Below are 243,624 nucleotides of genomic sequence, written 5' to 3'. Positions count from 1 at the left end.
CTCATTTGTGTTGATTTCAATGTTCATCTATTTACATAAATGACCAAATAATGTATGTAGCCTTTCACATTACAGTCACATAATGTATGTGGTGATATATATATATAACAAAATGCCTTATAGACGAGGGACGTTCAACCTGATTAGAAGTACCAGGATAATAAAAGACTAAGTTCAATAGTCGCCTTGTTGTCGTTTGTAATGAGTCTGAATCACTTTGACCTGATTCATGTTTCACCTGCCGGATCTTCTAAGTACATAAAGCATGAACGTGCACGTCCTCTGCATGCGATTGCTGCTCATATCACGTAAGGACCAGTTTCAATAGAAAAAACTCTGAATTTTTCAATTTACCTGAACACTGAACTGACCACACACACATTAGCACAAGGCTCCCCAAAAGGTGAGTGCCACTACTCACATGCACTGGAGATTAAATTACAAACAGGACAAAGCAGGCGACTTCCCTGCAGGCCCAGACCCTCCTAAAGCCCTCAGAGTCACTGACTAGGATTTGGTTTTTGGTAATATGAAGAATTGTTTTGCACCACTGAAGTTCAATAACGTGACCCTGCACTGTAACTTAAACTTGTGGCACTCATAAAGGCTCCCTCTGAGACCTTAATTGTTCATTCTATGCTCACATGCTCTACATTCCTACATGAAGTTCGCTTTAATCAAATTGCCGCTGATGAACTGACACACAGGCCAGGCAGGATTCCTCCACTTTTTTTTTTTTCTCCAAACTGACTACATTCATTTAAAGCTTCTTGTTTTGACACATGCTCCATCCTTTTATCACTGGCAGTGATTTAGTGTGTGATCACTTCAGGCCGCTGAACGGCTTGTTTAATTGTTTTTTGGTGTTATTTTTCATGAAGCACTTTGCTCTGTGAAAAGTGCTACACTAGAGAAACTTTACTTACATAAGCAATGCATGGAAGGTACAACCAGAGCGGAGACAACAAGGTTACGACAATCAGCAAAATTCATTCTGCTTATCAGTTTTCTGTTGTTTAATGGAGCTTTCTGAACCCATTCTGACAGGTGTGAAGGTAAAGAAAGTAACAGTGTAAGTAAACACAGTGCAGACCTGGTGTGTTGGTCCAACTGTAAGAGGACAGAAACTTATTTATAAACAGTCTCAAATGAAAAAACTGAAATGAAATGAAAAGCATTCCAAGTGAAAGGTGATGATTGAGTGACAGCTGACACGATGTCTCCTGCAAGTATCAACCTCAAAGAGCAGATTTCATTTTCAGACTCAAACTTTTCACGTGTTGTCTACAAAGTACTTTCTGCTTGTATCACAGGGTTAACTAATGCACAGAGCCTGTCTCAATATCGTGTCAATTACAAACTCAGATCTTCAAACAGGCTGTGAACTGGACTGACGGAAGAAACCAAACGACCAGAAGTGGAGTCATGATCTGATTGTCAGGTGTACTCAAATTTTCAAAATCATTGAAGTAACAATGAAACATATCAATTATGTGTTATGGTCCTTTCAGCAACCACTGAATGCCCTGCAGAAACTGGACTGGAAAGTCACATTTTATTTCAGAGACACGGGCCTGTCAGTAATTCAACCCAGCCTGTAAGACGTATTTTGCTACAATGCAGGCTAGTTTACAGTTTGAGAACGTTTTTATCAAATCCAACTGATCTTTACAAAACAGGACGTCCACACCAAGAATGACTTTTCAAAATAATCGTCCTATATTGCCTGTTTCTTCACAGAGAAACGTACAAACGAGTGATCGACTCTTGTCACTTTGAGCTCTATAATACACTAAAATAAGACATATTACACGGGAAAACTGAGTGTGATACTAGGCTATTGAAAATGTACATACAACACTCAATTAGGAGAAGTTGGTAACACCACTTGAAAACTTGTTACAAAGACTTAGGGCTGTACATTATCTTCCTAAATATAAGTAAAACATGTGCACAGGGCTGCTTAAAGGTAACAGAAGAACTGTCAGGGAAACCCTACACTGAGGTCAACACTTGTCTATACAAAATAAAATAGTGTTATCAACATTGCAGGTACAAATGTCCCACCTAAAACAGTTGACGTCCTAAAAATAAAGAGTTCAGAAAAGTCTTCAAATTTTGGTTGCAGTTAGAACTGCCGCTGCGTTCCTTTGTAGGGCTTGAACCCACCCACGTTGCCACCACTGGGAATGGAGTTGCTGGTGATCTGTACAATTCGGTTCAGTCCAGACGAAGAGTGACTGCAGAGACACAAACACAGCCCAAGTCTAAGATGGCCGCGAGCAGGGGTACTCAGGTTTGTCATTGTTTGTTTGCAAACTTGGGATACCTGGACGGAGCCATCATGCTGCCGCGGCTGTCTCCCAGCCTGCGATTATCAGGGAAGCCCCTTTCCTGTGAGCCCGATCCACCGTGCCACTCCTTCCTCATTCCCTGCTCCCTGCCGTGACGTTCCACCACCACCTGTCGGCCGGAGCTGAATGGCTGCAGAGACAGAGGACATTTGGAGTCAGAGCCGGTCTTCAATCAACTGTTCATGGATGTGTGAGCAATGGATTGAAACTTTGTTGTTAAGAACTCCAGATATAGTAAATTATGACCAATTTTAAGACAGAAGAAAGAAAATAATGTGAATTTTGAGTACTAAGGACGATTTTCATCACCAGTTATTTGCTAAATGATTTTTTAATTAACTGGGAATAAGTGTCACAAAAAAGTGAACACTGCTTTTTACAAATTCCCAAAGCTCAACATCAACAAAACCTCATTTGAGAGTCTGGAATCACCAAACATTCATCATTTTTGTTGGAGAAATGACAAACAATCAAGTGTCCATTTCCTTTCTGTGGATTGACTGATCATCAGTCATCTTGTTTGGCAGTCGCTGATTTTTAAAAGAATCTTCAGACTTAAGACAAGCTTTACGTTACAATAACCAACGTTTTTGCATGACCTGTCAATGCCCTGAACCATGAGCACAGGGTGACCTAAAGAAGGTAAGCTGACCTGATTGCTCATCACCATGGGCCGTCCGTCTCGACCATTGAAGCTGCTCCTGCCGCGGCTGTTCGAGGAGCCTCCTCTCAGTGAAGGGCCTGGGCCGTCTCTGCCTGATCGCTCTGTGCGCATCCTCATTGGTCCTCTGCTCAACCGAGCATTACAGCAGGCAACAGATTAAAACAAAGAAATTAGCTTTAACACATTTTGGAGCGGGTAACTGATAATGCCTCATGTTCGAAGACTGCATTTTTGTTTTTACCGTATATCGCCCTTGTTGGAGTTGATTCCGCCATCACTCTTCCAGCCATGACCTCCATCCCTGGGTGAGCGGTTGTGCGACATGCTTGGCATTGTACCTCTGGCTCCCATAGGGCGATCATGCAAGGGCACGGGCCGCCTCTCGTCTCTCTCCCTGCGGTCTGTGTCCCGGAGTTCGGTGCGTGGAGGAGGAGGAGGTGGCTCAGCTCTGCGGACTGTTTCAAAGTTTTTGGGGTATCGCTCAAAGCTGGAGCTTTCTCTGTGAGGAGCAGGGCGACTCTTCTTTATGTCTGGCTCACCGTCAAACCGGTTACGTCTGAGCAAAGACCAGAATGGGAAAAACAAAATCACAATTATCCAAAATGAGCAAGACGCAGCACAAAAGGGTTAACCTGTTAGGCCAGAAAGACAGAGATTAACAGAGAGAAGTAGTGTGGAGCAGAGGAGAACACGAGCGACTGTACAGACACCACCCAAATGCTTCTGTCTGTTCTGACATCATCATCAAACTTTCTTTTGCAGTTGATATTTCTCCTCGTCCACACAGGTTACTACCTTTTTACCCAGAAATGCAACAGAGAAAACTCTAGATTGTCTGGAAGTGAACATTACGTGCATAATATTGATAAAATCCTGACTACCTTTGAGTATTTTTAATATGTGTTTCTTTCTAAGCGCATTTTTCACCGCACATATTTTGACGTGGTAATGTTAACAATGGCTCTTTTTTTTCCCCATTAAGTCATGACAGGAGGAATGAACATGACTATGACTCTGCGACTGAAGCAGCCAAAAGGAATTCAGCCAACACGGCTTTTCATTATTTACACATGTGCTACTGTGTCCAAATGCCTTCTGGGTAAAAGGCCTCTTCTGAATGATAGCGTTGAAAAACTTTGATTTGTGTAGTTTAAACTCTTGTACCTGTCATACGTGTTGGGCTGCTCGGCAGCAGTGTCTGGAAAGCGACCCCTCTCTCGGGGACTGAAGTTTGAAAAGCGGTTCTGCTGCCGGTTGTAGTTGGAGCCTTGACTCAAACGGACGTCAGACTCAGACTGCATCTTCTTATTGCCGTTCCAATAGGGATCGTCTCTCCGACTGAAACATTAAATACAGACATACCTCATGAGTCACAAACTTCAACTGCAACACTTTCAGCTATCACTTGTGGGGTATTTTAGAATGTTGAGGATGCAGTGTCGAATCATTTAATTTATTTTCTATTTGAACATAACATTAGGTTTGCTTAAAGAGGCTCATGGTTTGATGTAATTTCCACCAGGTCAAAGACCTCTCGCAGTCACTGAGGAGCAAAACAAACCCTGTGTGACTGCAATGACTGGGAAGAATATCTCAAAAGAGTAGAAGTGCAGAATCAGAATCCATTTGCAGTGTTTGGTGTTGCTGTGGCCAGAAACAGAGTTTCAGTTTATAAATGTAGACTGTGCCATATAGATTTTACTTTGATACCAGGGAAGTCCACTAAACAGTCAACAGTAGTCAGATGGAACAGCTGAGAGGAAGTCAATGTGGAGTCACCAAGTAGTACTAAAATCTACAGTTTGACTTCACTGACAATAATAATTTGGTTCCTCAGTTCCTTGAGAAATCATGGCCAGCACTGCCTGACGATAAATAGTTTTCTATTTAGGCAACATTTCTCAAACAGCTAAAATGCTAAAAATCTCAAAGTCTGTGAACCACTGCTTCACATGGCCCCACAGTAATCCAACAACATACTCATAATCACATCACTACAAAAACTGCTGAGACAAAACATTAAATAGCGTATATACCTGTGATCCACTTCACGGCCTCTTTTGAGGTTGTTTCTTTTCTCTTGCTCATAGCGGAGTTGCTCCTGCTGCCTCCGCAGCTCCTCACGTTCACGTGCCATTCGCTCTGCCTCTTTACGCCGTTCCTGAAAGAAGCAGTCGTGGACATTGTCAGGCAGTTACAAAACGAAATAAAATCACATGGTCTGAATGACTTTACCAACGTTCTCAAAACAATATGGATGGATTTAAAACTAAGTCGTAACTTAAAAGCCAATGAATGATTAACAACCAATTATGGTAACTGACACAGGTGTCTATCCCTTCTTCTGCAGCACACCTGAAAACCTGGACTATGACTGGCATAATAATTAATCCCTGAGATGGACACTGTACCTGCTCAATACGGACTCTCTCTCTCTCAAGCCTCTCTCTTTCCAAGCGCTCCCTTTCCAGTTTTTGTCTCTCCATCTCCAGTCTCTGGCGCTCCCGGAGAAGGTTCTCCCGTTCTTCACGCTCCCGTAACAGACGGACGCGCTCACGCTCCCGCCGTTCTCGTTCTGCAATTTCACGCCGCCTAAAAAAAACAAACAAAAAAAAAACACATCCTTTGTCTTACAACTTTAGGACAATGAATAAAACCTACGTGGACCTCTGAATTTTCTATCTTCTCGATGTGTTTGAACTGTGTTCCAGCTTACCTCCGCAACTCTACGGCTCTACGGACACGCTCCACACGAGCCATCCGTTCACGCATCCTCTGCTCCTTCATCTTCTCAAAGGGCAGTATGTCTTCCCCCTTGTTAGCAAAAGATCGCTGTTTGTCTTTCATCATCTCCAACTGAGGCAGAGGTTTGGGGAACAGAAATAAAAAGTGAGGTGAAGAATGTTTAAAGCAAATATGAAGTTAATGTCCATAGAATCAGGAGCTTCATACCTCTTCAGGAGGAATCAACCATTTAGGCTGCCTTTGAGCGTTCATGTTGATAAATGGCTGAAAAAGGACCAAGCAGAATCTCATTTAACATCCTCTGATGACACATCTGAAAAGTGATTACATTAAATCAAATACAAATAAAAGGCCTTACCTTATCAAAATACCTTCCCCTTCTGAAAGGTCTCATTTTTCCAAAATTCGAATCTCCTTTGGCGTGATGGACCATCACCATCTTGCCTGGGCTCTTTGCACCTAAAAAAAGAAAAAAAGGTAAATGATCAGAGAACTGACATGCTTACTGATTAACTCAAATTCTCTAAATTAGTACTGAGAAGAGCTAAACCTACGTCCGTGCTTTCTGTCGTCTTTCTTCAAAGAATCCTGTCCTGAGTTCGATGAAACAGACTCAGATTTTCCACTTTTAGCCTCTTGTTTCTTGGATAAATCTTTGTCCTTTTCTGAGAGTTTATCCAATTTCTTGTCTTCTTTTTTGTGAGACGGTGGTGTTCTAGATGTAAGGAGAACAAAGGGTTAAAGGGGCTTCAGATCAGCAAAGAATTAAAGACAAAGAATTGTTCTGTCACTCACTTGTTGGTCAACTTTATCCCAGTGGAACCGCGCTTATCATTTGATTTGCTCGAACTTGCTTTGTCCTCCGCTTCCTTCTTTGAGCCCTCCTTCTTGAACGGGTCATTTTTGGCCTGATAAACAGCAGCAGTGAAACATAAATGACACAGGTCCATAATATTCCCATTAATAAAAGTAGGATTAGACCAGTCAAGGTCTCTTTAAAAACAATCTAGACTCATCTGCTTCCAAACTTACCCTTTCAACATATATCTGCTGTCCGTGCAGCTCTGTACAGTCGAGGTGGGAGACGCACCGTGTCACCTCTGTACTAGACGACATCGTCACCAAGCCGTAACACTTTGAACCAGGACTCCGAGCATTTGTAACCACCTTGGCGCTCAAAACCTATCAACAACAACATTCATTTCAACATTTTCTACATGGCAGAGTATAAATGTGATATTTGCAGACATACTGAAAACATTCAACCGCTAATTCCAAAAAAGAAAAATCTGCTTTTTATTTACCTTCCCATATTTGCCAAACAGGTTCTTGAGATCAGCTGCTTTGGTGTTTGAAGACAAGCCGCTCACCCAAATGTTACGAGAAGAGCTGCTGTTGCTGGTGCTGCAAAGAACTGTTTTCCAAAACACATTTGACAGTCATTAGGTGTCAAAGAAAAATATCGCACATCAAGATGAACCAAATGATAAAAGGTTCCCTAAATATTCCGTATTTCCAACAACAAATGAATATAATAGTTCTTACCCTTTTCGTCTTTTGTAGCTTTTCCATCTCTGTCTCTTGAAGAGCTACAAAGCAAATGTTGTAACAACAAACAAAGGAAATGAGTGACGGTACATAATCCCTGGTGCTAAATCACAGACATACATCTAGTGGAACAAAACACCGTATTTTGTACTTTTCGGGAAAAATACAAAAGAAAAAAATTCCTGTAGGCAAGGCGTAGATCTGAACCAATGTCTCAAAGGCTTCATTGCTTTTCCAGTGGTGAGATGGGTCAGGTTGTCAGCCAATTTATTCCCTGGACCAATGAAATCTTCGGAGGTTTGTTCAACTTCACAGCGAATCATTGACCAAAAAGAAAAAAAGCAACCAAAAAATAAAAAATAAAAAAATAACTGCCATCACGGGGACTAATGCTCTTTTACAATGCCTTGTGCAGAAACTGGAAAAGGCTTTAAAACTGGTGGAAAGGTCAAAGTAACAAAATAAGAGGTGTTTTCTCAGCTCCTGGTTAATGTCACAATTTAACCAACTTCAGGGAAATAAATCAAAGTAGTAAATGGCAGGATTAGGTACATCAGTGAACACTCCCCTTATGGCAAAAAACATCTTGAGGCTACCCACAATGTTGCGTTCTTAGTGAGCTGGACTTGGTAGTAGTATCAAAGAACTGACATAGAAAGACAAACCTCTTTGCTTGACCTGATGCCCCAGTAGCGGAGGGGCCTTTCTTCCCAGAATCCTTTTCTTTATCTCCCGTTTCTGCTTTCTTCAAGGTCTCTCTGCTGTCTTTCTTCGTGGGCTCACCCCTGGATCCATCGTCTTTCTTACCATCTTTGTGGCCGTGCGACTCTTCCACGTTCATGTCATCATCTGGGCCCGTCTCGGCAGAGGCCTCTGGCACATCAGTGCCCTTCTCGGCATCTGGATCTGGAAGTTTCACATGTTTACCTGTTTCCAGGAGATCGTCACCATCAACATCTAGGGTGATGGCATCTTCATTTGGGATTGAGACAGATAGGTGATCGTCCTCAGCTTCTTTAGAGGAATTCATGGCTTCAGCATCCATCTCAGCCAGTTCGGTCTCCACCTCTGGCTCGGCCTCCCCATCCATCACGGGGTCTGCGTCTTCATCCACCTCTGGCTCAGCATCTGCATCGACCTCTGGCTCAGCCTCAGCATCCAGCTCTGGCTCTGGCTCTGGCTCAGGCTCTGAATCAGCCTCAGTCGCCACAGCTTCTGACTCTGGTTCAGCCTCAGCCTCAGGCTGAACGAGGCTGTCCTCACAGGGTGCAGGCTTAGAATTTTCGCGAGTACCATCATCTGTATCAGTTACATCTGAGGGATTTAATAAGGATAAACATGGCAAAAACACAACTTTTAACATTGACATGTCGACTGTTAGGTGACCTAAAAAAGTAGAATAGAAAGCACATTTAGTGTTAATGGTCATCGAGGGCGTAGACACCACAGGAAGACACAAAACACACAATCTTCATTGAAAATGGGGGATGGTTCAGCGCTCTTCATTTCTTGACACATGTAAAGAACTTGAGTATAATTCATACTGAACGTGCAAATCCAGATGCTTCCCACAATGGGTGGCAGTTCTCCAGATGGGAATCTTGTGGCAAATCTCAAATGAGGCAGAACAACTCATCAGTTCACCCTTCTGTTTTTTCCATTGAGCAAAATGAATCTCCAGCAGGACAGTCCGTCAAAATTCATCAGAGTTTAGGAAATCTTCAGCATCTTCCAAAATTTCTTCAATAATCAACATCATTAATGTCTCATCGGCAGATTTCAGAACATTCTGGAAAATGCTCTTTCATCATCAATCCAACCTGCTGTAATGTGTCCAGTCAGCTGTACACAACTGTACAAAAATTGTGTCCCTTTGGTCCCAACTGTCTGTCTGTGCCAATCCCAGGACAAGCTTTGTGTCAGATCTCTTCACTACAACATCATGGATGGATGCCTATGGTGAATGGATGACATCTCTTGATCTTTTAGTTGCCTCCTGAAACAAGGTCCATGCAATTTTACCAAGGGTTTCGAGGAGCCTAGCGGTCCTTGATTTACCCAAATTCCGGCCGCACTCACAGGCTGTCTCACTTGGCAAATCCTGTAATACATCGGTGTTGGATTCCTATGGTAAAGGGAGTTAGGTATTCAGACCTATCCAGTGCATTTGTCCCTGGTCTGTCCACCAATGCCGTCAATCAAAATGTCAACAGAAAGTGCAAGGATCCTCATTCATCGGACATAACAAATGGCAGCTTGTTTGTGAATCTTCACTCTTTGTTTCCCTGGGGAATGCAGTTGAATGCCAGAGGCAATAGGAAATCCAGTGAAGCAAACCGAATTTTTCTTTAAAATAAGTTGTTATTGAAGGAAATTGGGTACCTGGGTCAAGGCAACCCACATCCTGTGATGCATGTGTTTACCAATTACAAAAAACTTGAGTCAATCTTCACAAAGATCTTCCTTAAGCATGTCCTTTGTGCTCCCTTTAGCACACTGTGACCTAGAAAGTGCAGTGGCTGGCAGAAATATGAAATACCACTCGATGGAGGCTATGCATTCTACCCGGAGTCTCTCATCATCATATGTGTTGGCTGTAAAAAAAGAAACCACCTCGTGTTAGCACTGGCCATTGTGTACCAGCATACGTACCTTTTTCTGATTCATACTCTTCAGTTTCCTAGAAAAGAAAATACCAAGGTCAGCTGACGGATATTTCAATTCTATAAGCATAGCAGCAAAATGTATTTAGACAATGAATAGAAATATTTCTTCACAGTATTTCACTGATTTTCCTTCTAATAAAGGTTTCAATTTCTATCCGAAAACTACAAGACGTAGCTTAAAAGTAAGTGCTGACAAGGAGAAGTTTCAGCCAGTGTGAATAAAGTTTGTAGCTCTGCATCCAGTTATAGTTGAACTTTCTAAACAATACTTAAAAGCATGGTAGTTCTTACAAGTATCTGAACTGCTTCCTGTCATACAGGTTTTTCACATTTCTCAGACTTTGACTTCCTGGCAGCCACTGGAACGTTTTTTGGAATGGACAGATGTTTGTGTGGCCATGCAAACATCTCTTGGCGATCCAGACTTTTAAATAATTTCAGGTTTGCCTCTACACAAACCCATGAAATGCTCTCATTATGGTGATCAGACTCACACTCAAAATGTTTGTTGTAAACAATTCACTGCTTAGCACGCATTCATAAGACCTCTACAAAATGACATAAGATGTAATTTCAATGATCACTGTGCATTACTCTGATAATGATATATTTTGGCAACACAGGCCAACAAGACAACACAAAATCATTAACAACAGAAATGTATGTCACAGTCACCTTAGAAAGCACATCTTCTTCCCCCGTGGTGTCCGCGTCTGAATCCACTTTCTTCCCTATAAAGTGAATGACATATAAAAATTGAAAAATCAAAATGAAAAAAAAAAAAAAAGACAACATATGGACTTGCTTATAATAAAATGCAAGTTTACCTTTGGCTTTCCCACTTTTCCGAGTTGATGCATCAGTTGAAAGGTGGATTTGAATGTTTTCTGGGTCACCGCCTTCATCCTCAACAGCCTTAAAAAAAGACAAATAATTCAATAAAAAAGTGTTTAAAATTACCACCACATAAACAACACCCTTGCTGTTCCTGGTTGTTTTATTTGCCACCAATCGTCTTGTCAACAACAACACCTGGTAAGGTGTTTTGAGCTAAATATGATCCAAGATTTAAAAATAAATCCAATTAGTTTGACCGCTAACATGACAACTGATTATGTCCGTGCATCACATCACTCTTGGGAAGTGCAACAAGTGAGTTGTTTTGCGCTGTGAATAACTAATGTGCAGGCCCAGAAAATCATGAATTAAAGCCATGTACTGCCGATTCTATTGCAACTGCTGATGGTGCACAAATTGTGGTTGTACAATATGAGGTTCTCTTATGGACGACGAGTATGACATCTGACGACCATAAAATGTGAAATTATAACTCAATTTTGACTCCAAATGTCAAGTTTTAGTCGGTCATATCTGTGACCTAAAATTGTTGAAAGCTAAGTGACAGACTCTATAAGGGATTCAAACGGATTTCAATTCAATGGGGAGATTCGATACTGGCCTCAGATTCAATAAAATCTCATCAACACGCAACACAATTGAGAACTACTTATGAATTTTATAACAAACTCAAGTTTAGAAAACCATTTAGAACTGGTTCACACCAAATATGTTCAGATTATTCAATGTATTTTCAAACTGCTGCTCGAAAAACAAGGAGACATGTCTTCGCAGACTTTACTCATCACAACATTTTTTTTTTTTTTTTTTTTTTTTAAATCAACGTTTAAATCCGTGTAAACCCAGCAAACAGCACTGAATAACCGTGAGTGTTTATATTTTTATCCCCAAATGTATTCGCTTTAAACAGTTAAACCTAGTTCATAAACTGCACACATTTCATGGACAAACTTGGAATAAATAAATTCATAACACGGATGTAAAACATTTCCTCATGTTCAATCTAACACATGAAAGTCCAAACACAGATTTGCTTAACATCTTCGTTACTCCACAGTTAAAGGAGCATGCGAGTGATTCTGCTCGCTTCATTTCGACAGCTGAAGACAATCAATCACACACAATATGTTAGCACAAAGTACGCCGATTTCATAGAGTAAAGCTTTAAAGTGACAGAAAGCCCTCTTCACCTGTTGTTTGGAGTCATATTTAGTCTACACGAACCTTTTGTGTCCTCCTCGTTGACTGAACACTGAAGTTACAGCATGTATAGTGCGTGTAACGTTCACGTTACAGCATCATTTAATCACAGTAACCAATCAAACTCGAATGAATAACATCTCATTTTTTCTGATGGATATGTTTCAAGCTGTTTAGCTAAGGTGTAGTTACACTGCAAAGAGCCAAACTGAGCCAGCGGCCATTTCAATGGTTTAGCTAACTGTTAACCTGACTAGGTAGCCTAGCAGGAAGTCAGTCTCAACATTAGCTAACGTTGGCCTTAGCAACTCCGCATCGTAGTCCCCAGCTCAGTCACCCTTTCCGGCGCAAACTCGCTTCGTTTTTTTGTTACCTGTCTCAGCCTCGAAAGAAGGACGCTCTTTACACCCGATGTGTCCAAATTCCTTCGTTTGAGTTCGGATTTAAGGTCAACAACTCTTAATTCTGATATTTTTTTACACTCCGTGGAAATGGCACCCGTCGCCATTTTACCTCAAGATTACTTCGTCGTGCGCGCGCAGACCGTTTAACCCAGCTTCTTCTTCGTTGTCTTTATTTGTCTTCGATAAAAGCCACAACGCCACTTACTGCGGTGGAGGAGAATGAATGGAGGTCGAAAACAGATCGGTGCCCCAGTGTTTCCAACAAAAGTAGAACATTATCCGACACAAACAACTTATGCCCAACACAGTGAGTGCTTTACATAAGAAGCTGAGAAGCATTCTTTCCAGTCTACAGATACGTTTCCATTACACAAAAGCAGCTTTACATTCCATATGATTGACGAGGCCTGAGGACTTTATTTACTTCAGCCATTTGTTAGTGTTCACATGTACCCAGGTGTTGCTTTTACTCTATATTCTATTGTTTCTCTTGTTGATCTCAAAAGACACAATACTTAAATCTGAAAAAAAAAAAAAAAAACTGAACTGAACATGAATAAGTGCAAAAATAAAGTGGGCACTTCTAAACCCAAACCATTGCTCTTCCCTTTATATGTGAGTCGACTGTCACTATAGGCTGTAACTTCATTTCCACAGTGTGCTTGGCTGATAAGGGGTCACGAGATCATTACTGGGATAGGAAATCTATTTAAATATTAAAAATCAAATCTTAATCTGTATGTATTTATAATGAATGAAACAAACCTCCAGTGGTTGAGACATTTATATGGACTACGATGTTCGGTGTAAATGTACTTACTGCTGCCTTGTGTGGATATTCATGGTAGTGTTAAAAGTCTGTGTATGCGTTTTGTGATCAATTTTCAGCATGCTTCATTTTTAACCATTCAGAGGTCCATTCATCTCAAATAATGATTCCTTGAATTCCTTCCAAAACTGCACACATTTTTTGATGTAAATATCTGTTTATTTTCTGTTATATTGTAGTTTTCCTGTCTATATTTTTTTTACTACTTTTTGTTACTGTTTAAACAATTCTTGTATAGATTTTGTGTTGTCTGTATGTTTGCTACTGCAACAAAACAATTTCCCAAATTGGGATCAGTAAAGAAACAGTCTAAAGTCTTGAAGTCTGAGTGGGTATATGTATGTTATGTACGAATAGTTTACACTTGGGGGATTATGCTTCTCAGTGACACCATTTGTCAAGTTACAGAAAGTGCACATTCTTGAGAATTTTGCATTAGGGGGTTTATCACCTTTCCACACGTCCAACTTACTTCCGCTAGCGGGAGCTCTAGTATTTGGAATCGAGGATTTAGGAAGGCGATGCATGCAAAACAATGGTGCACGATCTCACATTATCATCACTGTTTAAGCGTACTGACCTATAATTGCACTAACTATCTTGTGCGCTCTTGTCGAACCGTAGCAGGGCGATGAAGGACAGAGTATAATTTTTTTTTATCAATGCGTCCTACTTTGAAATGCAAAAGGTGTTAAGTCAAACTGTCGTAAAGTGTCGTAAAGTAGCAGATGGCTGGCGGCGATCTGGCGCCCCCGTGCGGCGGTGAGGGAAACGTCTGTGCTGAAGCCGTAGCCAGCGAACAGGCGACCTGCTGGGTAAACAAGAGTGGATGCCTCGAAAGGCAGGAATGGCAACTTCGTCGAGGGCTAATAGTGAGACATTTCCATCTTGTCAAATAGAAACACTATAGAGAGGTCGCACTGGCTGTTAAGATTCGATAGGACTGCTTTGCCAGTCAAAATGTCAGACTGTAGTCGGGTATTTGATGAGTGAAGTGGGACTAGCCTTTATGTTAGCTTAGCTCGTAGCCATCCAGGGCCCATTGCCTTCGATTTTGCCTCTCGGATCAGCTCGGGACTGTGTTGTCAGTTTCACAATCCCAGCTGCTAACATCGTCGGATCGCGATGTCTGTGTAGGCCTACCGAGTTGTAGTTAGGGTTTACATTAGGATAACTGCCGACTTTCATCGTTGTCATTATTTCCCCACAGGATTTAACCTCATATGCTACAAAAAGGACGGTGACACCATTTGAAAAAAGGACTTAGACCCAGGTACGTGTTGTCTTTGTTGTCTTCTTTCTGGAGTATGTGTCAGGCTAGGTGGCTAGCTGTCCACTGTGGTTTCTCCTGGTTCGTCATCGCTATCCTCTAAACACAAGTTACTAACACTGGATATTCATATTATCGTGCTAATCCCTTTACCCGAGTTAGTCTGGCCTCATCGCTACAGCAGCGTTAGTGGGACACGGACGGACAGCAGCCGAGCTTACTGTAATTGTTAAGCGTAGTAGAAACTGAGCTTAGCTCCAGCACTGTCAGGCTACATGGATCTATGTTACTCTGTTTTTGCTTTGCCCAGTCAGAGTGGGCGATCGTGGTTTCACAGACAGAAAGCCCAGTGTGGGCATCGTTAGCAGCAGCTCAGCAGTCCTGTCTCAGTCGTACATCTTGAATTGGCTTACTGTTGCCATTTCTGTTACACCTTGTATTTTCTGCCATAAGCAGCTGCGGCTGGTTTACTCGATAGCATCCGTATCGTCTCTTGCTCAAGCCTATGTGGCCCTATTTGTTAGATATTTGCAGTATTCAGCCTTGATGCATGGGGATTTTTTTTCCTTGAGGGCTGTCCTCTGAGGCCCCTGAATTCATGCATGTCATTGCGCAGCTTTCTCTGTGGCATCTGAAGGACTCTCACTCACCAGTGAGTTTGTGTATATATATGTGCAAAAGCAGTAAAAGCGCTGTGGCTTGTGTTGTAGATAGTGAGCTCACTAAATTCTGCAGAAAACACTCCCTGGCACGATCAACCTCATCAGCCCTATTTCACAAAAGTTACAACTTCAGGTCAAGTGACAGCCAGCGTGTTGTTATCAAATGAGTAGTGAACAAAGAAATGACATTGTTCAGTGTGTTTTCAGGCTGTTACAGCCGTTCTGACGCTATGCAACGTTCAGGGACACCTGTACAATCTATGCAGTCCAATACAATTACCCTGCTGCAAACACCAGCAGGAATGTTGTTGTGTTACATTTTTACTGAGACGCTGCCGGACAGATGGAGAGTGAACTCTACGGTAGTTTTTGTGGCTGTGCCCTGTATCGTAAAAAGTCTTTGTGGGTCTTGGATTTGCTAACCACAGAGGCCCCACAAAGGAATAAAATGCCTTCAATGCAGTGGTTTGGTGTTTAGATTTGACCATGTTTGTCAGGCTTTGATTATCTGAATTCAGATTTTGATGAAGATAAACTTACGTTGTGTCGCCTCAGCGGACAGTGTGGATGGGAAAAGTTAAGTAATTGTTAGGTTTTTATTTTTTTTAGGTTGTTTGACATCACTTATGCTTCCAGAAGGCCACACAGACCGGGTTGGTACAATGTGTTCCCTAATCACCTGCTGAAATAGTGGCTCCACATTTGTGTCTTCTGATGTGGGCGATATCACCACATGCATAAAGTGCATTCGGCTGCATTTGTGTATTTTTCTTCACACTGTCCCGAATGTTGCATGACGATATCCTGAAAAAGACAATTCGCAGGTGGACATCACTGCAGATATACAGCACCCTGTGTGATTCAGGCCACAGTGGTCTCTGCACTGGAAATATCCACAAAACCTTTGAGCAGCTTTGGATTTTTTTTGGAATCACGCACATGCTTTGCAACTCAGTGAACGCAGAGTGTGCGGTTTTGCTTAAAATACACAAATGGGATCTCCAAACCGATCGGCTGGATCAGAATTGGGGCAGATCAAAGCATCTATTAAAGGATTGCTCTGAGCTTTACAAAGCCTGATATATTACAGATCCTGCTGAATCAGGTTTGTTGCCAAGTAGGTTTTCACATGCAAGGAATTTGCCTTGGCATTTTGGTGCACAGCCGTCACAATAAATACAGCAAGAGAGAATAGAAGTAGACAAGTACAGCAAGTTAAAAATCTTGAATATGAAATAGAAATATACAATGAAGTAAAATGTATCCTTGGAGTATTGTGAACCTTTGCAATCTGGGTACACCACATGTAAAACACCATTCACACAACAACATAACAATGTCTTACCCATAGTAATGATGGTATCACCATACATATTGGATATGTATAGCAAGAAAGAAAACTACTTTATATCAGAGTATTTGTGTAGTTCAGGAGAAGAACACATCCCTGAAATAGGTCAGTTTTCCAAAAAGCACCAATGAGTAATATTTCAGGTTTATTCACTGCATTAAATGGATTTTTCCGTATTTGCTGTCAGCTGAGGGCACAGAGAAACGCTAACACCACCGTTGCTTCACAGAGGGTGTAGTACGCCATGCAGCTTCTGAAAATACACACAGACACTGAACGCAGACTCAAACTATTTGTTGCATTCACGAAGCAGAATTTGGCGTTGTTCTGGGAGACCTTACAGCGCTGTGAAACTTCTCCCTCTGTAACGTGCCTGAAGAGTCTCTTTCTCTCGGGGGGGGGACTTGTTTGTGCACACAAATACAGACAGAACTGTCCCAAAGTCATGCCATAAACATGAGAACGAGTTTCATGGTGGATATCCCATTTTCATTTAGTCTGACCCGGACTAATCAGCATAACGGTAAACACATCCGTATTGATTCAGCCATGACTTTTGACTCGGCCTGTGGAGATTTATTTTCCCTCTTTAATCAGCAGTCTTGGGTCAGTCACACTGTCTTAATTCGTACTAACACACATTTAATACCATGAAATATTGTTATGAGCGTATGAATGTTTGTTTTGAGGCCTGTGTGTTGTTGCTTGATCAGTGAAATGTTGTATTTAATGTAATGTTTTGGGTTTGTGTTGAGACATTCAGTGCGGAAAACATAAAGCAGCTACAATTATCACATCATGAAAATATATAATAATATGGACAAAAAGGTAAAGACAGTGATCGCACTGTGACAGACTTTTGTGTCATCGTCTATGAACTGATTTTTCATCGTCCTTCATTTTCTTGTCATTTGAATATGTTATCATTTTTGTAATCAGTTACTCTAGTTGTTTAAGCTGAAGCCGGTGCCTTGGATTGGCTTTTCTTAAAAACAGGCTTTGTCTCCCATGTCAGAAAGACTCCACCAAACCCATTTTAGCCTTTGATAGATTTCCTCTGTCCCTGCGAAAGGTGAAGACTGACAGTTACATTCAGGGGTCATTTAAGTATTGTTTTCTAATGATCTGATGGATGGAGGGGGGTCATTTTAAGATTTAGTCATTTTTGTAGCATACTGACAATCTGACCAGAGGACGCAGCTGTTGAGCTCTGGTCAGATTGTCCTATTTCTTTTAATTGATGTCAGGGCTGCTTGATTGCGGCAAAAATCATAATCGCTGTACTTTTGGTCAACATTGAGATGACGAAGATTTAACACAATTATTCATTAACTGTGGAAACAACACACTTTTATTGAACTTAAAGTATAATAAAAACATATTTGATATGTGATGTGTTTTATAATCCTAGTCATTTTTATCTGATATATAAAATGTGAGAAAGGAGTGCTGAAATGCGACTTTTTGGCTTTTCCAAGCACCGGTACCATAACAGCACGAATAGATGTGCACCGCAATCCAAGCGGCAGCTCGCTTGAGCGGGTTTCCACATACAATGGCTCACTTGACTGCGGCAGCATACCACAGCTCGGCTGAGGGTGAGTTTGGACTTTTAGGGAGGGAGCGCTTGATTTATACCATAGGACAAAACAAGAGCGTCATCGCTAAGCAAAACGCAGCGCAATAATCGGTTAATCTCTTGTCTTCATAATTGTTGGAAGTTGATAAAAAAAAAAAAAAAAACGTTGATTAAGCCCAACAAGCCGCCTGAATTCATCTCTGATGTCTGAATGGGCCATTGCTGACTTGCTTTTAATTTATTCACCAGTTTAATTAACTGTTCATTTTCAGCTTTGCATTTCATGAATGAATTAAAAGACACAGTGTTTTAGCTCATTGGTCAGACGCATATTTAGATGAGATCACTTTTTTGCCATTTTTTTGTTGTGAAATCAGTCTGATATGAAAGGCCTTAATCCAGTCACTGACGCTGCTCTGTCATGCAGCAGAGTGGCCTGTGCACCTGTAACTCTGTTCATTTCTTCTTTTTCTTCAGGTTTTGTGAGATGCAGCGGACAGACGTCTAGGATCTGATGCGAGTGCTCTTGCTGTTTGGCCTTTGAGGACTGACCTGCCACCATGAAGAGTGAGGTGCCATCTGAGGCCCCCAGCAGACAGGAGCATCTGAAGGAGCCACTGGTGAACCCAGAGCCCATGGAGGCAGCCAAGAACTTCCCCAGCAACATGGAGGTGATTGGAAAGGCAGGCAGCGAATTTGAAACCCTGTGTGAGTCGAGGCATCTGCCCCTGAGGGACACGGGGACACACAGGGACTCGGAGCGGAGCCTCCCTGGGCGCAGAAAAAGAAAAGGCCAACAGGCAGGGCCATCAGACTGTGCGCTGAAGGAGGCCCACATCAGTGAGAGTTCACTGGCCCCTCAGCGCCCCAGGGTAGAACTTTTACAGCACCCCAGTGAGGATGAACATAATCACGAATCCTCTTTTAGTGACTGTGCTTCCTCGCCTTCCTCCAGCCTGCGATTCGGGGACTCGGACACTTTAAGCTCAGAGGACGAGGGGGAATCTGGAGCAAATGGGGGCCAACACAAGGCTCCTGCCCTGACAACAGGAGGAGCCACCGCAGTTGGCCTGCGCCCCATTCTGGGCCGAGCTCGGGGGAATCGCTCTCATAAGTGGGTGCGGTCTGAGGCTGAGCCAGTGCTGCTGAAGCGGCCGTGTCTGAGCAGCCGGCGGCCCTTGCATAGGAAACGCTTTGTGAAAACAGCTCCCGGAGGAGGTCAGCGGACTCAGAAGCAGAAGGAACGACTACTACTGCAGAGGAAGAAACGAGAAGTTATAGCACGTAGGAAGTACGCGCTACTCCATAGCACCAGTAGTTCCAGCGACGAGCTCAGTAGTGACTCTTCCTCCCCCTCTTCTACGGAAGGAGAAGATGAGCTGTACGTGGATGTCAGCAGCACCAGCAGCCAGCCCAACAGCGCTGCTGTTACCACGGGTAATTACAAACCATGACTCGAGTACTGTGGGATCTTTGTGTTGCATTGTAATCTCTGAATTGAATCAAACACATGGCGTTTTACAGCATGAGCTATGCTAATGTCAGGTGTACCATGTGGTTAAAAGAATACAACAGGGAAGGCTTATGTAGCATGATACTGTGTCATCGCAGTGAGGTCACCGTGACGCTGGACTGCGCCGTCAGGGTCAGGCGTTTGTGTTTTTAGAGCGATCGCTGTTTGTGTTGCGGTAGTTAAAACGAATAGATGCTTCTGTTGCATTGATAACCAGTCAGGAGAGAAAGTGTGGATTGTTTACACAGTATTTAAAGCTCCTTTTTAACCGTTCTGAGACAATGTGGCTTTAATAGATTGCTGTTATAGAATAAGCAGAATGCTGCACCACAATGTAGAAAAAAAAAGTGAAACAAATATGCTCACTGATGAAGGAAATGCAATGTCCTGAAGGAATCCTTCACACTTTTGTGAGTGATCACACTGTGGGCCAAAAAATAATAATCAGCACACAACAACGCTTAAAGAAGACTCACAGTGAAGAGATTTGAGCTGCTCATCCTCCCATCCTGCCTCTAGCCAGCTGTAGGGGTGGTATCGTCGATTCTATACCTTAAAGATGAAGGTAATCATCGTTTAGAAATAAATCAATTGAGAACACAAGTAGAATCGCTCTATTTTGTTAAATATAACCAAATGTTGTTCTTTAGCAGCAGTAGTAAAGTTTACAACACAAAGGATAGACAATCAGTAATATCTCAATGGAAGAAGTCAAAAATCAAAAAGGTCACATTTGTAAAAAAATATTCCTGACATCAAAATACTGAGTGAATTTTAGAAAGAAACACAGGCATCAGTCTCTCCTCCTGTCCCCTGTCCCCTGTCCTCCCCCCGTGCTGTTGATGTAATTCACCGCCTGCAGATACCTCTGGCAGAGGGCGGGGGCCCGCTGTCTCAGCAAGAAGCCAAATTTTAAGATTTGTGGCAAACTAAGAAACTGTGCGGCTCCACCTCGACAGCGTTTGCTCGAGTTTGCTGCGAGCCGAACAGTCGCACTGTGTTTGTGTGAAACTGCAGACGAAGATTCATCACATTTCTACTTTTTATTCCAGTCAGCTTGGGTTAAACGTTACCTTCATTTAACCTGATTCACTGCCTCCATCACAGCCTCTCTGCTCCGCTGTCCGCTCTGTGTGTGTGGTTATTTGGAGCTGAGCCTCGGTTAGAAGCTAGCATGACGATAAATGATGGCAGAACGTGGTTGGCTAAGGCAAAAAAAAAAAAAACCGCTCTGCACCTCGGTGTTGTAATGCTAGGGAAAACCCTGGATGTCTCCTAAAGTTCACTTAAGGAGACATCCTTAGGTCCAGCATGAATTAACATATTTTGATTGAAGTACATTGATGCAGTGTGAATTAATATACGCTGAAAAGCAGAACAGAAAAACAGAAATGGCCGTGCCGGAGAAGAGGTCAGCATGTGTTGTGCAACTTGCAGCGAGAGCTCGACTTAGAGTTTAATCACAAGGTGTTGTTAGCATGGTGAATGATCTTTTTTTTAATTTAAATGACCTTCTGAGGCGTGTATTGTCTCAATATATCTAACTTTTAAACCCGTAGACCTCCGGTTCCCTTCGCTGTGAATCAGGAATGAATTGGTTGTAGCAGAAGTGTGATGTTGTTTATTAACGTTCTCACTCACTGTGTGTTTAGCGAAGCAGAATCTAGAGGCCACAGGTTGTCGTTCACATCGGGTGATTTCATTGCGGCTGTCAGCCAGAGGCGGGGAAGTAAACAGGGGACGCACCTTCCATAGTTTTTGGCCGTGGTGAAAACATGCTCTCGCCCTCCATTTCACAAGTCTACGTAAAAAAACAACATGGCGAAAGACAATATAAATGGCATTCTACTGCTTTTGACATCAGTTTTCCGTAAACACGATAAATGTTGTGACACACATAAGAATGTGGTCTGCCTGTTTTTGTAATGGCCTGGGCCCAGCTGATAAAGGAGTAGCTGCTCCTCTCGGCTTTTCTGGGCCCCACACCTGGCAGGCTGCAATGGAAACTGCAGCTCCCTGTACCTGTTGGAAGAACAGGTTTATGCAGCTCCCAGTCTAAACCACAGCTTTTTGCTCTCATTCTCTCATTCTGTGCACACAAAACCTATTTTCTGATATGAAAGGATCCGCTATTTACATTAGGAGTCACTATGTCCCTTAAAAAAAACTCACCCTTGGTTCATTGTTTTCCTCTTGTTGCCGTTCAGCCTCAGCAATATTTCTGCTGCTTTGGTCTTTGGGGAGAATGGAAAGTTTTTGTGCCTCTACGGTGGGAGGCAGGTGGGAGAAAACTCACACACTGTCAAGCGGCAGCCTTTGCATAGAAACAGCAGGTCTCGGAGGGAAAACAAGGCATTTGTTTACAGCAGGGGAAGGCAAGGAGGCAAGCGATGAACGCTGCCTTCTAAATGCCCCCAGTTGGAGCAGGTGTGTGATGTAGCCAGGAAGCCGTTTCGTCCTGCTTCTAACCTGAAGTCCACAGAAGATATTAAATGTGAATAAATGTTCACTTTGAATGCAGGTGACAACTGGTTTGTTGTTTTTAAGATGCTAAACTAATATTCTAGTTGTGCAGTCTCAGGCATGTCCTCACATCATGTGGCTACCTCAGTTGGACCTCATAAAAGTTGCCACATGGCCCTGCTCCAGTGTTTTTTTATACTTTATTATCACCTTTATATTCATGATAGGAATACTAGTTAACCAAACACTGCACACACTGGTTAGAGCAGTCTGCAAGTTATCAGAAGGTGTTGTTGTTTGTGTAACTGCATGAAGGCTTCACCGGAGTGCCTGGCAGCCTGACTTGCAGAGGGTGCTAAGCAGCAGACCTCAGGAGACAGTTGGAATAGAAATCACACTGGGGAGTTATGGACTTCAGTAGCATGGCAAGTTACTTGGTGATGTGCACAGAAACACAGTGTACACTCTTGCAGCACAGCATGTTGTTACTGTTACTCTCAAACCAGCTTTCAGAGCCCCCAGTGCATCATTGAATTTAATAAAAGGTTTTACTTACAACTGCTGTGCTGGTAAATCTGAACAGTTACGTTGAAATGCCCTGTCCATTTGCAATAGCTTCATATACTGTATGTGCATGTAAGTTGAAAGCGGTGTCGATCTACTAGCTGCCATAAAAGGCTGCTTTAAGATTCACATGGAAGGCCAAAGAATGTGGGAGAGAATTTGTAACTTTGACTCTGACACCACATACATGAGTCAGCAGCTCTCACTTCCAGTGAGAAATTGTGACAATAATTAGAAACAGCCATGAGATTGTGAGCACAAATAAACCTATATTGTCTGCAACAGTATGCTGTATATGATCTTCATCGCTGGTTTCATGCCTGGGTTTAAGCCCGAAGAGAAACCTGCAGATTGTGCTGTGTGCTCAGTAGTTAGAAACACAGAGTGCAGAGTCTGTTTGGGGAGGGACTGGCCCTGTCGCCCCCCCGCCATGGTCCTGACAGCGTCTCCACAAAGAATGATGCACTTGTCTCAGATTAGTCTGCCATGACTTTCATGCTCGAGCAGTGCCAGTGATGAACCAGACTACTTGTGTGTGATGTGGGTGCCATTAATACATACACATGCAGGACAGTCCTAGACATGAAGTATCAACAGGGGTCTTCACTGAGAGTTTAATTTTGAAATATGAAGATTGTTTGAAAGAATAGATGGACTTGTAATTATGGCATATTGCTGTGTTAATATATGGGATCAATATTTGTTATAATTCCCATAATGACACAGTCTTCAGTCTCTCATCGTCCACTCTCAGTGAACGCACCTGCAGGGGGCTTTCATGGTATTTCGTCCAAGCACAGATGGAGTGAGATGTGTAACTGTCAAATCACAGAGCAGATTTGGCATCGGTGAAAGGAAAAGAAAAAAAAAAAAAAGCCAATCCCGGTGCAAACAGAGTTGAGCCCTGATGACCTACATTTCTCCTGCTCTCCTGTTAGCCTAATGATACCACTGTTGGCATAATGAAACTGGAGAAATACGATCCGGCCACTTGCAGAACTTGCTCGGTTTTAGGCTAAGCCATTGAAAACGAAGAGGGACACAGTCCTTTTGAAAATAAAAGCAGGAAGTAAATACCTGTTCTGTGGGAGAGGAGATGTGAATGACAGCATGCACAAACCTGCATAGATGTATTTGTTTGTTTGCGTATTGGTTTATTTGTTCTCATTAAACTATTCACCCAACTTTAATGTGAAAAAGTCCTCATTAACGGGGTTAAAATCAAGAGCACAGACTCTGAGTTTTCATTTGAAGTGTTGGATGCCCTCGTTGCCTTTGTCATATTGTGTGGCTGAACCTAAATTCACCTGGTGTGTTCAGGTGCTCTGGATGAGGACGTGGTGGTGATTGAGGCGACGCCAGCTCCGGCTCCTGCTGTCCCTGCCAGCGAGGAGATCAACGTCACCTCGACAGACAGCGAGGTGGAGATCGTCACAGTTGGAGACGGCTTCAGGTGGGCACCTCAGCTTTTTCAGCAAACATTGAAATAAAGTGTTTTATATGAATTTTACATTAGCTGAATATTCTAACATTTCTCCAATTTTTGCATGATGTAAGATCCTGTCGAGTAGTTTTCTTATCATGGGTAGCATCTACGTAGTATAAAGGAAAGGAACCCTGAGGTACACCACAAGTAGATTTTTTTTTCTTTCATTTTTGGTTCTGCTAAGACTGAAATTGAACAGCAGATTGATGGAGGAGTAGAAGATTTGCAGACCTGTAAATCAGTTTCTGGCCCGATCGAGATATGTTATTGTGTGTCCGAATTGTTCAGAACAATTTTCTTTTGTGTGGTGGAGCCTGAGGCTGACGACAGTCTACTTCTCATTGCCTTTTGCTTGGCTGGTCATGTGCTGTTGTTCCCCTTTCTTTCTGTATTCTGTGAGGCCACAGTGCTTATCCTGTTTATGTGTAGTATTTTTTAAAACAGTAAGTTGAAGGCTGTTACTTCGAATCTCTGCTTTTGGTGGGGTACTGTATGTGATCTGGGTTGTTGGTCAGTAGGATGCCTTCTCTCTAGCAGTGACTGTGAGTGTCAGTCATCCTGTAACTGAGCACTAGTGTTTGGCTTCGTGAGCCTGTCACATTTGTGATGGTGCTCATGAGCAAGCAAAAAATGGGAGCAGTGTGTGTAAGAATATTCTTGGTTTGGAACTAACTGCGTTTGGACAGACAGTGGAGACGTGGATGATAAAGAGAGGTTGAAAAGTCTCATTGGGATGTATTTTTACTTAAAGTAATGGCCACATGGACACTTATCTGTACAACCCTGATTCCAGAAGTTTGGACCCTGAGAAAACCTAAATAAAAACAGAATGCAGTCATTTACAAAATAACTGTTTACCAAAAACAAATTTACCAAGTGCTCCTGTGCCCATGCAGTAATGTCCTTTATCCAGTCATGAGTTTTACAAAGTGGTGAACCTTTCAAGGATGCCCCTCTCATACCCAATCACCAATGGTTGGTAGAGAACTGGAAATACGTACACAAGCAAGTACAATTACTCCCATAAGGATGACTCAAGTAAAAGTGCAACTCACCATTTAAGAAACCTGCTCAGACAAACTAAAAATGTGGTTAATAAGTTTATCAAGGTACAAGTTACTTTCCATTTGAATATTTTATAGAGTGTAAGGGGCAGTGCAAAGTAATGGCAATTGTAGTGAAATAAAAAGTAGATTTCTCGGTCAAAAATATGCTTGAGTAAAGAGTAAAGAAAGAGTTTTTTTAAAAAGAACACGAAACTTGTTCCTTGAACAATCAAACTTTTTACTCATCAGTGTTACTTTTTGACCCTGTTTACACTTAGGGAAAACGCGTATGTTTTCATGCGGTTTGGCCTCTCGTTTATAAGGAAACAGAGTTTTTTTTCACGGAAAACAATAATTTTTAAAAACTCCGGCCAAAGTGGAGATTTCTGAAAATGCCGGCTATTTGTCGGCGTGTAAACTGGGTTAAATGGCGTTTTAGGTTCCGAAATGTCACAACATGCGCCTACTTAACGCCATGTGAGCAACCTATGTTTAGACTCGCGCCCATAGGTTTGGCATAGTTATGATGCGCTCAACGGCGTATTTATCCAGGTCCATGTAAACGACAACATTTTTGAAAATGATGTTGTGTGCGCGATGTTATTTTTGAAAATGGAGGTGCCAAAATATCCGTTTTCCAAAATACCCTGCTACGTGTAAGCTTAGGCTCAATGCGTTACACCGCCCTTGCCCATCATGATACACCTGGAACCAATTGATAAGATCACCTGTTGCCATTTCACCTAATTACCTGTGGAGCATTCCTCTGCTTTCCAGGCTTAAGTCGCTCCTGTCCAAACTTGTTTGAAGCTTGTTGCTGGCATCAAATTCAGAATAAGCAGATATTTACAGAAATCAATCAAGTTGATGAGGTGAAACATTAAATATATTGTCTCATATATTGTCTCAGCTGAGGCAAAACAAGGAGCTCATACCTAAAAGAGGGACGACATCTGTTGCATGGATGTGGTTTGGGTATGAAAAGCCTGACACAGACCAGAAAACCATATTTTGTAAATTATGCCAGAGATCGGTCCACAGCAGCTATCATTGAAAAGTGTTTGCTACCTTTCTTTATTCTCTGTGTTCATATTTTAGTTTTGTTACATTCTTAATTGAAGATCAGTCCAAATGTTCTAACTACAAGGAGAGAAAAGTCTTTTATATGTTGATATATAATTCAAAAGGTGATACGAAATAGGCTTTTCCATGTCATCACTTCATTACTGATATCGAAATATGAGATTTTGTCACCACAGTCCTACATATAGTATGTTGCCAATAGCAGTTCATTACTTGGTGATTTAAACTAACAGTGAACACCACAGGAAGTGAAACCTTTTTGAAATTATTTTCAGGTAAAATAACCACAGAAGTGGTTTTTTTTACGTGCTCTGGCCCATTTACAAGAAATCAGGTATGCGTTGAATTCTTGCTAAACATTTTCCAAGACACACCGCAGTGCTTTCACATGTTCTTCTCGCCTTCTGGCCTGGGTTTTAAATGAGTGTACGGAGGCTGGAAACAAGCATGAGTTAGGTCATCGTTTTCAGTGAACGTAACATCTGTTAAAAATTGTGGTCAAGTAGATTTTTTGACAGTGTTTCACCGGAAATGACACTGATGCATGCACAGATAAATCAATCAGAGAGGCTTAAAAGGAAAATCTCTGTCCAAACTACTTGCTCAGTGGGACATCTCTGACCACAAGAGTACAGAGCTGATATTCATGAATGGCCACCTGAGAGTGACTCCTGTCACTTTGTGTGGATGGTTTCAGATTTTGTGACGTGACCGTTAAAAGCCATTCCTTACCAGAACAAACTGTGTAGCCACTTCCATATCATGGCTACCTTATCATCGTATATACTGCCTATCCCTACCCGGTATGGACCTTTTTAAAGGACTTTGTTGAATAGGGAAGTTGATTAGGGCTTTAAGAAATGTGCAGAGGATTAGTGAGCAGACCATCTGAGAGTCTGAATATACGGTTGCGCTGTGGGAGAACTGCTGTATATTTACAGCATGAAAAAAGATAGCTCCCACTGTCATTCTCTGCAGCCCACTCCATTTTCCTCACCCTCTGATAATCGTATTTCCCCGTTCTCATAATATGACTTCCTGTGTCAGTACTCCGCTAATTTCTCATGTAGGCGATTATGCAGCTCAATTCACAAACCTCTGCCTCTGTGTGAGCACACAACACTACTGCTTTATATTGATGGATCAGTGATATCTGAAAATACTTCCCAGAAGTGGTTGCATCGAGCTTGGAATGCCGTGCCTTGTCTAATCTGCCTGTTTTCCCTGACTTGAAAAGATGTCCTGGCTCGCTAGAGAATGTAGGGATGAGCTTCCCTGAAGGGGGGATGGGTAGCAGGGCAGCAGGAGGGCGGGGAACCAGAGACCAACAGAATCAGCAATGAAAGCTTTGTTTAGACCGCCAGCAGTCCAAGTTGTGAATGAATGTTTTTGTGTAACTTATGTCAGTATAGACACAATGCATGCGCTGGACACACGAACACACACACATAATGTATCATGGTCCTGTTTTTTGTTGTTGTTGTTGTTGTGCTGCGTTAACTCAAATATGTAACTCAATTAAGTCACATTTAGTCAAGTCAGGGTTATTTATACAGCACATTTCATATGAGACATACGTGGCAACAACATACAAGAACACACAGTATAAGATTAGAAGATAATATACTACTAGAATTACTGCCTCGTTGTTGTTTGCCTCCACCAACCACTCAAGTTACATCCACGTCTGTCCAGACTCATGTAATATATGTGGTGAAGACCTTCAAGGAATTTAATTATAGGTATTAAGTTAATTGTTTGGTGAAATGGAAGTTATTCCAGTGAATCATGTCCATTAAGAAAGATGCTGTGTTCATGACACGCTGTCATTATGGGCATCTTGGTCTTCTGGCTCTTGTTTGTTTGTGCCACTCCACATGTTCGCTCACTTGCGAAGCGGTGCGTTTGGAGAACATTTCAGTGTTTTAACAGTGCTCTGTGTGTGTTACGTGGATTTATCCAGAGCACAGTGAGCCACAACAAACCAGTGTTATGTATCTGATGTCGACCAATTAAAAAAAAAAGACCTTCATCAGTTTCTGCCCTGATTCTGCATATCAGCTCAGGATGCACATGTTGGTAGGGTCAAAAAACATCCTGAAAGTCACTTGACTGTCTGTGACTGCAGCACATCAGGCTTGCTTTATGGTTATTATTATTAAGAAAGTGTCTTCATCGCATCCTTAATTGTGAAGACAAACTCGATACTTTGGTCAGTGCAAAGCTTTATGCGCCTAATTGTTTACTACTTTGACACAGTGCTATTTCCGCCTTGCATGATGTCATTCCCTTTAACCAGCAGTTTACTCCACAGTATGTTACTGCAGTGCTCAGCCCTCAGTGCTCAGCCCTCCTTTGATCCCCGGGGCATGTGGCTCACATCACGTTGCTTGGCACAACCTCAGCTTTGCCAAGACACCCATTCCCATAGTGTTCATGTTTACAATGTACTGTTTTCCTTTTGGCTACTCCCCCCCCACCACCTCTGGGGGTCATGGTGGTAAACAGATATTTACAAAATAATCCCAGGTCTACTTCATTAGGAACCCCTCCCTTGTGGCAAGTTCTGCTCCCTGGGATCCACCCAGAGCTGAGGAGCCTGGCCAATTAGATCCCAACACAACCTCCATGCCCCCCGTTGTTGTGTGTTTTGTGGTTAGTCACAAGTCTGCGTATGTGTGTGCATGCATATGGGCACAGGTTTGCTTTAGCAATCTGCGAAGTATGAAAGTTAATAAGCTTCCTCTATTATTCCTCTTGTATTGTGCAGCACGTCTCACAGGAAATTGAATTGATGCAGACAGTAGGAGCGAATGGGAATCCCCCTTATCACAAGCAGCAGAGAGGAAGGCATTTCCTGCGTTAAGACACATCTGAGGAATGTGATCAAAGCCAAACCTTTTCTCCATTTAGCCTTCTGCATAATGAGGAATAGATCAATAACTGAAGCAGTCCTTGACGTTACGTGGTCATTTATGCTGTTACACTTTTTTACACAATATAATGTTGGAGTCTTTGATTTTAATGAAATACTTTTGAAATACAGAATCATAAAAAACGCAAGAATTTCTGTGTGTTTTGTGAATAGATGAGTATTATAAGGCAGGACAAAAGTTGAAGTTTTGATCCATTTTTTTCTATTATTTCTTGTACGTTGTTCTTTTTCCTGTTTGTGCCATGTTGACTCTATCCGTTGAGGGAAGGTCGCTTGTCTGTCGCAAAGCTAACACAAGGACAGATTACAATACATATACAATGACACCATGAGCCAGTTTAAAGTTTTCCCTTCATTTGACCTGTCTGTCAGTGGCATGGAGGTAACCCGTGCAGACAGAATAAAAATGTTCCTGTAAGGGTTTATTGAATCACTTGATAATTTCAAGTGATGTTCCATGATCCATGATTTCATCACTGAGCTAGCGTCTAAGAAAAGTTTGATGTACCAAAAAGCTTCATGCACCAACCACAACTCCATTCTTACGATGGAGTTGTGGTTAAAGGGCAGTGTTTTTGGCTCTCAGCACACAGCCTTTTCCCTCTGCTCGTGTGCATTTTGTAAACGCTCTCAGGGAACAGCAGTGAAATCCCCCAGCCACAAAGCTCCATGGTATCCAGCTTTACGGCACTCCCATTCACTCTCCACTCTCTGCTCCCTCGGGCTCATCCCTCCTCCCTGTGATTCCCTGTATTCCCTGGCCTCTCACTCCGGTCTCAGAGAGCAAGGGGTAGAGCGACAGGAGCCTTTGAGAGAGAAAATTAAAAAGAAGAAAAGAAAAAAAAAGAGGATGAAAGAAAAAAGGAGGGCCGAAGGCCGGGAAGGGAGGTGTGGAGCATGTATATAGGAAAAAGGAAGGTGGGTGGAAAGAATGCAGAGATTTCAGTGGAAGTGTTGCGGTGGTTGTGGATGCAGAGCTCCATGATGGCTGTCCTGAGAGGACAAGCTGTCTGTTCTCTCTGACACAGCTTTCACACAGGTGCTCTCATTCCTTTTAAACATATCAAATTATGATACGAAAGAAAGCGAGCCCCTTCATGTACGTGTACATACATAATCCGGACATGTAAGCTGAGCTTGGGTTTTGTGTTGCGTAGCAGTTTTGTGCTACGATAATATGTCCTGTTTCAAAGAGTGTAAATGTCCTGATGGACAATTTCTCAGGTTGAGTGTGGCTATTTAAAAAAAATACTCACAAGGTGGATCTAAAGGCTTTTGTGAGAGCTGTCCGCTGTTGCTTCCTTGCATACCTTTGCACCGACCGCCTGGAAATGGGTTTGAGAGTCTGTGGTGAAGCCAATGCTTCACTGAGCTGTGAGAATACTGCAGCTGGCTGTAACAGGTTTTCATGTCTGTGTGTCTACAGGTCACGTTCAGTGGGGGGTCTTGGCAGGATCTGGGCGAGTAGTTGCTCCCAGAATCGTCTCCAGGAGCCACGTGGACGTCACAGACAGTCCACCGTCATCCAACCACTGCGTCAGAATGCTGGTGAGGTGGTGGACCTCACTGTCGATGAAGATGGTAAGACATGTTGAAGAATCTATGATAACTACACATAAGCTGTGTGGTCATCAACAGATTTTGGTGCACATTTTGGAGAACACATTACAAGAGGTTGATGGAAATAGCTAAGTTTAAAAAAAAAAACCCTCAATTTCACAGAAATTCACAATCACATCACGGTAGTCAAAGGGAACAAGCATTCATTGGCATTTTCTTTTGCCAGTTTTATCAAAATTTTCTCAAAATATGTGACACATTTAGATTGAAACCCAGCCATAGTTTCAAAACTGGTTTCATTTTTCAAGTTATCTGCCACCTTTGAGCTGTGATGCTTTGACGTTGTGATGCTGGTTGTTAACTATTAACTTGAAAGTTTCTGCATTAAAACTGCTTTCAGGACGTGGATAATGTAGGAGCATATATATATATCTAACTAAATGTAACTATATATAGGTACCATTAATTAAAGCATGCAGATTATCTCAGTAGATATGAGGTATAAATAAAGTGATGTACAAAATAGAGAAATCTCATCTCAGAGATGAAATGTCCTAATTTCGAAGGTTAAAAAGGGAAAGCTCATCCTAAAATATCTTGCTCTGGTTTCTGCTGTATATATGTGAATCAGTCATCCTTATTCTCAGATGTTTCATAACTTTCAGTCATGAAGTGGAAACTTTGATATTAGCTTTGAATATTTGCAGTCAAATTCATTCATTAGCATCAAGGTGAGGAAATACATCTGAACGCCAAAAATATGCTTCACATGCCTCGCTAAGTGATGTGGAGCTATCTTTTTGGTCACCTCACCCTGGATTTTGAAGCTACACACTAGAGTTGGGCTGTATCCAAATTTTGATACCGTCAAACTTTCCCCACATTTTCCCGGGGTATACTGTATTACCATGACTAATTAAAAATCACTTTGCAGGGCAGCGTGACATGCGCGCAGTTCAGACAGTCAATGCTCAAGCAAAGAAGCGCCAGTCCTAACTTGTAGCATACCAGAATGAGGGGGAGAAACTCAGCTAAAAGCCTCTACCAAGCATTGTCACCCAAACGAAACATAATTCATATCCCAAGAAAATATATGCGCATTTAACGACAAACACGGAAACAGCGCACGTCAATGGCACTATCTGCTGATTTCACCACTTCACGCAAACCACAAAAGCCCAGTATCATATGAAACCAGAGAGTCTGATGACCACGAAGATGTCTGCCTCCTCACTGTGCGACGAAAACTCGGCGAGCTAGCAGCCAAGGAGTACCAGAAAAAAAAAAAACTTTGCTAAATCATAAAGTATGTCTTACCTTTGCTGTTTTGTGGTCAAAATTTATATTCCAGCCCGAAAAAACACTGCTAAGGTCTCCTCCTATGAGATCAATCACAAAGGTCCTGCTTGTTTACATAAAGAGGAGGGGGTTTCTAGATTGGAGGGAGCGCTCTTCATGCTATAACCTATCTCTGGGGTTACTTCCTTCTGGATCGTCATTGGTGTTTCTATGGTGAATGTGGGCGGGTCGCTTAGCTATTGACCGGCGTAACCACGCAGTTAGTTTCACCGCTCCGTCTCACAGAGGACTCTGCTGAGCAGCCTGAAGTGTTATTTTACTGTTTTATTTGCATTTCGTCCTTTTATGAGAGCTAAGAACAATAGCAAGCAGAAAAAAGGCTGAAGAGGAGTTTCTCCGTGTGCTTGGACGAGATAACGGTACTCTGCCCAGACGCGCCCATATGAGCGCCTGGACATGCCTGTGTTAAAACACCTGTAAAACTGCTCAGGTTCATTTTTTTAGCATGTAATTTTGCCACCTTTTTCTCGAGTAAAAATTCAACCAGATACATTGAACGGAGTGGACTTCATTTTTGTTATGACGATGCTACAATTATGTTAGACCCCTATAGACCTATATGCGCAGCATTTTTTTAATGACGGTAACGAAACTGATACCGTTGCTATTTTTAGATACCAAGGGATACCTTATTACCGGATTACCGCCCAACCCTACTACACACCAAATCTTTTTTGTTTTTTTCTTAATTTAGTTATGAAATAGCAGCTGTGTGAGTTGTGTTCAGTTAGAATATAGCTTTACAAATGTGCTAATGACAGCTGTCTGGAAGTACCAAACAGAATAAATCCAGTGATAAAATAAAAATGGTTGTTACCATGCTTTAAATAGCAGCCTAGTGTGCATCGGTTAACCACTTAGTGACAAGAATGAGTGAGTTTGTGGTTCTTAATATAACCTACATTAACCTCAAACGGTGTCGGATTTATTTGCATTTGTTCTCACAGCACACCAGTGCTTTATTTTCTGTGATGGCGCTGCTTTGTAACCTCAGGCATTTGTGTGACTTAAGTCCAACGTCAGCCTCTTTATCAGCCCACACCCATGACAGATAGTAAAATGGTAGAGGACTGAGTATTAGAGTATTTGCATTTCTTAGGAGAAAGAGGGGAAATTAATTTGTGAATATGAAAAGCAGACGGGGTGCACACACTGGAATACTAATAAGGTCTGCTCGTCTCCTCGGCTGCTGAGCCTCTGCAGACATGTGCTACAGTCCACGCTGGGAAAAAGTGTCATGTCGGATTATAGCTGGTCACATGAATTGTGAAAATCATGCCTTTTTACCTACAAGTGGCAACTAGTACATCTACAGGTTGTCATATTAAATCCACAATGCTTTAGTAGTCATTAGTGTAAACTAGCGTAGAGTAAATAGAATTACATCAAGAGTGTGATATTTGGGAAACCGCACACAGTCAGTCTTCACTGGCAGACGCCTCTCCCATGAAACATTTACACTTTACACTTGTCCAAATCTTATCCTGACTTTTTTTCCTCCCCAGATCTCTCAGTTGTGCCAACAACCTCTGGCAGCATTCACCCTCAAACAGTCAGGTCGTCCTCATCGTCATCTTCCCATCATGCCTCTACCTCAGAGCTCAATGACGCCCCAGGCCCTTCCACTAGCTGCCCAGGCTCAATACCTGAAAGTATGCACACACAGAGGCCAAGTGGCTCTGCTCGCACGGCCACAGAGGGTAAGACAAGACAGGGCACAGCATTTCATTTCATTTCTTCCTGTATGAACATTAAAATGCTAATCCGCAGTCTCAACCTTTATTTTTCCTCATCATATATCTCACTCTCATCAGATGACAGCAGGCCCGGTTTATCAGGTACTGCAGGAGAAAACGCAGGCACGGCCATGCCCAGACTCCCATCCTGCTGTCAGCAGCACTCCCCCTGTGGAGGGCCCTCCCCTGGTCACCTGTCCCTGAGCCACTCCCATTCAAGCTGCCTGCAGGCATCGTCCTCTCAGCAGACCAGTGGCTCTCAGCACGGTCACGGCCACGGCCACAGCCACAACCACCACTTCATCCACCACGTCCATCACCCAGCACCGCAGCCCCCGGGCACCCTGCCCTTTCAAGAGGCGAGCTGCCCCGTGGAGCGACCCAGCGCTCTGCCCGCACCCTGCGCCGGAGTCAGCGGCAGCGGCAACAATAGTGGTAGCAGCAACACATACCATGACCAGGTATGCCTGTGCTGCGTTCAGTATGACTAAATCATCCAGAAGTAGTTCAGGTATTGAAAGCAGAGCAGAGAATTTCTCAGTCTGCAACAAGTAGTCGATGAGAAGATAACTTCAACTGTCTCCCTTCAAGTATGAATACTGTATGAACAGGGTGAGAAGACAGAGCATTAAAGTGCTTTAAATGATCTCGCCATGATTTCGTACTAAGCTGCTTTGTCAAAGCTTCACCGTGCAGCATCGCACCCGCCTCCCCCTCAGTTAGTGAAGGTCATGGTCCAAGACTTGTCACTACTCAAGACAAGCTCTCTATCTTTGCATTTAGCCAGAGACTGAGGGAAGGAAATAGGCAAAGGTTTATCCTCTGTATTTATTTCACTCAGAAAGAAAAATCCGACAGTGAAAAGATGTCATCAGACATGGTACGTGACTGGAATTGTGTATGACTTGTGTGTGACTGTATGAACTCTTGGATAATGATCTCAAAGGAGGACTCATTTAGTATTCTGCATGAGAAGTTTGTCCCTCTTCTTTCCCTCTAACATCTCCGCCTTCCTTCCACAGCAGACTCTGCCAGTGGACCTGAGCAATAGCAGCGTTCGGAGCGGTGGAAACAGCGGGGCTAGTTTCCATGGCAGCACGTCAGCTTTTGACCCGTGTTGCCCGGGCTCCAACTCACGGCCCCCTGCTTACGTTTCCCAGGCCACCCCTGGGCCCAGCCAGCCAGCTGTGGTGGACTCGTTCAGCTCCTCCATGGTGGCTCAGCCCCAGCCACAAACACAACCCCAGCCCTGCAGACATTACATGCACCCCTCCTGTGAGTACACCCACCGCCTTCATGCAATATAGCAGACATTCAGTACTACAGGTTTTTTAAATGTTGTGTAAGGAAGGAAATACATTCAATGTGTTTATTACAACTCAAGGATAAAACGTGTTCCGGTGAGAAACACTGAATGTAAACACATATCAATTTTTTTAGAAGAAATCCACAGGGAACATTTAAAAGGAAGAAACTGGGTCTTTGGGGGAATTATCAGAAATGCTGCTGTTTGTCTCAGCTGTCCTGAGGGGCGTGCCAGCGTTTGATTGACAGCAGCGTGCAGGCTGTCAGAGTGCTATGTTGCACTGTGGGGAACTAGAGACAAAGTGAACAAACGTGCACTACAGCCTACGTACGTGCAAACAGTGTGTTGTTGGTGGTATTGAAGAGAAAGGAGCACACCAGCATCTAACCGGGCTGAAGTGACATTCGCAGGTACATTTTCATGCTGTTTAATGTGCCGCAGCTGAGCAGCTGCTTACTCGACTACCCTGCAAGCTGACGGTAGTCGCACACTTCACCTTGGTGAATGCTTGGTTGATGGCTCAGTCAGCAAGTCAAGCTGCAGGAGAGGACGGGCGTTCATGTTTGTGACGAAGACGGAGACTTTTGCAGGAAAGCTAATGTGGTTGTTGTTCATAGTATGCGGCACTTGTGTAACACGCCGCCGCCTGCCTGTGACAGAACGCCGACGTCACTGCTTGATGGAAGATTTGATTGGCTGTATCAAAGAAAGATCTCCATCTGTACAGATGATAGGAGAATGGTATTCATTTGAATGAATGCAAAGGTGACTTCATGAAACCAAGAAATCTAAATGTCTCCCTTTTGGTGTCTGATTTTGTTTCAGGTTTGTGCTGCAGTAGACAAAACGAAACAAAATGCAACACGATCACAGTTTGACTTCAGGTGTCTGCTGCTGCATCTGGAAAATTCTCTCATTCGCTGTGCCATAATACTTGCGAAAACTGGAAGACAGCTGCACTTACAACCTAATGCTAATAGTAATTAAGCCGAGACCAATGGTTAATGTGCCAAGTGCAGTGGGAACTGTACCAGGCAGAAGTAGTTAATTGCTCATTTTCTTCAGAATAGTTCAGTGTGGAGAGTGAAGCCGTGTGACAAGGCTCCCCTGGTGGGGATGTAGTCGGAGAGTTAGTTGCTGCTGGTTCCTACACTCGCCTCGCTTTCCTGCCACTCCTCCTCATTTTACTGCAGCTCAGATAAGTAGCGAGGAAGTCTGCACCAAGAAGAACAAACCCCCCCAAAAAAGTAATGAATATTTATTAAGTGGATGATTCACAGTAGTGAACTTTGTGTCAGCAACAACAACAAAATGCTACAAAGGCATCATCTGTTACACGACGAGCCAAGATGTTTGTCTGCTGGCACAAAACACAAACCCTTTTGCCCACATTGTGACTGATGCCAAGGTGGAAAATAACTGTTTTTGTCATTTCCTTAAACAACAAGTTGAGGCATTCTGTATTTATGTTAACAAATCCCACAAAATTACCAACATCAAATACTAATTGATCCTGTTAGCAGGTGTTATCTGTGTAGCCAAAGACGGATACAGCATACATTCTGAGCAGTGTGTATGTATATGCACCATATTTTAGGAGAAAAAAATGACAAAAAGATGAAGCTGGGGATCCAAAGGTTATTAAAAACACTGAGCCTCAGTGATGTGCTGGATTGCTGAGCCACAGAACGGCGGGAAAAGTCAAAGCATTGCCAGACAGACTCACATTGTTGCGTTAAAATACTAAAAATGGAGAGTATCTGCAGTATTAGCCCTCAGTGTCTAAGATGTTTTACGTAATTTCTGCCTTTTCTCTTTCTTCAAACCCAGATGGCCCCCTCGCACGCTCGCTGCATCACCAGCCCTCCTCCGCCTGTCCTCATTCCCATGGGAACCCGCAACTTACTCCTCAGCCCCCTCCACAAGGCGATTATGTTATTCCCCACACTGTCACCTTTCATCCGCCGCTGCCATCCCACCCTTCGGGCCACGCTGTTCCCCCCGCCCCTCCCCCTCCTCTGTCTACCCACCACCTTTCTAGTTCAAGTGCCCCACTGGCCCAGCACTTGCCTACGGACCACCAGACCCTGCCACACCATATACCGGCACTCGGGGCCTCGGTGCAGAGGCTCCATCAACACGAGATGCTGCAGAGGATGGAGGTCCAGAGGCGCAGGATGATGCAGCATCCCACGTGAGCACTGCCATCACCCAGCTGCCTTTTTCCTCATTCTGAGTATCTGAGTTAGTATAAAAGATAAAGCTCCAGATGTGAACCTGTTTCCCTTTTCTCTGCAGACGAGCACACGAGCGTCCGCCTCCACACCCACACAGAATGCACCCCAACTATGGCCATGGACACCACATCCATGTGCCACAAACGATGTCTTCCCACCCTCGCCAGCCTGAGCAGAGAACCGCATGGTCAGTAACAGAGGCAGTGAGGCTCGACAGATGGCTGCTTTTTGTCCTAATTTAACCCAACTTTTATGCGACTCAGCGGTTCCTTGGTTAATGTTCAGCTCGACCAGACCAAGTTTTGATGTAAAGATGATTGATCGCTTGCTATGTGTTCGTCGACAGGGAGCTTGGCATCGAGGCTGGAGTGACTATGGCACCATACCCTTCAGGGCACCTGCACTCCCACCTGCCCCACTACCACCCTCCCCCCAGACTGCACCACTTCCCCATCCCCTTCATGGTGAGAGAAACCCTCAGCACACATGCATACATTTGCATAAATGAGAGAAAGAATCACTTTTATACCAAGTCTTGCTTAGATTAATGGTGTTGGCCCCTTATTTAGAACATCAGTTATTTCAAGGATGGTTTGGTGAAGCACATGAATAATGCATTAGCAATTAATAGTAGCTCATCAGGCATTTCAAGTGCACACTCAACAAATCCACAGGCCTTGAGACAGATCCTGAGCTAATATAGTCGACAGTTTCCGGATGTTATTGCTTATTCCTTGGTCACCCTCAAACATCCACACGTTAGTTGTCTTCTATAATCAGCTCTCCGCAGTGGCGAGTGCACATAACGTCGGGCTGTTGTTTTCCCAATTGTGTTGAACATGCCACGTCCACAGCTCGTTCAAAATTTGAGGGTAGAGAAGTAGAACCGAATGATATGCAAGTGAATTTTGTTGGCAGTTATTAGTTTTAATCCTTATCCATCGATGACTTTCTTCTCTACGTATTTGCCATTTTAGTTAACTTTGGATTTTAGAACCAGCCGTTACAGCTTCCACAAAAATGATTACAAGTCAGAATTTGACATAATGGCAGATACATGGGGTACAGTTAAACTTAAAGGCAGATGATCTATATTTTTATTTTAACACCGTATCAAATGACAACGTGAAAATACTGTGATAATGTGAAAGGGGCCATTTGTAAAGATGAATCATCAGCTAAATCTGCAGCTCCTCTCACCTTCATGGAGCTTTACGGCATTTTTTAGCTCATCGTTTAGCTGTCCGGCCCACAACCTTACTGCTATGGCTCACTCTCTAGGCTCTCATATGTCGCTTTCGGCAACCGCAGGCAGCTATTTTCAGAGAAAAAGCTCTTCAACAGCACCAAACGGCAGCTTGTGAACACAGTGGACCCAGATATTTCCATCAGGAGTTGTTTGAGACCAAAAGCAGAACTAAAGTAGAGTGAATATTGGACTTTAATCATCTCTCTACAGGTTCCACTTTCTGCCAGTTACCCAAACGCATGTAAGAATTAAATTATACAGCATTGCTCCAAGTCTAATGACTCAGCCTCTAATAGCATACATTATATTGAACCCTCCCCAGAAGATCAAGACCCTGTCAAATGAACGAAGGTCTCTAAAAAGGGTGAAATTATAAACTGAAAAATGTATAGGAGCCCTTTGATCCACAAAGTATGAAGTGCATTCATTTAGGAGAGAGACATGCAGGGATTATTCTGACTAAACGTTTTTCTAAAGTTGAATAAATTGTGTTGATACATGTTTTCTTTCCGTCCCTCACAGCACACTGGCATATCTGAAGTGACCTACCCGCACATTCGGTACATCTCATCTAGAATGACTGGCTTTGGAAGAACCTATGAGGTGAGGACTGCTGCCTGTTTTCTCTTGTGTGATTTCCCAAGAAAAGTTATTACAGTTTCATTCATCACTGCCATCATCAATATTTGACTCATTGCCACATGACCGATCACTGTTTTCATACTGTAATAACAAGTTAACTGTACCGATACTACAGTGGAAGTGCATACAAACCTGAGGTCCACCTATTGGCTTTTTCCAGAGCGTTCAGCTGCATCTCCTCATCTTTATCAGTGACGGTGTTTGCTCATTTAAAGTCTGTTAAACTCGAGACTGCCGTAACTCAATTGGCAGAGCAGCCAGTAATCATAATGCTGGTGGTGTGATCCCCGAGCTCTGGGGAACATCGACTTCTTCAAAAACAAGTATAACTCACCGAGTCACAGGCTTCAACCACTAAATTGGCAGGGATTTATGAATGAAAAGCACCGACGCAGAAAAGTCTGTTCAGGTGGGCTGGCGTGCCAAAATGTGCAGGAGTGTGTCGTTCGCTCAGTGGTTTGCTTCTGCTTCTCATTCAGGACCTGCTGCATTTAGAGGAAAGATTGGGGACTGTGAACCGAGGAGCCTCTCAGGGAACCATAGAGAGGTGCACTTACCCACACAAGTACAAAAAGGTGAGGTTTTGTGACAGTATTTGTGTGTAGCCGTGTACATATTGTGTATAGGACTGTGTAGACACTGTATGTAGATGTGCATGTCTGTTACAGTTTGCTCTGGGACAGAGTGCGCAGTGGTCTTTTGTGCTCATTTCAAACATCTAATGTTTTAGCAAAATACTGTAGTGTGTGAGATTGCAGTTGTGAAGACATTGTTGGGGAAAAGTTTCCTTAGAGGTTTCCAAATGTATCTAAATAAGCAATCTAACACCCTGCCACCCAATACAGAAGGTGTTGGAGAGAGACATTGACCAACAGTTAACCCCTGAAGCTTGGGCATCTATTGGGAAAAATATGCACGCAACCCCAGAATCGGTGAGAAATAATGAACAAATCAATTTGGAAACATGTCTCTGCTCACATGTACAGTAGATGTTAGTATTAGTCTTGGGGGCCAGGGAATTCGGCTCTAGAATAACTTTGATTTGGATAACTGTGATTTGTTTAGCATAGAGACGAGAGATAGAAAGTTTTTTTCTGTTTTCAGGACAAAATGACCATTCTCTCTGTCCCCAAAAGAAGTTAATGTTTTTTGTGTTTGTTCTTAATGTAGTTTCCTCTTTAAAGGCAGCATTATAATTTCATAGAAAAGCAGTATTTGTAAAGTTACCGCAGTGTTTTAGCCGAACAGTTAAACGTGTTTAACAGGGAGCGGATTAATAGGATTACTGACCATATGTAATGAGCCTGCTGAGGCAGCTTCACCGGTGATGCTGCATATCAAAAGTCACGTTTCTAAATGTTTCCGCGAACAGAGAAAGCTGCATGGTAAGCAAGACGAAGACGAGGGGGCAGACGAAGACACAGAGGAAAAATGCACCATCTGTCTGTCAATACTGGAGGAGGGGGAGGACGTCAGGTAAATGGCTCCCCTCCTGGGTGTTAACTGCTCACAGGTTTGAGTGTGTTCGAATGTGCTTTCAGGGGTGTGAGTGTGTCGACACAGACATGTTGCATGGCAGGTGCGGTGCTTTCATTTTGCCACCGTCTCTTGAGATTTTTTTTTTTTATATTATTATTTATTCACTTGTTTTAGACCCTGAGGTATAGTAATCAACAGAAAACCCCAGAGTGCCTTAAAATTAGCGGCCTCATGGAGCTGCTTTTTGGCACTCGCTCAGGTTTTTTTAAGAGGATTTTCTGCCCTCTGTTGGTATGAAAGGAAGTGATGAACGGCAGCTTTTATTTTTACCTTGTCTTTTTTTAAATTTGTTTTTAAGTAAAAAAATATATATTTTTTGCTAAATTATTTATTCACTTATAAACATGTCAGTGATTTAGGTGAAAGGTACACATTTCCAAACTGTAACGCACCATATGATGAATGTTATCCATAATTAAACACAGACACAAATTTGTACATTTGGTTTTTAGATATGTTGGGAAATCCTTCCTTCAGAAACTGTGAACAAAAAATGCATTTCACACATCTGCGATAGCATCAGATGTTCTTCACACCTCTAGTTCGACATATTTGATGTATGTAAGGTTTGACTTTGCCTGTGTTATCATGTGTACGAATTAAAAGTGCAAAGAATAGCTTTGCCACTGCGAAGTAAAGATCAGAGGGTTGTCCAAGGATATTTTTAAAAGATTAAATTGATGGTATTCTATATTTTTTCGACCACAAATCCCATGAAAAGACTAGATTAGACTTGCTCTCAGTGTTTTCAGTTTACTCTGTCTCATCTGTGGCACATTTGTTCCCTACTAAAGGTACAAATATTTAAAAGTGGGTCCCATATTTAACAGCTGAATGATGTAGTTGGTAACAATAGTTTGTTTGAAGGAGACTGTTTTCAGCTGAGGATTTGGTTTTGGTTTTCAGACTCAAGTGATTTTTTACAGCAGCTTATGTGAGATTGATTGAAATACACCATAATGTCTATCTTTATGTAAATGAAGGAGCATGTCACCCAGTGTAATGATAGAGCTCACAGATGTGTTTCCAGTGGTTCTTGTACAACAGTGGCCATCTATGGCATCAGGCTCTGCCAACACAGACAATACGTGTTAGTAGGATCTATTCATTGTTGGTTTCAGTGTTTTGTTGATGGTAGAAAAAATATAGAATATCACCAAACTGCCTCTAAGCAGTCAGGGATCCTCAGGCAGTACATCTTAACGCCAAATACAACAGGAAGAGAGCAGCAAATAGACCAGAAGAGCCGGACCACAGAGAAGGGAGGCTCACCACGCCTGTAGGGCAACAGAAATTAGTTAATGTGACATCAGATGTGACTTAAAGGCTCTCTGCCGTCTCTTCTGCCTCTGTTTCCCCTCCAGACGCCTGCCATGTATGCACCTCTTCCACCAGCTGTGTGTGGATCAGTGGCTCCTCACCAATAAGAAGTGCCCCATCTGCAGAGTGGACATTGAGGCGCAGTTGTCTGCTGAGAGTTGATGCTGTTTTTCTAACACCCCCCCCTTTTGTTGAAAATTTATTTTGAGATCACATTAATTTTCTCTTCAGTACTGCAGTCAACCAAAGATGGCATGAATTACCTGCGCAGCTCTACCATGAGAAAATACAAAAAAAAAAAAAAAACACCTTACAAAAAAGCATTGAGCCTAGAGTGCCAGCTATCACATATTAGTACAACAGCTAGAATTCTCCATTAAGGGTTTAAGATTTTATTGTATTTATAAAGCTTTTATGTAGCTTTTGATTGTTTCCTCAAGTGTCATTTTTTTTTTTTTTTTTTTTTTTCCGTTTTGTTTTGTTTCTCTGCATGTTTCCTTGCAATGCATTTCTTTGCACATTTAACGTGGGCTTAACACGGCCTAACAACTTGCAGGTGAGGATAGCTGCTCTAGTAAAGATGCATTTCTGTAAACCTAATGCCTTGCTTTACTAGAATAGAATGTCAGCCTCCGGTTTAAAAAAAAAAAAAAAAACATTGCAGGATTCATTTTACCAATCATTGTATTGATTAGTTTATGTTTAGAAGATGTGGATTGTTAGTGAAAGATGTTTTTTAAGTAAACCAAGACATTCCTAATCTAGGGAAGTATGTTAACAGATCAGCTGCTGTATTAGTGCACACCCAGTATTTCTAGAGTGGAAATAAACTCCAATGTTCACCTCACTCCCAGAATATGCACATGCTTTGCTACGATTTACACCTCCCTCCAGCACCTTCATTCGACTGAAACGCCGTCACCGCCATCGTCTGATGTATTTTAAAGAACCAGAAAAAGAATGTCGCATCCCTCTCTTGACTGTTCTTTCTAACCTGGACGATTGTTGGGATCTGCTGTGGAGCTTTTCTTCATTTTGCTGCCGGGGTTCCTCCCTGCAGACGGGCCCCGTGATGGTTAACAAGGTTTCTGTGTGATGATCTCAGGTCGACGTGTGTGTCAGAAACTTCACACGAGCCTGAAACCTGGGATCATTTTGTCAATTTGATACTGGCAGTGGCGTTGAATTTAATTTCCCATGTGTGCGTGCGTGCGTTCAGAGGGAAATACACAGCTCAATTTGGGATAAATATTTACTGTTTGTTCTCACACTTTCAACCATTTTATCCACCCTCCCTTTTGTCTCTCTGTAGTTGAGCAGCAGCAGCGTCCATTTTGGCTGCTGCGGAAAGAAAAACACTAATACTGTTGATTAACTCACTCGCATAGACTTGCACAAGAGAGAAAAAGGTAGGAGAGTAGTAGTGAATATGACAGTGCACTGAGGCCATGTATTTCCACTCTGATGTATATTAAAAAAGGAAGGAAAAAAAAGATATTTTGAATGGAGTGTTGAAATGCAGTACTTAAAGCAGGTATCCATGCATTCATTGACTTAAAGGCACCAGGATCATATTCTGTGGGATTTATATTAGTTTTAAAAAATAATATTAATAAACTTGGATAACTCTTAATCGAGTCTTTTCCGTGGTGTCCTCTGTTAACACTCGCGTGTTTGAGTGAATGGTGTTTTATTCTTTTATGACATCTTGTTATTGAGAGTCTGGATCAGCTGAATACAGATTTAAACAGTGAGTCTAATCTTAAAAACATGTTGAGCTTCAGATCAGTCGTGAACATCGTTTCATCGAAGGCTGCTCATGTTAAATGCGATAAGTTTCCCTGGTTGGGAAATAATTCGTTATTCTGTGGGATATATTCCCTTTAGCTATAATGTCCGTAGATTTCTGTATTATATATTTTTTATTTGACTCAAAGGAGATTTGGCAGCAAGATTTAATGTAGAAATGCAGTTGGTAGAAAAACTATATATACAGATAAAAGAGGTAAATTCTGCTTTTAGAGCAAGTTTTCATCACCAGGGTCAGTTATTTTTTATGAAGTTGCTGCTAAGGATTTAGATTATAGTATATATTATGTATTTTATGACACATCAGCTTCCAGGCCTAAGACGTCTCTTAAAATGACACACCTGCAGTCACAGGATGCCTACGTCTGCAAACTGTGGCCACAAAAAACAGTTTACTTGTGTTATTTGAAACATTTGAGTCGTTCACCAATTGAGCAGAAAAAGGCAAAGATTGGAGAAAAAGATGCACTTCTGTAACAGAAATGTGTTTTTTCTGCTCCCTCGTGTTCCAGCTTCCATTAAAATAGCAGATGTATTACAAAGAAAGTCTGGATCATGAACCAGGAGTGAGAATGATCCTGTATAAATGCTTATTAATAAATCAACTTAATCCTTTATTTTCAAGGTATAAGGAGAACATGCATCACAGACATTTGATTTACTGAAGTGCCACAGATAGACAGGCTCTCCTGTAGCAGATACACTGAGGGGATCGTCAGACAGAGAGAGTGAGTCACCTCCTGTGGCTGATGAAATACAATCTGCAGCTACAACAGAGCTGATTGACTGCCTAATACATAGTTCTGGTGAAAGTAAACTTAAAATCTTCCATTTCATCTGTGGTCATTCTAATCACTGGTCCCTGGAGGATTCAAGGATTGGATCAGAGTTTGGCCAAATGAGGTCAGTTTTCTGATGTGTAATAAAGGTTGATGCAGAAAGATAACACATGAGAGAAGTGTGATAAACTAGAGTCAGTCTGACTGGGGAATCCAATGAAACTGCAAGTTGAAAGGAGCAAGTGCAGCAAGCCGACCTGCTGCAGCCACAAGATGGACATGTGACAAACAAGTGACTCTGTTGATTTGATTAGATCGAGGATCCAAACCACCTGTGATGTGTTGGCCTCAATCTCAAAAGCATAGTGTGTGCTTTATTCTGAAAACATAGCAAACAAAACCAAATGAGAAGTAAACCGTGTTTAGGAGGTAGACACTCGTGTATTGAGTGAAATGGAATCAAAAATCTTCTGTATGTTTAGTTGAAAGCTTGAAAGACCTCAGGTCGGCGTAGAGAGGACTGCTGAAGAACACTGTAGGTCTGCGTTTTTTAATCCGATTATAGACGACGTGCACGGCCTCAGAGCTGACTTCTGCTCTTGTGGTTCACTACACAGCTGCGGGATTCACATGATGCAGCAGTGGCAGCAGTGCACTGCAGCAGGTGAACAGTCGGAGCAAATGAACACTCTGTGCTGATGCTACTGTGTCATGTTTGGGGATCAGTCAGTGCTTTTCAAGGCGGAGGAAGGAAAGGTGCAGGCTTCTCTACAGGTACTCCCCCATGATTAATAATCCAAAAGACTGTTGCTTAAAATAAACCTCTTTAGCAGCAGTTCTGCCTTGTCGTGCTGGGAAGAGCACAGGTGTTACTAATAACATTAATGACGGATTTTCAAGCCTTGATTAAATTATTTAAACCTCTGCTTTTCCTCCTGACCATGAACAAGGTCTGATGTGTTCACTGTAAAAAAATGGCTTCATCAGCTCAGTGGAAGGTGTCACTCAGATAGAAATTTATTATTGTTGGAGCAACAAAGAAAGTTGTGTGAGACAGTGACCACTGAAGATGTCTTGTCCTGTTTCATATCTCACAGTTTGAGGATTTAGTGACCTGACATGCAGTTTAAATTATACAATTTCAATTTCCACATCTTTTTAGTCTGCTTAAATTTGACCTTTTCTGACCAGTGAAGACATACATAGATCATAAAAATCCAATTCAGTGCTGTCAGTGATTTCTAGATTTATTCCCGACAGAGTGGAGAAAGCACATGGAAAATGGTTTTCAGACTGATCATGTCGGGTAATTGTGTGGCGCTGCTTCTAAATTAACAACTGCATTCACCAGAAATGATTAACAGTTCAACTAATTAATTAAATCTGGAAAAAAAATAATCCTCTTATATAAATTAGCAAAGTCTCGGTAAAAAATAATCTGTTGTTTAGTGGAGTTTGGTCAAAATGTGCCTGTTGGAGCAGCCTGCAAAATCCTGCAGTCTTAATGTGAATGTGGTAATAAACATAAACATCAGATTGGTCATTATTTGTTTAATGGGTTCTCTGGCAATAAAAGAAAACAAAGCAGTTAAATGTACAATATTACATGCTTTATTAAAATCTGCTGTTTCGTATTGCACAAGGATAGCGTCAGCCATCCAAGATCAAACTATATTTGATGATGTAGAAGATCCATGACAGAAATCCCACAGTTTCCACTGACTAGAGCATAATGTGGTTATTTGACTTAAAAAAAAAAAAAAAAGGAAACAGATTAGGATTAGGAATGTGTAAGTAATGCAACAGCAGCAGTGCAAAAGATGTGCAGAACAGTCGAGCAGAAGCAAAAGGAAATCTTTGCAGTGACATGGAAAAATGTCAACAAATTTCTTTCACCTAAAAAAAACTTTCGCAAATGACGAGACAAAAAAATCCATTCACCCTCTGTGTCCGTGAGATTATCTATCTGCAGCTGAACGAAGTAAAGCAGCCCTGTGAGAGAAGCAGAAAGAATGATAGAGTCCTTCAGAGAAAGTACAAAACAATTAATTTAAATCCTAACCAACAACAGGCGTACTCCTAAATATGAACACATATACAGAATCAGATCTAAAATGCCTGTTTTTATCATTTCATGTAAACACATTATTCTCAGTAATCCGGCTTATTGCTAGTTTGGCAACCTGTCCTTCAGAGACTTGACTTACTGGCTGTGGCATGAACGAGTGATGATGTCTGTGTCCAAGGTAGTACCTGTACCAATAAAGTGCTAATACATCACAGACAGCATGCTCAGGTTACAGCATACGTGACCTCTACTCTGTGTGGAAAATATACTGGTGTGATAGGAAAACAAAAACGGCAACAACAAAATGAGGATGAAGGTGGTTTTCCAGGTGATTCGCCACTTAACTGAATGTTTTCTGCACGTGTGGAACGTGACCTATCAAAAATCGCTTTGGTATTTTAAAATCATTAAAAATCACAGTGTGATCGTGTACTGAAACTCTGTTCCCTGTAAGTAGCTGCAGTTTTGCACCAAAATAAATATTCCTGGTAAAGCAGCAGTCACTTCAGTTGTGACACTGAGACGACCGCCTCTGATTCGGCAATCAAACCTTCATCTAAAAAAAAAAAAAAACAACGTGTTGAGAATAAAAATCACAGCCTGGTCCCACAGATTAAGCATACTTCATTCCAACGCTTCAAAATGTTTGAGCTCAAATCCTCAGCAAGATATAAATGACAGTAAGGAGAACACAGAAAGCTATAAATACAATAAATAGTTTTGTTCAGTACTCAAAGGGACTGGAGGAAAAACAGACCCCGGGGTCAAACAGTCTTCTCGTCTTCAAAGCAGAGCCTCATTTCAAGCCTGACGGTCGTTTGGTCTGGTGGTGTAACCGAGGGTTACATTCATGTACTGCAAAGGCCGAAGTGGAGGAAGTGTGAGTTTCTCCCCTCAAGGAATCTCTCAGTGTTTCTCTCTCTTGACTGTAAGCTCCATCCCGTCCTCTGAGAGGGTCCGCGGGGACGCAGCAGGCTCTCCTCCTCGCGCTGGAAACCGGCAGCTCTTAGATTTTGGTGACATAATTGTTGGGGAAAAGTCCCTGCTTTCCACGGAGTCGTCCTGTCCACCACCCGGACGCGTCTAATGGACAGACACGAGCAGATTAGTGTTTCAAGACATCTGGCTGAGATCTTCACATAAGGGGGATAAAAGGCAGCCATCTAAAAGACACACTTACCCTCTTTGATGATGTCAATAAGGTCATCAGCGTTGAAGCTGAGCTCGTCCGTGTCCTGAGCGTCGTAGGCGTACAAAGCTTTGCACTGGGGCACCTGGGGTTTGGGTTTGGGTGCAGGTTTGGGTCGTCCGCCACCCGGTGGAGGCCTGCTGGCTGATGGTCTGTGGGCTCTGAAACGTCACAAGGAAAAACAGAAGGAGGCCGCACGGCTGTCAGCATGTGCAGGAAGGCGCTGCAGTGTATGACAAATTCAGTTCACTGTGCTGCAGTGGCTGTGAAGTTAAGTCAGAAAAAGGTGAGGCGCTTCAGTGGGATTTAACACTTTCACATCCCAGAAATATGTGTGCACACAAAATCACCATCTTGTTTGGACTCCAATTTGATGATTTCGATTTTTCCAGGATGAAATATCTGCATCGTGTGGACAAAGCTTCCTGTTTCATTTGAACAAAACGAAGCTGTTCCCCAAACAGCCACAAGATGGTGATTGAGTACACACTTTAAGGTTCACAAATGAACAGAAAAAGTTTTACAAAGCAGAGCGTTGATCCAGAGTTAGTGATAATGAACTGAGATTAAGATCTCAGTTCATTATTCTGTGCACTGTGTTCATTTACTGATCCACTATATGTATATACAGTATATTCTCTTTTCAAGTTATTTTTGAACACAAAATGTCACACTGAAGACTGAGAGAGAACGACTTCACTGCTCAACTAACTGAGGATCAAATAATTCAGAATGCTTGAAGTGGCATCACCCCAGTCAGCAGCAGCAAGCTGACTATGGAGAGGTTTACACATGTGCAATATATGCATTGACTGAGTAAAGATAATTACGCCTTTCAGCGAGATACATGAGAGCAACTCTCATCCTGAATGATCATCTCTTTCATAAAACAGATCCCTGATCTAAATGAGCCGTCAGAAAAGGAGCACAGCAGGGATTCTTTCACTACACAAACTCCTTCAAGGAGATCTTTCATTCTACCAATGAAAGATCTGTCACATTCTCATTTTAACACCAAAGAAACTGAGCAGCAGCAGAACATGTAGTATTAGTCGCAGGCTCCTTTAGCTAGTCTGAACTTTTGCCTTCTTCACAGTTCAAAACCAAAAATGTGCAAGAGAAGAAGCATCAACAAGTCCTGCTGCTGAGAGCTTCTCTAGTCCTGAACCGCCACCCAAAACACTGCAAACGCCCCAACTCACATTCCTCCATTTGAAGTTGGTCCTCTGTGTCCATGACTACAAAAGAATAAATCATCCACATTATGCCACATTACAGAAACACAAGTGTGTGTATATTAGTGTGTGTCTATGGTACCTGTGTGCATATAGAGAAAGGTGTAAATATGCACTGTACTGCCTTAAAAACACATTGAGCAGTTTCACTGTAACTATACAGCTAAATAAAATACAAAGTAAAATAAAAAAAAGTCAAATACAAATAATCTTATGTGTGTTAAGACATTTTTCTACAGAGCAGACACAACAATGTAAGCACCGAATGCGAACCTGATCACACTTAAACACACAGAGCTGAGTCATGTTCAGCTGAATGATAATTAGCAACATACGTCAGCTATAAAAGTGGTCATGTGAGTCATATGCGTCACTGTAATGGAAAGAGAAAAGGTTGTCTGGTCTTTTAGGAAAACAACAATCAACACTTTTCAGGCCTGAACCAACAAAGTCAGAGCTGGAGCTGAAAAAGCTGCTCATCACTGCACACTGCCTGTTTTCTTTGGTAGTGTGACGCTCGCGTTTTCATTTCTCAGCGGTGAGGCGTCAACAGAGACACTAATGTGTTTCTGGTGGGGAAGATATGAAACTTGGCGGATGCAGCTGAGGTTTCAAAGTTGCACAAGAACTCAAAAACTGTTCGAAAGAGGCCAAAAATCCTGCAGAATTTAAAAGACCTGCAAAAATATTCAATGTCGAAGGTCTCCAAAATCATCTCTTTGGAACAAACAGTACGAAGCACTGACAAATACTGATACTGTGTTCAGTTTAATATCATTTAATATGATGCATGTTTGTACGGGAGCAGCCACGTCCTTTTTCCTCACGTTACCCGCAGGTGTGTGTGGGATTCTGTCTACTCTGCGTTCTGTGTGGTTTGTGCGTTTCGCCTCCGCTGTGATCGTGTCAGTGTCTCACCCTGCGGCTCCTTGGTCAGGGACTTTCAGACAGTCCAGGTTGGGCTGCGGTCGGCTGCCGCCTCGCTCCTTCACCTGGTTGATGTTGCTGGGCAGGAGGGGCCGTGATGTGTAGCCAGGTGTGGGATGCCTCTGGCTGTGATGCTGCGAGTTCCTCTGATTGGCTACGTGGTTGGTGTTTTTCAGGCCACCATTCTGGTGAGCAACTGCAAAAAAAATGAAACGGTAAAGACGGGTCTTGTGTTCTTGAGAGTAAGAAGAGCCTTTTCGAATCCTGTGAGATGGCTGATGTACCTGGAGGTCCCGGCGCAGCCCGAGAGGGGATGTGCTGGTGAGTTCTGGACGCACTGGAGCGACTCTGAGTGAAGCTCTTCTTGGTGGGGCCTGAGGATGAGATTTTCAACAAATTAATGGTAAAGCCATTTAGAACAACATGCAGGTTAAAGAAGAAAATACACTTTTGTCTTAAAGACATAAAGAGGGGATGAAGTGATGAAGTAATAAGATCTTTTACTTAAGTTAATGCAGTAATACCACTCTGCAGAGACACTCTGCTACAAGAGCTCAAAATGTTAATACTCACGTGTGTTCTTCGGGAGCCCGGGGCCCACGCTGACCTGCAGAGATTTGCTGGAAGGCTTCAGTACGGGCATTTCTCCCTGACCCTGGACAAACAGGACCTGCCGGGAGCCGCCCCCACTCAAGAAGCCCCAATTCTCCTTCTTCAACTTCATCTCCAGTCTGTCGGACACAAAAAGGAGCGTTTTGTGGGGCTCAAGCCAAAGTTACATTCTCCTTAAAGGGTCCCTTCATCATCACGTGGAGGAGTCAGATCCCGCTTAACGAGTGTCTCTGAGCTGCTGACTTACTAGCAATGAAAGTTTTATTATTCATCTTCAATAACGTTAAATTATTAAGCGTGAAATACATTTTATAGGTGTGAATGAAGACACAAAGAAGAGATGTTAATGACTGTGGCTGGTTTGGGATTTATTGCTCGAACTCTCACTTAGGTTGAGGATTTATTTTGCGCGTTTACTCACGTGTTACTAAACTTGAGTGGTAGCTTCCTCTGGGTTTTCTCCTCAAACCTGCGGGCCAGTAAGCTGATAAACTCCGTCTTGAAGACACACTCCAGCAGGCTGTCGTACTCCTGCTCGTGCAGGATCATGAAATCGTCCTGCATTGTGCTAAAAAAAACACAAGAACGTAACTGTTACTGAGACATCCCCAAATCAGCTGTGACGTGAAACAAACGAGAGAAAAAATACCTTCATGACATCATTTTTTCTCCTTTGTAAAGACACTCCACTGTTCTGCTTTAATGGAACTTAAGATGGAGGGTCAGAATCATCTTTCACATTTGCATAGAAACAGAGAGGGGCCTCACAAAGCAGCTCACATCTGAAGAGGGAAGACAGCTTGTGGCCGTAACCCACACAAGGATACTTTGTTCCTCCCAGTGAAGTGGAGTTTTTCTCTGATGAGCTTTTTACAACTCCTGCTTTCGCTCATTGCGCCACCTGGTCCATATTACCCCAGTGACTCAAAAGCCATATGCTCGCACCAACAGCTCTGTGATTTTTACCTCTAAAACAAGTTAAACAGCGTTCCCATCGACAACAAAGCCCCCAAAATCTTCCAGTTCCCTTTATTTTCTCCCTTTCTTTGCAGTAAACCAGTCCACATTCTTTCACGAGAATGTGTTTGCCCGCGTATCGTTTCAGCAACATTTGTGAGACCTGCACGCACAAAGGGACAGGCATATATACAAGAGGTGGGCTTAATACACTCCACATGTTTTCAACGTCCCTCGTGTGACATTTACAGGAACATGGGAACTTGTGTGATTGCAAAACCAGACTGTGGCTTTGAAGCGGATTTGTGACGTTCTGCAGTGAAATGTCTACAAACTATACGGCGACGGAACAATCTGCTGCAGGCGGAGCAGCCATGGTCGTGTTTTGGAAATGTCTCATTTCCTACTGTTGTCTTCACATACTTGTACAAATAGATGTTTTTCTTAAGTTGCTCACAGCAGCACATGAGCCCTGTGTATGCAGCGAAAACACAACTGTGACCGTGTTGACGTTTCTGTAGGGTCGACAGCACCCACAATGCCTCTGGAGAGCTCTGGGTCCCAGTGAGGACAGTCAGCTGTAAAATAAAGTCATTGGCAAGTTTTACTGTATTCAGCAGAGAGGGATGGAGTTTGGACATTAAGCCAGAGGATACTGTCAGGCATGCAGACACTGTTTCTTACTTACTTTATGTTTCTGGGAAAAGCCCTGAATTAACATACACTGAAAGTTGATCTTGAAATAAACCTAAAAGCAGGAGTTCAATTGGCTGGAAAGCAGGAGGTGGTGTGGCACACGAGGACAGAACGAGCAGCAAACTTGTTTATATGGACTGTTTTTGTTTGGAATATGCTGTGGTCATAAATGCTTGAACAGTATGTGGAACAAAACATGACTTCTGTGGCTGTTTGAACTACTGTGAGCCTCCATTAAAACCACCATAAATGTTCTGGAGCAGAATTCTGCGCAGAGAAAAGCAAATGTGAAAAGCGGTATAGCCTGGGAGCTGATGCTGTTATCTGATACAGATGTTATAACACTTACAATACTACAACCCAGTTTGTTCCAGCTTTGAGGGAACTGCGTGACGAAAGCCAGTGACTACTTTGTACCTGAGAGACACCGCCAAGATCTTCTCCACGTCAATCCTCCTCTTCAGCACCTCCGTCACCTGCCCTTTCTCCGGGCCCTGTTTCACCTTTTCTCTTCCAATCAGGTACACAGACTTCGGGGTCAGGATCAAGTCCCTCTTAATCCCCTAAACACAGCAGAAAAAAACAACAGCAGAACATTAATCATGAATGTTTTGTCAACTGTTTGGCCACAGAAACAGGCTGCAGACTGATGGAGACCAACCTTGAAGCGGCGGTCATATTTTGTGACTTTGTCTGCAAAGTCGATCTTTTCTCTCTTGGCCAGGAACTGCCGCAGCTCGGGCCGGTCATCCATGCCCAGGTAGTCACCTACAAAGTTTCTGTTGAGGCTGTGTCGCCGCCTTTCCTTCCGGTTCAACAGCAGGTCAGAAGCTATAAAAACCCAGAGGAAAAGAGTGAGAGACGGCGACGGAGGCAGACGGACAGATAAATAAAGCTGTAGAGACTCTACTCACCCTCCTCCCTCATCTGGACATACTTCTTGCGGGCTACGTATTTCCTCCAGGCCTTTTGGATGGTCCTGGCGTAGCCGTCAAACTTGCGCTCCCTTGTCTCTTCCAGCAGAAAGAGCTGCAGACAAAGAGACACACAGTAAGAGACTGGCATACCTCAGTGCGCAAACCCAAACACACCTGAGCAGACTGAATGGAAGGAATGAGCGCACATGCATTCTGAACATGCCTGCGTACAGTTGAATACACACGGCCAAATGTCTGCTCCAAATTTCTCTGATAACAGAGTGTGAGAACGGAGGTTTTACTCGTCACTGCTGGACAGGCAGGGCGGCTGTCTAACAGCAGGGACAACAGGTTTATGAATTAACTAACTCAGTTTCATTGCTGATTCAAATTAGTAGAACAGAAGGAATAACAATGAGTACTGCTTTGGACACATTTGAAAAAAAGTGAATCTATCCTTTAAAAGAGGATAGCGTATTGATAACTTATTGATACTTTGTATTAGGTTTACTGAAATACTTTCAAATGTTTGATTTGTACTATTTGACCTACATAATATTTAGCAACACGTTGTTTTGTATAATTAATACAACGCTTATTATTATGAATACAACTCTCTATTCTTTGGCCATTAAGTCATTTCACCACATCCTGCACAAAGAGCTGACTCTGGGCCAAGAGACCACCGGTCCTCTCACCAATCCCTGTCATTTCCTGATGGGCCTCTAGACACGCAATCACACTCTCTGCCCTCCCTGCCAGACTAAACATCCTGCCCACTGCTGTAACATGCCTGGCATTTGCACGGCCGGCCACAGGCCGCAGTGTGACGGTGGGCAGGAACAAACCCCAAACAACACCAACACACAGCAGATCAAACTTCAACCACAAAGGCCGCGAGGAGATGAACGCACTGAGTCACTGATTGAGACACTGACACCAGTTAGTCACTGAGACTTCAGTGTTTTTCACCAGATGCCTGATTGAACTTCCAACGTGACAAATCCAAGAACAAACAGCGGGTGGAGTGTTTGATTAACATGACTTGCTGATGCATTTAGCTGAAACAGGAACCAATTAAAGTCAACAGGATCTCAAAAACAAAAAACTATTCAAACTTTGTAATACCTACAACTAACGATAATTGTCATTAGAAATAAATGAATCCTTTATTTACACAATGAATTGATTAATCAATCATTAAGCAGCACTTCATTTAGCAGCTGTATGCAATACACAAAGATTAATACAAGGTTTAAAACACATTATAATGTAGTTGTAAGCAGATTATTAGCATTTATGAAGGTATACTGTGTCCATAAATGGAGGTTTGTGTTAAAACAAGTGATTACTGAAAATATAGTGAAACAGAAGTGTAATAATATAAAAGATGTCTTTATGGGAGAAGTTATAATTGCTAACAAATACTGTACATTAGTAAACATTCAGAAATGTCCCTATATCTGCATTTAACAACATTATAGTGTCAATAAAATGACTTTTGTCCAAAAGCCCAAAACCTAAAAGGATTTATGACACAAAACAGTAAAAAAACCCCCCATTAAATTCAAACAATCTTTCTTGAAAAATAGCCAAACAATGGATTGATTCTCAGAGTTGATACTGATTATTTTCTTCTAATGTTGGACCAATTGAAAAATCTTTCAGTCCATATCACTACAACAAACGTGAATATTACGAATATATATCACTACAGAAATCAAGGAGTCGTAAATGTCAAAACAGCTTACAATAATTCACTTTCAAACTGAGTCCCACATTCAGGACAAGCCTCTGTGATCTTCACACACAGCTCATGTGAGAGCTTTGACAGACAGTAAGCGACCGCTCATCCATCACCACTCTGAAGGAGAAACTCGTCGTGAACATCTGGCTCAGCGTCAAACTTCGCTTATAACATCCAACAGAAAGAAAAACAAAAAACGCCTCAGTCATTCAACTAATTAGTTGGGGTGAGTGTCTTATCGGACAGAGAGGGTTGTCTGAGAAGCCTGGCAGCTCTTTTCAGCGGCCTGCCCTGTGTGATATTTGCGTTTCATAAGCACACCTCAATGACTTAGACTGTCAGTCCGGCGGCGTGGGGGATGGGGGCTCTTGGCATTCGCGGCTGCAATGAATAAGTAAAGGCATTCAGGATCAGCTGTAAGACCTGAATTAAAACTAAGATGTCTGTGTGTTAGCTTACAAACATACTTCTGTGTGTGTGCACGTGCACGCTCGTTCGTGCGTGATGTGTGCAAATGTTAATAAGCCAGAGGCTTCACACAAGCGCTGCTTTCATAGGAATCATGAAAAAAGTAGTTATGGTGGAAAAAGACAAGCCTTTACGATGTCCCCCCCAAACTCTGCAACCACAGCCCGTACTGGTGTTTTAGTTCCAGAGCGGTGTTGACTCAGTGCTGACGTGGTACAAGGGTCGGGTTCAATCTCCTCCCCTACAACAGGGACTCCAGCACAATTTGGGACACTGGTGCCCTTTTATGGTGTTTAGTTTAAAAATGTTGAGTTCAGGTTTTTCCCCACTAACAAAAAGGCTTCTTGCATGTCAGCATTCTGACATGCGATCTGAGTTCTACATCTGCACAAGGAGAACGCGTGAAAAAGTTTTGCTTTTGCACTATGTTTCATTTTCCTGTATGTCTCATATGAGGTTCTAAAGGGCAAAGTGTGAGAACAGGCTGTGACAGTTTGAAGGCGAGACAAACGTACCGACTCAGGGGCTTTAATGAAGATCTTGGTACGTCCAAGCTGGAACTGATCCTGGTCCATGTTGACAGACCGCAAGAGATGAAGGACGCCTTGTTTCTCGTCTCCTCGCCACGTTGGCCACGACTCTTTGGTCAGGATGGCGTACCTGAGGACCAGAGTGTTCAGCAGAGACAAAGCGTTTTACATAGAGGAGGGGGTGTCCCATGGGCTTGGATGGGAGCTTTATACACTGATTCTGATTCTTTAAAAGTTCAGATGCTGCATAAAATAAATGAAAAAGAATGTGATCATTTGCTCAATTGAAAACAGTACAAAGACAATATGTTCAATGTTTGATCTCAGCTTCACAGAGTTCATGAAACCATTGATAGAGAAGCTGTCTCTGGCTGTTTATATATCTATCAGGTGAGCTCCTTTACTTTGAAACAATATCACAGTCAGTCAGATGTATAAATATGACCTCAGTGTAAGTGTGAGGCGTGTCACCTGTTGAGGAACTTCCTGAAGACTCTGCGGTAGGCGTAGCCAGCACGCCTCACCCTGATGTTTTCCTTCAGACCCAGGTACTCCACTTGGTGCTTCACTCTGAAAATCCAGGATCAACATGAGGATAAACCTTCTTTCTGTTTTGGCCTTTCTGCCTAAAAATGACTCATTTCAGCATTAAAATTGGAGTAAAACAGGATTTATTACTACGTGCTCCCCACAGAATCTCCCCTCTGAATGTAGTGTTGTATTGATGGAAGTTTCCCTCCCCCTCCTTTTATTCACATCCACCTTCATTTTATAAGGTTTTGTTCTGATGAGAATAATGCATGTAATAGTAACAGAGTGTGTGAAGAAACCTGCAAAACGTATGTACATCCAGTAAATACGCATCCGAATATAATTTATGTTGATTTATACCCACAACTAGTTTTATTATTGGTGGTTCGAGTGATTCATCTACTTCAACTCAAAGATCTTTCAGCAGGTATATGGCACATGAAGCTCCCACTCTACTGGCGGAAGGGATAATCACAGGTTATTGTATGCGAAACCGTTACGTTTTGCTGACTTTTACCCCAAACAAAGACCTTAAGCACTACTTAGTACACTCAGACTTCCTGTGAAAACAGCAGTTCCGGTGCTAATTAATGAGCCACCCTGTGTCCTGCTCACAACAGGAAGGTTATAGGCTCTGAACAATACAGCAGCACTGCAGCTGAACATGTAATGCCCAAAGTCTGTGAGCAGGGAGGAACGAGTGGGAAACTGAAACAAAGGGATGAAAAGGGGGGGTTCATCTGTAACATGTCTCACATGACTCGGGTCTTCAAATGGACAGGAAATATCCAAAAAAGGCAGATCAGAGCAGAACAATGATGCAGTGTTTACCTTTGGTGTGAGAGAGGTTAGAGACCCAGGCTGCGTTTATCAAAAGGCCGAAAGTGAAAATTTGGACTTAAATCAAAGAGAGGTCGTGCAAAATATAATTTGCTGTGATGAATGAATTTTTGGGAATCGGCTGGAGGGGCACAGCAAGAATAAAGTGGCACTGATTTTGTTTGCAGCCACTTTGCATGCATGAGTACTGTCCACACTTTTTCTCTGATCAAACTTCTCTCACAGCAGCTGAACTCATTTCCTGCTCAAACTTAATTTTTTTTAGTCAATTTTACATTATCTCACCCATTTTTACATGTTGTAAATATACTAGATTGTTGCTAGTTTCATGTGTTAATGTGGAGATTTTAAGGCTTTTACACAAGTTAACATACTTTTTAAAACATGTTAAAAGCATGTGTATTTTTCTATAATAAGATATTGAGTAAAATATAAGTTTTTTTTAAAAAGAAATAACAATATGGCCGATATAAGAATCTTTGTTTATAATTGGCCTTTCCTGCTCAGAGCTAACATGTGACAAACAACGTGTTCAGCCTCTCGCACTTCGCTATAAGCAGGAGGAAAGCCCTTGATAAATGTGTCTTTTTGCAAGCGTGTAGTGTTTGAGACATATGCACAGGCTCTGGACAGTTGGAGCCATGTGAGACAATGAGAACAATGGGACACAGTCACTCACCGGCTCTCCTCCCAGTCTCTGGGCTTCTTGGTTTCGTTGGGTTTGATGCATCGGATGTAGTGTGGGGTACATTTCATTAGCGTGCTCACCAAATCATTGGCTTGTTTCTGAGGAGTGGAGTAAGAACAAGGATGAAGAAAAGATGATCATGATGATGTCTCATGAAAACACAAAATACTGTGGCTGAATTATCAGTGTTTTACTGACTGACTGCTAAAGGACAGCAAACACACACACGATCCTTTCCAACATCCTGATAAAGCCGAGGGAGAGCTACACACACACCTTTATTTTGCTGCCAGCAGTTGTGGGTCGACCCTTCTTTTCAGCGTTGAGGTTTTCTGGAAACAGTGCTCTGATGAAGGCACTGTAAGAGGACACGAGTGAAGAGACTGGGAGTTAGGACCAGCACTGACGGGGCCGGTATCATCCTCGTGTCAAGTGTGGTAGACCAAAAAACAATGTAAAGTTTCCCAGGCAGCAAAAAACAAAAATGCAGTTAATGATTAAAAAGCCAAGGACCTTTGACTAAGGTCACTGGTTTGAATTCCTGAAACGCTCAGGAAGGTCTGAGTGGGGGGCGGGTGGGAAAACAAGAGATGTGTGTGTGTGCACACTGTGCTGTATTTGTACAAACACCTTTCTGTGCAGCACATGGCCACTCTGCATAGAGGAATGCATGCTTTTATTTGACAACATGCTGAATTAAATAAAATATACAATTGCTTTTGGTTAAAATATGGCCCTATAAGAGGATAAATAAAAAACAATGTCAATGCAGTGAACTTGACCTTAAACGTCTCACTTTAAGGCTGACTGTATGGATGATAACAACCAGTGTTCATCTACACTGGATTTCACGGAATAACATTTCTATTTATTCCTGAATTTATCGCTACAGTGTTTTATAACATCATCACCATCATCACTGTGATGTGTTGCTGCAGGTCAGAATGTAGCAGATATCTGTGAAGTTTCCACGTCCTCTCAACTGAACACGGGCACTCGGACGGAAAGGAAAGGCAGCGCAGCTTTGCGCTTTTGAGCTCCTTTAAGTTAGCAGATGAACACACACTGCAGGTTAATTTTTAATTTTTTCACTGACCTTTATACTCAAGGATAAAAGAGAGGAAAGTGGGGGTTTTAATAGTGACAAAGGTACGTTTAAGGCTGCTGCAGCTGTGGACTGAACCACAATGTCGCCATTCATGACAATGATTTAGTATCTCATCAATCTGGACTTTTGGTTCTTACTCAAGTCTCACATGCTCGTTTCAGCAAGTTGCTGTATTATGGAAAAGTGCTACACCCACACTTATAGATGGAGCAGAAGCTCTCCCGTGAGACTGAATGACGCCAACATTTCACTCAGAGCCGTAAATTGAAATTAACGATGGTGTCTTGTAGTTTTTTCTTAGCGGTTCTGCTGCACATTGAAGACTTCTGAAGGACTTATTTAAAGGCTCCACATTCAAGAAGCCTGTCGAGATTATCTCATGAATGAAAAGCAAAATAATGTAAAGTCATGATCTTCAACGCTGCTTTTTTCACACTTTTGCGATCACCACATGTGCCGTTCAGGCACCAAGTATTAAGCTCCTTTTGTCGGCTGCTCTTGCTTTGAAAGCTCATATAAAATGTGGTGACTGTCAGGCCTGGTCTAAAGCTGACACGTACTACTGCTCAGCATTCGGCTTATTTTAACTTGCTTATGTCGCCGCCTGTTGTGTTTATTATCATTACTTTCTCTGTGTTTTTTCATGTTGATATTTTTCTAATTTCACCGCCTTTCTGGCTTTCTCCCACGTTGGTATTTGTTTGATTTTAAACATCTGACTTAAGGCTATGGACACAGAAGAAAAGATCAGCAGGTTGTGTGTACAAATAGAGCAAAAGTCCGCTAATATTGTCCAGCTGACAATACTGGTCAATCCTTTCTTCTCTATTTAGACCTGCTGCTCTGAGGAATGAGGCGGCTTCCTTCCTTCTCAGGCTTCCTTTATGTGCGACTGTGCCAAACTCTTTTATCTATGTGTGTATTTTGTGTGTCTATATGCCATGTAAAGTGCATGCATATATTTTTCAGCACGTGCGTGAATGGGATTTTGACATAACCGCTTTCGTGCATCACAAAACATGCACACAAAGGGGGCAAGCAGTGGCTGAGGCCTGCAGGGGTTACACAGACAATGCAGGCTGTTTGCACAGATGGCCACTTTGACACAAAGAAAGCCCAAGAAATCAAAAACACAGAGGGAACAGACTGCACAATGCAGCCCCGCGGGGAGACTGCATTTGTTAGGCCAGATTGGGTAGACCCCAAAAGCCGCACATATGGACAGCCGCCAGACGTGATTCAGGACAGAGAGCATGACATTACCCTGCCCTGCACACGTCTGTGATGATGCACTGGACTGTCTCAAACTCTCATTCAGATCTATTCAATTATGACCACATGCATTACAACAGAAAACTCCCTTTAAGTGAGCACCATAGAAATCCTCATCACATGTTGGTGCAATGCACAAATAGGAGTTGCTTACATTTCACTGCTCTGCATCAACTCAATGAGGTCAGTAAAAAGGACGTCTCGGTTCCTCTCGCAGAAACCGTCCGCATCGTAGGACACCTGGAGGAGAGACACACAGAGGGAGAGCCAAAGGGGACGAGGTTGAACTGTTTGAAACCTCCAGCAGAATGAAAGACGAGACCTGTGTGAAAATTAAGAAGAGGTATTCTGGCCCAAGTCAATGGATTGAATTTCATGGGAATATAAAATGAAGGGCTGCAGATGCAAGCTTTACACCTTCCCAGAATTAGCTGCCTTATAAAACCAGCAGCGGTTAAAAGTATATAAATGAAACCACGTTATTTCTGGTATACTGCAGGCTGAGACTGGAGGAATGTTTTGAGCCCGGTCATGGGAGCCCCTCAAGTCTTTATGGCACGACTCATTAAGCCTGCGGCATGTGTGCCAGGCTGAGGCCACCACACATCTGGAGAATGACACGGGACGACCTAGGCCCAGACCGCCAGAATGAAAATGAATGCATAAAGAAACAACAGCAATGTAGAAAGAGAATAAGGCCGATTAACATGTATGACGTTGTTAGACACTGTTACATAAGGGGAGGGACTGTAACCATAAATGGATAAAGAAAGAGAAAGGAGGCGTGTTGGTTCAGACGGGAAAAACTTAAAGAGGACGGAGATGACGACACCGACTCCAGAATTAAAGTACCAGCTGTGTAACTGGTATTTATGACAGATCATACAAGTGGGGCTCAACAGGAACAGCTCCACTACCAACACCATAAAAAATGACATTTAAATAAGTTTCTATTTCCAGAAGTTGCTGTCAGCTCCCTACTGAGGCAAAGTATGGAGGTCTCTGTAGACCGTCTACTGAACATCACAAACTTTCTTGTGTGAAACAAAGTATTCAAGCATCATTCAGCACATCTGATGTTAATATGAGACATGAATGACTTCTCACTACAACAGACTGAAGTCCTATTTATAAAAAGACAAGGTGGAACCAGCTGTGAGTGGACAATAGACCAAACTCTGCCTGAAGTGAGCGCACTCAGACCGACCTTGCCAGCGTAGTGGTGGATGATGAAGCCCTGGTTCCAGCTGTTGAAGTGTTCATGGGTGTTGATCTGGACTCGGAGCTTCTGCAGCATGGTCTGGTCGGCCCCCTCGCCCACAGCGTGCATGGTGGCGCACACATCATCCAGGATACTCATGATGCCAGGAGGATTCTGGGATCACAGGGGAGATATTTCACATTCAGATCATCACTGGCTCTAAAGTTACGAGATCTGATTTATCTGAAGTTAACTGAATATTTGTTTTTGACCTTTTTCTGTTGGATTTTTAGGTCCAACTGAAATATATACTTCTGGGGTTCATGTACTAGAGCTGGAACAATTTACCAAGTGGTTGAATTATTATTATTCTGCAACATTTTTGATAACTGAACAATATTTTTAAGTAATTCATGAGAAAAGTGCCAAAAATTCACTAGGATCCAGCTTCTCTACTTGTGATTACCAGCTAAAATACCACAATAGGCAAAGAGGTGGAGTGTGGGTGGAGCTGAGGCAAGCAAATGAAGCCTGGTTGCTGTAACCTTGCTTTCGCTCAAATCGGCCATGCTCATAATGATGCATAACTTTAAAACTTAATATAAATTAAATGAGTGAGATTTAAAATTGCCCCTGTACAGTTGTCAGAAATGGGGAAACTTTAGAGACCAAAACCATTTTTTGTACCAGGAAGTTAACATGTTTATTTCTGCTGTAAAACTAGGCATTTTAATACGGAGGTCTATGGGGACTGACTCACTTTTGAAGCCAGCCTCGAGTGGCCATTCAGGATACTGCAGTTTTTGGCACTTTTGCATTTGCTTCATTTTTCAGTATTAAATTAGATCCTAAAAAAAAAAATTCTTAAGCAAACACATTTTTTACACCAGCTAAGCATCTAAAGGCCACGTGAGATCAACACATGCTATAAATTGTATAATCTATGCATCTAAATCTAACAGTGGAGCAGCTTTACTCGCTCACACGGCCTCATTTGACTCCATTATGTCCTACACTGATCAGCGGCCTTCAGTTTGCACAGTGGTAACAGTGTCTCTAACTCAGAGAACACAGGCTTCTGTTGAAGGGACACATGTAAAGTTGTCACTGGATTAACTAAAGTGGGCTGGGTGTAAAGAGCCACTGATACAGATCCCCTGCTCCTCTCAGATGGAGGCTTGTTTTAAAGCTCTTGTTGTAGAGTTCATGGATTAGGCCTCTCAGTGGGACAGATAAATCAAATTAAGAGGCATGTCGGCACGTTTGAGGATATTAAGCTGCAAGCCATGGCAACCGAGCAAAAACTTGGCGGTAGCTTGCAACTCAGTTTACAATATGAGGATAATAAAACTAACAAATGTTTATCATTAAAAAAGCATTCATATCCAAGTTTGTTATGAGTGTAAATTGATGCCGGGAATAATAATACTTTTAGATTAACAACTCTCTCTCTCAATAAAACGACGTTTATTACCTCCACAAAGATGGTTGTTTTCAGCTCTATTTGCCATCGTGCTGATCAAGTTTTTTTTTCTTATTTATAGTTTGCTTTATTTTATTTTATATTTTTTGTCTTCACATGTTGGGTTGAATCTGTGTATTTTGTAAATAATTGCAGAAGTATGTTTTGTTTATGTTGTTTATGACAGAATAAAATCAATTTTAAATACATTTTAACTATTTTCTAATCAATTACAAAAAACTGGCGCATGTATCCCATGATTAAAGCTGCAGCTGTGGATTATTTTGCTTATTGATTCATCTGCCAAATACTTTCTTGTTCGACCAAAAGTCCAAAACCTGAAGGTGTTCAGTTTACTCTGACATAAGACACAGAAATCCACTCATTTCAGAAGGTGTAACTAGAGTATGTATTTTACATTTTTGCTCAAAAACACTGATTGATCAATTATCAAATAGTTGCTGATTAATTTTCTTTGATAATCTAAATGATTACCCTGCAATCGGCTGGCGACCGGTTCAGGGTGTACCCCGCCTCTCGCCCATTGTAGCTGGGATAGGCTCCAGCCCCCCGCAACCCCGAAAGGGATAGGCGGTATAGATAATGGATGGATGGATGGAATCTAAATGATTAATTGACTTATTGTTTCAGCTCTATCCATAACTGTTTAACTTGTATGTGTTTTTGATGAATTTCCAGATTCACATGCTCATTTTCTACTGTTAAAGTAAAAACTTTTAAGGATTGTGCCTTAGCATTGTACAAACTTTCTAGTTTGTTTACTTCATTATTTGTTTACTGGATGATTCAGTTACTTTGCTCTCGATGAGATCACAAACGATCTTGTTGTTGAAGTACTCAATCTGAGTCCACTTGATGCCTTCCTGCACATACTCCTCCTACAAAGACATGACCAGAGATCAAAGTCAGACCATAAAACATTGAATGAGGGTGGAAATTAAAAAAAAAAAAAAAAAAAACCCGGGGGGAACTTTACCTGCTCGGCCTTCAGAGTCAGCTCGATGAATATCTGCTGCAGTTTCTCATTCACAAAGTTGATGCAGAACTGCTCAAATCCATTTTTCTGATGAAGAGACAGCACGTTTAATACAATCCATACAGGATTAGTGAACTTTATCTTCAGTGGAGGATGGATATCCTGTAAGTTCAATGGGCTTTGTTTGGAGTGGGAGTTATTAAAGGAAGGGACCCATTGTGCAATTCACAGCACATACACTGGACCTTCGGCCTGAGCCTTGTGTGATGGTGCTCTGCAGCTTCCTGTCTAATGACCTGTGGCCAGCAAAATGCAGCTGACCTTTTCTGACATTGTGTTTACAAAAAGAAAACCCTCAAACTAAAAGACAGACGAAGCTGGAGGAGGTGATTAGATACTGCTATCAGAGGACAGTTTTATTTAGTGTCATGGTACACATTGATAATGTGTACACAACATTAGGACTCCAGAGCTCCTACAAACCAAAATAATACAAAAATATTTCCATTTTGTTTGTCCAATCCTATCAACAAGTAATCAGATTAGAAAAGCATGTTGAGGTCTGCTGTCTCAATCAGGAGACAGGACTTAATCTACATACTGTATAAATCAGTCTCATCCTTTGTGTTTAATCTGTTTAAACGCTCAAACTTAATGCCTGTTAATCTAATTCACGTGTTGCTGTAGAGTAAAATTCCAGCAGCCGTGTGTCAGCCTGTGAAACGACAATAAACACTTACTTGGAAAATTTCAAATCCATAAATGTCCAACACTCCAATATTAAACTCCTGATGATCTTTCACCATGGCTTTGTTGATGGACTGAAATCAAAGGATTGTGTTACTGAAAAAATGCTTATTATAGGCTGTCACAGATTTGTTTTTTTACATGTGTCGATGCTTTGCACTGTGAAACTGTTCAAACACGCAATCGTACCTCGACCAGGAAGTCAAACACTCGTGCATGCAGGGCTTTGGTGAGGGCGTCACGCGTGTAACACGCCTGCTCCACATTCAGTGTTACGTCGATGGACTCCACCGCGTTTCCCCATTTGCTGTCCATCTTCCGGCTTGTCAGTTTCTCCTTCAGACGGTTCTGGACAATTCCAAGCAGAAACGCAGGAAAGGCTAGAACTGTTAAGAGAGAAGAGAAAGGATGGAAGGATGGAAGAGGTGAGGGGGACAGTAAAGAAAGGCTGTTTTACTAACTTCATTTTGAATCTGTGTTGTACAGGAGAGGACAGTCTTCATAATTCTGCATGAATTTATGTACTGAAAATGACCACTAAGAATAGATTATATTATATAACATTATAATGTAATGTTATCATCACCCACAATCACCAGGTTAATGGATAAAGAATATACTGTTATTTGCATTTCATTTAGCTGACACTGTTATGGTATGTTAGGTTCATGCTGTTGTACTATTACGATAAACTGAGAAATAAAGCAGCATGTTGATATGGGTAGTGCTCTGAAACAACACAGATACTGTTGTTATAGATATAAACCAGTATGCAAATTAACATGAAGGACTGCATTCATTCAAAAGGCAGCCTCATGTAAACTTTGCATAGCAGAGAGAACCACTGTGAATCCAGTGTTCCAGTGTACCTTTTGCACTGCATTTACTCTTATCAATCTCTCATAACGTTTCACAAATCAGAAAAGCTTCTGCTGATAATCACGAGGCATGCCTCTGTGGAGTAAAGCCACAAAATTGAGGGCAATTCTGTGGCTAAAACCACTGAAACTAAACATCCTCGTCTCAGAGTTTTGCAGATGAGCTTTGAACTACAGCTGAATGCTAAAAAGAAGAATAGCATTGGGCTAAGCCTTGAAAAAAAGAGTCTGTGTTGAGAACACCACAGATCATTTGTCCCGACCTGGCGTTGATATTCTCCCCTGAGAGCCCCTCCCTGCCTTATTGCAGTGACTCACTTCCCCTAAAAGGAAATGGCTCTCAGGCCTGCAGACTCACTGCGTCTGGGAATGCATTAGACCACTGCAGTAGCTCCCCTTCTGGGACAGAAGGGTGTGACTGACCATACGCCTGCTTAAATAATGAGGAAAAGTCATTCTTTGTGCTCGGCAGGAAAAGTATGGATTGTATACTTCGGCCTGGAGGCTTTCACAAACACTGTGTATGTGAATTTTGGGAACAATGCTCACATAAGTTCCCCCTGCAGGAAATTTGCTAGTCAAAGTAGCTGTGGACAATGAGAGGACTAGGAGCGAGTGTTTTCAGGACAGACAAGAGGACATGTGAAGCATGTGGCTTCACTGATCAATTGAGATGTGATGATCCTGTCAGTCGATGATTCACTTCTAAAGTGTGTAAGTTTTTTCTATTGATAACAAGAAAACAAGATAACAAAATCCACCTACTAGCACCTCTAAAACTCATTAACTAACATTATATCTTTTTGTATAATTCATACAAAAACCAAAGGGTAAAAACTTGTATCTGTAAACATATAAATGTATTTCACAAAATGTTAAACTATTCCTTTAAAGAACCTTCTTTACTCAGTGGACCCCCCTGTACAGGTTCATTAGATTAAGTCATTACAAACTCATGTTACTCAGACGAGGCTTCTTCAAACCCCTGGAGCTTTATTTTGATTTCTAATCAGGTTCAAATCAAAGTTTCCAAAAGTACCGAAGGTTTCATGAATGACGCAGCCATTAAAACCAAACTGTGACTAATGCCAAGACCAAAAATAGTTCTTCTATTCAAAAGCACAAGATCCTGAAATAGTTATTTTTACAAAAGAGCGCATCACTGTAAAGATCAAGTTTCTTTTAACTGGCCCAACCAGCCAAATAACGTCCGAATGATTTGTACAAATAGTCTCAACATTTGTTTCAACAAGGGATGACGTACTCTTGCTGCTGACTGCAAGTTGATGTCTATGAGAACTTGGCCCGTGTAGTTTCATACGGGAGGCAGGGTCTGAACATGTGCAACACACTGCGGTTAAAGCACACAGTGAGCGAGACTGAAGGCAGGAAAGGCAGAGATTATGGAGCGCTGTTGTTACGTCTGCACAGAACAGACCGAGGCTTTGTACACTGGCAACTGCACTCTCATCTGCATCATACAGGAACAGCACGAGAAGGAAGGAGAACGGAAAAGAAAAAAGAATAAAATGAGGCAGGAGAAGGCAAGAGGGAAGGGGACAGAAGGAGAAGTATTTTTCCAAGTAGTTTAGGCTCTTGCAGTCATTCAATAACAGCGTCTTATTTTCTGGTAATCTAGCGAGGCCTGGATTATTCCAGACAGTTGGCTGCAGCCCTGCGTTAACACAATAAAACTTAAGGGAGTGAAAGTGGTGAGAGAGAAATATTCTCCAAAACCAAGCAGAGAAGGGCAGCTCAGGACACTGATGAGAGAGGAAAGGCAAGAACACAGTGAAAAGAAGGAGTCTCAACCTGAACATCAGCATCATTGTCTTTAATCTCCAAACAACAGAACTGTATCTGTGTCTTTTCAGCCACACCAGCGACATGACGCTACGGATGGCAGTGCTGGTCATCCACCACTGGGCTCCAAACTGAAATATCTCAGCAAGTATGATCGATTGCTGCGATTTCTGTGCATTCATTCTCCCCAGAGGATGAATCCTACTGATCCCCGTACTTTTCCTCTAGCACCACTAGCAAAGTTTTAACCAAATATCTCGACCTAGGAATATCCTGACAGCTATATTGGATTGGTACAAAATCTGCTACAGACATTCATGCTCCCCAGAGGATGAATCATAATAATACAGATGATTTTCCTGACATTTCATCCAGCACCATCATCAGGACAAAGAATCTGTCTAACATTCCCATTATCTTCAGCTGTAATTTGTGATTAGTGCTAATTAGCAAATGTTAGCATGCAAACCCGCTAAATTAAGAAGTTGAGTATGATAAATTCTACACCTGCATGTTAGTATGCTGACGTTAGCATGTAGCTAAACGCTATATCAGTGCTGTTGTGCCTAAGTAGGTTACGGCCTCACAGAGCCACTAGCAAGACCACAGACCGTAAATGCATTTAGAAGACTCACTGTAATTCTGTTAGCATTGTTACTGAGCGAATGTTAGCATGCAGCATCTCAAATCAGAGCTGTGCCCACGTAAAGCAAGAGAGCCAACATTTACCATCTTTGTTACGGCTGCTAGCGTAGCATGGCTGTTGACTTTTAGTTGTTTGGTAATAATCTAAGGCTTGATGTAGTTTAATGCCTTATATGGCCTTATATTCCCTCAGAACTGCTATCTGCCTATAACTTAAAAAATGTTTCTCTCACAATCAAGATTGGGTTGAACAGCAACAGGCGAACCACACCAGTGTTTTGAAGGGGAGGGAAACATGGAACATTAACTAGCAGTTAGGTCCTCTTCCCATCAACACACACATAATCATAAACCTATTTTTCATCCGTCCATCCCAGCTAAAAGTCAAAGGCGTACTATTAATAGCCCATGCTTCATGTTCATAAAAGTTTTAACGTGAGCTCTGGTCGTTGCTACCTGTGTTAGTGTGAACCACATTAAACAGAAAACGAGGCCGCGTTCAGCTCCTGGTGGGAGCCTACTTACACTCTTCACTCTCCACAGCAGCATAGTTGCCGGCTTCCCTGAAAGTGATATTTCCAAGGTGCAGGACTCCAGCCACAATCTGAAGCACCATGGCGCGCTGCTCCGCCGAGATGCCAATCACATCCATGGCATGCTGGGAAAGCAAAGGAAAAGATCATGCTAAATCAGGGCCGCAGTGTGGGTTTACTCACTCCTGTGGTACCTAGCTCATGTCCTCTAATTACTCCTGTTGCGGTCTCACTGGTAAACAAAAACAGGAGGGGATCATTGGGAAAGAAAACAAAAGAGGACTGGCAGGGAGAGAGAGGAATGTAAAGAGAGAGAGGACTGCGAGCCACATGAACACTGGTATGAGATTAGGCACACACAACATATCTGAGGGTGTGAAGTTATTGCTGGTTAAACAGAGGGAATCTGACCGTACCATTGTCTCCTGGAAGTCACTCTTGTCGTTGATGTCGTCCACTTTGTAGGAACCAGACTGATTGAGGTAAGTGTAGTAATCCAGGGTTGTGATTCCCAGGCTGTTCTTCTGCTCTCCACTGGCTCCTTCTATCAACTGTAGAGCAGAAATTCGTCTACATGTATTGTGGTTCACTGGTGTCAATTTTATACATTTTCATGTTTAGATTTCAACGCCGTGCTCCACTTCACTGCATGTGAAGAAAACTGTATGCTCTGACTGAACTCCATCTCTTCCAGGGACCTCGAGCCATCCGCAATGAAAACCGACTGACCCTCTTCCTGCAGCCAAATGGCAGGTCTAATCCAATGTGTCCTGAAATCCCCTCACAGTCTCCCTTCACCAGCCAAATGTGTCCCGTTCTCTCTTCAGATGGACAAAAAAATGCTGTCTCACCTGATAGAATATATGGAAACTCCTCTCTCCAGGATTCCTCGTGACGACACGTGACTTCTCCAGAAGGAAGTTGGAGATTTTTCCTCCGTCTGGTTCGCCGCCGGAGCTGAACTGGATCTCAAAGTATTTCCCCTGATGGATCAAAGCATGTTTGTTTTTCAGTACGGGATTCGGGCTGCAATAAACTTTAAAGCCAGAGCTATAAGATCTGAGATACTGGCACCTGGCTGTTCTAGTGGTGATGGTGCATTTATACAAAAATGTGATCCTGCTCTTTGTCTTGCTCTCTTCTCCAGACAAGCCTGTAATGTGATATCTGTTCCAGCCCCAAAAGCGAACAGAGACACTATTTATTCAAAGACAGCACCTCAAAAGTAGTGATCTCAGGCCATTAGCGCCAAACCAAATTCATTTCCCCAAAACTTCTGGTTCTAAAAATGTCCCAGAGATAATACTGCTTTGTACGCTGAGCTGAACTCTTAACCACTAAACTCAGCTGGAAAAGTTCAGAGGAAATACATCTTCTAAAATGTGCTTTGCTTTAATTCTAAGTCCTTGTTGAGCAAGTGCCTTTGTAAGCAGAGGACGTGCATCAGCGGTTCTACATGTTCAGTGTGTCTTTCTGTGCACTAAGCTCTGGTTAACCAGGGCACACATGAGGTTTGACTCCTCAAAATTCAAAACAGAGGAAAAGTTGTTAGTGCAAATCTTTGTTTTCAAAAGTCTCAGCTTGGATCTGAAGGTGCGCCACAGAAAAGTTGAGTCCTCAAATTATTCCGGTGTAAGTAGTACCTACAGATGTATTTATGTCTGAGCAACACAGTTAAAGATTTACAATGTGAGCGGCTTCTTCTAATTTTGTCTTATGTTATGATCTCCAAGACTCGTCCTCACTTGCACTGCAAATCATAAGCACAGGCAAGAAGAATGAGGCTGTAAAAAACGTGCAATTGGAGGAAGATTTTCAAATTCACTCTCTTCATTTAAACTTTTGCCTGTTGTCTTTTATATCTTTAGTTGTCTTGAGTAAACACGGACCAGTTATGAATGGAGCCACAGTGAAAAGCAGCCTGATTCATAAAAAGTGGAAGGGCCAGCACATGAAATGAAAGCCTTACGAATCTGCTGGAGTTGTTGTTCCTCACAGTCTTGGCGTTACCGAAGGCCTCTAGCAGCGGGTTGGACTGCAGGATGATGTCTTTGACATGCTGCAAGGAGATGGAGGCAACGAGCTGTTAGCTACGTCACAGACAGACTGTGCAGCAGGTACAGAGGCAGTGCCCTTCACACCAACAGGCGTGCACGTCTGAGGAACTTTCCACTTATCTTTCCTGTGAGCCATCTACATGTCAGAGGTTTAAATTAGTGAAGCAGACAAATCTACTCCACTTCCATTATTGTACACAGAAGTCGAGTGGAAGTTATTTCTTGGAATCTTTTTTTCATTCCTAAATTTCCACTGCATGTCACACTCATACAGTTGGTTTACTACTTCTCATATTTCACTCCTCCAACCCATGGAATACCTTCAAAACACACTGAATCCAAGATATAACTACTAAAAGTGAGATCACATGTCCAACATTGTCTCAAAACTAATATTCTATATCCATAACTTGTATTTCTTTTCTTAGTCTTTGTGAAGATGACAGATGAACGAACATGTTACTGGCAGGGAGTTATTATCTATTCAAAACTATTCTCACACACGTGTGAACACACACCATAAACACATTGCATAAGAATGCATGTGCTGTACTGAGCATACCGGACAATGTGTGCAAGGCTGAAGGGAACCATGTGAGAACAGGAGCTGGAAGAGGTGGAGACTAACTACTAGACTACTGTGTTTGTGTCCATTGTAACGGCCACATTTGTTTGAACAAACAATACCAAGAAAATTATTTTCCTAAGTAGCTTTAGAAGTGCACAAGCCTGATTCCAAAAAAACCTATGATGCTGTGTAAAAAATTTTACAAAGTGTCCCTGAGTGCATGTATTAATGTCCTTTATGCAATCATGTGTTCACAAAGTGGTGAACCTTGCTCCATCCTCGCTTGTGAACGACTGAGTCTTTCCAGGATGCCCCTTTCATACCCAACCACGATACTATCACCTGTTACCAATGAGCCTGTTTACCTGTGGAATGATCCAAACAGGTGTTTTTGGAGCATTCCACATCTTTCCTAGTCTTTAGTTGCTCCTGTCCCAACTGTATTTACAAAAATCAATGGAGTTGATGAGGTAAAACATTAAATATGTTATATGTTATGTTATATTTGTACTGTTTTCAAGTACTGAGTATATGTGAAAAAGTTTCTTTATTCTATATCTAACACAGTGTCCAGACTTTGTAGAAATACATTCGTACTGCAACTTGCAACTCTGAACACTCAAAACAACAACAGTGCTGTATAACACAAAGGATTTACTGTTGAATCTAAAGCCCGGAGGTGATTTCTAACACTGCATTGGTGGAAGCAGCTCTGACTGGATTAAATATAAAAATCCGACTGCCATCATGGCCCAGGCATTTCCTCGTCAAACTTTAGATCTTTATCGAGCTTAGGAGGAGGACATCTGCTGGTTTGAGGGCTGCCAGATGGCTGAAGGGGGGCTGGGTGAATAAGAGGCTGCTGATGGGCTGATAATGGGCTATAAGCATAAGGATGATAAGAGGAGGATTGGATCTAAGGAGAGGAATAATTGCAGGAATGAAGGAGCAACAGGTTATTTGATTTCATATAACTCTGCAGTGACTTTACGTTATTTGCACTTTGTTACAAGTCAGAAGGGCAAAATAAAACCTAAGAAGTTACTATGATAATGATGTAGAAGGATAACCATTAATTTGAAAATGTTACACTTTAAATTAATTGAATATTTGGTAAAACAGTAATGTTAGAAAAAGCACCTGCAACCCTCTTCAACCTGAAGAAGATATTAAAGTTTGCCTCGTTGAATGATTATTGCACTGATCAAAGTGTGTAAATGCTTCCGTCATCATTTTACATTGAATTTCAGCATCAGCACATTCAGCAATAATTAATTAATTCAGATCTTAAAATTGTGCATCACATAACTGCAGCACTCGCTTCTTAAAAACTGGATTACTGCCCAGTTATCGTTCAATCTTTGCAGCTCAGCATCTGAAGAATCTCAAACATCTCGTGCATCTTTTCTGTACTGTCCTAAAAGAAAAGAAGCAGCTCCTCTTACCTGCACTTTGGGTCCGCCCCCCGACACCCTGGAGATGTAGCCCATGATGTATTTGGCTGCCACCGTCTTCCCTGCGCCGCTCTCTCCACTGAATAACAAATAAAAATTCATGCACATGTTTCTTCATACATCCGATCTGGGCATCTGAGTCATATTCAAATCCGCCTGATGAACTGACTAATAGCATGTGACACCCGAGCTCAGATGCCAAGTTGAGTGATTGATGCAGACCTGGGTGGTTGTTTGGTATTTTAACGACACGCTGCGGAGCACCAGTGATTTCATTACTTTGAGCAGCTGCATGTTCATGTGCTGCTATTGTGAATGTTTTAATGGCCCCCAAAATCCTGCTTTAAATCAAGTAACAACTATTGATCGAATTCATAGTGTTTTAAGACAATGCAAACATTTACACCTTCGACAGTTAAGAACAATTACAATGCACCAATGTGCAGGTTTATGTATAACTTGGTGTGCACGTCTGCCTTTTTCTATGCATGTTTCCGCCCAAATTACATAGAAGGTATCGGTTACACTGAACCTGCTGAATAAACAGGTGAAGGTCCCAGCTCCTGCTTTCATGCGTGTACAGTCCATTGACTTTACAAACCAAAATGTGCAACTAGACGCAGATTTCTACTCAGAGGCTCAGTGTGTGTTAGGCCACGGCACATCTGGGGCAGATGAATGTTGCAGCAATAAGGACATTAATTCTGTTTTGTCACATTGACAGATTTTTCCCTCATCTCCTTCCTTCACCCTGTCTATTTTCCTCCTTGCCTTTCACTTTGCCAGTTTCATACTTATTTTGACATATGTGGCTTGGCAGCGGATGACAGTGGAGTCTGTTTTTTCTTACTGTGCCTTAAAGTAGAGTCAGGTTGGTAATGCCTCTGTGAGAAACACAGCTGCAGACTGTTAGTGGCTGCCAGAGGAAGTCATGGGAGCCACTATATTACACATCAGTCTCTGTATGGATGTAACCCTCCACCTATACACCTCCTAGTTTCTTCCAAATCCCTTTGCATTGTCTGGGCTAACTAAGTACATTTACTCAAATACTGCACTTCAGAACAAATGATTGCTGCTAATATGTACATACTTCTACTTAAGTAAGGTTTGAATGCACTGCTCTATCTTGTGGACTATTTCCAGTGTGGTATGAGTACTTTTACTGAAGTACATGATCTAAAGACTTCTTCCACCACTGCTCACTCCTCAAGTAACAAGAGAAAACTGATATGCTGAGCTGTGGCTTTACTTTTAATGTCAGAACAACCTCCAGAGCTCATTCTGAGAGCATTGTTTTTCCTCAGGAAAGTTGTTCTCTGAAGAGCTATTTTCAACACAAGCTGTGGCGAGAGTCCCATTGCGAGCCCCCCCCCCCAAAAAAGGGCGAGTCTCATTGTTGTGGCGCTGAAATGCTGAAGGCATTGTTAACTTCCACAAAGATTTATTAACCAAACAAGGACATGAGTTAGACAATGCAATGCAGAGATGCAGAGGCTTACGCATTAACTTTCATAAATTGTTACTGACATCAGCTATGAGAAGGATGCACAGTCAACGCTGACTTGTAGTTCTGGTGGTTTTAAATGTAATAAGATGCACTGCATTCCCACAGAACTAGCTGAAGTTGCTCGTTCAGTATTGTATGTTCAAGATTTCTTCAGCGACAATGGGACTTCTCTTTGTATTCAAACTAGAGGGGCCTGTGTCCATCTGTTTTTAAGTTGAATTTTATATGATATAGTGACACAGCTATGGTTGCATCTATAGGCTGCCCTCACCCCCTTTTACCACTGTCTGACAAACACAGTCTAACACAGTCAGTGTTTGCTGAAATGCCTCTGTTTCTGATCTGCCGCACATCAGGCAGCTGGAGGAAGACGTCAGACTGTGGGTACAATACAGTGTCTGAACTGTTGGGTGGGCCATTTCAAAGCAGCACAACCAATTGACCTTTTAACCTAAAATAATTCATTTGCTGCCCTCGGCCCCTTGGGGAGGAAGGAGGAAAAGACTGGAGTGGTGCATGACATCATGCCCAACAGCTGCGGGGAACACTACATCCATGAATCAGCAAAGACGCCGGACAAAAAACTGAATGAACACAATAAATAGGCAACATCAGCTACCTGTGAAGACCAAACTAAAACCAGTCAGAGCCACGGGTGGGATGACATCATCAGCTAAGAGTGGTTGTGTACTTCTGATCAGTTGCGGTTGGATCTCAGATGACATTTGGTTGAGCCTTTGAAAGATGTCACAGCTCTGATTTCATCTAATAGTTTGATGGGGAGCAGTTCATCCTACAGTCCAACCCGACCTGCTCCAGTTCATCCTTTTAATGTCTGATCCAGATGTCTAGGGATAGCTACACTCATCACATGCTGTGGTAAGCACAGGGTAAGTAGATAAACTAAATGAAGAGGAAAAACAGGTCACAAATTCCCAGCAACATTGGTCAAAGCTCCACCTCTTCATCCTGAATTGGCCCTGTGTGGTTTATTCACACATTTTCTTAGTAAATGTGAAAAAGCGCCAACACAGGCCGGTGCTGACCACACTGCCTGGCCAGCAGTTCAGAGCTGCCTTTGTTTGCTGAGACCTAGTTCATCATAAAAACCACTTCCACGCTTTTGTTTGCTGATTTAGTCGATCACAAAATCTACCTCAGTGCCTTTATGTGGGAAACTGAACTCGCAACTGCTGGCTGTCCAAACAACGGGCGAAAGTGCTGAAGCAGGGGTCATTCATCATGAGGTAAGCACTATAGCAACCATGCTGCTCAGGTGACTGGGCCATAGGATAAAGCCTCAATCATGACACCACACTTTTCTCTCGGCAGCTTTGTAGCTCGAAATCGTTCACAGGCAAACTCAAACAGGCTGGAAAAGCAGCTGAAAATGCCCACAGTTAAGGAGAGAGTTATTCTGGGCCAAGAATCATGCAGGTGTTGTTCCTGTTTTCTTTCTTTTGAAGAGAACATTTTCATATTTTTTGCTTAATTTGCATTTCATTTAAAAATGATATGCTGGAAAAACACCACAGGAACACATCACTCTCTGTCGATCAGCTGCACCAAATGATGTGGTGGAACCTGTTCTGCTCGCTTCCCACCTCACAGATCACACTGTACAGATCTCTATCTCCAGCCTTTGTGTCTCACGCTCTCCCATCCTCTGCTTTTGACTCAGTGACACAAGGGCTGAGCAACAAAAGGACCTCTCAGTCAATTTAAGACCTACCATATTGAAAGGAGAATTTACACTTTGCTGTCTCTTTGGTTGTCACATGCCATTAGTTCATGATGTGTTAACAAGGTGGAGAATGATCAGCGTTTCTTACCTGATGATGACACACTGGTTCTCGCGGTCAATCATCATGTTTCTGTACATGTTATCTGCCAGAGCGTAGATGTGAGGAGGGTTCTCATACTGAGCCTGAGAGTTGACAAAATAATTGAATTAAATCAATGGTCAAACAGCTTTTGTAAAAGTAAAGCCAGGAACACATTAAAGGATGCATCTGGTGTTATTCTATAATTTTTTTTACTGCCAACAAATGTCATAAAAAGACCAAAACCAACAACAGACTGAATCTATTTTATGAACTATTATTGACTGCGTAGCCAAAGCTGAATATATTTCTGCAATAAGATAAATATGAACAGTGCAGTTTATTTTGACTTAATCCCTCATACAGCACCCTGCTGCTGTAAATACTCTTTATTGCCAAATGTGTATTAATCCACCACTTAAAATAGTCCGCAACAAATACTGTAAGTATGTTTGCCAAACACTGCAGTTCCCATCTGTTTGAAGAAATTACTGAGACAGGTAGGGAAGTTGTAAAGTATTGGGAGATGCATTAACCGAGCGGCAACCTTCCAGGCTGAATAATGAGGTCAATGTTTAAGTTCCTTGATTGGCCACTTGAGGCTGTCTCCAAAAGAAAGTCAATCCCCATAGACCTCCATAGTAAAATGCTCAACTTGACAGCAGAAATAAACGTGCTAACATTCTGGTACAAAAAACAGTTTTGGTATCTTTAGCTTATTTACCCGTTCATGACAACTGCACAGGGTTGATTTTTTATAGAACTCACTCGTATAAATGATGTTAAGGCTTAAAGTTATGCATAATTATGGTCATGCCTGCTTTGAGTGACAGACAGCCACTAGATTTCAGCAACCAGGCTTCATTCTGCCCGCCTCAGCTCCGCCTCTTTGCCCATTTTTGAATTAGGTGGTTCTTCAAAACCTGCCGGTGACGCTACGGAGACTTAACACATTTGGTTTTGGTCTTTCATTGGATTTGTTTACAATAAAAAAACATAGAATAATTTACATATTAACGCCACTTTGGCCATGACTGATTTTAAAGACTGTGAAAAGTCTACAGGGATCTGCACACAGCAGCTCACCACTTCCGTTAAATCTGTTGCCCTGCAAAGTCAGCGCCTTCACGATTGTCTCTAACACTCCTGAACTTTGCCCTGTAGTTTCAGCTGATTACACTATGCAAATCTGAACCCAGTGCACTTATGTACAACTATAGTCTGCCAAACTGTTAAATTTGGCATGTGTGATGCAGAGTGTTTTCACAGTCAGTTAGGATTTGAAAAGTCTTTCAGTGTGTTCCTGGCTTAAGGAGACAAGCCCACTCTCAGCAGGCCGGCCAAGAGAGGAGGCAGACTCGAACAGGCTGTTCTGTGAAGGTACTGCCAAGCCTTCTCATTGAGAGTCAAGTTTCTGACAGCAACATCTGTGCCAGCCCGCTGGAAAGTTCGCACTGCAACTAACCCAGCTCATTTCAAACTCTTTGTCCTTCAGACTGTTGCCGTCTTAAACCCCCAGACACATCAGTACTTTTACAGTATGGGAGGAAGTTTTCCGGTTTGAGTGCTCCAGAGAACAGAAGCCATTGAAATGTGTTCTTCGTTCATAGAGCATCATACTTACTGCGCCCTGATACATCTCGACCTCTTTTTCCCCAAAGTATGGCATCTGCTTGAAAGGGTTGACGGAGATGAGCACAGGCCCAATGTATGTCTGATGAGGTTTTACATTAAAGATCACACAGTGAAGACAAACAAAACAAATAACACCCGATAAAAATCACCTCTTATTGGGAGTGTAAAAAATATAAAATACTCCTTTTTCAATGGCAACAGGGTTTCAAAACATCTAAATTACATTTTTATACAAAGATTATAAAACTGTAAAGGAAAGAAATGACTTAATCTGAGGCTCCCATGACGTCAAGAGGGCAACAGTGGAGTATTTAGTGATCAGGCTAGAGGCTAAATAAGTATCCAAAGCTTACAAATGACAGAGAATAGACCGACGATGTAACACTGTGAGGTTTTATGCCCCAAAGCCAAAACGTCGCTCAAGGCAAATAAAGCTGCTATTGTGGGTGGCCTACAGTGACCCACAGCCTTGGCAAGGAGACCTCACAGTTACGGGCTATTTATTGACCCAAATCAAAGGCCTGACTCAGAGATGTCGGACCGAAAACTGCCAGCATGTACTAAACTTCATAATCCTGAGCACTGCCAGAGCGTGGATGAAGTTTATGTAATGAGCTGCTTTGTGAACACTCAGCATTGCTTTTCAAAGGGGGTTATTCATTCATTCATCGACTCATTTCACGTCATGAAAAGCTTGTGTGTGTTTGTGTGGCCACAGCTGCAGTTTAGAAAACCTAAACCTGGCATTTGTGCAATGCACTGTATGAAAATGAGAGCTCCCAGCACACCATTTTAAATAAAAAAGATCTCAAAGAGAGGTTCAGAAAGACTGTAGATTTTCTCCATTACACAATCTGCTATTTCTCACACTGTTTTGTTCGCATTTTGCACCACAGTGAGATAAAACTAGAGTAAATCCAGACTTTGGTGAAGGAGCAGGAGTTAGAGGTTTGGGTGGAGGTCTGCACAGAGAGGCCCTTTGCCCCCTGCACACGGCGGAGCCTCTGTAGGAAGGCGTTACCTCCCAGCACTGAGCTATTACTCACTGCATCAGTGACGCTGTGAATGACCATTCAGCTATTCTGGGAATAGCGGGGATGAGACGAGGCTCAGCTATTTCTCACCCGAGTGCGATCTGCGATTGTGAGCAAAAGGATACAAAGATGTAGTCATCCATGTATCTCTTCTTGAGGTTGTCCACGATGGCGTCCTCATTGATCTTGCTGAGCAGCACCATGTCATCCACTCCGCTGTGCTTGACATTGTGGCTCTGCCAGTGGTACCGGTAGTGCCCCCGGCTCCCCTGCAACAAAACATACAATTGTTAGCTCAATCAAAAGGACACAATGGGATGGCGTGGACTAATCGAGAGGCTGACATCAAGGTGACACAGAGGCACTGCTTACATGAATGAACTGAGCTGTAAAGCACACTCAGAGGCTGAGGTAGTGCGGTTTCTATCACACTGTTGAGATAACCAGACTAAATGAAAGCCAAGGGGAACATGGTTATTATTACAGCAATGAAAAGTCAAAGCGTGCACATTTGTGTGTGTTCTGATCCCAGCAGTATGATGAGCCATGTTTACTTTGCATTAGTGCTCAGTCAGATTTCCAGAAGTACTCTGTGCTATTTGTCCAGGTGTCAAAGATGCTCCGACCCAACTTTTATCCACATCCTAACAATCTGGTTTCTCCCTGCATTCCTGTTTTTGTTTTAGCTGAGCGAGTCTCCGGAGAACTGAGGTCATTCATCATGCGCTATGAGTCAGTGTTGTCTGGCTACTGTGGACGAGGGTCACAATGTGCTGTGAGTCTCTTTCTCCTGGATGGAGAACCACTCAAAGCCACAGAGAGCATCCAGAGCATTAGTCAACACACAAGTTAACTCTTCACTTCCTCCCTCTTTAGTGAGGAAGTGTGGGGAGAGGAAGGAGCAGAGTGGCAATCTAAACAATACCACTCAAGGCAAATAAAAAAAAAAAAAAGCCATTCATTCAGTCACACTTCAACAGCAAGATACTTTCCTTAATGCAGCAGATCTGTGTAGATAACACACTTTTAAACACATATTTATTTATTTATCCATTTGGATGGCGATGTCAGTTTACTTCTTTGGTTCACCTGAACAACGACAGATGCACAAAACAAAGATGGTGCATGGGTTAAACAATGCACCTTGTTAGCATGTTGATGTTAGCCACACAGAGCAACTAGCATGGCTGCAGACACTTAGTCTTGCTTATTCTTAAATGAAGGCAATTATTGTTTTAGTGCATCTTTACAAGAAAATGAGACCTTAAAAGATGTTTTATATTAAAATAAATATAAAGCAGCTGCACTCTGCTGAGAAATGGTCCATGGAGTAGCTGTTTTCCATCATCTCACTTGACCTTCATTAGCAGGTGAAGCCCAGTTCTCATGGAAATGCAAACGTTTAATTTTTGAGCACTTTAAGGACTTCTCGTGCAAATTCAGCTGAGTACACAATCTCAAAACAAGATCTGTTAAGTAGCTGCAGTTTCTACTCAGTAATAGTAGTACCACTACTGCTCAGCTAGTAAATGGAGTTTGTGACATAATTGTTTACCCAACTGCCGTTTCCAAGTGCAAGACTGGATTTCAGCTTTTAAGCCAAGACAGAGGAGAAGACTTAAAGTGCTCAGAAAACGCCCATCTGGAACATCTGCAATTCTATGAGAAATGGGGCCAGTGCATTTGCTGATGGAGATCATGTGATACGTTCAGAAGCTCCACAACAGTATTTTACTCGACTGCCATTTCCTACGTCAAGAATGAACTTTGAACCTAAAATGTTTTCTGGTTTCCTACTTTATGTTTTGACTTGCAGAGGTCATGCAGTCTTGTTGATTTCAACATTAAACAGCACATATGGCACATAATATGATAGAATGCAAGAACACACAATAAATATATACAGAGAATATTCTGAACTTCCACTGGCTAACATGGTCTTTCAGTTCAGAGGAAACTATCACTTTACAAACACCAAAAAAACAGTAAGTTTCTCTCACAAATATTAAGGAGATGAAACAAAAACAGCAAAGAGCAAAACCCTGATAATATCAAGCACCACAAAGTAACACCACAATACAAAATAAACCAATGGAAAGTCATTTTGCTTTTAGTAATTAACTCTAAATGACTTGGCCAAGGAGGAGGGCCTGCAAGCTTTTAATATCCTCCAGGGTGACTTTATTCTTTACAACAGCAAAATTAAAACCACTTTACAGACTCGGTCATAGCCTGGGAGGTGGCAAAGAATGTTAACAACTTTTCAGCCCAATTCAGCGGGCATTTTCCCCTCAGGAGGGAAGCAGCAAATTATAGCTTGATTAATTCTCCAGATCACCTCTATTAACATGTTTTACTGCTCTTTAGGTGCGGCAGTGGGAGATGCTGACTTCCTTCCTTCCTTAGCAATGATGACACTGTGATGTCACTCTCAGGGACAAAAACACTTCCTGACAATGAGTGAAGGGAGAGGGGGCGGGTCTCAACATCTGATACAGTAGGAGTTTAAGAAATTCATGTTGTGCAGAAGGTAGACACAAAGAGAAACAGGCAATAAACACGGACACATAAGAGAACCCTCCCTGCATCACGTATTGTTTTGTGCAGCGAGGGATCTACAATCTGCAAAGGTTAGGACACTGAAGACCCTTGATTTGGATAAGGAAAAACTCCCTAAAAAAGGCAGAATTCTCAAGAATAGCCAAGAAGAAGAAGAAATCCCTCTTTCAGGATGAGTAGACAGTCAATAGGTGTGTTTTATGGAGAGCTGGCAGAAGTAGAGGCAGCAGTATTACAATGTGGAGACACAGAAGAACATTAAGGAAATTAAGCACATCGCATGTACTATTAGGCAAATATCAAGTGTAGTGAGAGAGTTTAGATTATGAATTTACTTTGTCTCAATACTGCCCAGAGCCCTGTATTCACTGCTCTAACCTTCATAAATTCAAATCTTCTCTTTATTCAGTCAATTTCTAGTTATCCTTTTGCTGCCACCTACGTATTACAAGCAATACTTTGACAGATGGGAAACTTTTTTTCCTGAAAGCAGACGTTAAGAGAGCGCGCTTGCCCAACCACAAAGCGAAAACAATCGAATACGCTATATTTAACCCCTCTCTGCTATGCCTGGAATGAAAGTGCGCAGATTGAAGAAGGGAGAGGTAATAAGCCGGAGATGGAGGAGGTAAGCGTCAAATATTCTGATTATTTCATCTGTTTTGATTCAGGCCTTCTTTAATGAGGCAAGAGGACGAAGAAAATGTTCCTCCTCAGAGCAGCGGACTAAGGGAGTAGCTGCACACATACACACAAAGACGCCTGGGAGGTGCCTAAAACGACAACACTCCTCTGCTGCTGGCTGCCGAGCAGCACCAGAGCAGCCAGGGGTTGAGGGTCGCTTTACTCAAAAGACCGTAGTCGGGTGCTGGGATGGATGGTCCGTTCCCCTACAAAGATTTCTGTTTTGAACCAGTAACTATTCATGTTATTAAATCTAAACTGCTCCAGTGGTTTCAATCCAGACCTTTCATGAATCTGGCAAACGATGAAGACATTAGCCTTTTCCTAAATATTTTACTGGATTTTCTGCTGACACTATAATTAAACCAGTATAACCCAGTGAGTTATTGGCTCCTAATTGTCTATATTTCATTTTTTAGAAACAAATCTAAAACCACTTTCTCAATGCCTGTAAGTGGAATTGGACACATCTGTTTAGGCAGAAAAACACACATACTGTACACTAAGCACGATAACACCTAATGTTAAATTGCCAGATTGCCAGAACAGTAGCAGTCAATTAATACCTGACAGCAGCAGGGAGGATTCACTCACAAAGAAGTGCCCAAGCAGATGAAGTATGTGTGTTACTGGTTACAAAAAAGGATCAAAGTCCATCCAACTACAACAAATTTCATTTTATATGCACCCAGACAAAATGAAAATTGATTGTCGAACATTTTCTAGTATTGTCTGACAGACATTTCTCACGCTGTATTTTATTTATTTATTATTTTATAATAATAAATCCCACTGAGTTACTGAAAGCCTGTAGTGGAGGCGTCATAGAGTATATAGACACACACACACACACACACACACACACACACACACACACACACACACACACACACACACACACATACACATACACACACACACAAACACACAGGGGACATCTGGCACAACTAGAGTCTATGGTGCCATAACAACACAGTCACCATGGAACCACAGGCTTCCTCCAGAGCACGGCAACACACAGTCTCATTAAAAATGATAATAATCTGATCAACCAAAATCAAACTACGGGACCAGACCTTTTCCCAGAAGTTAATACAGGGGAATTTCAATACCAGTCCTGATCCATAAGCCCAGGGTTTCCCTTCATGCAAATACCATTACCATATATGGAGAGTGCTGAGCAGCTCTGGCTCCGGGTACAGGAAATGGCTGGGTTTGATTCAGTATCATAAGCGGCACTTTTCCCCTCGTTTCTCCCTTCTGCGCCATTCTCCTTTTCCACACCAGGATCCGACACGCAGTCCACCATGTGTTAGAGGACTACATTTCTGCTCTGCCCTCTGAGGCCAAATCTGGACAAAAGCCATGAGAACGAATACCTCTCTTCTAAAATAGGAAGCAGCTAAAATCATTAATCACTCTGCACCACAAGTCTGGAGAAATCGCACTGTTTCGAAGGGAGAAAATGACTGAGGACAAATGTGTGCAGCTGACCACATGTGGTGAAGGGGAATCAAACACTGGTGGAATCACACTGGTTGAGTTTCTGTACAGAACCAGGCCGAGTCTGCTGGCTGTTGTCATGTGTTAGCTAGAGCCTCTGAGGCTGAATCTAGCTTTAAGAACACAGGCTTCTTAGCACTCCAAGGCAGACTAGTACTGCAGGTCATATACTGAGTGCAACTACAAGGAAATGCCCACAGTCTTTCAGTGGATGTGACTTTGACTTTGGCCAGGAACGGAGACACCCCATGTCTGATAAGCCCTCACGTGTTAGATTAGCGGTGTCACCATGTACCAACTTCCTTGACCTGATTTCTATAAACAATGCTGACTTAAAATGTCATGCTCCGAAAACATGCTCCCTTACACATGTCGTCTATTTCTTATATGCACTTGTGCCTGTGTAACAATATATTACTGCTGTAATCTGTTGTTGCAGCCAAATCAAATCTCAGACTACACTTTCCTTAAGAAGAATTAAAGAGCAACTGGTGGTCAAACAGAAGACGATGCTCTTGTTCAGAGATGGCTGTGGATGCAGGGCACTGAATGATCCGACTGTGTGATGAAAAGGCTGCTGGTGAAAGAGCCAAGAACAAAGACCCGAGTAATCTAATTTGGTAAACACGTGTCACAAATCAAAGCACAAATTCAGGATCATTCCAGTCACGGTAAATGAGTCCAAAGAGTTTCCAAAGAGACTCGCGCTCTCAGAGCTTTGAAATTCATTTTGCTTTATGTTTTAATTTGCTGAGCAGATGACTTTTTAATGCTCTCATTAATACTTCCATTTTTCTCATTTCTATAATGAGGTTTTGCAGAGTAGAATTCATTTTTTATCATTAACAGGCCAGTCTGTGGAGACGAAATCGTCACCTTGCCATCAAAATTAAAAACACCAGACTGGAAATCAGTTCCACAACACAACAATCCCTGCTTGCAACTGTGTTATCACAGCCATATTGTATCTATTGTACTGTAAAAAGGGCACTCAACCGTCTGCTTTGATAGATAATCGCTACACAGTCTGAAAGCTTGATATATCAAAATGAAGAGCGAGCAATTTTACAAAAATATGGTATCTTTCAGAAAACGGGATGTATAATTTGCAAACATTGTAAACATGGCACATCTATGTCATGGCTCACTCTTTTTGTCTCGTACTACTACTGGACACTATCTCAAAATACTACACAGCTATAATTGCTACGAAGACAATCCACTCTTGAACTGTGCCAAAAGAAGCCAGGAAATAGCTCCAACACACACTCACACCAGTAATGTGTGGGTTGATTTTGACTGATTTCCACCTACACACACACACACACACACACACACACACACACACACACACACACACACACACACACACACACACACACACACACACACACACACACACACACACACACACACACACACACACACACACACACTCTCCTCGTTGGAATCCAAAACACATGTGGCTTGATCTAAACTAAACAGCGCTTGAGGAGGTATCACTCTCTAAACAGCATTTCCACCTGGTCTCTGCTGCTCGCGTTTGCACTCTGTCCAAGGTCACTAACTATGTGTAATCAGACCAGATGCAGAAAAAAGTGCTGACTGAGACAGTTGGCCTTTGCAAGAGAAGACAAACAATGATGAGAGACAGAGTAGAACGTCAGGAGAAGACACTGTGTGTGTGTGTGTCAGTGGACCAATGACCCACAGTGTGAAGACACTCTGATCCAGTCTCAACTTCTAAAGGGATGGGATGCCCATGAAGGTCGCACTGAGGCCTGTGCGCACACACACGGATGCACAATAACACACATACATGAGCATCCTCCTGTAAAGTGATGCTGAAAACTCCAGATGAGGCTGGAGCTTGATTAAAGAGTAAATGCACACTGAATTACACAGAGCAGAAAACTGCTGCTGCACAGCTCCCTCTGAACTGAAGCTGTTGATAAATGATGAGGTCACACTAAAGATGGAAAATAGATATATTTATATACACTCATGAACTGTAATCACATGTGTGTAGACTTTCATTTGGGCCATATCCCTCCACAATTGCCATTTTTAGTCAGGATATTGGGGCATGTCATTGTTTTTTACTGTGTTAAAAATGGACAAAACTCTGAGGGAGCATGACACCCCTGCAAGATGCAACTCTGAATATTACTCATCGAGGTTAAGTCCAAGTTCCGCTGCAGCTTTGATGGTCTTAAAGTCAAGCAAATCCATGCAGAAGGGGGAGAAAGAAAGCAACCTGTTGCTTCACCTGCCACCAGACTGAGGAGGAATGTCTCAAGATCTGTTCTGATTATATAAAGAAAAATGTAGCCTGCAGCCTCAAATATGAAAGATACACTGTGTCTCTTTTTAAGCATGTCACCGGAATACTTATTATCCTTGACAGCACTGGTGAATTGTTCTGCATAATCCAGTATGAAAAATGTTCCTAGAAAAACTTTAATCGATATTTCAGTGTCCTGGAAACGACTTAAAATTGCAGATTCAAGCACATCTGTCCAAGGCCAACATCTGCTGTGACATCACTGACTGGGGTTTGGCTAAACGGTGACACAACCAGCTTTCTTTTTTCAGTGCTAATACACCCTTTAAAAGCAAAATTCCACCCAATATAAATATTGACATTATTCTACCTGCTAGCTCTACTCTTTGCTTCCTGGCTGCTACTGCAGAAACTGAGCTTTAAACTGGGATATAAAATCCAGCAGTGCCCAGTTGATAATGAACTAGGCTATGCATCATTTTTGTGTGATTTCTTACACCAAAGCTGTTCACTAGAATATAAACTTTGATTTCAACTGAACATGTCACCTCATGGTTCCACAGCCAATGACCCACTGACTGTCTGAGTCGTCAGATCTGACTTCACAGTGACAGCACAGAGTCAAGTGTACATAATCAGACATCTGACTTAAGGAACGAGTGGGAAAAATTCACACATACTGATTGAGTCACAAAAATTGTAAAATGAATGGCATTCCTCTTCCAAAGCAGGTCAGCGAAGCAGTCGCTGCAGTGATCCGAGCCAAGACTCATCAGACTTTGCTCTTGTCAATCAAAACAGCTCTGCGCTGGCAGTTACTGTCATTAACAACAATTAATAATTTCCTATCACTGCAAAGGCTTTGATCCAAATTCACTGGAAAGTGCCTTCACAGGAAATGCGAAATGTAAGGAAACGTGAGTCATATTGAATATAAAGTTTTTTTGCTCTTCAGAACTTGAACAGTGACGGCAGTCACTTGCATGTAATTGGGACAACAGTATAAATAATGCAGACAAACAAGCCTCATTCTTTGTTTGCATGTCTAAATGTCTCACGCTGTTATGGATCTGAGCTGCTTGAAGTCACATATGAGGAAACAATGAAAATACATATATTATTGTCGGATTTGGTAACATGAGCAATGACTGGTTGAAATGATGTTATAATACTGAGCCTGCAGGGCAGGGCTGAGCGCCGTCCCTCCCACAGAAAGAGGACACAATGATCAAGTGTAAACTGATCCTGGATGACTTCTAACACATCTCAAACTGAACTACACAAAGCTTCAGCTTTACAGTGGCAGCACTTTTCTTTATCGGAGTATAGTAAAAACATGGAAACTTGAGAGCTGCGCATTTTAAACGTCTCAATTTGAACTGGTCTCTTAAATGGATGACAACAGCAACAAGGCTGCTAATAAAATATAATATCAAAGACGATGCGGTTTTGGGTGGAATTGAGCTGAAATCCAAGACAAGAGACATGTCACAAAGCTCTGCATTTTCTTTTTAAAGCAGCCTCAGTAGTGGTTGAATGTAAACAAACCATCTGCAGTGGAAACTCATTCATAGTCGTGCCTTGTGCCACAGCAGGGTCTCAAGTTTCAATCATTGAAAGCCAAACTAGCATCTTCCCAAGTAGCAACTGAATACACCCAAGTACATGTTAGACACAAACTGTGCGCTCTCTCAGTCTGACAGTGAAGAGGGAGGAGAAGCCTGGCAGAGTGGATCATGTTAAAGACAAAGCAGAAGTTGGTTTGGTCAAACGCCATCAGACATGGAAGTGCTCTCTGTGTTTCCTGCAAATCATGAAATATATGAATACATCTGTCACTTCACAGAAGGTAAGAGAAGAATCGTGGACTCATCAAATAAAAAAAACAACTAATTTTTAAAAAATTCTCTCATTTAGAAAAGCAGGTTATTAACGATTCACCAAAGATGGCTTTGACTCTGTATATAGCTCAGCTTGTGACCGTACAGTGGTGCCTCCAGCATTTCATAGTGCACCATGGACACAAACTTCCTCTGGTATCAGCACTAAGGAGCCTCAGCCTCCTAAAGAGTTTCCAGCTAACAGAGCAGTTGTATCCCAGAACAGAAGTCCTGTTTCTGTTTTTTTTTTTGGAAATCTAATATCTCTATTAAAGCAGATAAACTAGAAACAGACCTCCTGGACTCAGAGTCACAGTAAATCTCACACCAAATTATAGGAATTCTTTCGCTGTGGGCCAGAACTGTTTGAGTCTCGAGTACAGTGCTGAAATTGGTCAAAGTTACTGTAACAACAGAGTTTTTGGCTTATTTAAAAGCTCGAGGAGGCTCGAACAAAGAGACCAAACAGAATTATGACAGGACAAGACCCACATATTTAGAACTGTGAAGGTGCGCTCGCGTTGCCTACTGCAGCCTCATCGGGTGACGGGGTGTGGCACATGCATTTGATGAATAGGCCATTTAACGATTTTATCAACCCCACCAACAAACACAGTAATAATGTAGCTAAAAGAATGACTCAGCTGTTACGTTCATGCGCTGACTCAAAACAAATCACTGAACAGCTTCCCAGTGTGTGGTGCTGGCTGGTGCTGCACACTGTTACCGCCCTAATTAAAGAGAAGTGCCAAAAGTGTTAAACAAAAATACACACGGTGTGCTTATAGATGTGTTCATTAGGACTGAGTAAAGAAAATGAGCCGTCTACTTTGAAATGAAATTACAGGTGGTGACTTCAAACAAAAGTTTGATTTGCTTCCTTTGCTTCATGTCAGTAATTTATCTGTCTTTTATTAACAATAACAAGTTTTCTGAGTGCACAAAAAGGAAAAGTTGGACTCCAATCAGAGACTTTCTCAGTTTTCTGACATCAAATTCAGAAAAAGCATATATTTGCAAAAACCAATTAAGTTGATGAGAAAAAACATTAAATTCAGTTGAGTTTATGTCAAACAGGACCTGGTGGATGTCTTGTTACTTGACACAGTCGTCCCAGTTGGAATGCACAGGAGGATGAAGTTTACAAGCCAAAGGGTCCGAGAACCAAAACGTGTTTTTTTCCTGTTTCAGTTTGTTTGTATTAGTCTTGTTTTGACCCTCGCTGCTGCAAACATCCGCTTCACTCACTAATGTCTGAAACCCAACGCTGATCGAAGTTGATGTTTGTTTTGGCCGATTGGTGAAGTAATATTTGTAAAAAGAGAAGCCCACGTGGAGAATAGAAATGGCTACATGATAACATTATCTTTGATAACTTTGCTTCTGACTAACATGGAGTATCCAGCCAATTGATCAACATGACAGTCTAAGGAAAAAGATCACGTCCCCTCAACGAATCTTAATTCATACTCTTCACTCTGGAGTTTGTGGATGAAAATAACCTCGAGTTCAGGAGGGTACTATTCTGACAGACCACTCGCTGCATGATTCCACAGTTAGAAATGCACTGACTCAGCCCTGCCGTGGGACATGGGCCAAAAAGGACAACTAATTCAAACCATCTAATTTTGACTTTGTTTCCAGTCAGTTAGTTCACGTCTTTGTAGAGAAACACAACAGCTGACAGTCCTTTTAAAAGCCTTGACTCAGTTCTCTCCATTGATGACTGTCTACCATTCTGTGACTTCTTCCCACATGGTTTCTGACACACATGTGCAACTTGAACTCCATACAACGTCCCTTGGGTGAATAAAAGTCTCTTTTTTAACTGATTTAAGAATCAAAAACAAAGATGGCCTCCCATTTTTACTCATCTCCCTAATGTTCAATCCATTAGCCCAACCATGAAATCGCACACTTCTCTTTATGATATAACTGACATTTTATTTCCCCGTGCCAGAACAGTGTCTCTAAGAAAATAAGCTCGAACAATAGCAACGTGCAGGCCAAACCTGCCGCAACTGACAACATAAAGACAAATGAGGTCTCCAGTGAACAGTGTGAGAGGGCTGCCACTGGCTCAGAGGCCAAGCACTGGCTGGGATATGACGATGGGAAGCTATCAGAGCAGATAACCAGAGCACAGCTGCTGGAGTGTGACCTGTTCTGTGCACGATGAGGAACGTCACGCATGCAAATAGGCGGCGATAACAGGACACTGCTTGGCTCTAAGAACAAGGAACTAAGCAGTGTTTACTGGATCATGTTGACAAAGATAAGGACATCTATGATTAAGCTAACGTATATTTTACTTTATTACCTGTTAAAAGAAAAGAGAAGTCAGGCACTGAGTTGGAAAGAATGGTCTAATAACAGCTGAGCACAATGTTTGGGATGATGACGTCCAGCACAGACACGAAGATGCCAAAGATAATTTATCAACTCTTATCAAACAATTCCATCTACTGGAAGGCAGACATCACTCCTGCTGCTGCGATGTTCACCTGCTCAACCACAAACACAAACTCTACAGATGCAATTTAAATTTCTAGCATGTTGAATTGAGCTAAAAATGCTGAAGCTGATGGGAATGCGATGGGTCATTGGTTACATTCATGACCCAAAGTAGTGGACGAATTAAATGCTTGACATGATGGTGGCGCTAGATGAAAAGTGAAGTTCTTAGAATTGATCCTGAAGCGGATATAAAAGTATGCAGCAAATTTCATGGCAAGACACCCAATAGTTGTTGAGACATTTCACTCAAATCCACAAATGTCAGCATAATGTTGGCGGAGGAAAAGTCAGGGGATCACCAAAGTTAGCATCACCAAACGATCCGACAGTTACTGAGATATTTCAGTCTGGACCAAAGCGGTGGAACAACCGACCAAAACGTCTAAAATGTGATCACTGTAATCACACCAGCGGATGTGTGATTACATCTACGCCCCACAATGTCTGCATGAAATATTACAGCTTTGTCACTATTGGCCAGAGAGGAGCAAGTCGAGTGATTCTCTGAGGAAATGTGTCACGCAGCACTTTGAATGACCTCTGATCATCTGGAGCAGCTGCATCCTCTCATCATTAACAGTGAAAACATGGTGGCCGAGCCTGCGGAGCTGCAGCAGAGTAGACGAACGGTGCTACCAGGCTTATCTGGTTGGTGGTCATTTTGAAAACAAGGCTGAGGCATGCGTACAGAGCCAAACTGTGTAGCCACGGGGTACTCCTGGCCACAGGAGGTGGAGCACACACCGCTCAGGGGGCACAGTCAACAAACTGAGTAACGAGGAGAGCAAACCACTCGGTGTTCCTCATCTCACAACTCCCAGGGTTCAGACCATCACAATCACAGAAACACTGAAGGCCTAACTGTGACACGATGATAAAAATTTGCTTTTATTGTAAGTGACAACATCCACCAATGATAATGCTTCAGGTCCTTCATGTTAAACTCATTTTGGATTAAACAACAAAAACCAAAGGTGTCATCCCACGCTCTCTTATGCCCCTCTATGTAGCCAGAGCTGACAGCTTCAATAAACAAATGAAGAAATGACTGTAACAATAAGCAATATGTTTTTAATCCAGACTCTGGCATCATGTGCACAGAGAGACTGGTGTAGTGAGACGATATAGTGCTTTAATAATAAAAAGAGCTGCTCCATGCCTGAGTTTTAAGACAAAAATAAGATATTTGGGCCCATTAAGAAGATGAGGTAAGTGATGGAGTAACTTCCTGCGACGGTGGAATCCATCGCTATAAGACTATAAAGATTTTTGTTGCTGGATCAACATTTTTCAACAAAATCTAAAGTAAAAACATTGTACCACATCTGCTTGCAATAAATCCGAAAATTAAATAACAAAAGTAATGGAAATGTTGCATTTCCATTGAAGATGAAAAAAAGACAGTTGCAAAAAGAAGTAAAAGCAGACTTGACTGAAGTTCAGACTCATACAAAGTGAAAAAAGCTCTCAAACTTGATGCTAGTTGACAACTCGAATTTACAATGTGCAATTCATATGTGTCTCTTATCCGGAATGATTTACAAGTGCTGCAGTGGAACAAGTCAACACTCATGAAGTCCATCATCACAAACAGCAAAGCAATGAAAACAGAGTTGCAGCTTCGTAACAAAGACGTATGGAACTGATCAAGAGGAGTGTGCGAGTGTGCTGAACCACAGCGACAAGCCTAACGAGTTCCCCAGGTCCACAGAATGGGTGTTCGTCCTGTTTTCAGAGAGAGGGCTTGAATTCCTGAGCAAATCTCTACAGCAGTGATGGGTTTGAAAATGGAGCGCCAGCTTTGAAATGAAGGGAGAGGGGGGTTACTCAGTATGCACCTCCCTGTAGGAGAAACTAATGCAAACCATCTGCCGTCATACCGACTTGCTATTCAGCATCTGGCAAAGAAGGAACCAGTGAGCGATGCTGGTGTCTGCTACTCCAGTAAAGATGACAATCAGACCATTTTCTGTCTCTTCTGCTCTGTACATGAGCAGATAGTCTGCTTCACCTCTAATATAAAAAGACACTGTAATGACAAAAGCTACAATGGGATTGTATTTATTTTTAACCAGACTTCCCTCCTTGTCCTTTAAGTTTCTAAGTTTTGGAAACGTGGAAAAAGCTCCTTTATGCTGGCTGCATATTATGTAACCTTTGTCCTTTGGGTTTGTCCCTGGGCAACCCGACCTACAGGTTCACTGCAGATGGCAGAATGCTAGCAGGTTTCAGTCCTACCTGTTTTAAATAGACATTGTGTGCATGTGAACAAAGCCACAGGTTTTATGATGCCATAAAGCATGAAACATAGCGCACACAGATGTGGGATTATTCAAGAGCTTCATAACATAAAGGATGTTTGTTTATTCTTTTCATTTAAAAGGTCTTTCTTTATATTCCTGAAGATTTGTTTAAACCCAAAAACAACCTTAGATTCTGTGTTCTTGAGACAAATGCCTTCAGGTGAAAGTGATGTCTCCAATAACAAAGAAGCAGACATATAGTCGCAAATTAAAATGTGTTAAAAAGCAGCATTACAGCTGTATTACTGTGTCCAACAGCTGAACACTGTGGCTGGAGGAATTGTTGCCAAAACACAGTGACAAGGCCACACAACCTCCTCCATAACTTAGCTCTAGGCGTGTCTGCTGAAGGGATGCCATTTAGTAACCAGGAAAAACCTGTAATGCGCACAGACACAGACACAGACACACACAGCAAGCTGCACACATACTGTACAGTACACACACTCCACCTGACACTTGCTGCCTCTTCTTCCAAGAATAACCGGTTCCTGGGAATGGCCTGTACATACATACCTGATGTTTCTTAAGTGGCATTACACATCTCCGTGTCACTCAAACAAGTGAAATTCAACAGCTCTGGGTCAGTAGTTTCTAATTACTTTCACTGCAGCCCATAAAAAGTCTACGACTGTCAGAGGGGACAGTCAGGGAGGCAGAGACACACCGAGGTGACTATTACTGATCGTGGGATTGAGGATAAACATGGGCATAATGGCTAAAAAGTACCCCAACAATGAAGGAAATACCAACAATTACCACGTAAAAATAGTTTTTCTCATTTTTCAAAGGAAAAAATAAAACTATCTGCCATGTCAAGTCACTGAACTTGGAGTTGAGTATAACTTTAGTTTTATCTAATTAAAAAAGTGTGAAGAAATAACCATAACAGAGCTGACACAAGAACACATGTTCACTTTGTGGACTATTCAATGGAGGATAGTTGATCATTCATTACATTTGTGGGTTTTTGTTTGTTTGTTTGTTTGTTTGTTTTACAACCACTGGACCAAAAAGGCGACAATACTGTGATGCGTTAACGATCTGTGGGTTAAATATTGGGTTATATGGGCTGTATTTAATAAGCAATCTCATGATATCAGTGTAAATATCACTCACCATCCTCTGTCTTCAACAGTCGCGGTCTTCCCTCTCGTATTCCCCGCGATCCAGCGCAAACCTCAGTGAAGTTCGCACTGTTTAAAAAAAAAAAAAAGTCGTGAAACCTAAAGCCAAGAGGACAAATCCAAAAAGTTCACACAAGATATTCCCGATAAATTCCTGAGAGCACGGATGCGGCTCCTCAGCGGTGTCCTCCGTCCATTGTTGCACAGTCCGACACTGACAGCAGCGGAGCAGCGACTAACACACCAGAGCTGGATGATGATTTACGGAGCGAGCGAGCAGTGCCCTCAAAAAGCTGCTCTAAAACATGTAACAGGAAACAGAGCCAGAAGGTCCAATCAAACGGCCCTGAACGCGGCATGAGCTTGAATATTCATTAGGTACTGGAGTGAACGAACTGAGCATGCGCAGCTTTGGGACTTCCTAACAACAGACTCCAATCTGCGCTCTTTTCACTGTCTCTGATGTCCACAACATCCTAAAGTACATCATTGTAGGCTACAGTGTAAAACCTAAGATTAAAACTATTTTCCCATATACATTTTGTTGTTATATTTGCCTTTCTTTCTTATCTGTGCATAGGCACCATCTATTAGACTTTTATACCAGCATTTATCCAAACTTATTTCCCTGTGCTTTGAAATGTAACTTATCCATGCCAAATTAAGTCTTTAAGCTCATGTCAAGTCCAGAAGCTGTTTATCAAAGAACAATATTAGAGGGCATTTTGCTTTACACACGCTGCTTGTGGAATAATCATTTGAGCTTCACACACGGACGGGGATCCCAGTGTCTCAGTATCACTGTTATGTATCCAGTTCATGTCACTTTGATTTATAACAGTGTTTATCTTCATTTAAATCAGGGTTGAAAACGTTATTATTTGCTACAGCTTTTACTTAAAGTAAATGTATTTGCTTAATGGTTTTAATCATTCTAAATGCTAAATTATTGCCTTTTACTGGCTTCTGTTTTTGATTTTCCTTCAATTGTATTTTATTTTTATTTTTCTATTCTCTTCTACTCTCTTTCTTTCTTTGAAATGTATGATTTTAATGTATTTTTATGCTTCTGTAAAGCACTTTGAATTGCCTAGTGTATGAATTGTGCTATACAAATAAATTTGCCTTGCCTTGCCTTGCCTTGCCTATGAGACTTCAGATAATCTATTAGTACCCAAATTCTGAACAGCAGCTCTGTCCTGCCTCCTCCTCATACAAATAAAACTGCAGCTCGGAGGTCTTTAGGAAGTCTGTTTTGAAGCGCATGGGTGGCACTGGTATCCACTGCTCTCAACCAGTCTACAGCCAGACTGAGGCTCGTCTTGAAATGATGCTGGGCCACTCTGTGGGTGTAACCTGTCTGACCGGCTGCCACTGCACACACCAGATACATGTGTGTGTGTGTGTGTGGGTGTGGGTGTGCTGTTGACATATTTTAGATGTGCTTTTACATCTAAGATGCATATTAAATAACAGTACGAATAGCTCGCTGCAAAATGTTTAGGGCTCACTGGATTTATGATCTGAACAGGAAGAAAAACAGTGTTTCCGCTTGTATTGGCAGAAGGCAAAGATATTACAGGTATTATACTGTGTGAATAATAGATAAATAAAGTAGAATTCACAGAGCTTTGGTGCAGTGTTTTGTCGCCACCCAGTGGACATTTTAGGATAAGACAGACATTACAAAATAATGTCTTTTCTATTTTCCAGTTTATTTTAATTTAGAGCAGTGATCACAGGAGGGCATTCACCAAGAGAATTACATTATACAAACATGATGTCATGTGAGGACATTTGATTTATGTATATCAAGCAAGCTTCAAATCAAATTTACATGCATTCACCAATGACTATGGAAAGAAAATGCTTTTGGTTACAAGCATTTTAGGCAGAATTTTAAGTAAAATGTGAATGATTTCACTGTAAATGTTATATAGATCCTAAGAAATGATTCTGGCATTGATTTTTGAGTAGTTAATTTCAGATGGAGTTGATCAGGAGACACCTCCTGCAATAGATTTTGAACTGCAAAAATTGGTGTTGAATGTGCCTGACCGGATGTAAGCAGTGCTGAGAATGCAAATAATGTTTCATGTTAGTCTGTTGCCCCCATGCTTTACTAACCTCATGTCCTAACAGAACAGTCATTCTGTCCTCCATCTGTCCAACAAGCTTGTTCCTTGACCCATCACCTGTTCCTGCCTGCACACCTAATTACCTCATCCAGGCCCAGTACAAACCACTTTCTCCTCTGCAAGATCATCTGACTGCCTTCAAGCTGCTGACTGTAAGCCTGCCTTTAAACCTGAACAAAGGCTATTTTCCTCCTGTCTGCCATTGTCTCCTGAGACTGCTTTGAGGTCAACTTTCTAAGTGTTACCTCACTGTGATGCTAAACACAACACATGGGGGGGGGGGATAATATGTGGCTAAGTTGTTATCTGTGGTATATGTAAATACAGAATGTAGAATTTTAAAGGAAAGGTGGCACAATGTGATATTGAACCTGCTATTGACTTAGTAAAGACATCCATTGTCTACATTCATTTCTTTCGCCATTTTTGTCAGGGTTAGGGTATATTCAGTATATTAACCAATAGTGCCACCTAGTGCATAGCATCTAGTAAGGCGAATGTGTTTCTGGTGGAAGTTAAATCTGAAACATACAATTTAAATGGTGAGTTGAACGTTTTGGTTTAACATAGAGTGAGCAAAACTTAGTTATAGAAAATTCCTTGTTGATTTTGTTTGTCACTTTGTCTTAAAATTTGTGTTGGTTTGGGATTAAATTGGGGTTTGTAAAAATAAGTGTGCTCTAATAAATAATCAAAGGTACCTATGATGTATTCTCATAATATATGTTTTTATTAACTTTTCTTAATGTGCCCTTAATTTGTTATTGTTTTAATTGTTGGTTTATGAGGATACCGTTTGTTGTACTCTTGTAGAGTTGTGTACATAATAATAATATTAAATGAGATACGTAATAATGGAGTTACGCATCAAATTTTGTTCCCACAAGAGTTTAATTAAATGAAATAAAATTACTGTTAAACACACACACACACACACACACACACACACACACACACACACACACACACACACACACACACACACACACACACACACACACACGCGCCCTCAAGCCTCTCGTTGTGTCTCATGGGAGTTGTAGTCCATGGGTGGTGTTCTTGATGAACGTTAACACAATAATCCTTGTTTTATAATTGAAATGATAAAGTTATCAATATTTACCATCACGTACAGTGATAAATGTCTATTTGAGCTGTACTATGGGCAGAGTACTCGAGCGTCCTTGTTTCAGCTTTCCAGAAAGTTTGAGGAAAGAAAGTGTCGCTACGAAAATACGGCTCAGCAGCGGAGCCCGGAAGTAGGGCGGGACCTCGGCGCTTTATAAACATGGCCGTTAAGTCCTTTACAGGATCAGGTCCTGCGTTTGGCTGAATTTGTTAGACTTTCAGGAAGTCGCTGAGGTTAACTAGCACCGTAACAGGTGGATAGAAAATGTAGACACACAACGGGCGCCTCTAAATCATTTTCATAGTTTTACCTCTGCGCGGGGACGGCGGTAATAAACTTCATGTAGTACTTTATGCTAGCTAGCTAGGCAAGCTAACGCCGACGTCTCAACGGTAACTTCTGTCAACTTTTTCAACCAGCCAGCGTAATCTGCTACTTGACTGCTTATCGAAATGAAGGAGTGCCGTCGCTGGCCAGAGCTGTCTCGATGAATATTTTATACACGGACGTCTCGGATTCACTCAGCTAAAAGCTGACCTAAACTTTCTCCAAGGCTCCTTTTTGGGTTGTTTTTTTCCACTGGCAGCAGCCAAGCGCTTGCCAGGCGTCCGTTTAGGAACATCACCGTGAGGGCGGACATAAACAATGTTCTCTGTTAAGCCCATGAAACCAACCTTCAAGTGTTATCTTCCACCTGTACAGGTATGGATTTGCTTGTGACTGTTAACAGCAGAGTTTACTTCACGGTGGGTGGATGGTAGACACCGTGTCAGATAGTTTCTTGATATGATTGAGGCTGGAGTTGTCGTGACTGGGGTGTTGCGGAAGGAAAGTTGGTATGTTATGCGTGATCAAGATTAGAAGAAGAGATAGGTCGAAAGTGAGATGCAATCTGTAAGCAACCCCATTAACTTTCTGCTTAAGTCAGATATTCAAGCATGTAGTTTGGAGATGTACAAAATAATAACAATAATAGAGAGACATTTAATCAGCTTGCTCACTTGATAAGTTAATATGAAGTGTCACTGGTTAGAAGACTTGAGACCTCCTTGGTGAATCTGATACCATTTTAAAAAGACTAATGACTACTCAGCTATGATTTGGCTTCCTCCGTGTGGGTAACTGACTTGCCTTGCTTTGCCTTCTGGTGTATTCACTTCTCCCGACAGCCAGTCAAAAGGTTTTGCTTTGCTTACAGGCGCTGGTGCAACAGCCCAAACAAAACCAGTGTTTGTACGGGCAAGGTCAAGACTTGTGTTGGGAGGTGTTTGCTGGTCGAGAGCACTTTTCTCACCAGCATTTTGTTATTGTCATGAGCAGGCTCTGGTCTTGATGATCACTTAAGAGTTTTGAACTGTGAATCAAAGTTAAACTGATCACTGATATTTTCGTCCAGGTTAATTCTTCCAACCTAGCATTAAATACACATCTACATTTAAATTGCACATTTAGGAGAGAATTTCAGTGAATGGCTTCACCCACATTCTGACACATCCACCCCAAGCACTCTTTAAGCAGAAAGTCAGCACTTTAACCTTATAGTCATTCATTCACTTGAAATTTGTGTGCTGGAGCAGAGCCAACAATGAAAAACATGTGACTTTCGAAATGCTTGTGGGCTGTCACTGTATCTGCAAGTGTGCACAGTATTTGGGGATCCAATATTAATAGCATTAGCTGACTGCTGTGTGTCTTTGGTTCCTTTTACTTTTGTAAACAGCGTGCACCACACTTGTCATCGCTTATTGCATGTACAAACTGTTAATTCTACATTAATTCAACAGAACAAATCATAATGCCTGTGAGGATGTTCAGCATGGTTGTAGGGCAGCCATTGTCTAATTTTTGTTGGAAATTTACAAGCCCTATTGCAAATCTCTTATTTTTTAATCGCTCTACACTTACAAACAATATGTATTTGAGGCTTTGTTTACTTTGGAAAGACACATATGAGTGGTCATTTTCAAGCCCCTCCCTTAATACCACATTATTACCATATTTCATTAACCATCCGATAAGGTAGAATTTAAGTAACTCTGATGTGGTTTATGCTTTTTCTATAGACCGATGTGAAGAAAGCTATTGAACCACCCATTAAAAAGTTGGAGCCTAAGTTACTTCAAGGTAAGTTTATTCTCTGCATTAAGAACAGTTGGCTTAAAAATAGGTTTTACCTGAACAAGACCTGTCTATTTGATTGAAAACAGATCAGGCATTCTTAATGTATTCATTTATTTAGACATTATTTTAATAACTAGACAAAGACTGTATTTACCTTGCATAAGTTGGACTTTATTTGTAATTTTATGTGCTTTTTCTGAAGGTCTGTTGCCGCTTCCGTTTTGTTTTTTTCTTTTTGCTGTTTCTGTGACGTTGCTCTGCTGAAGGTGCCATGCTAAATTAACTTTACTTTCTTACTGTATCCATTTCCTGTGTGCGAAGTGGGAACATCATTAAGTAAGCAGCAGACTTGTATTTAGGCAAAAGACCTAATATGTCAGTGAATAAATGACTAGAAGAAACAACTTGCCCACATTTTTTTGTCATTGATTCAAATGAATAGTCTGGTAAAAATGACAATTAGGCCTGATTATCAGGATAAGTTGTCTTGTTACTCTTGTTTCTGGATTTATTATTAACTTTGAACAACTGTTCAGAAAGGTGTCTGAGTAGTCGGTTCAGACTTAATGTCCATTTTAACACAGTGAGGTGAGGCTGGCAAAAATATGGTAGTAACAAGTAGTAGTAAGTAGTCAGCCCAGTTCTCACTAAAATTTAGATACCTGGGATGGCTCTGAGGCAGCAAACTGGCAATCTTAGCAAAGGCTGTGAGAGTCCAGCAAAACACTTCTAAAATAGAGAATTTGTTGTGTTACTTCCTTTTGAGAGTTTGCATCACTGTCAGTCAGTGTTGCATTTCCTGAGAATGCTGTGTGGCCACAAATTTGGCATGGATGAAGCTAATTTTGTCGAGTCGGATAATAAGTGATCCTGTTTCAGTGTTTAATCAGACTGGTCTAACAAGTATTTCAGCTCAGGCAACCATGTGTCACTCTGTCTCACCCTCGGCTGGTACGAAATCATTTTTATTGTCTTTAACCTTGTCTTATTTCCCATTTTCAGCTTTCTCAACCGGTTAGGCTTTCTTCATACTCAGTAGTAGCTTGTTGTCACTAAGATACAAAACATTTAGATACATGAAGAGCATCTTTGCAGTCAAGGGGAGAGTGACAGTGACACCCCAATTTTACATTCTGCAGCACCACAGCACCATATGTTTAAATTAGCTATTTAGTTTTTAGGATGTTCAGATGTGCAATTCTCTAAAGTCAACAGAGTGAAACATTGTTAAAAGCAAATTAAAACATCAGAAGAAGAAAATGTGAGGAGTTTCCACAGTGTTGTTAATTTATCAGAAACTTCCCTTTTTAAAGAATTTTGCTCCACTTCTCGGTTGTGCCTGTGCCCTCCTCTCTATTTATCCTCACTTCAAGTTTTACCTTCTGAATATCCCTATTTCTTTTTCTGGGCTTCTATAGCAACTGTCATACCTCAGTTTTAAATTAAAATAGCAGTATTTTAATTTAGCAGTATTAAATTAAAATTGCAGTAAATACTATAAATAAATAAATACTATTTACAATTTCTTAAGATGACATTTATTTTTTATTCCACCCTTTTGTATATACTAATTTTTTTGAATTTGCATGTTACACTACTCTACCTGCTTTATTGGTGCTGCTGTAAACTGGAATTTCCCCTTGCGGGACTAATAAAGGAATATTGAATTGATTGAATTGAATTGAACAACATCCTCAGTATCAGCTTTGTACATGATCAGATTTTGGTTCAGTGTCTGACAGCATGACTCTCAGGGTTAGAACTCATTTATTTTCTATAAATATAACACACCAAAATAACCTGCAATTGCTTCTCGAACGTCACTGAGTTTGTCAATCAACAGCAACCTTATTTGAACTATTAGAGTGCAGGTACTGTAACAAGCTTTTAGCTTTAAGCGATCAGTCGGTTTGTGATATTTGCATGAGCTGCAATTGACTGCCCTTTGCACCACATGTCCTCTCAGTCACTTTGGTGTCTCCACCTCTCAGCCATGGGCAGTTAAGTTGGATTTTCTATGTGGAAATCTTATTTCTCTTAATGCATATTTTCCCAATATGCTGGCAAAGCCTTAAAGATCCATTGTGTAGGATTCAGTGGCATCTGGCAGTGAGATTGCATATTGCAACCAATTGAATACCCCTCGCCTCACCCTCTGGCCCTTCTAGATCCAGTTATTGTCCATTCAGGGCTACAAGTCAAACATGATGGTGCAACATGGTGGATTCTGTTAAAGAGCACCCGCTCCCTCTGTAGATATAAAGAGCTCATTCTAAGGTAACGAAAACTGATTATACACCTATTATACAACTATGAATATTAAACATCAATTTCTGCCTCATAATCCCTCACAGTGGTCCTTTAAGTGTAGCCTGTTCATTAACTGGAGCAGCAGGAAAGCCTTCAATGATTTATTGTGGTTTCCATCTGAGCAGTTGACATGCTAACCTCATGGGAGTGGCTCGACACACCCTTTGCAGAGTGTTACATTGTGTGTTGCTTGGAGTAAATATACAGTACGGCGATGTCTTCTGTAAAAGTAAGAGAACATTTAAGCTTTAAATTAGGTGTAAGTTCTATATCTTTTTGCAGTCTCTTTAGAGCCGTGTCTGCTGTACTTAAGTGATGTGTGTTTTACTGAGGCAGGGGCTGACATTAGAATTTTAATTGGTTTCTCGTTAATTACCTGGTAAAACAGATTTTCCAGGAAGCACTGCTGCTCGCTTTTTTCCCCATCTTGATTTTTAGAGCCAATCAGACGAACAGGTTTCAGGAACAGCTTACTGTACGTTTGCTGCATGCTGCTCTGCTGTCCTTTGATGTGACTGTCTGTTGGACTCCACCCTGCTGCCCCAATTCTCATCTTAAAAAAAAAAAAAAAAAAAAAAAAAAAAACCCTAAGGAAAAATTATATAGCCGCATTCTTGCCTAATCATTAATCATTTTGCGATCATGTTAAGAGGCAACGGTCATGTTACTTATAAGCAATACTATATGGAAAGCTGCCCTTGTTAGCCTAAAGCCACAATAAAATCTATAATGTGACTTGCATGTGGCTGAATGGACGGGGCTGCTATCCCGCTTGTCATCACAGAAGCTTTGCATGTGTGTGAGGCCGTTTGGCCTTTCTCTGACCAATAGAAACCTTGAGTAAAGTAGCTTCAGCTTTTTAAAAGCATTTAGGTTTTGATTTTGCGGCACAGCTTTTCAGAGCCTCTTGCACTGCTGCTCTTACAGAAAAGCATGCGAGATGAGATGTGTGTCTGTCATAGGCTTGAAATCATTTGTTTTGCAGTAAGTGGTTAATTAAAAGTTTATTTTTCTGAAAACATTGGACATCTTAGCATATTTATACACGTACATATTAGTAATTGGATGCCAGTGGGATTTCATTATTTAAATGAGTTCAATGGTAGACATCTTACTTAATAATTGATCTTCCTTTTCTTGTAATCTTCACTCTCTGTATTCTTTCTTCCTGTCAACTGTAGGTTTCACACTCATGCTCTTTTTTTTTTTTCCCTCTCACTTGTTTGTCACCAGGGGAGATCGTAGTTAATGAGGTGAACTTTGTGAGGAAATGCATCAGCACTGAAAACAGCCAGGATGACCTTTGGGGGAAGTTGATATGCACCAACTTTAAGGTCTCCTTCATCCCTCAAGATGCCCCATCTAAGCAGGTATTTGTGTAGACTGACACTGACTTTAAAGCAGGCAGACTGTGCCATTTATTTCTAATGTTGGTTTGATGTTCTGTCATAGGTGCAGTTCTTAAAAATGTTGACTTATCACAATTGAAACAAAGAGAGGCCTCTCATAGCTTTCAGTTTTCTATTTGTGAAATCTACTGGTGCCACCGGCATACTGCTGGAGAGCTTAAATGCTCGTATTTTCACAGCCTTGTTTGTATGTGCAGTCCATCTGGCAAGGAGGAAGGAAAACTTGTGTCCTTTCCCCTTTCCTGCACTACATTGTCAGTGATATCGCACAAGAAGTGAGAGAATAGACGTCATATCCAGCTATGTGGCAGATTGTTGCCATAATAACAGAAGGGAACTTGATCGTAGCTGGGTCTGAGGGGATCAGCTTGATCTACCCACTGGTGCTTGAGACAGTATTTCAGTGAGTTATGGGTGTAATATAATGTCTACAGGGTTCAGGATGTCAAACAGACTTTTTTGATTGTTTGCCTTTACCACAGAAGTCCAAGTTGTCCCACCTCCTGCTTGGAGAGCACGACATCCCCCTCACCTGTCTGGAGCAAGTAGTAACAGGTATGTCTAGTGCCAACATTTGTAAAATAATGTTTGTATTCTGCAGGTGCAGGTTTTCCTGGAAAATTAATAATTTTGTCTAATTAATAGCCAGAATAGCCCAAACTGTTTCAGCAGTACACGTAGCATCCTCACCCAGTAATTTTACTAGAGTGATCTACAGTGAGAATCAGAGTTGGATGGGCCCCTCATTAATCTTTGACAGCTTGGGTGACTGGTCTCGCTTGTTGTTCTCTCCCGGTCAGCAATCTGATAACAAGTGATGTCACAGCTAAAGCAGTGATTAGTGGCAGTGCAGCCGGGCTGGGATTAACCTTGTTTATATATCTCATAGCTGTTGATTGCTGACACGGCAAGGGCAACTGCCCAGAGCAAGGTTTGTTGTGTTAGCAGCTCGTTTCTGGCCCGTTTGAACTGGACTACTAAAGACAACATTATCATTATGGGATTTACAAGTACGAGAACATTTAGACTGGCATAAGGCCCTTGCTGGGTAATATCAATAATATAAAGTATCAGCATGTTTTGTCTGTATTGAATCAGTGATAAGTGATATTTTGGGCATGGCTGCTTGTGCTTTCACACAGTCTATTCCAGGGTCCATTCACACCAGGAATTAAAACTTGATCTGTAATGACATACTGTATGTTAAGGTCAAGATCCTGTGTTACTGCTCTGTGTTAAATGCAGCACTGTTCTTACAGCTGTCATTCAAACATGACGTACTGATGGATAAATTACATTACACACAAAGCTGATTCCCAAAAGGTTGGGATCTTTGTATACAGAATGTAATCATTTGCACATCATTTTTTATTCATTTAATGTTCAAACTGATAAACTTAGTTGTTTTTTGTAAGTATAAACTCATTCTGAATATGCTTGCAACATGTTCCAAAAGAGTGGTAGTCCTATTTTGTGTTTGTTCCTTTCAGTAAATGATACAAAGGGTAAGAAGAAAGTATTGGGGTCAAACCAAAAGCTGAAGTTCAACCCGACAGAGCTCATCCTCTACTGCAAAGACTTGCGCATCATACGGTTCTGCTTTCACGAGGCTGGGCCTGAGAGTGCCAAAAAGGTGAGTGGTACTTCCCAGTTAGGTTTTTTTTTTTTTTTTTTTAAATCAAATAACAATAGTCATTTCATGGTCTTTGTAGAGAGGCTGTTAAAAATATCAGATCAATGCTTGTCAGATTCCCACCAACTTGAGGTCAGCAGCTTAAGGATACTAAAGCCACCATGTGTGAAGATTGAAACTTTCTCATTTCTCAGTTGGCGCCCTCAGTGGAAGAAATGCATGTTACAATCCCATTTCTCCCATGGGCCTGACCTGGGGACACTGAGATGAGTGAGCTAAATGCAAAGGAAAACTTAATATGACAATAGTTTGAGAGGGTCGCTGAAACAGTCACACAGTGGCTTTTACTTGTCTCTTCAAGCCACCCCTCCAAATGACTAATTGCTCGGTATTAAGCATTCCCCTTTTCTCAGTTTCCCTTGTCCATTTCACTGTCAGTTGTTGCTGACTAAACTTTTCCTTTCCTGGCTGTGTGAGCTCACTACACACACACACACACACACACACACACACACACACACACACACACACACACACACACACACACACACACACACACACACACACACACACACACACACGCTACCCTCCATCTAAACAGAAGTGACTAACTTTTCAAAAAGCATTTTCATCGTGGCCATTAGCCAAACAATGAATAACAGACATTGAGAACAATGCTCATTCAAGGCAAAGGAAGCTGAGACTGATCCTGATTGTAGGAAGGCCTGGCAGCATGACTCTGACTCATCTCCTGCTCAGAGAGATTGAATGGACAGATGTTTAATCAGGAAAATTGGAACTATGTTGGGGGACCTGTAACTCAGTGGAATTACCAGTTTTTGTATTGATATGATCTTTTTCATATTTTGGGAATGTCTTGTAGTGTTTTCAGAAGATAGTTGCACACAGGTGACATGAAAGGAAATCCTTATAAAACAGTTACAGTGACCAACCATGTGGGGATATTCAATTTAAATTCAGCTAAATGAATTTTCTAAGCAGAGAAACTGGGGCCAGTCAACTGGAAAGTAGCCTTAAAGGCCAGGAAAACAAGCAGACGTACTTGTTTAGTAGGTTGAGCTGTTTTCACGTTGGAAAGAACCTGACAGGCCGTTTGGAGCATGTGACTGACTCAAAACATGCCCGACCGTGTGTTGTACCAACATTCAGCACTCTCACACTCTGTACGTACAGATGTTGTGTTAAAAACACTGTGTATCTGGAGTTGTAGCGGTCCTGAACATAAATGTGCATTTGTGAATTATGTGCACAAAGCTCTTCAGGAGCTCTCGGCTCCCTGCAGCTTCACTGCACGGCCCATGAGAGTTATGCAGCTGTATGTCACTTTACAGCGTGTCAGTGAAATGTACATGAATGTGAATGTACGCAGTTGCATGTCTGATCTCCTCCCATGTCATCTGGGAGCAATTTTTGTGTAGGTTTTGGAGTACTTGGAACTCCACAGCACATACCAGCAGCACATTTGGCTAACAGCATGACAGTATCACACTGCAGTGAAGAGCCCTCTGGCCAGTGTTACGAGTCCCCTATTTAATTTATTTTAGAATGCATTATTCAGCTTATTTTATGTACTGTGCTGCATACTACAGCATGTGGAGAGTTGATTATGTGTAGAGTGCTGAAATAGAAATGAGTCTGCCCTCCCTCACTTCTTGTGAGTTTATTTATGGACACCATGTATGTAATTACAGTGTGAACCTAAAACAGAGCTCAGTTTTTTTTTTCTTTGTGACATATGGAATTAAGCCAACCTATAATAGCTTATTTTGCCATAGGAAATTACAGAGTCAGGAGCAGCCTCGTCCACACACACACTTTTTCTGTGTCCTCTCGTGTTATTCACAGCTTTACTACTGAATGGACTGCTTTGTTTGACTCCAGTGGAGCCAGAGAGATTCAGTCCTGTAACCCAGAGCGGTGGGCTGTCAGTTAAACATTTGCCCTCCTGGGTTTCACTTGTTCTCGTGTTTGTATGGTTACAGAACATGCCTCAGAGTTCACTTTAGCACCGTGAGTGAACCTGAATTGGGAAGCTGATTGATTGTAATGAAACCTGATCTGCGTTGATAATGTTTAATAGAGTCCACCATTCAGCAGTACTTCTGTTTACAGCATGTCCCATAGAAGTGCTTTTCTTTTCATTCTAGGTTTGTCTTGCTATTGCCCACTATTCCCATCCAGCTGATCTTCAACTGCTGTTTGGCTTTGAGTATCAAGGGCGGCGTTACCATGAATCTAAAGGTACACATATACATATATTTTGGGGGAGGAAAGTGTTAACCTGTGTGTACATATATATATATATATATATACATATATATATATATATATATATATATACATATATATATATATATACATATATATATATATATATATACATATATATATATATATATATATATATATATATATATATATATATATATATATATACATATATATATATATATATATATATATATATATATATATATATATATATACATATATATATATATATATATATATATATATATATATATATATATATATATATATATATATATATATATATATATATATATAAATTAAAATTTTGACAAAGCAGGTTTAATTTATCTACATTATGGACAAGAAATTATCTCAAAATGTATCTGTGTTTCCAGGGGAGCGAGTCAATGGGTCCGCCCCTCGAGGAGGATTACAGACCCCCATTTTTGACCGCCCGTCAGACTGGGATCGGGAGATCAAGAGAACAGGGGCATCAGAGTGGAGGGTGTGCTCCATCAACGAGAGCTATGCCATCTCACCAAGGTTTTCAGCTCATGTTGTTTGTTGTATGCGATTTATGATGGGTGCCGTAGGCCGAGCACGTCTGTAGCTCCAACAGTTGGTCCTTGTTCTTTCGAATATTCTATATTTCACCCTTTACTCATGCTTGGTGTGTTTTGGAAAGGCAGTATATTTACACTGTAAGTGTTTTTACTTGCTTCATGAGAGACTTAAAGGAAAAAAAACTTTGTGAATGTCTCAGAGGAACATGCAAGTCTATTTTGGACAATATGTCCCATTCATCTGAGTTCAGTGGTGACATCATGGTGGGTTTCAAAGGAGGATTGTGCAGTGTCTTATGTGGAATTTGAGAAAAGGCTTGTAATTGCTTAATAGCAGCTTGCACCAAACTGAACACATCACATGAGGCTAAAACAATACTTACAGCACTCCCTGATTCAGTTTTCCCTCAATCAAAGGAAAAACCTCACCGCTAAAGATACTCACCAGATGAGATATTTGGGATAGACACAGCAAAACAAATCCAGTGCGAACAAGTTATTTACTGTTGGTACATCAGTACTGTATCATGGTGTATCAACATGAGGCAAGACAGTTGGCTTATTTCAAAAAGAAAAGCCTTCATTTTCTTTTTTAGGATGTCACTTTCTGACTATAAAAGAGGAAGTTGCGGAGAACGCTGAAATATGTTTCCCTGCTTTTTTTCCCACTTTTTTAAATGGCGTCTTGTGTTTGGTTCTTGTGTAACACCAGTCTTTCTCTAACCCTACTTTTTAGTCTTCCAGAGTACGTTGTGGTCCCGGTTTCTCTGGCTGATCAGGATCTGAAGCAGTACTCCATATTCTTCACTGATCAGCGAATCCCGGTGAGTACTTATGCACATTTTAGAATCACAGATGGAGTCATTTGTAATCATTATCTGCTGGTTCCATGCAGCATCCATCCATTTTCTCTCTGACCCGTGTCTTATTTATCTGCGTTGTAGCTCTGGTGCTGGAATCACCCAAACGGAAGTGCTCTTGTGCGCATGACCAGCATAAGTGACCCATTACAGCAGAGGAAGATTGATCAGAGGTACAACAGAGTCCTCCCCTTCATTCTGACTCACAACGTGTGTTAAATATGTTGATTGCACTGAAGCAGCCAACAGTTGATGATTGTCATAGTTTCATTCTAAATGTGTATTTTATTGTCTAGGACTTTGGTAATTAAGCTGTTTATGCTGATGTACTAGTGGTGTATACCTTATGTTGCTCCCGCTGTTTTATGACATCTCTAACCCAGTCATCTTTGTCGGTCTTGTGTTGCGGCAGGGTCTTCACTGCCATCACAAAGAGCCACCCACAGCGCAGTGAAGTCGTCAAGTCTGATCTAGACAAGTGTCTCCCGAACATCCAGGACATCCAGAGTGCCTTTGTCAAAGTCAGGCAGATCTGTGTCATAGGTGAGTGGGTGAGATGACCACTGTGTGAAGTACATCTTATTACGCAGGGGTTGCTTGACATTCTTGTGTATGGTTTCATAGGCGTGCAAGTGTTTGACTGTTTTGATTATGTGCAGATCCTTTTGAGGAGTCAGAGGAGAGGTGGCTTTCATCGATTGAAAACTCCCGTTGGCTGGAGTACGTCAGGTATGCAAACAACCTGACTCAGCATGGTAGCTCTCCAGATTTGATTTGCTGGCCTTCACAATGTCTGTGTGACCCTCATCAATGCATGTTTTGTATTGTTTGTTTTTTGTTTTAATTGTTGTGTACAGTTATTAATGTTGTATCTGTGGAAGCACATTGTGTGTCTGTAATATTCCTATATATTTTATGTAAATATATCCTCAGCATGATTATTTAGCTTTGAAATTTATGGTCTCACAGGCAGCAGCTGGCTTCTATCATCTGCTTGCCTGGCCAGTAATTAGTCCACAAGCACAAAAATAACTAAAAAATAATAATGTCTCTATCTTGTTCATGTCTGCTTTTCTTCGGCTTATATTTATGTTGTGGTTGTGACTGAAGGGCCTTCCTGAAACACTCCGCTGAGATGGTGTATCACCTGGATGGAAAGAATTCCTCAGTCATCCTTCAAGGTGAAACTCTCTGTCACAGCTGTCTTAATTCCTCACCACTTCCTGCACAATGAACTTTACTTTTTAACTGTATAAGTCCATCATTTCTGATATTGTACTAACATTTGTCTTCAAACACATGTTGCACACAAGTTATTGTGAGAATTGGTATCAGTTTAATATTATACCCATCAAAGTGATGTTCAAGATGCTTTCTTTGCAGACAGCTTGTTGAAGCTTTTCTTTTTTGTTACAGAGGAAGAAGACAGAGACCTGAGCTGTGTGGTGTCCTCCTTGGTGCAGCTCATGTTGGACCCTCATTATCGCAGCCTCATTGGCTTTCAGAGCTTGGTGCAGAAGGAGTGGGTGATGGCTGGCCATCGTTTCTTGGACAGATGCAACCACTTGAAGAAGAATGAGAAAGAGGAGGTATTTGTCTGACTGTAAATACCTCAGTCCCAGATCTGTTTGATATGCCAAGGCACTTATTATTCTATTTGTTTATTTCTCTGTTTTTCTCTGGATCAAAGTCTCCACTGTTCACACTCTTCCTGGACTGCGTGTGGCAGATGATGAACCAGTACCCAGCAGCATTTGAGTTCACTGAGGCGTATCTGACAGTACTGAGTGATAGTATGTGGGTCCCACTCTTCAGTACTTTCCTCTTCAATTCTTCCAAACAGCGTGCTCAGCACTTGATGGTGAGTGGCACATACATATTATTGTATATTGTTTTTACAACCCCGATTCCAAAAAAAGTTGGGGCGTTGTGTAAAACTGAAATGAGAACAGAATGCAATCATTTGCAAATGAACTGTTTGGCAGTGTTCCCGAGCCCACATAATAACATCCTTTATACAATCATGTGTTCACAAAGTGGGGCTTCCTTAGAAGTTAAACAGGACATTAGATCAGTCAATGTTCACCTGTAAAAATCCATACATGTTTGTGTCAGTGGTCCAACAATACAGCACACACGTTATAATTCCAGGTGATCGTGTTTAACAAATCACCTTGTTTTTGTGGTAAAATTTCATGTCAAAGACTGTAATTTCCTTCTGTGTGTGTCAGATAATTGACCGGAAAGAGTGCAATGTAATGCACACAGATAAGAAAATGTGTAGCTTGTGGCCAAGTAACCGATAAATTTGACAAAGACAAATTATGGCAGTTGTAGGTTTTTTTTGTTTACCTTCACTGATTGATGTCTCAGACTGGAAGATTTTTTTCGTGGTGTACAGTAATCTTTTCTATGCACGGCATATGAATAACATTGTGTTTACTCCACAGGACTTTGCCAAGAATAAAGCCATCCCTCAAGGAGAAGACCAGGTTGTTTATTTCCCTCCTGTTTGGAACTGGTCTCAGCAGTTCTCCACCAAAGACCAAACCCTCTTTAACAACCCCATGTATGTAGGCAAAGGAGCTGCCTGTGTTCAGAATGGAGAAGTGAAAACCTTCACACGCACAAAGGTACATGAGACACCGTTTCTAAGTTTATAGGAATCGCAGTAGCACGTTGTTTGTTTGCTCTCTTCTTTTACTACCATGGATATATAACAAACTGTTTTAATCTTACTTTGATGACTGTCAGCACTGCTGAATGACAGACAAAAGGAATTTATTCAAGCAGGAAAAATATTGAGTAGTTTTCAGGCTTTGTTTGCAGAGTCTGTGCTTTCCTTGTCTTTTGTAGGAGAGGTATCCCAGCCACCTCTGTCGCTGTTTCTGTTTAGTTTTAAGGTGCTCACCGCTCCTGTTTTCAAGTCCAATTAGGATCAGTAATGATAGTATGATAGGTATTTTCAAAATAGGTCACCTAAATCGTGGTCGGTAGGCAGGTAATACTATTGTGGTATGCATTTGGCTAATATTCACATGGGTGGAGTAAATGTTTAACATGAGCAATCCGCCCAGTCAGCACTTTGGTTTATTGCTGTGTGTTGTTTTTGTGTCATCAGCTCCTTCAGAATTGGCACAGAAGGTGAAGTATCATGTGGAAAGCAAATGATTGTTTTTTTTGCACTAACTGAGAATCTGACACGAGTGAGCTTTGGTTGTCCAGCCGGCTGCTGTTTATCATGTTTATTGAACATCAGTTAACTGTGTCCTTCCTCCAGCAGAAAGCCTACAGCTCCACTTTGCGAGGAACGTCTGCATCTCTGCGTAATGGACTGAAAGGTGGAGAGGATACGTTGCCCCGACGGGGCTCTCTGTTGTCAGAGCTGAGACCTGATTTCTCACCCATGAAAGACGAAAGCCCATCAGAGCGCTTCTTCAGGGACTGGTTCTCTCGACCTGCGGACCAGCAGGGCGTCCTGATTCCCCTGCTCATGCCCTCACACCTGGCTCTCTGGAAGCTCTTCTTTCTGCGCTGGGTTCCTGAAGCCTGCATTCCCAAAGGAGGCTCCATCACTGCCTACCACAAGCTCTCCCAACTGGTCGATGAAATTGAGATACTACAGAGCCAGCTCAGGCAGTATAAGGGACCCAGTCCAGGCAGCACACCACTCCCCAGCCCAAGTGGACCCCCTTCAGACCAAAGGAGGATGTATTTTAAGGCCAGTTCCCCAAATAACCCCCCGACACCCCCAGACTTTCTTACGTCTTCATTTCCTTTCACCCCAGTGGGAAACCTTTGCCGCCGCGGTATCCATGGGACTCCCATTAGCAAATTTCTGAACGGGGCGAGGATCTGGCTCTCCACAGAGACTCTTGCTAATGACACTCTCTGAGGCTCTTGCGCTCACTTTTGTGAGCTCCGTACAGGCTTATGTAACAATTAATCATCTTATTTTCTATTACCTCTTTCTTAAATACCAAGAAGGAAAATGAGAAATGGAGAACTTTAACTTTGGACTTCTGATTTTAAATAATTTATAAGCTAGAATTTGCACCATTGATGCTGCATTGAAATCTGAGGCAGTTTCTAAACTGAAGAGTCATCTTCAGCCCTGAATCATCATTTTCCATCACAGCTGAGGAATTCTGTTTAACTGAGGCACATCCTACTTATTGACCAGTGAGCTGTTACTGTGAGGTCTCCCCTGACTGTGAAAAATTAGCATACTTAATGCATTTTTATAATAGATCTATTTTCTTATCTACTTAGGTCTTAGCTTTGGTCTTTCTCAAGATTGAGCTACGCTAACTGCTCTTTATTGCTGAGCATACTGTATCAACCACACAAAGGGTGCTTTCAGAGATTTTAATATAGATTTGAAATGAGGTTGAGAGCCCCCTCTTCAGGATTTACCAGTGATTTACTGCAAGTTTTAAAGCAATAATTGAAGATTCACTCGGTGTGTATGTAGCAGCGCTGTCAGTTTGCTTCCCCACTGTAATGGAATTGAAACTTTTAATTCAATAGGAATGCTTAAAATTAGACAAAGCCCCTTTTTACTGCAGCAGCGATGATGCTTTTCACTGAACACTGATTTCCAAGTACTCGATTTGTTTGTACCTTCCAGGAAACGTAACAGAAGATATTATAATTTTTTAGCGAGTTTTATTTCAGAAAGAGGAACAGAAAATAACACTGCTAACGTACTTTTACTATGTGGTAAAACAAAGAAGATCTGGTCTGGTTGAATGTAATGGGGCGTGTGTGCTTTTTTTGTTTTTTTTGTTTTGTTTTTTGTTTTTGGTTGTTGCACAAACTTAATGCTATTTGCTCCAAGTGCCCATATTTTAATGGCCGTGTTGGTTTCACTGTAAGTAGCAAATAGTGTGATTTCAGGGTTTGTAGATTTACTCTATTTTTGAAGCAGAGAAAATGGCCTATATTTCTAGATTCATAAAGCAGATGATACTTAAAGGGGAAGTGGACGACTTCAATCTGTGGTAGACATTTCCTCTTCTCTTCTGAGGGGGTTTGCAAAACTTTAAAAGAGGCCTTCTGGCAAGGCACTGAGGAGAAACTATTCAGATCAACAGTAGCTGAATAGGTGGATGTTTGAAATCAAAGGGACAGACGAGGGCTTTGACTCAAACCAGTCTCTACTTTAGCATGGAATGAGTTGGACTTCAGGTGCTGAAGTTTCTGATCCAATGAACCTGACAGTGATGGGTCAATGACAAGTGACAAAACATCAGCAGTACATCACCTGGATAGCAAGTGTCATAAAAGCACCACGTGTGTAATTTTGACATTTCAAAATAAGATGACAATGAAAGTCAGATTCAGCTATAACCACCGAGCAGACACTGTTTAAAGCCTGTTGTTTTCTACAGAGGGAAAATGAGTGAAGGAACGAATGCTACGAATACGAGCTGCACACACTGATAAACATACTGTATGTAGCCATAACAATACTTACATTTGTACTAACATTTGTTCTTGTTTTGGTCCAGATAATTCTGCTCTGTATAGAGGAATAATATGGTAGAAAACAAGCAGTGACACGATAATTTTCTAGAGAGCGACTTCCAGTGTGCTGCAAAGATTTTGACATGAGGACACCCAGAAGTTTACTACCTGCTGAACTAGAGACTGGTTTGATACACAACAGGGGAGATGGATCAGCCATCCAGTGCCTCTTTAAAACTGGTGACAAACTAGCACTGTGTAATAGCTGAAATGTCTTAACATAACAGTACAGCATTTATTCTAAAAGCCCTTTGCATTATTAAATAGATCACCACTGGACAAACTCAGTATCTGTCCTATTATGCAGGCGCATTGATCCTTAGATGTTAGAATAACCAGTTTCAGCAGATAAACTTGTGACTCTTCAGCAATAACTAGTTCAGGTGTTTTTGGATATAGATGTATATAGTGTGAGTGCAGAACCTGCTCTCCCAAATGCTATTAATTGCACATTTTACTCAATATATAGGATAGTTTGTTTTAAGGTGGTTGTTGAATATCATTTTGGCAAATATTATAAATACTGTATATGCTTGAAATCTTCCAATTAATATTTTTTGATTAATGGTACTAAATATCTTTTATCCTTGATTTAGTCTTTATATTTTCTGGAGAGATATTTATATGCTGTGTTTTTTTCCACTAATTCACATCATTGCACTCTGCTGTAATTGCATGATGATTGTGCTCCAGCTGTGGCACGGTTTGATATTAATTAGCAGTAGATGTATTTATTCAGTTATGCAAATTTTCTCTGAGAGGGATGCAACTGCTACTGTACATCCCCTGTGCCTTTTTGGGAAGATTTACCATTTTTGTAACTATATTCTCAACCTGTTGACTTATTTTAGTTTTCTAAAACTGTTATTTTATCAATTCTGTAAATCTAGTTAAATTCCGAGGTACTGCACTGAAGCTGTTTTTTCCTAACAGAAAATAAGGCTCAAATGTGTACCAGTAACCAATCATTACATTATTTTTCAGATGAATGTGCTGTCTGGCTTTTATTTCTCCCGGTTGTCTCATGAAAACAAACCCAAGCTTGGACAAGAATCCACTAAGTTTGTCTGTTAGCCTCAGGCAGTAGAACTCACCCTCTGCGTATGACAAATGATTTGAAAAATATGCCCAAATCCCCGTCACACAAAGCTTGTAAAATTAGAGGAGATGGGTAATAATCCATTCCTGCCAAGTGAAGAAAACACAGCTGTTGCTTCCAAGTTCATCTGCTGAATAACAGCAGACATCTTCACAAGATTCCTGGTACCAAGTGACAGTCAATAACCATGATCAATACCGCCTGTCTACCAAGAGTTTGTGCCGGCAATTCTCTTTAAAACCCAGTGAAGAGCAGTAATTCATCCTGGGGCGAGGAAATGTCCATACGAAAAACAGCCAGGAGACATGATCTCCAAAGGCTGGATGATATGAGTCATGCACAGGTAAGGTTTGTGAGGTTAAGTACAAAGCACTTAACGGGACACTTACTTATGTAGCATCTTCAGAAAAGAAACTATACACTGCTAAAAAAAAGTAAGGGAACTCTTAATCATCACAGTATAAAACCAAGTCAGTTAAACCTCAGGGATCAATCTGTCCATTCAGGAAGCACAAGCGATTGTGAGTCAGTTCCACCTGCTTTTGTGCAAATGAAAGTGACAACAGGTGCAGTGGAGAGGCAAGAGCAATAAAACCCCCACACAGGGAATGGTTTTGCATGTGGTGACCGCAGAGAGTTGCTCTCTCCTCATCCTCCCTGACTGATTCTTGTCTAGTTCTTTTTTTTCTAGTTCTTTTTTTTTTTCTTTCTTTGGTGTGATTTTGAATCCTGCCCTCAGTGGGTAAATTACTTTGATAATTACTTTACATTGATTGTCTTTACTTCATTTTGTTCCCAAAAATGTATACAATTTACATCAGATTTTCAACTTGAATAATTTGTTCATCATGATCTGATGTGTGATTTAAGTGTTCCCTTAATTTTTTGAGTAGTGTGTAATAAAGATCCTCATGAAATAGCTGCTATTTGTGGATTTTCAGTTACTTAAAAGGATGAATCCTTTCAGATTCAGTGGACTTCTGCAGAGGGTAGACATATTTATTTCCTTATTCTTGTATAAGAACTTTACCTTTCTAATACATTATTGTAGGATAACCAAACTTATTCTAATACAACCTTCCTAATTAAAACAAAAGGTAACCTGTTTGTTTTTGCTTCAGTTAGATAGATAGATCTAATAGCTAGAAAATACGATTACTTCATGGAGGAGGAGATAAAAATGAATCACCACATCCTCTGCACACTGCGCACATGATTCAAGCTTTGCCTTGCTGATAGATATTTTTTCTCAGCAGACATTTTGACAGGTCATGAAAGCACTGTTGTAGCAAATAACACGAACAGTGGTTACGCTCTATTGTAGTGTCTCACTGAACTATGCCAGTGAGCCAACCATGCTCAGTATCAGGGCCCTGGGACTGCAACACCTGAGTGGGATGCAGTCATTATTAATGTCATGAATTACACCTGTGTCCTGCCTTGACATGTAAAAACATCTGCTCTGAAAAAAGGCCTATAGCTGGTCTGCTGAGGGCCCCCAAAGGCCATGAACCTACCTTTTCCAGGTGTTTGCAATTACTGTATCAACACCTGCACTTTATAACCATGTCGTCAGGAGCCTTTTCTTTGTGTCAGAGCAAGATTACCCACAGGGGTGTGTGACTAGAGTTACTTCTCATATTTGCAGATAGCTGTGAAACAGCTATTTCCTGTGCCAATTTACTAGATTAGATTAGACTAGATTAGATTCAATTTTATTGTCATGATCAGAGTATAGCACAGAGACAACGAAATGCACATGAAATGGCATCTAACCAGAAGTGCAAATTGTCATAATATCGAAAGTATAAAGTCATGTAAGTAGTGCAATTGGCATGATGTATAAACAGTATGAGGTATGTGCAGGTAGTGCAAGTAATTGCTATAAAACTAGAAAAGGTGCAACACAATATGTAAACAAGTGACATGAGCAACAGGTAACAAGTGGCAGTGCAGTAAAAAGTATAAGTGAACAGTAGGAAGAATATAGAGCATGTACTCACCGTATCAGAACAAATTGAATCGGTATAGGCCAGAAGGATATAAACATGGTCAGCTAGGAGGGTTTCAGAAATGGGCTGTTTTTGGTTCAAGCAAGTTCACGGAATTTGTCTCCATCTTTATTCTTTATTCTTGCTAATACTGCTGTCTGTAACCTCAATCTCCCACTGTGGGATCATTAAAGTTTAAATCTCTCATTTCACATGTACATGTAATGAAACCATTGAATGCACGTAGCTCTAGCTCCCTCTGCTGTATAAAATTTCACAATGTGCATTTGATGTATTTTAACAAACTCCATTCTCTTTGGTTTTGTTTCATCTAACTTCTGCTGCATTTTGATAAGTTATTTTACTATCTTTCTGCCAGAAAACCACATGATTAATGAGCTTCTGTTAAAAAAAAAGAACTGTATTATATTCATATTGTTCTAGACGTGGGTAGGACAGAGCCCCACTGAATAGCACGGGAAAGCGCGGCCTGGCGTCGCTTTTTGGTGTACGTGTTCGACGTTTGCGCACGAAATAAAACAGGAAATTGAATAAACGTGGTGACGTCATTGGTGAGCGCCTCTGCTGGCCTTCGAAATGGGCTCGACTCCTTAGCCTTGATTTCTTCAATTGTCCTTCTGCATATCAACTTTTTTTTAATTTATAAAGAAAAGCCTGTTCGCAATGACATTTGGAGGTACGCCTACACACCAGCACACCGCAGAGACAGGTTTGACGGGAATTCTGCGCATTGCCATGTTAGTTGTGAGCAGATGTGAGTCGAGCAGGAGTGGAGTCAGTTCATGTAGCTAGTTGTAGTTGAGTTAGCCGTTTAGCTAACTAGCCGGAACATCTGGGCTGGTGCCCAGTGATGAATTATAGTGATAACCAAATGGAGTTATATAACATTAGCTACCATTTAAACTCAGCATCTGTGTTTAGTGTGAGTGTACAAAGTGTCACGCTGTCACTTTCTTGAGATTACGGGAAAATGGTGACTCCCAAGCTAGCTAACTTTAGCCAAGTCAGCCACTAGCTAACGGTAAACATAGCAACTCTGAAGTGAAGTGAAGCGGTAACTACAGAAAACTCTGACTTGTAACTTAATTTGTACAACATTACCCTCCTCTCTAGTGCTGTTCAGGGCTTTGTTTCATGAAGCAGATTTATTGAGTTTTCTAAAAAACTGTGCTGTGTGAAACCAGGAATCCATTCGACTTTGAATCACGGACTGCTGTTTTTTATTTACTTTTTAGGAGCTGTTTCAAGATAAATGTGTTAGTAACATGTAAATCTGCTTCGGTTTATTAGATGTACCCATATGTGTATGTTTACCTCTATTGAATCAGGCGACCTTACACCACAGCCTTAACTCTTCGTAGTGAGAAAAAAAAAAATCTTATCAGGACTTAGTGGATCCGTCACAGCTGTACTGCAGCACGTTTTGCATAGATACGTTAGAACCAAACTGATTAAAGCAAAACCGAGAGGTAATGTGGAGGGTGTTAGTGGTCAGAAATGCCGCGTTTGTAGATGTACACGTGAGCTCAGTGCATCAGAGAACGGATGATTGGGTGGAGAGTCGTTTGAAATGATGCTCTCCACCCAAGCTTTGTCCAAATCCTTTGAAGTTAATGTTAAATTAGAGATTCCAGGGTTTCTAAATATGCTGAATATGCCAGGCAGAAAACTGAGTAATGATACTCAAGGCATCTAAAAACTTTCCAGGTCCATTTGGTGGGATGCTGCAGCCACACATGCACACAAAAAAAATCAATAATCAATCAACAATCACTATACAGGCAATTATCCAGCATGCGGTATATCACAAGACAGCTTTCAGTGATACATTATTATTCTTTGTAGATGATCCCAAAATACCTAAAGGAGTTTTGAAAAAGCAGAAATGAATCATATTTACATTATTTGCTGCCTTATGAAGTGCTTTCAGTGTCACAGGTTTATAGACAGCTGTGATGCAGTGATGTGCACGACATTGTCTGTAGTCACACTTTTTTATACAGTCGGCAACATGAACATGTGAGCTGTCATGCAAATGTCAAACAGCCAATAACTGGAAAAAAGTACAAACTGCCAGAAAGCAGAACTGTTCAGAGTTCAAGTACAGTAAAGGGACTCATGCACTGACTCAACAAAATGAGTGTCCTTGGTTTGAAAAGCGACAGCCTTAAATCTTGGCTAGGTGAAGTTCATATGGGGCCAGTCTAATGGTTTATTTTTATAAAAATAATTCAGTCAGTTTCTGCCTCTACGTTGACAGATGAATGTAGCTGCACCATTAATGCTTTCCATCTGTGGTACAGCTCAACCACACAGTCTGTCAGTGGCCAGAAATAATTCCCTCAAAACCTGAAAATAAAGATTATATCATTTTATCATTTTCATCAGTCATTACACTGATTATATTATTATACCTACTATATTAATTCTTATTATTAGTAGCATTATTGTACTGGACATAATACTAATACTATACTTGTATTATACTTTATCACATTATTACATAATTATTTATTCATTGCAACTGGTCTGGCACTGTTATGTTGTCCTGCACCATGTTGTTGTCTGTTGTACTGTGACTGAGAGACCCACCTATAATCATGTTAGCATGGTGGTGATTAGGTAACATGCTACATTGGAAAATATTTAAATTGTGCTGAGAGATCCTTTTGTTTTTGTGCCCCCCCCCCCCCCCCCCCCCCCCCCCCCCCCCTCAGGTGAACTGGCAGACGAGGCCAGCCAGGTGATTTCAGAACTGGTTCCTGTGCGGGCTGACTGGCTTGCAAGTTTCAGTTCCTGTGCAGTACAGTAAAGCTACTTACTTGATCAGAGGATTGCAATGAAACCAGCTCAGGAGCGCAACCAGGAGTGCCTGCCTCCTAAGAAGAGGGACCTCCCAGTTAGTAACAACAGTGGAGCTGCAGGGACAGCAGGCGTTGTGACCGCAGGAGGAGGAGGAGGAGGTGGTGGCGGCAGCAGCGGAGGTGTCAGTAGTGCCGGTGGTGGCATTGGAGAAGATGAAGTGGTTTCCATCCAGAACTCTTCAGCCAACAGTGACACTCAGGGAGGGACCCCGTCTGGAGAGTGGCTGCGAGCTCAGCCAGGGCTTCATTATGGAGTGGATAATTCTGATGGCATACCAGCGGTGCCCGTTGACCAGTACAGTATGCTCTATAAAGTGGCTCTTCCATCTGTTACCTACTCACCTACCAGTCTTCATCCAGTGTTAAGCCACATCTCTCCAGCCTACACTGTACCCTCGCCTCTCCTGCAGCATCCAGGCCTTCCTTATCCTCCCCTCGGTTACGCCCAGATCCCTCATTCCTCTCTCCAGTTTGTTAGTTCCCCTTATGCAGCGGTACCTTATGCTCTACCCCCTGGCTTCGTCCCGGGATCATTAATATCTCCCTCAGGCACCATTCCTCAGCCCCATGCTGTGTCCCACCTCGTTCCTTATCCCTCTGTCATACAGGAAGGTGTTGTTTCCCCACCTCCCCAGACCCAGGTGGCTGCTCATACCTTTGCCAAAGTTGCAGCATCCAGCGGTGTCCCGCTGATGCTACCTTCAGAGCAAGCTGCCCAACAGCACCTCGGTACTGTGGGAGTCCTGCCTGCAACAGAAGTCAGCTCTCGAGGGATGCCGGTCTTCTACCACGCTCAGGGCGCCAGGGCTGCTACTGCCACCAGAGACCCCCACAGTGCCCAGCAGGAGAATGAACCAGAGATGAATGGAGGCGATAAAGAGCAGGGAGCCAGGGAGGTTGTACTAGACTCAGCCTACATTGCAAAAAATGCACGACTGCTGCAGGTAGCGACCAGCTCTGCAGCACAGGAGCACAGCCAAGCCCGAGGCCCGCAGAACAGAAGGCTGGAGGGGAGGAACTCGCCTGGCCAGCGCAGCACTCCAGACAGTGACCTGGAGGTGAGACTCACTGATGGCCTCCTGATGTGTGCTAATCTGAGTATTTTATAAAGTCCTTTTACATGGTAAATGTAATTGTCATTAACACTGATTTTAGATGGCTAGAGAAGCCAGAGTACTTGTTCATTTATACCCTTAACTTACTTCCTTTAACATTTTTCAAGTGTGCACATGAAAGGACCCTTGACAAAGAGTCATCTGATACAGACACCATTCAACATGGCTAGCAGCAGCAACAAGGCTCGTCTTGATGAAGGAATGAAATATCTTTAGAACATTTATATAGCCAGAAATACTTCAATATGGTAAAATAACACAAGAAATTAGCCTTTTTCAGTGGTTCTTGTGTGTAAAAATTTAGTTCTTGGCTTTCTGTGATTACTTATAGTGGTCTGTTTCTGGTGTGCGTGTAAATCTTGTCATAGTATTCATCAGAATCTGGCCTGACCCTTTGCTCTACCTCAGTATTTGTAAGACCTAATTACATTTTAATTTTAGACTTGCTTCCTTAGTTGTGTGCAGTGGGTCTGTAGGTAATCAAGTAATCTCTCACTGCCACATAATTGCCATTTTGTGCCAAAGCTAGGCTATTTGTGGTGACATGGAGATGCTGCAGTGAAACCCTCAGTGCTTCTTTTGTGACGGTGTGCAGGGGGAGGAAGTATGTGGATTCCTTAATAAGTAAAATAGTTTTGGTTGTGTTGGTTTGTTCTGCCTTCAACATTGGCAGCTGGTCATTTATTTGAATCAAGCAAATAGGGAGAAATGTTAACAATACCAAAAAGAGCCAGTGAGAGTAGCTGCAGACTGTCTTTATCTTTGTAAGGATTCTTTTCTTACCACAACAAAGAGACAGCAACCTCCTGTGAATGGTCTCTGTACACTTTACATTTGGCTGTCTAATTTGAAAGTCCCAAAAGTTTCTGTTGTGTCTCCCTTTCCTGGTGTCAAAACTTAACAAAAATCATTGTGTACATCCTGTTGGTGGTCTGTCGCAGAGGTTTATGAGAAGAGATATTTCATCCTTACATGCTCTAATTCAAGCTGCTGTGGGAAAACATTTTGGATGCCAAGTTTCTGCATATTTAAAAGTTGGTCTGACTAACTTCTCATTCCTTCAATCAACTTCCAGGTGCAGCAGGTGGTTGGTCGTTTGGCTTCCTCTAGCCAAGGTCCCAGTGGAGTGCGGAAAGAGGTCTCCTTTGCTCCCTTGAACCTCTCTCAGGGTGCCCAGAGACCCAGAGATGTCCAAGGAGAGAGCACAGGTGTCATTTCCAGCCGGACTGCGTACACGGCCCAGCCTGTGAGCTACAGTGACCCTAGATTGACCGGTCTCCAGCAGCAGACAGGACAACCAGGACATGCGGTCATGCTTGCCAATGGGCAGCCAGTTCTTATTCCCCTGGAGTATCACCTGCAGCATCAGCCCCAACCACTGCAGCAACACTACCCAGGACAGGCAAATGATGCCTCAGCCAGCCATGCCTCGACCACCAGGGCCTCCCCTAACCCAAGCTTTAAAGCCTCTGATTCTTCAGCCAGAGTGTGCCTCCCTGAAAGGGTGGAGCAGACCACAGCTCAGCAGCAGCTCGCCCAGCAGCCTCCTGTCCAACCTGCAGCAGATGTGACTCAGGCCTTAGCTTCAAGCCTCGCTCCTGCCCCGGCTCCCTGCAACCCGTCACACTTCATGAAGGGGGCCATCATCCAGCTGGCGACTGGGGAACTGAAGCGTGTGGAGGACCTGCAGACTCAGGACTTTGTGCGGAGCGCAGAGGTGAGCGGGGGGCTTAAGATTGACTCCAGCATGGTAGTGGACATCCGCCCCAGCCAGCAGAGACCAGGTCTCGTGTCACTTCATTTCACTGTGGGGGAGCAGCAGAGCAAAGTGACCATCGACGTGCCCCCGGAGCACCCCTTCTTTGTGTTCGGCCAGGGCTGGTCGTCCTGCAGCCCCGAGCGCACAGCCCAGCTCTACGGCTTGGCCTGCCATCACCTGCAAGTAGGGGACGTGTGTGTGTCCATCACCCTGCAGCAGCAGCAGCAGCTTCAGGCACAGCAGCAGAAACAGCCACAGCACCATCATTCACAACAGCAACAACAAGAGCAACAACAGCAGAGCCTGTCCAGGACTTTGAGCAAAACCAATGCGACGTCAGGATCTGGTCACCAGCTCATGGGGCCTCCCGCCCCTCAGCAGTCCCGGCCTCAGTCTCATTTCAGGCTGGACCGCATCCACAGAGAAAGACAGAGGGATGGTGAAAAAGATGGGGTCGATAAGGATGAAGCCACACATTTTGGGGTTGTGGGGCACGCTGAGTTGCCCATCAGACCAAGTAGGACCTCAGCAGAGCATCCCCGGAGCCAGAGCAGTTACCACTTGCACACAGAGGGCTCTGCATTTGCAGGGGCAAGCATGGGAGTGATGCAGGCTGCACTAGGTGCTTCTCAGAGGCGCTGGTCCTCACCTGGCCTCCAAAGATACAATATGAAGGGAGACGAAGGGCCGCGCCCTCAGATAAGCACCTCCGGCCACACCAGGCCCTCTTTCATCCCCCAGGAGGTCAAACTGTCCATTGAGGGGCGCTCTAATGCAGGGAAGTAGCATCACATTTGGTAGCAACTATAGAGGAGACTGCAACGAGTAAGAATGAGTCTGACAAGGAGAGAAAGAGGAAAAAAAAAGTGCGAATGTAGCCTCAGAATGTTTGAGATTTTGCACACCTGAAATATACAAAAATACAAGATCTTTGTCTGCGTGGTGAGAAGTTCTGGGTTGGTTTGGTTGTTGCTCAGCCAAAGGATACGAGCCTGTGGTTTCCCAGCCAGCTGAGGTCTGACGGGGCCATGACAAGCTGAGTAGAAAGTATGTAGCTGATGAAATGCCTCTCACAGTCCTTACACACTGCACTTCTCTCACTCCCTCCCTCCTTTGTCTCTACTTCCTCATAACCAAGCTTGGAGGTTACTATCGCGTTCAGAACACTCTTGCTTCCTTTCTGACCAAACTGTCTCTTTGTAAGACCACGGACTACCAAGAATGTGTTTGTAGCACGGTGACGCTACCAGCTCTGCAGGTTCTGATGTGTGTGACAGATCACAGCCAGTGATCTTTTATCTCCTCCATTCCTAAGATCCTGTTTCCTCCAAAAGCATTTACCCAAAAAAAAGAAAAAGAGCGGTGTTGCTGGCATCAGCAGCTCCTGCGGTGATGTTGGCATTTTTGACGCTAACTGTCAGTGCATGTTACATTATGCTTCTCCGGCAGGAGTCTGAAAACCTCCTTTGTCAGCAGAGATCCTCTCTCGCTCTGCAAAGAATGGGATCCTCTCTCAGGCCAAGTGCGGCACGTCCCACTTGTCTTACAATCGAAATAGTGATAAATCAATCAGTCTTTCTGTTCAGCAATCAGTTTCCACTCCAAAAAGAAAAAAGCCTTCATTCCACACCATGTGGTTTAAGAAGAGGGCCCTAACGTGTGTGAGAGTGCGTCTGCATAAATGTCGTGGGTGGAATAACGCTGTTCTCTGTGATAACTAGAGATCTTGCATTCCAGTATCATCAGTGAGAACATGCAGCACTTAGCGTTTCACTTTTCCCCTTTTTTAGAGAATCATTGCCCATCCCGAGCGACACCCTCCCTCCTCCTCCTCACTATACCTCAAAGCTTTCCCGACCAGACTGGTGACTTTTCATGCAATTTTGAAGAGCATAATTAACAGAGGAGGCACTGGCTGGTCATCACCAAAGCCACCTGCGGGAATGAACCCCGGAGACGTTACCCAGTCACATCACTGGCTGCAGGCCACTTTAGCCTAAAAAAAAAAAAAAAAAAAACCTGGAGGAGTGGAAGGAAGGGACTTGGAGGGAAACCCTTGAGAGCTGCTCTCTTTGTCCTCCACTTGAGTTACTCTTTGCTCAGTTACCAAATTAAAGCAATAGTTGTTTTCGCAGCAGGCGGCTGTACCGCTCTTCCCCAGGAATCTCTCGCCGTGGGCTGTTTTATACCTCTGTACAAGTGAGGTGTGAGATCTGACCCTCTTTCAACCCTCATCTTTTACCGGTGATGCACTATCTCGCTGTTCATTTTCACTGACGCTTCAGTATTTCTCCAGAGGCCGGACACGCCTCTGACAAATCTCTCAAGAAACCATTACAGATGAGGCCGCCTCTCTTTGGTTCTCCGTCTCACTGATGATATTTTATCTTATATGGATTTACTCAAGTGCATCTCCAAGAAAGGCTTGACTCTAATTAAGTTTGCGATCATTATTGAGTTGTCTTCTGTTCTGTCTTTTGTTTGAACGTATGCGGTCCTTCGCTTTTGTACTAGGATATACTTTATCCAGTGGATCTTATGATTGTCATGTGTTGCACATAAAAAAGTCACTCATTTACTTCACACTGACCTTGTTAATAGGAATCACAGTACAGTAGGTGTTTTTATAATGAAGGGAATATGTTTGAAGTATTGTTGGTGTTTTGTGGTGAGAGAGAGAGAGAAAAGAACTGACTTGCATTTTTAACTCTGTTTACAAATTAGCCAAGATGAATGCTGCAGTTTCCTACGTCTGACAGATTTTTATCCTCTTCTTGATATCCAAAAATCCTAAAGAGTGTAATTGAAAACAAGTGCAATTAGATCACTCATAAAATCATTCGGAGGTTTCTAATCAGATGGCATTCCTCACACACACATTCCCATCAGAAAGTGGAAATCAGAAAGTACCAGATTTCTTTTTTTTTTTTTTTTTTTCCTTCTGTCATAGAGCTTCGGCAGGCCATTGATCACTTGTTGAATATTTCAGAACTTTTCCTTTCAGTGGATGTGCTCAGACAGGAGGATCAGTAGTCACATGGTTGTCGCTTTAGTGTGTAGGTGCTGTAGCCCAGACGCTGCTGAGTGCGTCTGTCAGTTTCCTTCAGCTCTCTGAGCTCGAATGGGATGGGGGGGGGGGGTATCAGACCCAAACCCGGCCCAGTAGTCCCTGTGGTGCTTTCATGGTGGGTAGCTTCACATTTTTTAAGTCTGGACCAAACGCTTTTATTTTGAAGCATCTGTTGAGGTTTTCAAATGACCATTAAAAAGAAACCTGAAAACAAAATCCTTAATTTGAAATGCCAAAATAGATTCATTTGTTATTGAGGTGATATGAATGTGATCTCTGGTGCTGCGAGGCTGCTGCCTGGTCAAAACAGGTGCGTCCTCTCTTTATGTGCAGCAAACAGTTCTTGGACCGCAGAGAAAATGTTGTTTTTGAAGCTAAATGCCAACAAATATGGACTGAGGCAGAATATTTAATTAGATTAAAACATGGTTTGATTTCAGGAAATGATGACAAATCTTTTTGAATACATTTTGACTTTTTAAAACTCTACTTGGTGCAGCCTTGCTGTCTTGTAACAGCTCCAACATGTCCATAAAGTTCCTGGTCTCTGTCCATACCGGCTGTGTAAAGATGCCACAGCTCTGTCAGTGGACATGTGGACAAGTCGGTGTTGTTTTAAGATCAGACTTGAAAAAATGTGACTCTGTCCCTCAAGATGCTTCGCAGTGGGAGATTAAGAAAATCCGTTTACCACAGTCACAGTTTTTTTTTTTCATGCTGTAAGCAATATACCTAACACCTGAAAACATTTCATGTCGTCTTGGCGTTTTCTATGCAGTAAACTCAGTATTGTACCCTTCATTGTCTTAAGTGCGGCTCTCTGAAGCAGCAGGGGGTTAGGGGTCAGGGCAGGACGGCTGATGCAGTCATGATATGCTCATCTGGTTGTAGGATTTTGTTGTCGTTGTTGTTGTTTTTGCTTTCCATGATCCTTTTATAAGAACACAAACCAGTATTTTGCTTCGCTACTTTCCATTTTTTTTTGCTCAGTGGTCCCAATCTTCCTTCGTGTGGCACATTGCTGAATCGCAGATCAGTAGACTTTTATCGTCTTCTTGTGACGCCACACAGTCGGAGCCAAATCACTCAAGACCGAGTGCCACTCGAACTCTCCAGCTAGTCCCGCTTTGTTCTGGCACAGCTGCCCGGCCGCTTCAACTAGCTCATTGTTGGTCCGGATGCATTTGAGGGGATGTAAATGGTGCGAGCGGTGCCACCTGTGACAGGCTTCACGTCCTGTCGATCCTCGCAGCAGGACCGCCCTGCGCTCGCCTCGTCCTCGCGGCCCTCCGCTTTGAGCAGCGCGTGCCACGTTCTACCAAGATGTCCAGTGAATCTCATTCACGTCACTGATAGTCTATTGCTGTAAGTAATTGCACTAAACGCCCTCCGTGACAGTGTTGTAAGATGAAAACTGTTGGTGAATTGAAGAGTTTCAAAATGTAAAGCACACGAAATCATGGAGAAATCGTAGGTTGTGTGTTTCTGTAGATAGTTGTTTTTTATTCTTTATTTTTTTTTTGTATAGATAGCTTTGATGATGCTTGTCGATAATGCCTTAAATTCTGCTTTGTACAATGTGTGAAATTGAAATAATGGAATGACGCTTCTGGTAGACCCGGTATTCCCTTTTTCAGGCAGAGGAAGTCAAAAATGTCGAGGCTTGGCGCTCGTGTCGCGCTCATGAGCAGAAATTCAGAATTCTTTAAGGGTGACGGTGAATTTTTAACACACACACTTAACGCTCATCCTTTTTAACTCCTGTTTTATCTGTGTGTGGAAGTGAAGTGAATGGAAGCTCTTTTAACAAGACGATGCCAAGAGTGTCAGCAGCAGAGAGTAATCCATGAGTTTTACACACACACACACACACACACACACACACACACACACACACACACACACACACACACACGGACAGACATGCACACATATTTTTTTTTTTTTTTAATTGTCCCATGGCCAGCAGAAGGTGGCTTTGAAGAAATGGATGCTGCATAAACCGGATAGCTTTCCACTGGTGGTGATGTGACGGTTTCTGATGTTTCGTGATGTTGGCGGTGGGGATTTTTTGTGAACCGCTTCCTGTCGCTCGATCCGATATTGAACCGCAGAGATGAATTAGGGACGGTTCTGGCGTTGCTGATGTCAAATAAAATCAAGAGAACGGTTAAAAGTTTTAAAGAAGTCTGTGTTTTCAGATTTGACATTGTACTTTTTTGGCACAAGGTGACACTGCTTTTTATGTGACTTGTAACTAAAAACAAACAAAAAAAAAAGCATCTTTTTTTTTTTAATGCCTAAATCTGCAAAATATATGCAATGATGTAAATGTAACATTCAATCCTCAAGTATAATCCAGGTTGTATGAACTTTGTATAGTGAGTTTTAATATCGTATGGCCGTACCAATATGTATTGATCTTTATCAGAAGCCTTAGAGTTGTCGACCGAAAGTGCTCCCTTAGAATACCCCACACCTACCTGACTTTAACAAAGCATTAATATCTCTATTTTGTTGCATTTTTATTTGTACCGTTTTTTGAATAAAATAGATTTGTACTGTATATTTGTACCTCTCTGTGAACTACTTAGGGCGGTTTTTGTTTTTTTGTTTTTTTTTTGTTTTGCTGTTTTAATTCTATGTACTTTAAGGACACAAAGATATTGTATTTTTATTGTTACAGCTAACTTGGAGACATTGCATTTATCATGTTTGTTAAGTAAACACAATATAATATATATATACAAATATAAATATAAACTATTATCCAACTTGTGTGCTGTTTTTTTTTTTCTTTTAGTGCCATTCTCAGGTTTTTATTTTAGTAGTTGCATTTGGAGAAAGTAAGTGGTTGGAAAAGTATTGAGAGCTTTTACTGAAGCGTAAAAGTAAAAAGATGGCATTCTTAATTTTACCGAAGTAGATGTCCACTGATTCAGATCAAATTAAACTGCCCACTACTCAAAAGTATATAATCAAGGTCCTCAAAATCAATAAGTCAAATTCTGAGCTTAAAATTCAAGTCAAGTAAAAAAATTAGCTGTACTAGTTCAGTTCAAAACATAAAATTTAAACTTTAAAAGTCTGAGGTCAAATAGTTTCACAATTTGGTATTCAGTTTCTTATGCTTTATAATTTACATATTAAGTACAATGTTCCTAGAGTACAAACATATACATATATATAACAAACTGCACTGCCTGTGCAAGACCTCCAAAAACAAACAGGTGCCATAACTGACTTTTTTAAAGGACCAGCGTGTGACATTCAGGGGCATCTATTGGCAGAATATGAAGCTCACTGTTAAAGAGTCGTGTGCGCCACTCCACTAAATAAGTGTGCGTTTGCGTGTAGTAGAGAAGGGACACTGGACACTACGCCTATAATAAAGTCAGTTTATTTCCACATTCTTTACCAGGTTTCATCATGATCTGTACATCTGTTAATCCAGTAACAGAGGATGGCCTCCCCAAAGTGCCATCCAGTCAGAATGCATTGATATCGCAGCAAGCATGAATGTTCCCGTTAGCGGTTTAGCTCATTCATTTGGCCTTGTTCAGAGAGATTTGTTATGTAAACATGGACATTGAGAGAAAATCCTGATAGAATATAGAAAGGCCAACTTCTTTAAACAACATGTCTCTTTTGATTAAACGGTAAAAAACAGGCAGGCATAAACTAACAGTAGAACACAAGCTCATATTGAACCATTCTAGGACAAGTGCAGTTTCACGACATGCAGTGCTTACCTATCCATACTGAAAGACCTGCTCGTAAAGACCAACTTGCAATAGTATGTCAGACCGCAGACGCCGCAGTTTTCTGTCGCATGAATCCACTGTAGGGCCGAGGGGATCACAGCAATTTCAAAGCAACCTCTGAGAATACCCAGTATTCATAGTCTGAGAGAAGAGAGGAATAAATGACACCTGAAGACTCTGTCGAGAACACCGATCTGCCCTTGGTACAGTATGTCATGAATAGGATGGCAGTGAGACCCTGTTGCTTTTGTGTGCTGAACGAGGAAGAGAAGACGCATCTCCGAAGATGAAGGGTCTGCAGGAAAGTCAAACAACTGCCTGAAACTGTCATATGATAGACCTCTAAATGATTCTTATGGACCAGGGTGTTGTAACCAGGCTCTGAGCCCTCTCACTGAGTTAAATTGCCTGAGAAGCTAAACTCTTTACATTGAAGTCCGTTTAAATTCTAGTCGCATTCTGCATAGTTTCAGTGAAAAGTGAATCAGTTTCCCTTGGAATAAATAACACATCTGTTGCATAGAGGTTTGATGCACTCCTAGAAAAGCCTCTGAGGATGAAACTATAGATTTTTTTTGTTGTTCCTTTGTTAAATTCGCTGTAAGAGCAGCAGCCAGGTAGATCGACGCTCTCGTCTAGGAGTGACTCAAACAGAACCGGTACTCGTCCCCGTCTCTGATATTCTTTGAGGAATATTTCAGAAACTGCTTATCTGACGCTGTAAATGTTTGCATCTGGAGAAGAAGTGAAGTCAAGAAAAACTGGAGGTATCCTTACAGGCAGGAAATTAAACGAGGGGTGTCCAAACATGGCCTCTAATTGAAGCATTAAAACAACTTTAGACCACTGACAGTAACAAAATAACGGCAACATCTTCACAAGAAAAATATATTCACATCATATTGCATAAATATGTGCTGGAATGAGGTGAATGAATATAGATTAATAAAATCTCTCTCCCGGTAAGGGCTGTATGTGTTATGAAAGTAGCCCCAGTGCTCAGTAACGGATGGGGATAAAAGGAAACGAACAAACGCAAAAACAGGTGTTCAAAATGAGTTCTTCTGTCTCATAAATCAATAAATATCTTTCATTAATTCTGCTGACAGACAATATAAATTAGCCCAATTTAAGTGGCACAGCTTAACTCTACTGACGGTACTGCAGCTTTACGAAGCATGTGGATGCTACAGAAATTGCATTATCTGTCTATGATCATCTATGTAACAATACCCCACTTTCATATGTTAATTTACTCACCGCGAGGAAAACAAATGTGTCCCTGTGGGCAGAATTCAAGTAATGTGACAAATTCTGTTGTCAACGAGTAACATATTAGGAACTGCTTCATTGTACTGGAACGTTTTAGCACAATATTCCTTAATGTGATGAGCCCAAAATATATAAGAGGTAACTAATGTATTGTACAGTACAACAACAGCAGCACAGACTGATTTCTTTTTTATGAGCCCAAGAAAAGCTCTGTAACAAAAAGTACAAAAAAACAAAGAAATGACATTGGCAAAATAATTGGAGTGTAACAACGTGGGAAAAAGGAAACAGGTTCAAATATTGGCAAAAAAAGAATGTAAAGAGGCGAATGCATTAAGTTGTACAACTGAGGAGATGAGGGGGAATGTTGCGCAACACTGGGCGACTTCAACAGGACCAAACATTCAGAGTTAGTCAGATGTGGGAAATACATGTGGAGCTGATGAATGTTGTGTCCTATCAAAGCGCCTGAGTGATAAACGCCAAAACGAACTGTGGGGAAAGGAAAGGACCCGCATCCTCTGTAGTAGTATACAGTACATATAGAGCTTTGGAAGCCTGGAGTTGGAACGCAGTAAGCCACAAGACAGAGGGCGCGACCACGGCGCCAGCTGAGGTAGTAGTTTGACTGAACGTGAACTTCCCAGGGACCCACGGTGGCAGCCTGAAGAGAGGTGTAGCTACCGGTAAACCCGAGTCACTGGGCTGGCGGAGTGGACCAGAAAGGAGGGGACTGTGGCTACAAAGTCCCCACTCCTGTCACTGAACGTCCATGTGCAAAAACATTTTTTTTCCTCATAGGAAGTTTAACTGCTCCAACTAGAATGAACTGTGTTAAATCTGCTATCCCACGGACGAACAGATAAATCTCTTTACAACATGCTTTTATGTCATCATCATACAACATGAAACATTCTCAACCCTGTTCCCAAGGTGTTCTAGACTGTAATAAATTAGAAACTGAAGTAGTTTTTGCTGTATTTAACAAAGCAGTTCGAGAGTGAGGCTGTTCGCCACAGAAGAGGCTGGAAGTGAACCAGCCTGGAGTGGTTCACTGTGACCACGCAGCCTGATGGCAGAGTGCACAGGTTAATGACGCTGCTAGAAGCCAATTGGTTCCCCCCGTCCCCCGAGTGGCCTGGTCCAATTAGGGAAGCTTCATGAACAGACCATTATCAATGGAGGGGACAGGCATGGGGCAGGGAAACTGAAAGAGACTCATGTCTGCCGTGAGGGCGGCCATCGCAGCAGGGTCGTGCTCTATCTGTGTCCTCAGAGCGGGGTCGATCTTCTCCAGCCGTCGCTTGATCCTCTTTGCCTCCCTCTCGCGGATCAGCCTGGCCTGCCGCTTCTCCGGCGTCTCGTTGGCCCTCTTCAAGCGCATGGCCTCCCTGTCTCTCTGCAGCCTGCGCGCCCGCTGCTCCTCCGATTCCTGCATCCTCTGCATGCGCTTGGCCTCGCGGTCCCGGAGCCTCCTTATTTCCCTCTCCTCATCCGTCTCGCACGCCCGCTTGTTCTTCTTCGCCGTGCGCTCGCGCTCCAAACGCTGCAAGCGGGCCTCCAAGGGCTCATTCTTCCTACGCAGAGCCCATTTCCGCATCGGCGACTGGGCCTCCACTAGCTGCTGATAGGCCATGCAGCTGTTGCACACCAGCAGCACCCCGGCGGGATACACCGGCATCGGGCTCAGGATGTCGGGGATGGGAGGAAGGCTTGAAGACGAGGAGTTAAGGGCATCAGGGATGGATGCGAGTGATGGCCCTTCAGAGAGGAGACTGTCAGGCAGTGAGGGAAAGGAGGGTCCTTGGTCAGAACCTGTGCATGGTCCCGGGCCGTGACACTGGCTCGAGACGTGGCCTGGTCCCTGGCAGGTACGATGGGCTTGACATAGGTTGGGGCTGAGGTCGGGTCCTTCGCAGGAGCGAGGGCCCTGGCATGAACTGGGGCCTGGTCCGTGGCAGGAGCAGGCGCTGGGGCCTGTGTTGGTCATGGGACTGCTAGAGAGAGACTGGGACATGGAGCAGGCGTCCCTTCCACCGGTGATGTCCATCCTCGTTGTGTCGAGGACATCTTTAAGCTTCTCTCTAAGAAATGACACAGTATTAGAAGGCAATACATCTCTTTATTAATGTCTGACTTTCTTAAAGCATCAGTTATTTCAATAAATAACAATTAAGCACATTTATAGCTTCGTACTTATTTGTCACATGTTGTTTTAGCAGCGTTTAAGTCAAGCCTGATGTTGCCCCGCACATGAAGAATGATCCCAGCCTCTACATGCGGACTGAGCCGAACCGGTTCACCCCTGTTACAAACAGGCTGTACAGTTAATGTATAACTCTGTTCTTTCCGCCTCCAGAGCTAATGATCACATCTTACTGTCCACACTTCATAAAGAAGTTGCACTTTGTGTCCTAGCAACTATCACCAGCCTGCATCCAAAGCTAAACAGTTCGTTACATGACTGTAGTCTTCAGCTTGCATAACAATGACAGCACAAGACAGAAACTTTAGTGCCTATTAACACTTGGCAGCTGCCTCACATTCTTGTTAGCCACTCGCCAGCATCTTGTAACCAAAACGTGGTCACATATTTTTAGACAACTGCAGTGATTGACATGATTTGGAAGCGCTGTGTCCAGTGCGGAAAAGATGACTCATTCTCCCAACTCCAGTAGTTGTTTCAGAGATGAGCAAGACGCTGCGTCGTGTGACCTGTGGTTAACTAAGAGAGGAGTTTAGCACAGTGAGCAACCCAAGAGGAGGTGACTGTTTCCAGATAACTGTGAGAACAAAAAATGTGGCTCAGATGCTTCCAAATCGACTTCATTCAGTTAATTATTGTTGGCTGTAACAGCATCAAGCGGCTTTTCCACACAGCTAAGACGCAGGTTTTGTACATCTGTGCTCAGCTTCTATGGATTCATGGTGTTTTCTTAACTCATAGTAACACCTGATTCTGCCAACTGTAAAAGCTCCTGAGTTTTCTCCTCTTCTGTCACAAACACATTATGGCTTCTCACTGTGTTTCTCCTTCCGCTGTGCATCTTGACCTTGCCGGCGCTGTTTAAGTTTCAATGTAGTGGTAGTTGCTTAGCAACATGCAAGTTTATTTCCATTAAATCTGTCATTCCAGGACTAATTTTATTCATCCCTCATGTTGTGCATCCTGCCTGATCTCACCATTGCTCCGTGGTTTTTGCGTGTGCTGGACTGAAGACATACTGCACTTTCACTTTTGATAGATTTGACGAAAGGAAAGTCTGTCAACATTTGACTTTGACTCGTTTTTTAATTTATTCACTACACTGCTGCTAAGAATCACCCTTTGATGTTCTGTGAGGAATTAAACTGCGCTGATTAAAATAGTTTCTCCTGCTAAATCAGTGATGCCTTTGTCCTATAAGGAGATCTGCTGCAGGTAACTGAACCCTTAGAGCTTCTTTGAAACATTTCAAGATTGATAGAAAGAGCAGGACTATCAGCAGCAGCAAAACAGAAAAACACTATGAAGTAAACACTGTATTCTATATCATTTATTTATCATTTACTATGATTGGTTTGTTTTTTTATCTTCGAAACTGTGAAAGACTTAACAGACTGTAAGCAGCCGGCATCCAAGAGGGAGCAGTGAAAATGACAGGCACAGCACCGAAAAACACAAAATATAGCGAGGCGACACGGCAAGCGGACAAAGCTCACTCTTAAACGAGAGCGAATCCTGAGGTGGCTTTCAAAAGAAGCTTGCAGTGGACATACAAGCAGCACAGTTCTGGTGGTGTTGAGCTGGGGAGGACGGACCAAGTCTGAATGTTGTGTAGCCTACAATTCCTGGATAACACACTGTGCCTTTAAATCAACAGCTCTATTATTGTTGTTATTTATACAGAAACTCTGGGGTCATAAAATCACATTTAGATCTATCTAAATGTAATGCATCTAAAGCATCTGCATACGTCTTCCTGTAAATAATGAAAGCAAAGTGCATTAAAGGCCTGAGAGCTACAGCTGAGATGAGCCCAACCTGTTAAAGTTGTTGGTGTCTGTGAAGCGTGCGCCACAGACAGCGCAGTTGGAGAGGCGGTCCTCAGAGTGGATGAGAAGATGCCGTCCAAGCGAGCCAGGCGAACTCAGGGCTCGCCCACACACTGGGCACACATAGCTCTTGGTGTTGCTCATCATAGTTGTGTGCTGTTAAACACAGCAAAACAAGATAAGAACAAGAGACTTTGGGGAAAAAAAGACTGATTTAAAGTACATGAGCAACATTAAAGATGACAACTTTCAACTTGTGGTTGGTTCTCAAAAGTTAGAACAGGCACAAGTCAGGCACAGTCACTAATACTCAATAATAACTTTACTGAGTCACTGACAAGGAATTGTGAAACACTTTTCTGCCTGTGTAGCTTCCAAATCATGAAGGAGAACTTAACAATGGATATATGGCTCTGAAACAATAATGAATTAATATATTTTAACCTGTAGATGATCAGTTATTAAAGAAATCAAATGCTGAAAAGTCCATTTTTATCATTAGTACCAAAATTTATTTAAAATTTAGCAGAACTGCTAAAAAAAAAAAAAATCAATCAAGTATTATTGATGGTGTGGGCATAATGCACAGTATTGTATATATAATCATGTAAAGTTAATATTTGATTTTAAAAAAAAAAAGCAAAAAAAACAAACTGCCCTAAATCTACAAAACTACAGCAAATTGTGAAAATGTTTCAGCATAATTACACATAAAACTAAATTAGGTGGACCAACTTTAGAAATAAAGTTTACAGCTAAACATTTAATGACATTTCAAATATTACAAATAATTTGAGCAGTGTTCAAATGTGGCTGTCAGACTACTCAGTGCCAAGAACTATAATTACTGCAACACCAATTAATTTCCACTGTACCTGCTTATGCCAAGGGCCATGTGCTCCACATGGGTTAAGTCAGGCAGTGTTCTTATTGCTCAACATTACGGTGGCAGAATGCAAACTCATCTTTCAGCAACTTTGAGTGCAAGAACCACAAACTGCCTGACACTGGCAACAGCAAATAAAAACACGTACAGTGTTGACTGCAAATGCTGAGGTAAGGTATAAATCAGCTACTTAATGTGACCAGTGAAGACACGTATAATGAGAGTAGAAGATGTGGATTGCTAGAAAAATGAAGGATAAAGAGTCTGGAAGAAGAGGAGAACCTGCCACTGCAGCATTTTTAAGAGCCCTGGCAAGCGTTTACCATCAGCAAATATAGAGGAATCTTTAAAATATTTGGCTGATCGTATGAACACATAAGCCAACTTTGAGTTTTTTCGGTTTTATTTTGAAAAGACTCCTGACACCGTAAGCATGAGATTGGCTCATACAGGTCGACACCTTGTCCCTCAACCTGCATTTCACTGAAGCACCGAAAGCTACTTAGGGGCTTTAAAGGTGATGACCTCGTGGCTTATTAGAAACAGACTGCAATAAAAGACCTAAAGCTGCTTTGTTTTCATGGTTCTGTACTCGATTTGGACAGGAGGGACAGTGTCATGTCTCACCTGGTAGACATGAGAGATAAGCTTCTCGGGGCTGCTGAAGTCCAGCGTGCAGAGAGGACACACAAAGTTGTTGCTGTGGTCGGCCCCTTCCTCGCTCTCCTGAGGAAAATCAAGCATCATTACAACACAGTCCACAAGCAAAGCCAGCTGTGTGCTGCTGTCTCACCCATTTTGATATTTATTTTGACATTCTGAAGCAAGGCACAGCTGATTACAGTCGCTGGAGTCGCTACTCACTGCACATGTTTCCAGCTGAAGCTTTACTTCTGCAAGTGGTATGTGGTGATGTGCTGAGTGTGTGAATGAGTGACTCACTAACAGTGACATGGTGCTGTGTGCTGTCACAGATGTGACTCACACACAAGCAGAAAAACACAACATTTTTCAAACAGAAGGTGCAGGCTCAAAAACATATTGGCTGAAACCAGAAGTGTTTTGTTCAAGTCCATTAAACTGAAGCGCTTCTCGTTTTTCTTTCTGGATTTTCTTGATTGTGCAGCATCTACAATTTGTTACAATTTCACACGTAAAAGACAAACGGAAAACTTCAATGTGAATGTTGGATATATATTACAGTCTGTCTGCTCACTGCAGCGCAAGTGACTGAAACCCAGGTTGTGCTATCAGTATCAGGTGTCAGTATGTCCTGTTACAGTTGCCCCTGTATAGTGCGACACATAAGCTTTGAATGCACCTGCATGGTAAGTTAGACTAGACCTGTTAAAACTGCAGAAGATGCATTCAACTCAGAGTTGACATCTTTATCCAAATTAATAGTCACATCGACTGGTGTTTCGAGTGGGTGAGAGTTGAAAAAACCTACGATTTCACAGCCCACACACTCCTTGCCACAATAACAAACACTTCGTTCACAAACCACAGATCTCAAAATGAAACTGGGCACCGACACAGTGACGCAGGCTGATACTTGTCAATAATTTATCTCCGTGGAGTCTTGCTTGTATGATCACGCCACATGACCGACTTCACAGCACAGGGGCCTGTAGTGTAACGTATGGGCAGCACTCAGACTAACTCAGGATGAAGCAAAATACTGCCAAAGAAGTGTCACCATCATGAAAACGACCTGGGTGAAAGCCGCCATTTTTGCCCATGTGGGCACCAGGTCTCTCACCTCTTTGACTCCTGCTCCTTGCAGGCGGCACTGTGATCTCTTGGTGGTCATGTGGTCCTCGGCGGAGGTGTTGGAGGACGAGTCTTCACCGTGGTTGTCAGGGTCACTATCACTGTCTTCTATGGAGGCAAACACAGCCCTATCAATACAGACAGACAACAGAGCACAGAGCAGGGCTTACTCTCACTAACACCCCTCAGTCCAAGGACGTCCTACAGAGTCCACCCAGTCCCACCTGGTCCCGGCCCTCCATCCTGTACCTGAGATGCTATCCTGCTCTTGGATTTCCTGGGAGTTGTTGCTGCAGCATTCACTGTCCTCAGTGAACTCGTCCCTGCCGTCCATGTTAATAGTGTGCTGAAGTCCTGTGATGCCTGAAGTGTGGAATGGCCCTGGAGGAAGAAACACAGTTGCTGTCAGGAAGATGTAGAGTTTCCACTTCGTTTTGGACATTAGGACATTCCTATCTGTTTTTAATCCATTAACAAGTTATCAACTGATTTTCCAGAAAATGTGTTGCATCTAAATGCACCTACATGGTGCCCTCATACTGGTTTCAGAACTAAAAGGCAAATAAAACCAGTCTGACGGGCTGAACAACTGAAAATAATGAATAATTTCTGTGTTTGCACTTGCATAAAAAAGTCTGGAGCACATGAATGGAAGACCAAACCCGTCTATGAAGTCCCACAATTAAGACGATTGCTTTTGTCTGATAACCTGCTGTGATCTCTGTGTAACACGAACCGGACATGCACGGACAGAAGCCACTTTTTAAAACAGGTGGCTTCAAAAAAATGTTTCATATACAGCCAAACGCATCTATTTTAATACATGAGCTATTGTTTTAACCATACATTGCATCCAGCATGTGAGTGCTTCATCTCCATAGCAACATAGAAACAGATAGCATGGCACAAGAAGGTACGAGTGTTTCATCACTAATGCAGTCACCTACAGTGACGGGTTCTTGATTTGTCCACAGTGCAATTCCAAACACGTGTCCAGTGTGATCTCAGAACATTTTGCCATTAAGTGAAGAACGGTGCAGATTATCATAGTGACACAAAGCGGTGACAAAAGCATAACCTATGATCAGAACGGCTCAATCCGAGGCAGTTATCCATTAGGATTCAGAACTTTTGGGATCCGGTTAAGGCGCGGACCGCAACAACTTCCTGGCCGATTCGGCCGCTTCCACATGAGCCATCTGACACTGAAACGTAAAGGGAATGGTAAAGCGGCGAGGCGAGCTCACTGACATACGTGCGCACACATTAACTTCATTTGCATCCCAACCCCCACTTTTTCACACACATATACACTCACAGATACATGCTCGCTCTGTTCGACAGCCATGCTGCAGTCCCACGGGGGAAGCAGCCTGCACTCCTTTCCTCTAGCTAGATGCCTTGCTACTCAGTGCGTTTCTCTCTCTCTCTCTCAGTACCACCCACACATTGAACAGCCTGGCTCGCCCTCTGTCCTCCCTGCTTGCATGTAACTTCCATATCTATACCATCAGCTCTTGAGGGGGAGGATAAAGCTTCATACCATGGCAGCCCATATGTGGCTCATTTAACTCTTTGTGATGCCACTCTTTGTTTCCTGGCGGCCCTGTGGGTTGCAGGATTCTGTAAAAATCCCTTCACTTTTTCTTATTCTCACACTTGACCGTGCAAACCTGTGTTTAACTGCCAGCGCCGCTTCACTGGAGACAGTTCTGTTGAAAGCTCCTCTGGCACTGACACATAAGAACATCCCACTTCACATAGCTAAAATTAATGATAGCCTAAAATCTCCAATATTCCTCCCTTGTGAGCTCCCTCTCCATTAACACAGATCAGAGATGGGAGAGAGATCCTGACTTCAGTTACCTGAGACTGACAGAAGTAATTACAGCCCTCGTCACAATCCTGAAGTGTTGCGCATACACAGACACACGCTCCCTCTCTCTGACTCTGTGTGTTTGGGGAAAACAGAAACACAACCTTTGGAAGGTTTGTCATTGTACTATTTTGCCAGTGGTGAGAAGTTAGTGTGTGAAGGCAGTTTGGGCACTTTTCCCATAGAAATCAAAGCATTCATTAGCACTGGTAGAGTGGGTCGGAGTATTGAACTATGAACTACTACAACAAGCTGGCTTCACGGCGCATAGCCAATGATTGATGTGTGAGAGATACCCATCCCCCCACTGCTAGGGCTCTGTCTGTACATCTGTCTCTCCTCGCTCCCTCCCCCCTCCTCCCCTCCTCCCTCCCTCCCTCAGTCTCTGCCACTGTGATGTTATCTCTGAGTCTGTGTGTCTGTAGGCAGGAGGTGACGCAGTGTCTGACTGAATCCAGACAAAGAGACAAACTCATCAGCCAACAGACACACAGAAGAGGGAGAGGGGAGGAGGCGAGGCAGTGTGTGTATGGGGGGTGGGGGGTGGGGGGGGGCACAAAACAAAACAGACAAAAGATAGAATGCCAAAACTCTACTCAAACACCAAGCAATGGGGGTCCTGTTGAATTCAAGGCCCCCTCCTTCTCCTTTTCAGCTGCCGTCCCCTCCAAAACACACATGCAGACGCACAACACGTCTGAATCTGCAGGAAGTGCTGGGGCCCCGTCTTCCCTCCACACACACACACACACACACACACACACACACACACACACACACACACACACACACACACACACACACACACACACACACACACACACACACACACACACACACACACACACACGCAGGAGGATGGTGGGCCAGGCATCTGATCAATTCTCTCTCTGATTAACTGGTGACCTCGTATTAAAAAGTAATCAACTATAATCAACTATATCTCTGATTGGTTTGGCACCTGAAATGAACCCAAATCTTCTGTGTGATCATAAGAACAGAAAATGAATATTTACAGGCTTGCGCTGGACTTCTGATCTGCCCACAGGACGACAGTGTCACCATGAAAGCATGCGACAATCATAGTTTTATCAGGAAACATTTGTGCTGACCTACTGCAGCACGTTTGGGAGAAAACACCTTATTTTTAGCACTTTCTAAACCGAATTCAGGAACTTGACAGAGGCAGGTGTGTGAAGTCCAACTGACAAACGTTGCAGCCTCTGCATCCACACATAGCTAGTCTTACTCAATGATTTGAAAAGTATTCATTATAGTAAACACTTCATGAAAGAGGTTTCCAGAGTGTTTACAGTAAAACGTGCACCTGTACTACTAAACAAACTGGCTTTACTGTCAACATCCACTTTTCTCCGTAAAGCATGCACCAACTCGAGTCCTCATTGACTCTTCTTTAATGCTGTTTTTCTCAAAAACTCGTGGAGGAACACCAATAGCTAGACAGACAGCGCTGTTGTATTAGTGTCTGGAATTCCCTGTGTGTGTCTTTGTGTGTGTGTCAGCCCGCCTGCCTGTCAGACTGTCTCCCCGCTTGTCTGGTCTGTCAGTCTGTCTGTCTATCTGGTCAGACACTCTCATGGGGGACCAGCTCTGCACATGCAATTCATACCGCACAGGAAAAGACAGGTAATACAATTAAGGCAAAGCAGAAGGAAAGTCACAGCACAAAACACAGAGCTCGCACTCCAGTGATAGCGGGAGCTTTGAGTTTCTCTGTCGAAAAAATGTTTTGGATTTCTGACATGAAGTACACTAACTTGTGCCAACATTACTCTGTGTTCAGCCCTCCTGAGGGCTCTCAGCTCCCACTCTGGACTGTTGTAGAAGTGTTACAGACCAGCAAATGAGCTCATTAGCTTGCAGGGATTACTGCAGTCCCAAGTGCAAGATATATTTCAACAGCAGTTTAAACAAACTATGTTTAGAAAGGATGGCCGCAGCATACATAACTTTAGCAGATTACGCCGGGCAATCCCCTTCTGAGGACTGTCAGCATGTCAGCATGCTGTCCACCAGAAAGGGAGTGGGGGGGGGGGGGGGCAGACGGCCAAAAGCCAAAGCACAGAGGGGGACACCAATAATTCAAGCACATCAGGGGTCTCCTCATTACTCCATGTTGTGCATTGTGTAGCAAGTTCTCATTAGACTATGAAATGGAAATGGGATGCTACAGCTCAACTGTGCAGAGCCACTGATGGCATGCAGGAAAGCCCTGCTTACAAACAAGGATGCTTCAGGACAACGTGCCACTCGCAAAACACTCGAGATAATCAATGAGAAAATGTGTACAAATAAACATACTGCAGCAAGTAATGCTGCAGATATGTCATTCTAAAAAAAAATTTTAAAAAAACACGACAGTAACACTGATTTCAACAACTGTCATCCGTAAGTCCGGGGCGACCTCACACATTTTGAACAGCCGAGGCTCTGCTTTGTTTTGGCTGATTATGCGCTCTGTGAGGCTGCGATTATTTTCATTATCAACTAATATGTTGATTATTTTGTTGAATTGTTTTGCCTAGAAAATGTAACGTGCCAACAAACAGTCCAAAACCAAAGACTATTCAGTCGACCATTATTTATGACAAAAGAAAGGATCAAATCACCCACTTAAAAAGCCAGAACCAGAGTGTGACTCCAACAATTTGGCGATTATCAATGGCCTATTTCTTTTCTGTCGACTGACTGATCGATCAGCTCATGGACTGCTTCTGCTCTGCAGTGCTTTCCTCTCGCCTTGCACTGAAACTGAGATGTCAGAGCAAACTAAACTGACACCATGCAGATCCACGGCATGTAAAACTTGAAATGCTTGTCCCCTCTGATCACAGTTTAACAATCCGCTGGCAGCGATGACGCCCTCGGCCTGCTTCTGCTTCACACAGACAACGTGTTTTTGCTAATTTAATCTACAGACATCACACCCCTAAATGGAACCCAGAACCCAGAGACGTGATCAGCCCAGACATACAGGCTGACAAGAGGAAGACGCTGTCGAAAGTCTACTGATCTGAAAACACACAAATAGTGATAGAAATTAAATGTCCCCCGGCATGCAACTGAAAGCAGCATACTGACACACATTATCAATTTCAAAGGGGAAATATTTACATTGCTACCTCCCAGGAGCTTGTACTTAATGTTTGGAGGGAGATCAAAGTGATGAGTAGCATTACACATTATCACCTCACCAATCTCGCCTAGTTTGTCAGAAAAATAACAACTACTGAATAATTAACAGAAATGTGCTCATTTGCATATTTTCTATTCATCTTTTGGATTACTTATCATTTTCTTTTTAACTCGATTACTGAATAAGTGTCGCTGTCCACATACTTTACTTCTGTCTCTTTTTTTTTCACTCATGTGTAACTATGTCAATATAAATACTCAAGGGGTAAGAAAAAACCGAAATCAACCAATAGGAGTCTTGTCTTCTCACCCAAACTACAAGCCACAATGAAAGCAAGATATGCATCTGCAAAGAAGTGTTATCATGCAAACCGAAACCTCAAGAAATCTATATTTAAATGTCAGTAGTGACCACCATAGACTCTGAATACACAACGTACAATACAGTGTGATGAGGAGCTCTGTCTTTGGTTTAAGACATCTGTATGAATGCAGACCAAGCCACGGAGGAAAAACAATATAAATGAAAACACTGTTAACGAGGCTCGCTACAAAAATAACAATAATTCAACACATTTCTGTTCAACAACCACAAGATGCACTGCTCCTGGACGAGGCGTGGATGGGTAACCGGTGAACGAGTATTAGACAATACCTGGAATACCTACAGTCAACTTTGAAGGGGTTGGCCTGTTTTCGCCTGGACATATTATTGCCCGCTCCCGGCAAAACAGTGGAATCTCCTCCTAACCCCGGACGGACACCCTGAGACCGGTCCAAGTGTCCGGGTTCCGCACTCGGGGGACAGATGATGAGCAGAACAATAATAAAAAAGATGGATCAAATCGCGTACTCGATCAGCAGAGTCGGGGCCATTTACGGGGATGAAAATAAAAAACGGACACATGGAAGAGTCACATTCTTGCAGTCGTTAAAAAAAGCCCCGTCTCCAGTCGATCGGGGGGTTTAAATCGATGTCCAAGCCCGAGCGGAGAGACGCCGAGCGGCCCCGAGCTGCTCCGATCTCGAGCCGCTGGCACCCGCGCACTCACTGCAGCGATGCACGAGCTCAGCTGATCTCTAACGTAAAAGCAATGAAGCTACACCGCACAGGATTGTGGGATATGCGGGGACGCTGGGGAGTCCATGCTAAAGATACTATGCTGCGTTCAGGTCTTGTGGGAGAAAAACCAGTCAGATTCTCGCAGATAGTATTCTAGACGCGTCTTAAGGTCTAAAAGTGGTCGATATGTACGTCTGGCTGTTACATTGCTGTACTTTGAGATGTAAGGTATTCAGGAGAAGAACGACATGTTACATTTTAACATTTACAATAATCAGAACTAATGCACATTAAAGTAGTCTGAACAATTTCATATATTTTTCAATATTAGGCGAATGTGAGTGGACTAGATACTAGTAAATGGACTGTTTGTCAAACTAATAATTCCAAGATAAAGAAAGAATTAACCTTAATACTTAACTTTAAGAGGTCATTAAAGTCCTAAAGCCACAATGGCTGATGAGCTTGCATGTCAAAAGATTCATCTACATTAAGACTACGCTCCATCGCTGATAAAGAGAGAAAGGACAGAGAGACATTTGAAAACACCTCTAAAAAGCTAGCAAGTGGACCTTGAGCTGGGACTCTTTTGTCAAATCATAAAGTATTTTTTGAAGAACAATGTAGCTTCAAAATAGAAATTATTTTCCTGTGAAGAAACAGAAAGAAATACCACTGCAATACAATTTCCCTACTAGATGAGTTTTCCTCTAGTTTAAATTAGAACAATATATCTGATAAAAATATATCAACCAATAGTTGTTTTAACAACGCAAAATGTTTTGATGATGATCCCTTAATTTGGCTCTTAATTAATGGTGACCAAGTTCTGTACTTGAAAACAAACTTGTCAGTGCCCTCTAGTGGACAAAGCCTGCAATGGCGACACTAAACGACCACAAACATTTCTTTGGCATTTCTGGACTGCAATGATTTGTTAAATAATTCTTGAAACATGCACAGATACTGATATACTGTATATATGATTAGATAAAATCAGCAGATAATGAGGTTCTAGTGTGAATATGTCTCAGTGGCAACTATGTGCCGTATGTCTCCCTGAGTAGGACTGATTCTTACGTGTTGTTAACCGTTGACAGCATGGACTACACCACCCAGAACACTGCATCTGGAAAGTCACATTGCTGTTGAAAGATTTAAATGATTTCACAGCAATGAAAGCACCAAATATTTAACTCCACTCACCTCCATTAAAATATTGCTTTGGGGTGGCGGCAGAGACAGAGATTTCAAAACCTGACCACATCAAACCAAAGCATCAGCATGGCTCTATAACACAATGGATGACTGATAAAACATGTTGTGTGTTTTGAGTGAACTAGTCCTTCAAAGCTAAGCCAACTTTCCAGATTTTTTACACAGCAAAGTGATCTGGATCTGGGCTGGCAGGTCAGAAATACAACAAAGTGACTTGATGGGAGTGGACGTGTATTAACGCTATCACAGTTCACAGTATCACTGTTCATTCATACACTCTAAGGGCTACAGTAAGACTGACAACACATAGTGCTGCACACAATCTGAAAAAAGTCTTCAGGCTCAACAAAATGTAGCATTTTCTAATAGGAAAGACCAAATGAAATAAACAGCATCGTACATGAAAATTAGCATCACATTATCTGCACGCAACATTACGTAATATGTTTTGTTATGGCATTTTAAAACCCTCTTTTTTTATGACAGTCCAAATAGTTTACTGGACACTCTTGATAATAAGATCCACAAGTACCTGTCCATAACGCAGGCCTGTGATAAACTAGCAACCCGAACAAGACATCTATCTCTCACCTGGTGTATGCTTAGATAGCCCACCTGCCTTGAGCTTGATTAGGAATAAAGAATATCGATGTAAGAATGAGTTTCTATAAGATGAGATAATTTTAGTGATTCCATATGACAAGAAAACAGCTGGAAGTATGTAATCAGGTAATTCCATCTCTGATTCCTCATCCAGCAGACTCCGTGTTTACTCAGTTTTATGATAATTTTAACACGGTGAGGCAACAAACACATGGAAAACAGGCTCAACCCAGGTCTTCACATCACATTACAATCACAGCATCTAATCCTAGCGCCATAAGAATTATGAATTTCTTTAAAAGCATCGGGACTTTTTTATGTTTGTGACACCATCATCCTTTTTAAACAGTGTTTTTGAACACCCATTTGATTATTGTTGTTGTCACTTTGTCACTGATTACAGCTAACGCATATGCTATTTCCTTCTGACTTTAATCACAATAAATGGGTAAACTGTCTCAACTTGACTATATTTCAACCTTATTACTCTGTCTAAATGTTATCGTTATTGAAGAAAGCTTTTATAACGATATTTACTTAGACTCCATGCCAAATCTCATGGGGTGCTTACCTAATGTTAAATGAACCATTAATCAAGCCCAATCTACAGAATTATTCCTTGTAAACTCCAGTACCAACACTAGGTGGCGCTCCAAACCACTCAACTGCTAATGTCATAACATTACATGCAGTCGTCATCACTGACTGCCACGAGTAAACGGACCGCAGCACTGCATTAACCGGGTAAAAATGTATTCTTCCGCATGGTTGAGTGGAAAATATGCCGTCTCAACAAGATTATGTCCTTATGTCATGACATTTGCTACGTTTGTACAACAAGTGACAGATGGCATACAGTAATACGCAAACTAAAAGCCACGTTACACGCAATTTTTTCGGAGTCAATCATCATTGAGATCAACTGGATAACGTTAACGTTAGCTAGCTGGCTAAAGATAACAAGCCAAACGTTAGCCCTTTATAGTCAACGCGAGAACGATAGAAGAGAACAAGATTAACTTACTAGCTAGACATCAACTGGCAAATGATAACCAGGATTAACAGTGCAATCACCGCGTTACATCTCTCGTTAGTATGAAGACATAATTCAACTAGCGTTATTACCCATGGTGTCCAGTAAACACTGGCATATCAGGTGGGAGTCTCGGGCAGAGGCAGACAGTGAAGAAGTCCCCCAGTACAAGCTAACGTTACGCTGATGATGATAAACTTCGGCTCTCGAGAGCCAGTCCGCGCTTCTTTCACAAACCTCTGGGATATGTCAGTGTAACCCTCCGCCTGCGGTAGATGTGCTGAGGCTGGAGTAGCCACCATTTTGCATGTCTAGTGTGTTCCTCCCTCCATTGCTAATAGAGACGATTCCAGTCATTTTCTGGCATCATTACGGCTAGTAAGTATATTCTAAGGACAATACGTCGGCAGAAATATATGAAAATGGCTTAACGCGTGACTAATCATCAGTGGTTTGTTTGTATCTACGTTGACAACTCTTACTGTGGCGCTGCATAGGAAGTCGCAGCCCTCAGTGCACCGGGGTTGTGCCTGTCAGCAGCTAAGTTAGCTAGCATGGATAGCATAGCTTTATAGCAGTAGCCTTTGCTAACTACCTGCTGGGCTAGGGATATGAAGCTCAATAGCCATTTATCTTGTGTGCTTGTCCACTAAGTTGCAATCAACGTGACAACACGTAATGCTATTTTCCATGCTATATATTTCTCGCTAGCAAACACAATTCACATTTGCCTTTTAGTTTAGATTGTATTCGGACTAGGTATTAGAGTAACTAACGAGTGGTCAGGTAGCTAGCTAACGCCACAGAGGTCTGGCTAGCTTGATGATCGAAATGCTTCGAGAAGGCCTAAACTACATCATGTCCTGATCAATCGGCGACCAGATTCAGGTGTCATGCCCAACCTATAATGGCCTCTTGTTTCAGTCCACCAATACTGTCTAATGCTGCTGATGTAATCGTTCATTTACAGAAATAATGTCACCCAAGGTGAAGCTGCTGCTGTAATGTCAATCTAATATCTTGCCCTTTCACTGAAAATATTAGTGTGTACTAGTGTTAGCTTGTTGTTAGCTGACTTTTGCTAGGTGTAATTTGCGTTACCTAAGTGATATCAAGCATATCACGTTTGGCCTCAAAGCTTAGTATGGTGTCAGACTTTCCTAATCTTTGCCAAATTGTCAATATTTCAGCAATACGTCAGCGTTGCATTCGGCTATACAGGAAGCTAACGATAGCTAGCTCAGTGTTAAGAACGTGGACTCTACTTTCATAAGTTCGCTACTTTGTGCTAACAACGTCTTAAGTACGACGATAATATGAAGACATTTTGAATATACGTATATGACGTGTGCTACATCTGATGAAGACCCGTTTTCATAAAACAATTTTAGTGTTGACGTTAAGGAAGTTAGCTGTAAGTCGGAAGTGGGCAATGAGTATGATGTGCAGTATAGGTGATTCCTGTGCATCTTTGTCACATCTTTTTTTAATAGTTGTAAAACATTCAAGTAGTGTCATTCCAATATATCAGCGAGCTCCTCCGTAATAATTACTCTTTTAAGACATACAGTTGTCAGATAGTCACAGTTAATTTTAGTAGAGTGATATCCAGGATTTGACAGAATCCAAATTTGTTTTTTAGATATATCACTCAGTGTGATAACATAATGGACTATATGACCTTTTGCTTTAAACAAGACGGCTATTGCCATAGTGAAAATCACTTAACCTTGACCTCTGCTGACACTAGTGATGCGCTGACTAACTTATGGTATACTACTTATTTGACCAGGAGCATTAACTAGAGCATTCATTTACAGTAAGGTTAGCAGTTATTGATCACACAATATTATATTATTTTCCACTCTGTCTACCAATCATTCTCCCACAGTGTATAGTGAGCATTGCCACTGTTTGGGTTACACATTTTGCTTGCTCAGTAGCTGATTTTAGTCTGACAGATTTTTTTAATGACAGTAACAACAGTCACCCAAAGTCAGTGATGGAGAAATTACAAGAGGAGGTAGCATTAGTACTTGTTTTCCAGCATTAGTGTTGGTTGCTGTGTGAGCTTTTCCCACTGGCTAGTTTGCAGCCTAACAAAGCCAAATAAATCACTGTATGTGTAGGTGAACTGAACGTAAAAGCAACAAGTAGCAAGAAGCAACAATTAATGCTTTGAAGTAGAGAAAGGACGAAGTTGGCTTGGGGTGAAGGACATGAACCCTTGTTTGCACGCAACTACTTCTTCATTGGACCTCCATAATGCTGCCGTTTTTAGTTGGTTTGAGATCTGTTGAGCAAGTGCAGAGCCACTACTGTCACTGTTAAATCATGTGATTGCCAAATAGTTCGAATTAAGCTCAGTAATGGCTTTACCACCAGGTTTTGCAATATACTTGAAGTAATTTAACATGTATTCAACAATGTCTTTGACAGATTAAGAATTTATATGTGGTTAGTGGACCTTGGTGGGGTGCTGCAAACAGTGTTGCATTCACAAGCCAACTAACCCTTGCACATCAGTGTAACAGTCTGGTTGACTTTTTAATTAGTCATACTGTGCTCCCCTCAGATGTTTGAAAAGAAAATAGGAAAAATCTAGGGATCTTAAACAGCCATAAAGGTGGGATCAACTCTGTTTGGGTGGGCTACCCCAAAAAAATTACAAAAAATTTCAGCTATCAAATACATTTCATATTCTTTATTGAAATGCGGGACCCAAAATTTGACTGTGCTAATAGGAAGCAGGGGATGAATGTAAAACATGTATTCATTTTACTTAACATTTACTCATGCATATTTGCTCATCCTTGTGTATTTTTTGTAGAATTATCAATCATTTATCATATGCACAACTAATTACTTGAAGTTGATAATAATAATAGATTGATCTGTTTTGATAGTATTTCATTGATAACATGTGAGTGCATAGCTGACCGCAGAGAGAGAATAACGAGGCAAAGTGCAGGTCCAACAGCCTGGCAAGTTGACAAGGGAAAATCTCCCCAGTGGTGTCTCTGATGTTCTTCATTTTGCCACTGTCTAATGATCTTTTTGTCGAGTTTAACTGTTCAAGGACATAATATTGGATATTACTTCTGTGTCTCATGGTGTTCAACTGTTTTATCGCCTAATGTTTCAAATATAATGTCTTTGACCTAACAAATTGACTGTTCCCTGTGGTAAAAGGGAGGTGTGGCATGGTTTTTGCTTGTTGCTGGTTGTCAGGCTTTGAAAGATAATCTAGGCTGGCTCACCAAATCTCATGAGAGGACAAGCTTGTTATGAACCTTTCTAAGTATGTGCAAAGTACGCCCAGTTAGGAAAGATGTGTTAATGGTAATGCCCAATCTCAATAAATGACTCATACTGTTGGCCAGGTTGTTGATATTTTGAAGATATTCAGAGGTCTTAGGGATAATCAGTCTGAGATACATTGCTAAAAATGAGATGCATGCAAAGCGGTTGTTTTGTTGTGCCATGGTACACCTGAGATGAGCTCTGCTCTTTCCTCTCTTTCACTTCGTATTTTTGTGTGGGGTTTTTGTGTTTTTTGCCTTCAACATTTTGGCGCAGGGCACGGCCCTGCAGCAGTGACATTGTCACACTTGGACCAGGTATTCCCAAGTACACTGAGCCGTTCTGTCCGGCAAAATCTGTATAGGCTGTAGTGCCTTGTCTCTGTAATCACCATCTTAATCTGTAATATGTGTACACAGCAGAACAGTTCCCTGTTTGTCTTTGTAGTAAGGTTGAGTAAAGCTGACCTTGGTGAGTGAACCCTAGCCTGTTGCTGCCCAACTATTGAATAAGCTTGAGGCTCCCCCATCCTGTGGTAATCCATCTATGATGTGCTCAACCCCTCCTTTTAACTTTTGCTTTTGAAACTACAGACTGTTTCACTTGCCAGAAATAGTAACAGCACTAAAAGGTAAAGGCAGCCATGGACAATAATAAATATGTGTGTGTGTGTCTGTGTTTTGATTGTAGAAGAATGTGGCGTTGTACCGCAACTGCTAGAATGAGGAACTGTAATTTAATCTGCTCTCAGCAGAAGCTGGATTTAACTTCTTTAATGTGTACACATTCGATTATAAGCACAGCAAGAGGCAGGTAGTCATGATTCATGGAGCTCAACACTAGGTCCATTCAGCTCAGGTAATTTAAATGGTGTTAAGACAGACAGTAGGTCTCTGGTTTTATTAAAATGTGGCCTTGATGAACACCCCCCTCATTCCTCTTTTGATCGCAGTGAATTCCTAGATTCTCTACAAATCACCACTGTTTGCAACAAAGGAGTCCCTCATTCCCTTTGTGTGAGGATCCTTATATCCCTCAGTAGACTGGCATAGTTTCAATGAGTTTCATTTGATCTCATCAGCTATAGTTAATGATAAAAAAAGGTAGAGTGATGTTCCACTGTGGCCATTCAGATAAAAATACTGCAACCGCCACAGTCTACAGGTTTAAAAAAGAAGAGTCAGGGAGAAACCAAGTATCTCTAAGACAACTTTAAAATTGATATTGGGTTAATTTAAAGCTCATTCTTCACTGTCACCTTAATCTATAAATGCTAAGGCAATTGCTGGAGTCAGTGTCATGTGGGAACAGGAGGTAGAGTTGATTATCCGTGCAAGGCCCTCTGGCAATTAGCCAACTCATGGCATAAGATTTCCATAAGTCTTTAGGCTATGCTCTTGTGAGAATTGAGGCAACACTACTAAATAAGACAGATGTTTACGACACAGTTTTATGTATAATCGCATCACAGAGCCACAACACGAAGTTGTCTTTGGTCTTCCACTGCATTACACGTTACACTGCACTGAAAAAATCATATCAATATTGTATACGCAGATGCTTGCTTAGCATGACAGCAGTCCACCCAGAGGAATTACTTACTCAACCACAAAATGATTATAAGAAAATACATCATTAAGGCAGCCTACATCTCAATTCACAACACCTTTTCTGTAGTTGAGTAATTATATTGGGAACAAAAAGCATAATCTATTTGTTGTATGATGTCATATGTCGTCACTGAGATCCTCTACCTGACTTGGAGGATAAAACCATAGGCAAACTGTGACTTCTAACCATCTTTGTAAGCCAGTCAGTGAATGTCTTTATAGACTTGTGTTCCTAAAATACTTATCAATACTTATCATATTTAGAAGAATTATATTGTTTGTGAGAAGAGTTGTGTATTGGAGTCATGCCATCCACTAGTTTATCACATCATAAGATTTTTAAGGGTCTCTGCTCTGTCCAAATGCCTTTTATGTTACTGTCTGCCAAACTGGATTTGCTCAACAAGTAATTACCATTGCTTCTGTTGCTGTAGCAGTTTAATTATGTACCACATGCAGCCAGATAAAAGGATTCATGAAATGGGGGACAGAATTCTCTGTCGAGAGGTCATCATTAACCAGTTTGCTTTGAATTGAAATTAAGACGTTAGATCGTGTAGAAAAATGTGTGTCGAACACCTGGTTTCCTGCATGTCAACATTTACATTCAGAGGTAATAACTTCCAAACTTGGATTTTAGATTTTTGTGTTGAATATTTCATTGAGTAAGAAAGCAACCCCCATGATTGAAACTCCTAAAATCTTTTCTTAGAAACTAATGGTTGCTGCATATGAAAAAACCTGAAATCTGGTGCAGTTTTCATTATATAGGCCACACATTTCTTAAGGTCCGTCTCAATGTTCCCCATGTGTTGCACATCCTGTCTCTTACTTTTCCTTGGATATTCATAGTAGGTTTAGTTTCTTAAAACTTGGTGGGCTACGTATGTCATACGCTTCCTTTTTCTAGATGAAAACACCTTGCCCTGCTCTGTTTAAGACATTACTGATCTAAATTGTGTGAGAAGTTAGTTTATTAGCTGCCCTAGATGTTACTTTAGAATACAACAGAATCATGAGAGGGCAGATTTGATCCATGCCATCACCTTGCCCATGTTGCCTTGACTATTGCATCTATCTATCTTGTAAATGGTAATTTTTTTGTGTGTTGTTGGTACATGTAAGCTAAGCCAACCGTTTATCATAACCACTGAGATTACTTTTGACAGGTTACACATGTCGGTCTATAGGATAATTTACACACACACACACACACACACACACACACACACACACACACACACACACACACATACACACGCATACACATACACCCTTGGTAACGACTTTGTTTAGCCTGGGGCTAAGTGTGGTGTGTAACTCCTATGAGGTAAAAGAGTGGAGGAAGTGTGATGCGTGCTGGTCTGAGGCCATCACCCAGTTGGTATGCCAAAAGATTGAGACTGATATGCTGCCAGTCAGTGTGGTAATGGGTCGGGGCATTCAAGATAGTCCAGTACCTTGAACCAGAGTAAGTTATGCCATCAAGAGCTACAGTGACTAAATGCTTTGAAAACACTTGGGAGAAAAGAAAGTTGAGCTAAAAGCCAAGCTAGCTCTGACCACTGACTGCTGGACAGCTCTCATAAACAAAAGCTACATTGCAGCTACCTGTCACTTCATCAGTGCTGACTGGGAGATGCAGTCCAGTGTGCTCCTCAGCTCAAAATTGACCTGTTTGTGAACAGTAAATGGGTGATGGGCTGTCAAAAGCAAAATAAACCAAAATTGACGTCCCTAAAGTAAAAACAAGAGAATTTATTCTCACAACTAAGCATGCACTTATAAATATTTAAACCTCTTCCTGTGGCTTTAAGCTTGTGTGCTTGCAGAAGGGAATGGAATTTCACCTGCCGTTCTTCTTTCCCTCTGCACTTGTAAAACTATTTAAAAAATGCAGCTCTTAACGAAGTAGTCATCCATTTGCATTCTTAAGCCAAATATTCATCATGCTTAAGTGTGTTTATTTGCACTGCCATGACTTTGTAACTGTAACCCTTACATTTAAATGCGGCAGGTTAGCAAATTAATTGTATCTTACTGACCCACTACCATATTCTTGAACCAAGTCTGACATATTTCAGGTTTATAAGAGACAAAAGAAGCGGCACTGAGAAGAGTTTTATTTTTCTTCATATTGTCTTTATTATAAAATATTCCGTTTTGTCGTAGTCTTGTCTAGTGGCAACCCTAAGGCAATGGGCACCAACCTGTTTCTTTTCTTCATGTTTTCCAGAGAATGCCAGCTCCGATCAGACTGCGGGAGCTGATCCGGACTATCCGGACAGCACGGACCCAGGCAGAGGAGCGTGAGATGATCCAGAAAGAGTGTGCTGCTATCCGCTCGTCCTTCAGAGAGGAAGACAATACATACCGTTGCAGAAATGTGGCAAAGCTACTTTATATGCACATGCTGGGCTACCCGGCACATTTTGGGCAGGTATGCTTGGGGATGGGAAAATTAATCAAAGAAATTATTTGGATTTCCAGTAGTGACATTATTTTTACAAAGTGTATATCTTGTGACATGATGACATGTTTTCTAGCTGGAGTGCCTGAAGCTGATTGCGTCCCAGAAGTTCACTGACAAACGAATAGGTTATTTGGGAGCTATGCTGCTGTTGGATGAGAGGCAAGACGTCCACCTTCTAATGACGAATTGCATTAAGAAGTAAGTAGAAGGTCCTAAGTGAGTATATTTCATATTTTGCTTTAAAGATGTGGCTTTTTTGCTATGCACAGGCACAGTAATTTGGTCTTGATGAAAGATGAAATTCTTCACCATATGTTGTAAAGTATGAGCAAGTTGGAACACCAAAATCTAACTTCTCCTGGAACTGTCATGCAAAATGTTTCTTATATGTATGCATATGTGTTTCTGTGGCTCATTTTGCTCTCTTCTCCCATCCCAGTGACTTGAATCACAGCACACAATACGTCCAGGGCCTGGCCTTGTGCACTTTGGGCTGCATGGGTTCCTCAGAAATGTGTCGTGACCTGGCTGGGGAGGTAGAGAAGCTGCTCAAAACATCCAACTCCTACTTGAGGAAAAAAGTAAGCCTCATTGTTCTTATTCTTATCTGAATATGTGGAGGATCTAAAGTATGTGGTTTCCTATTCATGAATGAAAGAGTAAGCATATGTGCTGAACAGTTACACGAAACAGCCAAAAGTGACATATATTGTTAAAGGTTGGACTTTTCTTTAATTGGTTGTCTTCTGTGTTGACAGGCGGCATTGTGTGCAGTTCATGTCATCAGGAAGGTTCCAGAACTTATGGAAATGTTCCTTCCAGCCACAAAAAACCTGCTGAGCGAGAAGAACCACGGTGAGTGTAAACGGTTCATCAGGGTGCAGTTGCTGCCTCGTGGGGAATTATTCACACTTTGTCCTGTTTCTTTTCACTCACAGTGCTTTGCTCAGAACAGCTGGGTGGCTCATGTCCTTTTTGTGGTGTCCTTTGCAGAGGAGAGTGGAATTAATGAGTCTGTCATAAACTCTGGGGTTTGTGTGTCCCCCACATAGGGGAGACATGTCACAGAAAAAGATTTTTTGTAACAGTCCTGAAATAACTTGATCTCCTTTGACATTGTGTTGTTTTGCAGTAGTGATTGTTCAGTTTGGATGATTTGAAAGTGAAAGTATTTTTTTTTTGCTTTTTATAGATCAGTCTGTCTCCAGTGCACACCATGAATCAAAGATGGTGTGACATAAGATAGACAAATATGCACAGAGTATTGTCAAGAATTGCTAATGTAAAAATAATAAATTCACAGAAATGTGTAATTATGCATATAGTAACTGAACCACATAAGCTGGTCTTCTATAATTGACATTAACTTTTATACACACACTCAACCTACTAAATGATGTGAATAGGTTGTCTCACATCAGAACTAATTATGTAGAAAATGTAAAGTTAAAAAGTGCATATTTTACGCATTATAAAATATGACATATTTATGGCTGTTGTGTGGCTTCAGTGCTCAGCACCACTGCTGTCACTCATATGATGGGTTTCCAACCTTGCAACATTCAGATCAGGTCACATGGTAATGACTAGCCTGTGTGATAACCTTCCAGATTTATGATGCTGTCACCTGATGTCCTCTGCGGTTAATCATATGTATGACACCACCTCATTGGTACAACAGGGTTGCCAAGTCATAGGGCTCCATCAAAAATAACATTGTCCGGCAGAACAGTGGAACCTGGCTCTGTGTTGTTGGACTTAAGCTGCAACACAACATCAGCTGGTGACATACTATATTGACCAATCAAATTGATACACAGTAGTGCTGGGTGGTATGACAAAAATGTATATCATGGTATTTTTCAAAATTATAACGGTTTCACGGTATATGACGGTATGTTTTTTCTGTCATCTGGAAGACAGATGTTTTAACTCATGTATATCCCGGCACTCATTTGGGCATGGTACCGTTATCTTGTCCAAGCATATGGAGAAACTCCTCTGTTGAAAACACTTTTTCAGCCTTTTTTCTGCCTGCTAATGTTCTTATCTTTCATAAAAGGACAAAATGCAAATAAAACAGTAAAATAACACCTCGGCAGTCCTCTGTTAGCGCTCTGCTCATTCATAAGTAAATGAGACAGAGCGGTGAAACTAACTGCGCATTTAGACCAGTCAATAGCTCAGCAACCCATTGGTCTATTTTGATGATCGACACCTCTATTGACCAGTCAGAGTCAAGAGATTGGAGGGGCAGCGCCCAAATTCACCATAGTAATACCAATGATGCTCCAGAAGGAAGTAAGCCCAGAGATAGGTTATCGCATGAAGAGCGCTCCCTCCACTCTAGAAACCCCCTCCTCTTTATGTAAACAACCAGGACCTTTGTGATTGATCTCAAACTAACGCAGAGTCATAGGAGGAGACCTTAGCAGTGTTTTTTTGAGCTGGAATATAACTTTTGACCCCAGAACAGCAAAGGTAAGACATACTGTGTGACTTAGCAAAGTTTTTTTCTGCTACTGTTTGGCTGCTAGCTCACAGAGTTTTCGTCGCACAGTGAGGAGGCAGACATCTTCGTGATCATCAGACTCTCTGCTTTCATTTGATACCAGGCTTGTGTGATTTGCATGAAGTGGTGAAATAAAGTGGACATACGCTATTTTCGTCCTTTTTGTTACAAGACATGCTTGCGGCTAAGGTGGTGGAGAAAATTGCTCGTGTTGCCGCCTCTGGTGACATGGCTCCTCTTTTTGGCACAAGTTCTTCTGTGTCATCATGTTCTACTAGTTCTGCAGCTTCGATTTTCAGAACTTTCAATGTCTGTCCCATCCATCTTCACCGTAACGTAACGCAACGCCAGAGCACTACAGTTCACCCTCACCACGCCCTGCACCATGCCTGTTTAGAAGCGCAACATTGAAAATGGTCCTGTCTGAAACAGTGTCGCACGGCGCACATTTCCGGACATTGTGTAATCACATACACTGGTGTAGCAGTATATTAAAAATTCTTATCATAACAAAAATATACACTGCTACTCGGTGTGAACTGGTATACCTCCCAGCCTTAATACAGAGGATACAATAATTGTCGCTGTGATAACTTTTCAGAGTTGTAAAACCTCTTAACAGTATTTTGGCTGTGATAAGCCTTCAAACTCATGGATCCATTACTCGAAATGGCCCTCCTGAATCATTTTTTTATTGTATCAGCAGTACCTAACACAGCCTTAGTCCCAAGCGTTTTTGGGTCTGCCCAGACAGTTCATTCAAAACAAATAACCTTGACTTTGTCTACTCTCCCAGGTGTTCTCCATACATCTGTTGTCCTCCTCACTGAGATGTGTGAAAGAAGTCCTGACATGCTGGCCCACTTCAGAAAGGTACAAACAGATTCTCTCACCCAAAGGATATTAAAGTTGTGCATTTGTCTTAAGCTCACGTCACATTTCATTCTTCTTTTTGCGTACACATTTCCTTTTGGTATAGCTAAGCTAGACAAACGTGTTAAACTTGAGGCTTGGATTGCGCGACAGGTTTTGTTTTATATTCTAAGTATGTCTCAATCTTTAATCTCCTACCGCTGTCTTTTCCTCTTGTATTTCAACTGCTGCTGTACCTCTCCTCCTCTAGGTGTAACAAAACTGTGCCAGAAGCACCACCCCTCATACTCATGATCTAAACATTATTTTAAGCTCTCTGAAAGTGAATGATTTCCAGTTTCCCCTCCCTAACATCTACCTCATATTTTTTCTGTCATTTGTCTTTGTTACAATTCCTGCATTGTGTTAGAATGAGAAGGTAAGAGTGCATTCTGATCTCATAGCTGGTGCATGCTGTAAATAGTAATCACTCCTCACAGTCACCTCAGATGTTACCCAGTTTGTGTTGAGTAATGTCATGTTGTGCTTTGATTTCTGATTTTAATTTCTTTAACTTGTACAGTGATCATACTATGTCAGTGTTTTGAATATTTACTGAAAGAATTTTGGTCCATTTGTCAGATACATTTCTCACTATTGTTTTTAGTGTCATTACTGCCTAATATGCAACTCATTTGATCACGGTCTATTTAGAAGCAGTTGGGTGGGCGTGCTTTCACATGATTGCCACAGGTGTTGTCACCAGGAACAGATGATTTCTGCTGTATCTGTGTCACGGGTAGAGAGTAGCTTATCTGTTATCAGTAACTGTCTTAGGTCTGTATAGTTGAGGAGATGTAGATTTCTGGATTGAAAAAGAGTTAAGAGTTCGGCGGACTTGGTGCTAGGATATCATGTTAAGACAGAGGTGTTCAAAGGTTTAGATTTCGTTTTTCTTTTTAAAATCCCACTCTGGCATTTTGGGTTGCTTGTTTGTTGTATCATATCCACTGTCTACATGATTTATAACAATTTTAACTGACCAGTGGTCTGGAACAGGATCAGTCTGATGTTACAGAAAGACTGGAAGCAGGCTGAATAAAACCAAAAGTGAAAAAAGGAGGCCTTCTAACAACTCACAGCCTGTTGTATTTGCATGACTGATCTTGCTTGAGGGTAAGCTAGCCACCATTACATTTAAGAATTTCCAGGAACTTGGCTTGTAGTTCATCTATTGCCAGTCTTAAGGCTAAATACATGCTCTGTACTGGGTGCAAAGAGATGAAAACAAAGCCCAACCTTTAATTTTTAATGCTGGATAAGACAACAAACTGTTTCCCAAAATGTTGGCGTATGTTCCTTAATGGTTACATTTTGATTACCTGATTTAGAGTTAACAGAGAGGTCACAATCATGTAGATTAGAAAAATAATAATTCTGAAAAGAAGTTTCCTTTTTTTGTTGGCACTGAATGAAACTCTAGTTTTAAGCATACGTGTTCAGAAGTGAAAGAAGTGTGGATGAAGATTTTCTCTCAAAGCCAAATGTTCTAACCTAATATTTTTGTACGATCAAGGTTTTAATTTCACAACCTCGAACATTTGATTATTCAGTCTCCCAAGTTTAAACCATATTGCTCTACCTCAATAAACAATCTATTCCTAACCCCATCGCTCTTGGTATGAGTTTGGCTGGCTGCCTGCCACTATCACTGAGAAATTATCAACCTTAAAAGTCAATGAGGAACAATGTTATAAAATTGCTGAAGAGGAAAAGTATAAAAGTTGAGAGATCTACACAAAATATTGTGATACCTCTCCTTTTCTGTTCTGTTGTTGGTCTTTTTGTAGCTGGTTCCACAGTTGGTGAGAATCCTGAAGAACCTTATCATGTCTGGATACTCTCCTGAGCATGATGTGTCAGGCATAAGTGATCCTTTCCTGCAGGTAAATATTAATATATAAAGCTTTTGTGTTAAAAATGTCCTAATCCTGATGTAGATACATTATACAACGAGCTAAAACAGGCTGAGCTGTGACAGTAGAAAAAGAACCAAAATGCAAAATGAATTTCAGTAGGCAAAGAGGGGGGCAGAGAAACCAGGATTTACATCTGGGGGTCAAGAAAGTAAATCACACTTGTCAAGTGAGCCGTCAGGACTGGACTTATTTTTTTTTTCCTTAGGTGCGGATATTGAGACTACTGCGAATTTTAGGCAAGAGTGACGATGACTCCAGTGAAGCAATGAATGACATTCTTGCACAGGTTAGAATTAAACGTCATCATTGCTTTTAGCTGAAAGCTTCTTTGACTGAGTGTTATTTTGACAAATGTATGATATTTGTACTTTCCAGGTTGCAACGAACACAGAGACAAGTAAAAATGTAGGCAATGCAATTCTGTATGAGACTGTGCTGACAATAATGGATATCAAGTCTGAAAGTGGACTTAGGGTAAGTTAATTTGATATAAAGGAAAACTTGGTATCAGCATTTTTTCTTTCCTGAAACGTAATCTTTTATCCTCATCTTACAGGTCTTGGCCATTAACATACTAGGTCGCTTCCTGCTTAACAACGACAAAAACATAAGGTAATTATTTAAATTAGATTACTTGACCCTACATGTATCGAGTCGCCCAGAATGTTGATTGATGACAGATTGATTTATTCCTGATGGCATTTTTTGAAATAAACTCTCCATTCCAGATATGTGGCATTGACATCTCTACTAAAGACGGTACAGACAGACCACAATGCAGTGCAGAGGCATCGGAGCACCATTGTGGATTGCTTAAAAGACCTGGACGTGTCGATCAAGAGGTGATTCACATTGCTTAAAGTGCGCACATTACTTAAACTGCATTTTTACGTCTCTTGCTATTTAGCCTAGTTGTTTCTGACCTTTGTCTGCTTTTCATTGTCATGTAGACGTGCGATGGAACTGAGCTTCGCCCTGGTGAACGGCAACAACATAAGAGGCATGATGAAAGAGCTGCTCTACTTCCTGGACTCCTGTGACCCAGAATTCAAAGCAGACTGTGCATCGGGGGTCTTTCTAGCTGCAGAGAAGTATGCTACTCACACACAGCCTTCACCACACACCACAGCTGTGCTCAGCTGCTTTGTAATTGTTTGATACACGTCCTGTGTGACCTTGATAGTCTTGTTTGTAAGGGACTTTTTCAGCTCTTCATAGAATATAGAATACATCATACTCAAAAAGCTAAAAGTTTGTGGCAGCACAGTGGACAGTTTGTGACTATTGCTGAAATGCTGTATGATGATAATATGAGTGATCCATCGTCTGACAGACCATGTTGATTCCATTAATTTTCTGACAGCATTTTTCTCCTGGTTGTTTAGAATTTAGATAACTTTCTTCAGTCCTTTCCTGAGACTAATCAGTGTATTCTTTGTGTTCCAGGTATGCCCCTTCCAAAAGATGGCACATAGACACCATTATGAGAGTCCTGACAACAGTATGTATATTACTCTCATACACGTATGACCTCCTAAGCCAACGCACCTTTACTTTTACTGCAGACCTGCACATAAATTGTTTTTTCTAAGAATCCTGTGCTTTTGTCCTTGTTATCTCTGCTCATGCTTACAGGCAGGGAGCTATGTGCGAGACGATTCTGTTCCCAACCTCATCCAGCTCATCACCAACAGTGTGGAGATGCATGCCTACACAGTACAGAGACTTTACAAAGCACTGCTGGATGACATCTCACAGGTCAGAACAGTTCTGGTTTGGGCCATGATTCGATTTGGGAATCTCTGTCTTAGAAGCATACAGTGATTATGCAATGCACAGTTTGTATTTCAAACTAGCTTCTGTGTTCTCTAGCAACCTCTAGTGCAGGTGGCATCCTGGTGCATAGGAGAGTACGGGGACCTACTGGTGTCTGGACAGTGTGAAGAGGAGGAGCCCATCCAGGTACACCTGGACGAACTCGAGCCGAACATTACTCACACATACATGGAAACACAAACTGAAGACCGCACTATGCACAAACCGTACACCTTAGAGAAACATTAGGCTATCAGCATTTCTTCTCATCCTTTTGAAATTAGGTGACTGAGGATGAAGTTCTGGATGTGCTGGAAGGCCTTCTGGTGTCCAACCTGTCCACACCTGTAACCCGGGGTTATTCCCTGACTGCCATCATGAAACTGTCTACTCGCTTCAGCAGTGTCAAGTGAGTATTGGCCTTTTACACTATACTGAGCAAACATTTGGGTGCGAATGTGATACAGTGCATTAGTTATAACCAGTGCTAATTGTGCCCTTTGCTGAACTTCAACATTTACAAAAAAAATTTCAGCCGAATCAAGAAGGTGGTTTCGATATATGGCAGTAGCATCGATGTGGAGCTTCAGCAGAGAGCTGTGGAGTACAATGCACTTTTCAAGAAATACGACCACATGAGGTGAAACTGCATTACAGTCTACCAGAAATAACAATCGCATCATCACAACTGCATTGTACCAGTTGGAAGAAAAAGAAAATCCTCCAGTTGATGAATTTGGTCCATCTTTTGTCTCCCTTCTTGTTCTTTGTTTGGTCCCTGACTATAGGCCAGCTCTCCTCGAGCGAATGCCCATAATGGAGAAAAGCGCGACTAATGGCCCCACAGAGATCGTGCAGACAAATGGGGAAACTGAGCCCTCTGTCGTGGAACCAAAACATCCACCAGCTGTCACCCAGCCAGCCAGCCAGGTGAGGGCAGTTTTAATTAGTTCATGATAAAGAAATTAAAGAACGTGCACATCTTAAATTGAGCATGTAGACAGTTAAGAGAATACTTTTTCCACACCGAAGTGAAATAATTTTGTGCTAAAATAAAGCTGACTTTTTTAACATGTTCTGGATAGTAGAGTTTCTTTAAATTGGTGAGTTTAAGTCAACGATAAATGAATTTCCTTAAACCTTTATGGTATTATTGTCACTTGGTGTACACATAAGTGCTGAAAATATTTTTCATGTTTGCGTGTTTTCCTTGTCCCCCAGGCTAATGATTTATTAGACCTGCTGGGTGGTAATGATGTGGTGCCAGTAATCCAGACCACGATGCCCACCAAGCCTGCCTCAGCTGGAGGAGAGCTGCTTGACCTTCTGGGTGACCTCTCGTTAAGTGGTACGATGCTCTACTTAAAGCACTCATTACCCCTTTTCGAGCAAAGCAAGATCCTGGTATAGATCTGTGTTGCTGCCACCAGTGTGAAGTGATGTGTCCAGCCTGTGCCTGCTCCTGTTCAGTAGTAACATCCTCTGGTTTTTCTATAAAAACCCCGGTGTGTTGTTGTCCCCTCTTTCCAGGCGGCCCAGCCCCTGCTCCTGCTCCCTCTGTACCCACTTCCCAACCCTCTTTCCTCCTGGATGGCCTCTCCTCACAGCCCCTGTTCAATGACATTGCAGCTGCAGGTGAGAGTCTGTTGCCCCCCCACCCACTCCCAGATATACAGCAGTTTGTGGTATTGTCCTTGTGAATTAAACCACTTGGCTATTTGTGTTTTTCTTTGCTTGGATTGCCATGACATATCCAGTGAACTGTTACTTTTCATATCTCTAAATCTTTTAATGGTCTGCTCCTCTGAAATCCCCATACAGCTATTCCTCCTATGACGGCATACAACAAGAACGGTCTGAAAATAGACTTCACATTTGAGAGAGCTAATCCCAATCCAAACATTGCAGTCATCACCATCCATGCTTCCAACTCAACAGAGGCAGATATGACAGACTTTGTTTTTCAGGCTGCAGTACCAAAGGTAAGTAGACACAATCCTACTCTGATATTGCATGTCTAAATTGCAGTATATTCTAATGTGTAATGGTGTTTTTTACTGATGGGTTTCCTGCATAGTTTTACAATGAGAAGGTCCTACAGTCTTCCAATGCAGATTTGATAACGTACAATGTCAATAACGTGTGCATCAGGTGTGCAGAGCCTGCATGAATGTAAATTTGGGGTCTGTAACCGGAAAACTGGCTAACTTGTAAGCCAATCATTACTAGTGGGCATTAATCATTAATAGAGTAACAATGTCTTTGCTGTGCTGTCTACGGTGGTGTTAACTAGCTCTGTTACTTATGTTGTATTTTAGAGTGCTTTAACAGACTTTTTAGACCAATACTGATTGAAATCATTTGGTCATGTTTGTTAGCCACATTACTCTCAACGTTAGACTCAAGTACTCTATACGCCACAATTACTGCTTTCTCTCTACACCAGTAGTTACAGATTTTAAAAACGATAGTCAATCTACTGCTCAGCCTCAAGAGAGTAACATTGGTGAAGTGCCACTGTGGTCTGTTGCTTTAGGCAAGGCAAGGCAAATTTATTTATTTAGTTTGAAATGTAGATCAAATTGTGTTGACAGGAAATCATGAAACATAAAAAAATACTCTGTAAGCATGTTTTTAAGAAAGCATTGAAACTCTTTCTTAAACATTATTAAAATCATTATAGGCCTCCAGTATTTACAAGGCAGCCCAAAGATGCTGCTCGACTTCATTATTTCCAATATTTCCTAAGACGCCATGCGAGTCTGTGTTTGCCTAGAAAGAAAGATCAGCCATAGATGTGCATTGTGAAGACAGGACAGGCATGATGGGTCAGGCAGCAAAAAACACTGAGCGAAGTTTAGCTTCCTGCATCACCTATTTCACAGTCACATTGTCTGACTGATGATTTTAAAAAGCACTTGAGTCATTTGAACCGAAGATCCATCAGTTGCGGTCAGCACCCGATCAATGTGAATGCATCCGGTTTTATGCTGCTGTAATGACCCCATTTCTCCATGGGTATCATTAAATTTTCATCTAACATAGTGTCCCCTATCTGTTCGTCAGACATTCCAGCTGCAGCTCCTCTCCCCTAGCAGTAATGTTGTCCCAGCGCTCAACCAGGGAACTGTCACACAGGTCATTAGAGTCCTCAACCCACAGAAGGTGAGTTTGTCCTTCACAATTCGTGTTTGTTTTTCTTTTGTCCTTTGAAGCACGCATTGAAGACCTGTGCAGTCTTAAATGATTTTTCAAGAATTCACTCTTTTCTAAACATGAACATCCTCACAAAATTTCAGCAACAGCTACGAATGAGGATCAAGCTGACGTACACCCTCAAAGGCTCGCCTGTGCAAGACCTGGCTGAGGTTAATAACTTCCCCCCTCAGTCCTGGCAGTGATGAGCTGCTTCTGTTGCTCTTGAAAGCCCCTCACCAAGGGAACTATGAAAATGATTTTCCTTTCACCTCCCTCCTTTCTTCCAACGGATCCTCCTGTGACGTCACTGCAGTCCGCTGCCCTCGAGTTGCATGGGAAGCAGCAGAGCATCTAACACAGGAGAAAAATACCAATGTTACGAAGACCCTATTGACTATTGACATCACCAGAATAATTGGGAAAACATATCAATCAATGAACTTTCTCTTTCCTTTCTTAATTGATTTCCATGATCTCTTTGCGCAGTAGTACTATTTACCACATAAGCCCTCCGCCCAGCACCGTTACCACCCATGAAAGCACATATGCACACCATTCACTGTGGTACATTTAACCTCTCAACTCACTGTAGAGGAAAAGTGTTGTCCACTATGAGCACTGCAGTAACCATAGTTTTATTTTAATTTATAATTCAGCTAAAGTGCAGTTGAAACATTTTGCCCCATTGACATTTATGATTAGCTGTGCATTGCATTCATTTTTTTCATATATATACGTGAACTTTCAGTCCATGATGGCAGCAGAAAAAAGCTTGTAAAAGTCTATTTAGTGAGGTCTTAAACTTCCTGGATAACCCTTTTGGCTTTCCATACCATGAGTGATATAACTTGTCAGAAAGTTGTATTCATTTTGAATTACATTAATTTGCTTAAAGCATGTTTGAGCATTGTTAGGATTACAATCACGCCTTGACTCGAGCTCGGAGGGGATTTTTCCAGTTGTAGGCCTCATAATCCTATGTTTCTATAGGAAGTAGTCTACATGTGTTTTGTCACAATAATAAGCGCATAAACAAATGCAAGATTCCCAGTTTGGTCATTGTTGCTAATTTCAGAGAATGTGCTCAGACTTTTCCACACAGCTCTCCTAAAATCATCTCATCTGTATCTTAAGTTTTAGATCTGTATAATAAATTCAACTGTTTCTTGCTTTGCATAGTTTGTGGAGGTTCATTCATTAGGATGGATATAATCCAGGCCTGAAATTTATCTGGGATAAGCTGATTGTTTGTGTTGGAGATCTGCGTTTAAACTTTTTCTGCATCTGTGTCCTCACAGTCCAGCTTGCAATTGCGATACATTTCAGATTTGTCGATCTTAGTCACCATGCACATACATGTAAATGAAGCTTGTTATGAATGTAGTTACATGCACTGAATGCTTTTTTTCCCGTCAAGTCTTCTTTTTCATGGCTGTCTTCTTTGATGAGGACGCTCATCTTATTGGCACTATTTTTGTGAAAGTATGTTTTATTTCTGCAGTAATTTGACTCAATTATTTATGCCTGATATCAAAGTGATGTGCCTTTCTGACTTAGCTAGATAAAAGCCCCTGAACTATTGGGTTCTGTATGAGCTTCGTTTGTAAGTCTGTTTGTGTGCTGACCGTGTTTTCAATTTAGGGGAATGGTCTGGATGGATTTGAATTGGTTTATCTCTTCAGTTAAGTCTTTCTTTTTAACGTCTATATGTCATAATGAGTTAACAATGAGTCACCCACTAATACTGGCCTACCTGGATGTCCACAGCATCTTTTTGTCACAGTTTTGACAGAAAGCATCAGTTACAGCTTCATGACGTTTCTTTCCCTACAGACTTCCATGAATATATGCCTGTTGGATGTCATTAATAACCAGTCCTAAAAACAAAAGCAAATCTCAGATTATGGCAGCTAATAGATGTAAACTTTTCATAAGCTGGCATCAAGGTTTCACGTGTTTTTAAAAAGTCTAAATGTTCCACTAAAGTTAAATATCATTACGATTTTCCCCAGTCAGTCAATGTTGAAGTGTGAATTTGGGTCACATGGTGAGGTACTGGGACGGGTTGTTCTTTGGTGACTATATAATTTCTTGGCTCTCGTCTTCTCCAAATCTGAATTCTGACCATGCTGTCGGGGACAGTAACCTTAATACCTCACAGTGTTCTCTCTTTTTGTTAACTTTCAGTTGCAGTAGATTGACAGCTTTGTTTAGTCATGAATTGCAATCAAGGGGAGCATCTACATGAGAGAAACTAATGGTAGTTTGTACATCTCATTACTTAACAAGCCTCGCAGCCCTGCAATGCTGTGTTGAGATCCTCAGATGTTCAATCAGGCTGTATACTTCTTCTCACTATGCTTCACTTTCTTCTAACTTCTGTGACCAAATCAGAGAAACTATTAGCTTTGGAAATATTTTTGAGCTATGATATGTGTATATGGAGAAAATTATTTCAGTTTCACTTTTTTTTTCTGTTGTTGACAAATGCTATATTGGCTATTTCTGTACATATTGAGGGCTTTTACAATTTTGTCTCTTGTACTATCTTTCATCCTTTTTTTAGATACCATTTTCTAAAAATTCCAATTATTCACGATGTATATTGTCTAAATAGATCTAGTCAACATCAGTCTATAAAGACTTCCCTGTATCACTCATTCATTGTAAAAGATATATGATCTGCTGCCTGTACATTGTATATAGTTGTAAAACAAACAAAAGCTGATCAAATTAAATAAAAACCCACATGAAGATTAGCTAGGAAGTATAATTGTATGCATATATGTACAAAAAAAAGAATCTTAAAAGGATGCAATTGAACTGCATTTGATTTACTATTCTTCATACTTCATGATCAGATGTGTCATCTTAACTTCTTTTATAAGGGTTGTTGGTGAGTCAGTAGATTACTCGTTGGGGCTCCTTTGGGTGTTGAAATAAGGGTTGAATCAGTCTTAAGAGGTGTTGTCTGAGTGATGGACTGTACTACTGAGAAACCTAAGCACAGTGCTGCACAGCAGCAGAAGTGGCACCTTGCCTCATCTGCTCCCCTGCCCCTCAAACGCCTCGTGTGTCCACACTCTCCTTTGAAGAGGAGCAGGTTTCTTGCCAAGATGTAACTCTTCCTTCTGGCCTTGTGTGTGGTTGAGTGGTCTGCACTCTTGACAGTTCACATCTATTAAAGTCTGTTGAACCTAAAAATTGGTTTGCGAAATGATGCCCTTTGGTCTTAGCGTGTTCGCTCTCATGGTTGCTTGGTTACCTTTTTGTCTGCCTTGCAGCATGTTCCTAAAAGCATCATGTTTCAACCAAGCAAGACCACGACTCGTTTTTCTCTCATTGTGGCCTGTAGGTTTAAATTGGAATAGATTTCTATCAGGACAAGAGCTGAGAGAAGTGTCACTATGTGAAGCCATTCCAGATATGCATGTTGGAGCAGCAGTGCCCTTCCTTTGGTCCGAACAGTACAAGGCTTTCTTTTAGCTTCCTGTCTTTACTTTTGCTCATCGCTGATGTTATTTGCCTCTGCATGGCACACCTTTCAGCCTCACTGTAGTCTCAAACATGAAAGGTGGGGATGTAACATCATGACAAATGAACCTGAGCCCTCACTATTTAAAACGTTGTGTTACATGGAAGGATATGAAGGAGAAAGGCAATGGACTGATTTTTTTTTTTTGTCCCTGTTAGAACTGTTTAGTTTGTCCATATGTAGTGCTTCTTTAACGGCCCCAACACTAACCTGGGACAAGCCTGAGCTACAAGCTAATAGCCACAGGGGGGAGCTGTGCTAAATGGAAGGCTGACGGGATGGGAAAGGAAGTTTCATACATCTATTCCTGAATGTTTTTGTTGGTGTTGTTTGTATTGTCTTCTTCAACCAGTATGTACCCTTGTTAATCACATCTGATCAGTTCTATCAATAATACCATAATTCATGCAGTTTTAAATGTACAAATGGAAATGAATCCAACATAAGTGCTTTGGCCACTGTAACTTAAAAGGAAGAAAAGAAACGGAAACAAATACCCATCAGCGGTATGATCAGCGTTTGAAGTGATGTGTGTGTGTGTGTGCGTGTGCGAGAGCGAGACAGAGAGAGAAAATAATAATGCTTGAGACTGCGTGATAGTGTGTGACATGTCTTTTATCTAGATAGGACATGAGTTTTGGCTGCAATTTCAACTTTCAGCTTCTGAGCTGCATGTGAAAACCAATGTAAATAATGTCATTTCTACTCTTGACCTGAGACTCTTTTTGAAATGCAAGAAAAGTTCAAATTATAAAATCTGTCACACCACCTTCATGGGTCAGTACTAACATGTACAATAGGAAGTTGCTCAGATAGTGCTCACAATACTGTTAATGTTTTTAAGAGGGTAATGAAAGTGCACATCCGTCATCTGGATAAATTGGTTAATTGATTTTTGTTTATTTTGTTTGTTTGGGTAAATTCAGTGTGTAAAGGGCTTGGAAAAGCATCTGAATTGCCACCATGTTCACTTTCCCTGTTGAATCAAAAAGAAAAAAAAAAAAAAGCATTCATTGTATTTTGAAAACAAAATCTGTTTGTAACCCCCAGGCCTGTCCTGACTGTAAAACAATGTGGTTACTGATTTGTTGGGGGAGGGCGGAGGCATGAGGATCACTTTTCCAGTCATGTTTGACATGTTGAACTGAATCCCAGTTCCATGGCTTCAAGGTGAGTGTGAATGTCAGACTGAAAGTATGAAATGATGATTAAAGATGAGAAGTTGTAAACTATTAAATGGGATATTTTCAATTTATGCTGTGTATTCTTGTCTTTGGGTTGGAGAAAATGATCAAGCAAATAAAAAGTCAAATAAAAATCTAGTTGAACTATGGTATTTTGTTTTCTTGGTTTGGGGATGTGGTGGAACAGTCTTATCTTTTAAAAATGAGTGCTGGGCTCACTTGCACTTTTTTTCCTGGGATGAATAATATGAAGGTTCATGTAAGATCATAAAAATTTGTCTACCATCAAAGATTTTAGAAAACCATTTACAGGCTTAATGGGTTATTGTTGGAGGAGCACTCAGTCATCATATTGGGCTTCTATGTGATTTTTGCATCAAAATGTTGAAGGACCTTGATTACTTTGAGGTATTCAATTTGCTGCATTACAGAAATAGGTTATTTGATATTTAAACTCCCTCTATGGATTTTACAGAAAATGTACTATGATATATACAGATATTACAATATAAAATTACACATACCATGATGGAGGATTTTATCCATGTTGCCCACCCCAAGCTCAACTGATTTTTATGTTGTCATATGATAAATTATCCTACATCTCTTACTAAATGTCTATACAGCATGTAGTTTAAATTGCTATTAACTGATCATCGTGAGATGCCAGTAAACCGGGGACTGAATTCAAAAATGTGAACTGAGTCTCCAGTAGCCATGTAGCTTCTTTCATTAAGCATCTGATAATGTCACATGAGTGCAGGTTAAACAGGAGCCTGAAGGGCTCCTGTGGGATTCACATCTTAGTTACAGAGGATGAGTGGGCTTTGGTGAAGAGCTGAGGTGTCTAAAGGGCTTTTTTTTCACTGAAGACATTTTGACAGATAGTAAGAAAAGTACAGGTGTAAGTTATGACATGAATGATGATGTTTCAGGGACCTGGTGTTGGGCATGCTAGCTCCCTGTCACCACCCACTGAACAGGACTGAGCCATCGTTAATGTTGTTGACATCACCTGTGCTTTTCCTACCATGACCAGTCAACATGTGTGCTGGGAAGACGGCCTGATCCTGACCTCACCTGGGAATTCAGAATTAAAGTTACCTTTGGACAGGTGTGTAGCTGACAGTCCCTGACACTTCATTCATGCTACTTGGATTCAGTTTAGTTGTCTGTTAATGGTGAATATTTGTCAATTTGTAATTAATCAAACTACCACTCAGTGAACTTTTGAGGCACCTGAAGGTTCAGGGACCAGGGATCCTTACCGAGGTTGTAGTCCACGCTTGACGGTCCTCTGATATGTTATCTGGCTACATATCTTCTGCTGGATTTCTACCTGGATGTCTCCATGATTTTGGCTAGATTGTTGGCCCCACCCGAGCCTAATGTTCAAAGGTAATGTTAAGTAGAATACATAAAAAACAACAACCTGTAAGTAAAATTCAGAAGAATATACTTGTGCTAGCTTGAATTTCAGCTAAAGCTTAAGAAGTGACCTTGTGTAAACGGTTAATTGTGTGAAATGATTCAAAACAGGGCTAAGCTAATGAGTTTGAATGTTAGCTGATTGCTAACGTGTGGCATTAGCAAAAAGTATGTGTTCTGTATCTTAGCTCTTAATGTCATCGCTAACATTTTGCCTTAAATTACTCATTCAAAGGATAGCCTACAATTGAAGTTTATAAAACTCTTAAAACCTAGGTTCCAATAAGACACCATTTACTAGGAATTTGTAAGATTTAACTCATGGCGTTATTAATTGTCAATAAATCATTTACTGATGCTCTATAGAGTCGTTGTAATCCTTAAGAACTACATTAGCTGACAGTTAGGGTTGCCAGGTTGGCAAGAATCTGCAGTCTGTCAGTAAGGTCAAAGCCATCAATACAGGTTCAGCCGTCAAGTCTGCAGTTATCAATGTTACTGTCATATAAACCAAGCAAATCTGCTCTTAGAAATGATCAGGCAGTTGGTCCTGTGGGATTAGAAATGTTAATGATTCATTAATAAATCTAGTTTGCAGGATGTTCCACCGCTCTTTTCCATAAGGTAAATGGTCAAGAGCGATGCTTAATAAATAGACAGAGCAAGTGTCATTATGCTGGATACGCATAATTTTAATATTTTCCAAACCTGGAAACCCAAACGTGTATATGATTGTACGATTCAGTACCAGAGACCAAAGACACGCCCTACGAAGGCATTCGGGATTTTTCCTGATGCGCCGCATCAAGTGGTAAAAGATTTCCCTTATGATTAATGTAATACGCCTCTCCCCTCAGAAAGGGGCAGTGGCTGATGATGAATAATAAATACCCTGAACCCGCCCATTTAATGTTTATTGATCAGCTCTCCAGCAGGCCTATTTGACAACAGTCAGATTCAGTCTGGATATGGCGTCGCAGCACCGACACAGGATGAATTTTCACCTCTCCGTGGGAATTTGCCAGTCGCGCACCGGGACTGCACTCCTTGGTTTTTGTCGCTGTTAATAGGGATCATACATGGCGATGGAGGACGAGGACAGCAACACAGCGGTCGTGGCGACTAACACCCAAACGGGCATCAAGAAAGGAGGTGATGTCGGAGATAACGGCTCTTGCATAGACAGGCAGCCGGACACGGTTGTCCACCAAGCGGGGCTGAATCAGACTGCAGGTCGCGGCAGCCGCATTGGTCCCGGAGCTCATGCTGCAACGGGGATCCGAGTGCTAAAGGCAAGTCATGACGAGAGGATTTACTTTCTTGAGATGCAGTGAGCGATTCAAACAGAGCAAAGTGCTCGACAAATATCTCTATATTGTGTTACATGTCAAGGTTTGTCTTCCATTGCAGTCGGTGATTCAAGCAGGGCAAAGTGCACGGACGCATGCTTGGATCATTATGTAACAGCGGTGATGTCCAGGGATTGATATTGGTTGGTTGATTGATGATCTGTGGATGATTGGCATTAAATGAGGAATGTACCAGCGCCAATTAACAGCCACAAACCACACAAATGCACGGACACACACGCACACTGTGGGCTGTCAGAGCTTTTATGAGAAGGCCCACTGCTTAACAGTTCTTCTGAGACATTTTAGGGCAAGACACCTGATGTGCAATGACACGAGTCATGAGGTAGCTGCATGCAAGGCAGCGACAGACATACACTCACACAGAATCTCAGCCGTGCTTTTCAATATGTGTATGTGCCTCATTCAGTGACTAATGTCAAGGACAGGCACACATCAAAATCATAAAGTGAAATGCTGATTCATTTTGATTAAGTTGTACAATATTTCTGCTATAATGCAGTCAGTATGAAGGAGCAGTCTTTTTCATGCCTGTTAAGATCAATAGAAATTGGTAATCAAGTTGAGTTTTTGAGAATCAGTGAGGAAACACGCCCTGGTGTATTAATTAGATCCAAACTCTACCTGCCTGTCAGTCTTTGCTAGAATATGGCCATGTTTGGTGTTTTGCTGAAGCACAAGATACAGTTTGTGTTACAGTTGCATCATGACGTCTACAAGGGACCTCCATAGCTGAAACACTGAGCCAGGGCAGCCATTCGGAGTGATTGGAGGTAGAAAGATATGCAGTATATTTAGCTGCTCGTTTCTGACTCAGCACAGGTTGACTGAACATGCATGCTCTAATTCAGCATGGCCCAGCTTCACATTCACACCTGGGAGCTGCCCAATGCATGTGTACAGCCTACTGGGTTGAGCACTGAGTGATTCCACAGCAGCAAGCAGTGGTTCAGTGCTTCACACCATGACATTAGCTGATGAGGAAAGAGTGCAGTGGACTTTGACTGTAACCTAATCTCTGCAATAATGCTGCTCCAGGTATGCGCTATTAAAGGAGTGAAAATGAAAGATTATTCTTGATCTTGGAAATAGAGCTTAAAAAAATAATCTTAACTCAGGGCTGCCTGCTTAACTGTGTAATGCAGTTAATGGAGATGATGCTCAGTTAACAGAAGTTGAGTTAAAAAGTTACATTAACAAATTCAAGTTATTTAGATTATTCAGGTTCAGTCAAGCACAACAGTAAGTTGCAAAGGAAAACCTAAAAAACGTATTATTTGACCTAACATATGCTAATTTTCACATTTTAAAAGGCCAAAACATTAGAGAGGTATGCTAAAAAATCAACCAATAAATTATATGTGCAATGTGAATGTGGCAAAGGATTCAAACAAAATACATTTCCTGTTGGGCATCAAATACTGCAGCAGATAGTGAAAAACTTCCCAATTAACTGAATAGTTTAATCAAAAGAAAATTAATTGAAAGCTTTGAATGCAATGAATTGTTAAATAATTTATTAAGCAATTAGGCCGCACGTTTATTTGTCATAGCTAAATTAGGTTTTTGACAGTTGGTAGAAACAATATAATTAGTCCATCATCAGTTAAAAACATCACTTTGGGCTGCAGGAAGTTGTGACCACGATCGTAAAGAAAAAGAATCATTCATCGCGACATCGTCTTCTGAGTACGAGCGTCCATGCAGTCAGGTGATTTGTCTGTGCTTGTGTTCTTGTTCCAGTTTGCTAAAATAATTTGGAGTTCTTACAAATTGTGGAATTCACAGTGTATGATTACATGTTGCATCACTGTGTGTTTGGATGTGTATTACGTTGTCTGGACATAAATCTGTTTACACAGTCACATTGTGGGGACTTGCCTGCCTGTCCCTATAATGTAAATCATTACATTTAGAGTGAGGACCTGGGTGAAGGTTAGGCTAAGGCTTAGGCAAGTAGTGATTAAGGTTATGTTCAGGTAAGTGTCCTGGACATGAGTGTAAGTCCATGTAATGTCCCCAAAGGGTTGGAAACACAGCGCTGTGTGTGTGTTTTGCTGGCTGGGGGTGGTTGATCTCTAAATTGAAACCTCTCGGTCTGTGGCTCAGCTCTCCAGTCCAGCATCAAGCCCACACTACGGCGGCCACGCTGTCAGTGCTGGTCCAGCTAACAGTTCCTTTCCTCACTGACCGACTCTCCTTTTGACATTTTCACAGAGACCCTTGGATTTATTTTGAGGTTCTCTTCCATGTCCTGATATGTTGTACTCAGCAGCCAATTGGTCAAAGCTTTACTGAATATTACAATTGAATGAGGCAAAGATGACAACAACAGCACAGACACCTTAAAATCACCAAATGTCTTCTGTTTTCTGAAGAGATGTGGAGTCTACAGTAGTGTAGTGTGTGTGTTTGTGACTGTGGTGTGTGTGTGTGTGTGTGTACCGCAGAGCCAACATGCAGCAGGACCAAGCAACACGCTGTAATTCCTTCATTGTGCCTGTGATGGAAGTCTTTCACGAACACCTGATGCTACTGACATTTTAGCATGTTAGCACATCAGTTTTTATTGATGTCAAATTTAATCATTTTCAGGAAAACGTTAGGCTACTGTGCATCAGGCTAACATCCTGTTAGACATGCAGTCACGTTGTCCATCCTCGGTGAGACAGGTAACAATGAGAAAAGCATTCAAGATTTTTCTTATTGTCGATTTACCGCTGCAAACAGAAGCCTTGCAGGAAATGAAGTGTTGAATCTGCAAAGTAAAGCAATTCCTTCGCTACTACAAATACCACTGCATCAGAAGTGTCACCTTAACCTAAAATAGTTCTCATGTCAGTTGTATACAGATAGAAAGGTGTGTAGCAGCTGCATCCTCAATAGTCTCTTCGAGTATCGTAGTGGATGCCAGGAAATTCTGTCTACGACTATGATCTCCTCATTAAGTACAAGAGCACAAAAGCTGGTCCACAGGTGAAATCCATAGTTGAAATCTTTGTTTTCCTTTTGTAACAACCTCTCTCTGCTATAAATCGTCCCCAGAGTTACAGGTTCAGCCCTGTTGACATTCTCAGCATGTTTCATGCTTGACCCATTTGCTTTTTATGTTGTAGCTCTCATAGCTGTTAAACCACAGTTGATCAAAGTCAGATGACTATTGAGATATCCACTTCCACTATCCACAGCTCCTCAGGTAGCCCATGGCTGGTATGTGCTGGTTTGTATCTGATGTGTTTTAAAATGACTCTGTCTGCGTCAGCAGCGCAACATGAAGCGGAATGGGAGTCGTGGCTGTGTGACAAGAAAGACCAGATTTGGATCGCGAGAGCGGGACTGGCTAAAGGGGGACACCCAGCGGGGCTGTGTGTGTCTCTATGGGGCCACAGTGGACCCCCAGTTGCCTGCCACTGGCCCCCAGGCCTCCTCGACCCCTCAGACAGACCTGCAGTTGGTGCTCTGCTCCACCAGTACCACAGTGGAGGAGCTGTGCGCTCAGAGGAATGGCCAGGGACTCTACGTTCAGCTTCATGGAGACCTTGTCAGGTAAATACATGCAGGTTAAGTCATTAAAGTAGAGATGTCTCTGGGCCATGCTAACCAAATCTTAAATGTTAGTAAAAAGTTAGGATGAACTGCAGTTCAGAGGTTAGCGCCTTCCTTGGTCAAAGGCCAAAGGCCAGTACTCCAAATGCCACTTTCAGATCATCCAACATGCTGCAGTCTTTCATCGTTGTCCTCACTGGATCTATTCAGTGCACTGCTGTACACTCCGAAGCATCTGACAGCTTGCAGCTTAATGTATTTTCACGTACCGACATGGAAGTGGGAAAAAAATAGAGAAAAAAAAATTACTTCAAATGTAGAAAGATTCCTTGGGTTGCAGGTGTACAAGCACACTGCAAGTGAAACATGAGATGTTTTGCAGCTGGTTTAGACAGCTGCATCTCCTCCACCAGACATGCAAAGACATAGCTGCAGCGGGCATGCTGGTGTACAGTGGCATCGAACAAAAATGATGTTTTTAAATATATGCCCACATCTGTGTCTATCTCTCTATCTATCTATCCTGTCCGTGATCAAGCTGCAGTTCTCCCAACATCCCATACTCCCACAGTGCCTGATCCAGGATACCCTCAGGGAACATGACTGCACACCTCTCTCAGCTCCACAAGATGTGTTGACAGAGATAGCAAATGACCCCTTTGATTATCTGTGAAAGGATAAAAAGCTCGTCCACTGATCCGTGACCAGGAAGGAATCTGGGCCGTTTCTCCTTTGCTTTTCTGGGAAAGCCTGTGTGAGGATATTAGAAAGGAGGGTCTAAAATAAGAAATCAGCTGGAGTTAAATCACAGCGGCTTATGGCGTCTTCTATGTGAGCCTCAGTGTCTGTTGATTTTTTTTTTTTTATGATGTTAAGACAGCTTGAAATCTAAAGATCTTACAAGACATGTGGCATACCAGCAATAATACCATGTGGTGGAATTAAAGAGGAGAATTGTAGATTGTTGTGTTAGTGAGAGTTAATGGCTTGATGTGCTGAGACACTGGACTGGAAACATGACTGGAGGTTGTTAATCACTTTATAGGCTGGTGGCTAATGGTGTTATGAGCTAACAGCCAACTTCATTATATCCGTACTGATTAAAAGCTGTAGGCATTGCAGAGTGATGCAGACTGGTAATAAATGAAAGGCTTTTGGTAAGCATGTGGATAGACCGTGTTGGTCCAGTTTGCATTCCAGCAGTGCAGCACTTAAATTGCAGTCTGCCAGCGAGTACGACCAGGTGGATTTAAATTTAATATTTAAGTCTTCAACATCCAAAAACAGGGTTCTGACTTAAGCCCTTTGATTTGTGCTTGTGCAAAGGAAAAATCCACTCCTACAGACAGACAGCATATACAGTAAAGACAAGTCAAGGTTGCATTGGATAGCATTGTAGAAGGAATTGTAATTAAGACCATGATGGAAGGGAAGGAAGCTTTCTTAAGTGATCTCCTTTTTATAGCTTGTAGTCATGTTCGTTCCTTAAGGAACATTGTAGTCGGACAAACTCCCTCTTAAGACAAATTTACTAAAGCAGTGGAGTTGAAGGAGGACATCCATCCTTCCATTCATCCATTTTACAGCCACTTATCCTGGTCAGGGTCTCAGTGCCAACAGGGTGCAGAGCAGTCCATTCTTCTTTTTCCCAGCCGCAAGCTCTTCCTTGGGGATCCCTAAGCGCTCCCAGGACAGATGGGATATGTAATCCCCCCGATATGTTCTAGTTACGCCCGGGCTTTCCTCCTATTTTGTCATGTCCAGACCACTTCCAAAAGGAGGCTCCCAGACATCTCCACTCGCTCCTCCTAGAGAAGTTAGCAGCTTGATAACGTGGGCCTCCCAGATCACTCACTGTGAAATGTAAAGTGAGACCAGCCATCCTGCAGAGAAATCTCGTTTCATCTGCTTCTATCTCCAGTCTGCATGGTGATAAACCAGACCAATTGCAATTCAGGAATACTAAGATTGACTCTGAAAGATCAGACAGAACCTCACGCAGGTTCGGGACACAGCGTCAGCTCCCGGAGCCAGCGTAGGAGTACGATTCACTGTTGACTACCTGAAGGTCAGGTGACCACTATAACTTGATCAGGCACAACCCAAATAAGTGATGCAGGGCCTTCATCTTGTGGGTCCTGGCTGGCTGAATGGCTTGCTGGACAAGGGGAAGCATTGGAACAGATTAGACATTGTGAACATTCAGAAACAGAACAGAAAACAGCTGGTGGTGAGTGTTTTTGATAATATTGATCGTGAGTTTAAACTGCAGCCTCTTAGAAAACCATGTCTTCCCACAATTATTGTGATTTGGATTGTAAATCATAAGCTTTTCTCCATTATGGCCTAATTATTGATCTTCACAGGAGGTACTTGCCAGTACAATACAAGGAGCGCATCTAATTAATATGTTTACACGGTTGGGAATGTTGCCTTTCTTTTGCTAAAAACGACCTCCTTCTATCAGCACTCTGCTTGGTGTGGTAAGAAACTGACACCTTGATAAATGATCTGTGATTGCTGAAGCATCACGTCGCCTGCCAACTAATAAAACGTAAGATACACGCTGATGAAATGAAAACACACCTCTCTGATCTTCTTTGTACTAGCAAATTGAATCAGTTTGTGCACACTCTGCACACCCACACCCATTTTCAGTTATTTTGGCTGAATAGGTCGTTACTCAGGTTGAGCATAAACATGCTGGGAATTACCATCATTCATTCATCCCCTTATTTAAATCTCAAAGAATCATTGAGGGCATGCCCTCATTTCCAGTGAGAGTACAGCTAAAGCAGCATAAATATGCACAGAAATGATTAACGATTAAGAAAACAAACAACAGAAAACAGTTGAAACAGTAGAGTACTTTGAAATAATCACTCACTAATAATAATAGGAAAGAAAATGTAAATCATCCACACAGTCCAGAGATGTCTAATTAGCTCATTAAAGTGAAAACACCTGCGTGGGAACATCATTGTTTTGTACGGGTTTGTATCACATGAGCTGCTGGGCTTGTGTACAGTAAACCGAGAGACACATTTCCATAGTTTGCTGCATAATTTACCTTCCACCCTGCAGACAAATGAACCCATTGGTTAGCATTTCGCAGAAACAGCTTCTTCTGGCATTGCCCAAGGTTTGAGGATTTGTGAATAAATGAGGCATGTCTGTGCTAAGCAAGTGTCAGTGGACGTGGTCAACAGGGACTGTCAGTCATCCTGCTCTTGCTGACTGCTGGAAGCTGCTTAAATCCTGCGCTGAGGTGTTGAGGCCACAGCTGTTTCAAATCAAATAACATGATCCTTCAAATCATAGGCGTTGACAGATGGAAGGTGGCCTTTGGCTGGGGCATGGGCGCTGATATTTGTTTGCCTGCTGGGCGTAGGGGGTGTCGGTGATGTTTGGAAGTTCAAGCACTTTCTCTGTCAGCCATCATGTCCACAGACACTGATATATTTGTGAAAAGCTGGTATGAACAGGCAGATTGATCGGTCCAGTTCTCGATTAAAATAGAGATCAAAAACTAATCTTTACAAGCATCAGCTCCTCGTGTTCACGGTGTTGCACCTTGTTAGGTCGAACTTCAAAATGAAGATGCATTTGAAGTCATAAGAGTGGATGGCTCAAGACAATTATGAGTGGTGATAAGCTTTTCAGGAGATGAGTCAGCATGTGTAAACCTCAGGCCTTTGTTCTGACCATTTTCAACTAATTGGGTTGAAAACGAAGTATGAGTTACATTTGCTTTCGTGCTCACAAGACCTACTTTGTGCAGCCAGACAGTAAGCGTTTATGTGAAAGCCTGCTCGTATCAGTCGAGGGGTGCTGGATTTCAGGGTCGACATTCATCCTGCTTGGTATTAGCAGGAAGAGTCCTTAAAGTGAATCCTTGTGGAGCGAGATGATTTCCTCAGATTAAGTCAAAAGCAGTTAGAGGGAAAAAAGACTTAATTATACATTTCAAGAAATATATTTGGTTTTTAATGAGAAAAAAGTGTGGTGCGCAGGGCTATGAAGATGTATTTCATTTTGGAGGGAAAAACGCAGGTTTTCCGAGAAGGAAAATATAATGGCTATGATCCAGTGATGTGGGAGATCCTGAAGAGTGCACATTCAGTGTGATTATTACTCATGAATCCACTTCACACAAACCATTGAAGGGGCAGACACGGGATCAATTATATTTTTGGATTTTGCAGAAGTGCTTTTTTTTTTTTTAATCACTTTTGGTTTGGTAAGTTTGTGGCTCCTGATGACCATCCTGAGCTCAGTCAAACATCTCAAGACATTTTTTCTTTTAACAAAACTTCAGACTTCGCCACTTATCGCCACGATCAATCCCTAGCAGTGGTGCCTTTTGCTTGGCCAGGTGCCCCATTGAACATTCATGGGGGGGTGGGCGGTGATGTGCCTGTTGTTCGTTGACCACTCTGGTTGGTCAGATTCTCTTAGATTTATTTTAGAGCAAGTCATTGTATCAGCAGACTAACTGCACAGGTGAATAGACATAACTATTTCATAAAATATTTGAAAAACATGTACACATGTTAAATGTAGTGACAGTCTGTTAAAGTGGCCCATCGTTGACCATTGAAGCTATTGAAATTTGTAGTGCTGCATGTGCTGTATATTTACACCTCTGGACTCCTCCTGTACAGGAAGAGTTTTTCTCCTGGACTGGAGCTGGCGTGAATTCCTGCTGCTGTCTGCTGTGATAAAGAAACTGTGCGCCTTTAGTTTGATGTTAATGCTTCAGTGTATGTATCTTTTGTCCCGCAGGAGGCTAGACCCCACCGAGCGTCCACTACAGATGGTGTATGACTACCTGGCAGCTATGGGCTATGCAGACCCTGTGAGAGTGCAGCAAGAAGCAGCCAACTCAGACCTAAGCTGTTTGATCCGTTTCTACAGTGGTGAGTACTGACCCACAGGGGCCATCACTCCTATTCTTCACTATCTGCTTAGTGGTATCTGGCAGGAGCCCGGTGTCTTCCTCCGAAAATGGACCCAAAGGCCTGAAAACAGGCTGCAGCAGGTTAAATGTTCCAAAAAGGTTTTATCACATCCTCTTTTGATCACCTGTCTCTGTGTGTGCATGAGAGCGTGTGTGCAGCAAAGATTTTCCTCTGGACAGAGTTAAGAGATTTGTTGTTTGAGGCTCCCTGAGAGTGATGTCTCTAGTGTTCAGTATAGCCTGGGATACCACAAACACACACCCATCATGGCCTTATGATAAGTGACCGACCATCCTTCATCCTGTGGTGCCTCTCCATCCCCACGTGGGCTGCCTTTCACAAGCTGCTGTCAACATGCTCCCATGACCCCGGGGTTGGAGTGACTAAGTGGCCCTGTGTCAGCGTGATATATTAATGCAGTAGCAGAATGGATGTGACTCTTTGGCGAAACCAGTGACAAATTTCTATACCTGCATCCAAGGAGGGTAGAATCGAGAGAGACTGGACTTGGTTGTGGAAATCTGAAACCGTTTCGCCTCTCATCCAACAGGCTTTTTCAGTTTTTACTGAGTGGTGGGGACTCCCAGGTATTTAACCTTTGAAGAAGCCCCTTGGATGAAAGGCAGGACGTTTTCATGTTTCTACAACCTATTCCAGTTTCCTTTGATTCTGCCTTCCCTGGAAACCATGACCTGGACGACTGATAATCTTCACAGACATGTATACCAGCATGTGTCTCAATACAGTTCACATAAACCCACAGACATCTCTAGCTCTCCTCGTGTGAGTCGGCGCATTGGACTAATGATACTCTTACAGTAGCAGCAATTAAGGGATTTGCCATTAAGGGTAAATGGTGAACGATGTTCTGTAATGTGTTTCCACTTAATAAACCGACGGATGTTCCCGCTGAGTCAGTGGAACTCCTTATGATGTTTGGGGTTAGAACAGCTCACATGCTGCTGTGCCAGAGAAAAGAGGAAGATCTAGCAAACCACAGCGTCTGAAGGGCTCACATGTAATTCCTCCCACATAAAGTACACAACCCTCCCTACGATGAAATGCAGCGCTGCCTCACTGAATAAAGATACAAGCTAAACACAAAGCTCAACAGCTTTGTATTGAAAGTCTCTGACTGACTAGGCACTCATGATGAGACTTTAAAAATCCGAACAGACACTGCAAACTCCACACTCAAAGGTCTTGGAAGATGCAAAAGCACTGTTATGTTTTTCTGACTTTAGCTCCCCTCTTTAGAATGAATACAACTCTGTCTTTATGTCTGCTTGGTAATACAGCTGATGTTTGTTTGTTTAGCTGTCAGATCTTAAGCTCACTGTGGCCTCAGACTTATTTCCAGTCCTTTTGTGTCCAGTGGAAGCTTGACTGTTGTTCGCCCCTTGCCAACATGAGAACTGGTCGGGTCTTGGCTACTATCAGTAGTCAGGCTGCATTGGTCAGAGTCTAGCCAGGCCCCTTGGAGACTTCCTGCCTCCTTTTGTCAACTCATGGGAAAAGAAGACCAGAGACCAGGCATGACTGGTACTCGGGCGCTCTTGACACAATGCCAAGGCGGAGAGCACAACTCGATTTGTCCGTTTGCTGCCCGAGGCACTGGGGAGGTAGTAAGAAGTGACTGTTTTGGAATATAACTTGCAGATTGTTGTGGTTGCATTGTGAATTATCTCAGTGCGTTCAGCTCCCCCCTCCCCCTGCTGGTGTTTAGGAGACTGTCATACAGCCTCAGCAGTGGCCCTCAATTTTTTGGCTGGCACAAGGTAACCCTGGTTTTTTCATTCCCACCCACATAGGTGTTGTAGGTGGGCTGTGATCTATCATTGAAACACACAACAGCCTTGTTATGAGATCCTTCTCCCAGGTGATTGCTTGTCTAACAGCTGTTGTCAGGGGTAATGGTCTGACTAAGCAGCTGAGGGAAACTGTGGTCCATCAGTAAAGACTACAGCTGCTACAGAACCACCTGATGTGGTGCTCTGCGTGTGTCAGCTCTGCATTTAATAGGCTCTGAGAGTCTACATCACTGGTTCTCCACCCGAAAGCGGTCGGAAGATAAACCTGAGGCATGGCAAGGTGATTAAAGGCTGTCTAGCCAGGCAGACAGTTTTGTGTTTAGCGCCGAGGTACTGAGAGATTTCTAACTGCACAATACAATGGAGGTGAATGAGTTTTTGTTTACGGTGCTCTCTGCATTTGAAAAATTAAATCAACAGATTCAACGGCAGCTTGTCTTTCCATAGAAGCAACGTCTTGGTTACTCCAAGTAATCCACAGAACAGTTTTTATTGGCATGTTCTTCTGCTAAAGAAATACTCCCTCTGAAAGCCATAATCATAACACCATAACAGGAAATACAACTAATATTGCAAAGAGGAAAAATATTTATGCTATAAAAGTTTCTATTTTCTGATCTTTCCCACATCTTTTGTCTTGTAAAATATTACTTAGTTTACCTCTTCAGGCCAAATCATCCAAATGGATCAGTGTGAAGAGGAAATTTGCTCTTTGGTTAAAGCTCTTGGCTCATAGACATATGGCCAGTGGCACAGGGTTACAAGTGGACATTGGCTTGTTATATGTCAGTGGTCTGCATGCAAATAGATGACCTTGCTTTTATTTTACGGTATGTGGGTGTGCACCTTTGCTCATTTGCATGTGTGTGCATTTTTCTGTTTTATGGCCATATTTTCTCCCAAGCCATCGGAGTGTTTCAAAGTACAGTGCAGCAGGTAATTGATTAAACTTTGCCGTCCTCTTATTTGTTCAGGAAAGTCATCTCGGACCTTCTCCACCCTCCAGCTTCCCACACAGACCCTCCCGCTGTGGCGCACAGATGAGATGAAAACAAACATGGACAAGGGAGTAAACATTTTAAAATGCTGACTTGATAAAAAACAAGCTGCCAGTGAAAACAACTGCCGAGACCTGAGGACCAGTGGTTCTCTGTGTCAGTCCATGCAGCTGCAGCACAGACATGGCCTGCTGTAAGCTCTGCCGCATGTCCGTTGGGCCCCGATCCACCTCTTCCTGGGTGATCTCAGTCTTACATCCTAGAAGCTGCTAAGCACAGTTCACGTCAGGGCCACTGTCAGTGTCAGAGCAGAAGGAATGAAGTCATCTGCAAGCTGTGTGAACCCACCTAATAAGTTATTGATTTAGCTGGAAATGGAACTTAAACCTAAGAGAAGACCGTGGATGTGCTCAGCTGTGATGACATGTACAGTGAATCGGAGTGTGAAACTCTGAGGGTCAGTGGGTTTATCAGTGAGTCAAAATAATCATGTTGTGGAGGAACAGGAAGACTAAAATCACCATGAATGACCAAGCACAAGGTTGCTTCTTCATTTTGTGCTATAAAGGGAGAAAGAATGGAGAAGCAGTCAGACTGAGATTTAAGAGAAAAATTAAATTGTATTCAGATCCGGGCTCCTACAGAATTGCCCCGAGCAACAGAGCTCTGCAGAGAGCAGGCTCTTCATGGTTTCCTGCCAGCTCCTCCTTGTAATATGCTGTTTCTATGATGGGGCTCTGTTTCTCCCAAGGATTTCCTCTTTCTCATTTGAAACCTGAGGACTGTCAATGGTCCTGGACTCATGGTCAGTTGACAAGTCTGATGACTTACTGCCGGTGAAAAACATCCACCATTTGAATGGCCTGTTTCATCGTCATCTGTACTTAGAAGCAGGATTCAGCTGTGCCTCTTCCATCTGTGTTCTGCACAGTGCAGCCTTGCTATATTTGGTAACAAAATTGAATTTTCTTGCGCAAAGTTTATGGAAGAGTTTTTTAAATAGAGGTAAACACCGACCACCAAGAGGAGGCATCTGGGTGGTGGGTTGAATTTGAATTTGCTGCCAAAAAGAGCTTGCTGTTCTGAGTCAAATCAGGCTGTGCTTCCGCCTCCACTGACCCCCTACTGCATGCTAACGCAATCTATGCAATCTTGAGCAAGACAAAAAGGCTCAGGGATACAGGGAGTATTGTGTTCATCAGAACGCTCAACAGTTGCCCTGAAATCATTCAGCATGTGATTTAAAAACAGATTCAAAAAAGCACAAACACCCGCCGGACCAACACCAGGAGTTACGGACTAAAACTGTTAGTGAAAAGGGATGAAAATTGGTACGATAAATGGCTGCTTTACCTGTGCTGGGGTAAACCTAATTTTCTTTATCCCTCCTACAGCAATGAATCATTTTTAATGGAAGCAGTTTGTGTTACTGAGTAACCTGTCACCTCTCTCCCCCCCCATCTCTCTTTCCATTGGTTTCTCCATCCATTTTTGTTCTTCTGTGATAAGGGAGCAGAATTTGACCTGCTGTGGCCTCGTTGCTCATCTGTCATGCCATGCGAAGTGAGATGACACTGACTTTGCTGGCAAGTGAAGGCCGCGGCCACACTTGAGATGAACGGAGAAGAGATAAGAAGTTGTACAGTCGACTCTCTGATCTGTCACTTGTCACATTGTCCCTGTGGTTTGGCGGCATCTCCAAGGAGGCCGTTTGACACGTTGATGATTAGTTTAGTGGAGGCAGTGCGGCCTCTCCGTGGCCCTGCTCCTCCAGACTCCTCCATAACTCGGACAAAAAACATCCCACAACAGAAAACAGCGTCGCACAACATGTTCGACTGTGTCGTTAAACCCCTCTGGAGCCACAGGCAATGTCAACATTGTCATCAGTGGGATGGGATTGATCTGGCTGGCTTTCCGCAGAGCAGCGGCGTTTGCTGGAGAGACTACAAAGGTTTACAGTGTGGACTTTGACTTAGTGAACAGCCTGTTCCCCTAGCAATTAATAGCCCCACAGACCTTGAGGGATATCATGTGTGTTTGTTTTAGAAGTTGGCTCTTTATGGCTGCGACTTGTCATATTTTGTAAATATGCTAATGATATTGAGATGGATGGTTGTATTGGTACAAAAGTGCAAAAAACATTATGTTGTCTAAGTACGTGTGGATGCCACTGTGAATGTGCACTTTTCAAAAACCTCTTAATATTGAGGTCTACCATGAATTTAAAAGGAGTTTCCAAATCAAATTCTGATTTGAAAACTCCTTTTAAATTCACGGTAGACCACGTAGATCAAGTTCAAGATTGCTTTGCCACTGCCTTTTGAAGCAGGAAATCATTTAAAATCTATTTTCTATATCTCCTCATGTTTAGCACTGCGTTGTAGGGCTAACTAATGATTATTTTCGTTATCCAATAATCGGCCAATTTTTCTTTTTCATCAGTTAGTCCCAGGTTTTCCAGAAGGTTACGGTCTTCAAATTAAGTCATTGTCTTCATTTTTTTTTCTTTTTTCTAGTATTCAGTGTGCAATTATATAAAACACAGAAAACTACAAAAAATCCTAGACATTGGAGGAGCGGGAAGAAGCACATTTTTGGCTGTTTTTAATTAATCGATTATCAAAAATGTTGCAGATTAATTTTATGTCCAAATCTTTTATGTCTAATCACACACTACTCTGTGAGCCAAAGGTGCTTCAGGTGTTCTCTGTGGTGCTGTAGTGTTAAACTAATTCTCACACAGCGGCACAAATAGCTGAGATTCTGCCTCATATCAGTCTTTGCTAGATGACCAATGTTGCACAACTCCAGAAAAGCTTTAGGAAAGAATGTGGAGTGGTGTTACAGAAGGACGAAGGTGCAGGAGTTTGTAGCTAGTAGATGATGGTCTTACTTGATCCCACCAAACCGCTGCTCACTGGTTTTAGGGTCAAAAGAACATTGATAGGCTTGGCCAGACTGTGTGCTGGCATCCTGCAGGTGGCGCTCCCCCTGACAGCGGAACAAAGACTGCAGTGTGCTCATTTCTGGTGATATGCTGTGAAGCCGGCGAGAGCGGCCTGTCAACCTGTGTCAGTTTGTAGCGAGTGGGTGCATGATGATGATTTTATGGATGTGGGTACTGCAGTGGGCGAGTGTTTTGCTTAATTACTTGTTATAATGAATATATTATATTTGTTTTATTCTAACTCCCTCTTTCAGCTGTCAGCTGTCTTCTGTAGAGCTTTGATGGTGTTGACAGTAAACTACTATTACAAATACTCAAACGAAGTATGATAGAATAGAATGTTAGTATTTGACATGTGCTGCATCTGTCTCTGTGACACTTGGAGAGGGGGTTTATGTGTGGAGTGCTTGCATGGATTTAAGAGCCAGTCCATGATCGTAATTGCTCACCTCCTTACTGTGATGCACAGGAAAGGCCATTGACACTGAAACAATGCCAATAAGGTACATGGTGCCAATACGATACCTGTGTTTCTGTATCAATATCAAAACAATACTTTTTTGAGACCTTTATTGGCGGAATTTAAACACATTTTCATGCAAAACTTTTTATTTATTTATTTATTTTTTAACTTTTTTACATCCCTGATTTGAAAACATAAATGAATCAGAATCCCTTTTGACATACACTCAATTGAAAACAGTACAAAGAGAATATAATTAATGTTTTACCTCATCAGCTTCAGTGATTTTTATAAATATCTGCTTATTCTGAATGTGATGCAGCAACATGTTTCAAACAAGTTGGGACAGGATCAGCGAAAGACTGGGAAAGTAATGGAATGCTCCAAAAACACCTGTTTGGAACATTCCACAGGTAAACAGGTTCTTTGGCAACAGGTGATAGTATCATGACTGGGTATGAAAGACGCATCCTGGAAAGGCTCAGTCATTCACAAGCAAGGATTCACCACTTTGTGAACACATGGTTGTATAAAGGATGTTACTACATGGGCTCAGGAACACTTTGTGAAGCCGGACTTCTCAAATGTTAAATGCATTCGAAACAAAAGCAGCCATGCAAGAACTTTGCCTCAATGCAAAGCAAAATTATGATTTAAATCCAGAGTCTCATCAAAGAATAAGCAAAGACTCTGAGCAAACTTTTAAAGGTCTGCCCCAAAAGATCACTGTGGTTTGATATGTGGTCTCGCATCCTGGCGTATTTCCCTTTACACATTGGTCCATGCTCCCCACCACTGACCCTGTGAGGGTTTGCGTCTCCAATTTTCTCTTTGAGTGAGGGGACACCCAAGGATCAGTCCCTGCTGTTGATCTGCCAGCCAGCCAATTAAATGTCGGAAGGACTTGGCTTGTTCATTATCAGTTTCCCCGGCGAAGAAAAACATGAGCAGCCTTTCATTTCATTTGGATACCCTTGCGAAGTGAAAGAGAAGGTGGAGAGAAAGAGCGAGTCAGACAGAACAAGGGAAAGAGAGTAGATTGCCAATGAGAGCCTCTGAGTGGGAGGGAGCATAAGTTAGTTTGACGAAAATTTAACAACAGAGGACAAGAGGCTGAGGCAGTGTCTCCTCTGTGCTTGTTTGACCTGCCGTTAACCTGGGTGTACTTGAAGCTTGGCAGAGACAGCAGCACTGTCTGGTTTGTCCTTCAGCATTGGCCAGCTAAGCCTGCCTGCTGTGCAAGTTGGCATAATTTAATTGAAAAGAGTGAAGTTTAATGTGACAAATCCCTGACTCATTCATAAATATGACTGATGCTTCTGCTTGGCAAGGACAGCAGTAGGGAGAGCGAGAGAGAGAGAGAGACATATTCATACAACACTCTCAGGACACCTTGACCACTTAGCTGCTGCTGCGCTGCTCTGATCTGTTGACTGGCATGTTGAAGTCTGATCTGTAAAGAGGGGAGGATCAATTATTAGTGATCTTAAGAAGAACTAGCAGAGTGTAGATGAGGGAACAGGGAGTGCAGGGCAGGCTGTGTGTCCAGTGTGATATTTGCTTCATTTCCCAGAATTGAGAAGACCTGAGAGGGAGGAGAAATTGTTTGTAGTCCAATCAAGAAAACGAGCAAGGATACATCAAGACGCAGTGGCTTTTACTTCTCTTGATACCAGAAATCCCAAATCTCTCCCCATACCCACCCAACCCATATCAGACCCAACGTGATGCTGTCAGATAAGACCTGAACCCAACCTGTGACTCAAAGCTATATTTTTGCTTTACTGGATGGCTTTCTGTCTGTTGTGGCTTTGATTTTATGCTTTTTAATAATGGAGGTTAATGGAGAAACTTTCTTCCCCTTACTTTAAGATCAAACTTATTATTGTGCCGTGGGATTTCTTCAGACGTACGGTACATGAGATAATAGGGCCGTGTCCCTGCTCAGCACTGATGTAAGATCAGTTCCTGGAATTAATAAGCGAATGAGACTGACTAATCTATAGATGATATCATACTGACCTGTGAGTATCTACAGTATGTGACTTCATATTCAGGAAGATCCTATGTGAAACTACGGAACATTTGCTAGTAATTAGCTGAATTTGTTCATCACAGGAGGGGCGGGGTGCATTCGATTGATGTCGATGTAGATCTACACTAACCTCTGTGTGTGGGCTTTTTTCCTCCAGAGCATCCAGTGAATGCAGACCAGCAGGAGCGGACCCTGCTGAAAGGCGTATTTAGTGTCAGGAAGGGCAAGTCGCAGCTGCACAAGTGGGCAGAGCGGCAGGTCATCCTCTGCGGCACCTGTCTAATCGTGGCCTCCGTCAAAGACAGCCTGACTGGGAAGATGCACATCCTGCCCCTGGTGGGGGGAAAGGTGAGGGTTGAGCGTTTGGAGGTCAGACAACCCTATGGGGTTTTTAACCTTTCGGTTTCCCCAGAGGAGAGCCCACACTCCAGGCTGAGTGTACACTGCAACAACACAGCTGGGATAGATGGCTGGATGCAACTGATCAGATGATTTTGTGCTATGTAGGCCACAGAATATGTACAGATTGTCTGTCCAACTTAAGGCGATACAGTAGCTATTTTTACTGTTTACCTTGAACCACAGACAGGAAACCAATAAAATAAGCTTTTTGTTGTCAAACCCTTGTACTCCTGTTCTTTAGCATAAAATAGTTGAGAACCTCTCATCAACATCTAGAGACACCAACGTCTTTAAAAACTGTCGACGTATAACGATGTTAAGATGACAGACAATTGAGTTATTCTTTTACCAATATGACTTCAGCCATGAGAAATGATACATAATCATCATTTTCAGTTTGTGTTTGTTCTTCCTCATCGTACCTGTGTGTTGTCTTCATGTTGAGGTGGAGGAGGTGAAGCGGAGGCAACACTGTCTGATGTTCAGCTCAGCCGGATCACAGGCCCAGACATACTTTGTCAACTTTGACACTCTCGCAGACTACCAGCGATGGCATCGGCAGGCATCAAAAGTAAGCAAGAGACGGAGTGTGTGTTACTGTGTGTGCGGGCGTGATGTCCCACAGTTTCTCTCAGTGGTAGCTTGTTCCCACTTAGTCCTCCTTGTGTTTAAATCAGAGGTTAGGTGTTGGGAAAACAGTAGCCTTCTGCCTGTTGGCTCGTCCAATCGGAAACCAGCTGTCTGAGTGCGTCTGATTGGCTCCAGAGGCAGACACTCAGCATTGTCTGGCTCTGATTGAACAGCATACCTCTATGCACATACTTTATCTTCAGTCATAGTCACAGTGGTTCAGAGGATGAAAAATGACCCAAACACGTTTTTGTATTTGTATTATGTGCTGTGTGTCTTTCAGAGGATTTGCCGGGTCTTCGCAGCTGTTCCTCAAAAAAAAATTCATTGTTTCTCTTCTGCTCTGCTTGCTTTGTCTCTAATATCCTAATTAATGGCTATTGTGCTACAGCTCCTTCCTGGAGCTGAACAGCCTCTGTGAGAGCCTCCACTGAGGCAGAGCCAGCATACAATTAGCCATGGAAGGAGAAAGCCAACAGATAAAAAAAAGAAAATCCAATTAGTTGCAGATTCATGCTAAGTCCAGGATCTCTCTCGACCGTGGTGGTATGGATTACTGGGTTAGAGTAGCCTGTTAGTGCACTGTATTTAGGCTGAGACTTAGACGAGAGGTTTCTATGGAGACAGGGGAGGATGACTGATGAAGGTTTTTGGTGGATTTGGGCCAGTGTTTATGCTACATTGCATAAATTGTAAGAGTGAGTGTGTGTTTTGTGTGTGTGTGAGTATGTGTGTGTGTGTGTGTGTGTGGTGTGTGTGAGAGAGAGAGAGAGAGAGAGAGAGAGAGAGAGAGAGACCAAGTGACTTTGTGCTTGCAACATGACTTAGCAGAACAGGACCGAATACTAGTGTAGAGACACACGATAGAGCAGCATATCAGTGTTTGTCGAAACAGCAAGTCAGAGGGTGTGAAATATATTGCTGTAGATGAAGTAGTTAAATCTTTGAAATGGTAACATTACATACATTTTACAGTTAATTAGCTATTTGCACTATGTACGTTTGAATATATTAAATCATATATTTAGAGAAAGTGCAGTGTTTGCCAGATGACATTCACTGCAAAGGAAAGGTTTCTCTCAAAACCAAGGGAAGAGTGACTGGATGACTGCGGCGTAAATATGTTATTTATGGTTTTATGTAATTATGCAATGAAAAACAGCTATTATAGGAGATTAATTGCATTCTAATTTTGCAAAGTGCTCTCTGTTGCTGACACTGGTTGTGAATTTGGTGGCGATACAGCAAATAAGAACATTGATGATGTTAACAATATCCTGCCTGACATAATTGTATGTGATTTGTTAGTTGTTACAGTATAAACTGCATTAAACACATAACCCTGATTACAAATCAGCTAAAATTATGTGTGCGGTTAATTAAATCAGTGAATAATATTTATTGTGTAACTCATTAATCAGTAACTATCACACCAGAAACACCCTCCACTGTTTTTGAAGAAGCCAGGAGCTGCTCAGAGGAGGCTGAACTGCTGCACCATCTTGTCAATGTTTATGTCGGTGGCATCATGAGATTTTAACAGCTAACAGAACTGGAGATGTCAATCATGCGCAGCCTGGCTGGACTAGATATTCCTGAGGAAATTGCATAAGCAGTCAGATTACCTGTGTTTGAGCTGTGGTGTAAACATATTTTTAAGGATTTTTAATGTGATGTTGAACTGCGGGGGCATATATGCCAGAATGAACATCGAGGATTGTGATGTGCAGCTATGGCCAGTCGTGCTATTGGGGCAAGTTTGAGTCCTCGTTCGTCAGCTCTATAGGAGGTGATCTGATTTCATGTATGAATGGATGCATAGTGACTTGTTGATCAAAGACTGGTGAAAATCACTGAACCTCTGTTCATCCTATGAGGTTTTATTTAGCTGTCTCTTTTCAGTGTCTTCTTCATCTATCACATTGCTTCAGTGTGTCACAGTCACAATGTTAATTACTATGCAAATCATCTAAAACAGCTAAACTGTTCTGTTTTGCTTCCCACCCCTCTTTAATTCTTCTCTGTCAGTCTGTGTCCATCGTCCCACTCTCACATCACTTAATTACTCTTTTAAAGAGGAGTCTCTTCTTTAAAGTGGCTGGCACATGAGTAGTTTTGTGGGAGATGAGCAGTTTTGTGTTTGTCATCTCCTAAAGCAGTGACGTGATGTCATGCTCTGCTGAGCAGCCATCCCATTTTCTGGGTTGCTGCACAGTGTGCAGCTCTGTAGTTAATGGAGGAAACCGTCCTCGGCCTGGCCCTGGACGAGTGCTGCGAGGTAGCCTGCAATGATGGCTGACCTGTAAACAATCATCTCGGAGATGATGGAGGATCTGTGCAGCTGTGTTTTGTACAAGAAAAATGTGGGAGAAGCTGTGTGACTGTACTGTAACAGCTGTGAGAGATTTGAACTGTGCTAAAACAAGCACAGAATCAAACATGTACAGTAGATGCAATAAAACACCATTTGACGTGATACTTTTGCTATTTGTTTCTTGCATTCATTCCCTGGGTTGCTTACTTTAGCTTAGCCTAAGGCAATACAGTTCAACAGCACCACAAACTACAACCTGAAAAATGACTGTAACATTGAATCAACATAGACTAAACATTCTGACCTTCTTGTATTAGGATGCATTAGTTTTAAATAGGTAACTTGGTATATGTGCACATGTTTTCTAAGGTCTAACTTTAACTGGCTCATATTAAGGAGTTACTCTGTTGCTCTCTGAATCCATGACCACTGTGTTTCCCTGGAAGATGAACTTCATTGAACTGGAAACTGGGGCGCTGTCTGTCTGAAGTAATGTCTTGGCAAGGCAGCAGGCTGCTTGCATAACCTGGGGCCAGTATAGCTGCTTCCACTGTCCATTGTCCCTGTTCACGTAAGGTTAAAAGCTCTTCCGATGGTGGACCCTGCTGTTGGGTGTACAGCGTTTTGGGTTGGAGTTGGCCACAAGGCGTCAGGTGTCAGAGTGGTTGCTATCTGACTGTGTTGATGAAATGCTTTTAGGATTGCAAAGCTGCAAGGAGGAAAGGAGTTTTCTGATTTTGTGATTAACGTGTGTGTGTGTGTGTGTGTGTGTGTGTGTGTGTGTGTGTGTGTGTGTGTGTGTGTGTGTGTGTGTGTGTGTGTGTGTGTGGTAGGTGGTGTCTCAGACAGTCAGCTTGGTGGACCTGTCCTGCTACAGTCTGGAAGCAGTGCCTGAATATCTCTTTTACAGTCAGGATATCACCCACCTCAACCTGCGACACAACTTCATGAGCCTTCAGGGGCCTGGAGGCCTGCTCAACCTTCCCAGGTAACCACACAACCTTTCACTGAAGAATTCTTCACAAATGTTTGCCAACAGACGGCTGTAGGAGAGCGGGATCATGCCCTCATGGCCTTGCTGGAACATGCTTTTGCACAACAGAGAATCTGTGCTCTATATTTGGGCTCTATGTTGTAGTTGACCCTGTGCTCTGACCTCAGCTCATTCACTGTGTTTCATGGTTTATTTAACTGATTTTATTTTCTTTGAGCATTGGAGATAATACTGAGCTGAGAAATTTCTACAGTGATCCAAATTAGGTGAACAAGACGCGCATTTAATTCCTCCCCTGTGCTGCTGCAGCCTCCACATTAATCGGACTCCATTCAGTTCAGAAGCCTTGCTTGAAACATTACTTAAAATAAGCAAAATTATCCACTAACAGAGCAGGAAAATTTCACTGACAAGATTTTTAAAACAAGTGAAAATATCTAGTCTGAAATAAACTGGTGTTATCTTAAAAGTAAAAAAAAAAAGTGTTTATCAAACAGCTTTATAATTCTGGAAATTCCAGGTTCAAATGTTATTCAGAACCAGTAATAAAATTAGTTAGTTATTCTATCTTATTATGATAATTAAGCATGGAAAAAACTTGAAACAAGTGAAATGCACTAGTGAAAATCTGCTTAAAAAAACTATTTATATAAGATGGATTTATCAGCTGATGCATTGCTATTAAGTGTTAATCATCTCCAACCCCTCTGGCTCCTGTTGTATTCCTCCAGCATTATTGCTTGGCTGGGTGTGTGTGCTTAAAAAAGATTAAAACTTCAGTGCCTGGCACCCCTCCATTGCTGGTGTCCCTCCGTTTTGTTTGTATATTTAGAAGGAGCATGCATGGATAAAAGGAAACTGTCTGTACTCTGACCAGTGTTGTGAGTCACTGCGGCCACCTCCGCTGCTCGCAGTACGCAGGGGGACAAGAGGAAGGTGGAGTTAATATGGAAGATGTGACTCTGAAGCCGCATGGCACCACTCATCTGTTGGACCTGCGCTACAAATGTGTAAACACACACGTATGAGAATTTTATGCTGAGGATGTATTTCTGTTTGAAGCAGCCAGCTGAGACCTTAGCACTGGTAATACTAAGGCACCGTGGGGTCATTTGAATACTTTTTCAATGTGAACACTGTCTATTCTTGCCTGCTGAGCCACTGACTGACTTTTTCCAGCTGCTTTCAAAGCCCTCTTAATAACATGGTGCAAGCCCGAAGCACAAATAACAGCACAAAACTCCCTCAGTGAACTTGTGGGGAATGAATCCACAGTATCTGATTTCCACTGTGCTCGCCCTGGATTCAACAATTGGTGTTCAGTCTTCGCTGTTCATTGTGCCATATATCTTCTCTTTATTCCCATTCCTTGCCCACTGCACTCTCCTGAGGCACAACAAATAGCTCTGCAAACGCGACTGAAAATGTGGACCGCGGTAGCAGGTCAGCTAAGATGCTCGTCTGTCTCAGTGAATCTTCCTGGATTTTCACTGCTCTTTCTTAACATCACAGTGTGCGTGGCCAGTCATCTTATGTTCCTTGAAAGCAACAACAAATAAAAAGTGCATAGTTTAAACTTAGTCTAAACCGCAGCCTTTCATCGTTGCCGGTTTGTGGAAATACAAACACTCTGCCTTTTTTATGTGCCCTTTTCTTTAGATTTTCTGTCGGACTGGAGCAGAGCTAGGTCAAGTGACGTCAGACAGCGGACGGAGACACATCCAGGCACATCACACGATGTCGGTGTTGACTCACTGTTACTGTTTTTAAGGCTGTTCTCTTCTTTCTTTAGGTTTTCTCAGCTGAAGAGCCTAAACTTATCTCACAACCGTCTGGGTGTGTTCCCTGAATGCGTGTGTGAGATCCTCAGCCTGACTGAACTCAACCTCTCCTGTAATAGCCTGCAGACTGTCCCTGCACAGACAGGCAACCTTCAAAGGTGTGACACAGTGACACACATGCTGTGCATACACTGCTTATGTACACTGCACATATTACATGAATACGGAGGTCAAGGCATGCACGAGCAAACAGTACACACAAAATTCTGCTTGATGGTAAAACTGCATGAAGTAGATAAGTAACTGAAGAAGCACATAAAAAGATCAGCAAGTAATTATATAAGAAGTAAATCCCAAAGATAGCCACACAGTGAAATCATGCACAAAATGCAATTTAGGTCACAATTCCCCTCACATGTATGGTGGCTGTGAGGTGCAAACCATGACAACTTTTCAGAAAGCAAGTTAAGTAAAGATTTTTTTTAAGTGGATTTTTTTAGGTTCTTTGGTCGATATTTTGGAGAACCGACAATAAAAACAAATTAGCAAAACACAAAGTCAATTGTTAGTCATCACATATGTTTTACAGTCTACATGTATCTGTAATTTTATCGTCATCATTTGTATAAACTGTGATTTTTGTCTTTGGTTTGCTCTGTGCTCGTGACATCTATTGTCTGTCTCTCTGTCCGCTGAGAGGGATCCCTCCTCTGCTGCTCTCCCTGAGATATCTAAAGGTTAAAAGGTTTTTGGGGAGGTTTTTCTCACCCAGATGGAGGGTCTAAGGACAGAGGGTGTCATATGCTGTACAGATTCTAAAGCCCCCTGAGGCAAATTGTGATTTGTAACATTGGGCTGTATAAATGAAATTGACTGTAATTTTGTACTTTTCTCCAGCTGGGAGTGGAATCATCAATATTCAATCAGGAATGAGGAAGAGAATAATTTATTTGCTGTAATATCAGCTTTTCTATCGTGTTCATTTGCTTTCTGTAATGTTATCTCAGTGTATTGTCGTTGTATTTTTTGCCTTTGTTTTGTAAAAACAGTTGTTCTGGTTTGCGCTTTAAGGCCATTGCACACATAAGTAATGCTCTCATAAAATCTGGATGGAGGTTTTAATGGCATCAGTGAAGTGCATAAAGTTAAAATACTTTGTTATACAATCAGATTAAGAAGCTAAATCAGGCAGTTTTCATCCTGAGGACCTGCTTAATGTACGATGCTACTCAGTAAACAATGGCTACATAACTACAAATGGGCACAAGCAGATATTTTGACCACTGGAAGTAAAAGAAAGCAAAACATGAATGCCGCCTTCTCTCTATCTTGTAGCCTGCAGACGCTGTCCTTGGATGGAAACCACCTCAGCTCCCTGCCTGAAGAGCTGGGTGGCCTGTCCCAGCTCAACAGCCTGGGGCTCTCCTTCAATAACTTCTCTCATGTCCCTGCTGTGCTGGAGAGATTGAGTGCAGTGGACAGGCTAGCCATGGCTGGGAACAGAGTGGAGAGTCTGGAGTTGTGTACTCTGGCTAGAATGAGCCACCTGAAAAACATCGACCTCCGGTAAGAGGCCAGTCAGGGGAGAAAGAACTCTCAGCCTCTGCACTTCCTAAGTCTGTTCCCTCTCTTCTTTCTCTGCTGGATCAATATGTAAAATGTAATACGTCTTATAAAGGGACTCCCCGCACAATCATCGCTGTCAATCATTCAGTGGGTCTGAAGACAGGTAGAGAATATTCCCACACTGCCATCTATCTATAAAGTTTTTTCCTTTTTATTTCTTCCTCTGGCATTGACAGAATGATAAATACTGGTCTGAACCTCAGCCAGCACTCCTTTCCTCACCACTCCTCCAAGCCTCACCTTTTTATTAAACATTTATTTTTAGACGCCAGGTTTGCTGAGTGCAAATACTTTTTTTGTGCATTGTTCTGGTTCACACCTACATTCACACCTGGGAGCTGCCTGCAACAGCAGTCATACATATTTAGCAACTCCACAGGAACAGCTGGGGGCTAAGTGTCTTGCTCAAGGGGACCTCTGTGATGGGTAATAAGGGATAGGTGAGCTGTACTCATTGATTTTCCTACTGAGGATTAAACAGCACCCACTGCTCCACCTACAACTGGCTGATAATTCAACCTTGGGTTTTGCAGAAGTTGCGGTTTGGCAGACCATATTTAGAAGGGCAAGGTGCATCTGTGGTGGATTAGCGGGCCGGTGGCTCTCATAAAAGAGGAGATGTTGTTTATTAACAGGGTAGAAGGGATCAGGGAGAGCCTGGATCTCAGCGCAGTGCCTTACCTGACTGACAGTCATGAACTCAGAATTTCTCTGCTTTTCATTGTCCACCTGGGAATTATTTTAAAAGGTAGCATGCTAAAAATAGATGAGTCTGACAAAAAGAAGTTATAGAAGTTGTTCCCAGTGAATCAAAGCGAGAGACAGCGGAGTGGTCCCAGTGTGTCATGCAGCAAACACAATATCTTGTTAGATTTTTAATGAAACCTGAGGGATTGAGGTGTGCAACTTGTTTAACATGTGCTTCATCCATCATTTTCAAATTCACATTGATTGACCCAAAAGAGTACTACAATATTTGTCAATTCTACGTGCCCATCACAACATATAACTTTTTCCATTATACTGTTATATATTATTGCTCTTTTCTATGTTCTCCCATTTTTCCAGAATGTATATGCTAATGATCTGTCACCATAAACTGAACAAGCTGCTGTTGTAACAACCCTAAATACCATACTACTGCTCTTTTTTGGTCTAATTTTAGCAAGTATGACGTGTCAGAGTGCTTTCACTTGATGTTACCCTAATGCTTCATCCAAGACTTGCTCCTCTGCTCCAGTAGGAGTAACCAGTGATATTTCATCTCTTTTAATGCCTGTAAAATGCAGATTGAATGGACTGAAGCAGGTGAAAAGTGAGAATCATGAAGCAGTGAGCCAGGTGACGCAGCTGGACTTACGGGACAATTGCTTGGACTCACTGGACCTGAGCTCCGTCTCTAACCTGGAGACTCTACACTGCCAGCGCAACCAGCTGGGGACTCTGACACTCAGCGGTTTCACACTGCGCATGCTTCATGCCAGCAGCAACCGTGAGTCAAACAAAAAGTGTCAACTAGCTGCTATTATTGCCCCACTGGCTGTTTGTCTGCATGTCAAGGCCCTTCTCCCCAGTGATACATTCAACTTGTAAACACACATATGAATGGCCCAGATGTTTAGCTGCTGATTGCTGTTTATCTGCCTACAGGCCTTGCAACAGTCAACATCTATCCAGTCCCTAACCAGCTGACACACATGGACCTATCACAGTGAGTTCTGGTCGGGACTAAGAAGTGGCTATGGTCTCTGTGTTCACAGATGCTCTGATGTCTAAAAATAGGATCTTATTGTTCATTTATCTAGTCGTACACAGTGCTTAGTGGAGGTGTAAATGATATTGAATACTGACTTGGAGAATCAATACCCGACAACATCAAAACAAGTATTCTGTGAAATGTACTTGGTGTAATTCAGAAAATCTATCAGGTTGGTGTTTCCAGATTGAAATGATGTATAGAAAACATTTCTTCTCGTCCTCTGCTCTCGTGCCTTCAGTTTCTTCTTGCACAGATTCCAGATAATTTTCTTTGGGCTTCACACTTATTTGTCACACCGCCCAAGGACCAATGGCACATCTGCAGTATATACAAAGCTGCTATGTTAGTTACTATGTCAATTACTGTGTTACTGAAAGGATTCTAAGCAAATTCAGTGTTAGATTGACTTTAAGGCTGGAAAAAACACCCTATTTTAAGGTAATGAACCTCACAAACCTGAGGTAACATTTCATTCTACTTAATTTTTGTCATGCAGGCTGAAGGCCTATTTATGTAGAGTAAATGTCAGTATGTCAGGGGTTAAATGAGATGAACTGCAGCCAGTGTGAGAAACATCAGTGAACCTCCAGGACTGACCGTGGAAACTCCTTTTTATCATTTATTAAAATGCACACGGAGACCATTTGCATGCTTAAATAACCCTGGAGGATGTTAATTCCTCCTCCTGTTTACTATGATTTCAAACCCGTTTGTTCAACTGTAACGCTCAGTCTCAGTGTTTGCGTATGTCTCTTTCAATGTGTGTGACTTCGTGTGTGTGTGTTGAGACAGGAACCTTTTGGAGTACCTTCCGGACTGGGTGTGTGACTGCAGAAAAATTGAGATGCTGGATGTCACGCACAACCTTCTGTCTGAGCTTCCTTCCAGGTCACTGACCTTATTCTGTTGTTAATCCTGAACCTTTTCCACTGAAACCTTTATTTTTCATGTTGCATAACTTGAATGCAGTGAACCTCATGTAATAAACACATGGCTGTCTTGTCCAGAATTAGAAGACCAGGTGTCACATTACATGTGGCCATGCTTTGTAACTGCTCACTCTTGGTTGTGGAATGATGGAAAGAACAAGGCCCAAATACAACAGATGCTATTAGTCTCTTTGTGTAAGGCAGTTTATGTCTTCGTATTGCGACTGTAAAATATAGTGCTCGAGTTATCATTCGCTGCCAACACTCAACACAGACATTTGCATTTGAACGAAACATCAGAGAAGCTTTTGCAAATGAGATAATATTCCTCTGTCCGCTGAGCCCTCTCATGACCTGTGTGATGGTTTCAGGAGAGAATAAAAAGCCGCTGTGTTTAGGCAGCCAAGCTGAAAAGGTCACTGATGTATTCGTCAGCATGGGTTCTTCAGTTTTTGTTTTTTTTTGTCTATTCTGTCTAATGTCTCTTCTGGCCTCTGACAGACTGCTCAACAGCTTGAGTTTGAGAAAGCTACTGGCGGGGAACAATCGTTTGCAGAGAGTGCCTGACCTACTTGACCACATCCCTCTGGAAGCCCTAGACCTCCAGCACAACAAGCTAGCCGAGCTCCCTGAGAGTCTGTTTTACAAGGCCTTAAAGTGAGTCTGTCAGCCCTTTTTCTCTCTATCTTTCTGTTTCCTTTTCTGTTTTGTCCTCGACACTTTTCACGTTAGTCCTTTAGCAGCTGGTTCCCCTGCTTTAAAACTTTTACCTGTGTGGTTGCAGTTGGCAGTTATTGTATCACAGCTCATCGTTTTGGGGGTGGTTGTATGTAGGAATCGTGGTCAAGATCAGTGGAGTGTTCCGGGCTGTAACTGGAGCTTCATTCACCCTCCTATTTCCTGTGTGGTAAATCACTTAACACCCATTAGCAGTTCAAATGCTCTAATGTGCTTTACTGTCTCTAATGCTGAGACATGATGGCAGGGACTGCTTTGTGCATGATGGGTCTAAGAGCTGCACAGCTTACAAGGGGAAGCAGTTGCACACAGAACCGATGGAAACGACATATGGCTTCAGAAACGAGGCTGATAACGAACACTTTTCACGTATTCATATTTGTGCAGACACTGAATTGTAAAAGCCACAATGTGACACGCACAGACAATGACTTAACAACACCAATTACATAAGAACTGCTGGGGCTCAAATTGCTGCCCCCCCTCTCTGTGCAGGTTCAACACTATGTAAATCAATGCTCCACTTGCAGGGATAAATTAACAGCCTGTGCCTAGATGTACCCTCAGAACAGTGAGAATAAGAATAGGAATAAGAAAAGCCCCTAAAAGAGGCTTAAAAGCCTTAAACTCACATCTCAAGCATCCATATTTATCCCCGCACTCAGACTGCTCTATGGCCAGCAGTCTGCACTTAACAGGTGGCTTGTACTTACATACTTGCACCTTATATTGTTATAATATGGCCAGTACTGTAGCTGTGACTATTGTCGAGATAATGCAATATTAATCACGCTGCTACTTAACTGAATATCAGTTCAAGTTGGCTGGATTAATTTTGACCTTAAATGTGACAATCCAATATCTCCCATTTTGTAATAAGCTGCCAGTTTCCCTGATTGAATGTGTACTGGCAATGAGACCGGATTGGGTGATGCAATCTTGTCTGCGACGTATTGTGCAGCGTTCATTTCTACTTAAACTAATGCTTCTCTTGTTTTTATTTGCCTTCCACAGCCTAAAATACTTAAATGTGTCAGCCAATGCCCTGGAAAATATTCCTCCCAGCAGCCAATCAGAGGAAAGTCTCAGCACACTCCAGGAGCTCTACCTGACGGGGAACAACCTGAATGAGAACTGCGGTGCTCTGTTGGTAGGACACCAGAACCTGCGGGTCCTTCACATCGCCTACAACCAGCTGCTCTCTTTTCCTGCCAGGTGTGTTACCTTTCACGTCAGTCAATGTTTAATAAGTGATCTGTGGCTTAGGAATTACTTAACAAAGGTCATTCTTATAAACTTTTATAGAGTGCCTGTCATTCAACTTTTTTATTGCTTTTCCTGTTTATTGCATTGTGTCTGTTTTTATTGTCTCATCTTTTATCCTTTTTCGTTTTATTCGTTTCATTGTATCAATTGGCACTTCTCTTGTCTTTCCACCTTCTGCAAAGCCCTTCCTGTATGTTTTGAGAGCCCAAGAGGGTATTTACAGTTAGTAATATTTATAATCTAAGTTCTCTATTTGTGTGTCTTTAGTAAGCTGAGTAAACTGGAACAGCTGGAGGAGCTAAATCTAAGTGGCAACAAGCTAAAGACTATCCCCTCCACTGTGTCCAGCTGTAAGAGACTACACACCCTCATAGCACACTCCAACCACATTACTGTCTTCCCAGAGATCCTCAACCTGCCTGAGATCAAGGTCAGACTCATTCTGCTTTCATTTGCCTGACCAGTGAGTGCATGATTGTGTTTAGCCTGTGTCCGCTCATGTGTGTTTTGTACATGTGTAGCTCGTAGATCTAAGCTGTAATGAGCTGACTGAGATCCAGCTGCCTGACTCGCTTCCTGCCACGCTGCAAGAGCTCGACCTGACAGGCAACAGCAGCCTGATGCTGGAACACAAAACCCTCAACCTGTTCAGGTGAGTCACAAAACCTGAACCAGTTTAATACATTCATCAGCATATAATATGAGCCCCAGTGCCTCGGCTTTAGATTCTGTAGTTGTCTGGAAACGTACTGGAGGGATATGTGCAGCGTATAAGAATATGATATGGATGTGTTACTGCTGGTGCAGGAAACGTTGCATCATTTCGAATATTTCCTACTGTATATCTTCTCCTTTTTTAGTCACATCACCACCCTCAAATTAGATCAGAAGTCCACCACGGCAGCAGGAGACGTGCTGAGTGCCTCCACTCCATGGAATCACGGTTACTCCGAAATGAGCGGGCAAAGGAACAAGTGGGTACTGATTTGTCTTTCTGTGTGTTTTCTGTGCTTGTTTGTGAAAATAAATATTTTCTGCAACTGCTGCATGATTTGTTCAAATTTCTATATACGTGTAAACAGGGAAGTCTCATGAAGTTTTCATTCAGTGTCATCCTCCAGCCAGTCTTTGTAGTCTATATCTTTAGCTTGTCACTTCCTCTTTAAATCTTGTTTTGGTGCATACTGTATTTTTTTCTGTTTGGATGTTGCTGTACAAGCACAGAGCAGGTGGAGTCAATATCTGAATCATTAGCAGGCACCTAACGCAGGCATCCGAGTGGTCAATGGACCTTTTTTCAGAGTGGCTGGTGCAGTGAATCTTGATAATTCCATTGGATTAAATTAACAATGTTGCAAAGTGTATCACTGTTGAGAGCCCAGTATGCCTGGCTGCTCCTCCAGGGTCATGGCCACCACAGGGGTCTACAGAGCAGTGTCTATTGACAGCTGCCACCCCTCGCTCATTTCCCTTGACCTGGAGCTGCAGTGTTGCATGCTGAAGTATGTATGAGGTCTGTGTGCTAATGCCCATCTATTGCTGGGGACAGGTTGTGCGTATCCGTGCTGGCAGTAGACCGTTTTGGAGATGGTGTGGAAGCTTGTTATGGTATCTTTGATGGAGACCGCAACGAGGAAGTACCTCGGCTGCTGCAGTGCACCATGGGAGATGTGCTGTGCGAGGAGCTGCAGCACTCCAGTGTTGACAGTGTGTATATGTGCAACACTTTCCTCACCTCACACAGGTAAGACAGATTTTTTTAAATGTCAGCCTTTATTAATACATCTAATAATCACACTGCTACCTGTGACTTTGTCAGCATTTGTCAGCAGCTTTGTTTGTGTCTGTATGCAACAGGAAACTGGGTATGGCTGGCCAGAAACTGGGTGCTTCTGCCTTGCTGTGTTATATTCACCATGAGCCTTCCGATCCAGGAGGCTACTTCAGCCTCACTGTGGCCAATGTGGGCACCTGCCAGGCAGTGTTGTGCCGGGATGGCCGACCGGTGCCTCTCTCCAAAGTTTACAGCTTGGAGAACTGCACTGAGGAGATGGACAGAGTTAAGCTCAGTAAAGCCATTATTACCGAGGTAATGCACAGCTTCTCTGTATGCTGGGTTCCTGTTTTTATACTAGAGCCATTATTTAGAACTTTTGATCCAGTGTTAATGTGCATCGTCATGTTCAGGGGTGTATGTGTTATGAGGGTGTACGCTCATCTACAATTCTAATGGCACTTCTGTTTTACAGGATAACAAAGTGAGTGGCGTCACATGCTGCTCTCGCCTGCTGGGCTGCTCTTATCTGTCTCCCTGGGTACTTCCAAAGCCCTGGGTGCACACTGAGCCTCTCTGTTCCCAGGATGAGTTCTTGATCCTGGGTAACCGAGCGCTGTTTGAACGGGTCTCCTACCAAGAGGCCGTGTGCACTGTGCAGGCTGTGCGGGATCCTCGCGCTGCTGCCAAGAAGCTGTGTTCACTCGCCCAGAGTTACGGTTGCAAGGACAACATCGAAGCTGTGGTCGTATCTCTGCACATTAGTGAAGACAGCTGTACCTGTGAGCCGCCGGTCTCCACCACTGAACCACGGGGTCCCCCTCCCACCCCTGTGCCTGTGTCCGTGACCCCAGGCCCTACTGACCCGGCCACCCTTTCATCTAGCAGTGGTGTTGTCTCTGAGTTCAACAGTGAGACATCAGCCTCAGAGGTGGGCAGCGAGGCAGGGTCCACCGCCTCGGACGAGCACCCATCCTCTGGCCCTGCATCCCGCCCAGAGAGACGCTGCAGCCTACACCCTGCTCCTACACTGTGTGGGATCATGGTGCCAGGCTCAGCTGGGCCGGGAACCCACCCAGGCCTATTCCAGCGGCAGCCCTCTTGTGCTACGTTCTCGAGTAACCAGTCTGACAACGGGTTGGACAGTGATGACGAAGCGCCTCTGGAGGGCGTTATCTCCAATGGCAGCAAGTTAGAAGTGGAAGTAGACATTCACTGCTGTGCTTTTCAGCTGCGCTCGGGGGCCCCTGAGAGCCCCAAAGACTTGGACCTTGAAAAGAGAGGCTCTGACTATCCCAATGGCAAAATGCGCCGACAGAACAGCGTGGTAGTTTCTGCCACAAACGGCTGCCTTCTGGCTGTCTGTGGGAGAGAGATTGCCGACCTGAAGAAGTCGCCTTCCACATCCAGCCTGTTTGGGAAGAAGCTGTCCAATGGCTCTGTGGTTGCCCCTGAGGACAGCCACAATCTGATTGAGGTGGCCCTGGAGGCTCCGAAGAAGAAGTCTGGCTACTTCACTGCCCCAGCACAGCAGGACCCTGAGGACCAGCTCATTGTGCCTCCTAGTCTGGAGCAGGAAGTCAGGGAGCAGCTAAGGGGTCAGAGCCCTCTTGTCTCAGGCCCCTCCTTAACATCCATACCCCCTTGCTTAAAAGATCCGGTGTGGGATCATCCGCACCCGCCTGCGTTTGCCTCCAGCCTGGTCCCAGGTCCCGGCCCAGTTCCCATCCTACAGCAGGAAGTCTATGATACCGCCCTCTAGAGGAGGGACACAGCACAGTGCCGCGTGGCTGCAATTCTGTGATTGTGCCATTCCAGAGAAGAGGAGATTTTTCTCATACATGTGAGATATTCCAACTCAAGTTGCCATTCAGATCTTCTGTGAGGACAAGAAAAACTGGTGGGACACAGAGTCAGCAAGTGAGGCTGTGCCATTAATGTGAGGTTAAAAAAAAAGGTTTCTGTGCACGGTCTTAGTATCCAAGGAAATCGGGGCGACCGAGATCCCAGTTTGTAACATGACGTTGTGAAAAGAATGGCTTCCATAGACCAAAACAAGCCTGACTTGAAATGGGATACCTCATGTGTTTAAACATGTCAGCAACATTTCCCTTTACTTGGAAAGCAAGCAATCTTGAGGGTGTGTTCAGAATTGTGTTCAGTACGGTCAAATCTCCTCTCCAGGGGCTCCGTGGTCTCTCAGGTCCTGGAGAGAAGCCCTGTGACTGAAACTTGAAAAAGTGCCTACTGCAGACGTCTCAGCCTAGAGCTCCCGGACATCCAGGCTGCGTTTGGGGACGTGAGCTTGTTAGTTAAATTTGGAGGAGGGACAGTGTCTCCAAGAGACCAGCACTGGCACAGCTTCTGCTCTCCTCCTCTTCCTGTGGCTTACAATGGAAATCAGATGGTACAAATGCTTGTAAGGCACATAAAACCAGAAGATGTGAAAACAAACTAACTGCATTCACATCAAACCAGTATGGTCGGGTTTTATTTTTAACATTCCCACGCAGTATGTATAGAATATTCTATATAGGATAAATTAATTCTATACAGTATAGTACACACTCACAACTTGCAGCCAACCAACGTGCTGCGCTTGAGCTTCTGACATCGAGATTGAAAAGTGTTGCTATTTAGAGTGATGCGTTTTGAATAGCTGTCAAAAATAATATCAAAGTCAACTGTACAGAGCGGATGTGTTGTAGAATTCAAAAATCCATTTAACGGTATAATCTGTGACAGTGCATGATCAAGCGGTCTCCTTAAAAACTACACAGGAAAGTAAAAGTTTATTTTAAACTTTGTCCGTTTTATGGTCACTGGATCATGGACTGGAGACGCCTGGATGTCTCATATCATTTGAACAAACCAGTCAAGGCACAAAAGTGATTTATTACAAGAGATGAAGGATAGATGCAGTATTTGTATGTACTGTATATTACGAAATATCTCCCCTTGTACTAACATTGTACCTTTTTAGCATATCTAAACTTTGGAGGCTGCTTCCCCTTTTAAATTGGTGAACATCCATCCATGTTCTTGCAGGCTCATTCAGTTACTGACATTTTTTACATCTTAGCGAATCTTTTTTCAGCTTAGCTCTCTAATGCGCAGCCCACACATCCAGATGATTTTCAGGCTGTGTTATTTTCAGGCCATTCTAAACAGATCCCTCTTTTCTTCTGTCTGTGCACACAAGATGTCACAGGCAGAACTCACAGTTCTACTAGTATGGTCAGACATTTGGGACATAGAGACAAGTCATGTCTTGCTGTACTTTGATATGGCTCTCTTTTACGCTCACACACTGCATGCATGCTGTCTCGTGATCAGGGGGCGGTGCTTCTGTTGAATTCAGCTCACACAGTGATTATTATTAGTGCAGCAGCAGTGGAAGGTACTGCCATAAGAACACACTGGTTCAGTATTGCATTTTTTCCCATTAAGTCATACATATCGAATTTTTCTCAGCTGAAAGTAAGATATTATCGTCATTTGAATTGTCAGGTAAATATTATGCAGCGCCAGAAATCTCCATTTGTCCACTCCTGAACCTCCCCACCTTGTGCCAAAAGAGAAAGCAGCTCTGCTGGGGCTGCTGTGGTTATAAGAAGGCCAAAGTTGGGTAATTGCTCATGTCAGTGATTACTACATCAGATGTATATTTTTGGTTGCCACTCCGAGCTGGTGGTGGTGTAGTTCTTGCATTCCACAGCTGTTGCATAGCTGGACCTTTCCGTTTTCCCTTTTAGCCTTAAAGTAACACTACTCAATATTTTTGAAAGGAGAAGCCCTTTGTTTCATCCCACTCGTGTTCTGTTTGTGGCAGAGGTCTTTATCTCTGGGGGTGTTCTTTATTAACAGCCCCCCACCCCCCACCCCCCACCCCCCATCCCCCATCCTTTCTTTGCTCCGCAGGAATGAGTGATTTGTCAGTGATGAAGCCTTAATTGATGTGTGAGTCTGACTGTTTTCTCGTTATTTGCAAGTTTTTGTCTCTTGAAAGCAACACTGTTGAAAGCACTTTGTACAGAGAAAATAGAGATATTCAGAGTCACGTATATTTGAGTTTAATATATGAGCGATTGATCAATGTAGTGCGCTGCGATTATTGTGGCTTCCCTCGGCCCAACATATCACCTCTTGTTTGAGAATACATAGCCAACGGTAATGGTGATAATGTAACATGACATAATGACAAATAATGAGCAACAGTCACTTTGGTGTGCTTTTGATATGACAAACATTTCTGATTTTATAAAAACTTTTTTTTTTGCTTGCTTCCAATGACATCTGAATTTTACAGAATGTCTTGACTGATATTTAAATTTTCACCATCAGCACCACAAACAGTTTAATGTACTTAATATACATTCTTAACTACACTATTAAACACTGTCTGTCAACGTTAGTCATGCTGTATAAAGATGTTCATTTTTGGGGCCGGGCTGCACGGTGGCGCAGCAGGTAGTGCGCGTGCCTCACAGCAAGGAGGTTGCCGGTTTGATCCCCAGGTCAGGCGGGGCCTTTCTGTGTGAAGTTTGCATGTTCTTCCCGTGCATGTGTGGGTTCTCTCCGGGTACTCCGGCTTCCTCCCACAGACCAAAAACATGCTCATTAGGTTAATTGATGACTCTAAATTGTCCGTAGGTGTGAGTGTGAGTGTGAATGTTTGTCTGTCTTTGCATGTGGCCCTGCAATCGGCTGGCGACCGGTTCAGGGTGTACCCCGCCTCTCGCCCATTGTAGCTGGGATAGGCTCCAGCCCCCCGCAACCCCGAAAGGGATAGGCGGTATAGATAATGGATGGATGGATTTTTGGGGCCCCCTCCTGGCAGAAAATGAGGAAATGCAGCTATTGTGCATATTTTGCATTATTTATATCCATTATTGATATTTGATTGGAACATCGGGCTGATCGGTTTCTAAACGTCTGGCATACCTGAAAATAGTTTTTGGAATTCCTCCATGATTATTACATTTAATGAAAACACCAGATCATAATTATTACGATTCACATGGAGGAGCTAGTCTTGCCTTCATTATGTTTATTCACAACTCAGAACTCATATTTTACACTGAGGCTAAGAGTTTGTTTCCAGTCACTTTATTGATGAGGCTGTGCAGTGTCTGAGATGCCAAACACCTGGGACTCTCTGTGGTTCTGACGGTGGCCAGACCTCCACTGTCAGAACCCACACACAGCGTCGTGCATCTGGACCGATGGCAGTGAAACATGGATGGGCACTGCAGGTGCACCTGCCACAGGAGGAGCTGTAAGGCTGTAAGACAGATGATGATTGTGAATAATACTGGCATACGTCTGAAACACGTTTGAGGAGGAGGAGGAGTGGGACTTTCTTTAAGGTTTAATACAAAGTGGTGGTGTTCACAACAGATGTTGGGAATTCACTCATACAAATATGCAAAGTGTCAACTGTACATACAGTATATATGTTTATCAGCGTTTCATTTTCCATCACCTGAAACTACAAGAATCACATTTCTCAATATGTCTGAAAATGAATATTGGCTGATGTACGTGTGATGTATGTCATTGAGATTGTGTGTGTAAGTTGCATTGTTCCTTTATTATTCCATGTCCGTTCCTTTGGCTCATTTGCATTGTAGTTGTATTAGTTTGGTCCCAGTTGGCCTTGTCAGGCCGGGGCTGCATCGCACTGCTGCATTTAGAGCTTCTCAAACCCGTCTTGGTCAGTTTTTGTATACGGTTGTACACTCATTGTTCATTCACCCAGTCTGTCTTCTGGATGATGCCATATATTCGCCCACTGTCCTGTCTAATATACATTTCCAACATGAAGTATATTTGAATAATAATCCATCAGTAGACTAAGCAGTGTGCATGTACATATGCCGACTGTATGCACAGATACAGGGAGAGGGAGCACAGGGTACAGTGCATTGGCTTAAATATTCCCTTTAATTCTTTAGTGGAGGGGGTCCAGTAGTATAATGCTCATAATCCCCTTTGTGCACTGAAATAGAGGGTATGTGCACTGAGTGGGCTACACTGTCAGTGTTTTTTTGTTTTTTAAACTGCTGACTTATGTGTTAACTGTAAGGGATCGTTTCCTCTCTGCACAACTCAACAAGCTCCCTGTACAACTATGTTTGCAAACTGTTTGTGTGTGTGTGTGTGTGTGTGTGTGTGTGTGTGTGTGTGTGTGTGTGTGTGTGTGTGTGTGTGTGTGTGTTTGTGTGTGTGTGTGTTACATGAAGCTTAAGTGCACACGTACAGTAAGTGTATGCATGCCCGTGTGAGTAACGGATTGACTGTACTTTCTGCGTGAATATGGTGAATGAAACTGATGGAAGACGCTCCGGTTGTTTAACATGTGACCAAAGTAGCCATGGTTTAATCTCACGGTTCCTTTCTGTACATTATTTTCTAGAAATGCTTGAGTATTTTTTTCTCGATGCCAAGAAGCCGACGTTTATTTTTGTACTTCATTGTTTCATGCAAATTTATATTTCCCTCTCCACTAACAGAATTTAAAGTGATTGGGATTCTACAGACAACGATCACTCATTACGGTACTTTATTTGAAGGTACTAACTATAACTGTATTTAATGTTGAAAGCATGCCCTGAATATAAATCAACATAAAAGCATAGAGATCATTCAAAATGTGATTTATTTGTACAAAACGGAGCATATCTAATATTTTTAGGTTTTTATTCTAGCATGCAGATTCCTGCGAAAATTTGGTTTTCTGTTTGATAGTTTCAAGGTTTATCATTTAGGAACAGGACTAACAATGAACACTTTTGCTGCGTATCAGACAGAATTGTACCCCCTTGAACTCTGAGAGTGGAAGATGGTTGTTGTTTTATTTGAAATGCTGCTATCATTAGTTTTGAGCAGACAAGCTGTTTTTGAATTAACTTTAAGCCAAGTAGCAATAAAACTTTTTACTGTGAATTTTTTTTGTCCAGTGTCCACTTTGATCACCATTTTTATGATGATTTCATGCCAATAAATATCATCTAAGTGGCTTTTTGGTCAGTGTAAGACAGTTTATTATGTCATTTATCTTCCTTTGTCAGCAGTACACAGATGAAGAAAATGAATCAGAACAGAGAGCATGAACCACTGCACAAGCAAAATCAAGTTCCATGTGTTGAAGTCATGAGTAAATTCCAGTAGATGTGCCATCTGTTGGTGAGGCTCAGAATGGCACCCTGAACTCTAGTATACAAATTACCAGGAGAAATAATCTTAAATGTGATGAAATTAAATATTTTTTTCTTCTGGGGATGTAAGACCTTAAAGGAGGAATAAAGTCAAACTCTTCCAAGTCTAAAAAAAAATGGAAAAATGGAAGGATACTGGAGCTCAATGGAAGAACCATCAGTCACAATGCTGTGGATATTTGAAGATTTTATCAGTTTTAAATGTAGAAATTAAAACTTAAAGTCACAAGACAACACTGAACCCTCTGTGCCAGGATCCAGCTGCCAGGATAAATGATCAACAGGCTGAGATCCAGTGGTTTCTGACTGGAACAGGCATTATTTGACCTCAAAAGACCTCAGTGAAACGCCGCCTGACTGTTCCTGGGTAGCATATCAGACAACCTTGTTCTTAATAGTAAAGTTTAATAGTAAAGTAAGTTTAAGAACTTACTTTACTCACTCACTTTTTTTTTTTTTAGAATGGAACTGTTTATGATTTGTGGCGGGCTGCACGGTGGCGCAGCAGGTAGTGCGCTTGCCTCACAGCAAGAATGTCGCAGGTTCGATTCCCGGGTCGGGCCTATCTGTGTGAAGTTTGCATGTTCTTCCCGTGCATGCATGGGTTCTCTCCTTCCACAGACCAAAACATGCTCATTAGGTTGATTGGTGACTCCAAATTGCCCCTAGGTGTGAGTGTGAATGGTGTGTGTATGTGCCCTGCAATCGGCTGGCGACCGGTCCAAAGTGTACCCCGCCTCTCGCCCGTTGACAGCCGAGATAGGCTCCGGCCCCCCCGCGACCCCGAAAGGGATAAGCGGCATAGAAAATGGATGGATGGATATAATTTTCATGGATATCATGGATTTGTGGCCAAAATTGAGAAATTAGTAATAAAGCAATAATTTATGTACAATTTGAGTTGTTTATTATAACCACATTAAAAAATGTAACAGACACAGTACACAGGTATGTAAATGGGAAAAGTGGTGGGAATAAAAAAAGCATTTTATAAAATCAAGTTAGAAAAAACTTGTTCAAAGGATAAAAAGATAAAAAGTAGATACAAATTCACAGATTCCACAAGAGTGAACACAGTTACACCCAGTGTGACAAGACCTCGCATGTTGTCTCGTCACAGGGATTTCTACTCAATCCCAGGATGTCGAGGAGAAAAGCCAGCTTAAAAACGATTGTCCTCGTTCGTCCTCTGCTTCTTCAGCTCCCGCACTGACCTGAACGCTCTGACGGCTAGCACTGCACCAAAGATGAAAACAAACACCCCCAGCACCCCGAAGAGCCCTCCTGCGATATCTGCACCGTGAAACTGGCACTCAAAGCCTTTGTGCCCTTTGCTCTTGTACATCTGCTCTCTCTCTTTACAGACGGGATCGTTGTAAGTTTCCTGCAGCTTAATAAAGTAGAAGGCGAGTGCTGGGATGTAGCCCAGGCCAATCAGGAGGTTCAGCAGAGCCTCCCCTAGCAGCACAGGGGGCCAGCGATAAGGAACTCTGAAAATCCCCAGGGCAAGCATGGCACAGGCGTAGATCATCAAAACCCCACCGCAGGCCATGGTGAAGACGTACGGAGGCCGCTTGAGCTGATGGAACAGCCGGTCCAGCTCCTTCACCCGGTCTGCATCGGCTCCAGTGAAAGCATTGGCTCCACCAAAGTGATAATAGTAGACCCCGCCAAGGCTGGCCAGGTCACGGTAACCCCCGTTGTTGCTGTACGGCACTCCGGCACAGATGACGATAAGCAGGTTCAAAAACAGCTCCATAATCTGGCAGAGACCTGCGAGACAAAGGATCCAGTACGCACAACGCTGACATGAATTCATAGCGACAGCGAGACCAGAGCTGAATTTTGTCAAGCAAAAATGCCAAATATTAGCTGGTGACAGTTTCTGGTCACTGGATTGGCTGATTTTCTTTGTCATGGATCATAATAAACCGAATATCTTTGGGTTTTGGGACTGTTGCCTGCATAAAACAAGACATTTTAATAAATAACCCAAGTCCTGTGGGCATTTTTCACTGTTTTCTGACTTTTTGTATACAAATTAAGGGTAAATCCTGAGCTTGTTCCAACTCAGCCCTTATGACATAAATCACATAATGGTATATTATAGTATAAAGAGTCCATAGTAAATATAAAACCCCCCCAAAAAACATCCAAACAAATTCTACAAATCGTCCACGCTGACAAGCACGACTTTGACTGCAGCTAACATTTCACAGAAGTAGTCAGACATAAACATACTTGCCTCTACTGGTTAGGATGTATCTGAGATTGTAGAGCGTTTGTTTGTGCTGTCGCTCGTAATACTCCCCTTCAGAGTGATACACTGAAGTCTCTCTGGACCTACAAGGACAATACCATTTGGACAGTGAGATGGAATTCATTATGTTGCTAAAAAATGCTTTCCCCTCACAAATATAAATAAATAACCCCCATATGTAGTGAAAAGTGTGTGTGGAAGACATGACGGTGAATACAGGGACTTGTAGAGGAAGTCCCTTACAGTCTCGAGGGTCCTTCATGGTCATGATATCTGTTTTGTTTGGCCCTCCTGTCCCCAGTGGGCTCTCTCTCGTCCACGTCTCTCGGCTTTTGGTTGTGTCCTCTGTTGTCATATGAAGCGTGGTCTCCATTGTGTGAATAGTCTCTGCTCTTGTACTCTGCATACACATCTCTCCGCTCATGTTGTCTTCCCCTCTCTGGCATCTTCCTCTGCCTACAAAAGAAGATTATGGACATGAATCCTATTACAGACCCTCATAAACAAAGTGGATACTTGGCCTGCATGTCTGTAACTGCCACTGTGGACAGTAAAGCAGCATGGAGGATCATTTAATGAAGATGAACGGCTGAGTGAGGTGAAGGACCAAACACACAGGTTTCTTCATTTATAAAGAAGCGAGCAAAAGACGAAGGGTGGTGATGATTTTAGGCCCCACGGACATTTTAGTGAACAAACGAAGAGATGATAAAGTCAACAATGAAATCAGATTTTTACGTGATTATATACGACTTTATGTCAACACGCACATAAGAGGCCAGCAATTCATCACAACCTCCCCTCTGCTGCTAAGCTCATTCGTGTTTCGATTATAATACGAAGAGAAAACATTATTATGTCCTACCTTTGGACTGCGGACACAGTTTGGTCGTGTTTTCGTCCACACCGAGAGGAAAGAGCTTACCTTTACCTGCTTCCTGTGTTTGGGAATTCCTTCTCCTGCCACTCACCTGTGCTGTGCCACGCCTACTAGTTTCGACCTAATTTCTGGAAAAATCCAGTGAACTTTCTACGGCTAGTTTAAACTTTTTATGCTTATTTTTCAAATGTATAGTTTGTTGGATGCATACTATGTGTACATCTATTTTTGTATTGAATTGTATTGTAAAAACTTCATTATATACTGTTAATGACAGATTACAGACAGCTTCATTTAATTCACTGGTCAGTGTGATCCAGATATTACAGGACACAGGCTACTTCACTACAGTTCAATTAGACCGGAAAAGGTATCAGAAATTATTTGTTTCAGTCGTGCTCAACTTGCAAAAACAAAAAATGTGCGACTCATGCCCCAACCCGGACGTGAACGCACACGACAGCGCACGCGGTCACGCGTCCATCGTGAAGCTTGTGGCAATAGTCCGCGACACTATTTTCAGCATTTCCGAGTTCTAGATAGATTTCAAAATAAATGTCATTTAAAAGCTTGATTTCTCCATGTCATGAGGACTTATTCGCTTGTTAGTGTATATTCGTGCAATTATCTGATACAAGTCATGACCATAAGAAGATGATGGAATTTCATTTTCAAGTTAAGAGCTCAGTCTCTACTTCTAGCTGAGATGGGCTCATGATGCAAGAGACAGAGAGGCCCCTCCGCTCCCTCTTAAGTTATCCCTATTTCAGGAACCCATCAATGAATGTAAATTATTAGTGACCACAATTAACCACTACTGTGTGTGCTGAACAGGGCAGGCTTTTCTGCTTCTTTAGTAGTTTTGCAACAAGCAAAAGTCAAGGACTTACTGAGAACTGGCTTGTGCTTACTGAAACAAAATTTTTGCATGACCAATTAAAAACTATTTAAATTGACATGAAATCAGCTGAAAAGGTCAGGTGCTGCCTTTTACCTGATCTTGAGGTCATGTCACAGGAAGGAAGTTGTGCTTATATCTGCAATAAATGTGCTTATAACTGGATGGGAAGTTTTGATATGTGCTGCTGCACACCAGATGTCATGGGCCACAGTACATGACTGGACGGAATTATCGAAGGTTAAAGATGAAGACTTTTATTATGAATTCTTAGAGCAAACCATCACCGGAAGTATTTGTCGTTATTCCTTGGGCTCACTCTGCCACTACAACGGACCGCGCGCTGCCTTGGTTAGCAAGCGAGGAAGAGGCTAGACAGAAATGGCGGTGACGGCAAGGCGAGCAGCATGAAGTGCTGATGCATAAACAGGATCAAAACTTACGACTGCAAGGACAACGTTGGAAAAATGACAATGACGTCGAAGTAGGACACCTTGTATAACTGTCATTACAAACCTACAACACCTTCCCGGGAGAGTTTTCATCTTGTCAGCGGAGGAGAGAAAATCTCACCGGGAGCATGGCTTCTTACAGCAACCAGGTAGCTAAGCTAGGTGGCTAACGTTAGCCTGCAAAACAACTCCTGCTGCACGCCGTGTAACGTTATTTATAGGTTGGCGACCGACCCTCATTTTACAACTTTCTCATCTAAAATAGTTCCATACTGTAGTAGCAATTTGGCCAGGTGAGTGCTGCTGTTTGAAACACCTGGCTAGTCGTGTCATTGAAAAGGCAAGTACTAAAAAGTGCTTGCTAATGCCCCCCTAAGCCTCATTGAAACACCACCAGCATGGTAGCTAACAGGCCCTCGGTCCCTCCATTCAAATGAGACAGCGCTACTATTTGCTGCAGTTTTTTAAGGTATGACAGCCACGTTTAGCCAAATGACATGAAATCGTGCCTAATCTGATGTTAGTGACACTTTGGTGAGAGACACCACAAGTGTCATGTGTTATATCCTAGTGCTAAGTGACACAGAAAAATGCTGCGTGTATGCATGGCCCACCTGCCCACTGCTGCGACAGGCCTTCCCCAGAGCCCCTATTTTCGTAACTGGTTATAACTGAATATTAGTTTTGCTCTTGGTAGTTAGGAAGCACAACAACGATCTTGTGCGGTGTTTTGCTTGTGATCATTTGCCGTTTAGAAGCAGCTCTGAGCAAGGATATAACCATTTCGTGCTGTTGACTTAGCTTTTAGCAAGCTAACAGCTTTGCACAGGTGGTGTGGTTATACTTTGCAGTCAGTCCGCTAGCTGGTTAGCTAAATACAAATGCGACAGTGTGGGCCCTAGTTGATAGCGAAGGTTTATTTAAAATGGAAATAATTTAGAAACAGGATTGAGCTTGCATAATGCTGAACGAGTGTGGCGTTACACCGCCAGTGTCCGTCTGAATGAGATTGTAGGCAACTTGGCAAGTTTGGTGTCATTTCTGAGGAAGTTAGCTATCATGTGGGAAGGCCCATTTTGAAGTCTTGCTGTGCATACAGAGACATGTAAGACCTTAAGTTTCTAGTAGTTTACTGAATTAAAGTTTGCCTTGAGTGAAAAATCCGCCTAATTAAATAAAAGCTTAGTAGTAGGGATACATGCTTTACCGGGTTCAAAGCTCTGGCTGACAGTTCAAGAATTGGTACATGGCTAACGACCATACTGAGGGAACCCTCACTGAAGACTTCATTCTGCATGCTTTCACGCTTCTTCCTGCCCTCCAAATTCAGTGTTTCTATTGGCTCACTGTTCGGCAAAGTGAAAGCGTGTGAGGAAGCCCGTCTGGGCTTCTTCAAAAAAGCTTCTTTTTTTTCCTGTTTTGTATGACGACCAGTCAAAGAATATTTGCCCTGTCAAATGAATGATCATACATGTACCCACTGATACTGAATAATCCTACCATGATGGCACATATTCTGTACAAATGGCATAGCGTAGAAAAGTTACGTTTTGACAGACAGTTGTGTACATTAACAATTTGGACCTGTGACAGCTACTTAATTTGGTCTGGTTGCCCCATTTCACAGACATTTATCTTCTGTTTCCTCAGTGTAAAATACTTGGCAAATGAATGGAAGTGTTGTTGTCACATTGACTTACTTAAAAAAAAAAAAAGAAGCGTAAGTAGGTGAGTGGAGTAAAAAACACAGAAGAAAAGTTGATGAACAGGTAGGGCAGTCGAGTAATCAGAGGCAGATCAAGATACACTGGCAGCAAAACGGATATATCTTCTGAGTGTGAACGTTTCAAAACAGGTCATTCTGGAAATACTTATTACTGTCCTGCATCTGTAGATACGGAAAGAAAACAATAAAAAAAACATGGCTTGTAAATGCCACACTTAAACTTAAGCTTGGCAGCAGTAATTTCTTTCTTTGGCTGTTAATTTTGGCAGTTAATCATGGAACTTTTTTGTCAGCAATGCCCCCATTGACATTTCATTATTTATTACACTGAACATGGCGATTGTAGTTTCTTCTCAACTCATCAAATTAGCAAAACGGTGTACAGAACGAACTTCCTATTCTCCAGAGATTAAAAATGCAGCCATGGAGAAGTTTCAGAATAAATCGCATCGGCTGTGTTCATTGTAATAAGGAATAAATCATCCAAAGGAATGGCGCGTTTGCAACTTTAAACTGTTGTTGCGACATCTTCTGTGTTCTTGTAATGTCTGTTTAGTTAAGCCCCACATTCTGCCAAAGTATAAATCAGTGAGTTTGATTGCAATCTTTACCACCCACTGTCGGAAAACTTCACACTGTATGCGCAAACAAATCACACTAGCATCAAAGTTCCTTGAAGTTTTCAGGCCAGTCATTCCAAATGCACTCAAAATGAAAATGCACTAATAAATGCAGCAGAAGTATCGCTACAAGTTCAGTAGCATTACTTTGCTGTAGTCATGCTACTTCAGTCCAGACTGAAATGTCTCAATAGCTTTTGCTTGGATTGCGGTTAAATTTGTTGCAGATATTCATGATCGTTATAGTATGAATCACATTATAGTATGAATAACATTGTGGTGATTCCCTGATTTCCTACAGGTCAAATTGCCTTCTTTTCCAATACATATTATCAACAAGACTTATGTAAAGCTCATGTTAATTCCCAGCAGTCTTTTGAGATGCCACACTAACATGCTAAATGTTAAAAGGGTATCATTCCATCTGTTAGCATGCCATGATCATTCATGTTAGCACATGACTGACTACTGAATGTGAAAATCTCACAGTATGCAAAATTAGGACTGAAAGTAATGATTGTTATCATTATTGATTAGTCTACAGATCAATCATTTTGTCTATAAAGTGTCTAAAAGTAGTGACAACTCCCAGAGTCCAAGGTCTTCAAATGTCTTGTTTTGACTGACGAACAGTCCAAAATCCAGATATTCAGTCCACTATCAGTAGAGAGGGAAAACCAGAAGCAGCTGGAAGCAGCGGATCATCAAAATAGTTGCTGATTAATTTTCTGTTGCTTCACTAATCATTGCAGCTCTACACAACATTGATTATGCCACGTAATGGTAGCAGAGAGCCCTTTATGAGCCAACTTATTCATGTCACCAAGAGTAGACAAAATATTAGAAACAGCTCTCAATATAACACAATACAGTTCAATAGTGTCACAAACTATTGAACTGTAGTTCAATAGTTTGTGGGGGGGGGGAGTTTATCTTGTATGTAATAGTGCTAGTAGTCCCCAAGATAATTGATATCAGTGGCTGGGGGGATGAAATTGTCTTTCCAATATCATGCTTTTATTTTACAAGCATAGCAGTTATCGGAGAATCCAAACAACATTTGCTATTCAGATTAATTTAATAGAAACGGCTGGTTGTTTTAAGGCTCATTACTGACCGTATCAATGAATGAAGGTGTGACCACATTGTTGAACTGCTCAGCGATTTTTCTCGTAGCACCTGTCTTTAAGCACAGCAAGTGACTTTGATTCCTTTCTTCCGGTGTCATACTACTTTCTATTTCACACTTCGTAATCATATGTCACCCTCTTACTACATCGCACCAATATGCAGGCACAGACATGCTCCAGAGACTCATTGAAAACTAGTCTGACCTTATTTGTAGTGGTGCTGCGGCATTTTTGCGCTCAGCCAAGTTGTCCATTAATAACTCTGCATTCCGATTTAAGAGAACAAACACTGTAGTGCTGCGTGGATCCCCAGTTATGGTTCGAGTGCAAAGATTGTCTGAGTAGCATTCAGAATTTTGGGGTATTATTACCGGGTTACATTAGAAAAGCCGTGGTTCATAAGGTTCTTTGTCCTACCACGTTGAAAATTAAATGTGTTTATACCTGAATATTCGAATGGCTACACTCGAAGATGGAGTGTAAAAGCCGTCTGTAAAGGGGGGGGGGCGTAATGTAGGTTAAAAATGGGGATAACCACACACTTTTTTAGATCGTCTTGCACTTGGTTGTACATATGAAAATGACACAAATAGTGTTGTATCAAAAAAAAAAAAAAAAGAGCAGGAGAAAGAAGCTCAATCACGGCATATTTTATCCAGCATTGGAAACATGTGGAGAGCGGGGATTTCTGAAGATATCCGACAAGCACTTCTGCTGTAGAGTATTCTCGACCCCTGACTTTAAACAATAAAATCAAAGCTGGAATATTTCTGTATTAGGATAGTCATGCTTTTAATGATTGCCGATAGTGTGAGGTGTGTTACTGTATTGTGTGATTGGGATGTAGAAAACAAGTTAATTGCTTTATGTGTCAGGTGCTTACATTGTCATTTAGAAGATTGCTGAATTGGGCCAACACGTTTTCCACGTGTTGAAGATGGCAGATGTGACCTTTTTGTAACCCTAGAGTCAGTTTTAGGGGTTTCGTCTGTATTTTGGTCAAAGCTGATGACAGTTTTTATTTGACTGATAACTTTCAGTGGCCTACATTTGAAGATATTTTCACTTACAACTCAAACATCTATAAAATGATCAATAATGAAGTTAAATTATATCCCAGAATCAATCTCCGGAACATCCTGTACTGTCAACGTAATTGAAACTTGTGTGACATGGTATCACTAAAAGTGTGCCCCGATGTGTGCGTGTGTGTGTGCACTAGTGGTGTCGTCACTAAACTGTGTTGAAATCATACAGATGGCTAATTTGTTGTAATCCTCAGTCCAAACGAACAGCAAGGGAAGCTTAGTGTGGTACGTGTGGCATGCCTGCAGAAAGGAGCAAAGGGACATTCTTTCTGTTGTGATTGTATTAGCCATCCCAAGGCCGTTGGATTATGGCTGGCTGTTTGTCGCTTGTAGTGCCATTTCAGCAATGTGGGCCCTCGCGTGGGGCCTCATTTGCAAAGAGTTACATATGCTTGAGCTGCACTTTCTTTTCTCTGTGCCTCCCCTTTCACGTTGCATTGAGAGGATTAACGGCATGGCTAGTGAGTTCATTTCAACTTCTCTCCACTGCTTTGTGTTTTGCATGCACATGTGGACACTTACGTGGCACAGTGCAGTGTTTCCCCTGAAGGGTCATCTGTCGGCACAGGTGCAGTACAACTACTGTTGTTAATTATTTTTTCATGTCTTTGATTAACTGAGATCATAGAGTGGTAACAGTAATAGATGATATACTAAATAGACATGATAAAAAAGGGAGATGGTTTGAGCAATATTGCATCATCCACTTGTTTGTACTCCAAAATAAAGGTTGTCCACACAGACACCTCCGAGTGCAAACTGAGTTCTATTGGCAGAACTTTTATGGTTAACCTGATGGATATGAGTACTTGACTTTGATTACTTTTTAAGTTAATTAATTTGAAGCCCATAGGTATGGTGGCGGTGGGAAGCATTAGGAGATCCAGAGCCTGCAAGTAAATGATTTATTATTTTTGCGGCAGGTAAGTAATCTGTCATGCATGTAGGTCAACTCTCTTTCCTCTCCTGAAAAATAATCAATTAATAGATTACATGTCTAAAAATGAAGATTTTGTACCAGAGTTTTCATAATTCCAGTCATGCGTCAGTCATGGCAGATCTCTGGCATAGGCACCGGTTTGCCAGCTGATGTTAACAGGGTACACCAGAAAAAGTATTGTTGTGTTCTTGGCCAGATATTGAAGGAAGCTCAAATTACTTCAATTCTTCTAGATGTAGTAACTGGATTTAAGTTAATTATAGTCAGAAAGTAGGTTATTCACACATGAATACAAGCAGTTTGCAAAATAAACACAGTAGTATCTCTAGAGTAAATAAGTTTGGTGACTTTTTTTAAGCTCATTTGAGGTATCAGTTCAGTTCAGTGATCATTTTTGAGGCTGTAGTTTGCAGTTTAATTGTACAAATATTTCATAATGTGACAAATGTAGCAGTGTTGAATGTGGAAGCAGTCAGCCACTTGTGGCTGGATGCGCCTCTCCTGTAGACAGGTTTTTTTCCTTCTTGCCTTACATTGGCTGACACACCTTTGCCGTCATGTGTGTGGAGCTAAGCAGCCCCCACCTCTATCGGCACCTACGCCTCTGCTGCCCGCCTCCAGCTTCAGCTGCTTGTCAAACACACAAACCTCATCAGCATCTTAGCTTCCTGACAAACTGTCTTGAGTTTCGTTTGCTGTAGCTTTCTTCGCCAACACCCACAAAAGCCACATAAACTGCCCCGTCACTATCTAAGATGAATCGTCATGTAACTTAGCAGTCTAATGTTGGCTAAGGTTATTTAACAAACTGCAGATCTGTTCGGGCACAGTCAACCGATAAAACACGAGAAAAATCAAAAACTTACTTGTTGACCAACTCTTTGGCTCGTACCTGCTGTGTCCCCAGGATAAATGGATGGAGCTACGTCGGCCTTCAGTTTTAGTTTTGTGGCCTAACAGAGCTGAAACCCTGGATGTTTGTGAGACTGTCATTTGTCCACTAAAGCTCCAAGGTGGAAATACTCGGCCATTGTGTTGACTGCTTATTTCACTCATGATATGTCTGGTAGCATATAAAAATGCCACATGGACATGTCTCTATTCTTGTAGTTTTCACAAGCACAAAGTCAAACATCGTTTTCGTTAAGAGGCTCAGGCTGCATCTTTGTTTCAGTCTGTTAAAAAAGTGCATGAAGTTACGAGCATGCATACATGCTTTGGGTTGTTTTGAGGATGAGGGTCTTTTCTATTCTTTGATTCTTTCTATAAGACGACTCACCCCAACCAGCACCTGTTCACCCTGCTGCTGTCTGCCAAGCAGTGCAGAAGTATTCACAGGGTTCCACGTGTTCTGGAAAAAAGCTCAACAGTTTTCCACTCATGGAAAGTGCATGGATGATTAGAGGAAAAGGGAGATTGTAAGATGGATTAATGTTGTTGTCTACTATCTTGTTTTAAGAGTTAGACAGTATTATATTGGGTATTGTGATTGGTTCAGTTGCTAGTGTTGCTGCAGAGAATTGTGATTAAACTCTGGCTTGGAACAATGCTTTCAAATATGTGTTGAGCATTGAATTAATAACAGCAATTAATAATAAATAGGAAGCCAGTGTCAACACTGTCACATGTTGACACTCAAATGTCAACATGTGAGTCAAACTCCGGTTAAATGTTGGCTAACAGTGCTTTAAAAAAAAAAAAAAAACTTTGCTGACGTTGTCTCTTTAAATGAGTGCTGCACGTTTAAGGGAAAATGGACAAAGCTTGACATGAAATACTTGCTTTACATACATACATACATACAATACATGCTTTTTTAACAGTTACTCGCAGTGGGTGGGTTTAGCTGTGGTAAAGATGATACTCAGTTTTACCAGCAAAGCGGCTGAAGTATGATCCGATAAACTGGTGAGTCGGTGACGGATAATATTCCTAGCAATCTCAGCTAACTTTGAATCAAACATGTAGATATATAAAGTTCAGTCAAGAAATATCAGCGGGGAAAATGCTTCACAGAGAAAAATCTTTCACAGAGAAGAACAAATAAGTGTTTGGCACAATCCCTGTCAGTCATACAGTACCAGCTAGAACATTGCTGAAAATGTCCTGAAAAATGATCTCTAGAGTGCCACCATACTACAAAGCAGCTTTACTTTTCAGGCTGTGAGGCCCCTCAGTTCATCCTCCTCACTCCACTACAGCAAAGTTTAAGACTTATTTATTCATCCATTTATATAATTTTTGTTTTGTAAGTAGCATAAATGGACTTCAGCTGTCCTCTTGTGACACAGTCCTGTGTTGTAGAATGATAAATAAATGACCTTGTACCTTGTATTAACACGTTAACAACTCAAAAACCTGCTGCACTGAAAGCAAAGAGGCCTGAAAACAAATCTGAGCTGGTGGTGTTCACGGTTTATGTATAACGCTGCATGACTCATCACTTCTTGTTGTGCTTTACCTTTGTACTAGCTAGCATTTCAGTCTTGGCTGGTTGATGGCTGACTAGTAAGAGCCCTTGCACCTAGATATCCAAACACTGTGCCTTTTGAATAAGCTCCAGTTATGAGATGGAGGGCCTTATCGTTCACCATGTAAATCATTTGACTTTTCACTTCATTTGATCTTTCATTTAAATTGCTGCATGATCTCATGTTTGATTACTTCTTTACTGGTCTTTCAGGCAATTCAAGATTAACATCCAAATTTTATTTTATGACATTGCCTCTTTGATAAATTAATGTATCTGTATTGATTTCTTTCCACAGTACATCTTCGGGGAATTCAGCCCTGATGAGATCAATCAGTTTTTTGTGACTCCACGATGTTATGTTGAGGTAAGGGGTCAGGTTACAGTTTGTTTTTACATCAGCAAATCATTACTGCATGGGTGGAAGAGCAGAATCTACTTTGACAGAAAGCAGCAGGCCTCATGGGAAATATAGATGAAATTATCACAAACATAATCCTAATCCAATACTGAGGCTTCAGTTTCAAATTGTTTTTAAATATTAAGCTTATGTATTTGAACCACAGTTGGTCTTCTTTCCTGCCTCTGTCACATGTCTAAATAACTCTCTTTTTATTTTCAGAAGCTCATTTTTTTTTCTCCTAATTCCTTTTTTTTGTCTCCTCACAGCTTCCTCCGTTCAATGACAAAGTCCCGTGCGTCACTCAGTCTTCTGGTATGTATATTTCACGTACACTAGTTTGTTAGATTATATTTTTGGCTTGTGAAAATGGATTTGAATTCAAATACCCTGCCCTTTTTCAAAGCAGGTCTTAAAGATGTAACATAGACTTGCCCAACAGGGAGATACTTTTCATGTCATTGTTTTTGGCACATATTTTTGGCAGTATACGTATGTTGTTAAGCGTGGATTAGAAATCCCAGTTGACTTTGGCCATTTCATTAATTTTAAGAATACGTCAGTCTTTTTCGTTCTTTAATTTTCAAACCACCAAACTGAAAGTGTAATAGCAGCCACCTGTCTTTGAAATGGTACCCGTTTGCACATGACATTTGCCTTACCTTGATTTGTATTGATTATTTAGGAAGTTACTGCACTCCTGCTGTACCTTATATTATGGAGTCTATGGGACTGCAGGTTTGCGGTGAGTTGAGGAGTCCGACACCCTGTGGCTTGACTAGCTGTTGTTCGTTTGCTGTAAAACTCAAACTCCAGGTTTCAAAAACTGGTGGCTTTCTAAACCTTGCGCCTGTATTCTTTCTCTTGCCTGTTGGTAAAATCTGTAGAGCTTTGCATGCTCAAGATGCTGTCAAGTATCTTATCTTTTCTTGCATATAATGCATTTTCACCACTGCAGGGCTCAGAGTTGAATTAAAATCAGATTGAATTTTCATTTTATTTAACGATCATAGCTTATTTACTAAGGACATAGTGATGGTCTTATGTGGATGCTAACATGCGTGTACATATTTAGCCTTACATGGTTAAGGTTTTACTTCTGAATGCATTTTACTGCCTGAAGTGTGATTTCAGTAACACTAACAGAAGACCTAATCACAGTAGAGGAGGTAACTGCTGTTTTCATACTTAACCCCTGCAGAACATCAGGGTTTACAGTTTGGGCGACCAGTCAGCTGTGTCATGATGAAAGTCTCTTGGATGATTTTTCTGATTTGCACTTACTAATGTTTCCTGTTCACCTTCTCACTTTGTGCCTCTCACTGCATTATCATTTACTATTTAAGCTGCCATGCAACAGATTTTAACAAGACAATGAAGTACATTTGTTTTGTAATGATGACATATATTTGTTTGTGTACACTGTTGTTCTACATTGGAAGGAGTTAGTGACACTCTTACATGCTTGTATAAAAAGTACTCAGTTTTTGAGAAATACTGCATTTTGATTTACATTATTGACACAGTTAGTTATGAATTCAGACAGTTTCAATTTGGCAGATCTCTAAAATATATAAGATATTTGAAATGCATCTTTTTCACTCCAACTTCATTTCACAAATCAGAATATTTGCACTAGTAACATAATGGCTTCATTTGGAATAATTTGACAGCTAATTTGATAACTGTGTTGATCAGATGTCGCCATCAGAAAACAAATAGTATGTATTATATAGTTCATTTATGTCTATTGATGACATTTTGAGTCTAGGTCTCAAATCAGAAAATATAAAATGTAACACTGCCGTCACAGTTTTAAGTTTTGCACAGTTGGAAATCTCTGAATCCTCTAAAACTGGACCTGGCCATTTGTAAAATAATGTTGTATAAACTTAATGTTTGAAGATGGGTAGTGCCACACAAGAATGTGTAAGGTAGGCCTGTTATGTCTTCTAGTATGCCATCGTTTGTCTTGTTCTGTTTTGCTTGTATGCTCTTTTCATGACTTAAATCTGTGTACATTAAGTCTTGGTAAGCCTACTTTTAAAGGAATTAAAATGTAGTTTTTTATAGCAAGGAGTTATAATAATACCCCCAGTGCCTTGTTACTAAATGTTAAGTAGTTTGGTGTCAGTTGAGTCCAAACAGCACAATGTGGTTAATGACTTATGCAAAACGCAATGCAAAGTTTTTTGTGTAAACGTTTCACACGTATAGATACACTGTGAAGGAAATACTTCAAACAAAATTCCTCATTCTTGCAGTCTTTTGAAAAGCTAATAGCAATTTTCAATTATTATAATGTCCACTTGTGATTCTCGCCCGGTTTTGCATCAGCACCTTGTTTAAAATAGTTTTAACAGAAATGGTAATAGGACCACACACACTTCTGTTACAGTCTGGTCTTTTGAAGGCTGACTGCTACTTGTTTGGAAAAGAAACAAGCCCCAAGACTATATTGTCTCCCTCTGCCTAATTGGAAATCAATGTTGGATCACCTCACTTCTGGATTTGTTAGCAACATTCCTGAGAATCACACAAGCCCAGAAGGAATGTGGTTTAGTTGACTATAGACACAACAGTAGTTGTTGGAACCAAAAATAGGTCCAGCATGATTTTTTTTTCTTTCTGTTATGTCTGATCCTGTCAGAGAGCTCCCATGACCCCCTTTGGGTGATGGCATACTTGTTCAGAAAAATGATTTTGAAACAAACTCAGTAGCAGAGAGCATAATAGAACAGTGTCTGATTTTTAGATTTAGGTTGGATTTGAAGATACATTTTGTGTTTCTAATTGGTTGAACTGTTATCTGCAGCAGAAGACTATCAGCGCATTGAGTTCGGCGTTGACGAGGTGATGGATTCCAAGCCTATCGGGGTGAACGATCCTTTGTGCAAGGTGTCGAGCACCCTCAACCCCCAGGCTCCAGAGTTCATCCTGGGCTGCCAGTCGGCCCAGAAGGCCCAACAGACGGCTCCTCCAGTAGCTGATGTCACTGATGGAACCCACTTCAATTCGCTGGATGGCCCCGACTCGGAGGCCTCAGCCTTGGACAATCACCAGGCCTGCCAGGACATGGATGGACTCCCTGGCAGCCTGGGACAACGAGAGAGGAAGAAAAAGAAAAAGCGGCCGCCGGGGTATTACAACTACCTGGACCCATCAACTGGCTGCAGCAACAACAGCAGCAGTGCAGCAGATGGGACGCCTGTGACAGCACTGGTGAACGGACATGCACTAGGTGGCCCGCACCACATTGCTGAAGATGTGGACGGTAAGGCATTGTCAGGGGCAGAACTTTCCAGCCCTGGACCTGTCTCGACAGCTGCATCAGCAGCTGCGGTGGCAGCAGCCAAGTTTGCCCCCACATCCACTGCCAATCAGAGGACTTGTGATAGCCCTGATGACTCTTCTTTGGACTTAACAAGTGGAGCTGCCTCGTTATCAGATGGCAACAATGCAACTTCTTCCTCTTCATCCTCTTCACAAAGCAGAGAGATGACAGAGGGGCCGAGGACTGCAGATCAGCAGCCAGATCATTTGGCTCCACAAAGCCCCGAACTTTCAGATACTTCACACAGCCCCCGCTCCAAATCACCTCTTCCTCCTTCAGCTGCTGTGGCCACCCCCGCTGTCACCACTTCCATTACGACTACTGAACTGGAGGGAAGGGAGTTAGCAGACAGTGGGGTGGCCAATGGGCTAGCAGAGCCTGAGACTCCTGTCAGTGCAGATGGCCACAAAGAAGACTGTGAGAATGGGGAGCAGGCTCAGCAGGTCTCCCTAGACTCTGCTGCCCAGCCGGTAGTGACAGAGCAGGCCCATTCGCCTGTGATTCCAGCTGCACCTACTGCCAACCTCCCCAAATCTTGGGCTAGCCTCTTCCACAACTCCAAGCCTCTGCCTGGGGGCCCTCAGGCCTTTGTGGAGGTAAAGAATGTTGTGGAAGTTGTGCCTCCCTCCCTTGCAGAGCCAGAGCAGCCTGAGAAAGCTGGGGAGGTTAAAGATGGCCCTGTCCACGTATCAGAGGATCCTATGGCCCCTAAGCTTGCAGGTATTATATGAAGATGCTCATACGCGCATATCTTTATAAATAGCCCATCATACATGTTTTTCAGCTTAGTGTTTTGCTACTGAGATGTGCATTGCTGCGAAATTCACACCCCCTCCACTTGGTGGCAATGTCGAGACAATTGTACTGTTCCTACTCCTTGTATTCCCATGTTGTCAGCTTTTAAAAATTTGATGTTTTATAAGAATAGACGTGGTACGTGAACAGATTTCATTAACTGCTAATGATAATCTTAGATGTACATATTCAGTTTTAAGCTGCTCAGATTGCTCAATAACACCTTGCTACAGGGAAATGTTACATGCATGTTGCTTTCACGTTAAAGAAATTCAAGAAATGAACACTAGATGGTGGTGCTACATCCAGAATAGCTGTCAAATATGAAGTCGTTAGTCACTTTTGAGAAACCCACTTTATGTCATTGCCCAAAGCCATTATAAGTAGGCTGGAAATACCCCACAAGGCTCACACCTTTGAGGAAAGGAAAGCTATTGTACTTCTTTTTCCTCAACTGATGTGGGGATTCTGTTATTATCTTATAGGGGCATCTTTCTTTCCACAGTATACCTGAGTGTCCCCTGTAAGTGTAATGTTTAAAGAGGAACAAGAGGTTGTTGGACCATTATTTCAGCATGCAGTATAGAGGCCATGAAATATGTTTCCTTTGCAGTAGTGAAAAGCCAAACCTTCCATCTTTAGCTGCAATTTAAATCTAATTTCCCCCTTCAGATGTTTAACTCCAAGAAGGGGAGACACAATCCCCCTGTGAATACCTGTTTCTTTGGGACATGATAGCCTGACACATTTGCCGTTCAAAGACAGAGTAAGCATGCAGAGTCAGAGCCTCAGTACTCACTGAAGTGAAACTACATCATTTTGGCCAACAGAGGAGAAAATCACATCACATCGATCAGATCATGCTGGAAAATTGAAGGGAAGAAGCTGTGGCCAGAAGTTGTGGTTTGGCTTAATGTGGAAAAGGATCAGATGAAGTGAAGACATAAACAACACAGTTTAGTGAGAGATCACGCTGGCTGTCATTTATTTAAGAGCCTGCAAACAGAAATAAGATGCTAAGTGTTTTGGAATGCCAAGTCATTATGAAAAGTGTTTTTGCAAGTGGTTTTGTCTCCAGCAATGGGACTCTTTTGTTTCTTAAAAGCAGTGTGCAGTATTTGAGATTTGTGTATTTAGACTATCTGATTATGCTGCATTTATGTACACATGTTTGGGTTGCTGTATAGTTGTTCTCTCATCGGGTAGGGAAACATACCAGAGAGCACCTTTCTTTCTGTCCGACTTTGGTGTTGAGTTCCACTTTAAACACAATTACGATCAGTCAAAAGTGCACATTTGCAGCACGCTGTCTCTCTTCTATGGTGCCCAGCACTTATCGGACGTAATTTGAGACAGATAGTTTTCATTTTACAGTCACACCCTGGTTGTGCTCATGAACAAGAAAACCTTATGGCTATATGTGTTTTCGCTGCAGAACATAGTTCCTTAGCTTGATAGCAATCAGTTATTACCAGTTTGCTGCTTAAAACACTAGAACTAATGGCATCACATATACTGAAAAGTGCCAGTAGGTCGTATTGACTTGTTTTCTCTGTGTGTTTTCTGTGGGAGAATGGTGCAGCATTCTGAGACAATAGACTGTTATTGATGATGCCATTACAGGCAGATGGAAATTTGTCCTCACTGTTTTGAGTGCTGAACACTTTAAGATCCCACACAGTTTTTATTTGAATATCTTCATTTGGTAGTGTTTAGTCTGCTCCAGTGTTATGCATCGCTTAAGCATAGCTTCATGTGCTTAGAAATACACCAGCGCAGAGCCACAAACCAGCTGTTTGTATAGTCTATATAACTGATTGGATTGAATGAAATGAGAAAAACATTGCTGAAACCTGCAATAAGCCCCAGCACTGCCATAAACATTGACTTTTGTCTTTTACATGTAAGCTACTTTAGCTACCTGAATATTTGCATGCCAGTGTGTGTGGCACAGTTTAAAGATGGTCAGAGGTGTGTAGAATCTCAAATGGAGACCGGAAGCAGATCTGAAGTCATCATTAAATAACAGATAATATGCTGGCTAAACACTTGTTTGGAAAACGAGCCGCTCTCTTAAGTTCACACAGCACTCCACAATGCAGCACTCAAGTAGAATTTCCTAATCCAGTGTGTAGTATCAGTATGCTGCACCTTCCTCCTCCAAGAGAAGTGATTAAGGTATTTGTGGGTGAGCACGACCCACCGGCACTTTTCGGTTTGAATACTTGATACTTTTTTCTTCTTTGCTCTAAAACCGCATTACCTAAGGATATGTTTCACTAAAAATTCAAGCACTGGCATGATAATTGGGTTATAATTAACAGAGCTACATAACATTAATGGAAGAGAAATGGGTCAGTTTAAAACAGGTGGTTCCAGAGTAAAAGGCACTCAGTGAATGGTTTGTTGTGATAATGCATTTTTTGGTAAAGCAATATTTGAGTACATGCTTGTAAATACAGGGGAAGGATGTACAAGGCTGAACGTGCTAATGATGTATTTGTGTTATCTAATATGTCATTCTTGGTCTTGTCATGACAGCTACAGAGACAATTAATGATGTTTTCATTGATCAATTGTGTAAAATCGTCCACGTTACCATGGGAGCTGTGTTTTTGAATGGCAGTCTCCCTTCCTAGGCGTGGTACAGCGAATCCCTGCTCCTGTTCGGACAGTTTCTTGTGCTGTTGTCACAAGAGGCAGGAATAGAAGGAGGAACATTTGTTTTGTGAAAATGAAAACCCACCAATGATCAGCTATTATATTCACCACTTCATAATCATGACTGAAAGCATGCACTCACAAAGTCATGCTGACCGGGGTTTTCATTGTTTGTTGGAGTTGTTCGGGGTTCCCTGTTTAAGAAAGTTGTGTTTGTTTGAATCCCCAGAACTTATTGAGAATGTGAAGTTGATACATAAACCAGTGTCTTTGCAGCCGAGAGGACTGATCAACAAGGGAAACTGGTGCTATATCAACGCTGTATCCTTTCAGTCTGCTTTTGATGCACTTGGAACTTTTATGTTTTAACCCTTTGGGACTCTGCACCACATGTAGATGTTTGGCTTTGGGTCGCCTCACTAGCTCTTGTGTTGGTGATAAGCCAAACACCACAAGGGATAAATGGTGTCAAGTTGTGTGTAGAGTGCTGAAAAAGACATTAGACCGTCCTTTCAGTTTGATTGAAAAATAATGCAAAATGTTCAATTTCAGCTCAGATTTTTTCAGCTACCAAACACCAGGGCTTTCATCAGATATAAAATATAAAAGCAGCTCGGCTTGTAACGCTCCCTACACACCGTTTTCCTCCCTGACTCTGAGCGTTCAGACCCTGCAGGCCCTGATCGCATGCCCTCCCATGTATCACCTGATGAAGTCCATTCCTCTGCATAATGAAACACAGAGACCATGTACCTCCACACCCATGATGGACAACTTGTAAGTAGCACTTGTGCAAGCTAATGCAGAAATGTGTCTTGCTCCGAGACGTCACAATTGGCTCTTTCTGTCTTACAGCGTGAGGCTGGTGAATGAGTTCAACAACATGCCCGTGCCATCTAAAGCCAAACAGCAAGGTGAGAGGTTCGACAGCACGTGCAGACACGCTTAGTTTCCTTTTCCGTCAGCAGCACTGATATTGTTGATTTGTGTCCACAGCTGTTGGTGATAAGGTCATTAAGGACATTCGACCCGGTGTCCCATTTGAACCGACCTACATTTATAGACTCCTCACTCTCATCAAGTCAAGTCTCTCTGAGAAGGTGAGCCATGCTGGATCTGGATCTTACTTGTACTCACTTACACAAGGTGTTTTTAATGGTCACACGCTTTGAATGCACCTCATCTGGAACATACAGTGCTTGAAGGGAATGTTCTTCTTGTTTTTAATGCGCATTTTTCAGTTCAGAATTTGACAGCTCACCTGAATAAAGACAATTCATGCATTACACATGCTGATTCAGGGCTGATTTAATGACTGAAATAACTCAAACCTGATAGAAATGTTTATCTTTTGGTTTTTAATGAGGCTGACGCTCACCCTGTCTCACTTGTGAAATGCTCTTTCCTGTCTGTCTACCTCAGTGAATGCACTTTAATGTCTGCACACTAGTGTTGTATTTGACAGTAAGCATTCTTGCTTAGTGTTTTAATTGGTGCTGATGTCCTGGTGTTCCACTCGCAGGGTCGACAAGAGGATGCGGAGGAGTATCTTGGCTTCACTCTTAATGGATTGCACGAGGAGATGCTGGCATTGAAAAAACTAATCTCGCCTCAGGAAGAGAGTAAGCGTCTTTTACCACTTCCATATCAAAACCGTGCCTCAGGCAGATAAGGTCGTTACAGGTCATTTTTAATTGAATTCATCTTTTGCATATCATTGCTATTCTGTTTAAGTTAAGGGTGAATTCCTTATCTTTCTGCATAATTAAACTGCAGCAAAGAAGATGAAGCAGTCAGGTTTTGTCAGGTTTTTCTGCTACATTGTTGTTGATTTTCAGTGAAATAAAAACCAAAATGAAAACTAAAGATATCATCGACAAGTTCGGCAACAGGAGCCCTAAAGTGTTTACTAAACTGAAAAGGAAGCCATTGCAACTGAGCAGGTGTGACCTGACAAACCTGAGCTTTATTAACAGTGGAGAGTGTGGTGCAGTGCGCCCCACCACACAAATCCAAATTTCAGCTTTCAAGTTTCAAATGAAACTTCTATCATCAGGCCATCGCAGTCTTGTTTGAAGTGCTATTGAACTTACTGCAACCTGTAAAAGAGCTGATTTTACTTCAAGGCAGTTTCAGGTAGTTTGGTCATTTGACCTCTGATGTGTTTTTTTCTTCTTCATATGTTTTGAACAGAAGCTCCCACGCCCAACGGGCCAGAATCCCAGCCAGGCGTGGAGGAAGATGTCGCTGGTAAGGAGGAAGAAGGCAGTGAGGACGAGTGGGAGCAAGTTGGCCCCAAAAACAAGACTTCCATCACTCGCCAAGCTGACTTTGTCCGCACACCCATCACAGATATATTTGGTGGGCACATCAGGTACGTTGATGGATTGCGGTGAAGATGTTTCAGAAATATGTTTTTATGTGCAGTGAACATAATGAGGCCTGTGTTTAGGAACTTTTTTTGAATGTTTGATTTACTTTATGCTTTGATTCTTAGAAATTCCATAACACAGCTTTGTCCTCTTGTTGGTTGTGGCCTCTATTCCCAGTTAATCCACTAACCTCTGTGGTTAGACATCTTCGGACTAAAAGTTTAAGACCTCCGTTAATGGTGGCGTCACAAATCAGTCGGCCGCTGGCCATCTCCAGCTTTAGTTCACCGAGCACCACAGTCCTTCAGAATAACAGCCGCTGTGGACTGATGGTGGTCACAAGTCTCGCCAGCAAGACGTGGGGCACACATTTACAAACAAAGGTTTTAACTTTCAGACAAACCTGAACATTAAGGACTTGTGTGGGTGTAGCTCGCTTAAATAATATGTTCTGTGAGGTTCTGGTCTGGCACAGTCCTGGTCTACACTGGTAGCACAGTATCTTAAAGGATTACTTTCTCAGAAATAGTTGCAAGCAGAGAGACGTGGAATTCAGCTGTGTGTGTTGACAGAGTGCGGTGTGTACGCCCACAGAGCTTGGCAATAACCTGTGGATGTTTTTAGGCACTATTCTGAGTAATTGGTTTGTGAATGACAATGTGGAAATTAATTTTATCCAATTAAAGTCTTGTAGCGGAAGCATTCGACCATCAGGAGCAGCCAGGATATTACAGGCGTGTTGCATTCAGGTTATGCTCAGAATAATAGAATTAATAGAGGTCAAGTCATTTCATATTTCCAGTGTTAATCGTTTGATCATGAAGAGCAACAGATGCAATTCTACGATTATTGTTTATACTCAGCAATGCAAGTTATGGAAATAAGTAATTATTTTGGATTTTGGAAATTTTCCTAACCTGTCTGAATGGTGCACGATCATTTATGTGTGACTGGTATTTCTTGTATCTTTTAATGTCTATCTTGGCATTTTGTTACTCTCTCAGATCGGTGGTGTATCAACAAAACTCTAAAGAGTCGGCGACTCTGCAGCCTTTCTTTACCCTGCAGCTGGACATCCAGTCAGAGAAGATCCGCACTGTCCAGGAGGCTCTAGAAACTTTGGTGGCGCGAGAGTCAGTCCAGGGCTACACTTCTAAAACCAAGCAGGAGGTATGAATAAAGTACAGTGTCAGTGTCGCATGTTATCAAATTACAATGAAATTTATACACTAAGAAGCTGCTGTTGGTTACTTTTGTGGTCTTTAAGTATATTTACTGTGGTGGCATTTAAGTACATTTTGGGGGTGGGCAGATGTATTGTTCAAAATGGATTTCTGATTCTGTTTCACAGAAACTTTTCAATTCTTGGCCATATGCACTGATGTTTTGATAGATGAAGGTTAATATTGGCGACACCTGGTACACAGACATGCATCTTCTTCGAATCTCTGAATTTTCTTCACAAATATTCTAATTGTTTTTTGGCTTTGAGTACACAAGATGTCAAGTCTACTAAAGAAAATATCTGAAACTGGTTCAGTGAGTGAGCATTAAGCTGAAACAGCGGGTGATGGGAACATCTGCTCTGCAGCTGTCTAATGGGCATCTTTGTAATAGATAAACCTGTGGTTGAGCCCTGTGTCATTTTACAGACAGTTAACTTTGGGCTACAGCCTGGATCTTGTCTTTTGTACCTTTTTAAAAGCCCCAAAATGTAATGATTCAGGAGTCACTGCTCTGAAGAGCTCAGCCAGCTCTTGCATTTCAAACAAAATGTTATTTGTTGTTTTGTACTCATCTCGTTGTCTGTGCTCTTTTGTTTATAAGTTTATTGGGTTTTATCTTGGGTCTACAGTTCCAAATAAACTCTCAAGTCTTTTGATGTAACTTTTATTTTCTCGAGTAGTATTTTATTACCATCACGCTGCGTTCTCTGACTGCTCGTCTCATCTTTTTTTTGTCCTGCTTTTCAGATTGAGATCAGTCGGCGGGTGACTCTGGAGGAGCTGCCGCCTGTGCTGGTGCTCCATCTCAAGAGATTTGTTTTTGAGAAGACTGGAGGCTGCCAGAAACTGACCAAGAACATTGATTACCCCGTTGACCTGGAAATCAGCAAAGGTATGAAAAACCAGCTCCCCTCCTGGACACTTGCAGTGTATGCATAAACACTGTTGTCAACACTTCATAAATTCATAAATTACAGTTTTCACTGTTGTAAAATTCAACGTGATTCATGCAAAAACATGCACACATGCCAACAATATATAAAAAAAAAAATTGCCTCGCTGGGGGACAAAGTTATCAAACACGCATAAACAGGCTTCTCAATTTTAGCTGTAGATAATTAATTCCACAAGTTGGCCAAATTTGACCTCAAGTGTCAATACGATTTACACTCTGAAAAAGATTCTTCCCCATAGAAAGACTAATCCTTTTGATATTCAGACAGACAGAGTGGTCTTTCTTAAGAGGGATGATCTGCTCAGTGTGGCCATGACTCATGAAAGTAACACATTATGCAGCGATCAGATCAGGTTGCAAAAACATCATAATGCGTAGCTGAAGTGAGATAGCTGTAGACCTCCGGGGAGGAATCGGCTTCAGAGGGAATCACTAAGACGATGTTACTGTGAAGTTTTTTCACCATTTTGTACAAAAACTGATATTAAAATGAAATTGCATTTTTTCTGAGCTCTACTATATATGATGTAACGTGAATTTGTAACATTTCAAAGAGTATGCAACTCGAATGTAGGAGGTAGGTGCAGTTTTTCAACATAAACCTCTCAGATTGCTGCGTTTGGACTTCCTCACTTCATGAGAGCTTTTAAAAGAAACAGTGTTGAACCTTCAGGCTCCTCTGCTGTTTAATTGACTACCCCACCTCAGCATGAAGGCAAAATTCATGTCTGTTGAATTTTCTGCCGTGTAAATCTTCACAGGCCACCAGCACGATATGTTGCAACACATTCTGTATTTGATTATAATGAAAGCAGTGTTTTAGATCTTCTCGGTCTGATCAGTGGATTTCCTTACAGATCTCTTGTCCTCTGGAGTGCGGAGCAAAATTGTGAAAGGCCAAAGAACTTACAGGCTCTTTGCAGGTGCGTTTGTGTTTTGCTCTGCATGTACTTCAGTCATATCGTCACATCGCTGCAAAAGGTTGCAATGTTGTTTTTGTATCATATTGCCAATGTGGGAATTGTTAATTCTCCATGCTGTGACTCCTTCATCCACCAAAATAACGAGAGTGGCGGTCCCTCTCTGTGTTGAACCTGAATACTCTGGTCAGGAAGTACTCTGGGATCATAATCAATGATTAGAACATTTTTGGAATACAGGCTTTCCAAGCATTACTTCACTCAGCTGGAGTAAAAACCGTTTGTAATAAATCAAATGTTGACGAAAATGTGCTAATACATCAAACAAAAATGGTCAAACTAAAGGTTATTATAATGAACTGTGATGGATTTGGATTGAGTTACTGTGTATCACTCTTTCAGTCCCATGCCTGAGATCAGTGAATTAAAGTCATTAACAGAATAAGTTGATATAGATAAGATGGCATCTATGGTTTTAGCTTTGTGGTCAACCTTCAGGCTGCTGACACTACAGTGCCCAGGTTTGAAGTCACAGAGGAGTAATTCCATTTAAATAAATATCCCATTTCTCTAATGTCTTTTCCCCATGTCTCTCAACTTAACCAGTTGTCTATCACCATGGGAACAGCGCGACAGGCGGTCATTACACCACGGATGTCTTCCACATTGGTCTTAACGGCTGGCTGCGCATTGACGACCAGACAGTGAAGGTCATCAACCAGTACCAGGTGGTGAAGCAGACTGCAGAGCGCACCGCTTACCTGCTGTACTACCGCCGCGTCGACCTGCTGTAGACACACACACACACGCACACACACACACACACACACACACACACATCCTAACACACACGCAAGAATACCCGAATATATTCACAAAACGCACACAAAAACACACATGCTCAAAATGCACTTGTTGACATTACAATACATCTACACACGACACGAACACACACACCAAACTAATGAACAGGAACACTGCCCAACTTGTTCTCTTGCAAGATTTTCCTCTTCTTCCCTCCTGTCCCCGCTTTCCTGAGAACCAGCTTTTCCTTGTCTCTTATTTCTTTTTGGAAGAAGAGAAACAAGCTGCTTTCACGAAGATTTCCCTGTGACTGCTCTCTCTTCTCTGTGCACCACTGCTGTTGTTTCTTTTTTTTTTTCCTGTCTTTTTTTTTTGTTAACTTTTAAAGCAACAAGGAAGGACTGTTGAATAGACAGAGGTGGGGTTGGGGTTACAGGTTAGGACCTGAGACTCACCTCTGGCTGAGCCCACAGCTCAGCTCAGGCGGCAAACAGCGGACTCGCACACAGGAAGAACTACCTACCACAGGCTGCAAGTGGACTGCGGGGGTGATTTCTCTCGTTTGAATGACCTTTTTAAGGAAATAACCCAGAAATATCATCGTTTGCCTTTTAGTAAAGGAGAACTGTTGGCCTAATGAATTTGCAGCAATTTAAAAGCCTATTTGAATTTGCCCTAGTGCATTGAAAAGGCCCAGCACCAGCATTATCATGAGTCTCTCCTCCCAAGGCCAGATCGTCGTCACCAACAACTCCTCCTCCTCCATTTCCTCACTTTTATGATGCTTTAAACTCTAGGTACAACTTGAGCCATCAAAAACAGGGGAAAAAACAATAGGTGGTACATTGAATGAGAACCGAACAGCTTCCTTGTTTGAGAGATCCTTGTTATGGTATCTGGGTTTAGATGTAGAGAGACTATCTAAAAAAAAAAACAATATTAATGCGCTTTAGAATTTAATAACAAAATAAGCTTCTGTGCACAGAGTATAAACTGATTGATTACAGTATGACAGGCAAATGCATCTTTTGCAAATATTTAGATTAAAATGTAAAAAAAAAACAACTAAAAATATAAAAATCTAGCTGAGTGAAAGCTCGCTTGGGTCCGAAAGGACTGCGCTAGTTTTTCAACTCAGTTCTTGCACTGGAGAGATGGCAACCAATCAAGACAGATTCCACTGCAAAACCTGCCCTTGTTTACTTTGTACATTTCCTTCTCGATCCATTCATTTGTTTTTCCTTGTCTTTACTTGTCTAAAGGTTCCACCTGTGTATAGGTGGCTTATCAGTGTAGTTTTGAGCCACACCACCCCTCTTACCCCCCAGCTCAGCAGAAAGCGGGGGCTGCCTTAGGTTCAGTGTGTGATGTTTTTCCACTCAGTGTACAAGTCTAACCCTAATCAGGCGCCAACAGCAAGTCTAATGTCTGTGAAGAGTTAGGGGAATGTACCTGACACCTATGTATTTACTCTTTTGTGGCTCAGCATTTCCTCCTAGTGGAGGGAGTCTGAGCGTCGAGGGGAAGTGGGACTACATCTGTGCTAAGCTCTGCATAAAGACCCCGGTCACGTGCACAAAAGAGAGCGTTTGCTTTTGTTGAAGATGTTGATTTTTGGATCATTCATTGATTGTGATGATTTTTGTTTGAGTTACTAAACAATCTTAGTTTTGTTGTTTGTTTTCTTTTTTGTCATCGATCATTTATTGGATGTCCCCCATGCTCTCGCTCCCTTCAGAAAAATATGCTTGCATTTGAATTGGTGTTTGAAAAGAAATTACACAGGCTAAAGCACAACAATGAATAAAATTGAACTAGTTCTTTGCTTGATATTTATTTCCATTTTGTCATTTTCTCTTTTCGGAATTAGTTGGGGTTTTTTTTTTTTCCCCCTTTTTTTGCACAAGACCCATTTCATTCCAACCACCAGTATCCAAATCTCAGTATTAACACTTTACAAAATGCAAGTATTTCCACATGAATTAGGCTGGTGTACTCGGACCGTTATCCACAGAAGTCCTGCTTTTTTTTCTGACAGACTTCACTTCCTCACACGTAGGTGTCAATTAAAACAAGGTACACAGGTGAGAACATGGTGTTCCTACATTTTCCTGCTTCAGATCAAAGAGATGTTACAGTGTAGAAACAGTTTTCCTGTACTTCAATAGCAGCGCAAGCATTTAGCTCAATCTAACACGTCCCGTGTCACATCCAGTACTTTAGTGCAAGTTCACAAATTTTAGGTTCAGTCTTCAATTTGAAATTCAATTTAGGTCACATTTGTATCAAAATTACAATTTCACATGAGATGTAAATTATTTTTAGCTTCTATGTGACATAACCTCATGATGTGGTGCACAGTCTCAATTGACTTTTTCTTGTGGGTTTCAAAGTCAGGAACCTTTCCCAGGTAAACCAAAGGACAACATTATACATTACACAGCCCTGACTGCCTTCCCCTCAGTGTACAAGCGCATCTCAAAAATTTTGAATGTCATGGAAAAGTTCAAACAGTGAAACTTTCATATATTTTATATTTATCACTCATAAACTGGAATATTTCAAGCCTTTTTTTGTTTTCATTTTGATAATCATGGCTTACAGCTCATGAAAATCAAAAATCCAGTATCTCAAAATCTCAGAATATTTCACAAGATCAATTAAAAAAAAAAGATTTATAGACTTCTGTAAAGTATGTTCATTTATGCCCTCAATACTTGGTCCAGGCTCCTTTTGCACGAATTACTGCATCAGTGCGGCGTGGAGGCGATCAGCCTGTGGCACTGCTGAGCTGTTATGGAAGCCCAGGTTGCTTTGATCGTGGCCTTCAGCTCATCTGTATTGTGTGTCTCTCATATTCCTCGTGACAACACCCCATAGATTCCCAGTAGGTTTCAGGTCAGGCAAGTTGGCCAGCCAATCAAAGTAATACCATGGTCAGAAAACCAGTTGTGAGTAGTTTTGGCACTGTGGACAGCTGGAAAAGGCTCTAAAGTGTCCTGGTAGATGGCTGCATTGACAGTGGGCCAACACCAGTAGATGACATGACGCCCAAATCATCAGTGACTGGACGCTTGACACTGTACTTCAGGCAGCTTGCATTCTGTGCCTCTCCACGCTGCTTCCACACTCTGAGACCTTGTTTTTTCTATTTTTTTTTTTTTTGAGCTGTAAGCCATAACAATCAAAATCAACAAATGCTTGAAACATTTTGGTTTACATGTGATGAGTTTAGAATATATTCAGTTTTCAGTCTCTGAGATAACTGACAAAAAATAATTCAAAATCTGTGAGATGCACTTGTATACTCCAACTTTATTTTGCCTTCTCCATCCGAGGTCTTGTCGCCATGTCTCGTCACAGTCCGCCGCTCATTCCACGCAGGACACAGAGGCATGCTTACATCTTCATCATGTATAACTTTAATGATAATTCAGTTGTGCTTCTGACTTTGTAGCCATTTCTGCACAAATTGTGACATTTGTTTATTTGCATATTTTCTTTCCCCCTTTTGAAGAATGTTCTGAGAGCCGGGACTTGGACACCTTGAGCTTTCTGTTGTATAGTTTTATCTCAGTCTTTCATGGCTGGTCAGGAAATGTGCTGGTGAAATGCTTCAATAATGTCTCTTTTCAGTATGTGCTCCTAACACTATTGTCTGCTGGGAATTGTTGGGATCTTGACCTAAAAACAAAAAAATCTATACTGTCTTTTAATTTTAAGCCTCCAGCATTCTATTTTGTTAATTGTTCAAATAAAGGATTGTGCAAAAAGCAGTTTGCTAATGAAGTGTAGTCACAAGACTACTTGGCTTTCTTAAAATCCTGAAAACATCTGCAGTCTCTACACTCTGGACTGGCCTACAGAACAATGTGCACAATAAACCAAAACAACAAAACGATCCACAGCGTCTTGGTCTACCACACACTGCTAATTGCTCTCTTGTTCCTGTATGTCAACATATGCTATGTGTAGTATTTGCAGCATGTTATATCTCCCCGTCCTGTGGTCCAGCTGGCTGCCTCAGTGTCCGCAGTGCTCTCTTTAGGGCCGAGGCTGAGCTCGCCTCTGTTTGCTTTAATGGGAAGCAGACCCATCATTGAAAAATTTGCCATGTAAGGTTTTTCTGCCCTTTAGTATGCGCTGCTATTTATTCCCTCCTTACTATAGCCCGGCCGTCCACTGAAATGTGGCTTTGCTCTCAAACTTACAATCAAGCGTAGTATTTTCCTTGTTAATGTCAGAAGGCAGCTACAAGAACTTCTTTTTTATACAGACCCGCAGCCTGAAGGGCAAATTACATGTTTGGACACCCACTGATAGACCACCTATACTCACAATTGTCTCCCTCAGCCTGGAGGGATGATGGTGTATGTTGGGCCTTTTTAAGGCTTTGAGTGGTTTGTTGAAACTGTATATAGGCCCTGTTTTTCAACACATGCCAGTAATTTGAACGGTCGCTTTACTGCTGCATGCACTGGGTACAGAACGAAGAGCAACAACATGGGACAAGTACTACGTGTTATGTCTTGTTAATGTGCCATTTAGATGATTGAATTGCCACAGATGAAAATAATTGTTCAGAGTGAAGATGAGTAACCCAAAGTTTGAGTACACTCTTGGCAAGAAAGCCAAACCACATGCAGCGGGAGATGAGAACTGTGGTGCCTTGTCACATCTGTGTGGCTATCTGCGCCAACACCGCCAACATATTTATGACTGTTTGTAACTCATATTTTAATAGACAGGCGACAGCCGTTAAAACCCTGCACTTAACCAAGCAGTCACCACCACAGCTCTGTAATGAGTAAGAGCAGCGGTGGAGCCTGGAGATCCAGCTCATCTAACGACTGGTGGATGCAGATGTCAAAACACTCATATTGAAGTTGAAACAGTTTGCACCTCAGCACTCAGGACACCAACACGGTGTCCCAAAATAAAATCCCAAGGGTCACAAGAAGACTGAACATCGATATGGTTTCCTTTATTCTAATTTTTGCTGCTTTTTGTTGTGAACGGATATAAATATTAACCTGTTAAGACAAAATTCTTTAAACAGTGCAGGAAGGAAAAGTCATTCCTTGGTGGAATTGCTTTTAACTCATGTCCAGACTAAGAGGTCACAAGATGGTAATGGTTTATTTTAAGGGGTTACAAGCAGAAAAGGTCAAGCGCCACCGTGTTAAGGGGCTAAAAAGGCCCAAACAGGCATGTTTATGGAGGTTCTCCTTGACATACAAATGTTGATGCTTGCATAAAGCCCACGAAAGGACACTGAATGGTTAGATGTGAATCTCACAACCCCAATTCCCAAAATGTTGGGATACTGTGTAAAACAAAAACTGAATGCAATTATTTTCAAACACTTATATGAAGTGTTCCTGAGCCCATGTATTAACATCCTTTATACAATCATGTGTTCACAAAGTGGTGACCTCGCTCCATCCCTGCTTCTGACTGACTGAGCCTTACCAGGATGCCCCTTTCATACCCAGTCATGATGCTATCACCTGTTACCAATCAACCTGTTTACCTGTAGAATGTTCCAAACAGGTGTTTTTGGAGCATTCCATTACCTTCCCAGTCTTTAGTTGCTGCTGTCCCAACGTGTGCTGCTGCATCAAATTAAGATATCAAAGTAAGCAGATATTTACAAAAATCAATGAAGCTGATGAGGTCAAGCATTAAATATATTGTCTTTGTACTGTTTTCTATTGAGTACATGTCATAAAGGATTAGCAAATGATCACATTCTGTGTATTTAGGTTTTACACTACGTTGACATTTTTTGGAATGAGTGTTTTAATATGGCTTCACTGTCACCAGATCTTAACCCCACTGAGCTTATGGGAGTTTTTGGCCCAACTCTTTAGATTCCACTACCATCAAAACACCAAATGAGGGAGCAGCTTCTGAAAGAGAAGACATTTACTAAGACATGTTGTTTTTCTTTTCATTTCTGAAGTTTCTTGGTGAAACAGCTGGCCTTGAAGCTGGAATGCCTGGCATGTACTCCATTGGTGCCGGCCCTCCATTCAAGATGTTACAAAGCTGCAGTATACGCAGGGCTCTGTGGACAGCATTCTCGTCCTGTGTGCTTACGTTTGACTAATCTGGGCTGCCATCACCTCTTTGTCCTTGTTGGAGTGATTTTTGTGCATTTCCTGTTCCATTGCGATCCGCCCACTGGTTTGTTTTTATAATCAGCCTCGACCATATGGTCTCTTCATTCAGTTTTCCTCTAACCGCATCTCATTTTCATGCATCTTCTTTAGAGGTCCACCAGCACTCCAGAGTTTTTAAGCAAAGTAAATATTATGGCAGCCAGTGTTTCTAGAACCTCCACACGCCCCCGTCCAAGTACACCAGCTCTTACATGTATGTGTGTGTAGTGTGTGTGGGTGGGTGGTGGATGGTGGTTCCCCTTGAACACAAAAAGTAGGTCCCCACTTACTCAAGTTTATGTAATGACAAAACATAAACAAGTGAAGGATGTTTGAGTTGTGGAATCGTTCTGCTGTCTTCAGCTGAGACTCGAGCAGAGCTGTGAGTTTCCATTTGGCCTGGTATGAATTATGTATCTGGGCTGATGCAGCCGAGTAGTGAATAACACTTCTGAGAAGAGCAACCCTCGTCCCTTAGACATTTGAATACAGACATCGAGTCTGAGTCACATGATTATGTTCGTCATGAGGGACTGCTCAGGGCCGGGAAATGGACAAAAACAACAACAACAAACATAATCCCCAAAATTCACTCATTCACTTCATGTGCCATTTGTCAAGCAGAAGCGTTTTAAAAAAATATGTATCAATAAGACAGGATGGGAAGCCATTCGGTCAAATGCCAAATTTGTGTTTTGAAAGGTCTGTGAATAAAGAGTTGGCAAAGAATGACAGTTTCCTAGAGCAGCCTGGCGTTTGTGGATGGTCTTACTTACTGTGGGGGACAATAAAAAAAAACAAAAAACACATGAAGCCTCCACAAACTACTTGGTAGAAAAGGTGTTTAAAAGTTAAACTTACATTTCCTAAAATCAGCCCCATAAAGCTGCAGCCTTTAACTCCCCCCTGGAATATAATCAGTGTATCCTGGTCATTTGTTTCCCATGTGAATGACTTATTCTGGTTACAGAAGCCTGAGTATGCCATCTGGAGTGCTCTGATAGAAACCACCATAATGTGGCTTATCCAGGTTTCTGACCTCTCTGTATGTTTCAGGTGTGAGATATACAATGATCAGTGTTTCACCTGCACAGTCTACCGGAAACCTGGATAGAGTTACGAGGAGAGGGCTTCTCATGTTCCAAAACTCAGCGTTGACGCACAAAAACACACAGCGTCTCTCGCTAGCATCTCTGCAGGACATTTAAGAAAGAGAGCAGATGCATGATGGGCCAGACTTCCTGTTAAACATCTATTTTGACTGAGCGCAGAGCCCAGGCTGGCAGAGCCCTTGTGGGAAGAAAATCTGTCCGAGGGCTCAGCTTGCTGACATTCCTTCTGAGTGGCTGTGTTCTTGTAAATATCCGAGATGTATCAGACAGAAATCAAGCTCATGGTGGAATAAAATGTGAACTATTTGGGTCACAACACAGCGAGCTCTGCGCAGGGTCAGTGAGGAGGTATGACGGTGACGTGTGATGAAGCCTGGTTTCAAATCCAGAGAGCCTGGATCCTCTCGAACACCTGTCCTATAATTATGTTATGGTGTATTTACTGATTACCTAACTTTCATGTGGTGGATATCCAAATGAGGGTGATGTGTAGTTATCCACAACACAGATTCTCAAATGTTCCCCAAAAAGAGATAAATTCAGACTCCAACTAAGACAAGTATTTAAAACATGAGGTGCAAAATGAGTGATCATGGAGTTTTTGCTCCAGACTACAGAGTTAAATAACATGTAATATGATGTTTTGTTTTGT

At 42.0% G+C, this 243,624-nt stretch overlaps 10 protein-coding genes across 22 annotated transcripts; 6 read left to right on the top strand and 4 right to left on the bottom strand.

The window, feature by feature from the left end:
- Positions 1 to 998: 998 nt before the first annotated feature.
- On the bottom strand, positions 999 to 12,584 carry sltm (SAFB-like, transcription modulator). The gene is made up of 20 exons (XM_070969803.1): positions 12,409 to 12,584; positions 10,805 to 10,892; positions 10,653 to 10,708; positions 9,964 to 9,991; positions 7,977 to 8,625; positions 7,309 to 7,352; positions 7,068 to 7,177; positions 6,796 to 6,945; positions 6,559 to 6,671; positions 6,318 to 6,478; positions 6,122 to 6,222; positions 5,971 to 6,027; positions 5,735 to 5,874; positions 5,430 to 5,610; positions 5,055 to 5,179; positions 4,183 to 4,356; positions 3,260 to 3,574; positions 3,007 to 3,142; positions 2,330 to 2,484; positions 999 to 2,240 (listed from the first exon to the last, which is right to left on the bottom strand). Exons 1-20 carry the CDS (start codon positions 12,541 to 12,543, stop codon positions 2,129 to 2,131), a joined length of 3,030 nt encoding a protein of 1,009 aa, XP_070825904.1. The 5' UTR covers positions 12,544 to 12,584; the 3' UTR covers positions 999 to 2,128.
- Positions 12,585 to 14,045: 1,461 nt separating this feature from the next.
- On the top strand, positions 14,046 to 43,801 carry rnf111 (ring finger protein 111). Of its 4 annotated transcripts, none has more exons than XM_070976492.1 (16): positions 14,046 to 14,140; positions 14,479 to 14,541; positions 18,608 to 19,567; positions 23,991 to 24,123; positions 30,647 to 30,801; positions 33,645 to 33,839; positions 33,954 to 34,336; positions 34,898 to 35,150; positions 37,012 to 37,375; positions 37,480 to 37,605; positions 37,765 to 37,882; positions 39,190 to 39,270; positions 39,789 to 39,884; positions 40,155 to 40,241; positions 40,682 to 40,785; positions 42,213 to 43,801. In XM_070976492.1, the coding sequence occupies exons 3-16, from the start codon at positions 18,691 to 18,693 to the stop codon at positions 42,328 to 42,330; spliced, it is 3,090 nt and encodes a 1,029-aa protein (XP_070832593.1). In that variant the 5' UTR covers positions 14,046 to 14,140; positions 14,479 to 14,541; positions 18,608 to 18,690; the 3' UTR covers positions 42,331 to 43,801. The 4 variants fall into 4 exon arrangements, with proteins under 4 accessions (XP_070832593.1, XP_070832506.1, XP_070832732.1 ...); XM_070976405.1 differs by having other exon boundaries at positions 14,051 to 14,140; positions 33,954 to 34,347; positions 34,903 to 35,150; XM_070976631.1 differs by lacking the exon at positions 40,155 to 40,241 and having other exon boundaries at positions 14,051 to 14,140.
- Positions 43,802 to 46,294: 2,493 nt separating this feature from the next.
- myo1ea (myosin IEa) lies at positions 46,295 to 93,825 on the bottom strand. Of its 2 annotated transcripts, XM_070976200.1 has the most exons (29): positions 93,738 to 93,825; positions 79,014 to 79,157; positions 77,844 to 77,933; positions 76,229 to 76,323; positions 72,878 to 72,965; positions 70,777 to 70,866; positions 69,659 to 69,790; positions 69,224 to 69,358; positions 68,800 to 68,932; positions 65,138 to 65,334; positions 64,942 to 65,022; positions 64,202 to 64,288; positions 64,020 to 64,103; positions 61,749 to 61,916; positions 60,696 to 60,781; positions 58,438 to 58,519; positions 58,153 to 58,259; positions 56,574 to 56,672; positions 56,088 to 56,232; positions 53,355 to 53,469; positions 53,102 to 53,271; positions 52,858 to 53,003; positions 51,209 to 51,355; positions 50,749 to 50,906; positions 50,460 to 50,549; positions 50,167 to 50,371; positions 49,216 to 49,251; positions 48,005 to 48,174; positions 47,691 to 47,907 (listed from the first exon to the last, which is right to left on the bottom strand). In XM_070976200.1, exons 1-29 carry the CDS (start codon positions 93,738 to 93,740, stop codon positions 47,831 to 47,833), a joined length of 3,360 nt encoding a protein of 1,119 aa, XP_070832301.1. In that variant the 5' UTR covers positions 93,741 to 93,825; the 3' UTR covers positions 47,691 to 47,830. The 2 variants fall into 2 exon arrangements, with proteins under 2 accessions (XP_070832385.1, XP_070832301.1); XM_070976284.1 differs by lacking the exon at positions 49,216 to 49,251 and having other exon boundaries at positions 46,295 to 47,907.
- A 3,340-nt stretch (positions 93,826 to 97,165) lies between these two features.
- mtmr10 (myotubularin related protein 10) lies at positions 97,166 to 114,692 on the top strand. Of its 2 annotated transcripts, none has more exons than XM_070965881.1 (16): positions 97,166 to 97,714; positions 99,076 to 99,136; positions 102,677 to 102,813; positions 103,335 to 103,407; positions 104,343 to 104,485; positions 106,654 to 106,747; positions 107,155 to 107,302; positions 108,059 to 108,146; positions 108,267 to 108,355; positions 108,595 to 108,725; positions 108,842 to 108,911; positions 109,293 to 109,363; positions 109,599 to 109,771; positions 109,873 to 110,043; positions 110,633 to 110,815; positions 111,466 to 114,692. In XM_070965881.1, the coding sequence occupies exons 1-16, from the start codon at positions 97,658 to 97,660 to the stop codon at positions 112,075 to 112,077; spliced, it is 2,301 nt and encodes a 766-aa protein (XP_070821982.1). In that variant the 5' UTR covers positions 97,166 to 97,657; the 3' UTR covers positions 112,078 to 114,692. The 2 variants fall into 2 exon arrangements, with proteins under 2 accessions (XP_070821982.1, XP_070821972.1); XM_070965871.1 differs by having other exon boundaries at positions 97,531 to 97,714; positions 111,463 to 114,692.
- A 2,671-nt stretch (positions 114,693 to 117,363) lies between these two features.
- Positions 117,364 to 124,558, top strand: atxn1l (ataxin 1-like). Its single transcript, XM_070970271.1, has 3 exons — positions 117,364 to 117,498; positions 119,540 to 120,744; positions 121,877 to 124,558. The coding sequence occupies exons 2-3, from the start codon at positions 119,662 to 119,664 to the stop codon at positions 123,344 to 123,346; spliced, it is 2,553 nt and encodes an 850-aa protein (XP_070826372.1). The 5' UTR covers positions 117,364 to 117,498; positions 119,540 to 119,661; the 3' UTR covers positions 123,347 to 124,558.
- A 4,454-nt stretch (positions 124,559 to 129,012) lies between these two features.
- Positions 129,013 to 146,550, bottom strand: znf821 (zinc finger protein 821). 5 transcript variants are annotated; one of them, XM_070967758.1, is made up of 6 exons: positions 146,402 to 146,534; positions 137,610 to 137,741; positions 137,350 to 137,468; positions 136,215 to 136,313; positions 134,691 to 134,857; positions 129,013 to 132,750 (listed from the first exon to the last, which is right to left on the bottom strand). In XM_070967758.1, the coding sequence occupies exons 1-6, from the start codon at positions 146,403 to 146,405 to the stop codon at positions 131,814 to 131,816; spliced, it is 1,458 nt and encodes a 485-aa protein (XP_070823859.1). In that variant the 5' UTR covers positions 146,406 to 146,534; the 3' UTR covers positions 129,013 to 131,813. The 5 variants fall into 5 exon arrangements, with proteins under 5 accessions (XP_070823859.1, XP_070823878.1, XP_070823843.1 ...); XM_070967777.1 differs by having other exon boundaries at positions 129,019 to 132,750; positions 137,350 to 137,488; positions 146,402 to 146,550; XM_070967742.1 differs by lacking the exon at positions 146,402 to 146,534 and adding an exon at positions 143,061 to 143,488 and having other exon boundaries at positions 129,019 to 132,750.
- Positions 146,551 to 146,582: 32 nt separating this feature from the next.
- Positions 146,583 to 168,883, top strand: ap1g1 (adaptor related protein complex 1 subunit gamma 1). The gene is made up of 23 exons (XM_070960050.1): positions 146,583 to 146,687; positions 153,459 to 153,662; positions 153,769 to 153,893; positions 154,135 to 154,276; positions 154,454 to 154,550; positions 157,004 to 157,080; positions 158,910 to 159,005; positions 159,244 to 159,324; positions 159,414 to 159,512; positions 159,595 to 159,650; positions 159,767 to 159,880; positions 159,989 to 160,129; positions 160,485 to 160,539; positions 160,674 to 160,796; positions 160,911 to 161,000; positions 161,138 to 161,262; positions 161,389 to 161,493; positions 161,642 to 161,783; positions 162,075 to 162,201; positions 162,384 to 162,488; positions 162,675 to 162,835; positions 163,920 to 164,018; positions 164,153 to 168,883. Exons 2-23 carry the CDS (start codon positions 153,462 to 153,464, stop codon positions 164,252 to 164,254), a joined length of 2,463 nt encoding a protein of 820 aa, XP_070816151.1. The 5' UTR covers positions 146,583 to 146,687; positions 153,459 to 153,461; the 3' UTR covers positions 164,255 to 168,883.
- A 2,266-nt stretch (positions 168,884 to 171,149) lies between these two features.
- Positions 171,150 to 205,983, top strand: phlpp2 (PH domain and leucine rich repeat protein phosphatase 2). Its single transcript, XM_070968381.1, has 19 exons — positions 171,150 to 171,490; positions 174,834 to 175,114; positions 179,900 to 180,033; positions 188,490 to 188,680; positions 189,180 to 189,305; positions 192,512 to 192,666; positions 194,465 to 194,611; positions 195,789 to 196,019; positions 197,369 to 197,571; positions 197,730 to 197,790; positions 198,631 to 198,726; positions 199,269 to 199,424; positions 200,520 to 200,720; positions 201,039 to 201,201; positions 201,293 to 201,423; positions 201,632 to 201,745; positions 202,321 to 202,515; positions 202,629 to 202,860; positions 203,021 to 205,983. Exons 1-19 carry the CDS (start codon positions 171,278 to 171,280, stop codon positions 204,305 to 204,307), a joined length of 4,317 nt encoding a protein of 1,438 aa, XP_070824482.1. The 5' UTR covers positions 171,150 to 171,277; the 3' UTR covers positions 204,308 to 205,983.
- A 4,758-nt stretch (positions 205,984 to 210,741) lies between these two features.
- Positions 210,742 to 212,684, bottom strand: marveld3 (MARVEL domain containing 3). The gene is made up of 3 exons (XM_070966769.1): positions 212,269 to 212,684; positions 212,011 to 212,108; positions 210,742 to 211,538 (listed from the first exon to the last, which is right to left on the bottom strand). The coding sequence occupies exons 1-3, from the start codon at positions 212,502 to 212,504 to the stop codon at positions 210,928 to 210,930; spliced, it is 945 nt and encodes a 314-aa protein (XP_070822870.1). The 5' UTR covers positions 212,505 to 212,684; the 3' UTR covers positions 210,742 to 210,927.
- Positions 212,685 to 214,114: 1,430 nt separating this feature from the next.
- usp10 (ubiquitin specific peptidase 10) lies at positions 214,115 to 239,597 on the top strand. 4 transcript variants are annotated; one of them, XM_070992987.1, is made up of 15 exons: positions 214,134 to 214,404; positions 222,528 to 222,596; positions 222,899 to 222,944; positions 223,315 to 223,374; positions 225,448 to 226,683; positions 229,649 to 229,740; positions 230,087 to 230,196; positions 230,275 to 230,333; positions 230,416 to 230,519; positions 230,942 to 231,041; positions 231,613 to 231,793; positions 232,796 to 232,961; positions 233,765 to 233,909; positions 234,830 to 234,895; positions 235,499 to 239,597. In XM_070992987.1, exons 1-15 carry the CDS (start codon positions 214,384 to 214,386, stop codon positions 235,684 to 235,686), a joined length of 2,643 nt encoding a protein of 880 aa, XP_070849088.1. In that variant the 5' UTR covers positions 214,134 to 214,383; the 3' UTR covers positions 235,687 to 239,597. The 4 variants fall into 4 exon arrangements, with proteins under 4 accessions (XP_070849250.1, XP_070849168.1, XP_070849088.1 ...); XM_070992901.1 differs by having other exon boundaries at positions 214,137 to 214,404; positions 225,445 to 226,683; XM_070993149.1 differs by lacking the exon at positions 223,315 to 223,374 and having other exon boundaries at positions 214,115 to 214,404.
- Positions 239,598 to 243,624: the final 4,027 nt, after the last annotated feature.

This window comes from Chaetodon trifascialis, chromosome 1, assembly GCF_039877785.1.
Source record: "Chaetodon trifascialis isolate fChaTrf1 chromosome 1, fChaTrf1.hap1, whole genome shotgun sequence".
NCBI lineage: Eukaryota > Metazoa > Chordata > Actinopteri > Chaetodontiformes > Chaetodontidae > Chaetodon > Chaetodon trifascialis.
The sequence above is the reverse complement of the archived record's forward strand: the minus strand, read 5'-3'. Positions and strand labels throughout refer to the sequence as shown.

What these genes read in the sequence shown, in the direction of transcription:
- sltm (XM_070969803.1), bottom strand. Translation starts at nt 12,543, where the DNA reads ATGGCGACGGGTGCCATTTCCACGGAGTGTAAAAAAATATCAGAATTA. An exon ending in GGGGAAGGTATTTTGATAAG is followed by an intron (nt 6,028 to 6,121) that starts GTAAGGCCTTTT and finishes GTCCTTTTTCAG; the next exon opens with CCATTTATCAACATGAACGC. An exon ending in TCCAACAAGGGCGATATACG is followed by an intron (nt 3,143 to 3,259) that starts GTAAAAACAAAA and finishes TCGGTTGAGCAG; the next exon opens with AGGACCAATGAGGATGCGCA.
- usp10 (XM_070992901.1), top strand. Translation starts at nt 214,384, where the DNA reads ATGGCTTCTTACAGCAACCAG. An exon ending in TATGGGACTGCAGGTTTGCG is followed by an intron (nt 223,375 to 225,444) that starts GTGAGTTGAGGA and finishes TGTTATCTGCAG; the next exon opens with CAGAAGACTATCAGCGCATT. An exon ending in TATGGCCCCTAAGCTTGCAG is followed by an intron (nt 226,684 to 229,648) that starts GTATTATATGAA and finishes TTGAATCCCCAG; the next exon opens with AACTTATTGAGAATGTGAAG.
- marveld3 (XM_070966769.1), bottom strand. Translation starts at nt 212,504, where the DNA reads ATGTCCATAATCTTCTTTTGTAGGCAGAGGAAGATGCCAGAGAGGGGA. An exon ending in CATGAAGGACCCTCGAGACT is followed by an intron (nt 212,109 to 212,268) that starts GTAAGGGACTTC and finishes TTGTCCTTGTAG; the next exon opens with GTCCAGAGAGACTTCAGTGT. An exon ending in ATACATCCTAACCAGTAGAG is followed by an intron (nt 211,539 to 212,010) that starts GCAAGTATGTTT and finishes TTTGTCTCGCAG; the next exon opens with GTCTCTGCCAGATTATGGAG.
- rnf111 (XM_070976405.1), top strand. Translation starts at nt 18,691, where the DNA reads ATGAAGAGTGAGGTGCCATCTGAGGCCCCCAGCAGACAGGAGCATCTG. An exon ending in CAGCGCTGCTGTTACCACGG is followed by an intron (nt 19,568 to 23,990) that starts GTAATTACAAAC and finishes TGGTGTGTTCAG; the next exon opens with GTGCTCTGGATGAGGACGTG. An exon ending in TGCACGCAACCCCAGAATCG is followed by an intron (nt 40,242 to 40,681) that starts GTGAGAAATAAT and finishes TTCCGCGAACAG; the next exon opens with AGAAAGCTGCATGGTAAGCA.
- ap1g1 (XM_070960050.1), top strand. Translation starts at nt 153,462, where the DNA reads ATGCCAGCTCCGATCAGACTGCGGGAGCTGATCCGGACTATCCGGACA. An exon ending in ATGACGAATTGCATTAAGAA is followed by an intron (nt 153,894 to 154,134) that starts GTAAGTAGAAGG and finishes CTCCCATCCCAG; the next exon opens with TGACTTGAATCACAGCACAC. An exon ending in ACTCCTACTTGAGGAAAAAA is followed by an intron (nt 154,277 to 154,453) that starts GTAAGCCTCATT and finishes CTGTGTTGACAG; the next exon opens with GCGGCATTGTGTGCAGTTCA.
- mtmr10 (XM_070965871.1), top strand. Translation starts at nt 97,658, where the DNA reads ATGTTCTCTGTTAAGCCCATGAAACCAACCTTCAAGTGTTATCTTCCA. An exon ending in GTTATCTTCCACCTGTACAG is followed by an intron (nt 97,715 to 99,075) that starts GTATGGATTTGC and finishes CTTTTTCTATAG; the next exon opens with ACCGATGTGAAGAAAGCTAT. An exon ending in TCTGGAGCAAGTAGTAACAG is followed by an intron (nt 103,408 to 104,342) that starts GTATGTCTAGTG and finishes TGTTCCTTTCAG; the next exon opens with TAAATGATACAAAGGGTAAG.
- atxn1l (XM_070970271.1), top strand. Translation starts at nt 119,662, where the DNA reads ATGAAACCAGCTCAGGAGCGCAACCAGGAGTGCCTGCCTCCTAAGAAG. An exon ending in CTCCAGACAGTGACCTGGAG is followed by an intron (nt 120,745 to 121,876) that starts GTGAGACTCACT and finishes ATCAACTTCCAG; the next exon opens with GTGCAGCAGGTGGTTGGTCG.
- myo1ea (XM_070976200.1), bottom strand. An exon ending in TCGAGATGTATCAGGGCGCA is followed by an intron (nt 76,324 to 77,843) that starts GTAAGTATGATG and finishes GTCAACTCTCAG; the next exon opens with GCTCAGTATGAGAACCCTCC. An exon ending in TCATTAAAGCCCCTGAGTCG is followed by an intron (nt 53,470 to 56,087) that starts GTACGTTTGTCT and finishes CTTTGTCTGCAG; the next exon opens with CTCTTTCTGCTGGAAGAGAC.
- phlpp2 (XM_070968381.1), top strand. Translation starts at nt 171,278, where the DNA reads ATGGCGATGGAGGACGAGGACAGCAACACAGCGGTCGTGGCGACTAAC. An exon ending in CTGCTCTCTTTTCCTGCCAG is followed by an intron (nt 200,721 to 201,038) that starts GTGTGTTACCTT and finishes GTGTGTCTTTAG; the next exon opens with TAAGCTGAGTAAACTGGAAC. An exon ending in ACTTTCCTCACCTCACACAG is followed by an intron (nt 202,516 to 202,628) that starts GTAAGACAGATT and finishes TGTATGCAACAG; the next exon opens with GAAACTGGGTATGGCTGGCC.
- znf821 (XM_070967742.1), bottom strand. Translation starts at nt 143,100, where the DNA reads ATGTCCAGGCGAAAACAGGCCAACCCCTTCAAAGTTGACT. An exon ending in AGAGCAGGATAGCATCTCAG is followed by an intron (nt 137,469 to 137,609) that starts GTACAGGATGGA and finishes TTGCCTCCATAG; the next exon opens with AAGACAGTGATAGTGACCCT. An exon ending in GACACCAACAACTTTAACAG is followed by an intron (nt 132,751 to 134,690) that starts GTTGGGCTCATC and finishes GTCATTTCTTAG; the next exon opens with AGAGAAGCTTAAAGATGTCC.